This window comes from Urocitellus parryii, chromosome 7, assembly GCF_045843805.1.
Source record: "Urocitellus parryii isolate mUroPar1 chromosome 7, mUroPar1.hap1, whole genome shotgun sequence".
NCBI lineage: Eukaryota > Metazoa > Chordata > Mammalia > Rodentia > Sciuridae > Urocitellus > Urocitellus parryii.
The window spans coordinates 61095461-61340114 of record NC_135537.1 but is presented as its reverse complement, the minus strand read 5'-3'; the positions used below and the strand labels follow the sequence as shown (position 1 = coordinate 61340114).

The following is a 244654-nucleotide window of genomic DNA, read 5'->3' as shown; positions in this document are numbered from 1 at the left end:
TCACCTGCAAGACCTGGACAAATAGTACTGGAGGGCCAGTGGCACTCACCACCAAGATTCAGGTGAGAGTGAGCACAGGAGAATAAGGAGTGCTCAACAAGAGGACCCAGATGAGATAGAGCAGTGGTGGGCAATGGGGGCTCACCTACAGACTCAAAACCCTGGGAAACTGTCGGATAGTAACCCTCATCTCAAGTTCTCAGGTACCTAGATAGTGTTGCTTCGTCACTGGTCAGATGAGGACCTCCTTGATGCAGAGAAATTGTTCTTGGCCACAAGTCTCATGGTCCTCTCCAGAAAAGTTGCTTTTGATTCATATTCTTAGACAGCTGCTTCTCTGGTGAAAAGAGTGTGCCCACTTGCATGTCCAGGGAGATCCTTGGCTTAGTTAGATATTTGGTTTTCATCCAATGTTCCCAGAGACCTCAGAAATCATGGGCACATTAAATTATCCATAAGGACCCAGCCACTGGAACAAAGGTGTGCTAATGGTGGACAATGCGGGATTGACTCAGGTCCTCAGTGCTGTTGGAATGGAGATCCACTAACAATTATCTTGTGGTTTCAAGTCATGGAAAGAAGCTTGTGTGCATGGCAGCACCAAAGTGAGGTGGTTGGAAAGAGGAAGTGTCAACATTTTACCAAGATTCTACAGTAGTGTATTCTTGGACACTTAGATATGCTCAGAGGTCACTGAGCAGTGTTGGGCTCAAGGCACCCTATCCCAGTACTCAGTGGAGACTATTGATGGGTGGGCAGTGGGCACACATCACAGAACTCAGAGGACCCTGAGCAATGGTGGGTGACAGGAGATTTAGGATGTAAACCGAAAGACAGAGCACTGCTAGGTGAAGTGTGCACATCCAGAAGGAGGCTTTGCACTGCTGGGTGATGGGTGCTCACCCAGAGGACAAAGAGGACACTGAGGCATTTTTGGAGAGTGCTACATAGAACAGAACCCAGAGTACACTGTGCCCTGTCAGCTGAATGGCACAAACCCACAGGACCCTGAGGAGACAGAGACCTGATGTGCAAAGAACACTCCCCTGGAAGACCTGGAGAAATAGCACTGGAGGGCCAGGGGCACTCACCATCAAATTCAGAAGAGATGAGCACAGGAGAACAATGGTTTCTCAACAAGAGGACCCAGATGAGACTGAAGAATGATGGACAAGCGGGGGCTCTCCAACAGGACCCAGAAGAACCTGAGCAATGGTGAATTTGCAAACGTAAAGGACAGGACCCAGAGCATACTGAGTTTTACAAGGAGAGTAGTCCTCTCCTGGAGGACACAGAAGAGACTGAGGAATGTTTTGAGAGGAGAACATAGCACAGGTCTCAGAGAAGACGGACGACTGTTTGGCAAGTAGCGCTCCCCCAGAATGCTCAGAGGAGACTGAGACAGCTGGGGTAAGGTGTGTTCAGAGAGGAGACCAAGCAATGGTGGCTGAGGGGAGATTCAGAGTTAACTCAGAGAAGACGCATCCCTGTTGGGTGATGCGGCAGTCCTTCCCAGAACTTAGCAGATGAGCCCTGGTGGGAGAAGAGCACTCACCCACAGATTTGAGAGCCCTGGGAAACTGTCAGAGAGTAGCCCTCACCTCAAGTTCTCAGGCACCTCAGGGATGGTGCACAATGTTGCTTTTTCACAGGTCAGAGGAAGTCCTCCTTGATGAGGAGGAATTGTCCTTGGCCACAGGTCACATGGTCCTCTCCAGCAGAATTGCTGTTGATCCACAGTCCTAGACGGCTGCTTCTCTGGTGAAAAGAGTGAGTCCAGTGGCATGTCAGGGAAGATCCAGACCATACTAAGAAATTTGGTTTTCATGCACTGGTCCCCACAGGGACCTTAGGAATACTGGCCAGATTAAATCATTCATAAGAGCTCAGCCACTTGAGCACAGGTGTGGTGATGGTGGACCACGAGTGATTGAAGGAGGTCCTCAGCACTGTTGCAATTGAGATGCACTAACAGTTATCTTGTGGTTTCAGGCATTGGTGAGAAACCACTCTGTAAGGTAGCACCCAAAGGCCAATTGAGGTTGTGGGAAAATGACAGTATGGACAGTTTTTCAAGATTCCATGGTGGTTTTCGCTGGAAACTCAGGTAATCCACAGTTGGTGTATGAATCTTAGCAGGGAAGGGATTCACCCACAAAGACACTAAATGAACCACAAGCCAAAAGCTTAGAGGAGACTGAGCCCTGGTGGGTAAAATGTGCCCACCCCAAATATCCAGAAGACATTGTGAACTTTTGGGAAGGGGTGCTCACCCACAAGGCTCAGTGAACTCTGAGCAATGATGAGTGCAGCAAGCTTAAAGAGAATAAGAATAAGCAGTCTTAGGCGAAGGGCACTCATCCACAAGGCCCGAGGCCACTGAGAAATGGTTGGCTAAGAAACATCACACAGCACCCAGAGAACACCAGAGACTGTTAGGTGAGGGTTGCTCATGCATAAGACCCAGAGGAGACTGAGCACTACTGGATGATGGGCACTCACCCACAGGACTCAGAGGACCCTGAGAAATGGAGGGTGAGGGGAGATTAAGGACAGGATTCCAGAGAATTGAGTACTTTTAAGTCAGGGGTGCTCAGCCACAGTTTCCAAGGGGAGTGAGGAAGGACTGGCTAGGGGAACACAGCACAGGACACAGAGAAGCCTGAGCACTGTTAGGGGAGGGGTGCTCACCTGCAGGACCCAGAGGAGACTGAGCACTGAGGGGAGGGGAGTGCTAACCCAGAGAACCCAGAGGGGACTGAGGATCCTGGCTAGGGCTACTGTTAGGTGAGGGTTGCTCACCCACATTTTGCAGAGCGGACCCAGAACTGCTTGGCAAAGGGCCTGCACCCAGGGGACACAGAGAAGCCTGAGCACTGCTGTGCGAGGGGCACTCACCAGAGAACAAGAATAGCCTCACACTGCTGGGGCAGAGGCAAAACCCCAGAGGACACAGAGGTCCCAGGGGAGACTGAGCACTGCTGGGCAAGTGGCAGTGCCCTGCATGACGCAGGGATAGAGCACCAAACGACAAGGGGCTGACACCCCCACGTTTCAGTGGCGATGGAGAAGTGGTGGGAAATGGGTGATCACCCAGAGGACCCAGAGGAGACTGAGCACTGACTTGTGAGGGGTGCTCCCCCACAGGACTCAGAGCAATGGTGTGTGAGGGGAGATCCGACAATAGAACAGAGAGAAAAGCCTGAGCACTGACTGGCAAGGGGTACTCAGGCACAGGACCCAGAGGAGACCGAGCAATGGGTGGTGGGAGGAGATCTGGAAGAGGACACAGAGAACACTGAGCGCTGGTTGTTGATGGGACACTCACCTGTATACCCAGAGGAGATTGAGCTCTGCTGGGAGAGGGGCGCTCATCCATAGGACTCAAAACATTGGAACCTTTGGAGACTATCACTCACCATGAGTTTTCAGTTACCCAAGTGACGGTGGGACTGTGGTGTGTGTTCTCAGGTTGGAGGAAGTCCTCTGTAATGATGGGAAATTGTCCTGGGTCTTGATCCGCAGGTCCTGGAAGGATGCTTGTTCAGTGAAATGAGAGTGCCCAGTGTTATGTCCAGGAAGATGCTGAGCATAGTTGGATATCTGGTGTTCATCCAGTGTTCCCAGAGACCTCAGAAATCATGAGGATGTTAAATTATCTATAAGAACAAAGTCCCTTGAGCAAAATGTGCTAATGGTGGACAATGCATGATGGAACCAGGTCCTCAGTACTGTTGGAATGGAGATCCACTAACAATTATATTGTGGTTTTAGGCCCCGGAGAGAAGCCTGTGTGCATGGCAGCACCAAAGACCCAGTGAGTTGGTTGGAAAGAGGAAGTGCAACACTTTGCCAAAATTCCAAACTAGTGTATTCTTGGAGACTCAGATATGGCCACAGTTTACTAATGGTAACAGGAGAGAGGTTCACCCACACACTTCACCAAATGAACCCATTGGCCTAGGGCTCAGAGGACACCGAGCAGTGTTGGGCTAAGGGCACCCAGCCCCAGTACACAGAGGAGACTGCTGATGGCTGGGCAGTGAGCACACCACAGAACTCAGAGGACCCTGAGCAATGGTAGGTAATGGGAGATTCAGGATAGGATTTAACAAGAAAGAGCAGTGCTAGACGAGGTGTACTCATCTATAGGACCCAAGGAGGCTGGGCACTGCTGGGTGACAGGCACTCACACAGAGGACAAAAAGGATATGAGGCATTTTTGGCTAGGGCTACATAGCACAGAACCCAGAGTAGACTGTGGACTGTCAGGTGCATGATGCTCCCTCAAAGGACCCAGAGGAGATAGAGACCTGATGTGCAAAGGACACTCACCTTCCTGACCTGGAGAAATAGCACTGGAGGGCCAGGGGCACTCACCACCAAGATTCAGGAGAGAGAGTGAGCACAGGAGAACAAGGAGTGCTCAACAAGATGACCCAGATGAGATTGAGCAATGCTGGGCAAGGGGGCCTCACCCACAGGACCCAGAAGACCCTGAGCAATGGTGAATATGCAAACAAAGGAAAAGACCCAGAGCATACTGAGTTTTATGAGGACAGTAACCCTCTCCCGGAAGACACAGAAGAGACTGAGAAATGTTTTGAGAAGAGAACATAGCACAGGTCCCAGAGAAGACGGAGGAGTGTTTGGCAAGTAGCACTCACCCAGAATACCCAGAGGGGACTGAGCAAGGCTGAGTGAGGTATGTTCATGCACAGGACCTAGAGGAGGCTGAACAATGATCGTTGAGGGGAGATTCAGAGTGAACTCAGAGAAGACTGAGCCCTGTGTGGTAATGCGGCAGTCCTTCACAGAAGTCAGAGCAGATGAGCCCTGGTGGGACAGGAACGCTCAACGCACAGATGCGGAGCCCTGGGAAACTGTCAGAGAGTTGCCCTCACCTCGTGTTCTCAGGTAACTTAGGGATGGTGGACAGGGGTGCTTTTTCAAAAATCAGAGGAAGTCCTCCTGGATCCGGAGAAATTGTCCATGGCCACACATCATATGGTCTGCTCCAGCAGAATTGCATTTGATCCGCAGTACTAGACAGCTGCTTCTCTGGTGAAAAGAGTACGCCCCATGACATGTCGGGAAGATCCAGACCATATTTGGAAATTTGGTTTTCATGCACTGGTCCCCACAGGGACCTTAGGAATACTGGCCATGTTAAATCATTCATAAGAGTCAGCCACTTGAGCACAGGTGTGGTGATGGTGGACCATGAGATATTGAAGCAGGTCCTCAGCGCTGTTGCAAGTGGGATGCACTAACAGTTATCTTGTTATCTTGTGGTTTCAGGCATTGATGAGAAGCCCCTCTGTACAGTAGCACCAAAGGCCAAGCAAGGTTGTGGGAGAGCGACAGTATGGACACTTCTCCAATATTCCATGGTTGTGTTTGCTTTGAAACTCAGGTGAGGCCACAGTTGATGTATGAATCTCATCAGGGAAGGGATTCACCCACAAAGGTCACTAAATAAACCACAAGGCCAAGAGCTCAGAGGAGACTGAGCCCTGGTGGGTAAAATGTGCCCACCCCAAACATCCAGAAGACATTGAGAATTCATGCAAGGAGCGCTCACCCACAAGGCTCAGGGGATCCTGAGCAATGGTGTGTGTAGTGAGATTAAAGAGAGGACCCACAGAAGAATAAACACTCTTAGGCAAAGGACACTCACCACAAGACCCAGAGGAGACTGAGCACTGTTGGGTGAAGGGAACTCACCCACAGGACACAGAGGGCCAACAATGGTATGTGAGGGGAGATTACGACAGGATTTAGAGAGGTCTGAATACTTTCAGGTGAGAGGTGCTTCGACACAAATTCCAAGAAGACGAGGAAGGATTGGCTAGGGGAACACAGCACAGGACACAGAGAAGCCTGAGCACTGTTAGGGGAGGGGTGCTCACCCGCAGGACCCAGAGGAGACTGAGCACTGAGGGGAGGGGAACACTAACCCAGAGAACCCAGAGGAGACTGAGGATCCTGGCTAGGGAAACACAGCAGAGGACAAAAGGAAACTGAGTACTGTTAGGTAAGGGGCGCTCACCCACAGTTCACAGAGCGGACCCAGAACTGCTTGACAAAGGATCTGCATCCAGGGGACACAGAGAAACCTGAGCACTGCTGGGTCAGCGGCAAAACCCAAAAGGACAGAGGTCCCAGGGGAGACTGAGCACTTCTGGGTGAGGGACATTCACCCACAGGACTCAGAGGACCCTGAGCAAAGGTGGGAGAGTGGAGATAAGATAGAACAGAGAGAGAAGCCTGAGTACTGACTGGCGAGGGGCGCTCAGGCTCAGGACCCAGAGGAGATTGCACAATGGATGGTGGGAGAAGATCTGGAAGAGGACAAGGAGAACACTGAGCACTGGTTGTTGATGGGACAGTCACCCATATACCCCAAAGAGCCTGAGCTCTCCAGGGAGAGGGGTGGTCCTCCCACAGAACTCAAACCCTTGGAACCTTTTGGGGACTATTACTCATCCATAGTTTTCAGTTACCCTAGTGATGGTGGGACAGTGGTATGTGTTCCCAGGTTGGAGGAAGTCCTCGGTAATAATGAGAAATTGTCCTGGGCCTTGATCCACTGGTCCTGGAAGGATGCTTGTTCAGTGAAACGAGATTGCCCAGTGGCATGTCCAGGAAGATCCTGAGCATAGTTGGATATTTGGTTTTCATCCAGTGTTTCCAGAGACCTCAGAATCATGGGCACGTTAAATTATCCATAAGAACACAGCCACTTGAGCAAAGGTGTGATAATGGCGGACATTGCATGATCGAACCACATCCTCATGTTGGAATGGAGATCCACTAACAACTATCTTGTGGTTACAGGCCCTGGAGAGAAGCCTGTGGGCATGGTAGCACCAAAGTCCCAGCAAAAAGGGTTGGAAAGTGGTAGGGTCAATATTTCACCTTGATTCCACAGTAGCGTATTCTTGGACACTCAGATATGGCCACAGTGTGTGTACTAACGGTAACGGGAGTGAGGCTCACCCACAGACTTCACCAAATGAGCCAGATAGACTACGGCTCAGAGGACACTGAGCAGTGTTGGGCTGAGAGCACCTAGCCCAAGTACACAGTGAAGACAGCTGATGACTGGGTAGTGGGCGCACATCACAGAACTCAGAAGACCCTGAGAAATGGTGGGTGATGGTAGATTAAGAATGGGACCCAGAGAAGACTGAGCAGTGGTAGGCGAGGTGTGTTTACCCAGAGGACCCAGAGGAGGATGAGCACTGCTGGTTGACTCACCCAGAGGACAAAAAGGATACTGAGGCATTTTGGGCTGGGGCTACAGAACACCCAGAGCAGACTGTGTACTCTCAGCTGGATGGTGCTCACCCACAGCACCCTGAGGAGACAGAGATCTGATGTGCAAGGGGCACTCACCTGCAAGACCTGGACAAATAGTACTGGAGGGCCAGTGGCACTCACCACCAAGATTCAGGTGAGAGTGAGCACAGGAGAATAAGGAGTGCTCAACAAGAGGACCCAGATGAGATAGAGCAGTGGTGGGCAATGGGGGCTCACCTACAGACTCAAAACCCTGGGAAACTGTCGGATAGTAACCCTCATCTCAAGTTCTCAGGTACCTAGATAGTGTTGCTTCGTCACTGGTCAGATGAGGACCTCCTTGATGCAGAGAAATTGTTCTTGGCCACAAGTCTCATGGTCCTCTCCAGAAAAGTTGCTTTTGATTCATATTCTTAGACAGCTGCTTCTCTGGTGAAAAGAGTGTGCCCACTTGCATGTCCAGGGAGATCCTTGGCTTAGTTAGATATTTGGTTTTCATCCAATGTTCCCAGAGACCTCAGAAATCATGGGCACATTAAATTATCCATAAGGACCCAGCCACTGGAACAAAGGTGTGCTAATGGTGGACAATGCGGGATTGACTCAGGTCCTCAGTGCTGTTGGAATGGAGATCCACTAACAATTATCTTGTGGTTTCAAGTCATGGAAAGAAGCTTGTGTGCATGGCAGCACCAAAGTGAGGTGGTTGGAAAGAGGAAGTGTCAACATTTTACCAAGATTCTACAGTAGTGTATTCTTGGACACTTAGATATGCTCAGAGGTCACTGAGCAGTGTTGGGCTCAAGGCACCCTATCCCAGTACTCAGTGGAGACTATTGATGGGTGGGCAGTGGGCACACATCACAGAACTCAGAGGACCCTGAGCAATGGTGGGTGACAGGAGATTTAGGATGTAAACCGAAAGACAGAGCACTGCTAGGTGAAGTGTGCACATCCAGAAGGAGGCTTTGCACTGCTGGGTGATGGGTGCTCACCCAGAGGACAAAGAGGACACTGAGGCATTTTTGGAGAGTGCTACATAGAACAGAACCCAGAGTACACTGTGCCCTGTCAGCTGAATGGCACAAACCCACAGGACCCTGAGGAGACAGAGACCTGATGTGCAAAGAACACTCCCCTGGAAGACCTGGAGAAATAGCACTGGAGGGCCAGGGGCACTCACCATCAAATTCAGAAGAGATGAGCACAGGAGAACAATGGTTTCTCAACAAGAGGACCCAGATGAGACTGAAGAATGATGGACAAGCGGGGGCTCTCCAACAGGACCCAGAAGAACCTGAGCAATGGTGAATTTGCAAACGTAAAGGACAGGACCCAGAGCATACTGAGTTTTACAAGGAGAGTAGTCCTCTCCTGGAGGACACAGAAGAGACTGAGGAATGTTTTGAGAGGAGAACATAGCACAGGTCTCAGAGAAGACGGACGACTGTTTGGCAAGTAGCGCTCCCCCAGAATGCTCAGAGGAGACTGAGACAGCTGGGGTAAGGTGTGTTCAGAGAGGAGACCAAGCAATGGTGGCTGAGGGGAGATTCAGAGTTAACTCAGAGAAGACGCATCCCTGTTGGGTGATGCGGCAGTCCTTCCCAGAACTTAGCAGATGAGCCCTGGTGGGAGAAGAGCACTCACCCACAGATTTGAGAGCCCTGGGAAACTGTCAGAGAGTAGCCCTCACCTCAAGTTCTCAGGCACCTCAGGGATGGTGCACAATGTTGCTTTTTCACAGGTCAGAGGAAGTCCTCCTTGATGAGGAGGAATTGTCCTTGGCCACAGGTCACATGGTCCTCTCCAGCAGAATTGCTGTTGATCCACAGTCCTAGACGGCTGCTTCTCTGGTGAAAAGAGTGAGTCCAGTGGCATGTCAGGGAAGATCCAGACCATACTAAGAAATTTGGTTTTCATGCACTGGTCCCCACAGGGACCTTAGGAATACTGGCCAGATTAAATCATTCATAAGAGCTCAGCCACTTGAGCACAGGTGTGGTGATGGTGGACCACGAGTGATTGAAGGAGGTCCTCAGCACTGTTGCAATTGAGATGCACTAACAGTTATCTTGTGGTTTCAGGCATTGGTGAGAAACCACTCTGTAAGGTAGCACCCAAAGGCCAATTGAGGTTGTGGGAAAATGACAGTATGGACAGTTTTTCAAGATTCCATGGTGGTTTTCGCTGGAAACTCAGGTAATCCACAGTTGGTGTATGAATCTTAGCAGGGAAGGGATTCACCCACAAAGACACTAAATGAACCACAAGCCAAAAGCTTAGAGGAGACTGAGCCCTGGTGGGTAAAATGTGCCCACCCCAAATATCCAGAAGACATTGTGAACTTTTGGGAAGGGGTGCTCACCCACAAGGCTCAGTGAACTCTGAGCAATGATGAGTGCAGCAAGCTTAAAGAGAATAAGAATAAGCAGTCTTAGGCGAAGGGCACTCATCCACAAGGCCCGAGGCCACTGAGAAATGGTTGGCTAAGAAACATCACACAGCACCCAGAGAACACCAGAGACTGTTAGGTGAGGGTTGCTCATGCATAAGACCCAGAGGAGACTGAGCACTACTGGATGATGGGCACTCACCCACAGGACTCAGAGGACCCTGAGAAATGGAGGGTGAGGGGAGATTAAGGACAGGATTCCAGAGAATTGAGTACTTTTAAGTCAGGGGTGCTCAGCCACAGTTTCCAAGGGGAGTGAGGAAGGACTGGCTAGGGGAACACAGCACAGGACACAGAGAAGCCTGAGCACTGTTAGGGGAGGGGTGCTCACCTGCAGGACCCAGAGGAGACTGAGCACTGAGGGGAGGGGAGTGCTAACCCAGAGAACCCAGAGGGGACTGAGGATCCTGGCTAGGGCTACTGTTAGGTGAGGGTTGCTCACCCACATTTTGCAGAGCGGACCCAGAACTGCTTGGCAAAGGGCCTGCACCCAGGGGACACAGAGAAGCCTGAGCACTGCTGTGCGAGGGGCACTCACCAGAGAACAAGAATAGCCTCACACTGCTGGGGCAGAGGCAAAACCCCAGAGGACACAGAGGTCCCAGGGGAGACTGAGCACTGCTGGGCAAGTGGCAGTGCCCTGCATGACGCAGGGATAGAGCACCAAACGACAAGGGGCTGACACCCCCACGTTTCAGTGGCGATGGAGAAGTGGTGGGAAATGGGTGATCACCCAGAGGACCCAGAGGAGACTGAGCACTGACTTGTGAGGGGTGCTCCCCCACAGGACTCAGAGCAATGGTGTGTGAGGGGAGATCCGACAATAGAACAGAGAGAAAAGCCTGAGCACTGACTGGCAAGGGGTACTCAGGCACAGGACCCAGAGGAGACCGAGCAATGGGTGGTGGGAGGAGATCTGGAAGAGGACACAGAGAACACTGAGCGCTGGTTGTTGATGGGACACTCACCTGTATACCCAGAGGAGATTGAGCTCTGCTGGGAGAGGGGCGCTCATCCATAGGACTCAAAACATTGGAACCTTTGGAGACTATCACTCACCATGAGTTTTCAGTTACCCAAGTGACGGTGGGACTGTGGTGTGTGTTCTCAGGTTGGAGGAAGTCCTCTGTAATGATGGGAAATTGTCCTGGGTCTTGATCCGCAGGTCCTGGAAGGATGCTTGTTCAGTGAAATGAGAGTGCCCAGTGTTATGTCCAGGAAGATGCTGAGCATAGTTGGATATCTGGTGTTCATCCAGTGTTCCCAGAGACCTCAGAAATCATGAGGATGTTAAATTATCTATAAGAACAAAGTCCCTTGAGCAAAATGTGCTAATGGTGGACAATGCATGATGGAACCAGGTCCTCAGTACTGTTGGAATGGAGATCCACTAACAATTATATTGTGGTTTTAGGCCCCGGAGAGAAGCCTGTGTGCATGGCAGCACCAAAGACCCAGTGAGTTGGTTGGAAAGAGGAAGTGCAACACTTTGCCAAAATTCCAAACTAGTGTATTCTTGGAGACTCAGATATGGCCACAGTTTACTAATGGTAACAGGAGAGAGGTTCACCCACACACTTCACCAAATGAACCCATTGGCCTAGGGCTCAGAGGACACCGAGCAGTGTTGGGCTAAGGGCACCCAGCCCCAGTACACAGAGGAGACTGCTGATGGCTGGGCAGTGAGCACACCACAGAACTCAGAGGACCCTGAGCAATGGTAGGTAATGGGAGATTCAGGATAGGATTTAACAAGAAAGAGCAGTGCTAGACGAGGTGTACTCATCTATAGGACCCAAGGAGGCTGGGCACTGCTGGGTGACAGGCACTCACACAGAGGACAAAAAGGATATGAGGCATTTTTGGCTAGGGCTACATAGCACAGAACCCAGAGTAGACTGTGGACTGTCAGGTGCATGATGCTCCCTCAAAGGACCCAGAGGAGATAGAGACCTGATGTGCAAAGGACACTCACCTTCCTGACCTGGAGAAATAGCACTGGAGGGCCAGGGGCACTCACCACCAAGATTCAGGAGAGAGAGTGAGCACAGGAGAACAAGGAGTGCTCAACAAGATGACCCAGATGAGATTGAGCAATGCTGGGCAAGGGGGCCTCACCCACAGGACCCAGAAGACCCTGAGCAATGGTGAATATGCAAACAAAGGAAAAGACCCAGAGCATACTGAGTTTTATGAGGACAGTAACCCTCTCCCGGAAGACACAGAAGAGACTGAGAAATGTTTTGAGAAGAGAACATAGCACAGGTCCCAGAGAAGACGGAGGAGTGTTTGGCAAGTAGCACTCACCCAGAATACCCAGAGGGGACTGAGCAAGGCTGAGTGAGGTATGTTCATGCACAGGACCTAGAGGAGGCTGAACAATGATCGTTGAGGGGAGATTCAGAGTGAACTCAGAGAAGACTGAGCCCTGTGTGGTAATGCGGCAGTCCTTCACAGAAGTCAGAGCAGATGAGCCCTGGTGGGACAGGAACGCTCAACGCACAGATGCGGAGCCCTGGGAAACTGTCAGAGAGTTGCCCTCACCTCGTGTTCTCAGGTAACTTAGGGATGGTGGACAGGGGTGCTTTTTCAAAAATCAGAGGAAGTCCTCCTGGATCCGGAGAAATTGTCCATGGCCACACATCATATGGTCTGCTCCAGCAGAATTGCATTTGATCCGCAGTACTAGACAGCTGCTTCTCTGGTGAAAAGAGTACGCCCCATGACATGTCGGGAAGATCCAGACCATATTTGGAAATTTGGTTTTCATGCACTGGTCCCCACAGGGACCTTAGGAATACTGGCCATGTTAAATCATTCATAAGAGTCAGCCACTTGAGCACAGGTGTGGTGATGGTGGACCATGAGATATTGAAGCAGGTCCTCAGCGCTGTTGCAAGTGGGATGCACTAACAGTTATCTTGTTATCTTGTGGTTTCAGGCATTGATGAGAAGCCCCTCTGTACAGTAGCACCAAAGGCCAAGCAAGGTTGTGGGAGAGCGACAGTATGGACACTTCTCCAATATTCCATGGTTGTGTTTGCTTTGAAACTCAGGTGAGGCCACAGTTGATGTATGAATCTCATCAGGGAAGGGATTCACCCACAAAGGTCACTAAATAAACCACAAGGCCAAGAGCTCAGAGGAGACTGAGCCCTGGTGGGTAAAATGTGCCCACCCCAAACATCCAGAAGACATTGAGAATTCATGCAAGGAGCGCTCACCCACAAGGCTCAGGGGATCCTGAGCAATGGTGTGTGTAGTGAGATTAAAGAGAGGACCCACAGAAGAATAAACACTCTTAGGCAAAGGACACTCACCACAAGACCCAGAGGAGACTGAGCACTGTTGGGTGAAGGGAACTCACCCACAGGACACAGAGGGCCAACAATGGTATGTGAGGGGAGATTACGACAGGATTTAGAGAGGTCTGAATACTTTCAGGTGAGAGGTGCTTCGACACAAATTCCAAGAAGACGAGGAAGGATTGGCTAGGGGAACACAGCACAGGACACAGAGAAGCCTGAGCACTGTTAGGGGAGGGGTGCTCACCCGCAGGACCCAGAGGAGACTGAGCACTGAGGGGAGGGGAACACTAACCCAGAGAACCCAGAGGAGACTGAGGATCCTGGCTAGGGAAACACAGCAGAGGACAAAAGGAAACTGAGTACTGTTAGGTAAGGGGCGCTCACCCACAGTTCACAGAGCGGACCCAGAACTGCTTGACAAAGGATCTGCATCCAGGGGACACAGAGAAACCTGAGCACTGCTGGGTCAGCGGCAAAACCCAAAAGGACAGAGGTCCCAGGGGAGACTGAGCACTTCTGGGTGAGGGACATTCACCCACAGGACTCAGAGGACCCTGAGCAAAGGTGGGAGAGTGGAGATAAGATAGAACAGAGAGAGAAGCCTGAGTACTGACTGGCGAGGGGCGCTCAGGCTCAGGACCCAGAGGAGATTGCACAATGGATGGTGGGAGAAGATCTGGAAGAGGACAAGGAGAACACTGAGCACTGGTTGTTGATGGGACAGTCACCCATATACCCCAAAGAGCCTGAGCTCTCCAGGGAGAGGGGTGGTCCTCCCACAGAACTCAAACCCTTGGAACCTTTTGGGGACTATTACTCATCCATAGTTTTCAGTTACCCTAGTGATGGTGGGACAGTGGTATGTGTTCCCAGGTTGGAGGAAGTCCTCGGTAATAATGAGAAATTGTCCTGGGCCTTGATCCACTGGTCCTGGAAGGATGCTTGTTCAGTGAAACGAGATTGCCCAGTGGCATGTCCAGGAAGATCCTGAGCATAGTTGGATATTTGGTTTTCATCCAGTGTTTCCAGAGACCTCAGAATCATGGGCACGTTAAATTATCCATAAGAACACAGCCACTTGAGCAAAGGTGTGATAATGGCGGACATTGCATGATCGAACCACATCCTCATGTTGGAATGGAGATCCACTAACAACTATCTTGTGGTTACAGGCCCTGGAGAGAAGCCTGTGGGCATGGTAGCACCAAAGTCCCAGCAAAAAGGGTTGGAAAGTGGTAGGGTCAATATTTCACCTTGATTCCACAGTAGCGTATTCTTGGACACTCAGATATGGCCACAGTGTGTGTACTAACGGTAACGGGAGTGAGGCTCACCCACAGACTTCACCAAATGAGCCAGATAGACTACGGCTCAGAGGACACTGAGCAGTGTTGGGCTGAGAGCACCTAGCCCAAGTACACAGTGAAGACAGCTGATGACTGGGTAGTGGGCGCACATCACAGAACTCAGAAGACCCTGAGAAATGGTGGGTGATGGTAGATTAAGAATGGGACCCAGAGAAGACTGAGCAGTGGTAGGCGAGGTGTGTTTACCCAGAGGACCCAGAGGAGGATGAGCACTGCTGGTTGACTCACCCAGAGGACAAAAAGGATACTGAGGCATTTTGGGCTGGGGCTACAGAACACCCAGAGCAGACTGTGTACTCTCAGCTGGATGGTGCTCACCCACAGCACCCTGAGGAGACAGAGATCTGATGTGCAAGGGGCACTCACCTGCAAGACCTGGACAAATAGTACTGGAGGGCCAGTGGCACTCACCACCAAGATTCAGGTGAGAGTGAGCACAGGAGAATAAGGAGTGCTCAACAAGAGGACCCAGATGAGATAGAGCAGTGGTGGGCAATGGGGGCTCACCTACAGACTCAAAACCCTGGGAAACTGTCGGATAGTAACCCTCATCTCAAGTTCTCAGGTACCTAGATAGTGTTGCTTCGTCACTGGTCAGATGAGGACCTCCTTGATGCAGAGAAATTGTTCTTGGCCACAAGTCTCATGGTCCTCTCCAGAAAAGTTGCTTTTGATTCATATTCTTAGACAGCTGCTTCTCTGGTGAAAAGAGTGTGCCCACTTGCATGTCCAGGGAGATCCTTGGCTTAGTTAGATATTTGGTTTTCATCCAATGTTCCCAGAGACCTCAGAAATCATGGGCACATTAAATTATCCATAAGGACCCAGCCACTGGAACAAAGGTGTGCTAATGGTGGACAATGCGGGATTGACTCAGGTCCTCAGTGCTGTTGGAATGGAGATCCACTAACAATTATCTTGTGGTTTCAAGTCATGGAAAGAAGCTTGTGTGCATGGCAGCACCAAAGTGAGGTGGTTGGAAAGAGGAAGTGTCAACATTTTACCAAGATTCTACAGTAGTGTATTCTTGGACACTTAGATATGCTCAGAGGTCACTGAGCAGTGTTGGGCTCAAGGCACCCTATCCCAGTACTCAGTGGAGACTATTGATGGGTGGGCAGTGGGCACACATCACAGAACTCAGAGGACCCTGAGCAATGGTGGGTGACAGGAGATTTAGGATGTAAACCGAAAGACAGAGCACTGCTAGGTGAAGTGTGCACATCCAGAAGGAGGCTTTGCACTGCTGGGTGATGGGTGCTCACCCAGAGGACAAAGAGGACACTGAGGCATTTTTGGAGAGTGCTACATAGAACAGAACCCAGAGTACACTGTGCCCTGTCAGCTGAATGGCACAAACCCACAGGACCCTGAGGAGACAGAGACCTGATGTGCAAAGAACACTCCCCTGGAAGACCTGGAGAAATAGCACTGGAGGGCCAGGGGCACTCACCATCAAATTCAGAAGAGATGAGCACAGGAGAACAATGGTTTCTCAACAAGAGGACCCAGATGAGACTGAAGAATGATGGACAAGCGGGGGCTCTCCAACAGGACCCAGAAGAACCTGAGCAATGGTGAATTTGCAAACGTAAAGGACAGGACCCAGAGCATACTGAGTTTTACAAGGAGAGTAGTCCTCTCCTGGAGGACACAGAAGAGACTGAGGAATGTTTTGAGAGGAGAACATAGCACAGGTCTCAGAGAAGACGGACGACTGTTTGGCAAGTAGCGCTCCCCCAGAATGCTCAGAGGAGACTGAGACAGCTGGGGTAAGGTGTGTTCAGAGAGGAGACCAAGCAATGGTGGCTGAGGGGAGATTCAGAGTTAACTCAGAGAAGACGCATCCCTGTTGGGTGATGCGGCAGTCCTTCCCAGAACTTAGCAGATGAGCCCTGGTGGGAGAAGAGCACTCACCCACAGATTTGAGAGCCCTGGGAAACTGTCAGAGAGTAGCCCTCACCTCAAGTTCTCAGGCACCTCAGGGATGGTGCACAATGTTGCTTTTTCACAGGTCAGAGGAAGTCCTCCTTGATGAGGAGGAATTGTCCTTGGCCACAGGTCACATGGTCCTCTCCAGCAGAATTGCTGTTGATCCACAGTCCTAGACGGCTGCTTCTCTGGTGAAAAGAGTGAGTCCAGTGGCATGTCAGGGAAGATCCAGACCATACTAAGAAATTTGGTTTTCATGCACTGGTCCCCACAGGGACCTTAGGAATACTGGCCAGATTAAATCATTCATAAGAGCTCAGCCACTTGAGCACAGGTGTGGTGATGGTGGACCACGAGTGATTGAAGGAGGTCCTCAGCACTGTTGCAATTGAGATGCACTAACAGTTATCTTGTGGTTTCAGGCATTGGTGAGAAACCACTCTGTAAGGTAGCACCCAAAGGCCAATTGAGGTTGTGGGAAAATGACAGTATGGACAGTTTTTCAAGATTCCATGGTGGTTTTCGCTGGAAACTCAGGTAATCCACAGTTGGTGTATGAATCTTAGCAGGGAAGGGATTCACCCACAAAGACACTAAATGAACCACAAGCCAAAAGCTTAGAGGAGACTGAGCCCTGGTGGGTAAAATGTGCCCACCCCAAATATCCAGAAGACATTGTGAACTTTTGGGAAGGGGTGCTCACCCACAAGGCTCAGTGAACTCTGAGCAATGATGAGTGCAGCAAGCTTAAAGAGAATAAGAATAAGCAGTCTTAGGCGAAGGGCACTCATCCACAAGGCCCGAGGCCACTGAGAAATGGTTGGCTAAGAAACATCACACAGCACCCAGAGAACACCAGAGACTGTTAGGTGAGGGTTGCTCATGCATAAGACCCAGAGGAGACTGAGCACTACTGGATGATGGGCACTCACCCACAGGACTCAGAGGACCCTGAGAAATGGAGGGTGAGGGGAGATTAAGGACAGGATTCCAGAGAATTGAGTACTTTTAAGTCAGGGGTGCTCAGCCACAGTTTCCAAGGGGAGTGAGGAAGGACTGGCTAGGGGAACACAGCACAGGACACAGAGAAGCCTGAGCACTGTTAGGGGAGGGGTGCTCACCTGCAGGACCCAGAGGAGACTGAGCACTGAGGGGAGGGGAGTGCTAACCCAGAGAACCCAGAGGGGACTGAGGATCCTGGCTAGGGCTACTGTTAGGTGAGGGTTGCTCACCCACATTTTGCAGAGCGGACCCAGAACTGCTTGGCAAAGGGCCTGCACCCAGGGGACACAGAGAAGCCTGAGCACTGCTGTGCGAGGGGCACTCACCAGAGAACAAGAATAGCCTCACACTGCTGGGGCAGAGGCAAAACCCCAGAGGACACAGAGGTCCCAGGGGAGACTGAGCACTGCTGGGCAAGTGGCAGTGCCCTGCATGACGCAGGGATAGAGCACCAAACGACAAGGGGCTGACACCCCCACGTTTCAGTGGCGATGGAGAAGTGGTGGGAAATGGGTGATCACCCAGAGGACCCAGAGGAGACTGAGCACTGACTTGTGAGGGGTGCTCCCCCACAGGACTCAGAGCAATGGTGTGTGAGGGGAGATCCGACAATAGAACAGAGAGAAAAGCCTGAGCACTGACTGGCAAGGGGTACTCAGGCACAGGACCCAGAGGAGACCGAGCAATGGGTGGTGGGAGGAGATCTGGAAGAGGACACAGAGAACACTGAGCGCTGGTTGTTGATGGGACACTCACCTGTATACCCAGAGGAGATTGAGCTCTGCTGGGAGAGGGGCGCTCATCCATAGGACTCAAAACATTGGAACCTTTGGAGACTATCACTCACCATGAGTTTTCAGTTACCCAAGTGACGGTGGGACTGTGGTGTGTGTTCTCAGGTTGGAGGAAGTCCTCTGTAATGATGGGAAATTGTCCTGGGTCTTGATCCGCAGGTCCTGGAAGGATGCTTGTTCAGTGAAATGAGAGTGCCCAGTGTTATGTCCAGGAAGATGCTGAGCATAGTTGGATATCTGGTGTTCATCCAGTGTTCCCAGAGACCTCAGAAATCATGAGGATGTTAAATTATCTATAAGAACAAAGTCCCTTGAGCAAAATGTGCTAATGGTGGACAATGCATGATGGAACCAGGTCCTCAGTACTGTTGGAATGGAGATCCACTAACAATTATATTGTGGTTTTAGGCCCCGGAGAGAAGCCTGTGTGCATGGCAGCACCAAAGACCCAGTGAGTTGGTTGGAAAGAGGAAGTGCAACACTTTGCCAAAATTCCAAACTAGTGTATTCTTGGAGACTCAGATATGGCCACAGTTTACTAATGGTAACAGGAGAGAGGTTCACCCACACACTTCACCAAATGAACCCATTGGCCTAGGGCTCAGAGGACACCGAGCAGTGTTGGGCTAAGGGCACCCAGCCCCAGTACACAGAGGAGACTGCTGATGGCTGGGCAGTGAGCACACCACAGAACTCAGAGGACCCTGAGCAATGGTAGGTAATGGGAGATTCAGGATAGGATTTAACAAGAAAGAGCAGTGCTAGACGAGGTGTACTCATCTATAGGACCCAAGGAGGCTGGGCACTGCTGGGTGACAGGCACTCACACAGAGGACAAAAAGGATATGAGGCATTTTTGGCTAGGGCTACATAGCACAGAACCCAGAGTAGACTGTGGACTGTCAGGTGCATGATGCTCCCTCAAAGGACCCAGAGGAGATAGAGACCTGATGTGCAAAGGACACTCACCTTCCTGACCTGGAGAAATAGCACTGGAGGGCCAGGGGCACTCACCACCAAGATTCAGGAGAGAGAGTGAGCACAGGAGAACAAGGAGTGCTCAACAAGATGACCCAGATGAGATTGAGCAATGCTGGGCAAGGGGGCCTCACCCACAGGACCCAGAAGACCCTGAGCAATGGTGAATATGCAAACAAAGGAAAAGACCCAGAGCATACTGAGTTTTATGAGGACAGTAACCCTCTCCCGGAAGACACAGAAGAGACTGAGAAATGTTTTGAGAAGAGAACATAGCACAGGTCCCAGAGAAGACGGAGGAGTGTTTGGCAAGTAGCACTCACCCAGAATACCCAGAGGGGACTGAGCAAGGCTGAGTGAGGTATGTTCATGCACAGGACCTAGAGGAGGCTGAACAATGATCGTTGAGGGGAGATTCAGAGTGAACTCAGAGAAGACTGAGCCCTGTGTGGTAATGCGGCAGTCCTTCACAGAAGTCAGAGCAGATGAGCCCTGGTGGGACAGGAACGCTCAACGCACAGATGCGGAGCCCTGGGAAACTGTCAGAGAGTTGCCCTCACCTCGTGTTCTCAGGTAACTTAGGGATGGTGGACAGGGGTGCTTTTTCAAAAATCAGAGGAAGTCCTCCTGGATCCGGAGAAATTGTCCATGGCCACACATCATATGGTCTGCTCCAGCAGAATTGCATTTGATCCGCAGTACTAGACAGCTGCTTCTCTGGTGAAAAGAGTACGCCCCATGACATGTCGGGAAGATCCAGACCATATTTGGAAATTTGGTTTTCATGCACTGGTCCCCACAGGGACCTTAGGAATACTGGCCATGTTAAATCATTCATAAGAGTCAGCCACTTGAGCACAGGTGTGGTGATGGTGGACCATGAGATATTGAAGCAGGTCCTCAGCGCTGTTGCAAGTGGGATGCACTAACAGTTATCTTGTTATCTTGTGGTTTCAGGCATTGATGAGAAGCCCCTCTGTACAGTAGCACCAAAGGCCAAGCAAGGTTGTGGGAGAGCGACAGTATGGACACTTCTCCAATATTCCATGGTTGTGTTTGCTTTGAAACTCAGGTGAGGCCACAGTTGATGTATGAATCTCATCAGGGAAGGGATTCACCCACAAAGGTCACTAAATAAACCACAAGGCCAAGAGCTCAGAGGAGACTGAGCCCTGGTGGGTAAAATGTGCCCACCCCAAACATCCAGAAGACATTGAGAATTCATGCAAGGAGCGCTCACCCACAAGGCTCAGGGGATCCTGAGCAATGGTGTGTGTAGTGAGATTAAAGAGAGGACCCACAGAAGAATAAACACTCTTAGGCAAAGGACACTCACCACAAGACCCAGAGGAGACTGAGCACTGTTGGGTGAAGGGAACTCACCCACAGGACACAGAGGGCCAACAATGGTATGTGAGGGGAGATTACGACAGGATTTAGAGAGGTCTGAATACTTTCAGGTGAGAGGTGCTTCGACACAAATTCCAAGAAGACGAGGAAGGATTGGCTAGGGGAACACAGCACAGGACACAGAGAAGCCTGAGCACTGTTAGGGGAGGGGTGCTCACCCGCAGGACCCAGAGGAGACTGAGCACTGAGGGGAGGGGAACACTAACCCAGAGAACCCAGAGGAGACTGAGGATCCTGGCTAGGGAAACACAGCAGAGGACAAAAGGAAACTGAGTACTGTTAGGTAAGGGGCGCTCACCCACAGTTCACAGAGCGGACCCAGAACTGCTTGACAAAGGATCTGCATCCAGGGGACACAGAGAAACCTGAGCACTGCTGGGTCAGCGGCAAAACCCAAAAGGACAGAGGTCCCAGGGGAGACTGAGCACTTCTGGGTGAGGGACATTCACCCACAGGACTCAGAGGACCCTGAGCAAAGGTGGGAGAGTGGAGATAAGATAGAACAGAGAGAGAAGCCTGAGTACTGACTGGCGAGGGGCGCTCAGGCTCAGGACCCAGAGGAGATTGCACAATGGATGGTGGGAGAAGATCTGGAAGAGGACAAGGAGAACACTGAGCACTGGTTGTTGATGGGACAGTCACCCATATACCCCAAAGAGCCTGAGCTCTCCAGGGAGAGGGGTGGTCCTCCCACAGAACTCAAACCCTTGGAACCTTTTGGGGACTATTACTCATCCATAGTTTTCAGTTACCCTAGTGATGGTGGGACAGTGGTATGTGTTCCCAGGTTGGAGGAAGTCCTCGGTAATAATGAGAAATTGTCCTGGGCCTTGATCCACTGGTCCTGGAAGGATGCTTGTTCAGTGAAACGAGATTGCCCAGTGGCATGTCCAGGAAGATCCTGAGCATAGTTGGATATTTGGTTTTCATCCAGTGTTTCCAGAGACCTCAGAATCATGGGCACGTTAAATTATCCATAAGAACACAGCCACTTGAGCAAAGGTGTGATAATGGCGGACATTGCATGATCGAACCACATCCTCATGTTGGAATGGAGATCCACTAACAACTATCTTGTGGTTACAGGCCCTGGAGAGAAGCCTGTGGGCATGGTAGCACCAAAGTCCCAGCAAAAAGGGTTGGAAAGTGGTAGGGTCAATATTTCACCTTGATTCCACAGTAGCGTATTCTTGGACACTCAGATATGGCCACAGTGTGTGTACTAACGGTAACGGGAGTGAGGCTCACCCACAGACTTCACCAAATGAGCCAGATAGACTACGGCTCAGAGGACACTGAGCAGTGTTGGGCTGAGAGCACCTAGCCCAAGTACACAGTGAAGACAGCTGATGACTGGGTAGTGGGCGCACATCACAGAACTCAGAAGACCCTGAGAAATGGTGGGTGATGGTAGATTAAGAATGGGACCCAGAGAAGACTGAGCAGTGGTAGGCGAGGTGTGTTTACCCAGAGGACCCAGAGGAGGATGAGCACTGCTGGTTGACTCACCCAGAGGACAAAAAGGATACTGAGGCATTTTGGGCTGGGGCTACAGAACACCCAGAGCAGACTGTGTACTCTCAGCTGGATGGTGCTCACCCACAGCACCCTGAGGAGACAGAGATCTGATGTGCAAGGGGCACTCACCTGCAAGACCTGGACAAATAGTACTGGAGGGCCAGTGGCACTCACCACCAAGATTCAGGTGAGAGTGAGCACAGGAGAATAAGGAGTGCTCAACAAGAGGACCCAGATGAGATAGAGCAGTGGTGGGCAATGGGGGCTCACCTACAGACTCAAAACCCTGGGAAACTGTCGGATAGTAACCCTCATCTCAAGTTCTCAGGTACCTAGATAGTGTTGCTTCGTCACTGGTCAGATGAGGACCTCCTTGATGCAGAGAAATTGTTCTTGGCCACAAGTCTCATGGTCCTCTCCAGAAAAGTTGCTTTTGATTCATATTCTTAGACAGCTGCTTCTCTGGTGAAAAGAGTGTGCCCACTTGCATGTCCAGGGAGATCCTTGGCTTAGTTAGATATTTGGTTTTCATCCAATGTTCCCAGAGACCTCAGAAATCATGGGCACATTAAATTATCCATAAGGACCCAGCCACTGGAACAAAGGTGTGCTAATGGTGGACAATGCGGGATTGACTCAGGTCCTCAGTGCTGTTGGAATGGAGATCCACTAACAATTATCTTGTGGTTTCAAGTCATGGAAAGAAGCTTGTGTGCATGGCAGCACCAAAGTGAGGTGGTTGGAAAGAGGAAGTGTCAACATTTTACCAAGATTCTACAGTAGTGTATTCTTGGACACTTAGATATGCTCAGAGGTCACTGAGCAGTGTTGGGCTCAAGGCACCCTATCCCAGTACTCAGTGGAGACTATTGATGGGTGGGCAGTGGGCACACATCACAGAACTCAGAGGACCCTGAGCAATGGTGGGTGACAGGAGATTTAGGATGTAAACCGAAAGACAGAGCACTGCTAGGTGAAGTGTGCACATCCAGAAGGAGGCTTTGCACTGCTGGGTGATGGGTGCTCACCCAGAGGACAAAGAGGACACTGAGGCATTTTTGGAGAGTGCTACATAGAACAGAACCCAGAGTACACTGTGCCCTGTCAGCTGAATGGCACAAACCCACAGGACCCTGAGGAGACAGAGACCTGATGTGCAAAGAACACTCCCCTGGAAGACCTGGAGAAATAGCACTGGAGGGCCAGGGGCACTCACCATCAAATTCAGAAGAGATGAGCACAGGAGAACAATGGTTTCTCAACAAGAGGACCCAGATGAGACTGAAGAATGATGGACAAGCGGGGGCTCTCCAACAGGACCCAGAAGAACCTGAGCAATGGTGAATTTGCAAACGTAAAGGACAGGACCCAGAGCATACTGAGTTTTACAAGGAGAGTAGTCCTCTCCTGGAGGACACAGAAGAGACTGAGGAATGTTTTGAGAGGAGAACATAGCACAGGTCTCAGAGAAGACGGACGACTGTTTGGCAAGTAGCGCTCCCCCAGAATGCTCAGAGGAGACTGAGACAGCTGGGGTAAGGTGTGTTCAGAGAGGAGACCAAGCAATGGTGGCTGAGGGGAGATTCAGAGTTAACTCAGAGAAGACGCATCCCTGTTGGGTGATGCGGCAGTCCTTCCCAGAACTTAGCAGATGAGCCCTGGTGGGAGAAGAGCACTCACCCACAGATTTGAGAGCCCTGGGAAACTGTCAGAGAGTAGCCCTCACCTCAAGTTCTCAGGCACCTCAGGGATGGTGCACAATGTTGCTTTTTCACAGGTCAGAGGAAGTCCTCCTTGATGAGGAGGAATTGTCCTTGGCCACAGGTCACATGGTCCTCTCCAGCAGAATTGCTGTTGATCCACAGTCCTAGACGGCTGCTTCTCTGGTGAAAAGAGTGAGTCCAGTGGCATGTCAGGGAAGATCCAGACCATACTAAGAAATTTGGTTTTCATGCACTGGTCCCCACAGGGACCTTAGGAATACTGGCCAGATTAAATCATTCATAAGAGCTCAGCCACTTGAGCACAGGTGTGGTGATGGTGGACCACGAGTGATTGAAGGAGGTCCTCAGCACTGTTGCAATTGAGATGCACTAACAGTTATCTTGTGGTTTCAGGCATTGGTGAGAAACCACTCTGTAAGGTAGCACCCAAAGGCCAATTGAGGTTGTGGGAAAATGACAGTATGGACAGTTTTTCAAGATTCCATGGTGGTTTTCGCTGGAAACTCAGGTAATCCACAGTTGGTGTATGAATCTTAGCAGGGAAGGGATTCACCCACAAAGACACTAAATGAACCACAAGCCAAAAGCTTAGAGGAGACTGAGCCCTGGTGGGTAAAATGTGCCCACCCCAAATATCCAGAAGACATTGTGAACTTTTGGGAAGGGGTGCTCACCCACAAGGCTCAGTGAACTCTGAGCAATGATGAGTGCAGCAAGCTTAAAGAGAATAAGAATAAGCAGTCTTAGGCGAAGGGCACTCATCCACAAGGCCCGAGGCCACTGAGAAATGGTTGGCTAAGAAACATCACACAGCACCCAGAGAACACCAGAGACTGTTAGGTGAGGGTTGCTCATGCATAAGACCCAGAGGAGACTGAGCACTACTGGATGATGGGCACTCACCCACAGGACTCAGAGGACCCTGAGAAATGGAGGGTGAGGGGAGATTAAGGACAGGATTCCAGAGAATTGAGTACTTTTAAGTCAGGGGTGCTCAGCCACAGTTTCCAAGGGGAGTGAGGAAGGACTGGCTAGGGGAACACAGCACAGGACACAGAGAAGCCTGAGCACTGTTAGGGGAGGGGTGCTCACCTGCAGGACCCAGAGGAGACTGAGCACTGAGGGGAGGGGAGTGCTAACCCAGAGAACCCAGAGGGGACTGAGGATCCTGGCTAGGGCTACTGTTAGGTGAGGGTTGCTCACCCACATTTTGCAGAGCGGACCCAGAACTGCTTGGCAAAGGGCCTGCACCCAGGGGACACAGAGAAGCCTGAGCACTGCTGTGCGAGGGGCACTCACCAGAGAACAAGAATAGCCTCACACTGCTGGGGCAGAGGCAAAACCCCAGAGGACACAGAGGTCCCAGGGGAGACTGAGCACTGCTGGGCAAGTGGCAGTGCCCTGCATGACGCAGGGATAGAGCACCAAACGACAAGGGGCTGACACCCCCACGTTTCAGTGGCGATGGAGAAGTGGTGGGAAATGGGTGATCACCCAGAGGACCCAGAGGAGACTGAGCACTGACTTGTGAGGGGTGCTCCCCCACAGGACTCAGAGCAATGGTGTGTGAGGGGAGATCCGACAATAGAACAGAGAGAAAAGCCTGAGCACTGACTGGCAAGGGGTACTCAGGCACAGGACCCAGAGGAGACCGAGCAATGGGTGGTGGGAGGAGATCTGGAAGAGGACACAGAGAACACTGAGCGCTGGTTGTTGATGGGACACTCACCTGTATACCCAGAGGAGATTGAGCTCTGCTGGGAGAGGGGCGCTCATCCATAGGACTCAAAACATTGGAACCTTTGGAGACTATCACTCACCATGAGTTTTCAGTTACCCAAGTGACGGTGGGACTGTGGTGTGTGTTCTCAGGTTGGAGGAAGTCCTCTGTAATGATGGGAAATTGTCCTGGGTCTTGATCCGCAGGTCCTGGAAGGATGCTTGTTCAGTGAAATGAGAGTGCCCAGTGTTATGTCCAGGAAGATGCTGAGCATAGTTGGATATCTGGTGTTCATCCAGTGTTCCCAGAGACCTCAGAAATCATGAGGATGTTAAATTATCTATAAGAACAAAGTCCCTTGAGCAAAATGTGCTAATGGTGGACAATGCATGATGGAACCAGGTCCTCAGTACTGTTGGAATGGAGATCCACTAACAATTATATTGTGGTTTTAGGCCCCGGAGAGAAGCCTGTGTGCATGGCAGCACCAAAGACCCAGTGAGTTGGTTGGAAAGAGGAAGTGCAACACTTTGCCAAAATTCCAAACTAGTGTATTCTTGGAGACTCAGATATGGCCACAGTTTACTAATGGTAACAGGAGAGAGGTTCACCCACACACTTCACCAAATGAACCCATTGGCCTAGGGCTCAGAGGACACCGAGCAGTGTTGGGCTAAGGGCACCCAGCCCCAGTACACAGAGGAGACTGCTGATGGCTGGGCAGTGAGCACACCACAGAACTCAGAGGACCCTGAGCAATGGTAGGTAATGGGAGATTCAGGATAGGATTTAACAAGAAAGAGCAGTGCTAGACGAGGTGTACTCATCTATAGGACCCAAGGAGGCTGGGCACTGCTGGGTGACAGGCACTCACACAGAGGACAAAAAGGATATGAGGCATTTTTGGCTAGGGCTACATAGCACAGAACCCAGAGTAGACTGTGGACTGTCAGGTGCATGATGCTCCCTCAAAGGACCCAGAGGAGATAGAGACCTGATGTGCAAAGGACACTCACCTTCCTGACCTGGAGAAATAGCACTGGAGGGCCAGGGGCACTCACCACCAAGATTCAGGAGAGAGAGTGAGCACAGGAGAACAAGGAGTGCTCAACAAGATGACCCAGATGAGATTGAGCAATGCTGGGCAAGGGGGCCTCACCCACAGGACCCAGAAGACCCTGAGCAATGGTGAATATGCAAACAAAGGAAAAGACCCAGAGCATACTGAGTTTTATGAGGACAGTAACCCTCTCCCGGAAGACACAGAAGAGACTGAGAAATGTTTTGAGAAGAGAACATAGCACAGGTCCCAGAGAAGACGGAGGAGTGTTTGGCAAGTAGCACTCACCCAGAATACCCAGAGGGGACTGAGCAAGGCTGAGTGAGGTATGTTCATGCACAGGACCTAGAGGAGGCTGAACAATGATCGTTGAGGGGAGATTCAGAGTGAACTCAGAGAAGACTGAGCCCTGTGTGGTAATGCGGCAGTCCTTCACAGAAGTCAGAGCAGATGAGCCCTGGTGGGACAGGAACGCTCAACGCACAGATGCGGAGCCCTGGGAAACTGTCAGAGAGTTGCCCTCACCTCGTGTTCTCAGGTAACTTAGGGATGGTGGACAGGGGTGCTTTTTCAAAAATCAGAGGAAGTCCTCCTGGATCCGGAGAAATTGTCCATGGCCACACATCATATGGTCTGCTCCAGCAGAATTGCATTTGATCCGCAGTACTAGACAGCTGCTTCTCTGGTGAAAAGAGTACGCCCCATGACATGTCGGGAAGATCCAGACCATATTTGGAAATTTGGTTTTCATGCACTGGTCCCCACAGGGACCTTAGGAATACTGGCCATGTTAAATCATTCATAAGAGTCAGCCACTTGAGCACAGGTGTGGTGATGGTGGACCATGAGATATTGAAGCAGGTCCTCAGCGCTGTTGCAAGTGGGATGCACTAACAGTTATCTTGTTATCTTGTGGTTTCAGGCATTGATGAGAAGCCCCTCTGTACAGTAGCACCAAAGGCCAAGCAAGGTTGTGGGAGAGCGACAGTATGGACACTTCTCCAATATTCCATGGTTGTGTTTGCTTTGAAACTCAGGTGAGGCCACAGTTGATGTATGAATCTCATCAGGGAAGGGATTCACCCACAAAGGTCACTAAATAAACCACAAGGCCAAGAGCTCAGAGGAGACTGAGCCCTGGTGGGTAAAATGTGCCCACCCCAAACATCCAGAAGACATTGAGAATTCATGCAAGGAGCGCTCACCCACAAGGCTCAGGGGATCCTGAGCAATGGTGTGTGTAGTGAGATTAAAGAGAGGACCCACAGAAGAATAAACACTCTTAGGCAAAGGACACTCACCACAAGACCCAGAGGAGACTGAGCACTGTTGGGTGAAGGGAACTCACCCACAGGACACAGAGGGCCAACAATGGTATGTGAGGGGAGATTACGACAGGATTTAGAGAGGTCTGAATACTTTCAGGTGAGAGGTGCTTCGACACAAATTCCAAGAAGACGAGGAAGGATTGGCTAGGGGAACACAGCACAGGACACAGAGAAGCCTGAGCACTGTTAGGGGAGGGGTGCTCACCCGCAGGACCCAGAGGAGACTGAGCACTGAGGGGAGGGGAACACTAACCCAGAGAACCCAGAGGAGACTGAGGATCCTGGCTAGGGAAACACAGCAGAGGACAAAAGGAAACTGAGTACTGTTAGGTAAGGGGCGCTCACCCACAGTTCACAGAGCGGACCCAGAACTGCTTGACAAAGGATCTGCATCCAGGGGACACAGAGAAACCTGAGCACTGCTGGGTCAGCGGCAAAACCCAAAAGGACAGAGGTCCCAGGGGAGACTGAGCACTTCTGGGTGAGGGACATTCACCCACAGGACTCAGAGGACCCTGAGCAAAGGTGGGAGAGTGGAGATAAGATAGAACAGAGAGAGAAGCCTGAGTACTGACTGGCGAGGGGCGCTCAGGCTCAGGACCCAGAGGAGATTGCACAATGGATGGTGGGAGAAGATCTGGAAGAGGACAAGGAGAACACTGAGCACTGGTTGTTGATGGGACAGTCACCCATATACCCCAAAGAGCCTGAGCTCTCCAGGGAGAGGGGTGGTCCTCCCACAGAACTCAAACCCTTGGAACCTTTTGGGGACTATTACTCATCCATAGTTTTCAGTTACCCTAGTGATGGTGGGACAGTGGTATGTGTTCCCAGGTTGGAGGAAGTCCTCGGTAATAATGAGAAATTGTCCTGGGCCTTGATCCACTGGTCCTGGAAGGATGCTTGTTCAGTGAAACGAGATTGCCCAGTGGCATGTCCAGGAAGATCCTGAGCATAGTTGGATATTTGGTTTTCATCCAGTGTTTCCAGAGACCTCAGAATCATGGGCACGTTAAATTATCCATAAGAACACAGCCACTTGAGCAAAGGTGTGATAATGGCGGACATTGCATGATCGAACCACATCCTCATGTTGGAATGGAGATCCACTAACAACTATCTTGTGGTTACAGGCCCTGGAGAGAAGCCTGTGGGCATGGTAGCACCAAAGTCCCAGCAAAAAGGGTTGGAAAGTGGTAGGGTCAATATTTCACCTTGATTCCACAGTAGCGTATTCTTGGACACTCAGATATGGCCACAGTGTGTGTACTAACGGTAACGGGAGTGAGGCTCACCCACAGACTTCACCAAATGAGCCAGATAGACTACGGCTCAGAGGACACTGAGCAGTGTTGGGCTGAGAGCACCTAGCCCAAGTACACAGTGAAGATAGCTGATGACTGGGTAGTGGGCGCACATCACAGAACTCAGAAGACCCTGAGAAATGGTGGGTGATGGTAGATTAAGAATGGGACCCAGAGAAGACTGAGCAGTGGTAGGCGAGGTGTGTTTACCCAGAGGACCCAGAGGAGGATGAGCACTGCTGGTTGACTCACCCAGAGGACAAAAAGGATACTGAGGCATTTTGGGCTGGGGCTACAGAACACCCAGAGCAGACTGTGTACTCTCAGCTGGATGGTGCTCACCCACAGCACCCTGAGGAGACAGAGATCTGATGTGCAAGGGGCACTCACCTGCAAGACCTGGACAAATAGTACTGGAGGGCCAATGGCACTCAACACCAAGATTCAGGAGAAAGTGAGTACAGGGGAACAAGGGGTGCTCAACAAGAGGATCCAGATGAGATTAAGCAATGCTGGGTAAGGAGCACTCACCCACAGATTCAGAGTCTTGGGAAACTGTCAGAGAGTAGCCCCCACCTCAAGTTCTCAGGTACCTCAGTGATGCTGGACAGTGTTGCTTGGTCACTGGTCAGATGAGGACCTCCTCAATGAGGAGAATTTGTCCTTGGCCACAAGTCTCATGGTCCTCTCCAGGAGAGTTGCTTTTGATTCATATTCTTAGACAGGTGCTTCTCTGGTGAAAAAAGTGTGCCCACTTGCATGTCCAGGGAGATCCTTAGCCTTAGATGGATATTTGGTTTTCATCCAATGTTACCAGAGACCCCAGAAATCATGGGCACATTAAATTATCCATAAGGACGCAGCCACTGGAGCAAAGGTGTGCTAATGGTGGACAATGCTTGATGGAACCAGTTTCTCAGTGCTGTTGGAATGAAGATCCACTAACAATTATCTTGTGGTTTCAAACCCTGGAGAGAAGCCTGTGTGCATGGCAGCACCAAAGGCCCAGTGAGGTGGTTGGAAAGAGGAAGTGTCAACATTTTGCTAAGATTCTACAGTAGTGTATTCTTGGAGACTCAGAGATCACTGAGCAGTGTTGGGCTAAAGGCACCCAGTCCCAGTACTCAGTGGAGACTACTGATGGCTGGGCAGTGGGCACACATCACAGAACTCAGAGGACCCTGAGCAATGGTGGGTGACAGGAGATTTAGACCTAACCCAAGAAGACAGAGCAGTGCTATAGGTGAGATGTGCTCATCCAGAGTAACCAAAGGAGGCTTAGCAATGCTGGGTGATGGGTGCTCACCCAGAGGACAAAGAGGATACTGAGGCATTTTTGGCTAGTGCTACATAGAATAGAACCCAAAGTAGACTGTGTACTGTTTGCTGGATGGAGCTACCCCACTCACCTGCAAGACATAGAGAAATAGCACTGGAGGGCCAGGGGCACTCACCACCAAGTTGAGAAGAGACAGAGCACAGGAGAACAATGGGTTATCAACAAGAGAACCCAGATGAGATTCAGGAATGTTGGACAGGGGGGCTGCCCAATAGGACCCAGAAGACCCTGAGCAAACAAAGACCCTGAGCAAACACTGGTGAGTGTGCAAACATAAAGAACAGGACCCAGAGCATACTGGGTTTTATGAGGAGAGAAACCCTCTCCTGGAAGACACAGGAGAGACTGAGAAATGTTTTGAGAGGAGAACATAGCACAGGTCCCAGAGAAGACGGAGGAGTGTTTGGCAAGTAGTGCTCCCCCAGAAGACGCAGGTGAGACTGAGCACATCTGGGTGAAGTGCGTTCATGCACAGGACCTAGAGGAGACTGAGCAATGTTTGTTGAGGAGAGATTCAGAGTGAACTCAGAGAAGACTGAGCCCTGTTGGGTGATGCGGCAGTCCTTCCCAGAACTTAGCAGAGGAGCCCTGGTGGGAGACGTGCCTTCAGCCACACACACTCAGAGCCCTGGGAAACTGTCAGAGAGTAGCCCTCACCTCAAGTTCTCAGGCACCTCAGGGATGGTGCACAATGTTGCTTTTTCACAGGTCAGAGGAAGTCCTCCTCAATGAGGAAAAATTGTTCTTGGCCACACAGGTCACATGGTCCTCTTGAGCAGAATCACTTTTGATCCACAGTCCTGGACCACTGCTTCTTTGGTAAAGAGTGTGCCCAGTGGCATGTCAGGGAATTCCACACCTATACTTCAAAATTTGATTTTCATGCACTTGTCCCCACAGGGACCTTAGAAATATTGGTCAGATTAAATCATTCATAAGAGCTCCAGTCACTTGAGCACAGGTGTGGTAACGGCGGACCACGAATGATTGAAGTAGGTCCTGTTGCAATTGAGATGCACTAACAGTTACTTTGTGGTTTCAGGCATTGGTGAGAGGCACCTCTGTAGGGTAGCACCAAAGGCCAAGTGAGGTTGTGGGAAAAAGATAATATGCACACTTCTCCGTGATTCCACCATCGTGTTCTCTGTGAATCTCAGTAAGGTGACAATGAATATCAGCAGGAAAGGGATTCATCCACAAAGGTCACTAAATGAACCAGGTGGCCTAGGGCTCACAGGACTCTGAGGCCTCATGGGTCAAGAGTGACCACCCCAAATACCAAGAGGACATTGAGAACTCCTAGAACGGAGCACTCACCCAGAAGGCTCAAGGGACCCTGAGCAATGGTGAGTGCGGCAAGCATAAGGAGAGGACCCACATAAGAATGAGCAATCTTAGGTGAAGTGTATTTGCCTGCAAGGTTTGAGGCTACGGAGAAATGGTTGGCTAAAAGAACATTGCACAGCACCCAGAGAACCCTGGGGACTGTTAGGCGAGAGGCCTTCACCCACAAGACCCAGAGGAGGCTGAGCACTGCTAGGTGAGGGGCGCTCAGGCACAGGACCCAGAGGAGACTGAGCAATGGATAGTGGGAGGAGATCTGGAAGAGGACACAGAGAACACTGAGCGCTGGTTGTTGATGGGACACTCACCCATATACCCTGAGGAGACTGAGCTCTGCTGGGAGGGTGGCACTTACCCACAGGACTCAAACCCTTGGAACCTTTTGGGGACTATCATTCACCCCAAATTTTCAGTTACCCAAGTGACGGTGGGACAGCGGTGTGTATTCCTAGGTTGGAGGAAGTCCTCAGTAATGATGAGAAATTGTCCTGGGCCTGATCCCCAGGTCCTGGAAGATTGACTGTACAGTGAAAACAAGCATGCCCAGTGGCATGTCTAGGAAGATCCTGAGCATAATTGGATATTTGGTTTTCTTCTAGTGTTCCCAGAGACCTCAGAAATCATGGGCATGTTAAATTATCCATAAGGACATAGCCACTGGAGCAAAGGGTGGTAATGGTGGACAATGCATGATCAAACCAGGTCCTCAGTACTGTTGGAATGGAGATCCACTAACAATTATCTTGTGGTTTCAGGCCCTGCAGAGAAGCCTGTGTGCATGGCAGCACCAAAGGCCCAGCGAGGTGGTTGGAAAGAGGAAGTGTCAACTTTTCGCCAAGATTTCACAGTAGTGTGTTTTGGATACTCAGATACAGCCACAGTGGGTGTACTAATGGTAGCAGAGAGAGGCTCACCCTCAGACTTCACCAAATGAGCCTGATGGCCTAGGGCTCAGAGGACACAGTGTTGGCCTAAGAGCAACCAGCCCTAGTACTCAGCAGAGATGGCTGATGCCTTGGGCAGTGGGCATGCACCACAGAACTCAGAGGACCCTGAGCCATGGTGGGTTATAGATGATTAAGGACAGGACCCAGAGAAGACTGAGCAGTTCTACATGAGGTGTACTCTCCCACTGGACCCAGAGGTTGCTAGGCACTGTAGGTCATGGCCGCTCATCCAGAGGACAAAGAGGATACTGAGGCATTTTTGGCTAGTGCTACATAGCACAGAACCCAGAGTAGGCTGTGCACTGTCAGCTGGATGGAGCTACCCCACAGGACCCTGAGGATCAGAGACCTGATGTACGAGGAGTATTCACTTGGAAGATACCAAGAAAAAGCCCTGGATCCTAAGTGGTGCTCACCACCATGATTCTTGGGAGACTGAGCACTGGTGAACAAAGGGTGATTGTGAAGAGGTCCCAGGTGTGATTGAGGAATGATAGGCGAGCAGTGGTCACCCATGAGATCCAGAGGTCTCTGAGCAATGATGGGTGAGGCAACATTGAGGACAGGGCCCAGAGAATACTGAGTTTTGTAGTGAGGAGCCCTCACCGCAGAGCTGAGAAGATAGTAATGTTTTGCTAGGAAAACATAGCCCAGGACCCAGGGATATTTGAGGACTCTTAGGATGCAGTGTTCCCCACAGTCCCAGGAGGAGACTGAGGCCATCTCTATTAGGGGAAGTTTCTCTCAGAACAGAATGGAGAGTTAGTAGGGTGGTTCATGGGCTCTCATTCATTAGACTCAGTGAAGACTGTGCTCTGTTACTGGCCCACAGTATAGTTCACATCTCTAGTACTCACATTTTTTCCTTTCCCCATGTTCTTAGGTGAGGTTGGTGCTCATCTCTTGGTCTCCTTCCATCTTCCCTGGTCTCTGCCTCAGTGTCCTCTCCCCCTGGTGGTCTGGCAACAGTCTCCAAGCAGTTTGTGGGGCTCTGCCCACCCTCTCTCCTTTCTACCTATGACATTGTGATGTCATAATGGCCTTGGAGGAGGGTCAGGCTCAGTTGCTGATGCCACTGTGGGCTTGGAGAGGGTATGGAGGCCCTCAGGACCAGCTGTGTCCCTCAGTCTAACCTTTCCTTGGACTTAATGTCCTCTGCTTCCACTGGTTAAATTAGTAGACCTGAAGAATCTGTGCCAAAGTCTATTACTGGTTGTCCCTTGATTTCTGTGAATGACTGTGGTGGGGGTGCTGTCCTGGACATCAGTGATTTGGAGTCACAATGTGACTTGGAGACTGAGTATGAGAGCCTCAGTTTCCCAACCAGCCCCTGCTAAAGCTAGGGGCCTCCTTGTCTCCGGCTTTCTCAATTGGGCTCCTGGGCCTGCTCTGTAAACCCTGTTTCTTCTGGGCTCAGCCCTGGGACCCTACTGTGTGTCTCTCTTCTTCCCTCTACTTCCAGCTATTATCTCGCCCTTGCATCTACCACTTGGTGCCTGGCCCTTCTGGAACTCCACCCAGCCATCCTGTTCTGGGTCTTCTGACCCTGACAGTAGGAATCCCACAGGCTCCCGTGTGGTCCTCACTGAAGGGTGGGAATAAAGTCCCACCACAGGGTCAGGATCTGTCCTAGTTCCTGGGCTGCTCAGCCCAGGGCATTTTGTGACAAGGCACATTCTGTCTCCTGCTGGTGTCCCTGATGTGCTCCAGGCTTGATGAGTGAGCCAGGCATCCAGGGGGCCTTCCAGGGGCAAGGGGCCTCATCCCAGGACTGTACGTCTGTACTTCTGTGGGGTCACTCCTCCAGGATCCTGGACATTGGGCAGAGGCCAAGGTCTGGCTGTGGTTCTGTCTGAGGTGCCTAAGGTACCTGCCTGTGTCACTGCCAGGCAGCCCTGCCCTGCAGTTCTGCTCTTGCTCTGGCATCCAGAAACCCCAAATCCTCCCAAAGTCTTAGGTTCCCCCTCCTCAAGGGTGCCCTGAAATGCCTCCATGAGAAGCAGCCTCCACTGGTCCTGTGTGGAAGCACTTGCTGGGGACCCAGGGCCAGAGTGACCTGCAGACTAATGGACCCACCACCAGCTCACAGCTTCTAATTCATGATGGCCATCCTCCCCAGGGCTCCACGACCTGCTTGGCCCACCCGTAGTCCCAGGCAGACAGCAGCCATCTGTGAGAATCCTATGGGGTCCCCAGACATCAGATTCCTCTGTGATTCATGCAACAGGGGAGTCTTGGTTGGCATATTGAAAGAACTCACTGGAGAGGTGGGGCAAACCTTTTGGCCAGGATGCCAGGAGTTGAGGCTGAGCTGGTACAGCCCGGGCTGGGCCTAAGGAAGGAGGCAAGAGCTCACAGTGCTCACACTGTCCTGGCGCCCAGCCCGTTCTGCACTTCACCAAAGAGCGCTCTTCAAACAGTTCTCCAAGGGGCTCGCCGTTATTCCAAACACCACGATGAGCCAGAACACGGTTTGTAAATTTGAGGCTGAGCGTCTGTCCCAGCAACTGAGGCATGCTTTTCACATCAGATGTGGTGATATTTCTCATAGGGGCTTTGCTTGCATCTTTGTGTTTGATTAACCCTGTTGTGAAGCTGTTCATCTGTATGCAGTTGGTGCTTACATCCAAAGGCTCCTCTGGGGCGGGCCAACTGGTCATGAATGGAAAATGTCTGGGGGAAATACATTCGCTCCCAACGCACACAGACTTTCTTCCTTGTCCTCATTCCCTAGACAGCACAGTGTAGCAACGACACTTCCACAGAGAGGGATTGTTTTAGGTGCTGCCTGTCATCCAGAAAGGGGTCAGACTCTGTAGGCACTGCTCCCTTTCAAACTGCAAGGTCCTGGAACCAGCACCTGTGACCACTGATGTCCACTGTGCTGTTAAACAAACCAGTTCAAGAAGTGGCTTCGGTCCTCAGGGTGGACCACGTCATCCCTGTGTGTAAGTCCTATGCGGACCCTAATATCATCACCTTAGTGATGAGCCCAGGACCTTGCTTTTTTGTGTAGGGTCTCTCCCCGCTCTGTGACCACTGATGCCGTGAAGGTGACTGATCTTGAACAAGCCTTCGTGCATAGGTTGGCAGACACAGATGGAGCCCACCCACACCTCTTTTCCCAGGAGCAGCCATTGCAAAAGCATATTCCACCCTTTCACAGCAGCCAAGGGCAGGTGGAAAAGAGTGATGTGGTGTGAGGAAAGGGAGAAGACACCCAGGGAGGTCACCAGGCCTCTCTTCTGGCTAGAGCCAGGCCCTTGAGTGAGAGGATGAAGTTCTAGATGATAGGTTTCCAGTTTTGAGTTTTGGCTGGCAGACATGGCCCTTCCATGTGACCCATGCCTCTGCTCCAAGACTGTCTGTCACTGCCTCGTCCTCCACTGACCTTCTGGCTCTGGTCCACAGGCATGGGCCAGTTTCCCCAGGAGAACACTCATCAAGCAGCTCCCAGCGAGTCTCCCCAGTACCCATGCTGATTTCATTTTGAGATCAGTTCATACTTGCACAGAAGTTGCAGCAGTAACTCTGGGTCCTTGTCTTGGCTTCTGTGGCTTCTTAAACACCAGCATGTTCTGTAACTGGATGGTGCCGATCAGCATAGGGAATGAGGCACCAATGCTGGGCTCCACCAGCCCCGCAAAGATGGAGTTTGATGTCCCTATCTGGGAGGCCGGGAGGCATCACCTGCCCATCTCCTGGTGTCTCCCAGCCAAGAAGGCCCTCCGCCTCGCCCTGCCCTTCATGGCCCCTGCACTGCCCATGGCTCACATCCTGGGGTCAGCCTGCTCTGATTTAAGGCTCCCAGGTTAAGCATCATCATTCTTCTTCTTCTTCTTCTTCTTCTTCTTCTTCTTCTTCTTCTTCTTCTTCTTCTTTCTTCTTCTTCTTCTTCTTCTTCTTCTTCTTCTTCTTCTTCTTCTTCTTCTTCATAACAAAGGTCTTTTTCTAGGTGTAGATGGACACTACACAATGCCTTTATTTTTATGTGGTGCTGAGGATCGAACCTGGGTCCCGCCCAGGCTAGGCGAGCGCTCTACCACTGAGCCACAATCCCAACCCATCATTAGTATTCTTGACAAAGGAGGCGTCCATGGGTTTACCCATCTGTATGAATTGGAAATGCCTGGGCTCCTGGGCACTGCACAGGGAAGTCCTGAAGTCAGGCCCATTGCCCACTCCAGCTCCTGTGGTGTTCACTGAAATACTCATCTGAGGGGGTCTCAGATCACCTGCCACTCAGCCGCGAGTGGCCTCAATAAAGTGGGTAGACTTGAGTTGCAATGGATTCCATTTTCCTTGGATTCCAGTGTCTGTCACACCTGGACCTGTGGCACAACCAGGCATGAGTGTTCTCCTGTCAATACCCAGTCCTTTTCTGTAGGGCAGGTGGTGACCTGGCTTGCCTCTGGGCCCATTTGTGGGTCACACTTGGCTGGGAGGCCTCCTAACACATAAATTGGGGGGGAGCAGCATGTCTGTGCTGTGTGTGTACATGTTGTGGTGATTATGTGAGATGGTGTGTGTGTGGGGGGGGTGTGCATGAAGAGTGAGAATGCACATGGAGTGGGTATGCATGTGGGGGTGTGCTTGAGGAGTGATAGTGCATGTGGGGTGGCTATGCATGAAATGTTCATGTGCTTGTGCATGTGGGGTTGGTGTAGGGTATGCATGAGAAGGGGATACAGGTGTGCACAAGGATCAGTGTGCATGTAGGGTGTGGAGGAGGAGAGGGTGTAAGGTGTGCACAAGGAGTGGGTGTGGGTGTGCACAAGGAGTGGGTGGGGTGTGCATAATATGTGCGTGTGCACGTAGGCTCTGCAGGAGGAGTGAGCGAGCATGGTGGCAGGAAAGGGCCTGGGGCCTGCAACCTGGTGGTGGAGTGTGTAGCCCTGGCCACCCTCCAGTCTGGTTTGACCCAGAACTGCTCTTTTGTGCTTGGGACCTCTGCGCTCCCCACCCTCCCCTATTGGCTCCTCTTCCATCTTGTGCCTGGAGGCCAGCTCTGGCAGGAGAAAGAAAGGCAGGGGTCCAGCCAGTGTCTGGCCAAAGTCCCAGCATGGGTGGGGGCACGGAGGGCAGGCTGGCAGCCTCTGGACTTTGTCTGAGGGCCAGGCCAGGGCAAGGTGAGTAGGGAGGAGCTACCCCCAGCCCCACAAATCAGAGGTTCTGCCAGGACCCAGGCCTCCCACTTTTCCATGGGAGCCCACTGGCCCAAGCTGCAGAGAGAGGCTTCCTAGGAAAAGGAGAGACAATCTCTCTGGGGAGGGAGAAGAGGTTTCTGGAAAACAATATCTAGCTCAACCCAGTCAGCAGGGGGCCCGGGTATCCACCCTCTGGGCTGCCCATCCCCTCTGTAGTAAGTCAGCCCCAGGACTCTAGGCATTCTAGGAGGTTGGTGGTGGGGCAGGGGGCGGGATGCTGAGAAGAGGCTCCAGACTTGGGGGAATTTACCTGGCAGGGACTCCAGGCTCAGCTGAAGCAGGCTGAAGGGGAAGAGAAAGCTGGTCTGGGCTGTGGGGACGTGGGGCACAGGGTCCAGGAAGGAGTGGAGGAGTCTGAAGGAGTCTGGGCAGTGGGGAGGCAGCCAGGCCCTTCCTAGCCCTCCTCTAGGCTGGCAGCAAACAGCTCTGTTGGGAAATAGAGTTAAAACAAGATCTCCTGCCAGCCCAGAAACACTCTCCACAAAGAAAGGGAAAGAAGACAGTTTTAGCCTTGAACAAGCATTAAACAAGGAGTGGGCTACTAGGTGGTCACTGTCGCCAAGAGGTGTGGCTGAAGGAAGTAGGTGTGCCCCTGGGGACTACATTTTGCCCCTTGGCTTGCCCCCTCTCCCTCTCCCTCCTTCCTGGCTGCCGTGAGCTGAGGAACTTTCCTCCACCATATGCTTCTGCTATAATGTTCTCAGCTTGGGCCCAGAGCAATGGAGTCGGCCAGCTGTGGACGGAACCTCTGAAACAGTGGGACAAAATAAACTCTTCCTCCTCTACATTGTTCTTGTCGGGGCATTTTGGTCACAGCAACGAGAAGCTGACAACAACCAGGAAATACCAGGAATGGGGGGGACTCCTGCTAAATTGACCCAACAGGAGTCCCACCAAAGGCAGGCCAGGGTGAGCAGACATCACCTGGGAGTCCTGGGGGACAAGGGACTCCATCAAGTAACCAGGGTGATCAGGTATTGGAGGGTGGGTTCTTCTAAACTGACTTGGCAGAGCCCTTGCTAAAACCAGACTCAAAAAAAAAAAAAAAAAAAAAAAGAGGCACACCCTTGAGCACAGGACAAAGGTCTGGAGCCTGACTGCAGTGGGGTCCATCAAAACACTTTTGTCACCTGCAAGGTGACTCTGTACACACCAGGAAGAGAAGAGTTGCAGAAAGCCTCAGCCTGCTTCAGGCTGCCTATATAGTCATGAAACTCTGGTAGGTCTCAGAAGGAATGAGGAATGTGACAGTGTAAAGGGGGACCGGCCAGCCTTGCTACAGGACAGCTATGAACTGACCTAACTGCTCTGTCCAGTGTTTCATGGCAGGTAGGACCTGGGAGCAAAGAGAAGCATTTCTGAGCACAGGGCTGAGGGTGCGGCTTGGCACTGCTGGATGCTTCTCTTAAAAAGGGACAAGAGAGAGGGTTAAAGGTGATAGGATTTTCATCAACAAGAAGCATGATTTTAAAATTTGGAAATTTCCCAGTCTACTCATCAGAGATGGTGAGAGCAAGTTTGGAAGAGGAGAGTGTGGCGCGAGAGACCATTAGTTAAGGAGATGAGGACAGTTCTGGGCTGAGAAAATTCAAGAATGTCCCCAAGGCACTGGAGAGATGTGGGCTGCCCCTCCCATCACAGGCCTGGAGGACAGTGAGCCCAAGGAGGGGCTGCTGCCTGGTCCCCCTCACGTGGTGGCTCCACCCCACACTCCTCCCTTAGCTCTCTGCACACAGCCACCCCACCTGGACTACAAGCTGTAAGGCCCAGGCAGAGAACCTCTGTGGGCAAGGCCACCACAGAGCCATGGAGGCAGAGCCAACTCCCCAAACTAGTGTGGACACTGGCATAAAAGTCCAGCCTGAGGTGGGACTGCGCCTGACTCAGCACAGAGGTGCTGCAGAACACCCACAGGGCATGGCCCAGGCACCCAGCAATAGGGCCAGCTGCCACCTCTGCCACTCCTGAACAGGACACTGACACCCACTGAGTCTGGAAAGTGACTCCATCCCTGAAGGCTTATGGGTAGAGCATCAGGCCAGAAGGTTCTGGGGTTCTGTTGGTTTGTTGTTGTTGTTGTTGCTGGGGATTAAATCCAAAGATGCTTTGCCACTCAGCTACATCCCCAGCACTTTTTATGTTTTTATTTTGTGACAGGATCTCACTAAGTTGCCAGTGCTGGCCTCCTTGCAATCTTCCTGCTTCAGCCTCCCAACTCACTGGAATTGCATGTGGGTTCCACCATGCCCAGCAGAAAAGATTATTCTTGAGCCTTAGGCTTCAGTGCCCTGTTGGGCTGTGGGCTTGCTTGGGACATTATGCCTCCTGCTTTCCCACTTTTCCCTCTGGAATGGGAATGACTGTCTATGCCTGTCCCCCACTGGCTTTGGAAACACATACCTTTTGGAAACCTGACTCAGGATGAGTTGTGACTGACCTCACCCTGCTGTGATGGACATGAGACTCTGGACTTAGACATACCAAATTGGACTTAGGGGGCTACTGGAAGGGAATGAATGTATTCAACATGTCTGAGAAGGAGGTGTATTTTGGGAGAAACTACATGGTCTTAATGCTTAGTGACATCTCACCCAAGTTTAATATCGAAATCTGTGGAGTATTGGACAGGGGATTAGGTCAGGAGGGCAGAGCCCCTATGGGTGGCATTAGTGCTCTCATAAAAAAGGCCCAAGGAACACAGTTTCTACCATGTGAAAGCACAGCCAGAGGTGATGTCCACGAACCAGAAAGTGGCCATCTCCAGACACCAGGGCCACCATTGCCATGATCTTTGGCCATGAGCCTGCAGTACTGGGCATGCATGTTGGCTGTGTATGGGTGAGTCTGACAGCACTGCAAGGAAATGCCCAAGGCAGCTAATTTTATAAAGAGAAGAGGCTGATATATCTTAATTTTGGCATTTCAAAGCCATAGCACCTGCCCAGTTCTGGTGAGGGCCATGTGACATGGTTATGCTGTCCCCCAGAGCAGGCTGTGATGGAGCAAATATCACATCTGTGTGTGTATGTGTGTGGGGGGGTGGAGCTCTGGCCTCCATAACAATCCTCCCTGAGAACCACCCAGATGTCCCCAGAGAACCATCTTCCTGGGGCTTGCTGCACTGACCCAGGCACTGCCCACTAGTATAAGCTCCAATGATTCCCCCTCTTCCACACAGTGGCACCCTGCAGAGCAAGCCTTCACTCACAGTGGACCCCTGCAGGACACCCCAACCACACTCAAACCACAGCACACTGCCTGTGAGTCCCCAGCTACCCCCAGGAACCACATGCCCTCCTTCCCTTCCCTTCCCAGCCTAGCTCCAGGAGGAGTGGGGGAGGCTGCCTTTTTGATGGACAGAGAAAGTGCTGAATGGTCAGTCTGAAGGCCCACCTCCTGCTCTCTGCTGCCCAAGGTTCTGTTGACTTCACCCAAACCTCCCAGTCCTTAAACTGGAGCCTTGTTAGGGCAGCTTGCTTTCAGCTGCTCTTTAGTCTCCAGATTCCTAAGGCTGTCCCCAGCTCAACCCTCCCCAGCTCTCTACCTCTAGTCCTGTGGGCCAGCTCTGCTGTCCTGAGCCTGTCCACCTGGCTCCCCAGGGACTGCTTCTTGCTGCTGCTTTTAGCCCAGCGCCCTGTAGCAGGGTCCCAGGCAGCCTCTGGCCTCCATCTTGGGGAGCCCTTTTGCATGGCCAGGCTCTGGTGAGGTTCTTTAAGCAGGGTCGGTGTCCATCAGGCCTGCCCGAAGGCCTGGGCTTCCTTCCTGTAGTGTCAGCTTGCCCCTGAGGACCTTCTGGGCCCGACTCCTGCAGCCACCTGTGGGGCTCAACATCCTCTTTGTTTTGGCAGCACTGCCACCAACAAAGCTCCAGCAGATCTCCCCCTGTATTTTGATTTAATTCATTCATTAATTTATTAGTACTCAGAATTAAACCCAGGGGCAATTTACCGCTGAGTTAAACCCTACTTTTATTTTATTGTGAGACAGGGTCAAACTTGTGATCCTTCCGTCTCAGCCTTCAGGGGAGGGAATACAGGCCTGTGCCACCTGCCTTGTTGATGGCTTTTTAAAGAATTCTCACCTGAATTACAGCTCACAGGTTCCCAAAACCCAGGGTCTCTTAAAATTATCTTATTTTCCATTTCAAATTATACTAAAAAAATATCAGTAACTTAAACCCAGAACTTGCCTTGGCAACGCCTCCCTGGCCTGTGAGATTTCCTTTCTGAACTGTTGGGTTGGTGGCACGCGCATGCGCTTCTCCGCGCAGTGACCTGGCTCCCGTCAGGAAGCCCTGGAGGGGTGTGTGAGAGCACCCGCGCAGCCTTAGCAACCAGACTGGGGTGCAAAAGGCCCTGTGCCACCCGCGAGGGATGCAGACAGGGCAGCTTGAGGCTCCCTCCCCCAGAGTTCCCACCCAGCAGGTCCTGAGTTTGAGGGAACACCTGCTCTTGAAAATCTTCCTCCAGGCCACTCCTCGGACCCCAGCCAAGCAGGAGGCTGAGGCAAGAGGATCTCAAGTTCAGGCCAGGCCCAGCAATTCATTGAGACTGGGGTGCCGCTCAGTGCTTGAGCGCCCCTGTAGGGGGATGCTCTCCATGCCCGGTGGCACACCTGGCAAGCCCATTTCCATATGGAACCTGTCTTCCCCCAGGCCAACAGTGGGTGGTGCATGGGGTTTGAGATTGGCCAGCCCCCAGAGCCTGGCGACAGAAGTGAGGAATGGGAACAGAGACTGCCCCACTAAGAAGCACTGGTGGTTGCCAGCCTACCATTGGCAGTCACCCCAGCAAGCAGCCTAAAGTGGCACATCTTTGTCCACGTGAAAGTTCAGAAACTTGAAAAGTGGGGTGCAGTGCCTACAAGGACAGCCACCTGGCCAGTGGTAGCTAAGTTGCACTACCCTCGAAGGGACAGTGAGACTCTGCAGGGGTTGATAGGCAGGTGGGATGAGTGTGAAGGTGGGAGAATCAAAAAGTCCGGGGTTCCATTATTTAGAACATAGTATTTAGGTAGCCTCATGTAAGAGCCAGTTGCATCCTTTTAAACTATAGACCTTCCCTTTTTCTGCCCCAGTTTTGAAATTTCAAATTTCAAATTTACCAGTCCTGTAGACTGTGGCTCTCCCCCACCCCAGCACTTCCTATCAGAGCTCAGGGCAGTGCTGCCTCAGGGATAAAAAGAGGCAGCTTGTAGTATAGTTTAAGGTCTGGTACAGCCATGCCACCTGCTTCACTCTTCCTGCTAAGGATTGCTTTAGCTATTCTGGATCTCTTGTTTTTCCAGATGAATTTCATGATGGGTTTTTTCTATTTCTCTGAGGAATGTCATTGGGATTTTGATTGGAATTGCATTAAATCTGTATAGTGCTTTTGGTAGTATGGTCATTTTGATAACATTAATTCTGCCTATAAGAGCAAGAGCAAGGTAGATCTTTCCATCTTGTAAGGTCTTCTTTAATTTCTTTCATTAGCATTCTATAGTTTTCATTGTAGAGGGGTTTTTTTTAGTATTTTTTTAGTTTTTTATTTGAGTTTTTTTTTTTTGAGGCTATTGTAAATGGGGTAGTTTTACTCATTTTCCTTTCAGAGGATTTGTCACTGATATACAGAAATGCCTTTGATTTATGGGTGTTGATTTTGTATCCTGCTACTTTGCTGAGCTCCTTTACTAGTTTCACAATTTTTCTGGTGGAATTTTTTGGGTCTTTTCGGTATAGAATCACATCATTGGCAAATAGTGCTAATTTGAGTTCTTCTTTTCTTATCTGTATCCCTCCGTTTTCTTTCGACTGTCAGCATGGTATTGGTACCAAAATAGACTGGTAGGTCAATGGTACAGAATAGAGGACACAGAGACTAACTCACATTATTACAGTTACCTTATATTAGACAAAGGTGCCAATAATACATTGGATAAAAGATAGCCTCTTCAACAAATGATGCTGGGAAAACTGGAAATCCATATGCAACAAAATGAAATTAAACCCCTGTCTCTCACCATGCATAAAACTCATCTCAAAGTGGATCAAGGACCTAGGAATTAAGCCAGAGACCCTGTGTCTAATAGAAGAAAAAGTAGGCCCTAATCTCCATCATGTGAGATTAGTCCCCTACTTCCTTAAAAAGACTCCTATAGCACAAGAATTGAAGTCAAGAATTAATAAATAGGATGATGATGAACCCAGCCTAATTCCATCTTAAGATTGGGAGCCATCTCATCACAAATCATGAAAAGTTAATTTCTATTTTACTATAAATTCCTAAGATTTCTAAACTTGTTTGGAATTCCTGTCCATTCTCTGAACTCACCCATGCCTGTCTCTTCCTGACCATATAACAACTATCTCTGAATTTCAGGGGAGCCTCATAAATTCTGATGTTGGGATATGAATTTATCCCTACCTTGAAATATCATGCCATGTGGATCATTAACCTACTCTCTGCCTTTGATTATGCTTGTCTAAATCCTGTTAGCTGGAAGTTCCCAAGACACCCCCTTTGAAACTTTTTGTACTATAAAACCTTTTTCCTGGAGAGCTGGGGTGCTGATCTCTAGCCTGGCTTAGGGACAGACAGTCCTGGCCAGCTTTGTTTGTGTAAACAATGGAAGCTTGCTTTAATTTGATTTAAAAATGGAATTGGTGGTCTTTTCTTTGTGTCATTGCTCAAAAATGGATTCAAACTAAAAAGCTTCTTCTCAGCAAAAGAAACAATCAGTGAGGTGAATAGAGAGCCTACAGCTTGGAAGCAAATTTTTATCCCTCACACATCAGATAGAGCACTAATCTCTAGGGTATATAAAGAACTCAAAAAGCTAAACACCAAAATAACAAATAACCCAATCCATAAATGGGCCAAGGAACTGAGCAGACACTTCTCAGAAGGTGATATGCAACCAATCAACAAATATAGGAAAAAATGTTCAACATCTCTAGCTTTCAGAGAAATGAAAATCAAAATTACTCTAAGATTTCATCTCACTCCAGTCAGAATGGCAGCAATTAAGAATACAAACAACAGTAAGTGTTGGCAAGGATGTGGGGGAAAAGGCACCCTCATACTTGCTGGTATAGAGGAGCTCCTATACTGACACAGCCAGGGAAGAGGGGACTCCCCACTCCAAGCGGGAGACCTCTTCCACCTGGGTGTCTGGGATGCTTGTATACTACCACAGCCAGGGTAGAGGGGATTTGCCTCTCCAGGCAGGAGACCCCTCCCACCTGGGTTTCCGGGAAAGCTGGTATCCTGCCTGCATCCAGGGTAGAGAAAACTCGCCCCTTTAGGCGGGAGACTCCACCAATCTGGGTATGGGGGGAGCTCCTATACAGCTGCAGCCAGGGTAGAGGGGACTCACCCCTCCATGCGGGAGACCCCTCACTCCTGGGTGTCTTTGGGAACTCCTACACCACTGCAGCCAAGGTAGAAGGGACTCGCCCCTCCAGGACGGAGACCGCTCCCACCTGGGTGTGGCTGGAGCTTGTATACCCCCTTAGCCAGGATAGAGGGAACTCGTCCCTTCAGGAGAGGTCCCCTCCCATCTGGGCATGGGGAGGGATCTTGTATACCGCCTTAGCCAGGTTAGAGGGGACTCGCCCTTCCAGGCGGGAGACCCCTCTCAACTAGGTGTTTGGGGGAGCTTGCATACCGCTACAGCCTGTTGTAGAGTGAACTCTCCCCTGGAGGTGGGAGATCCCTCACACCTGGGTGTGTGTGGGGGAGCACGGGGAGCACGTATACCGCTGCAGCCAGGGGGAGAAGAGTTGACCCTTCTATAAAAGGAGAGACCCCCTCCCACCTGGGTGTCTTGGGTAGCAAGCTCTTATACAGCTGCAGCCAGGGTAGCAGGGACTCGCCCTCCAGGCAAGAGACCCCTCCCACCTGAGTGTAGGGGGGAGCTCTTATACCTCCACAGCCAGGGTAGAGGGGGACTTGCCTCTCCAGGAGGGGAACCCCTCCCACCTGGGTGTCTGCAGGACTCCTATACCCCCCCACTCCCCCACCCCGCAACCAGGGTAGAGGAGACTCACCCCTCCAGGCGGGAGACTCCTCCCACCTGGGTGTCCAGGAAAGCTTGTATACCGTCTTAGTCAGGAAGAGGGGACTAGCCCCACTAGGGGGAGATCCCTCACACCTGGATATCAGGGGGAGCTCCTATACCACCTCAGTCATGGTAGAGGGGATTCGCCCCTTTAGGCGGGGGACCCCTCCCATCTTGGTGTCTGGAGGAGATTGTATACCGCCACAGACAGGGTAGAGGTGACTTGCCCCTCCAGGCGGGAGACTCTTCCCACTTGTATGTCAGGGGGAGCTCATATAACTCCGCAGCCAGGTTAGAGGGGACTCGCTGCTCCAGGCAGGACAACCCTCCCACCTGGGTGTTGGGGGGGGGAGCTTCTATACTTCACAGCCAGGGTAGAGGGGAGTCGCCCCTTCATGTGGGAGACCCCGCCCACCTGTATGTGTGTGTGTGTGGGGGGGGGGAGTTTGTATACTGCGAAAGCCAGGGTAGTGGGGACATGCTTCTCCAAGCAGGAGACCCCTCCCACCTGGTGTCCTGGAAAGCTAGTATACCACCGCAGCCAGGGTAGAGGGGACTCGCACTTCCATGCGGGAGACCCCTCCCACCTGGGTGTCTGGGAGAGCTCATAGACTGCTGCAGACAAGGTAGAGGGGACTCTCCCCTCCAGGCGGGAGACCCCTTCCAACCTGGATGTCGGAGGGAGCTTCTATTCCCCCGCTTAGGGTAGAGGGGACTCGCCCCTACAGGTGGGAGACCTCTCCCACCTGGGTGTGTGGGGTGGGGAGCTCCTATACCTCCGCAGTCAGGGTAGAGGGGACTTACCCCTCTAGTCGGGTCACTCCTCCCACCTGGGTATCAGGAGGAGCTCCTATACTGCCACTGCCAGGGTAGAAGTGTTGGCCCCTACAGGCGGGAAACCCTCCAACCTGGGTGTCCCAGGAGCTTTGATAGGGCACCAGCCAAAATAGAGGGGACTCTTCCCTTCAGGCGGGAGACCCCTCCACCTGGGTGTCAGGGGAGCTCATATACTGCCTCACCACAGGATAGAGGGGACTCCCAACTCCAGGTGAGAGACCCTCCCCAACTTGGTGTAGGGGGTGAGCTCCTATACCGCTCCAACCAGGTAGAGGTACTCGCCCCGCCAAGAGGAAGACTCCTCCCACTTGGGTGTCAGAAGAGCTCATAAGCTGCTGCAGCCAGGAGAGAGGGGACTCACCTCTCCAGGCGGGAGACCCCTCCCACCTGGGTGGGGGGGCGCCCTTATACCTCCTCAGCACAGGGTAGAGGGAACTCACACCTCCAGGCGGGAGAACCCTCCCACCTGGGTGTCTGGGAGGAGGGGAGCTCTTATACTGCCTTAGCCAGGGGAGAGGGGACTCGCCCCTCCATGCTGGAGAACCCTCTCACCTGGATGTCAGGGAAAGCTAGTGGACGCCTGCAGCCTGGGTAGAGGGGACTCGCCACTCCATGCAGAAGACCTCTTTCACCTGGGTGTCAGGGAGAGGTCATATACCGCTGCAGCCAAAGTAGAGCGGACTCGCCCTTGCAGGAGGGAGACCGCTCCCACCTGGGTGTCAGGGGGAGCTTGTATACCCCAGCAGCCAGGGGAGAGGGGACTCGCCCCTTCCGTCTAGAGATCCATCCCATCTGAGTGTCAGGGGGAGCTCTTATACCGCAGCCAGGTGGGAGATACCTTCCACCTGGGTGTCCTGGCGAGCTCCTATACAAACAAAGGCAGGGTAGAGGGGACCCTTTCCTCCACGCAGGAGACTACTCCCACCTGGGTGTCAGGGGAGCTCCTATACTGCAGCAGCCAGAGTAGAGGGGACTCGCCCCTCCAGGAGGAAGACCCCTCCCACCTTGGTGGGGGGGGGCCTTGTATACCGCCCCAGCCAGGGTGGAGGGGACTTGCCCCTCTAAGCAAGAGACCCCTCCCACCTGTATGTATGGGGAGCTTGTACACCGCCACAGCCAAGTTAGAGGGGACGCTCCCCTCCAGGCAGGAGACCTCTCCCACCTGGGTATCAAGGAAAGCTAGTATACCACCACAGCCAGGGTAGACCGGATTCGCCCCTTCAAGCGGGAGATCCCTCCCATATGGTTATGGGGAGGGGAGAGCTCGTATACCTTAGCAGCCAGGGTAGAAAAGACTAGCTCCTCCATGCGGGACACCCCTACCACCTGGGTGTCTGTGGGAGCTTGTACACAACTGCAGTCAGGTTAGGGGGGACTTGCCCCTCCAGGCGGGAGACCCTTCCCACCTGGGTGTTGGGGGGAGCTTGTATACCTCCACAGCCAGGGTAGAGTGGTCTCGCCCCTCCAGACGAAAGACCCTCCCAAATGGATGTCGGGGACAGCTCCTTTACTGCCGCAGCCAGGATAGAGGGGACTCACCCCTCCATGCTGGAGAACCCTCCCACCTGGGTATCAGGGAAAAGTAGTATACCACTGCAGCCCGCTTAGAGGGGAATCTCCAGGAAGGAGACCCCCTCCCACCTGGATGGGGGGGCGAGAGCTCGTATATCGCTGCAGCCTGGGTATTGGGGACTCGCCCCTCCAGGCAGGACACCCCTCCCACCTTGGTGTCACAAGGAGCCTGTATACCACCTTATCCAGGGTAGAGGGGACTCGCCCCTCCAGGTGGGAGACCTCTCTTATCTGAGTGTCGGGGGTAGCTCATATACCACTGCAGCCAGGGTAGAGGGTACTTGCCGGTCCAGGCGAAGAGACCCCTCCCACCAGGTTGTCAGGGGGAGCTCTTATACTGCAGCAGACAGGGTGGAGAGGACTCGCCCCTCTAGGAAGGAGACCCCTCCCACCTGGGTTTCCAGGGGAGATCCTATACTGCTGTAGCCAGGGTAGAGAGGGCTCAACCCTCCAGGCTGGAGACCCCTCCCACAGGGTGTTGGGTGGGTGGGGGCTCCTATACTGCCCTAACCAGGGTAGAAGGGACTCGCACTTCCAGGTGGGTGACCCTCCCACCTGGCTATGAGGGGAGCTCTTATACCTCTGCAGCCAGAATAGAGGTGACTCGCACCTCCAGGAAAGAGAACCCTCCCACTTGGGTGTCTGGGGGAACTCATATACCTCCACAGCCAGGCTAGAATGGACTCCATGCTGGAAACCCTTCCCACTTGGGTGTCCTGCATAGCTCTTTTACAGCCACAGCAAGGGTATAGGTGACTCCCCTCTCCAGGCGGGGGACCCCTCCCACCTGGGTGTCTTCTGGAGCTCCTATATCACTGCAGCCATGCTAGAGGGGCCTCGCCCCTCCAGGCGGGGTACCTCTTCCACCTGGGTGTCAGGGGGAGCTCCTTTACCGCCGCAGCCAGTGTAGACAGAACTCTCTCCTCCAGGCGGGAGACTGGTGTCCGGGGAGCTTGTATATGGCCTTACCCAGGGAGGAAAGGACTCGCCCCTCCAGGTGGGAGACCCTCCCACCTGTGTTTGGGGGGTGCTTGTATACTGCCTTAGCCAGAGTAGAGGGAAATTGCCTCTTTAGGCAGGAGACCCCTTTCACCTGTGTGTCCCGGGGAGCACCTTTACTCCCTCAGGCAGGGTCCAGGGGACTCTACCCTCCAGGCGGGAGACTCCTCCCACCTGGGTGTCAGGGGAGCTTGTATACCGCTGCAGCCAGGGTAGAGGGTACTCGCCCATCCAAGCGGGCGACCCCTCCTACCTGGGTGTCGGTGGGGAACTCCTATACCCCTGCAGCCAGGGTATAGGGGACTCTCCCCTTCTGGCTGGAGACCCATGCCACCTGGGTGTCAGGGTGAGCTATTATACCACCGCAACCAGGGTAGAGGGGACTCACCCCTCCAGGGGGGAGACCCCTTCCACCTGGGTGTCCTGGGGAGCTCCTATACCTCCGCAGCCAGGGTAGAGGTGTCTTGCCCTCACCGTGGGAGACCCCTCCCTCCTCGGTATCCGGGAGAGCTTGTATACCGCCTTAGCCAGGGTGGAGGGGACTCGCTCCTCCAGGTGGAGACCCTCTCATCTGGCTGGGGGGGGGGGGAATTCATATACCGCCACAGCCAGGGTAGCTGGGACTCTCCCAACTAGGCGGGATACCCTGCACACCTGGTTGTCTGGGAAGCTCATATTCCGCCACAGGTAAGGTAGAGGGGACTTGCCCCTCCAGGCCAGAGTCCCCTCCCACCTGGGTGTCAGGGGGAGCTCATTTACTGACGCAGCAGGGTAGAGGGGAATCACCCCTCCAGGCGGGAGACCCCTCCAACCTGGGTGTCCTATACCCCAGCAGCTAGGATAGAGGGGACTCACCCCACCAGGCTGGAGACCCCTACCACCTGGGTGTTGGGGGGAGCTCCTTTACCGCTGCAGCCAGGGTAGAAAGGACTCTCCTCTCCAGGCAACAAACCCCTCCCAACTGAGTATGGGGGGGGCTCTTATACCACCACAGCCAGGGTAGAGGTGACTCGCCCCTCTAGTATAGAAGCTCCCCCTCCTATACCGCTGAAGCCAGGGTAGTAGGGACTCGCCCCTCCAGGCGGGAGACTCCTCCAGTTTGGCTATGGGGGGAGAGAGTTCTTATACAGCTGCAGCCAGGTTAGAGGGGACTAGGCCGGAGACCTCTCGCACCTCCTTGTCAGGGGAGCTCATATACCCCGCAGGCAGGGTAGAGGGTACTCGCCACCCCAGGCGGGAGACCCCTTTCACCTAGGTGTAGGTGGGAGCTAGTATACCGCCCCAGCTATGGTAGAGGGGATTTGCCCCTCCAGGCCGGAGACCCCTCCCACCTGGGTGTCAGGGGGAGCTCATATACCTCTGCTGCCAGGGTAGTGGGGACTTGCCCCTCCAGGCGGAGGACCCCACCCACCTGGGTGTCTGCCGGAACTCTTACATTGCTGTAGACAGAGTAGAAGGGACTCGCCCCCTCAGGTGGGAGACCCCGCCCACCTGGGGGGAGGTGTGTGGGAGGGGGGAGTTTGTATACTGCCACTGCCAGAGTAGAGGGGACTTGCCTCTCCAGGCAGGAGACCCCTCCCACCTGGGTGTCCTGAAAAGCTGGTATACCATCACAGCCAGGGTAGAGGGGACTGGACCCTCCATGCGGGAGACCCTCCTACCTGGGTGTCTGGAGGAACATCGTACATCTCTGCAGACAAGGTAGAGGGGACTTGCTCCTCTAGGCGGGAGACCCCTCCCATTTGGATGTCACCTGGAGCTAGTATACCGCTGCAGCCAGGGTAGAGGGAACTCGCCCCTTCAGGTGGAAAACCCCTCCACTCTGGGTGTGTGTGGAGGGGAGCTCGTATACTGCGGCACCCAGGGTAGAGGGGACTCGCCCCTCAAGCCAAGAGACCCTTCCAACCTGGGGGGACTCTTATACCGGCTGCAACCAAGGTAGAAGTGACTAGCCCCTCTAGGCGGGAGACCCGTCCCCACTGGGTGTCCAGGAGGGCTTGTATACCGCCTTAGCCAGGGTGGAGGGGACTCGCCCCTCCATGCGGGAGACCCCTCCAATCTGGCTATGGGGGGCGGAGCTCGTATACCGCCGCAACCAGGATAGAGGGGACTCACCTGACTAGGCGGGAGACCCATCACACCTGGTTATCAGTGGAGCTCATAAACCTCCACAGGCAGGATAGAGGGGACTTGCCACTCAAGGCGGGAGACCCCGCCAACCTGGGTGTAGGGGCACCCCAGCTGTGGTAGAGGGTAATCGAACATCGCCACCATGCGGGGGACCCCTCCCAGCATGGCCGGAGCTAGTATACCGCAGCAGCCAGGCTAGAGGGTACTCGCCCATTCAGGCGGTGGGGAGGGGGAGGGAGCTTGTATATGGCCGCAGGCAGGGTAGAGGTGACTCGCCCCTGTTGGGGGGAGCTCCTACACGGCTGAAGTCAAGGTAGTGGAGACTCGCCCCTCCAGGAGAGATATCCTTCCCACCGGGGTTTCAGGGGGAGTTCTTCTACGCCCCAGCCAGGGTAGAGATGACTCAGCCCTTCAGCCAGGAGACCCCTCCCACCTGGGTGTGTGTAGTGGAGTTCCTATACCACTGCAGCCAGGCTTGTGGGGATTCGCCCCTCCAGGCAGGAGATCCCTCCCACCTGGGTGTCGCAGGGAGCTTGTATAACACCTTAGCTAGGGTAGAGGGACTCCCCCTCCAGGCAGGAGAACTCAGGAGCTCCAATACTTCTGCAGCCAGGAGACTGGGGAATCACCCCTCCAGGCGGGAGACCCCTCCCTATGCAGCCAGGGTAGAGGGGACTCCCCCCATTAGGGGGAAGACCCCACTAACCTGGTGCCAGGGGGAGCTCCCACCGGAGCCAGAATAGAGGGGACTCCCCTTCTGGGGGGCGGGGGAGCCCGCTAACCTGGGTGTCAGGGTTAGCTCCCACCAGCAGCTAGTGTAGAGGAGCCTCCCCCCTCTTGGGGGGAGATCACCCTAACCTGGATGTCAGGGGGAGCTGCCACCGGCACCAGGGTAGAGAGGACTCCCCCCTGGGGGGGGAGAGACCTCCCAAACCTGGGTGTGGGGGAGCTCCCATTGCCACCCAGGGTAGGAGGGACACCCCCTGGGGGGGGAGAGCCCTCTCACCTGAGTGCCAGAGGGAGCTCCCGCCGGCACCCAGGACAGAGGGTACTCCCCACTCCGGGGGACAGACCCCTCTAACCTGGGTGTCAGGGGGAGCTCATATACCACCACACCCAGGTTAGAGGGGACCCCCCCTCCAGGGGAGAGACCCCTCTAACCTGGGTGTGTGGGGGGAAGCTCCCATACCATCGCACCTAGGGTAGAGGGGACCCCCAGGGGAAAGACCCCTCTAACCTGGGTGTCGGGGGAAACTCCCATCGTCACCAAGAATAGAGGGGGTACTCCCCACTCCAGGAGGAGAGACCCCCCTCGAATCTGGGCTTCGGGGGGAACTCCCACTGCCGCCCAGGGTAGAAGGGACTCCCCCCTCCAGGAGGAACTCCCCCCTCCATCCTGGACATCGGAGGGAGCTCCCACCACACCCAGGGTAGAGAGGACTCCCCTCTCCTGGGAGGAGGCTTCTTTAACCTGGGCATCCAGAAGATCTCCCACCACACCCAAGGTATTGGGGACTCCTTCCCTCCAGGGAGGAGGCCCCTCTAAACTGGGCATCTGGGGAGCTCATATACCATCGCATCAAGGGTAGAGGGTTCTCCCCCCTCTAGGAAAAAAACCTCAAACCTGGGTGTCGGGGTGCGGGGGGGGGGGAGCTCCCACAGCACCCAGGGTAGAGGGAATGCCCACCTCCAGGGGGATGTCCCCTCTACCCTGGGTGTGGTGGGAGCTCCCCCCAACGTCCAGGTTAGAAGGGCCTCCTCCCTGGATGGGGGGTGTCCCATCTACCCTGGGTGCGGAGGAAGCTCCCCCCAAGTCCAGGTTAGAGGGGCCTCTCCTGTGGAGGGGAAAGTCCCCCTATCCTGCGTGTGTTGAAAGCTTTTCCCAACACCTAAGTTAGAGGGGTTTTCCTCCCTCCAGGCGGGAGACCCCTCCAACCTGGGTGTCAGGGGGAGTTCATATACCATGGCACCCAGTGTAGAGGGGACTTAACCCTCCAGGAGGGAGACCCCTCTAGCCTGGGCATCGGGGGAGCTCTTACCGAATCTAGGGTAGAGTGCATTCCCCCCTCTAGGTGGGAGGCCCCTCTAACTTGGGAGTTGAGAAGATTCCCCCGGGTGAAAGGGATTCCCCCCTACAGGGGCGAAACCCCTCTCACCTGGGTGTTGGGCAGGAGCTCGGATAACTTTGCACCCTGGTGGAGGAGACTCCTAACGTGGGAATTGCGGCGGGGGGAGCTCATATACCACCGTACTCTGAGTGGGCGAGACCCCTGAACCTGGGTGTGTGTGGTGGGGGGTGCTCATATACAACAGCACCCGGGTGGAGGGGACTCCCTCCTAAGGGGCAAGACCCTTCTAACTTGGGTGTCACCGGGGAGCTCCTATACTACTGCACCCCGGGAAGAGGGGACATTTCCCTCCAGGGGGGAGACCCCTCTAACCTGAATATCCTGGGGATCTCCTATACAATCGCATCCTGGGCAGAGGACACTTCCTCTTTCTGGGGGAGACCTCTCTAACCTGAGTGTCTCAGCGAGCTCCTATACCACCGTTCACTGGGTATAGGGGACTCCCCCTTCCAGGAGAGGACCCTCTAACCTGGGAGTTGGGGAAAGCCTGTAGATTACTGCACTCCTAACCTGGGTGTTGAGGGGAGCTCCCACCTCATCCCTGGTAGAGGGGACTCTCCCATCCAGGGAAGAGACCCCTCTAACCTGGATGTCAGGGGGAGCTCATATACCGCACCCCTTACTTGGATGTCAGGGGGAGCTCCTACTGCACCACATATAGAGAGGACCTCTCCCTCCAGGAGGGAGACCCTTCTAACCTGGGTGTTGTGTGGAGCACCCACCGCACCCCAGGTAGAGGGGACCCTCCTTCAGGGGGGATACCCCTCTAACCTGGGTGTTGGGGGCGCTCTCACCGCACCCCAGTTAGAAGGGAACCCACCTCCAAGGAGGAGACCTCTGTAACCTGGGTGTCGTGCAGAGCCCCATGGAACCCCGGGTAATGGGGACCTTCCATCCAAGGGAGAGACTCCTCTAACCTGGATGTCGCAGGAGCTCCCAACTCACCCTGGGTAGAGGGGACCCCCCCCTCCAGGCTGGAGATCCCGCTAACCTGAGTTTCGGCTACAGCTCCCACCCCTCCCTAGGTAGAGGGGACCCCCTTTTCAAGGAGGGAGACCCCTCTAACCTGGGTGTCGGAGGGAGCTCCACACCATCGACCCAGGGTAGAGGGTACTGCCCCTCCAGGGGGGAGACCCCTCTAAACTGGGTGTCCGGGGGAGCTCCCAAACCATTGCACTTATGGTAGAGGGGACTCCACCCTCCAAGGGGGGACATCCCTCTAACTTGAGTGTCGGGGGCTGGCTATTTGAATACCATTGGACCAATACCAAGGTGGATTGGTCTCCGCCTTCCAAGGGGAAGACCCCTCCTACCTGGGTGTCAAGGAGAGCTCCCACACCATCGCACCCAGGGTGGAGGGGACTCCCCCCCCCCCGCCTCCAGGAGGGAGGCACCTCTAACCTGGGTGTTGGGGGGTGGGGAGCTCCCAACGCACCCAGAGTAGAGGGAATTTCCCCCTCCCGGGGGCAGACCCCTCTAACCTGGATGTCGGAGGGAGCTCCGGCCGCCACACACCATAAAAGGTAGAGGGGACTCCCCCCTCCTGGGGGAAGACCCCTCTAACCTCGGTGTTGAGCTGAGCTTGTATACCATCGCACCCATGGTAGAAGGGACTCACCCTACATGGGGGAGACCCCTCTAACCTGTGTGTCAGGGGGAGCCTCTATACCATTGCACCCAGGGTAGAGGGGACTCCACCCTTCAGGGGGGGAGACCCCTCTAACTTGTGCGTTGGGGGTTAACTCGTACCACACCAGGGTAGAGGGGACCCCCTCCAGGGGTGACTTCCCTCTACCTGGGTGTTGGGGGAGCTCCCACCTCTAGGACAGAGACCCCTATAACCTGGGCATCTGCCGGGGCTCCCCCGGATGCCCAGGATAGTGGGTACTCCCCCAAAAGGGCAATGACCCTTCTAACCTGGGTGTTGGGAGGGGATACCCCCGACGCCCAGGGTAGAGGGGACTCCCCCTTCAGAGGGGAGACCCCTTTAACCTGGATGTCTGGGGGGCTCCTATACCACTGCAACCAGGGTAGAGTGGGTTCCCCCTTCCCATAGGGACCCCCCTCTAACCTGGGTGTTGGGGGTGGGCTCCTATACCATAACACCCAGGGTAGAGGGGACTCCCTTCTTTAGGGGGAAGATCCTTGTATCCTGGGTGTTGAGGGGGGGGGGCGGGGGGGGGCTCATATACCTCCGCACCGGGTAGAGGGGACTCCCCTCTCCAGGGAGGAGACCCCTCTAACCTTGGTGTCATGGGGGGCCGTATACCACCACAACCAGGGTAAAGGGGACTCCCCCCTCCAAAAGGGAGACCCCTCTAACCTGGGTGTAGGGAGTGGGCTCCTATAGCACAACACCCAGGGTAGAGGGGACTCCCTTCTTTATGGGGGAGACCCTTCTATCCTGGGTGTCAGGTGGGGGGCTCATATACCTCTGCACCTAGGGTACTGGGGACTCCCCTCTCCAGGTGGGAGACCCCTTTAACCTGGGTGTTGGGGGGGCGGAGCTCCTATACCACTGCATCCATGGTACAGAAGACTCCCCCCTCCTTGTGGGAGACTACCTGGGTATCAAAAGAGGGGGAGCTCATACATCATTGCACCCAGGGTATAGGGGACTCCCCCTCCAGGTGGGATTCCCCTCTAACCTGGGTGTGGGGCTGGGGCTCATATACCACCGCATCCTGGGTCTTCCCTCCAGGGGGGAGACCCCTCTAACCTGAATGTTGGGAGGAGTTCGTATACCACCGCACCCCAGGAAGAGGGGACTTTCCTCACAAGAAGGGAGACTCCCCCAAACCTGGTGTCCCGAGGAGCTCATATACCACCACACCCGGGGGTAGAGGGGACTCTCCCTTCTAGGACATGCTGCGCCCCTCCCCTGACTCAGGCAAAGCCAAGGCCCTACTGAGGTGGATGGCGCAAGGCGTCCATCCTCTGGAGGAGCGCAGTATGTTTCTGGGAATGGGCTGATTTGTTTTTGTATTCCTTTAATAAGTATAGTTGCGATTTCTCATATGACCATTAAGTATGAAGGAAAAATCATGACTTTCCCAATTAATGCAGCTACTTCTAAAGCATAGATCTGTTTGCTCTAAATGCAATGATTCAGCTGTGGAGTGTAAATTGTTAATGTCTAATGAAAAACTCCTTGTATTCCTGTCAAGGAAGTTTTTGAGAAATTAAATTAAAATCTAGAGAAGAAAAATTAATGTTAAGAAGATAGATTAGTGCTTAGTACTGGGCAACTTGTTCTTGTTCCTGTGCACAATGGTTTGTGCTCTTACTTTTGTTTGATTAAAAGTAATAACAAATCAACCACTTGCCGTAACCATGGCACCGGTTCCAGTCAGTAAGTCAAGAAACAATAGTCAAGGTATAGGCCAATAGTTTGGGACATTTGTAACTATTATTAAAAGTTAACTAAGCAGAAACAGCTCAAAACAAAACGCGAACTGAAAGTACAAATGCTTGCTTATGCATAAGTCAAAATACATTCTTCTATTCTAATTGTAACTACGTAATATTTTGTTTCTTTGAATAATGATTCCTGTTTTGTAACCACAAAGTACTGTAAGCCTGCCAAAATGAAAAGTATATATGATCAACTTCACAAGTAAAGATTGGGATCAACACCTTCACTTTGGTGTCTGTGTTGTTTCTCCACCCCCTCTTTCGCCGACTCCTCACCATCCGTTTGTCTCCTGAGACCCCCTGTTGGAGCTGGTCTCCGACAAGGACACTCTAACCTGAGTGTCCTGGAGAGCTCATATTCCTCTGCACGCTGGGTAGAGGGGAGTCCTTCTTCTGGGGGAACCTTCTAACATGGGTTTCATGTGAATCTCCCACCGCACCCCTGGTAGTGGGGACCCCTCCATTCAGGGTGGAGTTTTGTATGGGTTTCATAAATTGACTTCCAGACCACTCACTTATACTCGAATCAAGCCTTTATGAAGCACACTAGTGGTGACTGACCAGAACATAAAGCTGTTCTCTTGATCAGCCCCGCACAATTGCAACTATGCTCCTTATAAGCCTGAAAACCGCAAAAGGGATATTCGTGGGTCTATCCAATACAAGCAAGCCAGGTTACAGAAGCCGGACAGTGCAGGCAAGCAGTGGGATGTCTAACCAATCACAGTTAGCCCAGTCACCCCAGTTACAGAAACAGAGCCCTCTTACCCTAGTTACAGGAACAATGCCCCATTAGGTAGTTCTGTGTTCTTAAAGGTTTCTATAGCAAAAGGAAAAGAACATCTTGCCCCAGTCATGCCCCTTCTACTTGGCATGGTTGTTTTACAGAATGTAGTCACAAAACAAAATGGAGTCACATTTGCTTTTATTATCACATTGTGTTGGCTACAATTTAGAAATGTGTGCATTTAAAATATCAATACATAGTGGCACATAGGTGATACTCATAAATAGAAAGGGGAAAAAAGATAAAAGTTTGATAATGCTCCATTTGTCAGTACTTTCAACAACTTTGGTCAACTTCCAGTTAAGGCCTATATTCTTCCTGACTCCCAAGTAAATACATGAGGGAGGAGAAGGGGTGGGGGTGCAAGTAAAAAGTAGTTATTAAGTCCTTCCCCCACCACCACCACCCAATACTGGGAATTGAACCCAGGGGTGCTTAACCACTAAGCCACATTCTTTTTTATATTTTATTTGGAGACAGTCTAGGTGAGTTGTTTAGGGCCTCCCCAAGTTGCTGAGGCTGGATTTGAACTTGCAATCCTCTTGCCTCAGCCTCCCAAGCTGCTGGGTTTACAGGTATGCCCACTGAAAGAAAAGTGACCACAACACTCAGAGTGACCAAGAGATCTTTATTGGAGCAATGCAAAAGAGGAGAAAGAGAGAGAGAGAAGAAAGAGAGAGCAAGAAAGAGCAAAAGCAAGAGAGAGGGGCCCGGCAGGAGGGAGTTTTTATAGACAAAATCTAATGGGGTCTCTGGATCTGCATGCTACCTTTTTGGCATACAATGATTGGATCATACAGTAGCTGCTAAGGGTGTCATCTTCTGCCTTCAGGCAGATGGGGCAGGGGTCAGATGTGGGTTTCGGTTGCACCAGATGGGTGGGAGTCAAGTGTTCAGCCTTGAGTGGTGTTGAGTGTTCAGACTTGAGTGGGGTTGAGTGTTCAGACTTGACACAAACAGGTGATAAAGGACCAGACAGAGGGGGTTTGAGTGCCCGGGCTATCCTGCAGCTAACGTTTGTTCAGCCTGTCCTGCAGACAACTTAGTTCAGCCTACCCTGCACCTAACACCCACCCTGCCTAGTTTAAGTCTTTAAATGTAGAGAATCCCATGAAATGACCTCCCCCACCCGGAGGGTGAAGGGCTATTTTTTCAACCAGTTACTCAGGAAGTTCTGGAGACACTGAGCCCTGAAGCAGTGTCCTACTTATTTAGAAATGAACCTATAGCATCTGCAGCAGGCTTGATAAGTGGCTCCAAGTAGAAACCCAGGGCAAGTTCCCATGTGTACCCGTTTCTCCTAGCAGCATCCCACAGGGTGTGCAGGGTTTGTAGTAAGATAAGAAGATGAAAGGCAACCTGGCCAGTTTGCCAGCACCTGGGATGGACTCTGATTAAACTCGTTTCTGTCTTCCTCATGAGCCACTCTTCCCTGTCTAGTGTTAGAAATTCAGGGGCAGAGAACAAAGCAGCCAGGTTTGTTTTTCCAGAGCAAGAGGAGTCTGGCGAAAAACAGCCCTGACAGCTGTGCCTGGGTCTTGGTGAAGGAAGAGCTTTCACGTGTTTCTTCCAAGACTGTTTAGTCTGCATGCTGAGGATTCATATATCAGTTTTGGGCTCCCGTGTCATTGGGGTAGTTCTGATTTCCATTGATTTCATCATCTTCTGTATTTGCCTACAATGAAAGAAGTAGAGCTGAGAACGGAGTTATTGCAGGGTCACTTAAAACTTGGCTTTCTTCATTCATTCTCACAGCATTGACAGCGATCCTTTAAAAAGGGGTGGGGTGCACTCCTAAGGCTGCAGTCCTTAATAAATAACACTTGGATCTGAATCCTCAACTCCTCTCCCGTTGGCTTTTGCAGAAATGGCAGTGCATTGAGGACACATCTGGGAAGCTTCGAATTCACAGTGTAAAGGGCCCAGTGACCTGCTCCTCGTCTGGCAGAGCATGTGGAACCTCTCGCAGCTTCCATGATAAGGACAAAGAGTGCAGTTGCAGGGAATCTGGTTACCGAGCCAGCAGAAGCCAGAGGAAGAGTCAGAGGCAGTTCCTGAGAAACCAGGGGACTCCAAGTAAGACAAAAGTTTATGACCACCGCAATGGCGGGCCACGTCCTTAGATAAAAGTTCCCCTTTCCACATTTCAGATATTATCAATGCACAATTCTCAGACCAAAAGAAAATCATTGTTCTGTTTAAAATAAGAAAGCTAATATTAAATTGAAATTTCACTCTCTAAATGTTCCCACATAAGCATAGAATGAAAATAGTTTTAGTAAAAACACCAAATGCAAGACTTATGTACAAATAAAAACTATAAAATGGTTATTCCAAAGGGTAAAGTATAAGGTTTAGATCCATTTTATTTTACTTTCATGCTAATGTCCTTATTTGTCTGCCTTAAGTTGCTTTAGACAATAATCCAAGGCATCAATGCATATGCATTTCAGAGGAAAAGCATAAATACCTTTTTTTAGGGCATATAGTTTAATCTGTTATGGGACAATATGTATATTTTTTATATTTTGTGAACTTATTGGATATTGTTAACTGGCAGGGTCAAATTAGTTGAATTCAGTGTGAAATGTACCACCTGGAATTCTGTTTATAAAAATTATCAGGCCACTTTGAGATACCTAACATTATATAAATATGAAACCTAGCAGGCCCACACTTTCAGTAGAAGAATGAGAGTCTGGCGCCATCTAGTGGAATAATGTGAAAAGTGGCTCACTTCTGTGGTGTTTTATATACTCCTTTGGAAATAAGAAACATTAATTCTGTAGCCAAGATCTGGAAATCCAGTCACTCATGAGAAAAATATATGCCCTTAAAATGGTGTTTTTACTTGGACGAGAGGTTTTAGGGTTATGAATCCTAGATCATTCATCCAAAATCACGAGTATATTCTTTATATATGTGCACATTTTTCTCATAGTCGATTAACTTTCAACAAATTCTTAAAAGAAAACACAACCCAAAAAGCTAAGAAGACTTTCCTTCTTCCTAAGGGAATATTCCAGTCTCAAATCATTCACATAATGCTATCAAATTCAAAATCAGAACTGGAGGTGTAGCTTAGTGGTAGTGCATTTTTTTGATAGATAGAAAGCCCCCCTCTTCCAATCCCCAGCACCAAAAAAAAAAAAAAAAAAAAAAAAAAAAAAAGAAGAGAAAGAAAGAAAAAGAAAGAAAAGAAATTAAAAACCAACAAGGGACAAGGTCTCCTGACACTCTCCTTGGGGAACAAAATTGAATCACAAAAGTTTATCTTAGAAGAACAAAAGTTTATCTTAGAAGCAGAGTCTTTCCTTCTCTTTAGAAAGTTAGAGATCACACAGATTTTTCCACATTTGGCACAAGATGTTTCAATTGCATGGACTATTGTGTGTTTGAGAGCAGAAGTAGTTTTTTTTTTTTTAATTTTTTCTACAATAGTAGAACTTGTGGGCATGCCCTGTCACCTGCTGTCATGGAGGCCCACCACTCAACTGAACAGGGCAAGGTCCTACAAGACTGTCTCAGAGCATAGAGATTCTAATTCCTCATCCAATCTGCCCCCTTCTTTTTATTTTAGCATCAGATTGGAGAGATAAGGCCAGAGGAGTGTACCCACAGAGTCTAAGTGCATCTGGTAAACAGGGGACAATGTTTGCACATTAAAGTTCTTAGCTGGCCTATGCCTTGACTTACCTTCCATTTGCCAGATATGGAAAGTCACTTGGCTGACACAAGCAAAATTTAATTATTTCTTAAACATATCTTTCCCTATTTGTGCAAATACAAGGTATCTAGAACATTCAACTTTTTTAAAAAGCAGCCCAAAGTAATAGTAAAACCGTAGCCTGAGAGGTTCTAGTCCTAACTCCCACTGCCTTGCAGAATGTATGTGATGGTCAAAGCTTCAGTTCTCTCATTCATAAAATAAGGATGATAACACCAAATCCATGAGCTTGTTTTGATAATCTTAATAAAGATTATAGATTCAAGATAAATAAAAAGTGTACAAAACATAGCAAAAGCTCAGTATATATTTGGGATGAGAGTAACTGGGAATTGAACCCAGAGGTACTTTACCACTAGATACAACACTATTCCTTTTTATTTTATTTTATTTTTTAATTTTGATTCAAGGTCTCTCTAAATTGCTGAGGCAGTCCTGAACTTCCAATCCTCTGCCTCAGCCTCCTGAGTCTCAGATTACAGGTGTGCGCCACCACACCCAGCTAAGGATTATGAATACCATAATTGGTAATATAGTTTTATCCAAACGTCTTAGTGGTTCATGTTGAGAACTAAGTGTAAAAGTGCACAACCTGCCATCAGTGGAAAGGACCTTGGAGATCGCCTAGATTCGTCCCCTCAGTTGAGATTCCCATGAGATGACCATGAGGTGGCACTGTCAGAACAAGAGCCCCACTCTCCGAGATGAATCCCAGAGCCCTGCCATGCCCCAGAGCAGAGCAGCCTGTACTGCTTGTCCCTCTCCAAGGCCCTCACTGTGCCGGTGATCATTTTCTTCCTTCCTAAACTGCATCAGATCATCCATATTAACCTCACTTCCCTCAATCGAAGAGTACAAGCCCCGATTTGTCCATACCTGGCAGACACGCTCCTTGTCTGTTGAATTTGAAGGAGAAATATGACATAAATCTGTAAGAGGAAGAATTGCAAGTGTTGCAGCCAAGGAGCATTGCCAAGCATCACGACGAAGACCACAGGGGTTTGGGAGGTCGCCAGGCTGCCGGTGGTGGCAACGGGGATGAGCTGCTGGCAGACAGCAGCAATGCCGTGGACCTACCAACCACCGTCTGTGTGACACACAAGTAAGAAGGTTTAGGTGTTCTCTAGGTTTCAGATCAAAGTGGCTCCCTGCCCCCAGATCATTACCGCTAGCAATTTGGAAAAGGTATCAACTTGGCTTTGGAGAGGCGGGCCAAGGCCTGGTCTCCAGGACACCTGGGGGTTAAGGAAGCCACAAGGGGTGTGCTTTGTGTTCAATTTCTCATTAACAATAATCAACTGGGAATCCAGCCAGGGTGATTCTGTCACATCTTGACTTAGCAGGCCTGGGGTTCCTGCCCCTAAGCACTTACCCTTTAGTAGGCAGCAAGAAGCAGATGGAAACGGTTATAGGAGCTGGTAGAGGCTCTTCCACATGCATGGTCACTGTCCCTTACAGCATTGCACAGTCATGACCTCAGAAACAAAACACAGGGGTCACAAAGAAGCTCTAGAAAACTGGTGTCCTTTGGGGATGAGTGTAAGTTGCAGAAAACGCCTGACCTGACTCAGATCGTGAGAACAGGGAGATCCTTGAAGTCTAGCAGACAGGAAAGCGAAATGAATCTCCTGTGGCTTTCAAGGACTCACGTGGTCTTTGGTTCCTCCCCAGATCAACTTACTCTCTTGATAAAGAAATGTTTTCTTTCCGACATGATTAGCAAGACATATGTTTTTTTTCCTAATGTCATCACTTTGGGAACATGGGGTACTGTGAGTTCTGCCACGGTTTTTATGTCTGGGACTGGTCTCCAGGCACTCCTAGTTGTTAGAATTACACACTAAGAGATTTAGGCCAGGGTTTGTTTCTCTGATAGCAGAGATTGACCCATATCCCACCTACTTTCTCTCTGTCTCCCTAACACTTTTTCTTTGCTCAAAGTTAATGGAGGAACAAGGGGTCCCCAGTACTGGGGGTGGGGGGAAGAAAACTTGACAGAGTATTTAAGACAAGCTCTTTTTTTAGCCAAATGAATGAAACAGAATGATTATTCCCATTTTAATTCTGCATTTCTTCAAATAAGCCATCTGCATTATGGTTGTGGATACCTCCTTTACTTTTCTACGTGTATTTGCTCAGGTTTTCAAAGCTTGAATTTAGGGTGGAAACAATTCATGGTTCATAATGCAAGCTGCCTCCCCAGGTGATCTCAAGGATGATCTCAGTCACAGAGAGGAGACACTCTCCTTTGCCGGAGCAGTAGCTTGTCTAGGGATCAGCTCCAATCTCACTGCTTCTACCTACTAGTAAAGGGTTTTGAGGATAATAAGTTCTCTTTGCTATCTATCTCTTGTGTTTTTTAATAATGGAATATGAACTTATTTCTCATGTCTTTATTTTTGTTTTTGTTATTGGATTTTGCAGGTGTTCTATTCTTCCAAATGATACAATCCATTGTGAGAGAGAACTGTATCAGTCAGCCAAAGCCTGGAAGGATCATAAGGCATACATTGATAAAGAGGTTAGCATGATGTCCTTGTAAGGTTATTCCAAGTCCAGACCATGCATGGTGGTGCACACCTGTAATCTCAGCAACTCTCGAGGCTGAGGCAGGAATATCACCAATTCAAGACTAGCCTGGGCAACATAAAGAGACTATCTCAAAATGTAAAAATTTAAAAGAAGATCTGGAGATATAGCTCAGTGGTCAAGCACCCCTGAGTTCTATCCCCTTACCAGAAAAGTAAATAAAATATATACAGATTCAGTTTGCCAGAATCTGGCAGGATGGGACTGCTGAGAGCCATAGCCAAGTAGGACGCATGGCATTTTTGGTTGAAAGGTGATGCCAGCAAGCCATTGAGATGATATGATTATGTTAAGATCTGCATTCAATTGGATATTAGACCCCTGCTGTCCGCCTCTGCCTGCTACTTTGGAGCTCTAGCGGGGAATCCCAGAGAGTTCCCTTTGCTTGGGGGAAACGCAGTAGGAGGGATTTCCGGAGGAGGGATTTTCCTGTTGGTGTAGTGTGGCCCGGGAGAAAGCCGCGTGTGTGGTTCGGCATATTTCCCGGGAGCGTGCGTGGCATTGGCGGGAGTTTCAGAAATAAAGTTTGTTCCTGCTTGAGTGGCTCGTGTTTTTGTGCCCAGCCAGACTGCGGCATGGGACATAACCACTGTATGCATCACCTTTTAAAAAATTGAATAGAAAACTGGTCAAAGTATTTATCATTCTCCTGTGGTTTAGGGATAGTCCTGCTGAACACAAAACAGGGGGTGAGAAGAGAATGTGATTAGCTCAATGATATTTTGACCATCTGTGTAGGGCACGTCACATCAGAGGAATAGAAACCTATGATGGAGAAAAGGAAACCTAACTTGCAGACTGATGCTCACTTCCTGGTCTTGGGGCCGCACATGGCTAAGATGGTGCCTGGCGATCAGCCAGAAGGCATTACTATGGGTTATGATGAAACATCGGACCACCTCTAGGAGAGGCTCAGAACCCTTCCACCCTCGTGGACAGCTTGTGTCTCCCCTTACTTCCTGTAGAATGAGTGTGCACATGAACTCTCCTCACCCTGCTGACCTTTACCCTAATTGGCTCCTGTGCCTTATATTAGTTGTGTGTGCTTCCTCAATAAAAGAGCTCCAGCCTTGACTGGTCTCCCTGACACATCTGATTGTCCTCCAGGGAGGGAGGGTTGAGTGTGGGCGGTCAGTCGGGTCCTCTCCTTTCTTGTCTGGTCCTGGCCGGGGCACGTTCTCCCTATCTCTTCTGCAGGTCAGGAGAAAACGAGGACTAAAAACCCCCCCGACACATCTGTTCAACAAAAGGATTCAGTTGTAAAAGCAGCACCTGTTAATGTTTATCCAATACACTTCAGCTAGAATACAGAGATAGATGTATTCTATGCCTTGTTTGTTTTTAAATTAATTGCCATCTTGAATAGTTATAATTAAGGAACACAGTAAACAGAGTGAAAAGAAAAAGTATTTTATAAAGAAAATCCTGAGGTTGCCAGGCACGGTTGCACATGTCTGCAAGAGGCTAAGGTGGGAAGATAATAAGTTCAAAGCCAGCCTCAGCAACTTAGCGAGATCCTGTCTCTAAACAAAAAATAAAAAGGGCAGGGGATATGGCTCATTGGTTAAGCACCCCTGAGTTCAAACCCTGGTACAAAAGAGGGGGGGGGAGAAAGATCCTGATGTTAAAATGTAATGATTTGAGTACATGTTTTCCAGATTGAAGTTCTGCAAGATAAAATTAAGAATTTGAGAGAAGTGAGGGGACACTAAAGAGAAGAAAGCCTGAGGAATGTAGCTGCAGTAAGCAGAGGTGAGCATGTACCCATCTCTCAGTCTGCTTTCTGTACCCATTTTTACACAGCTAGAGTGGTAAGCACGAGGCTCATTTCTCTTTTCCCAACACCAAGCTTCATATGAATGCATTAACATAGTATTATGACCTCACCTATTTAAGTCAAGTATGCCATGAATTTTAAGCAAAAGATTTTTTTAAAGTCCTAATAAGCCACAATAGTGACAACAGAGTAACTGCCTGCCGACTATGTTGCTTCTTTTTTTTTAAAAAAAAAATGAACTCTTTGATGAAATGCAAGGTTATGAAGACTCATTTTGTAACCCTCTGGCCTGCAGCTATTACAATAAAGAAAAAGATGTAAAAAGAGCCATCTTCACCCCTTCAAGTAAGTGACTCCTTTTTCCATGTTTGCTGGGAGTTGAGAACCATCCACTGGCCCCTTGAAAAATAGCAAGGGATCCTGAGGTTTCAAATGGTGCTATTTTGGCAGAGATAGATCCACGTAGATCCCTGACACATAGTTCAAGCCTCACCAAGGGACCATGAAAGGCTTCTGTAATCCTTTGAAGGACAGCCATGCGGAGCTTCCCCTGTAACCAGAGTGCATGCACACTCTGCTCCTCTAGGAGACTAGGAATGGTTTTTTTCTGCATACACTGCCATCTGTGGAAAGTGGTTAAGAGTTACAGACCCTCTTAATTAGGTCAGTGTGTTTAAAGAGCAGCCTGTTATAGCGTTGAATTCTGAAACTGCAAAGAAATACATGGATATTTAAAAATAATCCAGAATTTGCACATAAAAGAGATTTAGCATTTGAACTGCAATGAAGTTTAATCCTTGTGTGGGAAAAGCAATAAATAGCTGGGCATGGTGGTGTACGCTTGTAATCCAGTGGCTCAGGAGGCTGACTGAGCAGGAGATTCTCAAGTTTAAAGCCAGACTCTTAGGCCTCAGAGGCCCTAAGCAACTCAGTGAGACCCTGTCTCTAGGAAAAAAAAAGAAGAAGAAGAAGGCTGAGGATGTGGTTCAGTGGTTAAGCACCCCTGGGTTCAATCCTGGTACCAAAAAAAAAAAAAAAAAAAAAGCAAGATAATAAAGATTTTTTTAATCAGCTTTCCAAACCTATTTTAAAAACTGTCTAATGTAAGCCATCTGGTTCAACTAACCATTGATTCTATTGGTACTGAGCTACCAGAAATTTAAGCCCCTTGTCCAAAGGGTGTGGCTAGCAGGATCCATTGATTTAACTTGACATTTATCTCAATTGATGCTTACATGTAAATAAGAAAAAAAGTGTTAATGCTATTAAGGTTTAATAAGTTCTAAGCCCATTCTCACTTATTGAGTTTGCCCTCACTATTGCTGATTATATTTTGAAGTTCTCTGTAAAAAGTAAAGGTCATCTATTATTGTATGTATCTAAATGTTGGTGCAAGACTCACAACAACAATCCTATTTTTCATCAAGAAAGTACCTTTTCATCATTTAAAAAAATCCCTTCTATTGGAACAGGGAGGCTATTCAAGAAGTTGACAGCAAACTGCAACTTTTCAAGGAGAATTGTGGTAGGAAGAAGGAGAGGAAGGAGAAGAAATGCCAGAGGAAGGGGGAGGAGTGCAGTCTACCTGGCCTCACCTGCTTCACCCACGACAACAACCACTGGCAGACGGCCCCTTTCTGGAACTGTAAGTTGCTCCTTCTAAATGCCGCTTCCCGCTACCCTGCAGAGAAAGGGTATGGCCCATACCATAGTTACTTAATCTAGGGATTCAGCAGCACAGTTCCAAGAATCCAGGGAGATTCAAGAGGAAAGCATCACATTATATTTTATACTCGAATTATTTTTTTTAAAAAAACCCAGATTTTTTTCTTTAGAAAAATTTTTGGCATTTTTGACCTGATGCATTGTAGTTTCACATAGTGGTGGGATTTGTTTTACATATTCATACATGCCCCCAGTGGTATTTTTTTTTAATATCAAGCTTCTCTCAGGGTTCTTCTTCCTGATGATGTTTCACAGAGTAGCCAGCACCTGGCAGAGTTACTACCCCGTAAGACTGCTCTATAAGTAAATAACAATGAATGCAGGGACAATTTCACCCCCAAAATTTTGTTTCTACTTTATTTCACATGCATACTGCAAGTGTAACATAGGAAAATAAAAGAGCGGTGAGGGTGCCTTAAACTCTGAGCCAATACCCACTTCATCTCATCCTACTTCAGTGTCAGCATCCTTCTTGTAAAATAGTAAAGGTATATAGTAAAGGGTGTGGCTAGCAGGATCCATTGATTTAACTTGACATTTATCTCAACTTGATGCTTACATGTAAATAAGAAAAAAGGTGTTGATGGTATTAAGGTTTAATAAGTTCTGAGTCTGTTCTCACTTATTGAGTTTGCCCTCACTATTGCTGATAAAATTATTTGGCTTTGCATTGATTCCTTAGGATACAGGATTATCGTGCACTTTTTAAATTAACGTTTTTATTTTCTTTAATGATCTATGCACAATATTTACCTAGGACATGTAGAAATAATACCTTAGAATTTTTGGTATGTTCTCCCAATTGAAGACTTGCCAGCCCATGGAGTAGATAAAAGCTCCCATCTTCCGATTGAGATGATCTCTGGAGTCCAGTGAGGCCTGTTTCTCAAACTGGGATTTGGAAATCCCAAGGAATCCACAACCATCCTTGAGAGGGTTGAAGTGCTAGACAGCAGGATTTTTGTTTTATCATTTTGTTTTGATGTTTCTCGAATTGCATTTACATGTTTGCATTTACATTCACATTCACATCAAGACCAGATGACTCTTAAAGTTATTGCATTTATCTTAGATAGAGTTACTAAAATGGAGCTGGAGACTCTCTGAGGATTATTCATATTGCTGAGGGTCTGTTCTCTGCCCGGCTCTGAGATAGATATCAACAATACAATAACAAACAGGACACCTTGTTCTGTACCTTCTTAACACATTCCAGTGGGGGAGAGGGAGAGTAAAGAAAGTAAATGAAATAAATAAACTAATTACAAGTTGTAATCATGTGATATGGGGAATTGATCAAAAATTTTAAGGGGACTCAGGGTGGGGATGATGGGTATGTTGGTCACCTTTTCATTGCTATGACAAAATTCCTGAGATAATCAACTTTTAAAAGGAAAGGTTTATTTTGAATCACACTTTGGGAGGTTTCAGTCCTGAGCTGGCCTCTGTGGTTTGGGGCCTATGGAAAGACAAGTCGTCATAGTGGGAGCACATTGTGGAAGAAGCTGCTTGCCTTACTGCAGCCAGGAAGCAAAGAGAGAAAAAGGAAGGGGCCAGGGTCCCAGTCCTCTTCAAGGGTTTCAATGTCCCCAATGACAAAAGACCTCCCAGCTGCCCCCACTCTCAAAGTTTCATCACCTCCCAATAATGCCCGTCTGGGGAAGGAGCATTTAATCCTTGAGCCTTTGGGAAACATCCCAGATCCAAGCTGCAGCAGTGGGGTGACACTGGAGCTGAAACCTAAAGAGTGGAGAAAAGTCACCCCAATGGAAGGGAGCCACATTCCACAGAGGGAACACAGGAGCAGGGGTTCTGAGGAAGTGACGAATTTGGTGCATTCCAGGCTGGAGAGCCCCTCAAAAGAGGGGACATTCAAAACAGGGAGCTAGAGTTGGCTCCCGCCAGAAGCAGGTCCTTGTACCTCTCTGTGCTTTCTTGCCTGAGCTGAGGTACCCTGCCCAAACCTCTATTTCCTCACCTGCACCCCTGCCGGGCCTCCTATTTGATCTCCCAGACTCCTCTTGCTCTCACCAATCCATTCCGCACAGAGTCAGAATGAGCTCCCAATAACATCCTCTTTTTTCTTAGACTAAAATGCAAAATCCTTAACATATCCCATGAAGCCTTGCACGCTCCAGTTTAGTCCTACTCTGAAACCATTTTCTCCCTCCCACCCTAGCCTACTTCTCTCTTGCTCAGGCATCCGGAGCCCTCTCCCTACGCCTGTCAAACATCGACTCGTCCTTTCAGACCTCAATTACAAAGTCTCTTCTCATAGACGTGGTCCCTGTGCCTCAGACCAGGTTAATCCCTATCACAAATCTAGCCTCCCCTTATCCATGGATTCTGCACCCACATATTTAACTAACCATACTTGGAATATATTCAGAAAAAAATGCTATCTGTATGAACAGGCACAGACCTGGTTTTTTTTTTTTTTTTTTTGGTTGTTATTTTCTGAACAATAGAGTATGACAACTACTTACACAGTTGTATTAGGTATTCCAAGTAATCTAGTGATTTAAAGTATATCCCAGGATGTGCACTGTGTGTATGCAAATACTCAGACATTTTCTGTAAGGGATTTGAGCATCTGAAGATTTTGGTATCCTTGGAGGATTCTGGAATCAATCCCACACGGATACTGAAGAACAGCTGCACACTCTGGAGTGAGCTCTACTGTGTCTCCATTGGACTTATCATATTTGTAATTATACATTAATATTGTTGTTTTTAGATTTTAAACATTTGTCTTCCCATTGGACTTCCAGTTTCTCAGATAGGATACCGTGTCTATGACACAAAGGAAATGCAGAACCAGTATTAGGTAAATAAATAAGCATACAAGCAAACTACCCCATCCAAGATAAACTCAGTTTATGTCAATTTAACTAAGTTTTCAGTGCCTGCCACTGGATGTCACCACTAGTGATGTGAGGAACATAAGGCTTTCAGGAGCAAAGTGGAGAATAAGTCTCATTTAAACTAAACTTGTGTTTTTTCCAGTGGGCAACATTCTTAGTATTGATCTTCTGGAACAACTAGATTTTGTTTTTCCCACAGCAAACCACAGTTTAAAAAAAAATACATTTTATATTAGAATCCTATGTACACATATGTAAACACGTATGTATATCTATGTGTATGTGTTATATAAATGGTATATATGTGATGTAAATATTGAAATTTAAAATTTGAAGAGTAATATATGTGATATGCTTTGATATATTTTATCTCCTATTTCATATTTTAATGTTCTTATTCCCCTATTCCTTCTATTAGCAGTGCCAACTTGAATCCTTGGCATTGTAGTAGGTACTCAACAGTAACAGCAAAAAAAAAAAAAAAATATATATATATATATATATATATATATATATATATATATAGAGAGAGAGAGAGAGAGAAAGAGAGAGAGAGAGAGAGAAAGAGAGAGAGAGAGAGAGGATCAGGTGCCTGGGTGGCAATGGTCTCTAAACATTTTTGACTATGCACCACTATCAGTTTTTAAAATGAACACACAGTCTATAATTATACCATACTAACTTGTCCTGTGCACTATGAGAATTCACAAAATAAAAAATTTAAAAGAGACAAAAGTAAAGAATCTTTAAAAATTGTTTTCAATTGATCCTTTAGGGGTCCCAAAATATGTAGCTTACACTTATTAAGTATGCTTTTGTTCTTTTTTCAGTCTCGATGTCATTCTTTACAATGCAGTGAGCCAAAAGATCATTTTGGAAATGTGGTCTTAGTGACTGCCTTGATTTGAAAAATAACTTGGAAAGATGTGCTTATTTAATAGATGTGCATTCTTAGCATGCTGAGTCAATTGGAGTATTTGTTTTTTAAAGTACTACTGTTAACTAAACAGTCTTTTTATGTCATTTCATTTCATTTTATTTATTTGTGAGTGTGTGTATGTGTTGCTGGGGATTGAACCCAGGGCCTTATGTGTGTGAGGCAAACATTCTACTAATTTTGAGCTATATCCCCAACCCTTATACAGTCATTTTTATTAAAATTTCACTTATAAATTCTCATCACTCCTGAGATTCATCAATTATTCTTTCAAAAGAATCAGAAGGTATTATATTAGTATATTTTGTAAAATCAACCTCAAACCCTATTTAAAATATTGATTTGGATGATTTATGCACATATTAGAAAGTTCTGGTTCCAGGTTTTTAATTTATTTAGATGTGAGCTAAATGCTTAACTAAAAATAATATAAATTATGAATAACATAGCACTTGCTTTCAATGAAAAAAAAAATCATATAACAATGAAATCATTCTCAATCATCCATTTCTAAGATGTCTTTTTTTCCTTCTGTAAAAACATGTCAAGATTGAGTGAGGAGAGCATAGAACACAGGAATTTTAGGTCAATGACACTATTGTGTATGAAAATATAATGGCAGATGGTTGCCATTATATATGGTCCAAACCCGTAGAGTGTACAATCACAATAGTGCCGATGTGTCAAAGTAGGTTCATCATTTCTAACAAATGAGCCTGTGTGGGATGTCAGTACTGGGGGAGGTTGTATATCCATGGGGAAATATGGGAACACTCTGACATTCCTCTCAAACTTTCTGTGAACCTGCTACACCAAAAATAAAATCTACTGATTTTTTTTTAGAACAATCAGTTTTCACTCATTGTTTAAAATATCCCTTTTCACTTAAATGGACAGATTTAGTGCATCTTATACTGCAAAGGACAATAGAGTCTAGGAGTTAAGAATAAGCCTGTACTCAGACCCTCATGCTGCCAATTGTCAACTATTCAACCAGGACAAATTACTTCACTTCTCTGTGCCTTGGTTTTCTCATGGGCAAAATGAAGATGATAATAATAAACTACCTCTAAAGGCTAATTTGCTAATTCAATGAGCTAATACATGCAAAAATGTATAATGTACAAGGAATATTTGCTTATTCTAATAAGTATGACTATCCTAATTATTTTGAAAATATTTGCTAGGCACTGTGTTCCTGAAACTCGATCACCATTGACAGGAAGGTCAGCAAAGTTGTACCCTTTGCCTTTTTGGAAATAAAAGAGTGGATGATTTGTTTTTAAATTTGATAATCTCTTTTCAATACTCTGTACCAGGCAATTTCTGCATGGTACAAAAGATGTTCGGGTCAAAGCCAATCACATATTAAAATGATTTCAAATGACACCATCCCAGAATCCACCAACCTGGGTTCAAGCCTTCTCCAAAACCTTGCACACTGAAGAACCCTGTCTTTCCATTGACCGTTTTTTTTCCCCCCACTGGCCACGTGACCTAGAGAACAGGCAATAGCACCAGTTCCATTTCTTTCCTTTTTCAAAAAAGGTAAAACAACCACCAGGAGATGTTCTGATATTTTTTCTTCCCAATCTCCATTCACCCCAGTTTGGAGACTTCTAACTGAACTAAGGGGAGAATCAGGCTGAAACTCCACTTGACCTTCATCCTCTACAAACCACCATCTTGTTTTCCACTTTCATAGAGTTTCACAGCAAATTTGCATAGAATGGGAGGAAGTATAGTCATCCTTAACATTAAACACAGGATTCCTAAGAAAGAACACTTGACGCTTCCAGTGTAGAGAACGGAGGTGACTGGTTTTTCATTTTTTTGTTTTGTTTTCCTTTCCTTTCCTTTTTTCTTTTCCTATCTTTCTGCGCTTACACCAGTTCTAACAATAACATCTACTGGTGTTTGCGGACAGTAAATGAGACACATAATTTTCTTTTCTGTGAGTTTGCCCCTGGCTTTCTGGAGTACTTCAATATGAATACAGATCTTTATCAGGTAGGATATATGTCTTCAGTTTAGAAAGATTGTTGGAAAGAGAACAACCAGGACATGAACTTTAACCTATCCTCCTACCTCTTCCTCCCCAGCTCACAAACACCGTGCACACAGTAGAACGGAGCATTTTTTTTTTATTGGTTGTTCAAAACATTACAAAGCTCTTGACATATCATATTTCATACATTTAATTCAAGTGGGTTATGAACTCCCATTTTTACCCCTTATACAGATTGCAGAATCACATCGGTTACACATCCATGTTTTTACATATTGCCATACTAGTGTCTGTTGTATTCTGCTGCCTTTCCTATCCTCTACTATCCCCCGTCCCCTCCCCTACCCTCCCCTCTTTCCTCTCTACCCCATCTACTGTAATTCATTTCTCTCCCTTAATTTTTTCCCTTTCCCCTCACATCCTCTTATATGTAATTTTGTATAACAATGAGGGTCTCCTTCCATTTCCATGCAATTTCCCTTCTCTCTCCCTTTCCCTCCCACCTCTCATCCCTATTTAATGTTAATCTTTTTCTCATGCTCTTCCTCCCTGCTCTGTTTTTAGTTGCTCTCCTTATATCAAAGAAGATATTTGGCATTTGTTTTTTAGGGATTGGCTAGCTTCACTTAGCATAATCTGCTCTAGGGCCATCCATTTCCCTGCAAATTCCATGATTTTGTCAATTTTTAGTGCTGAGTAATACTCTATTGTGTATAAATGCCACATTTTTTAATCCATTCATCTATTGAAGGGCATCTAAGTTGGTTCCACAGTCTAGCTATTGTGAATTGTGCTGCTATGAACATCGATGTGGCAGTATCCCTATAGTATGCTCTTTTAAGGTCTTCAGGGAATAGTCCGAGAAGGGCAATAGCTGGGTCAAATGGTGGTTCCATTCCCAGCTTTCCCAGGAATCTCCATACTGCTTTCCAAATTGGCTGCACCAATTTGCAGTCCCACCAGCAATGTACAAGTGTACCCTTTTCCCCACATCCTCACCAGCACTTGTTGTTGTTTGACTTCATAATGGCTGCCAATCTTACTGGAGTGAGATGGTATCTTAGGGTGGTTTTGATTTGCATTTCTCTGACTGCTAGAGATGGTGAGCATTTTTTCATGTACTTGTTGATTGATTGTATATCCTCCTCTTAGAAGTGTCTGTTCAGATCCTTGGCCCATTTGTTGATTGGGTTATTTGTTTTCTTATTGATTAATTTTTTGAGTTCTTTGTTACTCTGGATATTAGGGCTCTATCTGAAGTGTGAGGAGTAAATATTTGTTCCCAGGATGTAGGCTCCCTATTTACCTCTCTTATTGTTTCTCTTGCTGAGAAAAAACTTTTTAGTTTGAGTAAGTACCATTTGTTGATTCTTGTTTTTAACTCTTGTGCTATGGGTGTCCTATTAAGGAATTTGGAGCCCGACCCCACAATATGTAGATTGGAGCCAACTTTTTCTTCTATCAGATGCAGAGTCTCTGATTTGATATCAAGCTCCTTGATCCATTTTGAGTTAACTTTTGTGCATGGTGAAGAAAGGGATTCAGTTTCATTTTGTTGCATATGGATTTCCAGTTTTCCCAGCACCATTTGTTGAAGATGCTATCCTTCCTCCATTGCATGCTTTTAGCCCCTTTATCAAATATAAGATAGTTGTAATTTTGTGGATTGGTTTCTGTGACCTCTATTCTGTACCATTGGTCCACCTGCCTGTTTTGGTACCAGTAGCATGCTCTTTTTGTTACTATTACTCTGTAGTATAATTTGAAATCTGGTATCGCTATACCGCCTGATTCACACTTCCTGCTTAGAATTTCTTTTGCTATTCTGGGTCTTTTATTTTTCCATATGAATTTCATGATAGCTTTATCTATTTCTACAAGAAATGCCATTGGGATTTTGATTGGCATTGCATTAAACCTATAGAGAACTTTTGGTAATATCGCCATTTTGATGATGTTAGTTCTGCCTATCCATGAACAGGGTATATTTTTCCATCTTCTAAGATCTTCTTCTACTTCTCTCTTTAGGGTTCTGTAGTTTTCATTGTATAAATCTTTCACCTCTTTTGTTAGGTTGATTCCCAAGTATTTTATTTTTTTGAGGATATTGTGAATGGGGTGGTTTTCCTCATTTCTAGTTCAGAAGATTTGTCACTGATATACAGGAGTGCCTTTGATTTATGCGTGTTGATTTTATATCCTGCTACTTTGCTGAATTCATTTATTAGCTCTAGTAGTTTCTTTGTAGACCCTTTTGTGTCTTCTAGGTATAGGATCATATCATCCGCAAATAGTGATAATTTAAGTTCTTCTTTTCCTATCTTAATGCCTTTAATTTCTTTTGTCTATCTAATTGCTCTGGCCAGTATTTCAAGAACTATATTGAATAGAAGTGGTGAGAGAGGGCATCCCTGTCTTATTCCAGATTTTAGAGGGAATGTCTTCAGTTTTTCTCCATTTAGAATGATGCTAGCCTGAGGCTTAGCATAGATAGCTTTTACAATGTTGAGGTAAGTTCCTGTTATCCCTAGTTTTTCTAGTGTTTTGAACATAAAGGGATGCTATACTTTGTTGAATGCTTTTTCTTTGTCTATCGAGATGATCATGTGGTTCTTATCGTTAAGTCTATTGATGTGGTGAATAACGTTTATTGATTTCCGTATATTGAACCATCCTTGCATCCCAGGGATGAATCCTACTTGATCATGGTGCACCATCTTTTTGATATGTTTTTGTATCTGATTTGCCAGAATTTTATTGAGGATTTTTGCATCTAAATTCATTAGGGATATTGGTCTGTTGTTTTCTTTCTTTGAGGTGTCTTTATCTGGTTTGGGAATCAGAGTGATATTGGCCTCATAGAATGAATTTGGAAGTTCTCCCTCTTTTTCTATCTCCTGAAATAGATTGTAGAGTATTGGTATTAGTTCTTCTTTAAAGTTCTTGTGAAACTCTGCTGTATATCCATCCAGTCCTGGGCTTTTCTTGGTTGGTAGTCTTTTGATGGCTTCTTCTATTTCCTCACTTGATATTGGTCTGTTTAGGTTGTTTATATCATCCTGACTCAATCTGGGTAGTTCATATGTCTTAAGGAATTTATCGATGCTTTCACTATCTTCTATTTTATTAGAGTATAAGGTTTCAAAATAATTTCTAATTATCTTCTGTATTTCTGAATTGTCTGTTGTGATGTTGCCTTTTTCATCCCATAAGCTAGTAATTTGGGTTCTCTCTCTTCTTCTCTTTGTTAGCGTAGCTAGTGGTCTATCAATCTTATTTATTTTTTCGAAGAACCAACTTTTAGTTTTGTCAATTTTTTTGATTGTTTCTTTTGTTTTGATTTCATTGATTTCAGCTCTAATTTTAATTATTTCTTGCTTTCTACTGTATTTCCTGCTGATTTGTTCTTCTTTTTCTAAGGCTTCCAGGTGTAGTGTGAGGTCATTTATTTGTTGGCTTTTCCTTCTTTTAAGGAATGAACTCCATGAAATGAATTTTCCTCTTAGTACTGCTTTCATAGTGTCCCAGAGATTTTGATATGTTGTGTCTGAGTTTTCATTTATCTCTAAGAATTTTTTAATTTCCTCTTTGATGTCTTATGTAACCCTTTGCTCATTCAGTAGCATATTGTTTAATCTCCATGTGATGTAGGCTTTTTCCTTTCTCATTTTATTATTGATTTCCAATTTCATTCCATTATGATCAGATAAAATGCATGGTAGTATCTCAACTCCTTTGTAATTGCTAAGATTTGCCCTGTGACATAATATATGGTCTATTTTTGAGAAGGATCCATGTGCTGCTGAGAAGAAAGTGTATTCACTTGATGTTGGGTGGTATATTCTGTATATATCAATTAAGTCTAAATTATTAATTATATTATTGAGCTCTATGGTTTCTTTATTCAAATTTTGTTTGGAAGATCTGTCCAGTGGTGAGAGAGGTGTGTTAAAATCTCCCATGATTATTGTGTTGTGGTCTATTTGACTCTTGAACTTGAGAAGAGTTTTTGTTTGATGAATGTAGCTGCACCATTGTTTGGGACATATATATTAATGATCATCAAGTCTTGTTGGTGTATGGTTCCCTTGAGCAGTATGTAGTGTCCTTGTTTATCCCTTTTGATTAACTTTGGCTTGAAGTCTATTTTATTTGATACAAGTATGGACAGCCCTGCTTGCTTCCGGGGTCCATATGAGTGATATTATTTTTCCCAACCTTTCACCTTCAGTCTGTGTATGTCTTTTTCTATCAGATGAGTCTCCTGTAGGCAGCATATTGTTGGATCTTTTTTTGTAATCCATTCTACTAGCCTGTCTTTTGATTGGTGCATTTAAGCCAGTAACATTTAGGGTTACTATTGAGATATAGTTTGTATTTCCAGCCATATTTGATTATGTATGTTACTTAACATGGTTTGTTTTTCCTCTATGATTAGTTTTTCCTTTACTGTACTACCTCCTGCTGTTGGTTTTCATTGTTATTTTTCATTTCCTCTTCCTGTAATAGAACGGGGCATTTTTGAACCAGCTACATGTACAGCTAATGGAGCTCTGCAGCTGTCAAGGGTACAAACAGTGCAACCCAAGACCAAATTGGTAAGGACAAGGATCATGTGTTTTTCTGTATTGCCTAGAGATCTCTTTGAGTTACCAAGTTTTCTGTCTTTGAAATATCTACAAGCATGAAATATCTACATAGCTCTGGATATGTATAGGGAAATTTCCAGGCAATTCCAAACATAATTTGGTCTCTAAGTTTAGCTCTGGGTGCACAGTCAAAAAACTAGCCATCAAAAAAATTTGGTGAAGCTGGGCGCAGTTGCACACGCCTGTAATCCCAGCAGCTTGGGAGACTGAGGCAGGGGGATCATGAGCTCAAAGCCAGCCTCAGCAACAGTGAGGCCCTAAGCAACTCAATGAAACCCTGTCTCTAAATAAAATATACAATAGGGCTGGGGATGTGGCTCAGTGGTTGAGTGCCCCTGAGTTCAATCCCTAGGACACCCCCGCACACACACAAAAAAGGATTGGGTGATTTGGTGAGTGTTTTCTTCCAATCTCTCCTTCAAGTCTATGTGATTAGTAAACTCCAATTCCTGAAAAAGCATCCATTAGAAGACAAGACAAAACTGAGGATTTCTTTGCTATTGCTGTCAGCAATACTCTCTAAGAAAATACTCTCTAAGAAAATCAGAAGATCCTCTTTTGTTAAGGGAACTTGGATGGAAATACATAATGCCCTATTTCTGTTTGTCAGAGTTTGGGTCCCTCCCCCAGTTGAACCCTTGTCTGTAATACAATGAATTAGATTTCTTTTTGCCAATAGTTCCCATCTGAAAATAGAGATATCTGAGCAGTGTATTCCCTTGGGATCTGAAAGTATAAGAGGGTCTGTATGGAATCAGCCAAGTGTTCCGTCCCTGCTCTGTAGTGTTGAACTGATTTTTCCTCTGGCTCATAGAGATGCAGTTCTCTTTCAAAATCAGCCCCAGCTTTTTACAAATTAATGAGAATACACACTGCTTCTCAATATTTATGTAAAAATTTAAAATCAGCTATCCAGAGAAGGAAAGAAAAAGAACTGAAGCTAGTAAGGACATTGATATAGAAGAGTCTGACAACCCCAAAAGAGTAAAGAACTGGACTCACAGGCATTTGGGAGCAGTTTTCAGGAGCCCTTTGTGTGCAGCTGAGTTTTAAACTGTGTCTTGTGAGTCCCATACAGAGCCAGCATCCTCAGAGTAAAAGTGGGCAGCTCTCTGGGCCGTAGGACTTGAAGGGAGAAAGGGGGCCCCCCTCCATCCTTCCTGCCTGTAATGTCCACCACTATGAGATCCTAAATTTTTTTGAGCTGTGAGCATCCTATAAGAAAATATAAATCCTGTGAGAGAGATCACGTCTCAGTTCTCAATCAGCACTTCTCAGTTAACACTTAGTGAAAATTAGTCACTAAGCCAAGAGAGGGTGGGGCTTGCAGAATAGGTCCCTTGGTCACTGACCCCTCTCAGCTCAAATCTTTTCAAATATCCTGCTTATCTCATGACCTTTTCCTGAAATCTTACAAAAAGAAGAAAGGAAAGAAAGAAACAGCCCACAAAGGCCTGGAATCTAAGCCAACTAATGAGGCACTAGAAATATTACACCCAGATACCTCTCCCCAAAAGAACATGACTCTCTAACTCACTGGTGATGGAAGTGCATCTCTACTTGGTGACATCTGATAAAGTCCTTAATGATGAATGACGTGCCAGGTGGAGTCCGTTATTGCTGCTCCACTTCAAGTCATCCACCTTCTAGACTATTCCTAAGGGAGATCATTATGGGTCCATTTTTCAAGTGTTTTGTCTGAAAAAGAGCCCAAATTTAACTTCTACTGAGAATTATGTGAACTTCTGGAAGTACTTATTTCACTGCTTTTAAATGAACTCAATTCTTATTTTTTCATGGGAACTCCAACTTTTTTTATTTTTTAACCTTAAGCCTTTTTATTTGTAGCTTTCAGTCCTCAGTTTGAGCCCCTCTAATGGAAAATCTCTGGATTTCAGCACTCTGTATTTAACCCAATATGTTTCTTTCTAGGGTTTAGATATTGTGCATGAAAAACTACATAGTGAATGGTTTTATGAGTTATCAAGCTAATATAAATCACTCTTGTATTTTCCTATATCAGGAACTAAAGATGGAGGAAGCTATGACCCACACAGGTATTCACATATTTTTTTTATTCTTGGAAACTTCTTTCCAATAATTGCATGTTCTCACCATTCAAACTAATTTCTGCTTCTTACCATGTCTCAGAACATAGCTTGGAGTGCATGCTTTTTCTAACTGTGTTCTTCATCACATTTGGTCCCTGGTTATAGATCTTTAGCTTTGCTTTTCCATCAGTTCATTGACCCAGCAAGCTGCATCTCCAAGCACTTACTCACTCTCATGCTTGTGTGCTTGTTGGGTGATGCTTTGGAGCATGGAATGATGTGAAAGGGGAGAAACACAGACTGGCCTTTCAGAGCCCTGGGAGAGGATGGGAGATCTCTTCTCTTTGAAGTGCCAATTAATTTGGTGGGAGGTTTCATGGAAACCATTAAAGATTTTTATTAATATAGCATTGGTAACACGAAAGGACTAATGAGAAATTTAAGGACATTCTAAGGCTGAACTTGGAGTAAACCAAAGGAATTTCCTCATTAATGGTCATTCAGTGGCAAAGGCAGCTATAATTAGGAGAATGTGGAAGGTTCTGCAGGGTGGTGGTGAATTCAGAGAAGGTGCCGGAGGTAAGGGCAGGATATCTAGAGTCAAAACTCAGTCAAGTCTCAACATAGCACTGAGACACATGAACATCATAAGCATCCAGCCTTGACATCTTCTTCCACTTCAGCCACAGCTATCCCTTCCTACCTCACTGTGCTCTGGAGGGGGGACCCACACATGGAATGTGTGCCTTGGTTGCCAGGAATATCAGCCATTGCACAGACCTCAGGAAGGTCTATTAAAGGCATGCCATGTGAAGAAGATGGGGACTTTCCTTGCCACCTCTTCTGAGGGGACTGAGGCATGGATATGCCAGAATCTTTATTAATGAATCCTCTTAGGAGAAAAATTTCTGACAAAGAAACATGGATCAAATCAGTGCCATGCAGATGGATATCTTCTCAGAAAAATAAAAGAAAATTGCCATTTCAGGGGACTTTGTTCATCCTGCCACCTCTGCCTCCATCCTTCTGAGCTAGAGTCTCAGATTCCTCCTTTTAGAAGTAACTGGTTTGTCTAACAAGAAGCTAAATGACAATAGGAAGGTGTTGAAGAAGATGGAAACAAACCAAAGAAACTATTTTGAGGATATTTCATAGCCATTATGCATTGCCGCAGTCTGTCTGGGCACAATTCAGGAGCCACTTTTCAAAAGAAACTAACTTTATTTTTAGAACTACACACGCCAAACAAAACAGCTCCTCAGGAAAAAAACCCTCAGAGCCCAACTGCCACCACCGGCTTCCACAAGCCTCTCACCCACACAAACCTCACCACCTCCCACAATCCTCCTGTTCTTGAGGCCGATTGGCTGGGTCGCTGGGTGGAGCCAAAGAAGTCCCCCAATGAGCAGTTCCGTGGTCTGAAAGGGCAGAGAAATAGCCCAATGAGCAGCTCCGTGGAGGAGCCAATCAGCTAGATGTTGCTGGGGCCGCTGTGAGCCAATCATCAGCTGGCAGTCTAAAGGGCAGGGAAACAGCCCAATGAACATCACCGCAGAGGAGCCAATCAGCTAGATGTTGCTGGGGCCGCTGTGAGCCAATCATCAGCCGGCAGCTGGAAGTTTGCTGGCAGCTGGAAGTTTGCTGGGGCCCCTTTGGCTGTGGCTCTCAACAATGCATCTCTTCTATTTTGTCTCCCATTTTTCTTCTTTCTTTTACTCCATCTGTCCCCACACCGACCCTGAGTCACCCCCCCCCCCCAAGTACATTTAAAAGATTCATACACCGGGACAATTTTCCCTGTTTTCTGCAGTCGCATTCAGACATTTCTGAAGTGTAACATTATAAAAGAACCTAACACTAAATATTGACTTCACAGTTATGTTTTGATGCACTCTGTTTTACAGCTGAGGGATTTTCAGTCTAGCATCCTCTCACTTCTGTCATGAAAGAGGTGAAAGGGTATTATTAGCAGGTAACTTAAGAAACACACCTAGTCAGAGCTGAGTCAGTTATCTCCATGAAGTCCTTCCTGGTCAACTGAAATGAAGGAGGTTTAACTGTACTTGGGGTGCAGTTAAGGGACAGGCATCTGGGACAGGATGCTCCCCTTTCCTGATCCCTGCCACCACCACCTACGGAGCTAAATAATCAATTGCTTCTGTGGTCATTCTGACACAGCTTTGGCAACTTCAGCTTTGGGAAGCACGTGAACAAGGGTGACAGGATGTTACTTGTTACTTTTCTTTTTCTTTTGAAGCTCCTTACCAAAGAGCAACTCTAAGGATACTCTACAATTCAAAATAACTGGAATTTCCAGACTCTACCTTCTCATAATCCATAAGGTGAACCATCTTACAGCAGATGTTCACCATGGCAGACACATCTTTAACAGGGGAGTTGCTAAGAGGACATTTGACTTGTCAATCAAACCTGGGGACTCACTGGACCCTACATGCCTGTTGAATGTGGCCTTGCCTGTTCATTGTGTCTTGTTGGAACAGATGCAAAACAAGCCACTGTATATGTGGAGCTAGCAGAAAACCTGTATGTCTGGGTGGCGTTTACCGGAACAGAGCCCTCTATCCATGGCACACCACTTAAGCCCACTCAAAAGCCTTAGTTCCTTAAGACTTTGTTTAAAAAAGACTAATTAAAATGTATCTTAATCTTAAATTAATGAGAAAAATGATAACTATCAGATCTGAAAGATTTGGAATTGAAAAGTTCAACAGAGCATTGTAGAAAATTTATCATGTACAATGTGGATTATAAGTGTTTTAAAACTATCTTCTTTTTATAGATTTTCAAAATTTAATCTTCTGATTTATTTAGAGGTTTTTCAAAAAACTGTTCCCTCTTTTTGTTTTTGTTTATTGACTTGTTCATAGTTACAAAGTGTAAGAGGCAAAGGGAGCCGAAATGCTTTTCTTATGCAGTCTTTTTCCAGTAAGAAAAAGTCACCCACAACTTAGGAAATAATTTTTAGTTTGATTTGAAAGCAATAACTTCTGTCTTGCAAAATAGAGTAGGATCAACAGGTTGATAGGGTATTTATTTTTCCTTTTGCATTTGAAAGTCACCATTTCTGCTCTTCGATGTCTTAGAAGAGTTCCTGGCAGTCATGGCTGTGGGCCTACTTGCTGTAAGGGGAAGTTTCTCTCTCTTTTTCCTCTCTCTCTCTCTCTTTCTCTCTATCCCCATCTCTCCCCTCACCTCCAGGATGAACTACCAGTTGTCCTTTTCCAAAAAGCTGAGGTCAACTAGTTGTTCTGTCCTGAGCTGATCAGTGTATGACTATTAGGTCTAGAGGGCCTCTTCTCCTCTCTTCCTCTCTCCCTGGGTGGTCAATCAGAAGTCCTTTCCCAAAATCTGAGGTCGACCAGTTGTCTTGTCCTGAACTGGTCAGTGTAGGACTATGGTGAGTAGTTTTGGGAAGCCTGCTGGCTCTGGTAAGACTGCCTCCAGAACCTTTGCACCAGGTCCTCCTGGCCAGGTGACCACATAGATCTCCACCCTCAACAACCAGACCATCCACCTTGTTTTGGTTTGTATTGATTCATCTCTCCATAGAGCAATAGTTGGTTCTGATGATGGCTGTGGGTGACATGGCTATACTGCACTGTGGTTATAAGCACAGGTGCTGGAGACAGTCAGCCTTGGGTTCAAGTCCCAGCCTTGCTGGTGAGCATGCTGAAAACAGCATGGCACACAGCAAGCTTCCACAAAAGAAACAGTGTGCTGAAGAGGGCAGAGACACTAGCTCATAGGACATTAGCATATTTTGTGTCATTAAAGAAGAACTAAAACTCAGTTTGAGAAACACGTGTGTTCTTGAATCTTTCTTAATGGATTCACAACGTTTCTGTTTCGAGGGTTGGGGGACAATTACCACAACTTGAAATCATCTAGAATTAGCCTAGAGATGCTCTCCAGAACAACCCTACTCAGACCTTTGCTCTCTGAATAAAGAACCTCAGAATGGCCCAAGACAAAGACTTCCTTTTGTGAGCTGAAGGCTGGCAGAACCCAGGACAAGGACATGGGAATTTTAGGTCTTAAAGTCTAATATTTCTTCAACATTCTATTTTGATTTAACTTTGCATTTACAGAAAGCTTGCAAGAATAGTTCCAAGAAATTTTACCCTACTTGCTTCATCATTTCCCCTTATTCTCTCTGCCCCTCCCCCATATTACACACTTTTCTTTTTCTATATCAGTTTCAAGTAATTTGCAGACATCATACCTCTTTATATAAAAATGATTTAATATATATTTCCTAAGAGCATTTTTTACATAACTGCCATAAATTTATGGAAATCAGATAATTCAGTGTTGATAGGTATCCTCTAATCCACATTCTATATTCAAATGTCACCAATTATCCCAATAATCTCATAATTATAGCTTTTTGGCTTTTCTTTGTCTGATCTGGAATCCAATACAGAACCATACATTGTGGTAAATTGTCACCTCTTTTCAGTATCACTTCTTTTTTTTTTTTTTTTTTTGCAATTTAGATTTGATGGTTTATGGTACATGTTTGGAATGAGGTGGTTGACTTATAAGTCTTGTTTTGACTTAAGGTACTTTAGCATTAATCATTGATGTCTTGGATAAACACAATATTTTCGGTATAATAGGACAGACTGAGTCAGGAACCATACAGTAATTATTCATGTTTCTGTTTATACATAAAGGACAACATAATTTCACGAACAATCAGAAAATAGTATAAAAAACTTTAATAAGAAATGGACAAGATCATAAAATATTACATATGATTTTAACGCAACTACCTCAATATTTCAATACTTGTTTGCTAAACAAATCACATAACACAAAATGCTAAATAATTCTATTAATATTTGACTAGGACATCTAAATAAATTAATGAAAATTCAAATTGTCTAGTAAGGTATGTTTAACCTTATTTATTAATACTATGTAAAGATGATCATGGTGAATACAACTTAAGCATTTACAGAATACTATTTATGTCCAATATTGACATATTAAATCAAAGCATCCCAGAGAACTCAGTATCAGGTTATAAAGAAGCTTTATTTAGCTCGGTGTGGTGGCACATGCCTGTAATTTCAGCGACTCAGAAGGCTGAGGCATGAGGATTGCAAGTTCAAAGCCAGCCTCAGAGATTTAGCAAGGCTCTGATCAACTTATCAAGACCTTATATCAAAAGTTAAAAAAAAAAAAAAGGTGGAAGGGAGCTGGGGATGTGTCTTGAAAGTTAACTGCCCCTGGATTCAATCCTTAGTATCAAAAAAGAAAACAAAAACAGCTTTATTTATCACTCTATTAACAAATGCTTTAGTAATTAAGTAGAATATTAAGGCCATAGATCAAGTTTCATATAAAAGGACTATTACTGTTCACTTAGTGAGAAAATTCATTTTCATGCTGTGTCTTAGGAGGCTGAAGGTACCTTATAGACACAAAATAGGTAAATAAAAAAACTGCTTTTTTCCTCGTCAGGTTTCATTTTTTTACTGGAACGAGATTTGGGGATGGAGTACTGAATTTGGTTGGAGTTAACATATTTACACTAAAATTAAAAAATTTTGAAGAACAAAATGAGGCATATAATTTTACTCTATAGCACAAATCTTTGCTAAACTAAAAATAATGCTTTAAACAAAAATTTTGAAATACATCAACGACCAATAAGTTTCAAACAAAATGTAGTTATCAAAATATTTAACTGTCCTTTATCAAGCTTCAACAAATACATTCAGTTTTCACTGTCTGAGCAAATCAATTTTAGTTTCTTCATAGTCCTCCATCTGTCTTTTAACATGACACTTGTTCGGTTGTTGAATTTATAATGTGATAGTATTTTAGACCAGTTTCCCTCTCCATACTTCCTCACACCAGATCTCAAATTCTTGTCTTCTTCCCAAAGCCATGCCTGTTTTTTCCTAGGTCGCTGTTTTTTAGGAGTTTGGGGTTGTTTGTTTGAAACATATACTCTCTTGCTTTCAGTGACTCTTCTGTTTTCTTCTTTTTCCTTTCCACTTTGAAGAGTTCCTACTCTCTCCTCTTTCTCATTAAAGTTTTGCTGCCAGCTTCCTTGTTTCAATTTGGATATGAAGAGATTCTTGTGAGACCTTTTTACTTTATCCAAATTGACTTCAGTTTGCATTTCAATATCATTACCATTAAGTTTATCTTGAGAAGTTATTTTTCTCGATTTTTCACTTTCCACTACTTTTGCTGCTGCCTTCATTAGAAAAGTTGATGATTTTTCATTAAGCACATAATTCACATAACTCTTAATTTTCTTCATCATGTGGTTGTAGCTGAACTGTTGAAAAATAGAATGGAATGTATTTTTCTGAGAGATTATCATAAGCAATTTCCTTTCTAAAGGCGTGTGAGAATTTGCGTCAAATATTCTTTCAAAGACTTCTTTTGCTTCCTTAAAACTGCCATTTTCCATACAAACAGCTATAGCCTGAATTTTAATTAAATTCTCTATTTCTTCATGAAGTTTGTCATGTTCTTTTTCAATTGAAGCCCAAATCATCAGGGCTGATTCCAAGGGTGTAATTCGCTCATCATTTTCAAACTGTGCGTCAAGGGATTTTCCTGCTGCAATTCTTGTCAAAAACTGACATATGTATACAGTTTTCAATTGATAAGTTGTAAGACTGGATAATCCATGAATTATGGCTTCGGCGCTGTCGCGGGTCCGGTGGAAGTCCTCCGAGCGGCCGTCGCGGAAGGCCCGGCAAAGAGAAAGGCAGAGGAAATCGAGCATCCAGCCAGCAGCCACTGCCTCGGCCTCCGCCACCAGGTCCGCGTCTTCCCCCTCTTCTTCCTCCTCCTCCTCCGCCTCCCCCCCCTCTTCCTCAGGGGCCCCCAACTGCATCTGACAGTCGGTCAGTTCCTGGTACTCAAACTGTTCTAGTTCCTCTCTGGCCCTCTCCATCCCTTCTCGATGGGAGGACTCTTCATCCTCCCCGTCCGCACGGCCCCGTGGGCTCGGAGCCGCTTCAGTATCACTTCTTCTAGAACAGTTCCTCCACATTTTGAAGAGTACAGGCCAGTTGTTTTGCAGAGTGTCCTTCAGTTTGAGGTTTGTCTGATGTTCCCTCATCATGGGCCTGGAGTTTTGCATTTGGGGCAGGAATATGCCTAAAACAATGTCGTACCCTCAGGGTATCTCATCAGGAGCTGCATGACATCTCTTTGGTGGTGCAACCTTTGATAATTTGGCTAAAGTGTGGGTTGCTAGGTATAATTGCTATTCTTCCTTTTCAATTAATAAGTAATTCACCGACTAGCTTTTCCAGACAGTCTTGATTCTTGCCTGAATCACTCAATGTTAACATGATGACTGCGATTGTTGATTTTTCCACCCCAGTTGTTCCTCCCTTTTTTTTTTTTTTTTTTTTGGTACTGAGGACTGAACCCAGAGGCACTTAACCACTGAGCCACATCCCCAGCCTTATTTTGCATTTTATTTTGAGACAGGCTCTCACTAAGTTGCTCAGGTCCTTGCTAGGTTATGGAGGCTGGCTTTGAACTAGCAATCCTCCTGCCTCAGCCTCCCAAGATGCTGGGTGTCCCTTCCATTTCTTAGGTAGTGTTCCATGGTAAAGAAGTAATGTCCCTTCTTACTTCTTTATTTGTTTCCATATGGAATGGTAAGCCTTCCTTTTATTCCATGGATGTTCTTTTGCTATCATTATGTCTTTTAAGGATCTAAGTGTTCCAAGTTCAGCCACTGGTGCCTTCTATTGGCTTCAGTGTGCTGCTGGGTCATCCCCATCATTCTTGAGCACTGCATTGCTTTCTAGCCCAGCAGTGTGTTCCAGATTCATCTTGTGTTTTTGCCCCCCAACATCTGGAATCAGTTGTGTCTCCAAAGTCTCCAGTTCCTCTTAGAGAGGAGTGGCACTTGACCAAGACTCACACAGTCTCACCTGCTCTCCTGGTGACAGAGTGACAGTAAAACTCAAGTCTTCTGATGGGTAGGACGGTGCCAATTCCAACACCAACCATGCCAACATGGAGAAGCTTTTATTTGTTTGATTTTTATTCTTCTGATTTTTATTCTTTCCCTTTTTTCCTCTCTTTTTCTGTCCTGAGAATAGAACCCAGGGATGCTTTACTACATCTCGCAGCCCCTTTTTATTCTGTGAGACAGGGTCTTGCTAGTTGCCTCAAGCTTATGATCCTCGCACCTGGGCCTCCTTAGTTGCTAGGATTACAGGCATTCACCACCACACCTGTCTTTTTTTTCTTCCGATTTTTAGTTGTCATGCAATTATTTTTGTAATTAAGGTCACTCCTTGATTAGGAAAAAAATACCTTTTACTGTTCTATTTTGAATTGATTTGCAGGGTCAGTTGCTTGTCCAGTTGAGTAGGAAACATGTTTTGCACTAATGAGACACCTTTACCTCTCTCTCCACAGAGAACAGTTATGGGACGGATGGGAAGGTTAATCTGCCCAGTCTCATGGCAGCCATGAGCTGGCAAGGCCTGGAGGAACTATACAGTGTGAACTAAAACATCTATAGGTACAGACTCAGCTACAGACTTAATCTGGTTGACTGGACTAATGACTTGAAGGGTATAGATGGAGTATTTGCACTGCTGAACAGTCACTCTGAGCAGAAAACTGAACAGTCACTCTGAGCAGACGAAAACTGCTCAAGGTGATGGGTTCCTGATTGTCTCTGCTGAGCTCTCTACGCCAGTGGATATGGCCTCTGCAGAGTCAGATGAAGGCCTAAGTCGCACAGTTGGGGAAGAACCTCGTTCGACCTTGCCAGCCAAACCTTCAGACCCTGCATTTGAACCAACCAACATTAAGTCTAGAGAGTAAACTTGAACAGAATAATGACATTCCAGAAGTGAATTGTTTGAATTCTGAACACTGGAGAAATGGTAAAACTGAAAAATGGATGGGGATTGAAGAGGTCACTCCTTTCTGAAAGTGATTTCAGTAGCCATGGTGTGACAGAGTTGGTGTACCAGCCCTACCCCCAGGCTGCAGCCCATATCAGCAGGCATCAGAAAGAACTTCCCCAGGATGCTGGTTCAGGAGAAGAAGTTTTTGAAGATCAGTTTTATCTTCCTGTGCATTCTGAGGGAGCCTCTGTTCATCAGACCTTCAACATGTCCATCATGGACCAGTCCATTCATTCCAGCAGAGCAGAGAAGAATCACACAAAGGAGAGCTTACAATCTAGAAGGCAGTGCCTGCTTTCCACTCTCCCAGTTAGATAAAACTATTACCTCATCCTACACACAGTATTTTTTTTTAACTTTTTATTAGTAAACTAATAAGCACAATCATAGCTACCAACATTCCAAGCAGCCCTGGGTACCTTTGTGCAGAAAGAGTTAGTGTGCAAGTGTTGTGCACACAGGGACTCATCAGAATTCATTATTTGACAAGAATAGAAAGAAAGGTTGAGGTTTTTTTTTTTTTTTCTGTTTGGTTTTCGTTTTGGTGCTAAGCCAGTATTATCTTTTGAGCATTATAGGGTCGTGCATATGTAAATGTTACCCAGTCAAAATGGCTAAAACTGTGCCTTTCCAAGCTTCTAAAAACACTGTTGGCAACATTGTGCTGCCAGCATAAGGAAGTTTTGATTCATTTTGAGCCACTGGAATGTTTCAGTGCCATCATTGTGGATTCAATTATCATGCACTTTGAGATTGGAATGCCATGTGTATTTGGTGCATATAATTTGTTTTACAGATGTATCACAGACACCCTGTTTGCTCTCAGTGTGACACAGTCAAATAGATCCCCCAGGATGGCACACAGTATGGATCACATATTGTTTAACATATGCTTTTGCCAGAAAATATTGCATGCGTTTTACCTCGACTTGCTAAAATTGAGTAGCAGAAAGACGTGGCTAATAATGTTGGTGGTGAAAATAAATAAATAAATAACTAAATAGACAGATAAACAAAACCAAGATTGACTGCTCTGTCTGCACCTGGCTCAAGCTGTCCACTGTATGCTTAATAAGGTTGCTAAATTGTGCTTATTTTCTTGACAGGAAAAAAAAAAGGGCTAAAGACTTTTTATTTCCATCTGCATTTTGTTTTCTTGGCCTGGTTAATAAGCTTAAGCATTGAAAACTTATGTGTAGTTTTGAACTTATGTAACGAATTTTCTCCAATAAATGAAAATCATCAATGTCTCATAATTTAAATAGACCATAAGGGAGGTTAACTTTATAGCATTGTGTTATATAACTTTTTAAGACCATCGCCAAGTTCTGGTTTTGTTTAAGGATATAGTTCAAAATTGCTCTTGAAGAACTCTGTATTCTGGCAAATATTCTCGTTTCATATTAGATTTTTAAATTCCAGCAAAAGGATTACCTCATCGGAGTCATCAGAGCCCGTTCAACTTCCCAAGAAGGTTTTGTTTGTTTGTTTGTTTAGCTTAACAGTAATTTTCTTTTTATTTTTTAGATAATTCAAGCATTTAGGTAAATTATGTTTCTTTTAAGTGTTCAAGGTAAACTTTTTTAAAAATTTAACATGTTATAGTTGAATCTTTGGTAACTTTAAGTCTTAATCATAGACTCTGTACATATGTTAAAATTAACTAGCTGTTTATCAGATGTGTGTCATTGGCCAAATGATAGAATAAACATATATATGGTCATGAATGATGTGCTTTGTAAAAAAGATTCCAAGATATTAGGAAGCATACTGTGTTTTTTTAAATCCTGTATAATACTCTGTGATATTTTTATAGAGCAATTCTGGCTTCAGGAAAGTCTAGAAGCAATATTCTTGAATAAAAGGGGTTTGAACTTTACCTGCTTCAGAGAAATGAACTTAACCAAGTTTTTGTGGTGCACCTGTTCCCTGCAAGTTAACTTGAGTCCTATCTCAGCTTAAATGATGGAACATTAACCATAATTGTGAAGTCCCACCTGCCCCCACTAAGTCCACACATTCTAGAACATTATCAGATCAAAGATTCCTCACTGCCACCAGGAAGGATGTGGCAGAGGCAGCACCAGGTGGCTTCCTGTTACCCAGCCTGGGAAGTTGCAAAGGGCCTGTGCTTGCTTGAATGTTCTATCATTACATCTTGAAGGACTTAGCAATGTTTGAACAAAGGGCCTCACGTTGACATTTTCCATTGGTCCATGCGAATTATATAGCTGATCCTGGGCAGCACAAATGGAGTTTTGCAAAAGCAAGAAGACACACCTAACAAAAGCAGTTTATGTTCTTTGGGGATCATGAAGCTCTATGGAAACCTAACTCCTCTCTAAGACCTCACGTTTTCTGATTGACAAACCCTGTCTACTTTCTATTTCAATTCCCCTTGAGCAGATTTAGCATTCAGGTAGAGAGGCTAAGGATCTGTGAAATGTCCAGAGATCAGAAGGTTAAAAATGAAGGACCAAAAAAAAAAAAAAAAAAAAGCAAAGGATTTAAGGACTTTTCAACCAAACTTAGGATGATTGAGGAAACCATAGAATCATCAGAAGAATTTATGATAACATTATTGTCTAAAGTTGCATCTCTGTACCTTATTGTTTTTAATCGACACGCTCTTGTACATATTAATGGGATTCAGTGTGATATTTCCATATGTGCATGCAGCACACACTGATCGTGTCCACCCACCCTTCCACCGTCACCCCTCCCCAGCCTCGGCACCCTTCCCAATGTTCCTAATCAGTCTTCTACCTTCAGGTCAATGTTTGTTTTCATTTCCACATATAAGAGAGAGTATGCAATATGTGCTTGGCTTCTTGTTCCTTTCCTGTAAAAAGTAACTAAGCCAAGTTTTTTGTTATCCCAGAGAACCTGTTTTAGTACAATTCCATATTTATGTTGTCCTTGTCATGTGTAAAGAAAGGGCATGAGAAGACTGGGCCTCTCAGGCAGGGCTGTGTTTCAGACTGTACTTCAGGAACTTAAGGGCCCTTCAAGGTTGACTGACCAAGGAGCCTGGTTCAATCCATGACAAATAATACTCCGAAGGACTGAGCTAACTTCCCAACTGTGCATTCCCCTGTCCCCACAAAGTGAGTCTCTGTGCCTCTCCTTTCTCCATTTAAACACACATGCGCACGTGCAGGTACACATACACAAGGTCAGTGAAAAGAAAAGCCTCAGAGGGGCCCCAGTTGATAATGAGACCCCATTCAGCAAGGAAGGAACAATGAGCATGACATTCAAACTCTTAATTTTTACTATGTGAGCTTAAGTCACATAAACCTCTCTTAAAACAACTCTAGAATTTATTTAAAAAAAAATAAATAAACTGTAAAATAAGTTTGGATCAAGGATGGCAAGTACATAACATTTGTACTTTCTTGTCCTAAAAATGTGCTGGGAGATACAGGAGGACACATCCTCATGAAGCTAGAGCAGCTGTGCCCCAGAGTCCTTCTCAACGGAGCCAGATACTTCTCCAGCCAGCTATGACCACGGCTGAACTGGTGTTGGCACGTGAGACACGAACCTATTTGCCATCCTCAAATTAAATGATTTCTGAGGCCCCTTCTGACCTTCAGTTAAAAAATAAAATAAAAAATTTTAAAACATAAAAAATAAATCCAAAAGGCATTAGCATCTGCAGGGGTTTTGGAGTTAAGAACAAAGGACTGAAAACTTAATATTCCAACCCTATGTCAACATATCTAAACACATGGACGTAAATTTAAAAGATCTTTAAATGCTTAACTTTGAGGTCTTGCCTAAGGTCTTCGATTCCCCAATTTATTCCAATTCTGCTTTATGTTTCCAAGTATAAAGGACAATTAATATCTCCATGCGCTTCACCCCGATGGGTCTCTGAGGCCCTCCTGACTCACAGAGGCTGCTGTAAAAGATGCAATAGTCCCCAAGTCCCCATTCCTACCTCCAGCCCCACCCAACACCCAGCACATCCCCCAGTCTACCAGATGTGTCCTTCATTGCTTCATCTCCGATCCCACTTCCTGCTCAGGAATCTTTTAGTGTTTCTCATGCTCTCCACGTGAGCAGGAGGATTCTGAGCCTTCTAGCTGCCTCCTGTTCCTCCTTGACCTCTCCTGCCACCTTAGGTTCTTCTGAATTAGCACCACTTTCCAAGGCCCCAATTTTTCCCTATCTTTGCATCTACCCCCGACCCCGGTTTACACCTACCCCCAACCCCATCTCAGCCTGCAGAAATCTCGTCCATCCTTCAGTTCCCACATGAGTTGGTGTTTGTTTGGTACCAGGGTTTGAACCCAGGGGTGCTTTACCACTGAGCCACATCCCAGTCCTTTTTATGTCTTATTTTGAGACAGGGCCTCGATAAGTTGCTTAGGGTCTTGCTAAATTTCCAGGCTGGCCTTAAACTTGCCGTCCTCCTGCCTTAGTCCCTGGGGTTACAGGCCCGCATCACCTCACCCGGCCCCATATTGATTTAAACGTACCTTTTCTTTTCATGTAAACTTTTCTGGATTCCTTTGCCCACCCCTGGACAATAACACCTCTTCTATTTTACACTCTTTCTCAAGTAAACTGATGACATACCCACTTTGGGGTCAACGGAATGAGAATAGCTCATAATCTGGCTCCCTACCTACTTCTGAGCAGGCAATGCTGATGTGACCACTGTTCACAATGGTCTAGTGAACCCGCCTTTCTTTAAGTTGTGTTGTTGATGTAGATGACTTTGCCCACAAGATACCTTCAGAGATCCCACTGTAAGAAGGAAGTAAAGTGTCAAAAATCAGATTATTCCTCAGCCATAAAGAAGAATGACTTTATGACATTCACTGCTAAATGGATGGATCTGGAGACTATCATGCCTAGGGAAATAAGCCAATCTCAAAAAACCAAAGCTCTAAAGTTTTTTCTGCTATGTGGGTGTAACTCACAACAATAGGGAGGAAAGAATAGAAGTTCAGTGGATTAGACAAAGAGGGATGAAGGAATAGGAATAGGAATGCTAGTGGAATGAACTTGACCTAACTCTCCTATGTACACGTATGCACATACTACAGTGAATCTCAGCATCTCAAATATCCACAAGACCGGGGTCTTAATGGAAATAAGACATATTCCATGCTTGTATGAATATATCAAAATCGATCCTACTGTCATGTATAACTAAAAAGAATAAATAAATAAATACCAGCTTATTCTTATTGGGATTAGGGAGAGCCCCTGGCAACTTTTGGCAACATGTGGGAGGCAATGGAAGCCATGCATGTCAGAGTCTTCTGTGCTGAGCACTGCCTCGTTCTTCAGCAGGTGAACAGAAGCATCCAGTAGAGGTGTTGCCTTCGGTCTGAATTTTCTAGCACCCACACCAGGGCCATCTACGACTCTGGGATCCAGAATCTATATTATCCCTACCTTCCTTGCTTCCCCCACATCCCCTACTTCCCAAGTCCAACAGGGCAGGTGACTCAGAGATTGAGGCAAACCAACTCAACCTCCAGTAGGTTTCAGTGGAATAAGAGAAGTCGTGGACCTTGCCACTCATAATGAGTTACCCCAGTAACCCCTTTCTCTCAAGGCAGGAATAAGGTCTATTAGCAGAGCATGTGTTTTCCATAAGGACCACTAGGTGACACTCTAGCTCAACTAAAGACATTTTTGCTTGGAGGTGGGGCAAAGCCACCACTTTGCAGGATTTATGAAGGGGCATCTCCCCTCTCAGTATTACCATTTGACAGGAACACATCTAGAACAATTTGATCCATGGCAAGTTTGCTCTTTCTTCAGTGCTTAGGATCTTAGCCATCACAGCAAACCAAAGAACACTTTCAGATTTCTACTGATTTATGTTGGTATTATGAGTTGGACTACGTCAGACTTTGACATTTAAATTCAAAAGTGAACATTGAATATCGATCTCCTTGCTTTCCAGTGACTTGATGCAATTAAAAATGTTTTTTGGCTCTCATGGGCTGAAGCCACAAAGGCTCTCTCTGCCCAGCTGGCAATTTTAAAAATAAGAAAGGAACTGGATGCTTTTTAACAGCTCTTAAAAACCCTGAGGTTATACTAAGTCTGGTGCTAAAGCAAGAAAGAGAACTGACCACATTCTGTAACCTTCCCTCACTGATCATTTCTTAAAGTGAAACATATTCTGATGTGTCTGTTTCAAAAAACCTAATATCAAAAATGTCGCTGCTTATATCCCAAAGGTGTAGCAAATTTAAGAAATTAGAGAGAATCCTTTTACCAAAATTATGCACACATAATTGACGAGACTATGGCAGTTTTGAAGAGTTCCCTTGAATGTACAAAACCAGAAGAGAAATTGGGGTTCACCAGTCAGCACATGTACATACTGCCCCCACCCCCAATAACCCATGCACCTTGGACCACTCTAACCCTTCATCTTCAGTGTGCACAGGAGACAAGGAGTGAGAAGTGGAAATCAATTGCCCTGTTTTCCACCTACAGAGTGCTCAGGGCAAGGTCTAAATTTAACCACTTTGCACTTCAGCCCATGAGTCATGCTGTTATTTCCACGTCTCTTTTACCTCCTTCCGCCTCTCACCCGAAAGTTTTAGATGCCAGTTTATTTAGAAAATGGTGCTGTTCGTCATGAGAGACCACCAAATCCAGTGCTTTGGATGGAACTGGAGGACATTATGTTAAGTGAAATAAATCAGACATAGAAAGACAAATAGTGCATGCACTAACTTATATGTGTAGCTGAAAAGAAATGTTCTCATAGAATTAGAGTCAAATAAGACATATTCCACGCTTGTATAAATATATCAGAACCTGGGAAGGATATCAGGAAAGGAGAGAAGGAGAGAGTGATAGGTAATAGACTTGAGTGGTGGGAACATGAGGTTAAGGGAATAATTCTATAAACTGGGCCCAGTGTGTGACCCCACATGCTTTCTTTCAAAAAGCAATTTACTGGCAGCCTGGCCCTGCTTAAGTCAATAGGATGTTACCTTCCTCAGCAACCAATCTGTTGTCTGCAGGAGAAATCCAGACCAGAAATGCCCATAGGGAGAACATAGGTTACCCTGAAGGGGAGGGGGGCCTTTGATGACCCTTACACAGACCAGGTTGCAGAACTCAAAGAGAGATAATTCCTGCTAACCACGAAATCTGTAAGAACAGGTTCCAATTAGAACTGATTGACATGGGCCCAAGTGACCTAGAGTTGTCCTAAACCTTTACCAAGCATAGTGGGGACTTGAAAATCTGATGTCATCCTGTTGTCAGTCAAAAGTCAAGAGGTGGAGGGGCAGGACTCTCTGGAAATGTCCCTGGAACTCCCCATCAAACTGGAGGGCAGGAAAGGCCAAACGTCCCTCTGCTCTGTGAGGACCAGCTCTCTCCCTTTAGAGTATCCCCTTTCCTATCAAGTCTAGTAAACGCACGCCTGCTGCTCTGAGCCACACGGCTGAAATCTTTCTGGAGTAATCACAAGAATGGGCGAGAGAGGACTGCTGTGGCTGCTCAGCTCCAAGGCCGGCGTTTGCCTGGTAACAAGAGGATGGTGAACAGGCACGGGGTTGCAGTTGTGTAGAAAAAATGATTTCTGTTTGTTTTGTTTTCCACCCAGTGCTGGGATTCAATCCAGGGTCTCACACATTGCTAAGCAGAAGGAATGATTCTAATGTTCCACAGCACAATAGGGCGGCTATTATTGACATTGAGTTGTGTATTTCAAAATAGATAGTACAGAGGAGTTTGAAGAAATGATAAATGTTTATTTGTAATTTATATATATTTGTGTGTGTGTGTGTGTGTGTGTGTGTGTACACAAATCCAGTGCTTTTCTCTCCCCGGGTGGAGTCTGAACACCAGTCCTTACTCCAGTCCCACAGCACTGGCTTCTGGGCCATTTCAGCAAACAATGATTAATCTGTCATTTGGTAGAGGTGGGATGAAGGGGGCTTCTAACTGCTTTGTTGACCAAGTTTTGATAGTCCCTCCTTAAGACTTTCTCTTTATATATCAATTTTTGCTTATGTTTTAAAATTTACTCTTTGGTTGTTTTTGTAATACTAGGGATTGAACTCAGGACCTTGCACATGCTAGTCAAGCTCTGTTTCCCTGAGTGACACCCCCAGCCCCATGAGCCAATTTTTAGAGTACTGAATTGGGCTCCTTTGAAGATTTTTCTTCACCTCTGACAGTCAAGTGTGCAGCAAAAAATAGTTACCCACCAAATGCTCATAATACATCCTTTCTTTTGGGGACCCCAGGCAGTTAGGCAAAACCATGAAACTAGTTCAGGTCAGTGAAATGGGAACAGAAATGCCGTGTGTTATTTACAAGCTGTGAAAGAGAAAAGCCCGCAGGCTGTCTTCTGGAATCTTCCTTTCCTTGCTCCAGCAACCAAGACCAACCCTGGAAGTTCCAGATGGCACAGCGACAAGATGGTGGAGCCTCTGCCCCTGGGCTTCAGAGGGACTACAGAGAACAGACCCATAATGGACACACAGTGTGAGTGAGAAATAGACCTATGTGCTGTGAAGCCACTGAGATTTGGGGATTAGCATGTTATTTAAGCATAGCCTGACAAACCACCCTAATATGCACATAGTTCATACTGCTCAGAGCTCTGCAGCCAAAAAATCTGTTGTGAATTTAAATAAATGATAGATGACATAAAAGGATTCTCTTTGGTGACTCAATGGAAAACTTGCTTTAGCAGGCTCTTACAACTGTAATCCTAATAGTTTACATATAAAACATTCTGCTTCAAGACAAAGTTATCAGTTGGATAAGAAGCTGATTTTTTGGAAGAGATGGGAGATCATACTGGCATTCTTGCTACAATTCTCAAAAAAAAAATTCAAAGACAAATTAATTTCAATCCAACACACTTTATTCTTTTCTTTTTTTATTTTTTTTTACCTTAATTTTCAATGATCAAGTATTCAAGATGTTGTAAACCAAGGTTTATTAGTACACTGACAATCGGTTTCATCGAGCACAAGAAAATCGAACATCTTTTAAATTATCCTAACAGGTCTCCAAATAAATATTAATCCTAAAAATCACAAAATCAAACTTTTTATTTAACAAACTAAAAACAGCCTTTCGTCACAAGCACACCTCTACACAGAAAAATCACGCACACAGATCACACGCTCCACTGAGATCCTAACGCCAGTTTATCCGACATGATATTTATTGGACACGGTATTTATTGGACACGGTATTACGTTTCCTTAAACTAAAATGTTAGAGGTTGATCTTCCCACTTCATGCTTCTAAATTAACAGTTGGTGTTTGGGGTAGAGGTATATATCTTCAGTAAAATGCCCACTATCAAGTTTTATCAATAATTCTTATTTTTAATTTCTAGATACAAACTTGAAGCTTCTTTCATTCACCACTTTGGTTTAATATGATCTTACAATTACTTTAGCCTTCAATAACCGTTTCTCCTTCAATTTTGACATGTAGAATACACTACCAGGAAAAGACGACACCCTCAAAACCCCACTGCTAAAAACACCTCACGGGGCTGTAGGGTTTTTAGAGGAGAACTAAGAAAAGATCATGGGAAATAGTTTTATTTTACCTTTCTCTGAAATTATTTTTAGCAGCTGATTATGCTGGCTGGCTAAACTAAATATCAAAAGCACTGAGTTTTCCATAGAAAAGTATCCCCTCCTGAACTCTTCATTTTTGCAGCATAGAGTTCATACATTAACTGTTGAAATGAGAGTAATGGGTGCTTCTTTTCTGGGTATTTTTCCAGACTTCCAAATGCAAAGCACATGCAACCCTTTATCAGTGAAATACTGTGAATTCAGTAGTGAACATGCATCATTTTTAGCACCAAGGCATTTTTTTTTCAAGATTGCAGAAGCAAACAGCTAAGGAAGGTTTTGGTCACATTAGAACCCTCCCTAGGGCTGAGTTAAAATGAAGTGCTTAAAGTGAAACCTCTTTAAACATACACACATCTGATTCCAACGCAACAAGAAGTCTGAGACACATGTAGTCAGCAGCAATCCTGGAAGATGAAGGAGAGAAGACAGAAAAGATAAAGTGCACAAGGAAACTAATCTCGCCTGCCAGCCACACATTCCCTTTATTATGGAAGAGGAAACACTGATGTGTAAAGGCTACCTACTAGTCTGTCAAACAGAGCATTTGTAAGCTGTCCTCTAGGCAATTCTGGGGTTACACAGTATTTAGATATCTGCTACTTAGAATACTCAGTATGCACCTATTTATCAATGGTTAAGAGTCTTGTTCTCTATCATCTATGATATTTTAAGCACACACACAGGCCACCACCCTAGGGCTGGACTAACCTCCTGTTCCCTGGTACAATACAGAATTCCCACAAAGATTTCAGGTCTATCCAAACTGTGAAGCTTCTCCCTTGTGCACAAAGGGTTTCTACAAAACAAGCTTAAAAAAAAAAAAAAAAGAAAAAGAAAGAAAAGAAAAAACATTCTGGCTCCAAGTCCACCAAAGAATGCAAGCTGGGGTTGTGGACTGAAGAAACATTTTCTCAATGGTTAGTGAACATATAGGATGGCCATGACCTACACAAGCCCTACAGGGCCGGGGAAGGGAGGAAGCAGCTCCCTAGCTCCCTTCTCTGAAGCCTGATTCTTCCAAGTCATGTGTGTGAGAAATAAAAAGTCTGGCGGCCCATTTTCAAAATATTTATTTATACCAATTCAGCCTTAATTGAGTCCAACTGTAGCCATTCTAACTGTAGTCCTTCCCCTTTGTCTGCCCCAATTTTAAAATTAACCAATCAGGTAAGTTGTAACCCTGAGATCTCCAATCAGGGCAAAGGGCAGCGCTAAGACTTAGAAATGCACGGACTGACTGCGGGGTAAGCCTGCAGGCCGTTCTGATAGCTCCTGGTTCTGGCATAAGTAAAGCTTTGCCTTGCCCACCCATTTTGGAGCACGAGTTTGATTTCTGGCGGCACCTCTTTATTTCTACCATGTGCTGCAGTGCACTGTCACAGCACTAAAGGTAACAATCAGGGTCAGTGGTTTGGTTTGTATTTTTGTATATAGTCATTTTTTATAAATTTTTTAAAATATTTATTAGTTTTAGGTGGACACAAAATCTTTTTTTTTTTTTTGAGAGAGAGAGAGAGAGAGAGAGAGAGAATTTCAATATTTATTTTCCAGTTTTCGTCGGACACAACATCTTTGTTTTTTTATATGTGGTGCTGAGGATGGAACCGGGCCGCACGCATGCCAAGCGAGCCCGCTACCGCTTGAGCCACATCCCCAGCCCCACAAAATTTTTATTTTACATTTATGTGGTGCTGAGGATGGAACCCAGTGCCTCCTGCATGCTAAGTGAGCGCTCTACCACTGAGCCACAACCCCAGCCCTTCATTTTTAAGTCTTTACTAGGAATCTTAAAACTCATGTTTGCCAATAATAGTAACAGAAAGGTTAATATTCTGAAGGAAAGAAAAAGAAATACATGTGAAATCCCAAAGCTCCCATTCAACAAATCTGAACTCTTCAGAAGTTCTGCTGAAACTAGATGTTAACACCCAAATTGGATTTGTTCTATGTTAAATATGAACTATAAAAATATTTGAGGTATTGTTTTGACAAGTGATTTTTAATATTACACTTGGCTAAACAAATGAAATTTACTTTGAAAAATCTAGTTAAACATCAAATGCTGATGGTTCCTACAGGTGTTTTCTACGATCTACACAAAGAAATAATAATGTCTTTATTCTTCAGAAACAGTAATACATAAAATAATGAAATCACCTCACTATTTTACAATCACATCTTGCTTTATTAACCAAAAGCTATTTTCAGCATTAGGTAGCATAAAAAGTGAACAGTGTAGTAAGAGAAACCTATATATGAATTTGCCCCTCTGTACAATTCTAAATAAGTTACTTTACTTTTCACATTCACATCTATTTTTTAAAATTAACAAAAACAAGGTTGGGGGTGTAGCTCCTTGGTGGAGTCTGTGCTTAGCACATGTGAGGCCCTGAGTTCAATCCCAGCACCACCAAAAAACAATAAAAACAATAAACTCCTTGCAAGTTATTAAAAGGATGAAGATGAATGATGTACATTTAAGTGTTTGACAAAATAGCACTAAAAATAGTCAACACTCCGCAAATGATCATTTGTGTCCTCTCTGCTTCTCCTTTCCTCTCACTCCCCAAACCATGATTCTGAGTGACTGTTAACTGTTTTCAAGAAATAAATCTACCTACCAGGAATAAGGATTTTATACCAATGAACATAACCAAGAATATGTTCCAACCACCCACCCACTCTTTGGGTGTTTCTAAATTAATGGACTCAAGGATTATATTTGCATATTAAAGGCAAATAATACAGTAATTTACAGAGCTGATAAAGGAACAAGATGACCTTTTGCCAGAACAAGTAATTTGAAGCCTATGTGCATGAAGAGTAGCAATTAAAACTTCTAATAGGAGTGTGACTATAAAGTAACATGACCAATTTATTAACAAACACATAAGACCTTATATACACAGTTAGATGGTATCATCCACAAAATAGCCGCTTAGCTGGCTAGGTCACATTCCAATTATGCTACCAGAGCTCAAAGCATTTGGGGAACAATTCTGAATTGGTATTATTATTATTATTATTCCAAAATAATCACTCCTTCAAGACTTATACTACTTATTCTACATTTTTACCAACAACACAGCAATGATACACCTAATATATATATATATATAAGTATCAGGAAGTACAATATTAACATGTGGTGCACATTTCTGGTCAATTTCTTTGAGCTCTGGCCCAATCACCCCAAAAGATTCCGTGGATTTCAGAGGCTAATTGGTTAATAGTACCTGACAAGTAGCTGGTGCCCAGTCGATGACTGCGGAACTGGTGGCCTTTTGAGGAAGAACAATAATTACCCATGGTGAGTCCAACAATCTTAATACCAAGAAACAGTGCCAATTCCACCAGAAGTCTCTTAGTGTGGTATCTTAATGATCAGAGAAAAATTAAGAAACCACCACCCCTCCTACACATCTACAGCTCCAACACTAAAGGAAAGTTTCCATTCTAAAAAGAATCAAGGTCTTCCACAGAGGTAAAGAGGAACCCTGAGTCCCCAGAGAAGACACTGGGTTCATCAGCAACGTGTTCCAAACCGTCGGTGTGCACCACATTGACCAAAGTTTGACAGATACCAGTGGAACTACAATCTTAGCCCAGCAAGAGAGCCAAGCCCAGGCAGGGGATGAATGGAAGTCCCTGTCACCTGAGACACTTGCAGACTTTGTTTAATGTAACAGTGATGACCCTCTCCGCAAACTGCTTGCAACCAAGAGAACCATTTGAACAATGTCATTCCTAAGTGAAGAGGAAAATACTCTGTACCAAGGAACAGACACATGATTTCACCTGTGAAGCCTCACAAGGATGATTCAGCCAAAAAGCCTGACCACTGTTGTATGGAAGAGGGCCAACCAGACAAGAACACGTTTCCCAAGTTAGCTCTATACCTGCATAGGCTTATGTAGAAAGACTACACAATTCTATTTGTGTTTGGACCTTTCAGTCTCTCACAGTTAAAGCTCATGAGTAACTTTCTGTCAGTCCATTAGTGCTGTCAGGAGGCACCTATCTCAAGAAGCACATAAAAAGCATCCTATGCGGCGCCTAAGTCTAAATGATATGCTGGGAGGTTCTGGAAAGAATGATGGATAAGGAACCCAAAGTGCATTTAAAAACAGAAAAATCCTCTCTCAAAATCACGGCAGGCATTCCACTGGAAGGAAGGAAAGGTAAATCAAACTGACTCTAACTCTGATAAAGTCGAATTCATGTCTACTTTAAGACTGGCGTAGTTTAAATCATTTTCTCTACTTAGGATCATATTTCAGGTCCAGCCCACAGATCTCCCTCCTCCTGTATTCAAAGTGACTTTCATATCCCAGGTTTAGCTTTCCTGATTTAATTACTCATTTCCAGCAGCAGCCACAGCAATTTTCTGTACAGAAAGAAAGAAAACAATACAGATTTCTCCAGTGCTTTAAGCATGTAACTAAAATGCTCAGGTGGGACTCAATCTTACCTCTGGAGTTTCTTCTTCGCCTATTTTGAATGTCAAGGTTGCAATTCTTAACTAATCTTATGTCAGTCCTTACGAGCTAAAGGGATTTCTGCAGCAATTTCCTTGGATGAGAAAGCCATCAGTTTCTTTCTTCATCATGCATCTCAAATTAATTTCTAGCCATGTCATGTAGCATACTAGTTTTAAAGCCCCTTATAAAGAATTCTGGAGTTTGTATTCAAGCCTTCAGATTTATGATTCAGCAGCCTCTAACTACCTTATGATGGGGAAGACAAACTGAAAGAGAATGTGTCCTATGAAATGACATAGCTATTCCTCTCACCATGCTCTCCATGTGGTTCCTTTGAAGCATCCGAAAAAGTCTACCTGATTGACAGCTCCGCTATGGCTTAAAATGCTATTAACAGTACTTTAAGGAACCTCAGCTTCTTCCTCTTTTCAAAATCATATCTGCTTTATTCTCTATAAGCAAAAGTAACATGCTGCACTGAACATTTTTCCAATTAAATTGCATAGTTGAGGCAGATTCATTTGTGCTTTGTAGCAGAACTCACAGTAGGTGTTCATGTCTAAAAACTTGGATTTGCAAGGTCATGGTCAGGTTCACCTTTGTTAGGAGTGTATGCTAATGATATGCAGGGCCATTGCCTTTCCCACGATTTGGGTTAACCAGGGACCTCAGCCTTATGCCATATTGGAGCATGAGCATTAAATTAACATAGCAAAAGTGGTAACAAATGTATCTAAACTCCTCCTTGGAGAAAAGAGGGGAAAGGCTCTCAGTCTAGTTGAGGTATCCAGCCCTCAATCGACAGTGGCTGTGTATACTGAGTTTTGTTGGTTTGAGGATTGTATCTGTTGAGGTTAAAAAAAGAGAGAAGGCACAGGTGTTTCTCAAGCCACCATATTCAACTCAACCAACAAAACAAGTCTTCCATGTTCAAGCTTCGGGAGTGAGGCTACATGGCAGCAGGGCTCTCTTCCAGCCCTGGGTCTGGAGAACTTATTGCTTCTGGGAAGGGCCCCGGGTAGGTCTGTGCTGTGTATGGGATCCCTTTTTGTAGAGCAGTTTCTTCGTGGAATTCTCCCTGGGTGCTGAAGGCTGGACATGATCTAGTCCAGGCATACTTCTCGGCTTTGTTGGGCTGGCCCACGAGCTCACTCACGGTGCTCAGAGGGAATTCTCTGCACCTCTGCCTCTGCAGTTCATCCTCTTTGTACTTTATGGAGTACCAGGCCAGAAAAATAAAAATAAAGCCAACAAATTTGAGGCCAGCCGCCAAACCAAAGTAGACAAAACGAAATGATGTCACGTTGTACTCCCAGCAAGAGCCCTGTACCCCACATTCCTGTTGCCAGAGCATGCAGGTGGTGTCAATAACTGCTCCAAAGTAGATCGGAGTAGGAATGTATGCTAGGGTTGGGGAGAGAAAGAAAACCATGAAGATTCAGTACATCTTATACAAGAAATCTGACTTGTAAATTAGCAAGGTACTTGTTTGCTCAAAAACCGGCTAAAGGGAGTGAATCTCTTGTGTTACTTGATTTTTTTAAGATATATCACAATTTATTTTAAAAACATTCACTAAATGGTGAACACTTAAAATCTTCCATGTTGCAACTCAGAATGTGTTACTGGTTTTTAGGATTGTTAAAAAGTGTCTAGTGTGTGTGTGTGTGTGTGTGTGTGTGTGTGCAAACACATATATAATCATCACATTGTACACTTCAGATACATTTTTTATTTGTCAGTTATAATTCAATAAAGCTGGAAAATGTCTATTGTTAAGGATGCAGCTACAGAATCCTTTTAAACTTCTAAAAACTGGATTTTGTCATTAAATACTTAAGAGGCTAGAACACTTCATTGCCCACCAAAATTCAGTACACCTAATTCTTGTGGGCTGAGTCCCAGTCCTTGGATGTAGAAAGAGGAGGAGGCAAGTCTTGTCCCTCTTTAGTCAGACACCACATCAGATGGCAATTTTAGTATAAGGGCGCTGAGGGTATGGAAATAATTATGGCATAAAATTCATCTTTGAAGCTTATAAAACATCCAGATGAGTAGCAGCTTTGTTGTTTGGGACACGGTAGAGACATTGCTTTGATCCCGGCAGACAAAGCCTACCCAGTAGATGTCCTTCATCACATGCTTTGTCAAATGTGCCCCGACCCCCAACTGGTTCATCTGACAAATATCTACCCCTCCTTTAAATTCCAGACTCAGAAACCACTCTGTGCCCATTGCGAGTTGTTTATTAACTATCACATACTGTTTTATTAAATCATTGGTCAATTTGTCACCCCAATGGCACAGCCACACCTTTTATGCTTTCCTGCCCAAGGATCTATCAGGACAGCCAGAGAGCCTCAGCAAGAGGGCACAGAGGAGGCACTGGCTTAACTTTACCTCCAAATCCATCCCAAATAACCCCCAACTCCATGGCATCAGAGAGAAGCCGAGCAAAAGGAAGGAACTTTTTTTTTTCTTTTTCTATTCAGCCACCCCTTTGGTTAACAAATTTCCTTTTTGAAAATAATACTTTTTAGTTTTCAATGCAAAGTATAACTATGTGTACACATGTCCAAGTTTCCTTTAACCAGCATTCTTTTTAAAACCAGTACTTTCAAAGTCACCAGTAACAAAAGTCAAGCCACTCATTAAATGCAACTAGAAGCATTTTCCTTCTGGGCTTATTGGAAAGTGCCCATTAATGGAGTAGGCCATGAACCCCAACATTCACAAGGTGAGAATTCCAGAGAGGATTAATGCTTCAAATGGGGAAGACGATGCCATTTTGAAATGTTTTATTCTGCAAAACTGAAATTTGAATCAAAAACCCTTCCCCCCACCCCTGTGGAAAATAATAATGATTACTAGGGGGAAAACAGCAGCTGAAGAAAATGATAGGCTGACACTAAAGAAGGAAAAGATAAGCTTGATGAGGAAGTCAGTCGGCAACACACGGAGGCAACAGGCTTCTCTTCACAGGCCATTTCCCATTCGCTGTCCCAAGACCTCACTGGGGGGCATCACCTTTGAAAAATTATTCTTCCTATGCACTAAGGAATGCACATGTATTCTCTCTCTTTACCAAGATTTGAACCCACACTTGACAGTAATCTCTGGGTGTTGCTTTGGGAATTGATTATTCTTTTTAGAGTTTCTTTACCTCAAAAAACTTGGTATGTATAATCTTTGCTCAGTCCAAGTAAATTATTAAGAACAAGAAATTGAAATTTTCACAAGTAAAAGGAGCACCAATTTGTCTCCTTTCTAGATTAAAAAAGGAGTAAAGGGACCAAAATGCTAAGATAATAAACCGATTAAAAAATGTCTTCATTGAATATTTCCTACTGTGCAAAACTGTCTGGGGAATTTTGCCCAAGTTTATGTTCACAGTCAAAAAGAAACTGACCTAAAATCAGTTTTGTTGAGGTATTTTTTTTTCATCAAATAAACTTGTCAGCTTGTAGTTCAAATGGAAAAAAAAAAAAAGGAAATGTACCCTCACCACAAACCTGTAAAACTCCTAGCTACGAATGGTAACAAATGACTTGACTTGCCATTTTTAAAGGACAGTGAGTATTTGCCAGTTGCAAGGAGGAACTAAGAGGCACGCTTGGAAATTCAGGGACGTACCAAGTGTTCGCAACAACACAAACTGCATTCCCAGGGCAAAAGGTCTCTCCTCATCTTCCACAGACCTACAGTGAAGAAGAAAGAAATGTTTTAAAATGGTGGTCCCAAGAAAAGACATCAAATCAAGCCTGTTCTGTGCGGGGCGAGGGATCAACTGGATGCTGGGCAAACATATTCAATCCACTAGAATTTAGTAACAAAAGCCAAGAAGACTGCAGGTGGGAGCTCACAGAATAAAGGTCTCCCCAAAATGACTCAAAGGAAAGTCTGATTAGCTCTAACTGTTTCTTTGTAAGCCCTGGTCGAGGATCAAAGGATCTCAGCTGAAGGGGCAGAAGCCTCTCTGATTGGGCTTCCAAAATCAGTTCTTTTTAAAAATTTCATAAAATTTTAAACATACCATTCACTGTCTCTGTTCACCTAAATATTGCATTCCCTGTTTCTATTCACCTGTAATTTCCTGAATGGTAGAAGTGTCCAATGAAAACCACTCCCATAATTCTCCCAGAGGAGGAAAAAGGTAAAAGAAAGAAAGAATAAATGACCAAAAAATGTATATTAAAAAAAAAAAACAAGTCAAAAACCATAGAAAGCCAGTGCCATGAGATATGCCTGTAATCCCAACAGCTCAGAGGCTGAGGCAGGAGGATCGTAAGTTCAAAGCCAGTCTCAGCAGTAGTGAGGTACTAAGCAACTCTGTGAGACCCTGTCTCTAAATAAAAAAGACACAATAGGGCTGGAGATTTGGCTCAGTGGTTGAATGCCCCTGAGTTCAATCCCTGGTACCCCACCCCCCAAAAAAAGAAAGACTAAGCTCCTCCCAGCCACATTTTCTGTTTTTTAATTAAACAAAGTGAAAAATGATATTACTTAACTAAGCAAATATATTAATGATTCTTATGGTTTGTTAAATGGTGGACCCGGCATGGTGGTTCCAGCTAACTGGAAGGCTGGGGTGGGAGAGGTGATTGATACCAGAGGCTCTCAACCCATCTGGACAACCTAGAAGACCCTGTCTCAAGCAAAACAATGACATACCTTATCCTTTCTATCCCTTAAACAATGGAAAATTTCTGAGGACCAGTGTCTTTGTTGTCTTTTCTCTAAATTCTTTATGCCTCATAGCAAATTGCCCAGTTTTGCCCATGTGGTTGTTGCTGTATAAATATCTGCCAGGGGGGAAGGGGTGACTAAACCAGGGGGCCTTTCCTGTGTTACCAGACTCCCAAGGAGCAGCTTTTCTGGGAAATGTCTCCCTCACTATCCCACAGGCAAGAAGTCAGAACATGAAGGTGCAACCTGCCCACTCTCAGTAAGGGTGACACATCAGCAGGTGCGTCCTGCCAGGTGCCCAGCACGGTGGGGTTCCAAGGAGCCAGAGGAAGAAGGAGGACTCCCTTCTTCACATCCTCATTGCGCTGCATCCCTAGTCCCCCTAAATCCACTAACAGTTTACTCTTCTTGCTCATCATGCTGCCCTTCCTTGCCCAGTGCAGCCCTTACTGTAAATACCAACACATTAATTCAAATGTGCCAGCATCAACATTTTTAATAGAACAAAATTAGCTTTCATATCTTCTTATAAACAACAACAACAAAAAAAAAAACAGGATATATAATACAGCAAAGAAAGCAAGATCCTGAATAAGTGGAAAATCACATTTCCCAGTCAAACTCTCTTTGATTCCATTCCAAAATTTTATATGATAGTAAAACTAATGAACTCAGCATTTCAAAATGCAGGCCCAGCATAAATCATCACTGACCCAGGAGGTACAGGACTGTCTACAAAGTTGGAGATAATAGCTTTTGTGGTATGCATGATTTAGCAACTTTACCAAATTACTTCCTGCCCCCCCTCCAGGGTCTGGCTTCCCTGCAGAGGTAACATGGGGGGTGGCTTTCAATTCCTGAAGTTGAGCCTCTGAGGTCAGAGACTTAAGGAACCAAAGAGACTAGAACCCAATCAAAGAAAGTTCTAGAATATGAAATGTTGCAACCATTCTTTCCCTTCCTGACATGGAAATACTCACCTCTCAAGCTCCCCAGGAGCACTCCCCTGCACCATGGAACCTCACTCTCCTCTCCACTGTGCCCCGTCATCCCTTGTCCTGGGATATATGCTCTGGTGATGCTATTTCATCTCCCACCCCTGGAGCCCAGTGCTGTTCTCACCTGAGTGTCACTATGATGGCTGACGGTTGGGCACATGCTGTGATGAAGGTGACTATGAAAAGAAAAACTAAGAATGGGATCAGGGTGTTGCAGGTCCGTTTGCACTTCCCTGACACAGCATAGCCATTCTCGTTGAGATACGTCTTAACGATGACCACTCGGAGCTGGCCTCGCTGTCCCACTGTGGGCGGGGTGATCACTTGTCTACTTTGGACGCAGGTGCATTCTGTATAATTCCGAATCTAAGTGAGCAAAATAAAGTTAGGTTGTGTGCCAATCAAAAGGAAAATGTGGCATAGGACTATTAAGACAAAGTGAACTAAAATATTCTACAATAGTTACTGCAGCATTTTAAAAATGCAAAATATTTCACTAAAAACACCTTCCTCGCTGATAATAGTAAGGAATCAAAGCATGTGTCTAACAATGTGAGCATCTGCCAGTTAAAATTGTTTAAACCTAAACTTTTCTAAGAAGCTGTCAACAACAATTCTATGATGTTTACATTCTGTAAGCTCAATTTGAGTTGTAAACTAAGCTGCTCAGATTGTTTGAAGTCTTGGGCTTTCCAATTATAAAAGCCCCTTAGAAACAGGAACCCAGCCTGATCTTTACGCATGCTTACCAGAGTACCTAGCACAACTCTGATCACCTACCACAATCCTGAGCACATAGTGGACCCGGGTCTAAAGTAAATATCTGCTAAATAAATGGAAAAGAATTCGTAACACAATAATGATGGCTTCAGTACAAATAATAGTGAGCTTCTCATTAGTTGTTCTAGTTTAAACACCTTTTGAATCTCCTTTAGTTATCTGGTGAACTCCAAGCTATGGATGAATAACCCAATCCATGAATGTAACTTAGGTCTGGTGACCATGGCCCTAGCTCAGTGCTGTTCCTAGACTTTATCTAGAAGCACTGCTGCACCCAAAATCACTTGTCCATTTTTTTTCCAACAAATATCTGTGAGTCCATTCTGACAGGCTAGATGCATTCAAGGGACTGACGCTACAGAAGAGTGAAAGAGACAAAATTCTGTTAACTACCAAAATTTTCTCAGTGAAGTGAAAAGTGAAACTTCATTGGGTGTTACTTATACAAAACCAAAATAAACCAACAAATGTTTACTCAGTCAATTAACCTTCCTTGCTTATTATGTTGCATTTTACTGAATCAAAATGTGAACTGGTCCCTGTGGTAAACACTTGGAACAACAGTAAGAAAGGGAGTAAAGGGGGTGCTGTTTGGCCAAGGACCTCCAGTCTTCTTAAAAGAAAGAGAGGAACCTGAGGAAGAGCTTGGTCACTGAGAGGGGTAGATCTCACCCTCCCTCTCAGCACACACTGGAGCTCACCAATTGCATACAGGGAATCAGAAACAGGATTCTCAATTTATCACTCTAGTTCTAAACTCGGAAATTAAAAAAAAAAATGGCATCTTCAAAACATCCAGTCGATGGTTTAATCCCTATCACCTGCGCAGAACAAGCAAATGCATATTAACCTTTCAATTAAAGCAGTGCCCTCCAATCTGTTCTTATGCAAAGAATAAAGCCAGGCTCCATAAAGAATGGAGTAGAATCCGCAAAACTTCTCCCACAGTATTACAACCTATTTATAACTCACAGAGGAGGGGATTCTCAAAATAGCCTCTTCTTGAACAGACAGAAATATCTTTACTCTGAATGTTAAAAAAAAAAAAAGAAAAGAAAAAGAAGTCTGAACCAACCAGTAGAACTCCATATCATGTACAATAACAAAACTGGGAAGTTATACTCCATGTATGTACAACGGGTCAAAATACGTTCTGTCCTCATGTATAAATAAAAAGAACAAATGAAAAATTCTTTAAAAGAGTCTGAACCAAACTGATAGTTTGTGAAAAATTGCCATTGCCCATCTTCCCAGAATCACGGGAGGTGCTTTCCTGTCTCTTCCACCAGCACAAACTATGGTCTTCTTGACCTTCAAATCCATTACAGGGGCCCTGTCAGAAAACAAATGGAAGGCCAGGAGCCCAACCTTATCAAGTTTCACTGAGTTGACATGGAATGTAAAGTAGAGAGGGCTGACATGGAATCAAATCTCTACACTTAAACACTCCCCAGCAAAACCATGAGAGCAACGCATCACTCCCTTTCCACAAGGTGTTTATCCGAAGTACTTTGTAGGTTATTTGGAGCCTCTCAAAAAAGGAGGCTGAAGTCCTCATGGTTGCATATGAATTCTATCACGTCCTTGTCACAGGACGTTGGATTAACAACAAAAGAGGAATTTAGGAAATCTACTCACCCCAGTGCTAAGATTACCACTGTTAACACAGCCAGCCAGACAGGGGTTAAAGTACGTGATTCCATCTGATCCACACACTGGCTCATATTCATGTATCTTACAACCACAATTCACATTGCAGCTTCCTGTCAGGTTCCTATGAGGCATGGTCAGAGAAGGTCTGAGAGAAAGGAAACAAGCCAGGAGCAGAATTAAAATGAAAGCAAGAGGAAACACCTTGATATTTAGTGATCTGTCCACATTAGCAAGGATGTTCCCATTCATCAAAGCCACAGCATGATGAAACAGCTGCCCTCCATCGTTACAGGAATTTACAACACAACATAAAAAGTTTCAGCTTTCTAGTATTGCAGATTCAGTAGTTTTTTTTTTAGATCAAATTATCTGTCCCAACTCAATTTTATCCTTCACCTTCATGCTACAGAACTGGTCCTATGTGTAGGCTCAATAATTTGAATTTTTATATAACTCCTCATTTACTGTAAGCCCTTGGCTCTATGTTTTAAAATATTTGGGCTGAAACTCCTTTTTAAATTTTTAAATTTATTACTGTTATTGTTATTATTATTACTATTATTATTAGTGTGCTGGGGATTGAGTCCAAGCCTTATGCATGCTAAGCAAACATTCTACCTTTCAGTCCTAGTGTAGTGTTTTGTTTTGTTTGGTTTGGTTTGGTTTGGTTTGGTACCAGAGATTGAACCCAGGGGCACTTAACCACTGAGCCACATCCCCAGCCCGTTTTATTTTTTATTTTGAGACAGGGTCTCACTAAGTTGCTTAGGGCCTCACTAAGTTACTGAGGCTGGCTTTGAACTTGCAATCCTCCTGCCTCAGCCTCTGAGCCCCTGGGATTACAGGTGTGCACCCACTGTGCCCAACTTTATATCACTTTTAATTAACATATAAGAATTGCACAAATTTACAGAGTACAATATGATGTTTCAATACTTGTATACATTATGTGATTATTAAATCAGGGTAATTAGCATATCCTTCATCTCAAACATTTATCAATTTCTTAAACTGTAAAATAGAGAAAATACTTTTCAGTATTGAACCAACAATATCATTGTGAGCATATAAATACATCAATCAGATTTATCAATATTGGTTCCTTTATTTTTTTTAATTTTTTTTTCTTTTTTTTAATTGGTTGTTCACAACATTACACAGCTCTTGACATATGTTTCATACATTAGATTCAAGTTGGTTATGAACTCCCATTTTTACCCCAAATACAGATTGCAGAATCTCATCTGTTACACATCCACATTTTTACATAATGCCCTATTAGTAACTGTTGTATTCTGCTATCTTTCCTATCCTCTACTATCCTCCCTCCCCTCCCCATTGGTTCCTTTAAACGAAAACTTTAGTGGTTCTTGAATAACTTCCAAAAGAAAGAGATGGAACCTGGGAAATCAAAAGGAATGATTTGCAAAGATGATTGATTAGAAATCACGTCACCAGTTGGATTCAAACAAGAATGATTAAACAGTTCTTTACTAAGTAATACCCAAATGAAGATGCACAATCAAATGTGGTGGGAATTTTTTTTCCATAATATCATGGAGTCTGATAGAAAGAAATGGTACGCTGTGAAAGCTCTCAGAAAATCAATTCTGGCAATCAGTATAAAGGGAGGGGGGAACCAGTGGAATACAGGGCAGGGGAGAGAAGTGTGAAATGTCAATGAGGAGCAGAGGCAGGCTGGTCCCCAGCGGAGACCACAGAGGAATGGAAGCAACCACAGTGCTCATAATCATGACTCTGTGCTTCTGTCATCATGCCACCCTCCATGAATCACCGATGAAATATTGTTCCTAAAGCTAAGTGACTTAGCAAAAGCATATCCTTCAATCATCCATCCATCACACATCCATTCAAAAAATATTTTGGAATGTCTGTTATGTGCCACAACCTATCTTTAATGACTATGTTAGTGCTATTTATCCAGTAGCATAGTCCATCCCAATCCTTATAGTAACCTATAAATTTAAAGTGTTGTTTGTTCCAAGGCTTCCCCCCACCCCGTGGCCTTTCACTGATAACTGAGTTCTCGGATGTCAGTGGGAGAAACAAATTCAAAGCAATATTGAAGTTCTATCAAGAAAGCCTTCTAACATGAAAGTGATATCAATCCTGTTCTTCATTCATGTCATTCCACAGAAAACAATTTATCACAAGACTTTGGTAACCATTATGTTCATTATTCTTCGTATCCAAACATTTTAAAGTTTGAATATACCTAAACAAAGTAACTCTAGACCAGTGGTTCTCGACTGGGTCATACCTCGCCATGAGAACATTTGGCAATGACAATTTTGGTTGTCACAACCAAGGGGACGCTATTGGTAACTAATAAGCAAAGACCAGGGATGCTGCCGAACATCATGCAATGCACAGCACATCCCCCTACCTCTCACAATAAAGAACAATCTGGACCAAATGTCAGTAATGCTAAGAATAAGACCTCAGACCAATGACCATATGCCAGGCCAACTACCTATCCCATCCCACTGAGGATGAAATGGCTTAGGACGCCATTAAGACATTCACCCTAAAGCTGAGTAGTGCATGTTAACTGCTATCACATGAAAAGTATTCAGTGGGCACTAATATTCTCTCTACCAGCTCTTTAAGAACCAAAATGCAAGCCAGGACCACATAAAATGGGTTTTACATGCCTGCATGCTTAGTCACGAAAAAATGGCAAGCTTCAATATTGTACCGAGGGTTACTAGTGTTGCTATATACTTGGTATTTCCTATTAACAAAGTGCTTTTACTTCATTTATGGCCACAGAGTTCAAAAACCTTGTCCTTTAAGAATATGTCCCTCCAAGAGGAAGGAACCTGAAGAAAACATCAACATGCTCGAGACACACTGACCACAGGAAGACAAAACCTCCACGAGGTTAGGAGACAGAGGCACAGTCTCAGGTCACCCTGGGTATGTTTGCTTTTCTTAGGGATCATGGGGATACAAAAAATGGTACCATATGAAAAGCTCTAAGAAAATCAAATTAGGCAACAAATTTAAGTACCAGTGAAAGGAAGTGGGCCTTCGTGAAAAGTCACTAGGGGAAAAGACAGTTTTGGAACAAAAGCAAAAGCTGCTGACGAGGTTCACCCTTTACACTATGCTGATTAAAATAGAAACTTTCTTCAGAAATAATGTCTTCTTTGATTTTAATTCACTCTCCAGAAAACAGCCTAGGTTCTAATAATAGTGCAAGCCTTTAAACCTGAATAACAATATTTCACTAACAAGAAATGAACCCGGGATGGCAGCAGAAATGCACACGAAGTACTTACTGTGGACTGCACTTACCCTTGGGCACAGGGTCCATGCACCACCTTTCCAAAGAAATGAAAGCATGTCTGGCAACATAGTTGCTTTCCAAATGAAATATTCATTGTAACTCACAAATCAATATAAGTTTTGATTTCAAATAAGGCAAAGGGCCTTGCTAGCAAATGCCTCATAATTGCATGTTCCAAACTGCTGGCTTGAGAGTCACACATTTATATTACTACAAAAATCATGGAATTGTAGAGATAGAGAGATGGAAGGGGTCTCTGAGATTAGCTAGTATGTTTGCTGATTTTAAAGAATAAGGAATTCTAAGAGATGGAGTGATGTGCCCCACAATCATTGAGGCCTCAAGAAAATCTAAGGAGACAAAAGAGAGGTAGAGGGAGTTAGAAGGAAAATATAACAGCAATATTGCCCCACTTCTATTAAACCAATATTTATTTAAAGTGATATATAGAAACAGAACAGATTTTAATATAAGTAAAAAAAAAATCTCTGCTGTAAGGCCATTACACCTGGGTATGTAAGAACACAGTTGCCCTAAACGCACACACACACACACACACACACACACACACACACACACACACCAGCAGTTGTGTCCCATCATCCTACCCTAAGACCTAAAAACCACTTAACTTCCCCAGCTAACACACTTCTTCTGGTGTCTATAATTCAATGAGGAGTTCCCTCATCTTTTTGTCCTCATTTCTCCCTATTAAAAGATATGACAATTAGGAACCTGTACAAACTGTGTTCAAGTTTCATGGAGGAAAGGAATATGATCCACCCACTGAAATACACTAATCAGTTAGGGGGGAAATGTACACTTGTCATAATTTCTTAATATTTATCAATTGATCTCAGCCCTCAAGAAAACTTCAATTAGAATGTCTCAACTCCACTTAAATTTTTGGCTTTGTATTAAAATTCTTCCTTGATTATATAAAGCTATGCAACTTCAGATTTATAGTTATTATTATCCTGATACTCATCATTATCACTTAAAACTCACATTAACAGAGCTCTATTTTTCCTCTATACAGTGTGCACTGAGATCTCTACACATAAGTTAGCTCATTCATTCCTCATGAGAATTACAATTGCTCTTGCTGATCAAGCAAAGAAATTGGATTTGAGAGGGCAGGTACTACCAAAGTCACATATCCATCTAGAATGAGTCAGAAATGGACTTAAATCCAGTTTTATCTACCTCCATAGTGTGTCCTCTCAAGTCTCTATGCTAGCAGGGCAGTTTTATGTAACTGTCCACAGTTTTGCTTTCTCTAACACAAGGTCTTCTGGTTGGTTTATCCTGCTTCCTTCTTCCTGGAGAAGGTTCTAATGTTGCTTTCGTGACACCGCTTTCAGTGATCCTGAGTACTAGGCTTAGAAAGACCTGGGTGCAATTCCATCTCCACAATTCACAAAGGGGATGAACTTTGGATTTTACATTTGTAAAATAGATATCCAAATATCTCCATCACACAGTTGTAAAAGGGATTTGGTAAATAAACATATGTCCAGTGTCTAGCAATGTGCCTCGAACATACAGGCTCTAAGGTGTTGATATTCTCTCCATCAACATGTGGCAGAAATATTAATGGATAAAAGTTACAGAATCACAGGCTGGGATTGTGGCTCAGTGGTAGAGCGCTTACTTGCCTGGCATATGTGAGGCCCTGTATTCGATCCGCAGCACACATATAAATAAGTAAATAAAATAAAAGATCTATTTACAACTAAAAAAATATTTTTTAAAAAAGTTACAGAATCACAAACATGAATTGTACTAAAGGTCTCCATTGTGTTTTTCTTTTCAAAAAACAAAAAGTATTTTTTTTTTCTCCTACAGAGAATAATGGTAAAAGAACTAGCGTGGACTCTAGTTTCAGGCCTGCCATTTGGTAGCTGCAGGACCTTGGGTCAGATCTTTTCACCTGTGCTATCATGGACCCTTCCTGCCTACACAGAGAGTAAGGATAATCAGTGAAAGGTAGTATATGATAACAGCACAGGTTCACTAGAGGGATGTGGTTGTAGAAGTTGTGATCACTGCGTTCAGTTGTTACTTGTGTTGTTAAAGCTTTCTTCTGCTTTTTAGCCAGCAAATTCAAACCAGGTAGAACGTGACACCTACACATAATAACTCATAATTTATACAAACCATCTCTGCAAATACAGAATTAGTATTAATAAAATGATGTCCCTTGTGTTTCAAAAGATCTTTTCTATTAAAATAATACTTATTTAATATAGAAATTAGGAAAATACAAAAGAACTAAAAAAATTTAAACTTATCCATAATAGTACTATTCGGGGTATCTACTGTCATGGTTTTTGTTATTCTTTCAGTGTGCAGCTAGATAACATTAACATACCGTTATCAAGATCATATATAGAATTCTAAATTCTATTTTATTTCCTTCTCACATTACATAGTGAACATTTTTCTATCAATTATGTTAATATAAGGCTATGGACTGGTAAATTTGGTCCTGAATATAATAGTCATGAATGTTTTTGCTACAAAAAGCCTTATTATGTTTTATAGAGATATTATGTATTCTTACAGACTTCAGTGTTGATTTGTTTAGATCCTAACTACAAAATTTAAAACAAAGTGGAAAAAATATTTGTTCATACTTCTTATCCTCTCCCTACTCCTAAAATGAAGTAAAAGCAAATTTTGTTTCTATCTCTAAACAGAGCTCAAAAATAGATGGTATCAGATACTTCCAGGTAGAAATATAACTTATTAAGCTAAGCCTGTTAATAAAATAGCTAGGATAATCCAAAAATAATATAAGTAAGATCTTTTAAGCAAACTTTCTTCCCTCTAATTTTCAGTAATGTCCTTTGAAATTAGTGATATTTGTAATAAAGAAATTAGTGACTATAATAAATAAAAGATTTTTAACCACGCAAAATATTTAAACAGTGAGGAAAATCTTCATAGATGAGGCAGTCTGTGAAACACAGATGAGGAGATGAATGGTGTAATTAGAGAATTTAGGAGTGATCTAGCCAGAAATGCCAGATACCTAGGAATGCTGGTACGTTAAACATGCCGTATTGACCATCATAAGAACAGGTGTGGTGGGAAGGAAGATGAGAGGCCCCCATGGGAAGCTGAGGCAAAGGGATGGATCAGTAGACTATTTAATTTCTGTGGTATGAATACTGTGGGGGCAAACCTGCTCTCAGAGAAGAAACTTACAACCTTTGAGATTTGGGAACTGAGTGGGACTGGGTGCACCACCCTTTCCAACAGCCAATGCCCAGACAGAAAGTTATCATTTCCCCATCAGGTGGCAGCTCAAGCAATCACCCCTGAGAACGTTTGGGCCCTGTAGCTGAAGTCACATAACCAGAAGATGATACAATAGATTCTAAGTTCAAAGAGATGACATTTGAAAAATGAAAGATAATAATGCTAGAACTACTAAATGATTTATCAAGACATAGAACTGGTTAGAAATTTTGTACATCAGATTTAACTCAATTTTTAGAAATTATTTGACAAAAAGATAGAGTGAGGAGCAATAGCTCACAGTCCACAATGTATAAGGATAAAGTCTTACTTCAGCCACAGCTATCATAGTAAATGCCAGCTCTTTCTGCCACAGGATCATTAGGACATACCCGTGTGAGACACAATTCAGATGCAGAGGGGAAAGTCATACACATGTTCTAACTAAAACCTCAGGGAAATTGTGGGTGCTGGGAATGGAACTACTGGAGTTGGAGATGAGCCAGAATATTAGCTATAGTTCCTGGGATCTTTCAAAATGAAAACTCATTGGATTCTCAAATCTAAAGTTTCTTCTTTAAAAATTTTTCATTTTATTATGTTTGAAACACTTAACGAGCAATTACCCACTTAACAGTGTTTTTTTCTTTTGGTGTTGAGGGGAACCCAGGCCCTTACACATGCTCAGCATGCTCTCCCGCTGTGCTGCACCCCAGGCCCACCACTGAACAGTTCTGTGTGTGCAGAACAGTACTGCTGACCACAGGTACAATGTTGTACGTCAGATCTCTAGAGGTTATTCATCTCTTAACTCAAACTTTAAGCTTGTTGATTAGTAACTTCCCATTGCCCCTCCCCAGCACCTGACAACCAGCATTCCACTCTTTGAGTCTATGAATTTGTCTGTTTTAGATACCTCATGTGAACGGAGTCATGCAGTATTTGTCTATGACTGGCTTGTTTCACTTAGCTTAATGCACTCTAGGTAGATCCATTTTGTAGCACATAACAGAATTTCCTTTTCTAAGGCTGAGTAGTTTTCTATTTTGTGTATACATACACATATATGTGACATACATGTACATATTATATATAAGATGTAGTTCCTATATCACATATAATATGTATATCACTTATTCTTTATTCATTATGTATCATGGACATTTAGGTCATTTCCACATCTTTGATATCAAATCTGAATTATATTAGGGAACCATTAATAACACCTCTTCTACAAAGAGACTATGACTCCCTTTTAGGTCCCCAGGAAAAGATCATTCTCCTAAAACTCCCCAAGCCTGTCCCAGACAGTTAGGTGGCTCAAGAGTACTTGATGCTAACACAAAGGTGGGTCAGTTATTAAGTCCTATAAGGTAAAAATCACCATGCAAAACTTTGAGAAATGAAGTTAGCATATATATTGTGCTCTCTTCTTTATGATTTTCCCCTTCTTTCAGAAAAGTTTAATAATCAGAAATATTGCATTCAAAATCAGTGAACTCTGTATGACTGCAAGCATATTTCTCTTCATATTAAAAATGATAAAATATCATTAAATAGTTATTAGTTGCTGACTCTTTATGTGTCTTATCCCATTCTAGCTTTTCTATGATTCTAAGGGAGAGGTCCTATTACCAAGTTCAGATTAATGCTGAAGAAACTGAGGTACAGTCAGGTGAAGTAATGCAGACTCAGGAGGCTGAGGCAGGAGGATCACGAGTTCAATCAGCCTCGCCACTTAGCAAGGCCCTGAGCAACTCGGCAAGACCCTGTCTCTAAATAAAATATGAGAAAGGGCCAGGGATGCAGTTCACTGGTTAAGCGCCCCTGAGTTCAATCCTCGGTACCAAAAAAAAAAAAAGAAAGAAAGAAATTAAGGCACAGTGTGAGGCCCTAGGTTTGATCCCCAATGGAATCAAGCAACAGAAAGGTTAAGGAATTCACCAAGTACCTATTCAACCCTCACATCAATTCAACAAGATAAATACTATCTGCTGCCTCACCTTAAAAAGATAGACACCAAGCACAGAGAAGTCCAATAATTCTCCTGTGCCCATGCAGCTAGTGTGGAGCAAGGCCAAGCTAAAAACCTCTACCGCATGACTTCAGAGCTGCAGGGCAGATGCAGCAGATGAGCAGAGCTACAGCACTGCGCATGTGCCTCAGCTGCCCTGGAACACCGGGGAGCAGTGCAGAAGTGAGGAAGGCGCAGGCCAGCTCTACCGCCCAATCAGTAAGAAGGTGGCGTGGACACACAGGTGTGCGCCTGTGTGAAATAGGTAATGTCAACACACCTCTGTGTGGTGTTCAGAAAGAACACAAGCTCTGAAATAGGTCATCAGGGTGTGATTTTGTTCCACTCCTTATTAACTGAGACCCTTGAGTAAATCACTTAATCTCTAAGCCTTGGTTTCTTACACTGAAATGTGGGTAATAATATATACGTTACAGCGATGCTGTAAGTACTATAAGCATTATACATAAAAGACATCCGTAAGTGCCAATCACTGTTCCTGAGCCAAACAGCTGCCTAACAAAGATTCCACTCTTTAGTGCCATTTTTCTCTTTATTGACTTTATAGGAGGAAAAAGAATACCGAAGTACAAGCCTTAAAATATTTCAGAGCACAATATAATTTTTACCAGGCTGGCAGTCACATACCTCGAGCAGGTTGGACACTGCAGAAGAGAACCCAGCCAAAGGGGTGAAGCTGAACTGTAGCTCACACCCTACATAAAGAACAGATCCACCCCCCACACACCTTTTTCCACATTCTAAAAGTGGCATGCCTCTACTGCCGCACCACTCAAAATTGTTTATTCTTATTCATTCTATCTTCCTAAAAGTAGTTAGGAAGCCAGAGAAATTCTCCATGGAAACTAGGTTTTCCCTTGGCTAATTCATAAACTTTACTGAAATCAGTTTGCAAAGACCAGAACAATTAGGTTCTGCACTCCTCATGAGGTTGCTTTTCCTTGGATGATTTTAGTCAACAGAGAAGAGGTGTGCCATTAATCATGAATTTACATAACTAAGATGCACTGAGTTCTTACCAAGTTCAGCAACACTCTATACTTAACATCCCTGAGCAGAGGTAGAGGTCGGACATTCATTCACGTTTTAAAGAATAAGAAAAAAATAGCTGAGTTCTATTGCGTGATCACAAGGGAAAGGAATAAAGACAAGAAAATAATTTTTCAGCACATTCTAAATGCTGGATTCTTTGTTAGTAAGTATAAGAACCTTCCCTTAAATAATCCTTCTAATCAAAACCATAAGTATTGTTTAAAATATCTGAATGATTTAAGCTGGATGTTGAAGATAAGGGAAGGAGATACTGGCTTCTCATTTTTTAACCTTCTGCATTATTTTAATTTTTTCAACCATATATATTTTATTTTAATTATGCTGGGAGAGATAGACATGATTACCAATTCTACATAGGAGGAAACAGAATACATCAATATTAGGTAACTTTTTTTGGCTAGAAAACGATGGAGTCATCATTTAAAAATAATACTGTCTTAGAAAAAAAAAGAGTTTCAAGGAAATTCAGAGTTCATTCTTGGGAACTCTGTTCTCTCACTAATATGGAATTGGTTGGCCACTAAGAAAAATAAAACTAGGCCAAGATGAAGGACTTGAGGAAGGGATTTTTAAAAAAGAAAGAAAAGGAAAAGGATCATCATCGTGAGCTTGGGGCAGGGAGTTGACTGGGGCTAAGCAAATGGATGGCTCAGCACAGGAGGGCCTGCTAAGACTGGAACTCATAAATCTGTAATTGAGCCAATCAGCACAATTATATAATTTTTTCCCAGTGGACCTGGGAGAGTCCAGAAGTGGCTGATTCAGGATTGGCAGGATATACGTGGTGTTAAGCAAGGGCTTTAGAAGTCTTGAGGGGACCTGTAGTTTCAAAGCAGGTAAGATACTGAGCCTGTCTTCCATCCCTTCTGAGAACAAACATAAAAGTAGAGTAAGATTAAAAGGAATTGAAAAGACAGACACCAGACCTCGTGAAAACAGGGAGCAGATCCTCAAGGGTTTATGTGCAAAGGGCAGGTGCCACTTTAGAGGGGGAGGAGCAAACCTAACCAAAGGAACCTCCACAGGTTTTGAGCTCAAAGGCAGCAGAAGCATCAGCAGGCAAACGGGAGATGTGGAAAGGAACCCAGAGGAATTCCCCAGGCATCTGAGGGAGAGACACCATATCAGTGGACCCTGCCATTGGCATCCGTACACCCACCCCAAGGTTCCAATTCAGGAACCAGAGATTCATCAGAAAGCTCTTCTTTAAAGAAACTGCAAGACATCCAAAAGGCTAAGCCTCTACACTAGATGTTGGCCCGCTACCCTCTCATTCTTGAATTTGGAATGGAGGAGGAGAAGAGCAAGAGATGCTAGACTGAGTGCTGTCAGACTGCAAAGTCCAGAAAAAAAAAAAAAACAGAAAAATTGTCCCTTAAAACAAAATGATAAAATATAAGGAAGAGAAACAAAGTTGAAAAATTCTAATTATATGCCCAGAGGGACCTGAGAAGGTAAGACTGTCTTAAGACAACTTCAGGATGCTATGAAAAAGGGACACTCAGAATTCAACAAAGAAAAGATTATCCTCAAAGTTAAAAAAAAAAATACGAGAGAGAGAGAGAGAGAGAGAGAGAGAGAGAGAGAGAGAGAGAAGAAAATAATGAAATAATGTTTGGAAAAAATACCCATAGCAGAAGACAACAACATATGAAATATGAGAGAATAAATCCAACACACAGGCAACCAGTCCATAAGTTGCAACATCTGATTAACAGGAATCCTGCAGAACACAAGGAAAATGAAGAGGCAAAAATGAGAAAAACTATGGTATAAGAAAATTTCCCCAAGGTAAAAAGAAAACAGACATATGTATTAAATTTAAAGGGCTTTGAAAGGACTATGTACAATGAATGAATAAAGTCCAATGGAGACATCCATCATCAATCCATCCATCCATCCATTCACCCACACATCCATGCAACAAATGTCACTCATTGTTTAAGATGGCAGGGAGGCAACCATTATGCAGACAGATATAGTAACTGGTCTCAAAGAATCATATTTCAGAACCAGAGACAAGAACAAAGAAAATAATTAAACAAGATCATTTCAGATAATGTTCAGTGCTACTGCGAAGAGGGAACTAAAAGGAGGGGCAAGAAGATCAAGAATGAAGAGTGAGCTCCTTGGACTGTGGAGAGCAAGAGAGTCTCTGAGAAGGTGGCACTGCTAAATGTTGAACCAATGACCCGTGTGGTCTGTACCTCAGTTTTGTCATCTGTAAAATCAAGATGATAACAGCACCAACCTAATATGGTTGTTGTGAGGATTCACAAGTTAATATGTACAAAGCACTTAGAAGAATGATGCACAGAAGGGTCAGCGTAAGGGTCACCTATGCTTCACGTTCTTATATTACAGTACAGAAAGGCTCCAAGCTATATTGTTACATGAGAACAAAGCTCAGAGGAGTGTGTGTAGAATGCCGTATGTGGCATATAAAACAAGGAAAACTGAAAAGACATATTTATACTTTTTGCATAAAAGAGCTCTGGAAGGATATTTTAAAAATGAATAAAAGTGTTTACCTGGTTTATCTTTGGATGGAGAAATGGGGAGAAGTAGGAGATGGAGGCATGGATAAAAGCACAACTTTTCAGTGTACACTGTATTTTCATTGAATTTGAGGCTTTTAAGCTAGGTGAATATATTACCCATTCAAAACATTATGTGCGCTGGGTGCGGTGGCGCACACCTGTCATCCCACAGCTCAGAAGGCTGAGGCAGGAAGATCAGGAATTCAAAGTCAGCCTCAGCAAAGGTGAGGTGCTAAACAACTCAATGAGAACCTGTCTCTAAATAAAATACAGAACAGGGCTGGGGATGTGGCTCAGTGGTTAAGTGACCCTGGGTTCAATCCTGGTGCAAAAAAAAAAAAAACCAAAAAAAAAAAAAAGAGAGAAATAAACATTATGTTAAAAACAACAGTATTCATTAATCCAACCAGCATTTTTCTCATCTTCTGTCATCAAAATGGTATGAAGGACACTCTGTAGGATTAAAAAGGACATGGACAAAGGCAAGGTCCTGGCCTCTGCCTGCCAGAAGTGTGGGCTCCACCTGGAGAGACAGAGCATGCACAGGAGGGACAGCCAGGAGGAAGGGCATCCTACCCGGGTACATAAAACACTATGGGCTCCCACTTTGGTCATGAAGACAGGGGATGGCTCTTCAGAGGTACTTACCCTGTTGTATAAGGGATGTTGATGCCCCCTAGATTGATGCTTTCACATCCAACAATAAATAGGGTTGAAAAACACAATAAAGACACACCACTGCAGATCATGGCTAATTTTGCAGATTCTCTTGCACCAAGTTTCAATTTTTTTATAATGTAGCCTCCGAGGACAATACCAACACCAGCACTGGGGACAATAATAACACCTGGGAAAAAGAGAAGGGGAGGGTTAATTTGAACTAACATACATGGTTGTTTGTATTTTCCAATTATTCTGTTTCTGTTTGCTCATTAGTACTAAGGTAAAGAATTTTTAAATTGTTGTCATCAATAAATAAGAGGGTGTGTGATTCTATAGTATAATATCACTGTCAACACTTAGTGATCAACAAAGGACTCACATTCTGATGTTATGAAGAACTTTAATAAAGCAATAAGATAAACAACCCCTTAGAAAAGTAGGCAAAACTTGAATCCAACCTTCACCAAAGAGAATATACAGATGACCAGTGAGCACATGAAAGGCACCCACTTCATTGCTAAGAGGGAAATACAGATTAAAACCACAGTGAAACACCACTATCTGCACCAATGGTAAAAATTTAAGTCACAATACCACATGTTGGCAAAGATAGAGTGTTGGGAACTCTCCACCTTGGTGGGATGTGAATACTGACACTACTTTGAAATATAAATTGGCATTATAGAGTGGAAAATATACACCTCTGTAACAGGCAATTCCATTTCTGGATCCATATTTTAGAGAAATTCATGCACCCAGGCAACAAAAGAGATTACAAGATATTTGAAACACTCTAAGAGCCAAAAACGGGCAATAAACCAAGTGTCCATTAACAGATGCATTATATGTAATATATTCATATAATGCAGTATATGAATATACATTCATATATTGCATTTAAAAGGAATATACTATACAGCAATTAAAAGGAAGAAATATAGACACATATAATATGTGGCTGAATTCTACCAAGACAATGTCCAATGAAAGAAAGAAATTGCAACAGAATACTATACATGACATGTTTACACTTGCATCAAGTACTAGGAAATACAGGTACATACACAGGTTAATACAACTGAAAAAAAAAACAGAAGCTAACTGTCATAAGAGCCAAGATAGTAGGGGAATCAGTGATAGGAAAGAAGGGGTTCCTCTGGTGTTGAAAACATGCCATTCCATAATCTGGGTAATAGCTACTGCTATGGCCTGAATGGTCTGTATGTCCCCCCAAAAATTCATATGTTGACATCCTAACCCCTGACATGATGACATTAGGAGGTGATATGCTTGTGGGATTTGGGTATGATTGGATCTTCAAGGTGGAGGCCAAATGAATGGGATAAGTATTCTAATAAAGATACCCAAAAGCCAGGCTCAATGGCACACACCCGCAGCTTGGAAGGCTGAGGCAATAGGATCATGAGTTCAAAGCTACCCTCAGCAACTTAATGAGACCCTGTCTCTAATTAAATATAAAAATGGAGTGGGGGATGTGGTTCAGTGGCTAAGTGCCCCTCAGTTCAATCCCTGGTATCAAAAACAAAACAAAACACAAACAAACCCTGAGAGTTCCTCATCTCTCTTGCTGTGTGAGAACATGATAAGGCACCATCTAAGAGAAAGACACCAGACACCAAACCTTCTCATGTCTTGATCTTGGACTTCTGGTCTCTAGAACTGAGAAATAAATTCCCCTTGTTTATAAACCATCCTTTCTATGGTTAACTTGTTGCAGCAACCCAAACAGACGAAACAAATGTTTCCTTTATATTTATTCCTTATGTCTATATTTTAGTCAATGCATTTATTTCACAGTAAAAAATAATAACATATAAATAATTTTACAATCTAAAAGAGGTTACACGTAGGTGATAGATAATTAGAATGTAATGCAATTGTTCTACCAAGGGCATGGAGAATACAGGAGAAGAGGCACTTTTTTTCTTCCCTGGGAGAAGTGAGCAAGACCTTCTCACAGAGGCAGTAAGTTGATACCACAGATGAGACAGAATTTGTCCAATGGCCCAGCACAGAGAGAACCTCCTATACAAAGGAAATACATGCCGAGAAGCAGGAGATAATGGAATTGAGAATTCAGAGCAGTCCACAATATTGGGAGGGTGGAAGGCAAGTTGTTGGGAGGTGGTAGAACATGGGGAAACAGGTTAGGAAGAGTGAGACCATGAGAGACAAGGGAAAGATACTCAGACTGTATGTCTGGACAGGTCACTGGAGAATCCTGAGCTGGGTCAGACGGGATGGGAGTGGTACATGGTGAAGACTCCTCTAAGTGAGATGGGAGGGAGCTTAGCTGGGGTGAAAACATGAGTCAGAGAAGTGGTCCGGAGGGTAACTACAAAGGTCCTGTGAGCCACAGTAAGGCTCTGCCCTGGTAGCACAATAAACTAGATAATGAGGCTGGGGGAGAAGGAAGACCAGTGCACGACACCCGGGCAGGGGGATGCAGAATAGGAGGGTAAGGTGTCGGGGGCTATTCCATGGTCTCCATGGTGCACACGCTGAGTTGAAGGCCCGTGGAACTACCAGACAGAAATGCCTCCCACTGTCCTACCTGGGGGCTGTAAGCTCCAGGAAGAGCCAGGCTGGGGGTGTAACCTGTAGTTGAATTCATGGCAGAGCTGGGATGTTACAAGATGGCACAGAGTGAGAAAGGAAAAGAGCCAAAACCCAAAGAAAGCTGAAAAGAAGCAGCCACAGAAGCAAAAGGAAATCCAGAAAAGAGAAATGTCACAACGGGGATAAAACTTGGGATTTGTAGCCATGTCATCACAGACTAGCTTCCTAAACTTTCTAAGCCAGACATCTTTACTAAGGAGCTGTGCACCTTTCATGTGAGAACCAAGATGGCACGCACTCTCTGTGGGTAGATACAGCACACAGCATATGGTACACGATATAAACTGTAGGAACAGTCGGAGCAACTGTGCCATAGGAAACTAAAGAGAGAGAGAGAGTGTGAGTTTCAAGGAGAGAATGGAAAGTGGTGTCAAATGCCTCAGAAATCCAGTAAGGAAGATTGAAACACAACCAACATGTGCCTGGAAACCTTGGCAAGAGCAATTTTAAGGGTGTCATAAAAGAAGAAGCCAGACTGCAATGGCTTGAGAAGTCAGTCTTAAGACTGTGGAGACTGGGACTTGATTGATCTTTCTAGAACTCTGGCTATTAAAGGGAGGAGGGGTAGAAGTCTACAGTTAGAGTGAAGCCAAAGTAAACCTGAGGTTCAGGGAGGGAGTCGTCTGTTTGCTAAGATGCAGAGGGGACTTGTGTCTGTTTACATACTGAGGAAAATACACTACAACAGAGTGGGAGGTTGAATGCAGAGGAGAAAGATAGCTAATGACAATACAAGATCCTTGAAAAGTCAACACAGATCATCTGTTTAGCCCTGGAGAAGGCTTCACCTAGACCAGAACAGGGGACAAGTCTGCAAGGGGGCGGCAGCTGCACAAATGTTAACTCTCCCTTTTGGCTATGTTTCCATTATTGTGGAAACAATGTAATATATGTTGCAATAAAATATTTGAAAAACATAGAAAAGTATGAAAGAACATAATTGAATGCTTTCATATTTAACTGGTTACATTCTGGCATAGTTTGTTTCCTGAGGAAAAACAATGATGACATGATATATATTCATATTTTATAGCTTCATTTTGGGTGTTATGTACAATTGGAAACAAAACCAACTCTTAGAAGAGATACTGAGAACTTTGCATGTGACCAAGAGTTGGCATAACTCTAGTAGCACTCAATAGGAACTTGTAATGGTCTTGGCACATGGAGGGCCTGATACATCCGATACCAGAAATCTGCAGCTGAGTAGATGGGTATGGCTGGTGGCTTGTCCTAGCATGTCAACAGTCCCCATAAAGAGCAGAAGAAGATGGCTAGATTAATCTGAAATCATGGTTTTGCCTGGCAACCATTTTGTCATCTTCATCAGAGTCCCATAAAATAGCTAATGGCCCTTTTATGGATGAGGAAATTGAAGGTTCAGAGCAGTAACTTGCCTAATAGTGCAGAGAGAGAGGAAGAGAAAGGGGTGAAAGAGACTAAAAATTGACTTCTTGTGTTCCCAGCCCAGCATGCCAGATCCACATTACCACATCAGCCACTTAGAGCCAAGAGGAACCTGAAATCTTACAGGTAAATTGGGAGCTTCATGATGAGAGAAGCTGATTAATAAAGCATCCTCCTCATTAAGGAAAAGCACACAGGCTGTGAATGTGATCAGAGAGGCAGAATTTTACCCTCAGAATGAAAATGGTCCATTGACAAAAGTTCTATTTCCATTGAACAATTTATGGAGTGCCAGTTACCATGCAAAGCTCAGGATAACAAAAACAAAAGTCCTCCTGTTCAGAACTAAGTCATAATTTTAAAACAGGATAATTTGACTATGCATCTTAGTGTTCAGTCTTAAAAATAGAAAATTTGTCATCAGTAAATATTAGGGTGCATCAAATGGGATGAAGATGCACTGACATTTTCTCCTCATATCCCAAAGGTCTTCTAAATCTCACCACTCTGTTGAAACAGGAAGCCTGTTAATCTTCTTCTTTTTTTGTTTTTGTTTGTTTTTTTGTTTTTTTTTAGGATTGAACCCAGGGCCTTGTGCATGCAAAGCAAGCACTCTACCAACTGAGCTATGTCCCCAGCCCCAAGTCTGTTAATCTTTATAACTCTCTCAAATGTTTGGTTTGGGGAATTTCAGTCATCCTGAGATAGACCGGCAAGATTTGGCGCTGGGGAACAGTGGGAACCAGGTTAGGGCAGGAGAGCCTCACGGTGCTCTCTCAAAGCCAGCTCTGGGTAAACCAGCTGGAGTTTGGGGTTAGCTCCTGCAGGGAACTAGGGTTCCCCTATGGTCTTACTCCCTTTGTGAGGATGGGGATCATACAAAAGAGAGCGCTCTCAGCAGAATTAATGTCCTGCCTCTAACCCAGTCTGAGTTTAATTTCACTAACTTGGCTGGTTCCCGCCTTCCCTCCCCTTGGTCCCCAGACCCCAAAGTCACGCACGCGTCCCCAGCCTCTGCTCCTCTGAGCCTACCACGCCCGCCCTTTTCCCAGTCTCAGGAGGACCACGCTGTGGCCCCCTGAGTTCCTTCTCCGCGCGCCCCCTAGTGGCCAGGACAAGGCGAGGGCGGGGACAGGTGAACGGGGAAACCACATTAATTGGTTTAGCAGGTTTGAGGGGAGAGTTTGAGGCGGATAAAGTTGGAAAAATGGGAATGCTGCACCAAGACCAGGGACTCATGGCCTGAGGGACCAAGAGCAGAAGACAGAGGTCAATGCAACTCCAGATGTGGGTTCTGTAGCCAGACTCTCAGAGTTCAAAACTGGGCTCAGCCACCTACGGTCTGCATGTCTTTGGGCAAGTTACTGAACATTTCCAGGATTCATATTCTCTATTTTGTAAAATGTTGGTAATAGTAGTACCATCCTCAAAGGATTGTTGGGATTAAGATCTTATGCTTAAGATCTGACCCACAATTTATATCCAATGAACACTGGTAATCATCACCACCACCATTTATAAATTGCTATCATCTGTCTAAAATTAACAAGTTTAACTTTTGCACACATACTGGAATTATAATTAGGCTAGATTGTACATGTTACTTACAAGCAATAAAATTTTTATTTAATCTATGGGATTGAATTTAAGCAATCTATTAGTGACCCAATATAAACTTCTGTGTGTTCCTTAATATATAGACCTTTTATATTTAACTATTATATGTGCCTAAACACAAAACAGTTATATATTTATCTACATGTGCATATCTCTGAATCTAAAGAACTCACCACAACATTAAGTGGTGGCAAAGCAGAAGATTCTTCTTTGTTAATAAATGGTCTGGAAATACCCTGATACTTTTCAGTTGGAATACCCTGTGACCCTTTTATCTTCTCATTTATCCAAGGAAGTTGGCATAATAATTGTTCCTTCTCCCAATGTCAAGCACTGTTATCCCATAACATTAGATTTTGAAACTTTTGTTCTGGGTCACAATATTACTTGTCCTTGTTTGCATGGAACTGAAGTGTCTTCATGGAAAGTGATAGTTATTTAATTTCTAAATATTTAAGCTACTGGATGAACTTTTCCTCTTTACTCCAGTTTTCTCAACATATAGACATCACCTGTATTATAAGTAGACACATAAAACATACCTAAACTTAACATATGACTGGGAACACAAGAAGTCCTTGTACTGAAAGAGAGGACAAAAAATAGGCAGCCCAATCATTATTGAGAATGATTAGGGAACTTCAGTTGACTGTTGTTGAGTTGTTAAGGACAACAGTTTGCATTTATGGTACACAGAGCTAGCGCCTGTCATCATACTGCCACCATCTATTGTGTTTACTTTTCCATCTTTCTACCAGGTTCATGAACACCAGAGGGTCTATATCCTCCTTATCTGCCTCATTGTCTAGTACTTACCAGGCTTGATTTGAATATATGAATGAATAAACAAATTTCATTATGTAGAATTTATCATATAAAATCTTTGAGTGATTTATTCATTCATTTCCATTTTCAATTATTCTTTTCCCTAGGCTATACCCCTTTTCACAAATATAAAATCTGATATCTAATTTGGGACTAATAAAACTTGCTAAAATCATTTTAAAACTGACAAGTAGTAAATATCTAGATTGATGCCTGGAAAACCTCTCTTTAACCAAAATTATGAATTGAACACTAGCAAAAGCTTATGGTGGCAAGCCACCAAAGGTAACAGATCAAGTGAGGTCAGTCTCACATATCTCTTTTCTATTGGGAAGTCACAGTGGTGCGGAATGTCCCACCGTGGTGAACTAAGTGAACGCAGATGGGTTCTAAGAATTTTCACCACCCTTATGCTCTTGGATCCAGATTCACTGTTCTTGTCTGGTTTTGCACAGCCAAAATTTTCTTTAGTTACATTGAAAATAAATGGCTTGCAAACGTGACTGTAAGTAAATAAGGAATATCATTTTGTTACATTTACTTTTGGTTTAATAAAGAATATCACTGTGAACCATTAATGATGTCCAGATTCTGTTGTTACCTTTGGGGAAGAGCTAGTGCAGGCAAGAGGAGAGAAAACAGGATGAGTGTCTGAAAAAGAATGAAATACAAATCATTTATTTACTCATTCATTTTCCCTCTCCCTTCACACACGTGTGTGCATATGCCTGCACGAGCACACACACACACACTGACACACACATGAGGGAGGGGTGGGGATGTGGACTATTGGCCAGGTAATATGGTAATCTACTTTTAGTGTAGTCATTCATTTAATGCTCAGTATTTTATGGATTTTAATATTCTGAAATCAAAAAATGCCTTACAACAAGAGTATCTTAGCCTTATGTAAGGATCTAACTAGCGTTTTTCTTTCACAGTGACTCAAAATTATGGGGCATCTTACCATCAGAGGTGTCTTAGATAGGAAGGAGTATAATGTTCTCCCCACATCATATCTAATGATTGGGAGAGCACATAAGTCAACCCAAATATGCTTAACTTTTCTAAATCCTATTCTTCCAACCTTGTGACTCAAAATAAATTCTCCTCTTGCCTTATTTTACCTTTTTAAATTTCCATTCTTGCAAACATTTCCTTCACGAAAACAATTATCAGTTACTGTCAGTGGAGAACAACTAAAGAGAAAGTTTGAAAAATCCCAAACCTTGAAGCTCACAAATTTTAAATTGCCTGAGAATAGAAAGCACAGTAAGTATACATTCTCAAAACTCTACATAAATCTGTGAAGAAGAAAAAAAATCACAATCCCAATTGTACATATCCCATATCCCAATCTTACTGTCTTGAAAAATTAGGAATCCCTCACAACAATGAACTGGGTGTATCATTAGAATTAAGTTGATTTTTTTAAAATAATTTGGGGCTGTTTTAAGACACACAGCAAACTATTTCTTTAAGCCCATGATATTTCATACTATGACTTCAAGCCAAATTGGATTTTGGATTAAGAGAAGCAGCCTGAGGATGTAGAGCTAAACTATATATGTCACAAAGGTTATCAGTACTGAAAAGATGTCTGTAAGTGAAGTGGAGGAAGTTCATGGATTCATTTTAAAACTTCTCCTGAGGCAGGCAGGCGAGCAGAGTAGCCAGGCTAACACAGGGCTGAAGACCATCGGTCTCAAGTTTTCCCCTCTAGAGCTTCAGGACACGGAGGCCAGCAGGTCTGCTCCAAACTCTCGTCTCCTTTAACTTATAAATAAAGGCTTTTTACTAATGAAGGAATTACACTCTTCTAAAAACCTGAGTCTCGATGTCTTCAGCATGAAGGTATCCATACAAAGCCCATATTTTCCTTCTCTTAGGCCCAGTGGATCTCATTAGCCTGTAATAACACCGTCTTCAACTCTTTGCCAACTCAGGGAATCATTGTGCAGTAGCAGAGAAATATGAGAACCCCAATCTTGGGAATTCAAAGTTTTGGGAGCACTGAAGGAAAGGTAATGAAAAGAACATTCAACAGAGAAAAACAACCAGGCTTTTCATTTCAGGTTTCTGCCAAGCTGTGGCTGAAATAATGCACAAACACCAATGCCAAGCTGTGTCATGAAAGGGACTCTAAAATAAAATTAAATTAATATTTCATCTTTGATGGCTCACCAGCCTAAAAGCATTTTCTGAATCCAGGCAATAAAACCACAGAGGGCAAAACAACTTGAAATGATGAAATGCAAAAATCAGTGTTTACTTCCGTTTCTTTTTCCCCCTTGAAGGTGAAAAGTTTTAAGCCATCACTTCAGGCAAGGAGGGGTGGCAGAAGGCAGGAAAGGCCTTTTGTAGAGAAAATCAGTACCTTATTAGAGGCACTAGAGGAATAATAGTACCTTACTAACTTTTTCAGTTATCAAAATAAGCCTCAAATGAAGACCCTAGCATCAAGTTATGATGCTGAAGTTTCCATTTATACAGGCCAAGCCTGCAGATGTGGGCTCCAGCCAAATGCAAAGCCCTCTTTGGAGGCCCTTCGGGCCAGATCCATTTTCTTTTTTGGGGGGTGGGGTAGGGGAGGGGTATTGGGGATTGAACTCAGGGGCACTCAACCACTAAGCCACATCCCCGGCCCTATTTTTTTGTATTTTATTCAGAGATAGGGTCTCACTGAGTTGCTTAGAGCCTTGCTTTTGTTGAGGCTGGCTTTGAATTTGCAATCCTCCTGCCTCAGCCTCCTGAGCTGTTGGCATTGCAGGCATGTGCCACCACGCCCGGCCCCAGATCCAATTTCTGTCAGCAGTTTTCAACTTCTCAGTCCACTGTTGTCCAAATCCAGTAGCTCTCAGAGCTCTCCCATGGAGAAGGTTAAGCATCATTATGGACACCAACAGCTGACCTGCAAAAATCTGACAAAGCTATCTCCTGGGAGAAGCAAGCAGATTTTTAAAACTCTATTTGTCTGAAAAAAAAAATTTTTTTTGAGACAAACTCCTGCACACCTAAACTATACCTGTTACAGTGCCCTTGTCCCAAAAAAAGCCAGGTAGGAATTTTGCTCTTTAGAAACCATATTAATTCTGCCAGGCAATTGGGGGGAACCAAAGCAGTCATTTCATAGTAGAGTCAAATCACTAATTTGAACACATTGTGTTTTTCTTTCCTTTTTTCAAATTGAAGCTTCACTGACTATAACTTATATCCTATATAATTTGCCTAGTTTAAATGCACAGCTCAATGTTTTATCATATATTCAGAGATACATAAGCATTACCAAAACCTTAGAATATTTTCATCACCCCACAAAAAAACCCTACTAGCTATGACATACTTCCTTCCAACCCCACCTTCCTCAGTCCCAGCCCTGTTGCTTTAAGTTTGCCTGTTTTATATAAATGGAGTCATATAACATGTATGTCTGACTTCTGTCACTTAGCATAATATTTTAAGGGTTTGTCCATGTTGAAATGTGTCATTACTCATTTCTAGGTATGGTCAAATAATATTCCTTGGTATTCATACATGACATTTTATTTACGCATGCATCATTTGATGGACTGTTATTTCCATTTGGGGGCTATTTTGAATAATGCTACTATGAACATTCATGTACTAGTTTTGTGTGGGCATATGTTTTCATTTCTCTTGGATACATGCCTGGAAATAAAATTTTCAGATCATGTTTGAGGAAATGTCAAACAATTTTCCTAAGTGGCTGCATCGCTTGACAAAACCCACCAACAGTGTCTAAGGATTCCAATTTTTCCTCATCTTCACCAACACTTGTTACTGTAACAGAAAATATTTGATTATAGCCATTTGAGTGAGTGTGAAGTACTGTCTCATTATGGTTTCGATTGGCTTTTCCTTGATAGCTAATTAGATCAGGCAAATTTTCATGTGCTTATTATCAGCCATTTGTATATCTGCTTTGGAGAAATGCCTATTCAGATTGCCCATTTTGACAAATGAGTCTGTCATTTTCTTTTTTTTTCATTTTATTTTTAATACATAAAAATCATTTATATGTTCTGGATAAAACTGCTCTAGAAGATACACAATTTGCAAAGGTTTTCTCCCATCGTGTGAGTTGTTTTTGTTTGTTTGTTATTTGTTTTTGTTTTGGGGTTTTTTTGTCTTTGTTTTTTTTACTTTATTGATGATGTCCTTTGATATACAAAAATTTTCAATTGTAATGAAATCCAATCCAATTCATCTGGGTTTTTTTCCCCCTAAAAACCTAAAATCACAAAGATATATGCTTATGTTTAATTCTAACATTATAATATTACATCAAAGACTTTGACCCATTTTAAGTTGATCTTAAAAATGGTGTGAGGTAGGGAAGAAACCATACTTTTGCGTATGACTATCTAGTTGTCCCAGCATTGCTGTTGAAAAGACTAATCACTGCCCATTGAATGGTCTTAGTATCTCTGTCAAAAATTAGTTGATCATCAATGTATAAACTTATTTCCAGACTTTTAATTCTATTCCATGAATGTTTATGTCTGCTGTAAGCTAGTATCATACTGTCTTGATTACTGTTACTGTTTAGTAAGTTTTGAAATCAGGGATTATAAGTCCTCCGACTTGGTTCTTTGTCAAGATTGTTTGGACTATAGTGGGCTTCCTAATTTCCATATGAATTTTAGGAACAGTTCGCCAATTTCTACAAAGAAGTCTGATGACATTTTAATGGGAATTATGTTGAATCTGTAGATCAATTTGGGGAGTATTAAAATCTTAATAACATTACACCTTCCAATCCATGAACATGAGATGTCTTTCCATGTACTTATATTTTCTTTAATTTTTTAACATTTATGTTTTAATTGACAAAAATTACATGTATTTATCATGTATACATATTGTTTTGTTAGTATATATATACTGTAGAATGGTTAAATCAAGCTAATTAACATGAATTGTTACGCATACTTATTTTTGTGGTGAGAACACTTAAAATTTATTCTTTAAGCAAATTTCAAGAATAATGTACATTGTTGTTAACTATAATCACCATGTTATACAATAGCTCTCTTAATTTATTCCTCCTATCTAACTGCAATTTTATTTCCTCTAATAAACATCTTTAATTTTTCAATATTTTTTAGATTTCAAAATACAAGTTTTACCCTTCTTTTATTCAATACTATTCCTAAGTATTTAGTTCTTTTGATACTAGTGTCAATGGAAATATTTCCTTAATTTCATGAAGTTTTCATTTAGTTTTAGTAGTTTTTAATAGTGGATTCCTTAGGATTTTCTCCATACAAGATCACAGAATCTGTGAATTCAAATTGTTTTACTTCTTCCTTTTCAACATAAATTTCTTTTATTTCAATATCTTGTGTAATTTCCCTCATTAGAGTTTTCAATAAGATGGTGAAGAAATAAGACTAGATAAGAGTCTTCAATGAGATGGTGAAGAGAAGTAGCTAACCCAGATTTCCTTGTCTTGGGCAATTCCTGATTGTGGAAGAAAGCCTCTAGTCTCTCACCATTAAGTGGAACATTAGTTACAAGTTTTTCATAGATTTCCCTTATCATCTTGTACTTTTAATCTTCAACCATTTAAACACAGCTGGATTAAAATTCATTTTTGTGTTTTTAATAAACATGTTAAGTATAGCCCTAGAAAAATTATAAAAATAAGAATTCTAAGATGCATATTAAATTTAATAGAAAAGTTTTATTGATCATCAACTGTGAATCAGAAACTGTACTAAACTATAAACACAAAAATTCTTGCCCATATTGAATATACAATCTAGTGTGGGCAAATTACAGATCGATAACTAAGCAAATTATCCCATTGTTAGGTGAGAAATATTATGCAGAAAAATGTTTAGTAAAGAGAAACAATAGTTGGGAGAGAAGTTGTGTTTTTAAGTGGGGCACACTGGGTAAAGTCTCAGTAACAAAGGGTCATTTGAGCAACAACCTAAAGGAGGAAAGGGAGTACAGTAATCATGGGGATTAAATTATACTCCAATTATACAGTGTTCTCATCTATCCATCAAGGGAAGTCTGCTTGGAGCCTGAAATAATAAAATGCAAAATATTTTATAATTACTATAAACTTCAAAATTATTCAGTCCTCCTTACTCTCTGAATTAAATAGCCTAAACCAGGAAAAAAAAAAAGAATTTGGGGCAAGGCAATGACAGTTAGGGTGGAAATCTTAACCATTATGCTACATTCTGCACTTTTAACCTGAAGATGTAGTTTTGTTTCAAGAGACATGCATAATTCCACCAGATAATAAAATCTACAACATAAATTTTATGGTGATAAAACTGTTCTATGAATACAAATTTACTCTAGTAATCTAATGGTCTGAGCATCTAAGGGCGTCAACCCTAGTGTCTATGAGAACCTAGGTTTCAAAGTTAATGGATTAATCAATTTTGCAAAACAGTAACCATTGGGTAGAAAGCATTAGAAAGGAAAGAGATTACACGGCTCCTGTGTGCCTTTATAAACTGATTCATTTCTAAATCCCTGAGCAAAACACCTAATAGTCCCCTTCCATTATTGTTCAGACCTTATCTATTCTTGATTTTGAATAATAAAATCACATATTTCAGGTAAACCTTCTCTTGGAAGATAATAATATAACTTGAATATTTAAGAAATAAGTAAATGCAATGAAAATTTTAAATGTAACCCCAAAGATATACATGAACCAGCAAAGGAAGAAAATACAGTGTAGCAACCATCAATATATGTACCTTCTAACTAATGACTTCTCATGATGTGATGGTCACTGGTTCAATGACAATCCCAGATATTACACTGGGTTGGGGGAGGCTTTAGCAGGATCAAATGTAACCCTGACTGTTTTCACATTTTCATAATTTTCATTTTGACCACAATGAAGACCATCCAAAGTACATACCAAATAAAGTATTTTTATACTCAGAGATAGAGATGAGTAGCTGACATCTTAGATCATTGGAATGGAACTAAAAAGTGCCAATATATAAAGGAGAATGAACAAAACAAAAAGAAGCCACTTACTAGGTGCAACTCAAGTTTCAGCTAGCTAAAGCAAGCAAGAACTTCATGTTTTAGTATTTATTAACATTTGCAAAATTATTCCTAAGTCATATAAACTTGCTTAGGATTTAACTTATTTATTATTGCTTCATATTAGTAATTATCACATATTATTATTTATCTTATTTGTTCATTTTCATAGAATCATAGGATTTAGAAGGAGTTATGGTAGATATTGCTAGTTATCATCCAATGACTACTCACCTTCTACAACAGGTGTCAGAAATCTTTTTCATAAAGGGATAGATATACATATTCTCTAGTTTGTAGGCTAGGCAGTATCTGTTAAAACTATTAGCCACTGCTGTTGTAAAGCAAAGGTTGTTATGGACATGTGTGAAAAGTGGGCATGACTGTGTTCTAAAAAGCTTTATTTACAAAAACAGGCAGGAAGCCGAATTTAGTTCAAACTCTTATTCTAGAGTAATAGCTTGATTTAGGCTGTCTGCCATACAGACTGCATTTCCCAGCCTCCTTGCAATTGGATGTAGCCTTGTGATAAATTCTAACCAAATTGATGTGAACAAAGGTAGTCAGTCCATCCATGCCCCTTCCCCATGCCCTTCCATTCTGCTGCTTGGAAACCAAATATAGTAGCTGGACCTCCACTTTGGACCACAAGGATAAGAATCCAATATTGGAAGCAATTTGGGGACAGTTCCTACACCATACCTGACCTGCCTGTGTCCAGAATTTTATGTAACAAAGAAATAAACACCTTCAGTTTCTTTAGTTTAAATCTTTCTTGGTTTAAGTCTCTGATATTCTAAAAAAAAAAAAAAAAACAACAAATACCCAAATCAGCATAATTCTAACTTAACACAGGAGCTCACAGATCATCTCTTCAACTGACAAAATAAAAGTGAGGCTGAGAAGATGAGTGACTTAAATTAAGTCAGTGGCTTCTTAATGCCAGAGTGAGGCCTAGACTGGCAAGGGTCCCTGATCTAAATCCATTGTGTTTTCTACATTTATGAGACCAACACTCCCACAGACACACATTGAAATTATAAATGTTAATTTCTTTGTGTGATTTTTTTCCCCCAATCACTTAAGCCACTGTTTTTCCTAGGAATAGGTGCTTGGTTTTATTACTAAAAGGAATAAAGGAAAAATAATTTTATTTACAGGAACTTGAGTAACAGTTTCAAATTTTATTTATTTCAAGAAAGAAAGTGTTTCAGACTAATTCACGACCTAACACTCAAAATTTCTTTCAAAGTGTCTTATAGATTATTATCTTCAATCTTAAAGTAAAAACCAAAAAAATGAATGCTATGATAAAAAGATTAAGTGTGGCAGGGTGCAGTGGAACACACCTGTGATCTCATCGAATCAGGAGGCTGAGACAGGAGGGTCGCAAGTTCAAGGGCAGTCTTAGAGCAACAAGGAGGACCTTAGCAACAGAGTGCAACCCTGTCTTAAATTAAAAATAAATAAATAAAAGAAAGCTGGGAATGTAGCTCAGTGGTAAAGTGCCCAGGGTTCAATTCCCAGTAAAAGAAAGAAAGAAAGAAAGAAAGAAAGAAAGAAAGAAAGAAAGAAAGAAAGAAAGAAAGAAAGAAAGGAAGGAAGGAAGGAAGAAGAAAAGAAAAAGGTTAAATGTGTTTACATTAGAGTGAGATGACTTCAGCTTTAACCAAAATTAGCAGTAAGTCTGGACTTCAACTTCATGAAGCAAACTTTCATAGCTTTCTCAAAGCACATTCATATCAATTATTAAACTGATCAATACAATAGTCCTGTGAACAGGTATTATCTGCTTAAACAGATAAGGAACTAGACTTTGGGAAAATGAAATGACTATATAATAATCCTGATAAATTTGTAGAGTACTTTCAGTCTTAAAATACTTACACTTAATCTTATGTAAGCTTATGCCAAGAGATTAATTGCTGTTTATCCCCATTTTATGCACAAGGAAACTGGAACAGATGTTCAGTATCAGAGAGAAAACAGAACAAACACAGAACACAAATCTGATTTTAAGTAAGAGCTCTTTCACATATAAATTAAGAAATCCGTTACCTGAATTCCAAATGTATTGCTCCTTTGAAATCTGGTGGCATAGGCCTGTAATCCCAGCAGTTTGGGAGGCTAAGACAGGAGAATTTCAAGTTCAAAGCCAGCCTCAGCAATTTAGCAAGGACCTAAGTAACTTAGGGAGACCTTGTATCAAAAATAAATAAAAAAGGTCTGGTGATGATGTAACTCAGTGGTAGAGTGCCCCATGGGCTCAATCCCTGGTACCAAAAATAAAATAAAATAAAAACTGAAACCTAGTCTCTCAACTCCTATTTTTTTGTCCAATAGTGGCATGTTTCCTAAAACAAACTCAAACCTTCAAGATAAAAAAAAAATGCTAACATTTGTTAACATTTTTGTATGGTGTATGTGTGTGTGTGTGTGTGTGTGTGTGTGAATATATGTTTACGTAGACATGTGTTATGTGTGAATGGGGGGCATATATTAACAAATTCAGCAGATTTTGAATAGATTAGGCCATTAGTGATGAGTTTTTAACCATAATTTAGCCATAATATTTGAGACTATATTAAATACATACTCTTAGAAAATTATTGACATTTGAAATTCAATCATGCCAATACAAGAAACAAGAAAATAAACTCATGGGAAAAATTCCACCCATTATTTTAGCTACACACAAAAAGTATAACACAAAGCTCTGATTTTCAGCTCTCTTGGTGTTTGTAAAGGTCTATTTGTTTTATGTTACATTAAAATTATTTTTTGTTCTACCTCCAAGGCTATTTTCATTAATAAATTTAGTGTTGTTCATAATAAATATTTGGACACAAATTAAACACTTGGAAGTACTTCTGATAATCAACAGTTTATTCACTTATTTCTTATACCTCTCAATAAGGAAAAAGGTAAGAAGAGGGTGATATTTTTAAAAATATGAACTACTAAGGAAATCACATACACTTTTTGATTCCCCCAAATTTATACTTTTTCATTTGTTTACAGTTTCAGTATGTTTTTTAGAAACAGCAGTATATACCAGGTGACTAAAAAGATACCACACGTGTATTTGCTTAATTTTTATATTTAATATGTAAGTTTCTGGGTTAGCTTTCTGTTGCTGTGAGAAAATCAACTTATAAAAGGAGGGAAGGTTTATTTTGGCTTACAGTTTTCAAAAGCTTCAATCCATGGTCCTTGGCCCTGTTGCTTTGGGCCTGTGGTGAGAATGTGTGGTAGAGGGGGGCTGGTCACCTCAGGATCCAAGCTATATAGTATGAGCTGTTGAATATTCTGAATCCCTCAAAGAGTTTGATACTTATATAGTATATAATTTAAATAAACTTAAGAAAGAAGTTACTAAATAATATGAATCTATATAAAACAAATATACACAAATTGTCCCATAAGAGAAATATTTACCTATAATGTTTCTAAAGGTCTACCTTCATCAAAACATCAATATAAATTATATTCTTCTTTTTTGCAAATAGAGATATGAAAAAACTTTCAATACAATGGCTTGAAAAAATGAACTATTAGCTGGGTTTAGTGGCAGACACCTGTAATTCCAACAACCCAGGAGGCCGAGGCAGGAGAATCGAAAGTTCAAGATTAGTCTAAGAAATTTAGTGAGACCTTAAGCAATTTAGTAAGATCCTGTACTAAAATTTAAAAAATAAAAATAAATTAAAGGGCTGGGGATGTGGTTCAGTGGTTATCAAAAAAAAAAAAAAAAACTCTTAGCCTAAAATCTAATCAGTCCAACAGTAACAGACCCAAATAAATTCCATCTTCTACCTCTGGTCAATATAAAAAAAAATGCCACAACAGGAAGTTGAGTCTGACAACAAAGTGAATTTTCTGCTGTCCATCATGAGATGGCCCAGGTTACAAAAAGACATTACTTCAGCTCCTAATAATGTCCAAGCACATGTTTCATTATTTAGATGAAAAGAGTACGGTATTTCCTGCTTGTGTGGTGAGAACCATATCCTGCTATTCTTAGAGCCAAGATATTCATTAACTCTGGATGTGATTTTTATGAGTTAACAGAAAGCACTTCTGAGGAAATGAGAGACGGTGGAATGAGCTGAAGGTGAGGACAGTTTGTCTCTGCCCTAGTATGCCTGTACTTGTGAGTCCATGAATACTCGAGTTAGCACCTCTTCCTTTACTTGCTTATCCATAAAACTGGCAAGTTATACACCACCCACTTTCTCCTCCTATCACCTCTTTCTATAATAATCCTGATTCTCCTGTCTTTTCATGAGAGACTGATAATTTGATGAATACAGAGGCAAGCCAGGGTCCCTTAAACTTTTTAAAACTTCAACAGCTCTCTAAAATAGATACAATTATACCATTTCACAGCTATGAAAACCAAGGCCAGAGAAATTGGTTAAGCCACCCAAGGTCACGCAGCTAATAAATGGCAGAAGCAGATCTTGGACCCAGACCTTCTGCCTCAAAAATTCATAATTTTTCTCTTATAGCAGGTTGGCTCACTGCAAAGAAATCACCTCACTTGAACACAGCATGGGCCTTTCTAAAACATGACCATGCCCAGTAAGAAGTTTCTGGGTTCTCAAAAGTAAAAAATTTAACTATCAAGCTACTTTACTTCTTGATTGTCTGTGCCACCCTATAAAAAGCCCAGAAATTCAATCTCATTTCTGTCTAATGTGTCAAGGGAGAAAAAGAAAACACATACACACACACACACACACACACACACATTTTCCCACCTGTGTGTGTGTGGGTGTGTATAATACAATATTGCATAGATCCAGAGTAAAGTGGCAAGACATTGACCAACTTGAATTAATTCAAATGCCTAGAAAAAGAGTTGGCTCACAAAGTTCAGGGGATTTTGAGGATTTGTGGGGAGAGTGGGATGTCTGCTAGGTGGCATTTGATAAAGGGTCAGCTAAGTCAATCTGACACTCTATAGAGTTGTGAAAAAATGCTTTCATTCCTTCCTAAATCTCATCTACTGGGCAGGTCCTAGATGCTGATTTCATCAAAGACATGATGCACTTAGTGGCAGGAATGTTCTTACATCTGCTCTTGAGACTTCACTCTTTCCCCTGAGTTTTTAGTCCTTCTGGAAAGCTCTCTAATCTTTCTCAACCCACCTTTTATTCATAAGTGAATCCTGTCCTATGAACAAAATGTAATATTTTTGAGGGCTGAGGCTCTCAAGGGCCTCCAAGCCATTCTGAACAGCAGTGGTCAACATGGGGCTGTGAATGTGGAGGCAGAAATCTGGAGAACACGGGCTGATGTTCTCTAAACCCAGAATATCCCTCATAAGTAGGTAACGTGAGTGTATAGAGGGTGGGGGTGGAGAGATTATGCACATGCGCGTGGAAAACATACATGAGAAATAAATCCCAGACATAAAGACTGTGAGATTAATCACTCAAGATAAGCTAAATGAAGCATTTCACTTTACCATGCTCAAATACATGAATGGAAAAACACATTTTCTTTATACCCACTAAGAGTTGTGAAAAGTAGTCATTTGAAGTGGAGAAATAAAAGGAGAGTAAAAAACTCAAAGATTTAACCTTAGCTTCATACTGATTCAGGTGAAGTCAGTTGCATTTATAATATACTACACTTTTAGGAAAATTATAATCTTATCATGTACATTATGTTTCTGAGCCTCTGTCTGTTGAGATGGGCTAACCCCTCAGCTCTTCACTTTAGTATCTAGTCTCTTACCTTCTCTTCCATTTTCCACCTCCTAATAGCCTCACCTTTCCCTCTTCTTACTCTCAAAATCCATTCCCTCCAGACAATCTTGCCTGTGAATGTTTTCCACAAGTCTTGCGTCCTAGTTACTCTTCTGCCTTAGATTTCTTTTCCTGAGCATATCTCATGATGTGGATATGACAGATGTTTCTAACAACTACTTCTCGGGCTGTGCTAAGTCTACATCATACTATCTCACTTGATCCTCGGAACTTCTGATAATCATGTATGTTTATGGACATGTGCAGGGTAACAGGTTTACTACAGGTTTACTAAACTGTAGTAAGGTCCTTGAGGGTGGGATCACTCTGTGTTCTCATATTGCACAGTGCCTAGCTCTTGGCAATGTTTTATAAATATTTGTGCATGAATACGGGGTAGGGTGGAGGATGGGTACAAGGGAATGGTTCATGAATGGATGGATGGATGAATGGATGGATGGATGAATGGATGGATGGATGGATAAATGGATAAAGAGAGCACAGATTTCAACAAGATCTGTTTGCCTCCAACATTGACCTTTCTTAGCTACTCTGCTACATGTCTTATCTAATACATTAAAAATTAGAGGAGAATTAGCACGATAAGAACTCTAAAACATAAAAGTCTCTGAGGACCAGATTAATCTGTATACTATGGACTCATAGTATTATTATCTGTACAATATGGACTCATATTATGGATTTTTAGGTCTAGAGCTTATAAAAACTGCTCTAGGTACCTCACTTTCTTTTTTAAAAATATTTATTTTTTGGTATACATGGACACAGCACAATGCATTTTATTTTTATGTGGTGCTGAGGATTGAACCCGGGTCCCGCCCGTGCTAGGCGAGCGCTCTACCGCTGAGCCACAATCCTAGCCCCTATGTACCTCAATTTCATCAGTTCTGTACTGGAAAAAGTAGTGCCTCCACTGTAGTATTGTTGAAGGAATAAAATAGTGTCTAGAAAGCACCTAACACCTTGCCTGGCTCAGAGTGGAAACCTTATACACTTTTTGCCAGCATGGCACAGGCTCATATTGAAGAAAAGATTCCAATTGGCTGTAGATTCCCAAAAGCTATGTAGATTTTTAAAAGTGATTTTTAAAAAAGGGTCACTCTTTTGATATTTATAACAATCTGAGGGTCAATGCTAAAGCTTGGGCAAGAATAGGGTGAGAGATAGGGTGAGTGGCAAATATATGTCAAATATATTGATGACTTCTCAGTCCCCTTACCCTCTCAGCCAGGGTGCTATGGTTTGGATATGATCTGAATGTGTTCCTCAAGCATCCAGGTGTTGGAAGCTTGATCAGTAGGGTATCAGTGGGAGGTCATTGGGAGCAAGTTCTCAAAAGGGATTAAGTATTTCTCTTGGGACACTGAGCTAGTTCTTACAAAAGGATTATTATTTTTAAAATAAATAAATACAAGAAAAGCAAACATAGCCCCCCACCCTATCCCCACACACACCCCAACCCCACACCCTTGCTTCCTGGCTAGAGATGTGATCTTTCCTCTGCATGCACTCCACCATCAGTCATCAACCACTGAGCCAAAGCCTGCACCATGCCATGTGAACTTTAATTTTCCAAAACTGTGAGATAAATAAACCTTTCTTATAAAGTTATCCCACTCAAGTGCTTCATTATGCTAATGAAAAACCGACTATTATATGAGTTAAAAGCAAATTGAAAGCTGCTCAATTAAACTAAGTAGTTAAAAAGAAACAAGCATGTTAGACAAGAGAGTTATTTTTATGAATTTACTTATACACATCACTATATGTGCCATTATAACAAAAAAATTGGAAACAATCAAATGTCCCTCAATAGGGACTGAATTACATGATCCTTCCCTATAATTGAATGTTTTATGGGTACAAAAAGAAATGAGCAACATCTCTGTTCTGCTGTAGTGCAGAGCAGAGTGTATGGTTTGTCACCCTTAGGATATGAAAGGGGGAAATACTAATATGAAATACTGATGTGTATTACATACAGTGCATACATAAAAACACACTTACTTATATGTTCAAAAACAAAAGAAGGAGGATAAAGTAATAAAATAGATAGCTTCCTACAGAGGGAAGGAGACAATGGGAGGAAGTCAAGATGGAAACCAATTACTGCTTAATGGTTTTGATTTTCATATCCTCTTAATGTTTCATATAATTTACAATACAACTTTAACTTACAATATAAAAATAGCTGGGCACAGTGGTGCATGTCTGTAATCCCAGAGGCTGGGGGGGTGGGCTGAGGCAAGAGGATCTCGAGTTCAAAGCCATTTGCAACAGCAAAGCACTAAGCAACTGAGTGAGACCCTGTCTCTAAATAAAATACAAAATAGGGCTGAGGATGTGGATGAGTGTCCCTAATTCAGTCCCAAGTACCCTCTCCCAATCCCTAAAAACTGAAAACAAATTAAAACAAGTAATTTTACAGTTTATCAGACATAACCAAAAGAGGAGAATTATTTGAAATAGCATGAAGACAGAGTATTTTGCATATTCACAGTAAGATATAGGCTTCAAGACAAAAAGAAGTTCAAATCTGCATTTAGTATTTCATTGTTAGTAATAATACTGAGAATTGGCTTGAAACTATTACATACACACACACACACACACGGATAAAGTAATTATGTTAAAGTCATTAGGAAAAATTATTTTCAGTGTTAGAGGAAAGAGATTATAATATACTCAAGAAGTTCGGTAGCAATGTAAAATTTTTAAAGTTGAAGTACAAATATTAGTGTAAACTCACTTTTTCTCTTTTGTTTAAAAAAAAAAATAGCCCAGAAAAAAAGACACCTTGGAACAATGAGCACTGCTAGTGTCCTAATGGTGGTCTCCGAATACCATTTTCCTTTCAAAGGAACCAGGATCCTTGTGGACATATGGCTGATCCAGGTGGAGAGTAGGAAATGTGTACAAACAGCAAGGCATCTATTGTCATGTCAGAAACCTCAAAGATTGCTTAGGTAGTGTCAAATGAACTAATTCAAAGGGGATCCCAGGGGCCAAAGATGGGACATTTGGAACATCAAAAGGAATAATGGCTGCAATGGATTGAAGCCCATAAAACTTATTAAAAGAAAAACATAAGTTTTCATAATAATATATTTTTAAAAATATACTGGCCACTATAAAGATTCGCTAGACTATAATTTTTTACTCTGAAAATTGGTAAATGAAGAGAGAGAATTTAAAAAAAATATATTGCTCTTCTTATTCTCTGGCCAAATAAGAAACTGGGCATGGATTCTTGGTGAATTGATTTAGAGCAATTCAAAGAGATGGAGAGAAAGATTTGCAATTTACTTTGAACATGAACACGGCTCCACAATACCTTATTACTGTCCCCTACCCCAGAACATTTCTGCTACTTTACTCTTATGATTTAGACTAAAATAGTTCCCTCTTAAAATTTCATTTGCATGTATTATTTCTCTTAGCAGGTGGAGTTTTTAAAAATGATTTCAAGTTGCCACTCTAAATTAGGTTCAACGCAGTTTATTTTAAATGAGACAACCTAATGAGACATTTAAACACAGATGTCAAAACAGACAAGGGAGAAAAGGTAACTTTTACTGAGCATTTACTATAGAACAAATGCTTTAAGATACAATTATCTCTCTTATTTATTTACTTATTTGTAGTAGTTCTGGGAAATAAGCATTCATTTTACAAATGAGAAACTGAGACTTAGTGTGGTTAACATCCAGTTAAGTGACAGGCCTGGGATTCAAAGAGGAGTTTGTGGACCATATTGGGCCACTCCCAGCAAAGGAAAACAAACAATGTCAATAATGATCCCAGCCTATAAGTGCCAAAGTGATGAAGTGGTTAATAACACCCCCCCCCCGTAAGAAAGTAATATAATTCTACAGGGAATGTGAGAAAAATGTTTATTTGGTACATGTAGCCTTGAAAAAATTATTGAATTATTGAATCTATGATTTTAGAGCAAGAAGAAATTATGGAATTCATTTGTGATGGTTTTCTTAGATTAGAAAACAGCCTGAAGTTCCAAAGTGGATTAGTGTCATGAAGGCAGAGACCTATGGGCTGCTATAGCCCCAGGAATTGCTGTGGCTATGACTCTAGCAGGCCTGGAATTAGCCTGAGCTGTCCTGCTGATTAAGACAATGTATCTGATTAATAATGTTTGTATCTGATTAATAATGTTTGTTACAGTTTGGATCCTGACTGTCCCCCATCAGCCCAGTGTTGAAGGTTTGGTCCCCTGCTGTGGTGCTATTGGAAGCTGACAGGACCTCTGAGAGGTGGGTTCTGGTGGAAAGAAGTTAGGAAAGAGTATGACCTTGCCCTGGAGTAAGAGTCCCTGGCCCTTTTCTGTCTCTCTCTCTGTGTATCCTGACAACCACAAGGTGCACAGACCCCCTCCACCCACATACTCTTGCTATCATGTACTACCTGGCCACAGTCCCTAAAAGCATAGAGTCAACTCACCATGGACTGAAACTCTGAAACCATGAGCCAAAATAATCCTTTTCTCCTTATAAGTTAATCATCTCAAGGTATTTTGTCACAAGAAATAGAAAGTCGACTAACACAGTGTTGCTCTCTAACCACGGGTCAGACAGTGCTTGGATGATTGGTACCAGCTGGTTGATACTGGTTATTAATAGAAATGAGCATGATGATTTGTTCCTGAGCTCACTAAGTCCCCTGAAGAATTCTACTATTGAGGCTCATTGCATAGCAAGAACCAAAGTGACCAGCAAAACACAGAAAATATTTTAAAATATAAACAGAATTTTTAAAATATGAAAGACTCCATCCAAGACACCATTTTGGACTAAGTGGGTCCAGAGTGCTCCATGCTCATGGTGCCTGATAGAAGACAGAAAGTGGTGCTGTCACTCAAACCCTTCTGAAGGGAGCTGAAGCCTGCCTCTTGATAAGCCATAGCTGTGGCTGCCAAGTGCATCCTCACTTTAATGCCATCACCCTATAGTAGTAACCCATCCTTCAATGTCTGCATGTCATTATGGGTCCTCTGAATCTTCTTTAGTAATTGAACCCTGTTTCACTACCATCTTTCATGTACTGGCTAAGAACCTGCCACATGATGGGCCCTCAAACATTTCTTAAATTAATTGATGAATAACAAAGTAAAGAGAATCTGAGTGTCCTGACACTGTCCACTATAACCTTTATAAAAGTTCTCATTAGCATTGAAGAAAAACAAATGTAATTCAGTGTGATAAATATCTCTCTGCCCAAAAGACAAAGAGCCTATAATTGTCACTTTTACTTCCTAACAGCCTCTTTTCCCATCAAGACTGATTAAAGTTATGTAAGTGAGACGATTCCAGCAGCTGCTACAGAATGTGGGTTTGCAAGGACTGTCCCCTTCTCTTTCGGAGCACACTGGATTTCAGTGTGGTACTAGCAAAGGTGTCAGAGTCAAAGGTCATCATCTGACCTTGGAAATGGCTAGTGATGCTAAAGCACATCCATAACTACAAGGAAAGCTTAAGTTCAATGTTAAAAAAGAAAATTTAGGGGTAGAGATATAGCTTAATAGTACAGCACTTGCCTAGCATACATGACCCCTTGGGTTCAATTTCCAGCACTGGAAAAAAAAAACTGCATACATTTATAAAAATTAGTACAAAATCAATTTTTAAAACTTCCCTTATAAAATGGAAGAACTAGTATAGAAAAGATGTTGATGCACTCAGAAGAATGAAAGCACATTCACAGATCTCTTGCATCTAAAGATAGAGGGATTCCCAAAGTCTGCAATTTGAGCTGCACAGAGCCGGCTCTAATGTCATTGACAAAACCAGAAATCAGTAGCTGAAGACAGATGGCAAATATTTGGTTATTTAGGCAATAATAAAGAGGACAGTCATTTTCTAAAAAAAAATACACCCTGTATATAAAAAAATAATCACTGTAGCACAGAAATAATTATCTTGATTACTCTATCATGGAAAAGCAAAACGGAATTTTCCAAGGCTACATTAAGACACACTAATATCTAACTCTATGATTCTACACGCCAAACTAGGAGACCCCAAGCAAAGGTATGCTGAAAAATCACAGGCTCTGAAAACTAAGGTTGTTGACTATGACTCAGCAGCAGGGGCAGCTGGAGAATTAGATGGAAGGACAATATTAAAACCACCAGAATATTATTTCTTGGAAATAATGAAAAAAATGAATGAAATGATAATACATCTGTTATAATACTCCAAGTAAAATCATGAATTGATATATTAATACTCCAAGGAATACAGAATTCTTACATCCATGGCTCTACCACTTACTATTTTGCCTTTAAGCAAGCAACTCAAACCTCTCTGGACCTTGGTTCCCCATCTGGAAATGGGCATAATTAATAATATTTACTGCATAGGCATTAAGTATATGGATTAAATCATGTTATCTGTATAAAAATGTATTATTACAGAAGTTTCATTCTCAGACCTATTAAAGCTGCATGACTTTAAAAGTCAGGTATCATCAACATAAATAATGAACAATAATTTTCTCTCCTATAATTTATTATTGTTATATTTTCCCATTTATATTGCTGAATCTAGTTGAGGTTAGGTAAGCTTTAGAGCCAATTAGTATCCATGACTTTATTTGTTCCTTACATCAACATTGACAGGGGAGAGCTTATCCCCATTGGACTGAATGTACGGAGTAAGTAAAGTGTCCAAAGCCATGAAGCTAGTAACCGGTAGCAACAGGATTCAGGGCCACACTGTCCAATCCCTACTTGAAGACTTTTCCTATCATTACAGTCTTTTCCAAAATATCAACTTCATAATATTTCATTCCAAGCAATAAATGTGACCCTAAGTAGATCATCAGGAAGACCATGAATGGGAAGTCTACTGTGGCACAGATCCACTGTCATGTAGACACGTACGCAGGAAGATGGACATGGGCTTGACTGTGTTTGCAGTGGTGACCTCATCAAACATTAGTATCATCACTTCCCACTAGGGCAAAGGTGTCCCCCAAAGGGATTTCAGTGTGTGTGGTCAAGTGACATGGAAGGTCCCTGAGCAGATTTCCCACCCCAAAATGTCAGAAAGCAACTCCCACCCCACACCATCCACTTGCCTTCCCAGTCCCCTGCATTTATGACCTAGGGATGAACTGCTCATCTTTCTCTCTCTGGCCAGAGCAAGTCTTATTTTACCCTCCCCTGTTGCTTTGACTTGGCCTAAGCTGTCCTCCACAGGTAAGAAATGCCTTTCCTCGCAACACCAAATGGGAAAATCTGACTTTTTTTAAAAAATCCTGATTAAAAGGCATTTGCTCCATGAAAAGCACCTCAAGCACACCACCCCAACATCCAAAATCATCTTTGCAGCCCAAATCTTCTATTTGTTTATTTAATCAGCTTTCCCTGGCACATTTCTCGAACTTTCTCACTCCTCTCAGTTATATCAGCAGCTCAATGCCCTGATTCAAGTCTTTGCAGTTACTCAGCCATACACAAGGTCTAGGGCTGGTGCGGATGACCAAATGAATGACAGTGATCAATGTCCTGTCTTGTGTCTGGGGCTTCCTCTCTACTGTTCATGAGCAAATCACTATGGAGGATTGAGGTATTTATCCAGATAATTTTAAAAAATGAAATGAGAGGCTCAGGATGTGGCTCAGTGATGGGAACATTATCTAGCATGGCTAGGCCCTGGGTTCAAACCCCAGTGCTACAAGAAATATGAAAAGTGGCTTGAACTCAAAAACCTTATCGGATAAGAAATTAAAACTATTGTCAAGTCTTTTCAGAAAAATTTCCTAATTTTCCATTTCACCCTACATACATAGGAAAGGATTCCGAGAACAAAAGATCACAACTTAAATAAGTCCTTAAAAAAGAAAAAAATCTATATTCAGAGAAAAGTAAGAAGGATTCACCTGATAAAAATTCAGAAAGAAATAACAGGAACTTTAAAAAGAACTATCATCCCCTTTGTATCTTACTATAACAGGCCACCCGCTGCTCTTGATCAATCTGATATCTCTTGACTGCTATTATTTGTTGTCTGTCTGGAAAGGAAGGAGAGAGTGTGTGAGCTGGGATGGAGAAGACTTAAAGAAAGCCCAGTAAACTATCACACGTTTCACAGACTGCATTGGCAAGAATGAAGGAAGGAAAGAAGAGAGAGAGGAACAGAGGGAGGAAAAAAACTGCTGACTACAAAACGAGAATGGAATTGTCACTTTGTGATATCGCTCCTGTCATCCTGAAGTTGTATCAGGGTATGAACAGTTAGCCTCATTCAATCCTGCTCACTCCTGACCAGGTGGTTGATTGCTGCCTTGAACATATCACCACTGGGAACTCTGTGGCCAAACACCCCAGTTCCAGCTGAACACTATTCCATTATTCTACAATGAACTATCTTTCTAGCCTTTGTCTCTGCCAGTAATTAAGACACGGCTTTGGACAACGTACACCCAAGAGGCTTCAATTCCTGTCTGGCTCAGCATAGGACCCATGCCCCAGTAGCCCTGGGGGTCAAAATAGCACCTTTGTAAGGAAGTGGGATCATCTAGACGGCTCTGCTCCTTAGTGTGGTTGGAACAGGGCGTGAAGGATGGCTTCCCCATGTGCGTCCTGAGAAAGACTGATCATAAGAAAGATGCCTATGAATAAAGTCTCAGGGTCAAATAAATCTGGAAAGAGTCTGGTCTGAATCTTCCTCTGAGAGCTTCACATTGCCTACCGACATAATAAGGGGGACAAAAAGACTTGCAGCAAAGAACTCTGTAAGATGTCACTTAACCCAGCAAATCCCAAATTTATTTTACTCCAAAACTTCTTTCCAGGAACGTCTTTTAACATTGAAATTTAATTTGGGAAATGCTTGAAACTACACTTAACAGCTAGTGGCTTAGAGTCTAAGTTGGAAGACTTTGAGTGCAGAATCTGACCAAGAATTCTGGCAAAATGTTGTTGTTCAGCTGAAGAGTTAAACTAGAAACAGGGGGTTTCAACTTTCTGACAACAACACTGGAAAATCATCTGGAAATTTTTACTTTATTATTATAGGAGAACTATATTTTTGAAACCAAGATCGAGAAAATGAGAACGAGATACATACTTTGTGATATTGCTTCATATTTACAACAGTAAATATGCTTCACACTTGCAATGGTCCATAGCAGTATATTCTATTTAAAATGATTTTCGATCAGGGACCTACAACCCAATTTTATGTCTTTATGTGGGAAAAATGAAGCAGAGAGCAAAGCAATTACCCAAATATTCCAAATCAACTTCTCTTTCTACAACGATAAAATTGTGCCTGTTAGTTTTCAAATAATTTACGCTTACTATGTTTGGGAGCCCAAGTTATCTGGAAAGTTATCATTATTTCATACTGTTTAAATATACTTTATTAATATATTGAGCCTTTAGGAAGATACAGTCAAGGACTATCTTTAATATGACTAAGGAAATATCTAGAATATTATATAACATAGTACAATGAAAATTCCCCAATACCTGAGAATTAATGTTCCCATATTTGTAGTTCTAATATATACTAGGAAAGAAGATTTGAATACTCAGTATCATGAGTACCTGTATCAGAGATTCCTAAAAACTCAATCCACCCAAATATAAATCATATAACATAAAATTTATAAATTTACTGTTTAACTTCAAGTATTTCCAGTAACTCAATTAAAATCTGTCCACATTTATGAAGGGAAAATCCCAATCGCATGGAACTAATCTGTATTTCAGATTACCAATTTTTTAACTTAACACTTACCAAATTTTTCAAAATACTTTTTAAGACCCAGGCCAACCCATAAAAAGATCTATTCAAATTAAAAAATTTGGGTGCTGTTGCCTGTTTCATTTTTTTAAATTGAGGACCATAAACACATAAATATGTTAAATTCTCCCTTTTCCAGAATACAGCTGGTAAATATGTCACACGGTAATACAATAGGAATCACAGAAAACACATTCCAAAGGATTTCCTCTGGCTAAAATCTTGGAGGACAGGAAGCTGATAATGAACTTGTTAGATTGAACTTTTCTCTTCACTCATCCCATTTCAGTCTAGTGGTCAAAATGACCATGTTTTCAAGTTGCCCTCGAGGCAGTGCCTTACCAGTGTAGATGCTGGCATTGGAAGCTGGGATACCAAACTGTGACTCGATGAACTTGGGAATGAAGGTAATGAAAGCAGTTACAATGGCACTCTCAGCTGTGTATGACAAACTCACAAAAAGGAATGTCATGTTGCTTAAGATCCTGACAGCTGCTCTTGGTAGGTCTACAAAATGACAAAAATGACAAATGAATGTTATAAACAATGGATGGAAAACAAAATAAAACTGAATTGTTTTTGAAATGAACTGCAAGTAGCTGTTCAGCAATATTTGCCACAAGAGAATAAAAACAGAAAGATCTGATGACGATTAGAAAACAACCCCTTGGTTCAATAGAGTTGGTTTTGGTTTGATGTTTTAAGTATCAACCAGAATAAGGAAATAACACACCTACAACCATATTCATACACAGATATCCTTACAAGCAATACCCAACCTGTGACTCCTATTTCAAAATCTGTTTAAATTACTTGTGCTTTTTTTTTATTGATTGAAGACAGTTATTTTCCATGAAGACCTCAGAGTCCATTAAATGTGGGAATCACCTGCAGATCAGTCCTAAATTAGGGTTACCAGTTCCCCCAACCATCATGCCCCTTACAACATGCACTTCTAAGTCGCCATATTGTTGACCTCACATTGAAGATGCCCACAGCTGAGGAACAGGAAGGTGATGTCAGGCACCTGGTTCTCCAGCCTCACTTAGGAAATAATCATAGCTAAAGAAGCTCAAGAGGACAAGGCCATCAGATCAGATACTTCCAGGTACTTTGCACTGGAAAACAAAGAACCATGATCTCCCCAAGGGAAGGAGAGCCCAGAGATGGTGGCTTAGCACCTACTGGACCACCCCTCAAGGAGGAAAAAAAGCCTCATCCTTAAGTCTAGACATTTATTTCACAGAACTTGCTACAGCTACATAAGCAAGTATTTTCATTGCAGCATTGTTTATAATAGAGAAAACTAAGGGGGTCAAAGGTGCATCAATGGGAAACGTTTAAGTAAATTAGTTATATAATGGAGTACTACAGAGTAGTTTAAAAGGACACAGAGCTGCATGTGCTAGCACAAAAGAATTCCAAGAAATGTTGTTATTAATGATTAAAGCAAGCTGCAGAAAATGTACATACATATATAGTGTCACAAAAATCAAACAAATCAAACTAATGTATTTATATGTGGCCAAATATATACTTCTCCAATGCGTCAAAATGCATTCTCCTGTCACATGTAACTAATTAGAATAATTTTTTTAAATTATATATATATATATATATATATATATATTTCTCAATATATATCATGCAAAACTCTTAAGGGCTTAACTTGTATGAACAGGACTGAATTGGGAAAGATAAGAATGAAACGAAATTCTGTGTATATATTTTGTATTTTTTGCATGTTTGCAATGTGAATTAATGCACATTTAGGTAATTTTTACATTTCTTCATGGAAAAAATAAGTTGCACTATTTTTGACAAAGTCATCTCAGAGAATAGTTATCCCCTATGCTCCAACACAATACAGTGATTTCATTAAAAATGGACAACTTTCATTGAAACTGTAATCCATAGCCTCTTATTCATCAGAATCTAAAATTTAAAAGCCAAGACTATTTGCTATAATTGTTTATATTTAACATTCTACATCTTAATTTTTAAAAGTTTAGCATTTTGAAAGAACAATGAAGCTGCATACTTTATTTTTTAACATGGGCAAACACACCAGAGAATAAAGCCTTTCATATTACTAGCCAATACTTTCTTGCAAACACTAGATTAAAATGTCATATCCAAAATTTTAAAATTAAAAAGTTTAGAAATTAGAAAAAAAAATTGAAAAATTACCTGTCTACATTTAAAGATTAACATTAAGTTTAGTTGATATATTTAAAGCCAATGTGTTGAATCGGAAACATCTGGGAGAAATATAAAATAAAAAATTTTAATACAAAAAATATGTATCCCATACATATTTTAAAAGATACCAGTTATACTAAACTGGTTTTCCATTTAGACCCACCTGATACAATAAAAATGTAGTTTCAAACATAATTCAATAGAAATAGGTTTTGGTTCTCTTCTCTTTCATTAAAAAACAAGGTCTGCTTTTTATTTAAGTAGAATTTAGAAAAGTTCAGACTTTCAAAAACTCTACGTTAGCAGTGCTGGGGATTGAAGCCAGGGCCTGGTGCATGCTGGTGCTCTACTCGGCTACCTCCCCAGCCCAGATTCCTTCTTTCTTCCACCTTCCTCGACCAATTTATTGGGGCTGAGCTTTCAGCCTGCATGCCCTGCAGGAATGGAGGGCGCAGGTCCAGGGTTGTACCTTCAAGTGGTGGCGCTGAGTGTTTTCTTACATACAGAGAGACTGAGCAAATAATTACAGAGTAATGGGAGTCTGCTTTCCAACTGCTAAAAGAAGGAGTTACAAATACTGAAGAGTAGACAGTTCAATATCAGTTTGGAGCTGGAGATATTGTTATGAAGCAATTAGGCAGATAAATAAATAAATAAGATGATTAGATAGATAAGACAGATTGGCAGCGTTAGATGACAGGATCGATTATATAGATAGGCTAGATAGATAACATAGAATAAATTGATTGACAGGTGATAGATGATAGATATGTGTGCACTTCCCAACTCTGTGTGCTAACAGGTTTTAGAAGTAATCACACTCTGATAGAAATTAGTTCATCCTGTACTAATTTCTTGGTTTCTAACAATCATTTTCCACTAACAGGAACCAGAGAAATATCTAACTTCAGAATTGAAGCAGAGAACAAGCAAGCTGAGCTTGGGAAATCTTGAACAAGAAGTAAAGAAGCCAGGCACAGTGATTCACACCTGTAATCCCAGGGACTCTGGAGGCTGATGCGGAAGGATCATAAGTTCAGTTTCAGCTACTGAGCAAGGCCCTAAGTGATTTATCAAGACCTTGTCTCAAAATAAAAAAAATATCAAGGGCTGGGGATGTGGCTCAGTGATTAAGCACCCCTGGGTTTAATCCCCAGTGGCAACCTGGGAGAATCTGAACTCAGTAGATGATAAAAGCAGTCAGTGAAAATCTAATAGGAACAAGATACAGTCAATCCTCATTGTTTGTAGATTTCATATTTGCAAATTCACTCACTATTAAAATTTCATTGTAGCCCCAAAATTAATACTTAAAAGCACTTTTACAGTCATGCTCAGGGTGGAAAAACTTGAGTTGTCCAACCCATCCGTTGGGCTGGGCTGAAACATAGCGACTCTCCCACCTTATTGTTTCAGCTTTCATCTAGTAAGTGAGGATCCTTTTCACAGTATAGCATCCCATCTTTCTCTTGCTTTCTGTTGGTGACTTGCTTTTTAAATGTTGCCAAGGGTAGTGCTGCCATGCTGTCTCACGTTCCTAAGCACAGTGTCTGCGAGGAGCTTATGGGGAAAGTGCATTTGTTAGAGAGACTTCCTTTAGGCAGGAGTTACAGTGCTGTCAGTGGTGAGCTCAATGCTAATGAACTGACAATATATATATCCAAAAGGGGTCTTTAGACAGAAACATACCTAAAATAAGGTTATATGGGTTGGTAATTATGTAGTGACAGGAACCCACTCTGTGTCTCCCTGGGAATGATGTTTCAGTATTCACTAATTAGGGGTTCATTGTTACTTGTTAGAACAAAACTGTTGCAAATAATCAACTCACTTTACAAAGCTTCAAAATAGTTCCTAACAAAATATTCATAGATTATTTTTTGACTAATAATTACCTGGTACTTATTAACTTAAGCAGGGGGAAAACAAGCAAATGCAATTCTATCCGGTGATCAAAGTTAACCTGATTATGGGGTGAATTAATACCTTCTGCCTCTGTTACGATGCACTAAGAATGGCATCATTTGGGTGGTAGGCCTATAAAACTACAAAAATCAAGAAAGAACATCAAACCTAAACTTCATTCTATGAAGTTAATGGTTTTTAAATTTTAAAAAGATCAAGGTTATACAAGACACAGAAAGATGAGAAAGTGATATAGACCGAAGGAGAATAAAATCACAAAAACTAGAAGCCAGGTGCACTAGCACACACCTGTAATCCCAGCTGAGGCAAGAGATTCACAAGTTCAAGGCCAGGCTTGAACTCATCAAGACCCTATCTCAATTTTTTTAAAAAAAGATTTAAAGGGCTGGGGATATAGCTCAATGCATGAGGCCCTAGGTTTAATCCCCAGTACTGCAATAAGAAAGAAAGGAAGGAAGGAAGGAAAGAAAGAAAGAAAGAAAGAAAGAAAGAAAGAAAGAAAGAAAGAAAGAAAGAAAGAAAGAAAGAAAGAAGGAAAGAAGGAAAGAAGGAAAGAAGGAAAGAAGGAAGGAAGGAAGGAAGGAAGGAAGGAAGGAAGGAAGGAAGGAAGGAAGGAAGGAAGGGAAAAGAAACGACACAAAAACTAATACACATGGCCCTGGACTGGATCTTGGAAATAAAGAACATTATTGGGAGCAATCAGCAAAACTTGAGTGGGGCCTATAGTTTAGATGTCACATTGGTTCCATGTTAATTTCCCATTTTTTGACGCCTGTCCAGTGATACAGGAAAGTATCCTTATACTTAGGAAACACAGGAAAGTATTGGGAGCAGGAAAACATTGTTCTGTGACTTCCCAGATGTGTTAATGGTTAAGAAATCATTATAGGGTACAGGATAACTGGAGCTCAATGGGCTATTATTCTTCAGCCTTTATGTAAATTTAAAGTTATTTCAAAACATCAAGTTTAAAAAATTAAGTTAGCAAATTATTTGCTAAATCTACAACTTTACAACCAAATACCAAATTTTTATGCTGCAGGATATATTTTAGATCGGTTTCTCGGTGTCATTTATAATTGTGTCCTTATAAAATCAAAGATGTAATAAAAAGCATGGTGAAGGAGAGGTGAGGAGATAATGATGGTGATTATCATTTTTGATCATTTAATGCTAAGAAATCTTATAAATTCAATGATAAGAGCAGACTGACAGACTAAGAAATGCCTTTAAACAGTTGTACGCAGGAATAAAATTCCATTCAAAGCACCAAATTCAAGAGAATATAGTATAAAGAGGATTATACTTAGAAATTGCTTTTAAAAGAAGTGTTAATTGCATTGGCAGATCCTTTGCTCCTTCAGGATAGACATCAGCAGCAGTGCCTGCGACCCCATCATCCTGTGCACCTGGACCAAATGTTAACATTGCACTTCAATCACAACAGGGCTGTGTGGAGACACATTTTATGTGATCCCTCCCAGCAACCTTGCAAACCTTTATTAAAGTTTCAGAAAATCTGGTTTGCATGGTGTGTCAGCGATTCTTGATAAGGGATGGTATTGACAAGAGACTGAATCTGTCACATGAGGGCAGCGACCACAATTAATTCTTCTCCAAAGCGATGGAAATCACACTGTGATAGGAAGCAGCAGATATTTGTGTCTGTTATTTTTTGACCCCTAGGCCAACATGCTCCAGCATACGTGAAAGTTTTTATGCTCATTCATAAAAAATAAATCTACATTTGAAGTATCTATTAGTCCAAGGTCTTTGGAAGAATAACATTTTAAACAAGCATCCTTTCCAGCAAACCAGAGAGATTCAGCCATTTTCAAGGGGGCAGAGGGATAAACTTACTGAGAGGTTATTTAGTGAGAAATGCATCCCTGGCGGAGAGGTATCTAAAAGAACCCATCACGTGAATACCTCTCACCTGTGGTTCCTTATATAGAAGTTGCAAGGTTTTAATGATGTGCCCTGATACCCCACAGTGAGCTGACTGGACCAGGGGAGGGGGCTGGACTCAAAGGTGCATGCAGCCAGCAGGCAGGGAAGGCCAGGAGAGGACACATGAGCAGATAGGCCAAGCCCTTCACTTGCTTCCCTTAGAGTGTCTGCACTTGAGACATGCAGAGGAAGGATTGGGACAGCAAGAATGTCTTGAATGAGAGACAAAAACAAACAAACAAACAAACAAAAAAACCTAGCAACAACCACAACACAAGATATATTTGAAAAAGACTTTCCCACAAGGGGACTGACCACACATAAGAGAGAAAGGACCAGCTACTATCAACCCCACCACATGCTGCAGGCCCCGAGGAATGGGGCTCCCAGCTGGCCTTCCAGTCTAATGTCCTGTGATTATCTGACCGTAGGCTCTGTCCATGGCAGAAATCCTGGTCTCTGTGCTGTTTTCAGTCTCCCCCACCAGTCTCCTTGGCAAATGTCAGATTCATCCCTATGGTTCCAGATTCGCATCGCCTCTTTTAGGGAGCTGTCCACAGCCCCTCCAGACATACCCCTTCTCCCCCACTTCCACTTTCAGGACACTTGGTCCAGTCATCCAGTCCAGTGTCACTGTGTGTGTGTTTACCTGCCTGTTCCCTTTAAGAGACAATAAGTGCTTCGAAGGCAGAACCTTGGTATATCTGTACGTATTTAGCTCCTGGCGTATGGTGGGTACTCAGAAAATAGACTTCAAAGGGTTTAGGGGCATAGCTCAAGGGAGAGCATTTGCCTCTTATGCTCAAGGCCCTTGGTTTAATTCCCAGCACCATACACACACACACACACACACACACACACACACACACACACACACACATATACTTGGAATGCATTCATTCACTAATATTCTTTAGTACATCACAACAATAATTTGTACTAAAACAATCTATCTGTATATTTGTGAGAAAATGAAGTCGATTCCACAGAAGAGCTATTTGATCCTGGGGACCAGATGGAGTATTAACAAAGCAAGAGTCACAAGATGAAGGGTGGTCCACAGTGGTAGACATACCGAAAAGCTGAAGGACATGATACATGATTCTTTTCAACGTAAAGCTCTTTAAAGCTAGAGAATCCTTACCATTAAGGATTTCAGACAAAGAAAAATTAAAATTTAATAGGAGGAGGAATATAAAATTCATTTATACAATATTTCATCTATTCAGGATGTCTGGGAAAGAGGCATTTCATGTGCTTAAATTTTTACATAACTGAAAAACTGCTTCTTGAAAGCATCAACATCTTAAAGTAGCTGATGCATTAACAGATATTACTAGACGATCCACAGCCCAATTTGACATCTTCTTCAGGATTCAAAATTGTAATTATGAAAACTAATTTCCCTATACTAATTAATTTTAGCATATTTTTAGCTTTCGTTTATTTTCTGATTTTTTTTTTCCTGGTGGCTAGAAGATTCTTTCCCCATGTCTGTTGTTTGTGTGTTTGTTTTTACCTGCTGATAGTCTCTTTCCCCATCAACTTTTCTCTGTTACGGTCTTCTAGCATAAGCTATCAATTCTGTTCTTTTTATATTTTTTTCCTAATCCAGATGGGGTAGAATGAGAAGCCACTTGTTTTATTGTTGTGCCCAAAACATGAATTATTACTACGAAGGAGTTGACTAAATTGTATTACCTGGGAACTTATATTCCTTCCCAGGTATAAATTATATAAACATTAAATACCAAACAACATACTGAGCCCTCTTAATATTTTTTGTAATTTTCTGACACAGATGTCTTTAGATGTACTATCTCTTGTAGAGAAATTTTTTTTTTCAAGTTTAGCAGCCCATGAAGTTTATTCACATAAAATACAGACCTTTCTAAGACAATTAACTTAGGTAAGAACTATTGTGTCTGTTTTGGGGGGGTTTGGTGGGGAGGGTAACTAAGAATTGAATCCAGGGGCGCTTTACCACTCTGCTACATCCCCAGCTCTCCTCGTCCCCTAGATATCTTTATTTTTTATTTTGAGACAGGGTCTCACTCTGTTGCTGAGGCTGGCCTTGAACTTGAGATCCTCCTGTCGCACTGCTATGATTACAGGCATGCACCACGTGCCTGGCACAATAAACTGTTTCAAAGTGAATAATCCAGTGGTGTTCAGTAGAGTCCCATGTGGAACCACCACCTCTCACTAGTTTCAAAATGCAAATGCTTTCCTACAATAAAAATTTAACTGTTTCATTTTCAGGAATAGGATTGGAATTTGCTTTTGTTTTAGTCTTTACATATTTAGTACTTTCTAAATTTTCTACCATGAACATATTTAACTTTTATGATCTTAAAAAAAAAAGGGAAAATTTCAATTTTAAAAGGATGTGGAAATGTGTCATTCCCCAGGAGAAATCTTTGTGACTCAAGCAGCCAACCTATGAATTCCTTCCTCTCCTTCCTCTCACCTTCCTTAGAATGTACATATCTCAGTTTTAAGAGTTAACATATTATTTGTATCTTTTTGAGATCTTTTTTTTCTTTTTGTCTCCCTTCCAGAGCTAGGACCATAACTTTTCATATATGTATCTTAAGTTCTTAGTCCTGTGATTTTTACTCAACAAAGATATTTCACAGAGAGAGGACAAAAAAAGAAAAAGAGAAATTTTCCTAAGATAGATACTGTCAGCCATCTACTCAACACTTAAAATTATATTTGGGGACCAATCTAGTCCTTTCCTAAAAATCTTAGATTCTGTCATACCAGTGGCCAGTGGCTCAGGTGGCTGAGGCAGGAGGATTACAAGTTCAAAGTCAGCCTCAACACTTTAGTGAGGCCCTAAGCAACTTAGTGAGAACTTGCCTCAAAATATAAGGAAAAAAAAAATAACAGGCTTGATATTTGGCTTAGTGGTTAAACACCCCTAGATTCAATCCCTGGTACAAAAAAAAAAAAAAAAAAAAAAACTTAGATAATGCTCACATAAAAGAGCAATTGAACAAACATATAAAAGGCAGCTTAAACGAATTAAAGTCAAACAAGGTATAAAATTCACATTGGACACAAAGAGACCAAAAGTGAAAGATGAAAACAACCCGTGTGGAAAATTGGAGCTATGTAAACAGCTGGTATTTTTATTGATATGTTATGAAATAATGCAATACCACCAAAATACAGGGTGCATTTTTTTTAAGTGATCAAAATTTTTTTCCACTTTTTTATTGGTGCCCTGTAGATGTCCTAATGGTGGGGTCTGTTGTTCTGTATTTCTACATTCACACAATATAAAAAGGCAATGTGGCCAATGTCTCTGCACAGTACTTCCCCTGTACCTCTCCCCCTCCCTCCCCCACTCCCTTTCCTCTATTTTACTGATCTCCCTTTGATTTTCAAGAGACCCCAACACACCTTTCTTTTCCTTTTTCCTCTCTAGCTACCACATGTCAGAGTGCCTCTCTAAGGCACAGAAAGCCCTCCCCAAGCAGGGGGTAGGGAGGGTGGTGGGAACATGGCAGAAGCAGCTTCGGGTGATGGTGACAGTTGAATGAGGCCAGCGAAGGGATCCTCTGGCCACACAACCTAAGGTTCTACATTCATTGTGTCTTAAAGTCCTGCTGGCCTTAGAGAAGGCCCTTTCCAGGGACAGACAATTCTCAGAAGCGGCAAAGGGCTTCGTTGACAAGACAGCATCTGACATAAGCAAACCTACCAATCCCAAGTCTGTGGCGCCCACCACCACCTGGTCCAACTCTCACCCACCAAGCTATCCCGCAGGGCCAGCTACCAGATCCCATATAGACCCCACTGTACCCCACTATACCCCCACCCTCACGGACATTACTCGAAGCAGCCAACCCCAAACAGCTTCCCAAGGAAACCCCATAAAGGATCTGGCCTCACCCCAACTTCCTCCTCCTGACCAAACCTGGCGCTCCCCCTGGGGCCCTGGCATGGCATGGCCTGGCCCTTCTCTTGATCTTTCAGTAGTGTTGACCTCTTAAGTCACCACTCAGGTATCTCTACAAATTAAAATCACCTGGGTATGACTACAGACCCACTTCCTTTAACACCTCTCCATAAAAGTCCTTGATTCCCTTCTTTTAAAGTATTTAATTTTAACTAAAGTATTTAAAGTATGTAAAAATATTTCCCCTTAGGGCTAATCTTTTAAGCCGTCTGATACATCAAAAGGCTGGTGGGACTATCACCCCATACCATAAAAACCTTAAGAACATCCTTGTGGCCAGCACCTGTGTTTTAGAGCAGGTAAACACTCCTGCCTGTTACTCAGGAGCATCAAACTATTTTTGAGCCAGACCTTCTGGCAAAACCAGTCTCTCAGGGTGTTCAACCTGGCCAACACAGGACCCACACTGCACTCCCTTCCTGCTTGTTTTTTATGAAACTAATTATGCCATGGGATATCCCAGATCCCAAGCCTCCACAAAAGTATTCCAAGTCCTTCCTGCACTTCAGAAGGCTCTGGTAAACAGTATCCCTGCTTGCCTGGAGAAGAGCAGAAGGAACTAGATGGCACTGATACATCACAGTCACCTCCCAGCTTAGTCAAGGGAGCCCTGAGCCACTTACCTACAGACAGGCTGGCAGAAAGGGCAGTAGTAGGGCCGAAATGCATCCTTAGTGGCTACTGGCCACAATACTTCCTGCTTATTTAAATCCAGCACTAGTGAGTATTTTCATGCATCTTTCTAAATGGCTACGACTTGATGAGTAACCCCACCGCTATTTTGTACTGATTCTGAAAAAAGATCTTTGCGGGGGATCTGGGGGGCAGGCCTGTTATCATGTACCTTGTGCCTCATAAGCTATATGTTCAAATGTAAAAGTTTGGCCTATCACAAGAAAACACACAGTGAAATAAAAGTAAAACAGAAATGAAATAAAGAATAGGAAACAGAGAAAACATAAACAGAGCAGGCCATGAAAACTGGAGAAAGGAATTAGTCTGACCCTAAGACTCTTCCTGAGCTTCAAATTTGACTGAGTTTCCTGGCCCCAAAGCAAAAAGTTCTATAATCATCGTGATCACAAATACAGAAACTTTCTTAATTTCTTCACAGAAAACAAAGCTTTTCCTAACTCTCTGCTCTAAAGCAATGGCTGTCACAGTGTAGTCCCTGGACCAACAGCATCAGTATCACCTGGAACCTGTTAAAATGCTAATTCTCAGGCCCCAGTCCCAATCCAGATCTCCTGAATCACAAGACTGTGGACTAAGGCCAGCAACCTGGGTCTTAAGAAGCCGTCCTGGTAGGGCTAAAGTAGACTAAGTTTGAACCACTGTTATTAAGAGATGACAGTTTATATGAAAGACACTGAGGAATGATCCTCTGATAGATATGGAGAATTCAAACATCAGCCTTCATTGAAAGCTGCAAACCTAAAACTGAAATGCAATTCAAAAAAGACAATATGCAAGAAGGCTAAGATAATGTGGGGCCCAGGCTTGTGGCTTTTGGTGGTCCCACTTTGCTGAGTCAAAAATTAGCCTTCATACAGCCCATGATATACTTGTTTTAAAACACCTAGCAAAGGGACATGTGCACTGGTGCTTAATATTCTTGGGAAACTCAAATTCAGAATTTATTCCTTCTGCCTCTCTCAAATATTGTCTGAAACCCTAAGATCATCTTCAGTACCTCCCCTCTCTGTCATTCCCTGGCCAGTTGTCACAACCTACAGAAATGACCTCTTTCACAGATCACAGTGGCATGGCACACGCCTGTAATCCCAGCAACTCAGGAGGCTGAGGCCAAAGGACCACAAATTTGAGGCCAGCCTCAGCAACTTAGAGAAAGCTTAAGCCACTTAACAAGACCCTGTGTCGAAATAAAAAAAATTAAAGGGGCTGAGGCTATAACGAATGGTAGGGTTCAATCCCCAGTGCCACAAAAGAAAAATAAACAACCTCTGGGGTTGAGGTTGTGGCTCAGTGTTAGAATAGTTGTCTGGCATGTGTGAGGCCCTGGGTTCAATCCTCAGCACCACATATAAATAAATAAATAAAATAAAGATCCATTTACAACTAAAAAAAAAAATTTTTTAAATGACTTTTTTTCTTCCCTCCTCTCATTTAAGAATTCATTCATTAAATATTTATTGAATACTGGATTTTGGTATCCTAGAGGGGGTCCTGGACCCAATGCCCCAGAGACACCAAGTGACAACTGTACATCATAGGTTACTGATGAGTGCTAAGGAGAAAAATAAAGGAGGGGAGGAGATAAGAACCATTGAAAGGGAGATTGAAGGTTTGTTTTTTTCTTTTAATAGGGTGGCTAAGGAAGTCCTCACTGAAAAGTCCTCTTTGAATACTATATCAAAGAAAGTAAAGGGCTATAGGGAAAACATTGCCAGCATAGGAGTGGCAGGTGCAAAGGCCCTGAGATACATACAGGCCTGACACATTTGAGGACCAGCAATGAGTTCATCATGGTTGCAGCTGAGTGAACAAATTGACTGACAGGCGATGAGGTGAAAGAGATAACCAGCGGTAGGTCAGGTAGGTCCTGGAGGGAGGAGATTTTCTATAAATGAAAGAGGAGACCCGGAAGCTCTGAGCAGTAGATCCCCCTTGCCACTGTGTGGAAATCCCCAGAAGTGGGCAGGGAAGACACAGGAAGACCAGGATAGCAGGACTCTCCTACTCTTCTGGTCAAACCTCACTTGGGCTCTGTCCCAGCTTTCTTCAGGGGCCCTCTTCCATTCTCCTCCTTTCCCCCCTCATCTACCTCATTTACCTCTTGGAGTGCTTCCAAATGCCTGCCCACACTTTTCCTTCCAAAAAGGAAACCATTCTAGCAGGACATGGTGGTTCACGACTGTCATCCCAACTACTTGGGAGGCTGAGGCAGGAGGATCGATGGAGTCCAGGAATTTGAGGTCAGCCTAGGTGGCACAGCAAGATCCAAGGGTCATCTGAAGCCCCTCCTGCTCCAGGTAACCTTTCCTGATTCCTCAGTGAGTCCTCCACACCGTGTTTCTATCCTTTTTATGACCCTTAAAATATTTCCACCTGTATCGTCCTGTCGCCCTCTGTGGACTTCAAGCTCTCTGAAGACAAACATGGCTCCCTCATTTCATAATGGCCGTGGCATGGAGAATGGAACCCTCCAGAAGAATGACTACACTCTTGAGTTTAGTGATGCTGACGTTATCCTGTCATGGACAAAAATCTGTAACTTTCAATGATTTCTTTAATTTCACTTCATGGCCTCAAGCTATCTTATTTAGTTAGGCTATAAATATATTGCACTCTAACACCGACAAAACTCTAGCAGAAAAGCGCAATCTGTTATATTTTGTGCCAAATTAATAACACTAAGCAATTAAGCTTAAAAGATTTTTTAAAAAAGACAAAAAAGGAAAATTTTTCTTATGGTTCACTGTCACCAGAAGATTTCTATATAGAAAGATGCCCAGTTAAATTTGGAAGGCTTTAAAACACTGGACCTCAAACCACAGGAACACTGATCTGCTTAAATATTTTAAGTGTTTATTTTTATTGGTAGAATTTCGATAGAATCAATGTTCATCTCTTTTTGGAAAGGTAATGCAGACACACTGAGAATTCGACTTCACCCTTTGTGGTGTATACACAGCCTTACTCCTGCATAATTTATAGTAAGAATCTGCAAACACTGATCAGATTTTCCCATCATCTGTCACGAAAATGTGGAAGCAGGAAGTGGAAAGTACAGGGTGTTTTCTTCCAGCATCTCAACAAAAGAACTTCCAAAAAGGGAACCATCCTAGCAGGACATGGTGGTTCACGACTGTCATCCCAACTACTTGGGAGGCTGAGGCAGGAGGATCGATGGAGTCCAGGAATTTGAGGTCAGCCTGGGTGGCATAGCAAGATTCCAAAATAGAACAAGCAAAAAGACAAAGGCATCATTCTGTATGGCCCAAATAATTTTCTTCTTACAGAAGTGTATGTCACTAACCCCACTATCGTTCCACATCCTCTTTAAAATAGTTTGAATTGATGTCCAAATTTCACACACACAAAAAAAACATGAAGACCAAAAGAAGCTCTGTTCCAGAAAACAGAAGGAAAAAGAGGATCTGAAATTCAAACTCAGATTGAACTCAAAATGAAACTTAGCAATCATTCTTTAATGTAAGATCTTCATTATGAATCTCAGCCATGTAATACAAATTATATCAATAGTGGAATAATCCCCAAGGATTTAATTGGTCCTTTTGAAAAGTCAGATTCAATATTAGACTGTTACTTGGGGATGATATTCATTCCATACTCTAAAAGAAATCAATGTATACAAGATAAATATGAATTAATTTTAAATAATGTAAATCGAATATTCAAAAATCATCAGTATGTTTGAAGCATTGTTAGCAAAAGATTTTCAGCATCACCTCATTAAAGCAGGATTTCTTTCTAATGAGATAAAATGACGATTGAAGTTCCAGTCTAGATCTGATTAGAGAATCCAGCACAGACGAAGTAATAAAATAGATCAGCTCTGAGTCCCAACCAGGAATTTTAGCCACAGAAGGGGGAATCTATCGTCATAATCCAGGGACAGTGTGAAAAGGAGAATTTACCAGAAATACTAACTAGAAACTGATTTTACAAACCAGTAAGCCATTACCGTTCAAAGACTTCTCTTATTCTCTCCTGTATCAGAAAATATCCTGAACCATCAAATTCAGTGTAGAAAGGACTAGAACAAGAATCATTAGCAGGACAAGAAGCTCCCCCCCCCCAAAAAAAAAGCACCATACAGATTAAATTTCCAAAAATCACTTCTGAATTCTGTGAGGTCTTTTCACCATTGATGACCTTGCATATCTAAATACGGTCCGGCAGAAATATGCTCCCAGACAAGAATTCAAGGCCAAGCGATTGGTTGGGGAGGTTCAGGGAGCGCCCGGCAGGGAATGTGGTGGTCATAAGTGCTTGAGAAGTGAGCAGCCTTGGAGGATATAAAAAACACCTCAAAATCGCCTCATCCAAGAGCTGGGTGTTTACTGCCATGTGTTTAAGACTTCCTTGTCTAAAGTGCATCCTCCAAAAGAGTTTCCACCCCATTGACGCTTCTGGTATCTGACATCAAATACCTTTTTTCCACAGTGCATTCATATATTTCACATTCGAGTCATCTACTCCTAAATTACAAAGCAAGCATACCATTTTATCTTTCCTATGCCTTATGTCTCCCTTGAGTTCTACTTTATATTCTCAATAAATTAAGATTCTAGAGACATTTGTCATGTTTTAAATTCTTTAACATCAACTTTGTATCAATTAAATTGTTTAAATTAAAAAAAAATGCCTGTGAGAGTAGCCATAATGGTCCATGATACATCCATGAAAAATCACGAGCTGGTCTACGCGGAAAGAGCTCAGATCCTACTAGCATCCAGAGAATGCTTTGTGTGATTAGAGTATAAGAGGTCATTTTGGCAGTTCCAAAAGTACTGACACAGAATGGGGAGAGAGGGCCAAATTAAAAATTAACCAGCAAGAAGCTTTTTCAATGAAATGTCACTTGACTTATTTTCAGCAAATAAACAGTCTTTAAAAATGGTGCAATCTAACCATCTTTCCTCTTGGCCTGCATGGACAGGTCTATAATAAATTAGTAGCTTTGTTCTATGCCTGAAAGTTTCCTCTTCGGCCTTACTGAATACATAGTAAAAAGGAAATGATAGAAGCCTAGGTAAATTTTATCAATCTTACTAACATACACACTTGTTAAATATTATGCTTTATAATTTATACAAAAAAATTAATTCAGAGAATTCAGAAAATAGGCCAAAATGAATGGAAGGGTAACATCAAAGGTTTCTTGGATTAAAGGGACTCACTACCCTTCAACAGATACACTAAATACTGAGCAAAGATTGCCTGGTTAGTATCAATTTGAATTAGTTAGGTTTTAGATTGGCTAATTTAACTTTTATTAACTCATTATTTTTAAAAGAAATAAAAATGAAAGTAAAAACAAACAAACAAAACCCCAGATCAGTGATTTTTTCCATCACTGAAAATTTCTGGATGGTTTTTCACTGGGTTTGGAGGCCCAGCTATCCTTCTCCAAGGATTACTATATATGGACATTTGACAGAGCCATTTTGAAATGAGAATACTTTTTAGTGCTGGTTCTTATCCTTAGGTAAGAATCAGGCCACATTACCCAACTACCATACCCCTGAAACAGACCATCTATTTCACAGTGCATTCAGTATTTTAAAAATCAAACATCTCTACTTACGGTACATGGTACATCTAAACATCTGTATCTTTATGAACTAAATCAGTGCTTCCCAAGCTATCTGAAAGAAAGGATCTTTCCATTATCACTATTTCCAGTCTGTCATCTACAGATTCTTTTGCAATATGCATTCATGATAAATTATTATAAAATTGATCTTTTAAAAATGCAACACATAAGCCAAACTGTTTAAGTGTTATTAGATGCAACAGACATAAAATTATCTTGCCAAATTTCTAAAAACATTTTGCAGCTCTTTCTCTTCATTTCAATACTTAACTGGCCATAAGCCAGAAACAGATACTGTGGGCAGAACTGGGATCACACTTTGAGGAGCACTGATCTGAAATACCATGCATGTATTTATTCAAAAGATATACTTTACCTCTGACATTCTTTCCAAATCCCATTGAAGACACTTTTTTGTCCACTTGTTCACTATTGTTTGATTTCTCCTTCATAACATCATCATCGCTAGCGACATCAACAGAATATTTTTTCTTTTTCTTTTTCTTGTGCCGAGGTGGAAGCTTTTTTGGAAAAGTAAACATTGGGAATATCACAAGAAACATTGCAATGGCACAAAGGAGGAATCCACTCCACCTAAAAAATTGGGAAATGTGAATAGCATTTATGGATTTTGCTTTATGAGAATAAGTTACCAAAGTAGAAGTTTGTGGTGATAAAAATTCTCCAGAAATTTTTCATTTACCTTCATCAATTGTAAAGCAATAAAAAAATGGACAAACTGAAGAAATAAAGGGATTTTCCCTTTCTGTGGTATATGGGAACTCCACCCAATAATTACAATAGTATGATATAAGTAAATACTATAATCAACAGCCTGGTTGGAATTTCACTCAATTTAAGTATTTTTGTGCAGCTATGTGTTAGTCCTGCCAACATTGTTAGTCCTGATATAATGTGTATTTTAAAATAAAACACTAAATCATAAATTTAATAGAAAAATTATAGATACTCTATTGCATATTTTGTAGACCTTGGCAGAAAAGCATTAATAACTTGTTCTAAATGTATTTTTTGCCTGTTTGGTACGAGGAAGCGAACCCAGGGCCTTGTGCATGCTAAGTACTCGCTCTAACACTGAGCTACCCACCCTCCCGCAGCCCAAGACACAATGGTATTTTAAATTGCTGATGGTATTCAAATATTTTCTGCAGTACTTAAGAATGTATAAAACCCCATTTAGCTGCTCCACATAATATTTAGCCAAGCATGAGGGCTACCAATTCATGTAAACTTGATTCTTTTCTTGAAGAACTTACAACTTAGGTATAAGCAAGCCAAAATAATAAGAATCTCCAAGATATGCAAGAATGCATACAATTAAGTGTTCATCATAAGGTTTAAATTATGAATCCTATAAAAGTGCACAGAGGGAAAATAAATGTGTGATGGAAAATTTCCCGGGAGATGTAGAACTTGAGCTACATAGAATTCCATCTAGAAATTCATCTGAAGGTGCCACATTTCAGAGAGCTCATGAGGAATTCCATGTATAAAACCCAAATTCTAGTCCTGTATTAGAACCAAGTGTTACCACCTGGGGTTTCTTACCTGCACAATTCCCCAAGGGACAATTTCTCAGTCCCCTTCAGTCTTTCCTTAGCAAGCAAAAGTCCCTGTTCCTACCTAACAGGGTTGCCACCTCTAACCAGAATTCCTCCACTCTAAACTCTGCTCATAAAGCTTCCAGGTTTATAAATTCTCAGACCTTGTCCTCTGTTTTAACATGAAACCATCAAAATGCAAGCAGGATTCTAAGCACTAATGATGTGTTCAACCCAGTAAAAATACAGAATAATTGCAAGGTGAAACTCATCTTTTAAAGAAGTTTCTATTAAAGAGCTATTATCAGTTGGCAAAGGTCATTAGTTGGGAGAATGCTAGAATATGTTGTTAATCCAGTGTATTAGTTTCAAATAAAAAAGTATATCAAGCCAGGTGCAGTGATGAAGGCCTGTAATCCTAGTGACTCAGGAGACTAAGGCAGAAGGATCACAAATTCAAAGCCAGCCTCAGCAATGGTGAAGCATTGAGCAAGTGAGACCCTGTGAGACCCCATCTCTAAATAAAATACAAAATAGAGCTAGGGATGTGGCTCAGTGGTTGAGTGCCCCTGAGTTCAACCCCCAGTACCCCCACCCCCGAACCACCAAAAAAATCAAATAAAAACTTTTAGATGATCAGAAAAAGATTTTTTGAGAAGATGGCTCAGAACAGACTTCTAGCAATCTCAATTACTCAAAATATTATCACCAACCTAGTGCCTGAAACAGATTAGTTACTCAAAAAATTGTTAAATAAATATATTGAGAGAGGTTTTTAAAAAGAAGGTCATTTGTCTTAAGGGAACACAGCTATGACAACATCTGGCCTCTGAACACTTGGCCACTTAGAGGCCCTTACCAACCAGCACCTCACCTTTTACATTTACCCTTCTGGCATCTGTCTCCACAAACTCCACATTGAAGTTCCCTAAACCCCTTTGATCACTAGGCCTCTCAAGCTCTCTACACGAGATGGCAGGCAGAGGAGCAGAGGCCACAGTTTATGAGCTTTGGTTTCAGACAGACCTGGGTTTCCATTTTTATCAATTATTAACTATGAAATCTTGAGGAAATTTCTTTGCTTTTCTCAGGGCCTTATGCATGATAAGCTCTAGGGTAAGAAGTGGTTTTGAGAGTCATAAAATTTAAATAAGAGGTATATTTAAATAAGGTATATGATGGAACTAACAAAATGTCTGCTTCCAGAGCTAGGGTTGTGGCTCAGTGGTAGAGCACTTGCCTAGAATGTGTGAGGCACTAGGTTCGATTCTCAGCACCACATATAAATAAATGAATAAAATAAAAGTCCATCAACAACTACATATATATATATATATATATATATATATATATATTTTTTTTTTTTTAAATGCCTCCTTCCAAACCAGCAACCAATTCATGGTGGCTGGTTTTGTTTGGTTTTGTATTCATGTGGATCTGTACTCAGTCTTACTGCCCACTCCCTCCCAGTCATTGATCTAAAATTACATGCAAACAGTGAAGCTTCACTCTGAATAGCCCAAACTGAGAGCATATAACAGAAGAAGGGGAAGAATCATAACAAACAAATAAAAATGACATAAAAGTCTGAGGTCATACTGAAGCAGAGCAAATCAGCCCACATCCTTCAACAGTCTCCAGAAACATCAGTATGACACATGATATAATGATGGACACTAAGGACATCACTAAAGAGGACACTGAGAAAAGTTGAGTAGGACAAGATAGTGTGTGTCATATATATGGGAAAGTCACATCAATAATAGCTGATATTGAAAGGCCAGGGTGTCTAAATCCCTTTCATAAAGCATTACACAGACCATTCACTAACGGGAGTCACCAGTGTATTGGCTGAGAACTCTGCCCTAGAATCAGTTTCTTATCCCAACACTCTCTAATTCTGAAGTTAGAACAAATAATTCAAATCTGTGAGCATCCATTTCATCACCTGCAAAATGGGCATAATATTAGTGACTACATATATTTGCTAAGCACTTGGTATAATGCTTGATGCACAGTAAATACCCAATAAATATCAGCATTATCCCTTCATTCATTCCTTCCCTCACTCTTTCTTTTAAATATTTTATTATTAGTTGTTGGTGGACCTTTATTTATTTTTATATATTTATTAAATACCTATTGTTGCTGCTAAGCATTGTGCCAAACAACTATGACTTTATTCAAAATAGAAGTCTGTTTCAAACAGGATTACACAACTTAAAAAAAAATTCAAATTCATTTTCAAGTAGATTCTTATTATATAGTTCTAAGTTGATAATCTTTATCATTTTTAAAATATTTATTTTTTAGTTATATGTGGACACAATATCTTTATTTATGCAGCGTTAAGGATTCAACCCATTGCCTCACACATGCTAGGCGAGAGCTCTACCTCTGGGCCACAACCCCAGCAATCTTTATCATTTACATAACTAATATTGAGCCATTGAAATGATATAATTACTTGAAAATTGATTTAAGGACTGAATATCTAGCACATATGGGGTGCCTAGGGCAGGAACTATTAAGAGCCCTCCGTGTACAAACTCATTTGTTCCTCACAGCCCTATGAAGTAGGTACTGTAACTATCTCCTTTTATGAATTTAAAAAAAAAATGAGTAACTTCCTCAAGATGACATAGCTTCGCCTCATTCAAAGTTGAAGTTCTCCTCCTGAATCCTGGACATATTTGGCAGGACAGTTAAGGTCCCTCAAGTGCACACAGGATTTCAATCCAGGCGAGTACACCTTTCAGATCTTCAAGTCACTCCAATCTGCTCCCTGTGGACTAAACGTCTCCTAGAAAACTTTTAATTGACAGCATAAAGCACTGGTATGACTGAAGCCCCTGCTCCCTTCTTCTGCCCCTGAGTTGGTGGTCCTCGTCTTTCCCTCTCACTGTGTCCTTATCACCAAGCCCTTCTCAGGACATCTAAATAGAACACAGATTATACATTGGATATTCATATGTATATTTTAACAATCTAGTTTTATAAAAATAAAAAAAAATTCCTACTCTGATTTATTTCACAACTGCAAAGAAAACAGCCGAAATCAAAATTTTCACTTTCAGTCAAAAACTTAAAAGCCCTGTGTGTGATGTTCCTTTCAATGACAGGGGAACTCCTCTCTCTATGATTTGAAAAATTCTAGCAGTCCAGGTTTGTCTGTATCTTAGCACTTGCAGTTCCATTGAGGATTACTAATGAAATGAGAAGCAGCATAGAAATTAATGTTTGTTAACTTCTTTGAAAATAGTGGTAAACATTATTGCCACCAATCTCAAGAGTTATGAGCTATTATTCTATAAAACAGAGAGAGAGAACAAAGTATACAACTCTTTAGAAAGTGATTTCTTGACACTGATAATTTCTAATAATGCAGTATTCTCTTTGCCATAAAATAAAAATTTCTTATCAATGTGTACCTATTGCTAACCTATGTGAAATGAATTCAGGACACCAATATTTTCAGTCAGTGCTTTTGTAATTATAAAGAAATAACTGATTATGTCCAAATGAAGGACTGTGAAGAACTCAAACATAACCCTGGTCATTTAGATAAATCACAGAACATTCAAAGTTGAAGCTCTCCCCCTGAGCAGGACAGAAGAAGGTCCACCTGGTGAGAAAGCAGCTAAATCTCCAGGATATATAAGGAAACCAAATACCACCAAAGAGAAAAGATTTGATGAGCACAGAAGCAAGACTGAAATTCTGGGGAGTGGGGAAGGGTTATAAAACAAAAATACAAATACAATGAGGAAGCATAGAAGAAGTCATTTTTCAAAGGCACAGAAAAGATAATGAAAGATACGATTAAACAGTAAAGTCCCTTCACAGCTACAGTAGCCCTTCTCGTACACTCTGCTCTATCCTAGAGAATAGAAACAGCCCAATCCTGGAGAATGCAGGAGAATGTCACTGAAGTGTCTGTATGAGTTTCCTGTTGCTGCTATAACAAGTTACCACACACTTAGTGGATTGAAAAACCCAGGTGGATTATCTCATGGTTCTGGAGGTTAGAAGTCTATGGGGGGGGGGGGTTGATAGGATTTTATTCCTTCTAAAGTTTCTAGCTAAAGAAGAACCTATTTACTTACCCTTCTAGCTTCTGGAGTCCACCTGTTTCTTTGGCTCACAAAAACTTTCTCCATCCAAAGCACATCACTTCAACCTCTACTTCAGTCATCCTCTCTCCTTCTCTGACTCTGCTCCTGCTGCCTCCCTCTTTCCTTTGATTAATAATGGGCCCACCCAGAACACTGAAGATAATCTCCCAATTTTAAGATCCTGAACTTGATCACCTCCGCAAGGTACCTTCTGCCACATAATGTAACATATTCACTGTTCTGGGGATTAGGAAATGGCTCTCTTTGAGGAGTTATCATTCTGTCTACCATCTATTCTCAGGTGTCTTAGGCTATATTTTTCATCTCTTCAATGGGGAAATTTTAAATACGAGAGTTTCACGACTAAATCATTAGTAAAAAGTGAAATACAAAATTTAGAAAACAATCTTACCAGTTTCCAATGAAACGAGGGTCATTCTGGTCAAGGTGAACAGGATTTCTGGGATCAACATAAAAACCAATAAGAAGTCCACCTAATAAATATCCCACTGCAGGGCCAAGTGCTCCCATGACATACATGATGGCTGAGAAGACAGAAAGGGAAATATGAAATATAGCAACATTTCATTGAAGTGCTAAAAGTTCTCTGATGTCCAAAACATACTGCAGATACATCACAGTTAAATCCAGTGAACAACTTCCAAAATATCTACATTGACATTAGAGTTTCAAACTGTGTGCTTTATCTCACTATTATCTGTGGTCCTCTTAGAGAGTCAGAATCACCTGGAATGCTTTCAGGTTGCTTGTGCTTTGTTTGTTTAATATAAACGTTCTGGTCTCACCTCCAAACCACTAAATTCAAATTTAGAGACCCAGGCTAGTTAAGGAGGCAAATGAGGCAGTCACTGAATAACCAAGAGGAAGTTAAAAAAAAAAAAGTTTCAAGATAAAAGGGGAAAAAAGTAGTGTCACTTGTCTTAACAGGATGAAGAAGGAACTTAGAAAGTTAGGTTGAATTGGGGAAGCTGTTCAAGTACCTTCCAATTGATAATGTTTTTGAGCCACCATTGTAAAATCAAAAAAGACCTTGAAATGCATTTGGTTTATTGTTAATTGAGGAATCTTACATAAGAATAAGTCCTTCTACATGGCCTGGGTCAGGAGGTCCGAATGGAAAGCACTGACCACAGATGGACCAGAAAATAATATTTTTAAACACATGTCCAAGGAGTCTGGTGGATACATGTTTTACTGCCGGTGGATCAGAAATTTGGTATTTTATCAACAACAAAAAAAAGTATATGCACGTCTGTGTGTGTGTGTGTGTGTGTGTGTGTGTGTGTGTGTGTGTGTGTGATCAAAATGAGCATATAGCAGGCTGGGGATGTGGCTCAAGCGGTAGCGCGCTCGCCTGGCATGCGTGACGCCCGGGTTCAATCCTCAGCACCGCATACAAACAAAGATGTTGTGCCCGCCGAAAAACTAAAAAATAAATATTAAAAAAAATCTCTCTCTCTCACTCTCTCTTTAAAAAAAATGAGAATATAGCAAACAACAGCAGGTTATTAATTAGAATTAGTTTATTTTTTATATGCCTATTTTCACTTGTGTAATTTAATATTCTAAAATGCCAATCTTGAGGCTGGCAATATAGCTCAGTTGGTAGAGTGCTTGCCTCGAATGTACCAAGGCTCTGGGTTCAATCCCCAGCATCATCACAGGGAAGAAAAAAAAAAAAAAATATATATATATATATATATATATATATGGCAATTTTTAAAAATTAAGTGACACTTAAAAATTTTTAAAAAGAGAATACCAATTATATAAATTTGAGATAATACAGGGAATTCCTTGAAAGTCATAGAAAAATATAGCCACACTACATGCTCATCTTTTTCACTCGCTCAGACACAGTTATTTAGGGGAATATCCATAAACAGTTTTAAGGCTGTGTGCAAGGTATAATAACAAACTCAGGTGTTAAGTGTTTCTCATTTCCATTGCCATCATGTGCTTTTAACTGCTGAACAAATAAAAAAGTTTTGCCATATCCTTTAAATAGCTATATATTTACCAGAAGGCAAATTGGGATAATCAGAATGGTTTCACCCCACTTTATCATCCACCTCTAAATCAACTTTAAATAATCTTGTACCTCCTGTTACTTATAACTACAGACAAGACAGTAATTTAACACCTGCTCTCACTTTTCACACCATTACAAAAGAGAAAGCACAATGTTTATTTTACAGAATCATCTGCTGGTAACCGTAAGACATTAGGTTCTCAGACTCCCCCATCTGTATTGGAAATGGAGAAGGGAGGCACACCCACAAGTATCTGGTGCTCTTTTGGAAGCATGTTTTTAATAAATGAAATTAGAATTTTGTTAATTTTATTAATCTCTTCGTTCATAACCTAAACTGTAACTCAAAAACAGAAAGTACTTTTTCAGGTGCAGGTATTCCCATATGCATAAGAAGATCAAATTTATGTTTACACCTCCAGGCCTGCCAGCACCATTTACAACTTAAAACTGTAATGAGGCCAAAATGTGACATGAATCATCCTCCCAAAATAATTCTTGTGGCATGAAAGAGGCTGTCTTACAAACACACACAGGGAAAAGGGTACTTCCACAATACTGTTTATGCCTATGGCATTTGAGTGCAAATCTTGGAGTGGTAAGCAAGACTGTGTAAGCATGTGTACTAGCAAGCCCCTGCAATCGTCCAGTGAGAAGAAAATTTATTCAATAACACTCACCAAAACACCTTAAGCTTTTTCAAAGTTAACAATGTAATCAGAAATTTAATTTTATTATATAACAAGCACTTGAAGATCAACAGAATTGCACAAACACACATCCACGCCTTCTTTTAAAAATATTTTTTTAGTTGTTGATGGACCTTCATTTTATTTATTTATATGTGGTGCTGAGAATCGAACCCAGTGCCTCACACATGCTAGGCAAGTGCTCTACCACTGAGCTACAACCCCAGCCCCAGGCACATTCTTTTAACCCAGCTCCAATTAGTAAGCAAATCATTTTCTGGTAAGAAATTAAGCCTTTCTGGCCACTGAGTTAACATTTATTGATGGATTAACAAATGGCACTCAGAGAAAGCTTTAGGAGACAATGTTGAGGCAAATTCATTCCACACACCCTCCCCGTCAAAAACTTCCCCTCACTGCCCACAAACTAAACAGAAGGGTCTAAACTGCTCTACCTGGGGTTCAGGGGTATGACAAACAGACCAGCCTCTTTCGAGGGTTCCCATCTTAAAATCAGAAGCCTGTATTCAGGGTAAGACTTCAACACACCCTTCCCTGGGCCTTGCTACCTGCCTGCATCCTGACCGTCAAGGCCAGAGCCCAGCCATGTTGTCCTCCCCTGAATGTTTCTCTCTTCTCTGAATTCCTGTAGGCTAAATACTGTTATTCCAGGGGCTTACAAACTTCATCACGGATCCCTAGTGGAATGAATCCAAAATAATTTTCCTACATACACATAAATATACCATAGTGAATCCCACCATCATGCACATCCATAAGAATAGGGTCCTAATTAGAATAAGATGCACTCCATGCTTGTATAATTATATCAAAATGAATTCCACTGTCATGTATAACTAAAAAGAACCAATAAAATAGAATAAAGTAAAAGGTTTTAAGCACTTATCCCCAATGGATTTATTTTCTGTACAAATAAGGTGTGTATTATTAGTGTCCCTCACACAGTTCACATCTAATCATCAGAAAATCCTGTTGGTTCTACCATCCAATCATATTCAGTATCCAACTCCTCTTCACCTCTATTTCTAACACTCTGGTCCAAGCCACCATCATTGCTCAACTGGGAAATTGCTCTAGGCTTTCCAACTGGTATCCCTGTTTCTGCCCTTAATTTCTGCACGGTGTATTCTCAACACAGCAGCCTTAATAATCCCCCAGAAACATGAGCCGGATGTTGGTTCTTCCTTGCTTACACCCTCTGATGGCTTCCCATCTCATTCACAGAAAAACCAAAGTCCTTGCATGGTTACCAGGACCTACCCACACATTTATTTGCACGGCCTCCCCATTATCTCACAGATTATCAACTGTCTTTCTCCTTGTTTCTTGGGCTCCTGTCTTACTGACCTTCTTGCTCATTCATCTTCAATCTTCCAGGAATATCCTCACCTGAGGACCTTACCACTTGCTCTGTGGGTATGCACACACACATGAATGTGTGTGTAGTGGATGCTCCTCCTCCACAGCCACATGGTTCATTTCCTTACTTCCTCCAGCTAGTTACATAATCATTTCCTTTGCTGAGGTCTTATTTGGCTACCCTAACCATAAACTGAAAACTCTTTCCCCAATTCTTCCTATCCCTTTCCCTGCTTTGTTTTTCTTCTTAGCATATATTACCACCTAACACACTATGTATTTCCTTTTTCATCTTGTTTATCATCTGTGCTCCCCATCTGGAATATAAGCTCCTCAAGAGCAAGGATTCTTGCCAGTGTTCACTGCTGTGTCTCTAGTTCCCAGATGGTGTAGGAGGCACACAACCCAGATTGACTCAGTACTCAGTACTTATTTCTCCCATTGAGTTTATGCTATGAGTGACTATCTCCTCCAAAAGTTTATGTGGAAGCTTAGTCCCCAGTGTGGCAGTATTGAGACATTAGGTATTTGGAAGCATTTGCAAGGTTGGGTCATGAGGGCTCTGCCCTCAGAAGTGGATTAATCCATTCATGGATTAATGGTTTATATGGGAGTTTTAAAAGTGAGTGTTCTCTCCCCACCACCTCTCTCCTGCTCTGCCTCTCTGTATGATACTCTTCACTCTTCACCATGTTATAATGCAACAAGAGTGTTCTCACCAATTCCTAAAATACAATTAGGAATAGAACCACCACATGACCCAGCTAATCCCATTGCTTGGTATTTATCCAAAAGAACTAAATTGAGCATACTTTAACAATACAATATTTATAGCAGCACAATTCACAATAGCCAAATTATGGAATCAGCCCAGATGTCCATCAAGATGAATGCATCAAGAAAACGTGGTACATATACACAATGGAGTTTTACTCAACCATAAAGAAAAATGAAATAATGGCATTTGCCAGTAAATGGATGGAAATGGAGAACATCATGCTAAGTGAAGTAAGCCAAACTCAGAAAATTAAGAATCGAATGTTTTCTCTTATATGTGGAAGCTAGGGCAAAATAAGGGAAAGAAGGTGGCTGGAGTGGAGAGGATTGGATATCATAAATACATAGGGAAGTTTGGTGGAGTAGAAGGCTGAGAACGAGAGGGATGTAGAACAGATGGGAAAGGGGAGGAAATATGGAAAGAATTTAACAAAATCAAGCTACATGCATATAGGAAATTTCACTTTTATTCATATGTAGAACCTACCAATTAAAAAATAAATAAAGGAATGAAAGGAAGATCAGTGGGAAAAAAGGAAGGAGAATAGGAGGAGGAAAGAAGGAAGGAAAAGGGAGAAATTGGGATTGAAGTCAAATTTCTTGCTGTTATGATTTTGTCAAAATGAGCCCAACTGCTATGTATAATTATGCAATAATAATAATAATAATAATAATAGAATGCACTCACCAGATGCCAACTACACACTATGCTCTTGGATTTTCCAGCCTCCAGAACCATGAGCTAAATCATCCTCTATTCTTTATTAACTACCTGGTCTCCAATATTTTGTTACAGCATCAGAAAATAGACTGAGACAATCAGTGAACATTCTACTATCACAGATGTCAGTGATGAAATTCTTCCTCGGTGTACATCATTTCTTGAGATCTCGGCTAATAACAGTAGACATCAATTCCTATTTCACATAGTGAACTTGACATTCCATGTTTTTTGACTATGTCTCATAAGATGATTATACATACTATCCTTGGTTTTCTCTCATGACATAGAGCTTGTACTGAAAGTTTGGAGTATTCAATGAACTAGTAATATAAATATAAATTGAAGTTCTAATCTTTTCTTCCTGTACCCATATGGATCATCTCATATGACCCCATCAGTATACACACTCCCCTTTGAGAGGACACTGAATTGTTCCATTTATTTGCAATTCAATATGACCTGCTTTTTACTTCTACTTATCTTTTCAAATGTTTGTGTCCTATGTTTTCAAGTAACTCTTACTCTTCAACAACAAAAACCATATCCTACATATACCATCTAATGGTTAAAGCACACCCTCCAAAACCGTGTCTTCAAATCCCAGCTCAAATTTTTGGTCTTTAGCAAGTTGCTTAACATCTCTGAACCTTGGTTTTACTCATCTGTGAAGCTGAGATGAAAAAGTACTTGCTCACAGAATAATCACAGGCACTGAATGAGCTAACATTTAAGAGCATATGGAATATCTGGCATTTAGTATATTTAAGAATAAGGGCCATATAAGAATAAGCTGTTTGTTCTAACTATTTTATATTACCTAATGCAGTTTACTGCTTGGGCATGGGAGGCATTCAGTAAATGTTGATGGATTGACTACACCATCAAAAAAATAACTGTGCCCCCTATTTTCTATCTGATGCCTCTGGTTCCTCCTTTGTCTGGATCTGCTTCCTCCCAACCCTGGCAAGACCTATAAGTTCCACTTCAAAGGAATGTCCCATCACTTGCCATTCATCACAGACTTAGATAACCATATTTGTCTGCTTAGGCTGCCACAACAAAAACACACTGCCTAGGTGGCCTAAACAACATTTTGTTTCTTGCTGTTCTAGAGGGTAAAAGTCCAAGATCAAGGCATAATCAGAGTTCATTTCTCATGAGGCCTCTCTTTCTGGCTTGTCAATGGCCGCCATCTTGTTGGGCCCTCACATGACCTCTTCTCTGTGTTCCCAGGGAGAGAAAGTGAGCTCTGCATCTCCTCTTCTTATAAGGACACCAATCCTATCAGATTAGAGCCCCATCTTTGTGACCTTTGTTCATTTTAATGACTTCCTTAAAGGTCCTATCTCCATCTATAGTTACATTGGGTGTTCAGGATTCAACATATGAGTTCTAGGGGGGACACATCAGTCCATAACAGATATCAAATGAACTGAGGTCATCTCATTCTTCACTCTTTTCTCTTGCCATCACTTTACTGCTCATCCAACTTTCCCCTCCCCATGTTGACACTGCCTCTCCACCATCCCTGGCCTCCCTTAACCTTGGGCATTATTTCTTTCCCGACTTTTCTTCCATCTCATTTGCCCAGTCAATAAGTCAATGGCTTCTAGTAGTCTCACTTCAGGCTTGACCCTGTCCCGAGTCTCTACTTTCTGAGTGCTGGAAACATGGTCATTCTTTTGTTAGTCAGCTTTTCCTCACTGTGACCAAAATATCTGATAAAAACAACTTAGAGAAGGGGCCTGGGGTTGTGACTCAGTAGAGAGCACTTGCCTAGCACAGGTGAGGCACTGAGTTTGATCCCCAGCACCATCAGAAAGATAAATAAATAAAGGTATTGTGTCTATCTACCACTAAGAAATATTTTTTTTTTTCAAAAAACAACTGAGAGGAGAAAAATTTTTATTTCTGGCTCACTATTTCAGTTCATGATCAGCCAATTGGATTGCTGTGGGCCCAAGACGAGGTAGAACAACATGGCAGAAGGGTGTGACAGAGGAGCACAGCTCCATTTATGTTGGGGTTAGAAAGCAGGGCAGGAGGTGGGGGAGCAATCGCAGAGAAGAGGAATGTTTCCAGGTCATGTTGCCTGTGACCCGCCTCCTCCAGCCACACTCTATTGCCTATAGTTACCACCTAGTTAGTCCATTCAAACTAGGATGGACTGAGTAGGTCACAGCTCTCATAATCCAATAATTTCACCTATAAATATTTTTGCATTTACACAACAGCTTTTGAGGGATGCCTCAGATCCAAACCATAACAATTCCCTATTATTTCTTTCCAGAAATAAAAATTTTTTGTATTGCTTGGCCTATAGCTAGCTCAGTGACCCAAAATGTGCTATCCATCCTTCAAACCCCAGGTTTTTAATAAGGCCTCCCCTGACCTATGCAGATCACTGAAATATTTGTCTTCAGAACTCACACCAATTATTATCTGCATTTTTTTTTTGCGGGGGGGGGGGGGTACCAGGTACTGAACCCAGGGGCACTTAACCACTCAACCACATCCCCAGGATACTTCATTTCTTCATTTTTTATACTGAGAGAGGATCTCACTAAGTTGCTGAAGGCCTTGCTAAGTTGCTGGGGATGACCTCAAATTTAAAATCCTCCTACCTCAGCCTCCCAAATCACTGGGATTACAGACATGTGCCACCACACCAGCCTCTTTTTTTTTTTTTTTTTTTGGCGGTGCTGGGGAACCAGGCTGTATTTTGCTACATACCCTGTGTTAATTATTTTCTCTTCCCAACTAGGCTAGACACATCTCAAGGGCAAGCAACATGAACTGTACTTTTCTGAATCTCCCCAAAACCTAAAATGCAGAAATACAGACACAGGCAGCACTGAAGTCAGTGTAGTGCAGGGAATATGAGCAAAGGCCCAGGAGTCAAACTGCCTTATTAGATCCCCAATCCCCATATCTGGGCAATGGCAACGGGGAATTGTTACGGTTTGGATCTGAGACATCCCTCAAAAGCTGTTGTGTAAATGCAGAAATAGTCAGAGGTGAAATGGTTGGATTATGAGACCTGAGACCGAATCAGTACCTCCTAGTTTGAATAGACTAACTGGGTGGTAACTATAGGCAACTATATTTAACCTCTTGGAGCCCACACAGAATTATGTGCATACAGTTCTTAGCACATAGTAAACACTGAAGAAATATTAATTCGTATTTCATATACTCAGTGATTACCTATGTATTTTCTAATAATGTTATTGTATATTAATTTTGTATAGACTGCATATATTATTTTACAGAATACATACTGAGCACCTTTTGATTATCTTTTAATAAAGATAAATTTAGAAATTATCCTTCCTGAAAAAAAAAATAAAAACAAATTATCCTTCCTGGAGTCAATATTTTTGAGCTAGGAGTTAGTTATTATGCTAGACAGATGGGAGTGGGAAAAGAGAACAGGAAGCCCTTCCTGTCCTCACAGAAGGGTCAGTATGAGGTCTCATTCTGAAGTTAAGCAGGTACTGATACCTGTTATTTTCCTTTTAAAATATACTTCAGGATTTTTTCTAAACCCTACAAAATATAACCCAAATTATATTATAAACAGATTCCCAAGAACACAAAAATAGATCTCCTAGAAATCACCCACAGTCTCTACCACTCGTATAATAACAGTAATCACAGTACAGGTTGAGTATCCCTAATTCAAAAATCTAAAGTCCAAAAAGCTCAAAATAAAAAAAAAAATACTTCCAGTCCGAAGTATTTCAGATAAAAGACATTTGACTTGCAATAAATATCGTGCACTACTCCTATATCATATGAACTTTTCCATTAATTGGAATTATACAGCAACAAGTATTCTATAATAATTTTCATATAAACATCTCACACTTTCCTAAGACAGTAAGTATTTGTTCATAACATTTGTTATGGCTAGAGGTGTGTTAGCATGTGGCTATGTCATGCTCATTTAATAATCCCACTTGGAAAAAATAATAATTCCCTTTGGAAGCTGGGAATTTTGCTACCATAAATGCATGTTTGAGATTATGCCTCTGAAGTTGGTATGAACCCACTTAAAGGTTTTGTCATGCTTACACTACAGGCTCCAATAAAAGGATGGAGGCCCCAGCTCCAAACCCATATGAAACTCTGCCATATACTTTGTGGAGACAAGTCATTGGTGGTAAAAGGACTGAAAAGGCCACCTTCAACAGGAGAGCCAGCTCTCCTCTGGCCTTCACCTTGGACGCCATGGCTCGTTCAGCAGAGGGACAGCTCTGGGGAATCTGACCCACAAACAACTCTTCTCCTCGCCTGTTTCTTACCCATGTCCCTTGCGCTTCTCAGTTTCCAAGCTCTTTTACCTTCAGAACTTCCATTTTCATCTCTTTTTAAATTACTTTTCACCCTATTCTATAATCACTGCTTCTTTTTCACATTAAAGTGCATTAACTACTATTTTTAATCCCATTTACCATCTCATTTTTAATTTGCTCCTTTACATGCAAACTTTAGTGTAACCTGTCCTTTTACAATATAAACTATCTTTTTAAAAACATTTTTTCATAAAAGGTTGAATTTTCAAAATTCATATTTAAGTTTTTTTTAATTTATTTTAAATGGTTTCTCCTCTATTTCTCATTTCTCAACTAAGCTTGCAAATTTTTTTGGCCTATTTATATTAACTTAAATTTTTTATTTGTATAAATTCTCTTGACTTTAAAACTTCAAACTTTTGTTGTACTCCTTAATTTTACCCTTTTTTTTTTTAACAAAGACTAACCACTTTTTTTAATATTTATTTTTTAGGTGTAGATGGACACAACACAATGCCTTTATTTTTATGTGGTGCTGAGGATCGAACCCGGGTCCTGCCCGTGCTAGGCGAGCGCTCTACCGCTGAGCCACAACCCCAGCCCCAATTTTACCTTATTTTTTAGTATTAAAAATTATCTTTGGAGCCAAGTGTTGTGGCACAACTTGGAGGCTGAGGCAAGAGGATGGCAAGTTTGAGGCCAGCCTCAGCAATTCCATGAGACCCTCAGCAACTCAGCAAGACCCTATTGCAAAATAAAAAAAATTGAAAAGGACTGTACATGCAGCTCAGTGGTAAAGTGCCCCTGGGTTCAACCACCAGCACCAAAACTAATAATAAAAATAATTTTTATTTTCATGTGGCTTCTCTTTCCTTTTATTATCCTTTTTACATTATCTCTCTCTTTTTTTTAAGTTTTTGTCCTTACTCTTATATTTTTCTTATTTGTGATCAATTTTGGTAACAACTGATAAGAAGCTGGTCCCAGCATCATACCAGATCTGAGCCCATCTCCACACAGTCTGTGTAGTCACCACCCAGCTGCCTGCCAGGGCTCTGGCTGGAAGTCTGAGAAACTCAGAGCTAATACTCCCTGGGACCCAGTCTTGCTTTGCACATGGTGTATCTGGTTAACTAGAATCCACGATTACTTGCTCACACTGTGCAGAAAGGAGAACATGTGAGTTCTGAATCCACGTCCTCTGATGAATAACAACTGACAGTGAGACAAGCCAGAGAGCTCTTCATTCACTATAGCCTGGCCCTGGGAAGAGTCCTGTGGACTGACCTTCCCAATGGCTACTCAAGACAGGAGGCATGACAGCCCCCTGAAGCACTCTGCTCTGCCTCCTTGGCTCTTGTCAAGGCCACCGCATCTATTCTTGGCAGATCCAAATATGCTCCTCCTCTTTCCTCATCACAGAAGTCCAACTGGGCTGCCTGGAGATGAGCTTAAACAAAGTTACTCCCAGGGTCAGTTCCAACCCTAGGGCACAGCTTTCCGAACCCTACCTCTACTTTGGATAACTCAAACCTACCTAGAAACTCAGGCTCTTGAATCACAAGAGATAATTCCAGGACTCCTAATAGTGATTAGAGGGGTCCAATCAAAACCAGCAAAAAGCTGGGCGCAGTGGTGCACGCCTGTAATCCCAGCAACTAGGGAGGCTGAGGCAGGAGGATCACGAGTTCAAAGCCAGCCTCAGCAAAAGTGAGGCACTAAGCAACTCAGTGAGACCCTGTCTCTAAATAAAACACAAAATAGGTCTGGGAATGTGGCTCAGTGACAGAGTGCCCCGAGTTCAGTCCCCAGTAACACACACACCCCCAAAAAAATAGCAAAGATTCTAATATCATGAAGGGCTGCAGACTCACCTTCTTCCCAGCCTCAATGCTGAGTAGAGCTCAGAAGTCAGTCTTTAGTCTATATACTCAGTGACACAAAGCACTGCCACAAGGAGGGGGCATTGCAGGGGCGAATAAAACTGATCCTCCCTCCAGGGAAGGAACACATAAAACTAATCATGGTTTAAAGCTCAGTGAACATGCACAATAAACACCAACAACATGCCGTGGCTCATGAGGGAGGAATAATTCATTGCAATTAGTTGGAGCTGAGGGATAGCGATGGCTTTGTGGCCAATGTGACTTTTGACATAATCCTCCAGGGATGAAGGAAAGGACAGTGGAGGATGGGCAGCCCACATAGGCAAAGGCTCACAAGTGTGGAAGTATGCAGGATGTGTCCAGGGAATTGCAAGTGATCTTGCACCTGGAAAGAGACCCAGGAAAGTCACAGTCCTAGCCCCTATCCCGAGTTCCACCCTGGGACCCTGATGCACATGTAGCTGTGTACAGGTTCCCAGTCCCTCTTCTCTGAGGATAGTGAGGACTGCTGGCAGCACTGTGCCAGCTTATCCAACCATTCAGTGGCATTTAGAAATGTCATTTCCACTGTGCTATGGAGGGCAGGCCCCAAAATCTAGAATAGGAAGTCAGGGCCCTGCAGGTCCTTGGGGTCTCCTGAGCACTTGCTTTGCCAGCTCCCTCCCTCTCTTCTGTACCACTCAATGGAATTCAGTTGAGAGTCCAAAGTACCATGTCAGATGCCCCTCTGCAGACCTTATCCCTGCTGTCCTAAAAAATCCCCCTTTCTCATTCATTCTCTTTGTTTAACTGTGGAATTCAATGACAGAACACTACCTTCAACTGAGATGGACATCTTTTCTTTCTGCCTTTCAGTTTCTATACCCCCTTCTTATTATCATAGAGGCAATTCCATTTTCCTTTAGGACCCACTCACCCCTTCACGTACATACACTTGACGGCCTGCTCTCCGTGGGGCCCTGACCTGCGTGATCCATTGAGAGTCTGGGTGACCACCCCAGACCAATTCCATGCTCTTCTCTTTGGAAGATCTCCCAGATGCCCATGTGGTTCGGTCCCTCCCTTCTTCTAGATTTCTGCTCAAATACCACTCCTCAAAGAATCTGGGGTTCCCCTACGCCAACACACAGTATTTACCTGATGCTCATCCTGACCAAGCTTTTTTTTTAATTTTTTTTTTAGTTGTTGCTAGATCTTTATTTTATTTATTTATTTATTTGTTTGTTTGTTTGTTTATTTATATGTGGTGCTGAGGATCGAACCCAGTGCCTCACACAAGCTAGGCAAGCACTCTACCACTGAGCCACAACCCAAGCCCTCTGCTGGAGTTTTGATACCGCACATGCTACAATATATGATACACACTTATTTATTTGGTTATTTTCTGTGTCTGCTACTGGAACTGTTTTCTTCATGGATGCGTTATCAACGTTGAGCAATATCGACCATAAGCACTAATTAGTATTCGTTGGATGGAGATAAGATGAAGACAAGGACTTTGAATCTTGAATAAAATAACAAAAGCTAAAGCTTCACTTTATCAGCAGAGCCTTGAAGGGTCATCCATGGACTCCTGCTCCCTAGATCCCTGGGGCTTCCTGTCCTCATAAGTCATATGTACCTCTCTGGTCGATGGAGTTGCTTCCTGTGGTTTACAGACACAGGACCCTGACTCTTACATTTTTCAGGTTCTCTATAGGCCACTGCATCCCCAGTCGGGTTTTCCTCCTTGTAACTGGCCTGGATTTGCCGCACCCTCACTTGAACTTGATCTCTAATTGATCAGCCTCTATTTCCAAGTTGCTTTCCTTCCCTGGCTTCTCGGTGCTCACTGTGCATGGCTTCCCCACCTTCCCACTGGGCCAGATCCTATTTCCTCAGTCACCCCACATGGCAGTGACCAATCTGGAGAACTGATGCTGACAGGGGTTTGAGTTATAAGTGTAATTTAGGACCTGACTCAGGGTCTTGGCTGGTGCCCAGGATAGTGCCACAGGATAACATTATGTCTACATTCCTCCAGGGCTCAAATGACCACTATAGCTGGTCTGAGACAGTGATTAGGAGGCTGCTCTCTTGCATAAGTTGGTGACACAACTACCACAGATAAAGGATATGAACAGCAAACCACATCTCACTGTGGTATCACAGTAATGGCACCAACTCTCATTCAACTTGCATCATTCCCTGAAAAATAGCCAGAGTACTTCATTGTACCAGAACATCATATTAAAAAAATAAATAAATAAATTCCTTTGCTCATCCCTTCCACTCATGAGCATGGGCAGATAAGAGGTCTTTGATCTTGGTTATTTCTAGCAGTGATATTTTTTTTTTCTTTTAAATGATTCAGTTACTTAGACAGGAGCCTGACAGACAAAGGCCAGCTGCCACAGCAGTCAAAGAATAATGTATCACTTTGCTAAAACACGAGGGAGTATCTCAGGTCACAAATCAGAGGGAGAAGGGGCTTATGTAGGTTCAGATGCTTCTTCCTCACCCCCATAAGTGAGAAATTGTTGGTTGAAATTCATTATCTTTCTTTAGAAATATTTTCAAAGTAATTTGAAAATTATTTAGGGTCTAGTTTGATCCCTAAAAGGGAACATACACGTGCATCACAGGCAGGCAATTGCACTCAATTAGTATCTGGGGCAGGGAAGCGGAAGCCCTTAATGTGCCGGGACTTTAAAGCAGCAAATTAGCCACCTGTGAGCGATCCTCAGGAAGGATCACAAGGATGGCTGTCAGGAAGGCACAAAAACATTAGGCCAAATTTTTAAAGTTACATTTTGGAGCAAAAAAATACAAAGTTTTATGAAAAGATAAGAATGGATTCTCTGAGTCAGACATGGTGGTACATGCCTGTATTTCCCAGAGAATCCATTCTCTTGGGAGGCTGGAGAAGGAGAGTCGCAAGTTCAAGGCCAGCATCAACAACTCAGTGAGACCCTGCCTCAAAACAACAAATAAAAAGGGCAGGGGATGAAGCTCAGTGGTAAAATGCCCCCGGCTCAATCTCTGGGAAGAAGGAGAAGGAAGAAGGGAGAAGGGAGAAGGGAGAAGGGGAAGGAAGAAGAAGAAGAAGGAGGAGGAGGAGGAGGAGGAGGAGGAGGAGGAGGAGGAGGAGGAGGAAGAAGAAGAAGAAGAAAAGAAAGAAAAAAGAAGAGAAAGAAGAAGAATGGATTTTCTGATGACACAAAGAAAATGAAGGAAAGAATGATTTATAGTAATTCAAACATTAATGAACCCATAAAAACTTTACCCTCACTAGGTATCAAGAAATAGAAGCTGCAAGCACTAAGATATGACGCTAGTCTATAACTAGTCAAGACACACATGATAGTACTCAATGCTAATACAAGTTCAGAGAATCAGTTATCCTTACCCTTTGTTAGTGCTGAGTTAGACAATCAAGCTTTTGGACAGTAATCCACATGTATATCATGATGACGTTTATTGGTACATTGTGAATATGAGAAAGATAGAGACAACATGAGTAGGATTTTTAACTAAGTCTTGAGACCTAGTTGAGGCCATTAATTTGAATATTTAGGAAGAATTTTTATATCTTCAGGAAATACTTGTAAAAGATAAGTGAAAATAAAGGATACAAAATTCTTTGACAACATGATTATGATTATGTCAAAAAGACAAACTTCAAGAAAAAATGCTTTAAAAACTACTAGAACTAATAAGCAAGCTTAGCAAAGTTGTAGAATAAAAGATCAATATCAAAAATCAACTGTATTTCCACATACTAGCAATGAACAAAAAATAAAACAATACCATTTATGATAGCATCAAAAATATAAAATACTTAGAGTAAATGACAAAACATGTACAACCTCTACACACTGAAATTCTAAGATATCACTGAAAAACATTAAATAAGACCAAAATGAATGAAGAATTTGAGTTATTTGTGTTTGAAATGTTGGATAGGGTTAGATTGTCTGTTCTCCCAAAATTGATCTACAAATGCAATGCAATTCCAATCAAAATTCCAATAGGCTTTTTTGGTAGAAATTGACAAACTCATTCTGAAATTCATATTGAAATGTAAAGAATATAGAATGTCCAAAACAATGTTCATAAAGAAAAACAAAGTTGAGAGACTAGAAGTACCTGCTTTTAAGACTTGGAAAGATATTTTTATCAGAAGAATGTAGTATTGGCTTAAAGAGAAAAATAAATCAATGGAATGGAAAAGAAAATACAAAAACACGTACTTATGCACAATTGTCTTTTAACCAACATGTTAAAGTGATTCTATGGAAAAAGTCTTTTCAACAAATGATGCTAGAACCATTAGACAGCACAGGTAAAAAATGAACTCAAAATGAATCATAGATCTAAATATAAGAGCTAAGATATAAAAATCCTAGGAAAAACAATTAAGGAAAATATTTTTCGAACAGACAGTTAACCAAAGAAGATAACACGGATGTCAAATAAGTACATTAAAGAAGTTCAATTATCACTGGTCAGGAAATTACAAATTAAAATCACAATGAGATATCACTAAACTCCTAGTCAAATGGTTAAAATTAAAAAGACAGACCATATCAAATGTTATCAAGGTTGTGAAGTGTTATGGTATGGATGTAAAGTGTCCCCTAAAGGACATTGTCCCTAAAGCTCACCTATGAGACAATGCAAGAAGGTTCCAAGGAAAAATGACTGGGTTGTAAGAGTCTTAATCCAATCTATGGTTTAATCCCCTGATTGGAATTAAGTGAGTGCTAAATGAAGTGGTAGGGTGTGACTGGAGGAGGTGACCACTGAAGCGTGACTTTGGTGTATATATTTGTATATGGAGAGTGGAGTCTCTCTCTGCCTCCTGATCATGGTAACGTGAGCTGCTTCCTTCCACCACACTTTCCAGCCATGATGTCCTGCCTCACCTCACCTCACCTGCCCAGAAGAATGCAGTCCTCTGTCGACCTCTGAAACCCTGAGCTGTCAAATAAACTTTTCCTCCTCTACAATTGTGCTGGTTGGGTCTTTAAGTCACAGCAGTGAGAAAGCTTGATTAAAAAATGAAGCAATGAGAACTTTCCTACACACACTACTAGTGGGAATGTAAATGGGTACAGACACTTTGAAGAACAGTTTGATAGAATCTTAATAGGTTGAATATATATATAATACGATTCAACTATTCTACTTCTTGTATGATAATAAATGACAACACACAACCACACAAAGACTGAAATACGCATGTCCATAGCAACTTTATTTGTAGTCGCTGTAACTGGATACAACCAAAATGACTATCCAGGGGTGGTGGGCAAAGAAGTATATTCTTATAATGGAATACTACTCCTATTATAAAGGAACAATCTACAGATACACACTAAAATATGAATAAATATCAAGATAATTATGCTGAGCTAAAGAATGCTTCCATAAAACAGTACATACTGGATAATTCAATTTATGGAATTCTAGAAGATGCAAACTAAACTCCAGTAATAAAAACAGAACCATGGTTACCTGGGGACTAAGGAGGCCATGCAGAAGGGAGGGATTACAGATGCATGGGAAGCTTTTGATAATGTTAAATGTGGTCACAATCTGATTATGGTGATGGTTTCAGGGGTGTGTACATGTGTCGGTATGAGAGAGAGAAATCCTTTCAAACTGTGTATGTAATTATGTGCAGTTTATTTTATGTCTCTTTTACCTCAGAAAAAAATAAGACCAGTGTTCTAAAAGTGATTTCTGGTGGGTGGTCACACAATTCTATAAATTCAGTAAAAATCACTGAATTATACACTTACAGTGGATGAATTTTATGGTATGTAAAATACACCCCAAAAGTCATTTAAAAAAACAAACTAAATGGAAACATACCCATATGTTAAAAATTGTTAGCTTAGGGTAGTAAAATTGCAGTGCAGGGATTTTTTTTTAGTGTGTTCTTTATAACTTTCCATACTTTCAGGTCTAATTGAGTATAAATTAAAATAAGCAAAAAAAAAAGTATTTAAACATGTCTTCTGCAATTAGTACCTTTTATCTCTTTGAACTACGAATACCCGAGCTATCATATGTATCGGTTTTGAGTACACTCAGAATAATTTTTTTTTAACTTGAAGGAAACTTTTGCATGCTAATGACCTTGTTTAATTTGTCCTTCTATCCATAGCACCTCCTCCGGGCACCTCCTCTGGGCAGCCAGTGAACATTAGCAAATGTCTAAGCAATGAACATAAGGGTTCATAAAAATCCTCCAATTTTACTTAAGATTGATCTGCCTAATACTACATGATGACTTCTTGCAGGTCAAGATATTATAATAAACCAAGGGTAGCAAACTACCACTTAGGTCCAGTAAATTGAATTTTATTGGAACATGGCTGCACAAATTCATTTATGTACTATGTACATATGGCTGATTTCCAACCACAAGCACAGAATCGGGTAGTTGTAACAGAAATGGTATAGCCCACAAAGCCTAAAGTATTTACTATTACTTTATGAAAATAAGTTTACTGACCATTGTAATAAAAATGGCAGTCCTTTATTGAGCATTTACTGCATTCCAAGTGTCAGCTATATGTTTGCACACATTTCTTTTAATTTTACCTCTAAGGTAGTTATAACTATCTGACCTATGGATATAAATCACAGAGGTCTGGGTACATTTTCATTTAAATGCACATTTGAAAAAGTCACTTCTTTAAAATAATTTTAACAGTTTATCTGTTAAATAGAAAAAAGAGTTTAATAGTCTATCTATAGAAAGTTAGAGGAAGTTAAAGGAAGGACTATTTATACACAGGAAATTAATTTTAAAAGTTAAATTTTTCCAAGGTTAGCAATTTCTCAAAGATCAACTTATGAGATTGTAAACTCCAAGCAATATTTGAGTTAAATTATAATTCATGCTGAATTAAAATGATTTCATTACTTATTGTTTAATGACTACCTTCCAGAAACTACATTAGGTACTTTACATCATTTATGCAATTCAACGTTCAACAGCAACTATGGGGGAAAAAATTCTTTCCCAATTTATAGATGAGAAAACTGAGTCCCAGGGAAATCAAAATCAGCCATCAATAAGTGATAAAGCCAGTATTTGAACATGGCTTTGTCTGAAACCAAAGGCTATTCTCTTTCAATTGACATGCATGTGTCCCCAAACTACAAAAAGGTACCAAAAGTTTAGTAATAAGAGTTTCATAGGTCTCTACTACTGAAGAAATTAACCTTTTTAAAAAAAATTTAATTATAGATGGACACAATACCTTTATTTCATTTGTTTATTTGTTTGTTTGTTTGTTTTTATGTGGTGCTGAGGATCGAACCCAGTGCCTCACACATGTTAGTGCTCTACCACTGAGCCACAACCCCCACCCCAGAAATTAATCTTGAGATGAAAACTCTTAAAATATTTTTGGAACGGCTAGTAGCAGGAATCTTAAAAGCATTTTCAATAAAAAAGGAAGCTCATTATTTAGACTTCCATCTTCAATTTCATCAGTAATTGGCTGCCATAAGGATGGCAGGAAAATGTACATTATCTGAAAAATACATTCCAAATGTGTTGCGTGACATTTTCTTCAGTAATTATGGTGAAGACTCAGAAGAGCATATCAGCTGTTTAAATTTATCTCCTGGGAAGTGTAAGTCACTGCCAGGAAGCACCTTCCTGGTGAACAGGCACAGTGTGACATAGCTATGCTGTTCAGGCACTTAAAGAAGCATGATTTCCATAAACAAGCTCCAAGTACAGAAGAACTTCTGAGCTCAAGTAGAATAATATCACATGTGAATGTCCCTGGTGTTCTTGGCACCAGCATGACTACCCATTGGATTCTTTTTCTTTTTTTTTTTTTCCCAGTACTGCAGATTGAATCCATGGGTACTACCACTGAGCTACATCCCCAGTTCATTTTCTTTTTTATGTTGAGACAAGGTCTCACTAAAGTTGCTGAGGCTGGCCTCAAAGTTGCAATCTTTCTGCCTCAATCTCCCAAATCACTGGGCACCATGCCCAGTTTAATCACTGGATTTTTTTTGTTTTGTTTTGTTTTGTTTTGCAGGGGGTAGGTACTAGGATTGCTGGGGATTGAACTCAGGGGCACTCGACCACTGAGCCACATTCCCAATTCTGTTTTGTATTTTATTTAGAGACTGAGTTGCATAGCATCTCATTTTTTGCTGAGGTTGGCTTTGAACACGCAATCCTTCTGCCTCAGCCTCCCGAGCCGCTGGGATTACAAGCGTGCGCCACCTCACCTAGTTTAACCATTGGATTTTATAGACAGTCAGGTGATATAAACTTCCAGGACACCTTTAATGAAAATATTATCCTTCATATTAGCTTCCCTTAATCCAATTAATCATATTAGCTCTCATTAATCCAATAAGACTGCTTGCACTCATGTTCATTGTAAAGCTTATTCTTATATTTAGAGAAGTGTTAGTAGTCAAAGTCTAAACTCTCTGACGGAACTATTACAAAAAGATAATAGTGGGCATTTATTATATGTGAGATACTGTACTAAGGCCCTTATATGTGTTTTCTCATTTAATCTTTTCAGAAAGCTTATGTGGAAGATGCTATTATTGTCTCAAAGCACTCTCCTCTTAATCACTTCATCAATGAAAGGATAAATTCTTCGGAGTAATCTAGATAATTCCTGACTCTTTGTTATTTAACTATATAAGAAAGATTATTTTACATACAGCTTTACTGAGTTAACGTGCCTAAGCTGTGGAGTTTCTTCTATTACACAACACTCTAACTTATGGTAGTAAATTCTCCATCGGAAAGCAGGAGTAGTCTAAATGAAATGGGACAAGTGGCCAAGCTTACAGAAGGCATTTTGTTTTAAAATAAGAAGTAATGTTTGGGGTCCCAGGGGTAATAATGATTCAATTCAAAATATTCAAGTGGTCCTTAAGCATATCAGATGTCTATGTAAGTCTTATCAGGGCCTGGCTCTGTGATCCTAGGCAAGTTGCTCAATCCCACTGGATATTCTTCCTCCTCTATAAATAGGAAGTAGATGATTTATCTACTTCCAAGAGTTATTGAGAGAAATAAATGAGATAATGCACTAAGTGCTCTATCAATGTCAACTGTAACAATTATAAAGATTATTCTTCTATTAATATATCTAGCTTCATAGTTAAAGTTACGATTCTGAGACAGTACAGAATTTAAAGGATCTTCAGAGCCACCAAAGGATGATGATGGTGTTATATGCAGTGTCATTTTAATGTTAAGTATATTTTATAGTGTCCAAAGTCTTTGAAGATAGAATTTGCATATCTGGTTTTCCAATACCCAGAATATTCATTTACCCCAAACACTCTATTCCTTAATCATAAATCAATCAATAGTCATATGTTGAAATTATACCACATGAAGTACTTTGCATTAAACACTCTGAGTGATAGAGAGAGTCATGCCTCTTCCTAAAAAAAAAGCAAGTGATCACGTGTGGAGTAAAACCCACATGAAAAGATAACTGGGGTGGATGGACGTCATTACGCATTTGTCCAAATTCATAAATGTATACCAAAATAAACCCTAATGTAAACTATCAACTCTGGATGATAAGGATGTGTTAGTGTAGGCTCATCACTCATAATAAATCTACCATGCTGGTGGAGGGTGTTATACAGGCAAAGGAGATGCATGTGTGGTAGCAAGGGATAAGTGGGAAATCTCTATTCCTTTCTCTCAATTTTTCTGTGAATCTGAAACACTAAAAACTAAAGCCTACTTAAAAAAAAAAAAGGCCAGACAATAGTTTGGGAGAATATACTTGCAAAACATTTATTTGACAAAAGACTTTTATTCAGGATATGGATTTTTAAAAATTCATACAACTCAATGATAAGATTAAAAAGCTAATATGCAAATGGGCAAAAATGTTTGAATATTTCTATCAATGAAGTATCAAGGCAGCAAATAATCCATGAAAAAATGTTCAACACCATTAATCATTAAATAATGCACATGAGAGCAATGAGAAACTACTATCACCAGGAGGGCTAAATTAGAAGATTGCCCATATCAAGAGAAGATGGGGCAACTAGAACTCTCATGCCTGCTGGTGGGAGTACAAAATGGGAGAGCCACAATAGAGAACAGTTTGGCAGTATCTTACAATTAAACAGGCATTTACCATATGACCCAGCACTTCCATCCTTATGTTATCCAAGAGGAATGAAAATGTATGTTCACACCACTAGTGATGGAGAGCTTTTCAAGAGGTTTCCAGGGACAGGGCAGGTGAGGGAAGGGTGGATTTCATAGTGACACAAACATTTGGTGATGGAAATGTTCCATATCTTGACAGTGGTAATAACTACACGACTATCACATCCATCAAAACACACCCACTGTGTCCTTAAAATTAATAAAATTTATTGTACGTTAAAAGTATTTGTCGGGGCCGGGGCCGGGGCTGGGGGTCGGTGGCAGAGTGCTTGCCTAACATGTGTGAGGCACTGGGTTCAATCCTCAGCACCACATAAATAACTAAAATAATTCATTTTTTAGTTCTAGACGTTCTGGTGGAATTTTTGGATCTTCAAGATATAGAATAATGTCAACAGCAAGTGGTGATAGTTTGAGTTCTTCTTTACCTATTTGTATTTCTTTAATTTCTTTATTCTGTCTAATTGCTCTGGCTAGAGTTTCAAGGATGATGTTGAATAGAAGTGGTGAAAGAGGACATCCTTGCCTTGTTCCAGTTTTTAGAGGGAATGCTGGTCTTGAGTTTTGCATATATAGCTTTTACAATGTTGAGGTATGTTTCTACTGTCCCTAGTTTTTCTGGTGTTTTGAACAGGAAGGGGTGCTGTATTTTGTCAAATGCTTTTTCTTCATCTATTGAGATGATCATATGATTCTTGTTTTTAAGTCTGTTAGTATGATGAATTTCTTGATTTCCGTATGTTGAACCAACCTTACATCCCTGATATGAAACCCACTTGATTGTGGTACACTATCTTTTTAATATGTTTTTATATGCAATTTGCCAGAATGATAATTTTTTCATCTATGTCCATCAGGGATATTGGTCTGAAGTTTTCTTTCCTTAATGTGTCTTTGTCTGGTTTGGGGATCAGGGTGATATTAGCTTCATAGAATGAGTTTGGAAGGGTTCCCTCCTTTTCTATTTTATGGAATACTTTGAGGAGTATTGATGTTAATTCTTCTTTGAAAGTCTTGTAGAACTTGGCTGAGAATCCTTCTGGTCCTAGGCTTTTCTTGGTTGGTAAGATTTTGATGGCATTTTCTATTTCATTACTTGCAATTGATCTGTTTAAATCGTGTATGACCTCCTCATTCAGGTTGGGTAAGTCATATGTCTCTAAAAATTTGTCAATGTCTTCTATATTTTCTATTTTATTGGAGTATAAATTTTCAAAATAGTTTCTAATTATCTTCTGTATTTCAGACATGTTCGTTGTGATATTTCCTTCTTCATCTTGTATTTTAATAATTTGAGTTTTCTCTCTTTTTCTCTTCCTTAACATGGCCACGGGTTTATCTATTTCATTTATTTTTTCAAAGAACCAACTTTTTCTTTTGTCAATTTTTTCAACTGTTTCTTTTGGTTTGATTTCATTGATTTCAGCTCTGATCTTAATTATTTCCTGTCTTCTGTTGTTATGGATGTTAATTTGTTCTTCTTTTTCTAGAGCCTTGAGATGTAGTTTTAGGTCATTTATTTGTTGACTTTTTATTCTTTTAATGACAGTGCTCAATGCAATAAACTTTCCTCTTAGTGCTGCCTTCACAATGTCCCAGAGATTTAGATATGTTGTTATCAGTGTTCTCATTTACCTCTTAGAATTTTTTCATTTCATTCTTGATTTCTTCTACTATCCATTCATCATTCAATAGTGTATTATTTAGTCTCCAATTGTTAGAGTAGCTTCTATTTTTTACTTTATTGTTGATTTCTAATTTCATTCCATTATGATATGACAGAATGCAGCAAAGTAGCAGGATATAAAATCAACACCCATAAATCAAATGCATTCCTATACATCAGCAATGAACCACTAAAAGAGAAATTAGAAAAACTGCCTTATTCACAATAGCCTCAAATGAAATAAAATACGTGGGAATCAATCTAACAAAAGAGGTGAAAGACCTCTACAAGGAAAACCACAGAACACTAAAGAAAGAAATTGAAGAAAACCTCAGAAGATGAAAAGATCTCCCATGCTTCTGGATATGCAGAATTAATACTGTCAAAGTGGCCAAACTACCAAAAGTGTTATTCAGATTTAATGCAATTCCTATTAAAATTCCAACGACATTCTTCATAGAAATAGAAAAGGCAATCATGAAATTTATTTGGAAAAATAAGAGACCTAGAATAGCCAAAGCAATCCTTAGCAAGAAAAGTGAAGCAGGAGGCATCACAATACCAGAACTTAATCTATACTACAGAGCTATAGTAACAAAAATGGTATTGTATTGGCACTGAAATAGACAAGTAGACAATGGTACAGAATAGAGGACACAGAGACAAACCCACATAAATATGATTATCTCATACTAGACAAGGATGCCAAAAACATTCATTGGAGAAAAGGTAGCCTCTTCAACAAATGGTGCTGGCAAAACTGGGAATCCATATGTAGCAAAATGAAATTAAACCTCTATCTCTCATCTTGCACAAAAATCAACTCAAAGTGGATCAAAGACTGAGGAACTAGAACAGAGACCCTGCACCTAATAGAAGAAAAAGTAGGCCCAAATCTTCACCATGTTAGCCTAGGATCTGACTTCCTTAATAAGACTCCTAAAGTGCAAGAAGTAAAATCAAGGATTGATAAATGGGATGCACTAAAACTAAAAAGCTGCTTCTCAGCAAAAGAAACAATTTGTGAGGTGAATACAGAGCCTACAGCTTGGGAGTAAATTTTACCACACGCACATCAGATAGAGCACTAATCTCTAGGGTATATAAAGAACTCAAAAAGCTAAACTCCAAAATAACAAATGGACCCAATTAATAAATGGGCCAAGGAACTGAACAGACACTTCTCAAAAGGTGATATACAATCAATCAACAAATATATGAAACATCTCTAGCAATTAGAGAAATGCAAATCAAAACTACTCTAAGATTTCATCTCACTCCAATCAGAAATGGCAGCTATTAAGAATACAAAGAACAATAAGTGTTGGCAAGGATGTGGGGGAAAAGGCACACTCATACATTGCTGGTGAGACTGAAAATTGGTGCAGCCAATATGGAAAGCAGTACGGAGATTCCTTGGAAAACTGGGAATAGAACCATCATTTGACCCAGTTATCCCACTCTTTGGTCTATACCCAAAGGACTTAAAAACAGCATACTACAGGGATACAGCCACATCAATGTTTATTGCAGCACAATTCACAATAGCTAAACTGTGGAACCAACCTAGATGTCCTTCAATAGATGAGTGGATAAAGAAAATGTGGGATACATACACAATGAAATGTTACTCAGCAATAAAAGAGAATAAAAATGATGGTATTTGTAGGTAAATAAATGAAGTCGGAGAATATAATGCTAAGTGAAGTTAGCCAATCCCAAAAAATGCCAAATGTTTTCTCTGATATAAAGAGGCTAATTCATAGTGGGGTTGGGAGGGGGAGCAGGGAAAGATTAGACAAACTCTAGATGGGGCAAAGGGGAGGGAGGGAGAGAGAGGGGAAGGGAAGGGCAAGGGGGTTAAAAAAAAAGATGGTGGAATGAGATGAACATCACTACCCTAAGTACATGTATGAATAAGACACAAATGGTGTGAATATACTTTGTATACAAGCAGAAATATGAAAAATTGTGCTCTCTCTATATAATATGAATTATAATGCATTCTGCTGTGATATATATAACAAATTAGAATAAAAAAATTTTAAAAAGATATGCTATGATAATTGCTAAATAGTGGTTGAAATAGGAACTAAAATGCAACTTGGAGAGAAAGAAAAGGAAGAAGAGAACAAGTACTTATTAATAACTTCTCTGTGCTTTTTAAACACAATAGCTAATCCTCCCACCAAAATATCTGAAAGATAAGTTTAACCAGTTTGCACTTTACAGAAGGAGTCTGATTCTTGAAATGCTAAGAAATATATATCCAGTCACAAATTAGTAACTGGTAAACTCAAGCCCAAGTTATTTCACTGTGAAGCCCAAAAACTCACATGTGACTTAAATAAAGACACAAATGAGATAATACTTAAAACTCAACAAATGTCCAAATTAAGCCATAAAAAAATCAGAACACCATTATAGTTCTAGCAGAAAGATATTAATTTGTGCAATATTGAGCTACTACATAAGAAATCTCAATATTAAGTCCTAATCTTTTAAAAAGAAAATCCTAAATTGTCATAGGAGCAATTTTCATTTTCATAGCAAATTTACTTTTTTTTTGTGATGGGGTCTCACTATGTTGTCCAGGCTCATGTGATTTTCCCACCTCAGCATCCCAAGTAGTTGTGACTACAGCCAAGGGCCACCACACCCAGCTACAGCAAAGTACCTTAGAGATGTTGTCATAAATTTGCCATGCTAAATTTTCAAATTTACTCATATACTTTAATCAAGTCCTCAAGGACATTTCTAAAGTAATCTCATCACTAACAGAGCATTAATTCTGAGACCTGACTAGAGATAATACAGCTATTATGTAATATTTAATAGTCCAAAATGGGAAGTTAATATGGTTCTAAAAATACCAAAGAAACTAGTACATAAAAATGTAAACTGTGATCATCAAAAAATTGCTTTTAGTTATGTCTAATTACCTCATACTCTTTGAAAAAAAAGAGTTGTGCATTTTGTATCAGATATGGCCTGATGACAAAAAAAAGCATCATTTGGTATTTGAGAGCTCTTCATGTTTTAACCCATTCTCAATGATGCATATTTATCATCTTTTAAACTCATCCCATGACTGATCCAATCACTTAATTTTCAACTACTTTCAGGAAGTTTCACCAATAAGTAAATATTCTGAGGAAAGGAGGAACAGATACTTACAAGAGCATTTCACAAATAATTCTAAGCTCCACCTAGCAGCCTAAGGTACTTAAACTACAACATTTACATAACATATGCACCAAGGCTTCATAACTGCCATATGTCTATGCAGGTCAGTTAACAGAGTTTGTGTAATGTATTCATCAGGAAGAAATCCTGGAAGCAATTTATTGTTTCTCCCCAAGAGAGTGATCTTTACATTATCTAGCAAATGTGCACACATACACATACAACAACAACAAAGAAATTGAAAACTTGTGGAAAAGAGAGAACACTTGCATGTTTTTGATGGGAATGGAAATTAGTACAGCCATTATGGGAAACAGTATGAAGGTTCCCCAGAAAACTAAAAATATGATCCAGTAATCACAATTCCATGTATAGATCCAAAGGAATTAAAATTAGCATGCCAAAAATATATCTGAACTCCTGTGTTCATTGAAACATTACTCACAATAGCCAAGATATGGAATCAACTGAAGTGTCCATCAAAGGATGAATGAATAAAGAAAATGTGGCATGTATGTGTGTATACAATGGAATATATATTGATCCTTTAAACAGGAGGGAATTCTATCAGCTCTGTCATCTGCGTCAATATGGATAAGCCTGGAGGACATTAAGTGAAATGAACCAGGAACAAAAAGACAAATACTAAAAGATTTCACTTCTATGTGGAATTTAAAGCATTTGAGCTCATAGAAGTAGAGTATAGGATGATGAGTGCCAGAGGCTGGGGGAAGGTGGGGTGGACAGGGGAAAGGAAAATGCTGATCAAAGGATACAGGAGGAATATGCTATAGTGATCTGTTTTGAAACATCTAAAAGATTAGATTTTAAATGTTTTTATCACAAAAATAATGAGTATGTGAGGTGACAGACTTGCTAGACTGAATCATTCTACTTTGCAAACATACATCAAAATATCTCATTGTATATGTTAGTGGTAATATATACAATTATTATTTGTCAATTAAAATTAAATTTAAAAAAAAATTAAAACATTGTTGCAAGCACTAGGTAAAAAGAAGAAACGGAGAGCTAAAGTGTGTAATTGATAATCTAGGACCCCTCAAAAAATCATCTTACCTAGAACTATCTAGATAATTGAGGAAAAATATACTTATGTCAAATATTTGTTAAAAGATTTTACTTAATGAATACTTTGATTACTTAAACGCTTTGTAACACTTTTAAATACTTTGACAACACAGGAAAGGTAGATAAAAGTCTTGACATCATGTAAGGAGTACTCAACCCAAGAAAACATCAGCTAAGGATCCATTCTTTGGACTACCGGTGCCTTGGGAAGAAAGAGTGACGATTCATTTAAAATGTTAGTAAGATGCATTTGCAAAGCTGCCGCCATGGGAGAAGTCCCTTCATGAATCAGGACTGAGTGACACCTGATTTGTCCTCATCCCATCCCATCCCTATTAATGCAGCCAGAGTCCCACACCTGAAGTGTGAATGACATCAGGAATTTTATGTCATTTCAACTTGTGGCATCTCACTCAAGGACACATTAACTTCTTCTTATAAAGAATAACTTTATCCTTTCTAAATTCTGATGCATTTCTGATCAATCAAAATGCAAACTTATACATCGTATGTCAGTATTAATTGACATGTCATTTTCATCCAGAAAGTACTTCTAATATATAACTTTCTCTTTATGCGACATGATCATCATTGTACTGGTCACTTTTCTGTCACTGTGATAAAATACCTGAAAACACCAATTTATAAGGAAGAAAGGTCTATTTTGGCTCACAGTTTTACAGGCTTCAGTCCGTGATATCCAGCGCCCTTAACTTTAGGACTGTAGTGAGGCAGAACATCCCAGGGGAGCACAAGATAGAATAAAGCTGCTCACACTATGGTGGCCAGAAGCATAGAGAAAGAGGGTAGGCTAGGGTCCCAGATGCCAGGCATCAGCAAGCACCTTCTCAGTTAATCTCCCCTACCACCTTGAGGTTGAAATTACTATCACAAAGATGTTTTATCCAAGTTAATGTAAAAATACACTTCTAAATGATGGATCAAGCCCGATATCATTATTAGTCTACTCTCTCATTGAACTTATTTTGAACAATATTTCTAAATTTCTTTGATCAAAGGATTTTAATTTAATATCATGAGAAGCTTACATACCATGTCTAGAGATAGATTTAAAAGAGAAGGAAGAAAAATCACACAATTTCAAATTATTTCACAGGAGATTTAGGCAGCCACAGGGTCAACCCTTTGGTTACTTAGTCATTATGTTCCTTGGACCAAAATTATATTGGCTATCATTCCACTGAGGCAATTTTGCTTTTTTAGGAAATGTCTACATCTCTTCTCATAATTTTGAAATTTGTGACTACTCTGACTAGCAATACAAGGAAAAATTTGATTTGATAAAAATAAAACACCGTGGAAGGGTTCAGGTGTTGATTTTGAATTGCACAGTAATTTGCTGGGTATAGAATTATGATACAGAGATCTTTCCAAATCTCATTACCTATCCAGGTCCACGATCCCCATCAGCAGCTTAAATGAACGGTTTCTCACGATTCTACATTTACCCTCATAAGTTGAATTTGTTCTCATATAAACCATGCCAACTCCACTTGAAAATTGCCAACCCAAATTATATCTGGTGAGGTTTTTATAAACATACAACCAAGAGTCACAAACATTATAATACATGAGACTAGAATGATATAATAACAAGGCCCTATATCCCCCGTGAACAATTCTTTCTAACAACCTTGGTATAAACTAATTACACATACAATTACCATTTTTAATATTCATTTAGTTCAAACAATGAATTAGATATTATGATAATATAATGCATGAGCATTTTATTCTTTAAGTAAGATGCTTTCCTACTGTGAATCTTAATTGCAGAACAAGGGAAGCATTCTAACTAGATTCGTTGTTTTAGTATAATCTAAAATTATCTTCTCACAAAAATGAACGTCCTGATTGGGAAAACCCTGATTGTTCCCCAGAAGCAGAGCCTAAAGCAAGGATTTGAGGGCAAATCATTTGTTATGGTTCCAGGTTACATGCCTACTGTGTTTAGGAATGCCACACACCATAATGATTCATCCAAATACTATCTGTCTCTGAAATCGTCCCAAATATATTTATTTATTTGCACACACATAATAATCTATTTCAGAACTCCGTATGTAAGTCCATCCCCCAAGAAATATTGTTTGTTCTCAAACAGTAGAAATTGACCTGAGCCAGGCTCTGTGGTGCATGGCTGTAATACCAGCAGCTCAGGAGGCTGAGGCAGGAGGATTGCAAGTTCAAAGCCAGCTTTAGCAAGAGCAAGGCACTAAGCAACTCAGTGAGACCTTGTCTCTAAATAAAATACAAAATAGGGCTGGGGATGTGGCTCAGTGATCAAGTGCCCCTGAGTTCAATCCCCAGTACCCAAAAAGAAGGAAATTGGCCTAAGACATAACAGAGCACCTCAGCCCCAGAGCCTTCGCCACCATACAGCAGAGTTGCCCTCTGCCAATGTACAGAAGCAAGTGTGTCTGCATATTGTTGGCTTCTCTTTTGTCCTTTTATTTAATGATCTGCGAATAATTATAACCGGACTGTTCAAGAAAAAAAAAAAAGTATGAGGGCCGGGGTTGTGGCTCAGTGGTAGAGCACTTGCCTAGCGTGCGTGAGATCCTGGGTTTGATCCCCAGCACCACATAAAAATAAAACAAATAAAATAAAGGTATTGTGTCCATCTACAACTAAAAAAAAAATTAAAAAGCAGTGTAACAGAAGAGGTTTTAAATGCCATTTACAAAAAAAAAAAATGTAGTGCTGAGCATGTGACAAAAAAAAAAGCAAGCCATTGGGGAATCATCCCTGGAGGTATCATCAGGAGGTGCTCAAGGACACTGAGGATGAAGATCTGCTGGCCAGGGGACAAGTGAAAGAAGCCCTTTGACTTCTGAGGCATGGTACACAAGACTGCAGCCCAGGAAGCCTGAGCAGCAACTGCCAAGTAGAAACGGAGAGAAGGAGGCTGAGGCAGGACTTCAGGGGAGTCAAAGGGAACAGTGTTGATGGCACGTCTGCCATTGTAAGTCAGGGTGCTCCCTTCCACTGTCACTTCTTACATTATGTAAGAAAGAACAAAGGGATGGGACATCCCTGTTCTTCCCTGTTCTGCCGGCCACCACAGGGTACAGAGGTGAGGCTTTCTATGCCCTTCCCACCAGCCCCACACCCCGAAGGTCCTCAGATTTCATCAACTTGCCAACTGTTCCTCTCCTGCTGGGCCCCATCACCCTGTGGAGAGGGTCAGCCTTGGGTGTCCCAGGGTAAGTTTCAAGGATGCAGAAACTGGGGACAAGAACCTGCACATAGCCAGCCCAGCAGGATCGCTCTGCAGGGACAGAGAAAAGGAAACGGGAAACCTCTGCCAAACCAGAATGGCAGCAGTCACTTTAGCACCAGTAGATGCTACAAAGCCAACGCAGGCATGTGTTGAGTCAGGATGTGAGAGGTCTTTTTTTAATTATATTATTAAATTACAGCCATTAACTATTGTCCTATGTTCCCTTATAAGAAAAAAATATTTCAAATGTATGATATGTCAAGATCATTGTCATGTGTAACTAATTAAAACAAATTTAAAAAATGAAATTAAGAAAAAGAAGAAGAAATATTTCATTAATGACATATATTCAATACATTAAAAATTGTCTGAGATGTAGTGTCCTTGTCCTTCTAAACCTGTGGCTCTGCTTATTTTCCTTTGACATATGCAGAGTACCCCAAGTGCAGAGTATCTGTTAGGGACAGGAATCATAGCAATGACTGAGAAATGGCAACTTCCCTCAAGGAGCTCACAGCCCCGTGTGACGGCATCTGGGTCATTCACAACAGAAGAATTGTATCTGTCACTGGGCATTTCCTAGATGAAGTTTATTTCATTTTAAAAATTCAATACTCAACCATTTAATGACCTTCTCTAATAAGTGAATTACCGAAGGCTTACTTTAAGAGATATTCAAGCAAATATCGATCTGACTATTAAAGGAAGCTCAGACTATCAGGATAAACAACATTATAAATAGTAAAGTCAAAAATAAAGTCAACAAGGAAAATGTCTAAACTGAAATTCTATCTTTACCTTTTTTAAAAAAATGGAAGTCTTGTGAGTCTAGGATCTATTTTTATCAAATATTATAAATACCCCATCTATTACCCATCTTCTTCCACAGAGCACAGGGGTATTAGGAATATAAACACCCTAAGCACAGCACAGTGGGCACATCTGTAATCCCAGCTAGTGAGGAGGCAGAAGCAGGAAGATTACAAGTTCAAGACCAGCCTCAGAAACTTAGCAAGAACCTGTCTCAAAATAAAATAAAAGGGCTGGGGATATAGCTCAGTGGTGGAGTGCTTGCCTAGAATACGTAAGGCCCTGAATTCAATCCCAGTATAGAAAAAAGCAAATTGAAGGAAGAAAAACATGCAAACACCCTCAGAAACATTACAATTTAGTTAAGGAAAGGAGATATGCACATAAAATGTTTAAAGACATGGATTAATACCATTTCAATACCAGAAAAATCACAAGCCAGTGCTGATTCATGGCCAAATGAATAAGGGTAGTATTGCATTTTACCAAGAAAAAATCATGAGCACTTCAGATAAGCATATATTTAAGCAAGATCTTGAGGAGGAGTAAAATTTGGACACAAATGGATCAGGAAGGCAAAGGCACTCATATACAAAACTGGAGGGAAAGACCAGAAATAAGATAAAGAGTGGATTATTTGGAATAGAAGAGAAAGAGTAAATGTGGACAACCTTCAATGTCAAGGCAGGAAATTGGATTTTATCCTTAATAAAGAGGAACCTGAGGATCCCCAGAAAGTGTTTGAGCAAAGATATACAAACTGCTATTTTAAAAGTTTGGCATCACTATGGAAAGGATTTAAAAGGAGCCAGTGAACAAGACGACCTAGCAATCCTCCCAGGTAGAAGGATCCCAAGTTCAAGGCCAGCCTCAGTAACTTAGCAAAGGCCCTACGCAACTTAACAAGACCCTGTCTCAAAAAAGAAAAAAAAGAAAGAAAGTTAAGTAAAAAGGCCAGGGATGTGGCTCAGTGGTTAAGCAACCTTGTGTCCTAATACCTGATACAAAAAAAAAAAAAAAGACTAAATCCCAAGAGGTTTTTTTGTTATTATTACTATTCCATCAACAATTCCTTAGACAGCACACTTGAAAAAGAAATTTCACTTGTTCTGAGATGTACTGTTTGTATTTTAATCAACTATGCACTTCATGAAAATGGAAATCTATGTTAAAATATTTTGCTGCAAAGTACATTACCATAGATCCTAGTCTTTATACATTTCTTATTTTCTTTACCAACATTTTATGATTTAGAGTTTTACATTTCTCTGACAGATTTTATTTTAATTACTTGTCTGGGAAATGTATGCATTTGCAAGCAACAAATAACCTAGATGGTGGCATCTGATGAATATATTTATGCACATCTTTCAACATTTTCTTCTAGTTTAGCTAACACAGACTCCACAATCAAAAAAAAATGACAAAATCAGTAGTCTTTCATCCAGAGTCACTCTCTCCCTTTAGTTCAGACAATGTGGCCAGGTCCCACATAAACAAACCATTAGAGCAAAGCCACAAACCTAGTCTTCCACCTTCAAACCCAGTGTACTTTCTATTGCCTGTGTCAACTCAAGCCTGAACACTCTGGACAAATCAATAATTTCTCTCTTCTTCAGTTTCTTCGGTTAGCAAGTCGAGGAGTAAGACCCACTACATCAATTTCCCAAGTGGGTTTCAAAGAATACTAATTTCTGAGATGATTGTGGGTTTAAAAGTTTTGTGGTCATGTAAATTTGAGAAAACTAAGTATTTTATTCCTCTCCTGAAGTTTAACAATGGAGATCAGCACACACACACACACACAAAAAAAAAATGCTATAATTTGGGTATACTCTGTCCCCTCAGATTCCTGTGATGGAAACGTGGACCTCAGTGTGGCGACAGGGAGGTTGTTATGTCACTGGAGGCACTGCCCTTGGAAGGGGTTAAATGGTTCTCACTGAACCCCAGCAGGGCTCTGGTTTTCTGTCTCATCATGTGACCTCTCCCTCTCACACACACGCCCACCATGCCATCTGCCATGAGGTGATACAGCCAAGAGGGGCCCTGGCCAGAGCTGGAGCCATGTAGTTTGAGTTTTCAGCTTCCAAAGTTGTCAGCTAAATAAATCTCTTTTCTTTATGTTACCCAAGTATTTGTGGTAGCAATAGAAAATAGACTACTACAAAAGGCTAAAGAAAAAGTTTAATGTTGAGACCAGCATTTCCTGATTGTTCAGAGGAACGTTTTTGTGTGTGACTCTTATTAATGTTCTGTACCTTCTCTGACCACTCTCCCTCCTCTTTTCCTTCTACTTCCAGTAAAATGAGATTCCTTCCTCCAAAGCTCAAACACACCCCAGAACCTTCCCACTCCAGGCTCTTAGACCTACTATCTTTCCCTAAAGGGCTTGACTCCTCAAAGCAATCTTCCCTGACCACCACTCTCCTACAAGGGGTTCTACTTTTTCTTTTTCTTCATAGCCCTCATTCAACATCACGTGATGTACTGTCTGCCTCTTGCACTAAAATAGAGGCTCCTGGAGACAAGAACTTTGTCCTGTGCATCACTATAAACCCAGCTCCTGAAACACTGGGAATAGGAGTACACTAAATGTTTGTTCAGTCAATGAATGAATAGACCAATGAATGCAGTCCGTGAAACCAGTGTTCTGTAGAACATGGAGCGTTGCTGCCATACCAAGACAGCAGAAATGCACTCATTAGAAATGCCACTTCTCAGGCCCCACCCTGGACCTACTGAACAGACCCACAGGACTGAGCCCAGCAATGTGGGTTGGAACCTCCTGGTGATTCTGATGCTCACCAGTGTTTCAGAACCACTGGTATAAATCATCTTTAAGATAAATCCAGCCCACAAAAGTCTAGAGTTCTGTTATTAATGAGCAATTCTCTTAAGGTGCTTTGAGCATTTCACAGGGAGATGGACTAATTTCTCAAGTTTCCTTAGGGTCTTAAGATTATATTATATGACAACATACCACTTGCCCCTCCAGTAACAACAAAGCTCTAATTAACACACAATGTCCCACTGAGAATTAATCAGCTTAACAGCTACCCCAACACACTTGAGGGCCATTTTACCATCTGCTATGACTAAGAAAACTCAGTTACCCTCAAATTAAAATTCTCTAATGAAGGTTACATTCATCCAAAATAAGAAACAGTCACACACACACACACACACACACACACACACACACACACACACATACACACACACACACACACACACATACATCTTTCTCATCATGATTAATCACTTGATTATATTCCCAATAATACTGCAGAAAACTCAGTTAATTTTAATATTGGGGAATGATCTGGAGGATATTTTGTATGCACTCATTTTTATCTATTTTTACTTTCTGTTGACTGAAAATGGACAATGAGATAATTTTTTGATTAAAAGAAATTACTGGAAAATGTCAAGCAAGCAAGCACATGGAATACCAAAAGCCTAGGGCATAAGGATCATTTACAAGTCACAGTGCCTTGTAAGGCTTTCGACATCCTGGCCCAAGCACACTGCCACGTTCGTGCAGAAAGATGCTCTGCTCTGTTTTTCACACTTCCCCATAATCTCCATTTCCATCATACCCCTCTCTGCCTTTCTGGCCCAGCCCACTCCTGCCCCTCAAACAAGGGGGAGTCAAGGCAGCAGCAACTACCATGCCAGGTAACAAGGCTGGGTCCCTCTTAGGAGTATGACAGCATCAATGACAGGACTGGCCACCAGCAACAGAAGCAGCACTAGCTGAGCTGCTGTCATCTTATTTGTGTGTATTTCATCTCCTGAGATAATCTCTAGTTTTAATAAAGAATAAGACTGGGACTTCAACATTGAAGCATCCTCCCTGACCAAACCTCAAGAATCTGCCATCTCTCATCTTTGCTTTGTCCCTGGGTTTCAGTGATATCCAAAACTCAAGTTGAAAGATCATCCTTTTGATTCTCAAGGAATTCCACCAGTCAGCTAGAACCCAAGCTCACCTCCTGATCTTTCTATTGAGAGGTGAGAGGTAGAAATTTGCATGAGCATCCAAGAGGGAATTTGAGGAGCTGGAATCTTGACTGGAGAAAAGGGTGGTAATCAGGAGACACTGCAGTGCCTTCCTTGCAGAAGCAAATCAGAGACCCGGTGAAAGTTAAGTCTGGCCAGGAATACGTAAGACTCTCACAGTCCTCTGGGACTAGACGTTAAAATTCCCAAGAAAGAAACTGGGCACAGGGGCTCATACCTGTAATCACAGCAACTCAGAGCTTGAGACAAGAGGGTTGTGATTTGAGGCCAGCCTCAGTTTCATAGCAAGACCTTATCTCAAGAAAAAGAAAATTCCTAAGAAAGGATGAAAGATGCAATCAGGTTTGGAAGCAAAACATTTCTGAAAGGTTCCAAGATCCACACCTTAAATATCAAGCAAGCCATGGGTTTCTTGTATTTTCTGAGTTTATTTCCTGATGTTCTGTCTCAGTATTTGTGAATGTCTTTTGCAAGGTGCACCTCTTCACATGCCAAAGCAAAGCAAGGGAAATGGATGATCTGCTCCATAGTCACCAGCACCCCAGATAGGAGGCTACACCTCACCCTTCCTCAGGGAGAAGTATGATATTAGTGCTGTGTTATGATTTAGATGCAAAGTGTCTCCCAAAAGCTCACAATTGAGACAATGCAAGAGGGTTCAGAGGGGAAATGATTGGGTTATGAGAGCCTTAACCCAATCAGGGAATTAATAACCTGGTGGGATTAATTGAGTGGTAACCAAAAGCAGGTAGGGTATGGATAGATGAGGTGGGGCATTGGGGGCATGGCTTTGGGGTATTTCTTGCAAGTGGAGCGCTCTCTGTCTCTCTTCTCTCTGATCATCATGTGAGCTGCTTCCCTCTGCCACACTCTTCAGCCATGATGTTCTGCCTCAGCGGGAGCCCTGAGGAATGGAGCTGGCTGTCTATGGACTAAGATCTCGGAAACCATGAGCCTTCAAATAAACTTTCTCCTCAACAATTGTTCTGGTTAGATCTTTTAGTAGGAGCAGTGAAAAAGCTGGCTAAAACATTCTGGAATAAAATTGAGGCATCTCAGGCAGAAGGAAGGTGAGACTGTCTGTCAGAGTCCTCTCTGTGAGGTCCTCACCCCTCCTGCATAGAAACCTTGACATTTCTGACTTTAAGGTGAGCACTCGCAGTCACTCATGGCTTTGCTAAGAGAAATGTGTTCATTTCTGGATGCTAACTTCTCCTCACCAGAGAATAACGGTTGTCACTCAAGCTCTGGTCCAACCACAGGGATCAATCATCGGGCAGAAAAGATGACAACCAAACCTTGGAGTTTGGTGAGTGCACAAGCCAAACCTAAGAGCCACTACTCAGGATCCTGTCCTGGTTCCCAGTCGTGACCATTGGGTTTTCATGCCATTGTGCAAGATGTTCCTCCCTGAAACCCTGATATAAAGTCAGCACATCAGCCTTCTGATGTGGAGGTGGGGTGGCTACAAGAATCAATATTCAGGACATTATCTATTGAAGCACAAATTGACAAGTTGTGTTCCAAAAGATTACTTGTCACTAGCCACAGCGTATACTGCTGGACTGCTCGCAACCAACCTTTCTAAAATACAACTTGGAACAAGAGGATTTCTAAAGCAAACAAAAGAAAGAAAGAAAAAATAAAACTCTCACTGGTAAATCCCAGTAACTACTCCATGTTCTCAAATATACTGCCACCAGCTTCCCAGAAACTCCCAAGAGAAAGCACCTCCTGGTTCCTTTTCCCCAAGACACAAATTGGCTTTTGATAGAGCCCCATGACCCCCAAGAAAAGAGCTATTTCTAGTTCCATAGCTCAAATCACACAAATATATTAATTATATGCTATATATATTTAAATTATATTACAAGTAGGCAGAAGGCAGAGACACTATAAATTCTAGTGTGAAGAATATTGGTGCTCATTTTCATGAAATTTCCCATAGACATAAAGTTCCAAAATGCCTTTAGATTTTGAACCCAACCCACAACAATCAAACTTAGCAGGTGGGCACAGGGGCGCACTCCTATAATCCTAGTGGCTCAGGAGGCTGAGGCAGGAGGATTGCAAGTTCAAAGTCAGCCTCAGCAACTTATTGAGGACCTGTGTCTAAAATAAAATACCAAAAGGGGCTGGGGCTCAGGGGTTAAGCATCCCTGGGTTCAATTTCTGATATTAAAAAAAAGCATAGCATGCCAGTTTCCCTCATATAATACACCTGCTGAGAAATGAGAACCAGCTCCAAAACCGAACTAAGAGGCCCAGGGCTCTATATCACAGAAGTTTGAGAAATGTAAAGGAGCTACTCATGGCAGATGAGAAGCAAAATAAAAGAAGCCACAGTCCCTCCTTTGAACAGAAACTTGTCTCTGGCTAGGATTTCTGCAGAACAATCATTTCCAAACCTGACAGATCAATGAGATCATCTATGAAATTTTTATAAAATACACATTGTAGGACTTGATCACAATCTACCAAATTAGATCTCCCAGAGTGGGCCCAGGAGTCTGCATTTTGAAGGATGCTCCTCAGATGATTCAGATGTTCCACTCTGGGGCTTGCCACATCAGAATCATGGACCAGCATACCCAGTTCTCAAAGGTCCTTTCAGCCTTGGCTCACGCATTGTTTCCTCTTAAGGATCTTCCTGTCTAAGCATCCCTTCCCCAAAGGCAACACTACATGATTTCATTTGTAGCACTGTTCCTGTTGTGTAATTATTTATTGGTTACTTATCTGTGGTTTGTCCATCCCTGGAAGTCTATAATTTCCATGAAGCCCATCCTGTTCCTGCCACACTCCAGCATACAGCTCAGAGCAAGCATGCATCACCCTTGATAAATGAAAACACATGGTCACCATGAATCTCATTTCATCTTATTGCCACATGTATAATACAGGTGGAGCACAAGTCGTTATTTCCAAGTTGATGAAATAAACCAGAATATGAGTGTCTCAATGTCTCAGAAGCAAGTGGCAGAAGCGAGTCTAATACCCAGGCTGGGGCTTCAGGCTCCACCTCCACTCCCTTTCCATTGTCTCATACTACCCTCTCCCCTTCAAAGAATATCAAAACTTGGCTTTAGTTTATTAATATCAAACTCACAGAAGAGTCAGCACCTGTGTCTCCAAGTCATTTTTATTTGTGTGAGAAGCAACTGTGCAATTCGGAAACATAAGCCCCTGAGGACAGAAAAAAACCTCGGACACATTCTATTCTTTTAACAGAGAAACAAGTAACTCACAGAGGGTGGGCAAATGGAAATGCGGTAGAAAATTCTAACATCGTGAATTCTAGTAAAAAGAAGACACATAATACAAAGGGAAGACTATTTAGTTATGAAGCAACTTCTCAAAAAAAAACTGCTAGTAAAAGCATCTTTAGCCAGAAAGAAAAGAAAAGCACATTCAGTTGAAACTTGGAGTACAGAGGGAAGGCTAATGAATTAAATATCAGGAGTTTGCTCTAACCTAAATAATCTATAAGAAACTAAAAGGGATATCTAAAAAGAAGAAATTCTGCAATTAAATGGATAAAAACATAATAATCACATTAAAATGACTGAACGCCAGTCATTAAAAATCTGATTTTAACAATAATGAAATTAGGGGCTGGAGATATAGCTTAGTTGGTAGAGTGCTTGCCTCACATGCACAAGGCCTTGGGTTCAATTCCCAGCACCCAAAAAAAAAAAAGGCAGGAGAACAATAATGAAATTAGAAAGTCATCCATTAGGGAGTAGCAATACTTTGTTAACACAGCCTTTGATATAATTGCTCGATACCCGGAAAAATTATGTTATCACAACAGTAGGTTTGTGTTGTACAAAGGCACAAGGGGAACTGGTTGCTACCTATTAGCACACTGGCAATTAATTTTTTTTTAAAGAAACCAGTGAATTTTCCTAATTATATTGATACCAAAAAAAAAAGTATGTCTAATGAAAATCTCACAAAAGAAAGGATCGTAACAAATTAGGTAATAAAACCAGCAATAAAATATCTGGCCATTTTAGAAGGGAAAAAAATGGGGTTTTATTGAGTAAATTAGCAGACATAGTAACCTCAGAAAGCATTTGGCTGTAGGCCTCCCAGGGTCTTCTCTGAAACATTAATTCAGATTGAATCACATTAGAGCAGTCAAAAGACTTTAAATCAGTAGGAGTAAATTAAAGCAAAGGGTAATAATCAACCAATAATGTTCTAAGAGGTAGGGAAAGTCCCAGGGGGAGCCCACAGATTCGGTAGTAAGTTTGAAGTGTGACACTGATGAAAGGATTAATAGCCCTCAAATTAAAATCCCAGATGATGCCAAGTAAAAAAAAAAAAAAAAAGGAGAAGTAAAATCAAAAAGGAGAAAGTCATTTATTGGCCCAATTTTGTGATCAGTGAGAATAAATACCCAGAATTTAAATATACATTAACAGATGAGTAATCCTTTAAGAGCTTATACAAAGTATAGATTTTACTTATCTTACCTAAAAGAATTCAGAGTAAAGCAAACAACTTTATTGCAATATTGGAAATTCACTTTTCAAGCTTGCCCTAGCTGCTCAAGAGGCTGAGGCTGGAGGATTCCTTCAGCCCAGAAATTCCAGGCCAGCCTAGGCAACATAGTAAGACCCCATCTCAAAAGAAAGAATTCACCTTTATCTTCTCACCCTCAAAAAATAACAGATTCTGGGACTGGGGTTGTGGCTCAGTGGTAGAGCACTTGCCTGGCATGTGTGAGGCCCTGGGTTTGATCCTCAGCACCACTTATAAATAACTAAATGAAGTAAAAAATACATTGGCAACTAAAAAACAACTTTTTTAAAAAATTATGGATTCTAAGTTTTTATGTTTGCCTTATCCATTTTTCTTAAAACAAGGCAAACTTACAGATTCAAAAATGAGTCAACATCATCTGAAATCAGCTGATTAAATAAAATGTACAATAATCAACCTGTACTTTTTAGGTCAATAACTCATACAGATTGACAATTTATCTTTTAAATATCTAAAAGGACATCAACACTTTTTTAATCCTAAATATAATTGCCACTAACACAAGTGTGAACATTTTGTTTGGCATATACATTTTTTAAAAAAGAAAAAGGGATAGAGCTGGGCATAGTGGTGCACGCTTGTAATCCCAGCACTCAAGAGAGTGAAACAGTAGGATTGAAAGCTTAAGGCCAGCCTGGGGAACTTTGGAAGACCCTGTCTCAACATTTTTAAAAATAAAAAAAGAAAAAGCCATCTATCAGAATGTAGTCAGATTTGCCAAAAGAAAATGTGAAAAGACATAGAAACATTTGAGTCGCTTAATATCAACTTGGTCAGAATATTCAAACACACTGCCTTCCCAGGGTTATCTATAAGATGTTAATTATAATTACCATACCATCATTATTATGCCATGTTAATTATTATTATCACTGATATTGTTATGCTATCTTCCACATATTGAGATATATGGAAGGTTGGGGAATGAGAGTGCAGATTTGTCTTTGCAATGAGAAGGTTGAGCATTGCTCCTATTCCCCTTCTTCTGGCAAACAGCAGCATCATCTGCAAGCTGACAGGACAAGCGCAGAGCAGTGCAATGTGGGACACCACTCCAGTGACTGACTCACAGATAACTCATGCCCATGATCACAAGTCTCATTAATATCGGGCTATGCCGGAACAGGAGGGTTCACCAACTACAAACACAAGATGACCCCCAACACGAATTACACTGTGTACAGTGAAGTATGTGAGTGTGGTTTACCTGTCTGAACTCCACACCAGGACAGGGGGGTTCCAGGGCTGTACACCCAGGAGGGGGTCTGAGAGCTTGAGAAGCCACTGGACATAGTGGTACCAGCCAAGCTGCAGGTCAAGGCAACAGAAAGCAACATTCAGCAGCCTGGAAAAGTCACAGTTAAGATCCAAGGAAGCAGCCCAATAGAATACACAGGGACTGGGCAGGGAACAGGAAGTGAGGCTCTAGGTGGTGAGCATAATTGTGGGGTGGGCAGATAGACTAGGACAGAGCCAGCCATGGACAATTGAGATAGGCAGTGGCATCTCCAGAGATTATATGAGACCCTTGAAAGGGTTACCTGTAGCCTTAACCATGACTAGGAAGTGAGCTGGTGGGGTCCTGTACCAGACAGAAGAAAGCTAAATCATTACAAACACTGAGAACTTGCTGATAAAGAGACATCATGGAGCTGGTACGGTGGCACAGGCCTGCAATCCCTGGCTTGGGAGGCTGAGAAAGGAGGATCCTGAATTCAAAGCCAGCCTCAGCAAAAGCGAGGCGCTAATATCATGGCATGAATCATAAGGGTCATTGATAGGAATCCAAACTCTATTTCAGACATCACTTTCAAACCCTTTAAGCAAACCCTTTTATAAGAGTAATTAAATAGAAAAAAAAAATGATTACTTAGACTTGAGTTCTTTTCTCTGTCCATGTAAAGTCTGAACGGATCACCAGTGAATGGGCAATAAACTGACTAAAGATAGACAAAGAAGGAGTAACAAGAGGCTTTCATGATAATCTATAAATTATTATTTGACCCTGAAAAATATAAGAACTAGAAGAAATTTAAAAATTACTACTCCAGCTATGGTGAGATTGAGTCATATTTCTAGAGGACAGTTCAAAAATGTTTTACAGCTATTTCTTCCACTCGTTTTATTTCACCTTCTTATACCCTCAACTCTAATACACACAGATGCTCATGTGACCAAACACGGACCATGCACCCTCTAAGAGAGACATGAAGCAAGAAGGCTCATTCTGTTTGTAGACCCTCGACCCTCTGCTTCTTTATATAATCCCATTCATAATAAACCAAACGAAGCAACATATCAGGGGGTGGATTACCCATGAAGTCGCAGACAGATCCCAGGAACCACAAAGGTTCTGGAATTACCCTCATGCAATCAGATTTTGCTGATTAGAGACCTAGTCCAAGAATTGTAAGTCTTGCATAGGATAGAAAAGGTATAAAAACAGCCCAGGAGCTCATGTGTTTAGGGCTAACTCTCTATGCTCCTTAGCAATTAAACTTGATTATAGCCAACAGCTCCCATCATAATTATCAGAAGCCCATAGCAAGAGCATCTCGTTAGGAAGCTATTTATAACCTGAAAGCTTTGTCTTCTTTCTCCCCAGGAGAACTCTTCATTTGGAGTGAGGATATCATCAGATATCCCAGGCCCAATGAAGAACAGACTCCATGCATCACTGGGGATGGGGGTGACGGATGCCTGCAGAAGAGGGGCCACCCAGGCAAGAACACCCTAATGCAATGAGATCCACAAGGCTTGTACCTTCTGGCTCAGAGACAGCTGGACACACAGCATCCTGAGCAGGTGTGGTCAACACAGGTACATGAAACTCAGCTTGTGAGTCAGCCAACCCATTCAGAAAAGCCACAAGAAGAGTTGTACCTGCCAGCTGCAAAGAAAGCTAACACCCCTCTCTTCCTCAACAGGATTAATGGAGGGGGTGTGGGGGGGAGGGGGAAGTGGCCACTTGGGACTGAACCCAAGACCTCCCACATGCTAGGAAAGTGTTCTATCCCTGAGTTACATCCCCAGCTTTTTTTCTTTTTCTTTTATTTTACTTTGAGACACAGTCTCATTAAATTGCAGAGCCTAGCCTCAAACTTGTGATTCTCCTGCCTCAGCCTCCCAAGTAGTTGGGAGTAATGATGAGCCACCTGGCTCTACGATTAAAGTAATGACAGCCCACATTTTTGAGTGTTTAATCATATGGTAAGCCAAGCACTGTCTTAAAAACATTGCACACCTTAACTCACAATGGCTCACTTTGATCTCTGTGCCAATAAAGTCATAGAGAGGTCACAGAACCTGCCCTGGTTTATACCACTGGCCAGGGCAGAGCTGGGATCCAAGCTCTGGGTTAGCCACAAGATTTAACTACCTCACATATGGTATAATCCACATTTATAACTCAGGAGGTCTAGAAGAAGTCACATAGAGTTCTAAGAAAACCCTTGAGACCCTCTAATTCAGTTCCATCTGTTCACAAAATGCAAAACCTGAAATCCAGACATGTCCCATGACATTGTCCCATGAAGGTCACTCAGCTGAAAATCATCTCAGGACATCAGAAATCAATGGTGCTAAAGAAATCATCAAATTAGTGTGTGTGCACAAATATATAACACTGAATCCCACTATTAATTATAATGCACCAATAAAACCATGAATGAAAAAAAAATCATCAAACCAGATTTTAATATCTTGAGGATCAGGAGCTGTTTCTTAGGGTTAGTTTTAGAAACACAGTATTATAGTGACTGCCTTCTCTCACTGTTCCAGTTCCTTATCAAGTTTTTACAAACCAGGGATTCCATTAAAAGACATCTTTTACAGAAAAGGAAACTAAGGATCTAAAAAGTTATGTGATTTGGTCAAAGTCATGTTAGAAATTACACTGGAGTTTGTGTCAAATTACAAATTAGCAGTCAGGTGTGATGGTAGATGCCTGTAATCCCTGCTACTTAGGCGGCCAAGGCAGAAGGATCAAAAACTCTAGGCCAGACTGGGCAATGAAGCAAGACACTGTCTCAAAATAAAAAACAAAAAGGGCTGGGGATGTAGCTCAGTGGTAGAACACTCCTGGGTTCAGTTCCCAATATTGAAAAATTTTAAAACCCAATAATTTGGGTTTTAAAAAATAAAAATAAATGTGTATTATGTGTTTCATATATAATATACATATATATACACATATATGTGTATGTGTGTATATATGTGTATGTATGTGTGTGTGTATCCATCTCTACGAAACTGGATGACCTGCCAAGTTTAAGTCCTAATAAATTATTTCCAAGGCCATATGAGTCTCATATAAATGAATAAATAAGTGTCCCATCAGAATTCATATAATCCATATGAGGGTATTAAAGACCTCTCTCTGACAACAATGACTCTAGGACCTAAGAGACTTTGCAAATGGGGATTATTAGTCCAATCACTACACATTGATTGGAAATTGATTGAAAGCCAGGAAGTTTTAGGATCTGAGACAGTCCATATAGTCTTCTTCATTTAAATTTCTCCCCTCTCCTTACTGAAAACAAAAGCATCTTAAAACTTGTATGCCTTTCATAAGAACTTAGGACAGGTTATATAGAGGAGAACATTGCACACCCAAGACAGTGGACCCAGGAAATGCCATCCATCGCTCCCCATCTTGCATTTACCATTGCCCACCACCAGTTCTAAGTAAAGAAACCAAGGCAAATCTCTTTTGAGCATTTCACAATCATGAAATAACTGAGGACATCTTAAAGAGCTGCAAGACCAAATTTTAGAATCATCATTCTAAGATTTATATATCTTTTGTTTACATAAGTCTTGCTCACAGATAATTTTTCAGACTTTTCTCAGGAAGATTTTTGCATCTTGTTAAACACTGCTGCTGTCCTGCACCTAAAGAGAAGCCATTAAAATGCAGTGCAAATCAGGACACGTTCTTCTTTCAGCCGAGATTAAACACCAGAGACATAAGCATATTTCTAGGCAAATATCTTTCACTCTATAACATAAAGAGACTTTGCAAATGTGGATTGTTGAACTCTCAATATGCATTGATCAGAGATTGGTTAAAAGCCAGGCTGTTCAAGATCTGTGATTCACTCCACCTAGTTTTGTTCATTTCAGTTTCTCCCTTCTTCTTACTAAAAACAAAGGCATCTTAAAACTTCTATGACCTTCATGAGAATTCAAGTCCAAAAACACATTAGGAAAAACACCTGACAAGACCAAGTATTATTATTATTAAAGTAATAACTAAGAATATAACTGAGAATTCAAACATGTTTGGAAGTCAGGAACTGTATAATTCAATTCCAGACACTTGCAAATTATGTAATTTCATTCCACTGAAAATATTAATTTCATAAACATGCTTTTTACTTTTACACGAGAGTAACCTACACCTGCCTTTCTCAGTTATATTCGGTAACAGGGATTAGCGTTTTTGCAGGGTGACAGTTTCACAAGCAATCAAAACTCCCAGAAGGGGAAACAGACTCCAATTTACCATCAGGTGATATGCAGCTGCCGGGAAAAGGAGCAAAAGGAATGTCTGATTCCCCAGGGACACCTGTCACTCAGCAACAGGGCTCAAATCCCCAGGGGCTGGAGAAAGTACTCCAGCGACAGGCTTCTGACAGCTCCAAGAAGAGTAAAACAGGCTGCAAATCCTCTTCAGAACTGAGTCCCACAATTCAGAAAAAGACTACATCAAGTCAGGACAGAAAATCATCGAACTAAAAAACTAGGGAGTTTTAAAGGCCACAGGGTCTAAGAAAACTCCTTCCTTTATAGAGACTGAAATTTTAACCTTCAGCCAAAGTCACAGCAGAAGTTGATGAACTTTTTTTTCCTGTCCTCCCCTCTCCATAAGGTCCATGTTTGAAGCTTCTTCAGATTTGCATAAAGACTTGAGTCCTGCTTTCACTGCTTTTTAGATGACCTTGAGCACATCACTTAACCTTCACTTCATCTATAACATAGGAGAGGGGAATAGCTGGGGCTTGGAGTTGTACAATGCATAAAATAAAAATGAAGTATTTAGCACAATGTCTGGTATATTTTAAACACTAAAAATATTTTCTGTAAAAACAATTCTTGTTAGACTTCCCCTTTGAAACCCATTTGATCTTTTTTTAAATTAAGCTCTCATCTATTTTTAAGAGAAAGTAGGTCTTATGACCGTGCCTTAAATCCACCCCTCATCTCCTCTGGAGGGCCAATTATTTGACTGATGAGCTCTGTTTAGAATGCTGATTAATTGCTGTATAGTTTTCCAGAATTTCTTGCCTCCGTGTTTTCTTTTACTGAAGTCACCACCACCAAAAGAGAGTTCATATATGGGGGGAACATTCCACTTTCCTTAGTTCACATACACACACACACATACACACACACTTATATCATGATTATAATATTCCCAACTCCAAGAAGATGATCCAGAAGATTTCTACAATTAAACTCATCTTAAGTTGTTGGGAACTAAGTCACCATAGAAACCAAAAAGCCTTGAAAATCTTTTCACCCTCTAAAAATAATACACTATAGCACATTATACTATCTCCTATAATCTTCTAATAGCACACTATAGTATAGCCACTACAGTACCTACTAAGCAAAGATGCAGAAATGAGTAATGCATAAATAATTTCTGTTCCCTACCTCTTGCTCGCTAGAAAACCTTTCTATTTACAAAGAACTTTTCCCCCCCTGCATCTCCTCCATTCGCATGTTCAATATTTTTCTGATTCTACAATCTGGAGAAGTTTCAAGATACAAGGAACTCAAGATATAGAGTAATTTGAAAGCTAATTAGAAAGAAGTTTAGAGCATCACTATTAATAGATCTTTGTTGGATAATTATTTGACGGGGGGTGGGAGTTCTCCTGGGCACTGTAAGATATTTATCTGCATCTCTGGCCTAACCATCACTAAATGCCAGTGGGCCCTCTCCAAGCTGTGATGATCAAAAATGACTCTCATGCTGCCAAAAGTTCCCAGGGGAGAAGGGCAAAATTCACCCTGAGAACCACTGGTTTGGAATGACAAGAAATGCAGTTTCCCATGGGAACTGAGGTTCAGAACCTGCAGTACCTAAAAACTGCAAAGTTTGGGAAAAGGACCACCAGGCAGCCATGGAATCCCCATCTCTTTTACTGTGTGGAATCCCCGTCTCTTTTTCTCCAGCAAAGAGGAAGTGAAAACACAAGGCACACGCACAAACTACTTGCAGGAGCCACCAACACAGCAGAACACGCTGATTCCCCACAGTCTCTCCTCCAAAGAGGCCAATCTCTTTCCCCACATACCCATGTACCATTCTTCACCATGAGTTCTCTCCCAGAAGGCTTCAGTCCTAAACGTCTGCTCTAAAATCCACATCGTCTCCTTCTTTCCAAATCCCTCTTTCTCCTTTTTAAAAACACACTCAAAAGCAACGAAAAATCCCACACTTGATAAGAAAATTCTCACAGTTGAAAAACACACACACACATTATGAGCCAGAGGGTTTCCTAAGCTAAAGTATCTCTGCTGTCCTGGGTCTTGGTCTTCTTCAGAATTTCCATCTATATAGTAAGAATTTTTTTAAATACACATGGGTTACAGTCACAACAGTACAGACTCAAAGCACTCAAGCTGTATGACCTCCACAAATCCTTTAATTTTTTTAATCATCTTCACCATGATTTAGTGTGTAATTCAGTAGAGTTAAGTATATTCACATCACTGGGCAATTGATCTCCAGAACTTTGTCATCTTGCAGAGCTGAACTCTATACCCATTAAACAGTAACGTCCCGTTTCCCTCCTCTCAGCACCTGGAAACCACCATTTTATTTTCTGCTTATATGAATTTGACTACTTCAAACATCTTACAGGTAAAAATCATACAGTGTTGGTCTTTTTGTGATTGGCTTATTTCACTTAGTTGAGTGTCCGCAAAGCTACTAATGTGATAGTATATACCAGAATTTCTTTCCTTTTTTTAAAAAATTTTTATTGATTTACTTATTTGTTTATTGGCACTAGGGATGAAACCGGGGAACTTAACCTGTGCGGATTTTTTTTTTTTTAAGAGACAGGGTCTCACTGAATTACTTAGGGTCTTGCTAACTTGCTGAGGCTGGCTTTGAATTCACGATCCTCCTGCCTCAGGCTCCCAAGCTGCTGGGATTATAAATCTGCTCCACAGCACCAGGCTAATTCCCTTCCTTTTTAAGGCAGAATAATACCCCACGGTACCTATATACCACCTTTTGATCATCCATTCACCTGCTGATGGACAGTTTGCTTGCTTCTGCCTCTAAGTTATTATGAATAATGTTGCTGTGACCCAGAAGGTCCAAATATTTCAAGGCCCTTTTTTCAGTTTCTTCAGACACAACTGAAAAGTGTATTTTTCAATCATGTGATAACTCTATTCTTATTTTTAGTTAATTTTTAAAATTGGCTCATTATAATTATAAGCAAGAGTGGAATACATTATGATATGTTTAATTTTTTGTGGAAACACCATTCTGTTTTTCATAGCACCAATTCTTTAATCTTTTGCAATCTGGGTTTCCTTTCCTGTCCAATTATCATTTCTACAATTGGGGCTGAGTGAGAGGATCTCAGGAGACATCTTGGCTTGAACCCTACTGTGGGAAAGAACCTCAGCCCACTGGGCCAGCACATCCCTTTTCTGTCTGAATCATTCTTTACAATTGAAAAACTTTTGATCCTCATCCTCCAGAACTATTTCCAATACAGCTATCACATTTGTCTAACACATCTTGGCTTGAACCCTACTGTGGGAAAGAACCTCAGCCCACTGGGCCAGCACATCCCTTTTCTGTCTGAATCATTCTTTACAATTGAAAAACTTTTGATCCTCATCCTCCAGAACTATTTCCAATACAGCTATCACATTTGTCTAACACCAAATTCAATTCACTGCTGACATTTCTAGATTGTCAAGAAAGAGAAGAAGCATAGTGTGTGGGTTTGGTTGTATTTCCCCTTCCAAGGATCACACAGCTTGTAGACTCAACTCTGACACACAAGCTCCACTCACAGAGGGAAAACCAACAACACAGAGTCTCCACAGCATGGGGAGGAAGATGGAGAAAGTGGTGCTTCCTTTGGTTCATATCCAAATGGACACCATTTGCTCCAGGTCATTTCTGTCACTGATCTCATTAGTGATTCACAATATCACACAACTGTGGGATTCTAAGAAGTAGCCAAAGTTTAAGTTTAGCCAGAAGTAGCAAGTGACATCTTGCTTTTGCAAATGCAGTAAGAACCAGTGGTGTTCTCTGGACAGATCTGCAATCAGCAGCTGGTTTTACCAGAGGTGGTTCCATCCCCAAGCCCAGAGCAAGACTTCGGCCCTGGCAAAGAATGAATATCTATGGTCTTTCGAATCTTCATGCTCAAAATGTGGTCGTTAGGCCAACAGAAATGGCCTCACCTAAAAGTATATTAGAAATGCAGAATTTCAGGCCCAACCCAGACTTAACAGAATCTACATTTTGACAAGACTCCCTGGTGATTGACGGGCACATTGAAGATGCAGAAGGACCACTTCAGATGACAGAAATAATAAAATTCATAGCAAAATGAGAGGAGATATCAATAAACTCATGCTTAAAAATTGTATGACACATATATATCTATATATGCATTTATATATTTAATGCTTATATTACTATAAAATTTTGATGAAATAGAACTTAAGTAATTTCAAACCCATTCTATCTCTGAGTAAATGTTTAAAAAAAAATGGAGTTACCAAATGGGATAAGTGGGATTTACTTTGAAAACAATAATCCATCCAGACCTCTGTATCCAAGTGTCCCTCATCCACAGATAAATGTATTTGTAGTTTAATATGTACAGAATCAGTAGATTCTGTATCCATGAATTGAACCAACCACTGTTTGAAAATTTAAAAAAAAAAATTGTGTCTGTACTGAACATATTCAGACTTATTGTTCTGGTCATTATTTCTAATACAGTATAACAGCTGTTTACATAGCATTAACATTGCATTAGGTGTTACATGCAAATCTAGAAGTGATTTAAAATATATGGAACAAAATAATTTTTAAATAAAATATGTGGGATGTGTGGGTGGAGGATATGTGCAAACCCTATGCCATTTTATATGAGACTTGAGCATCCGGGGATTTGAGTATCCATAGGAGTCCTGGAACCAATGTCCCCAGATAGCAAAGCAAGTCTGCAGTTACTTCGGAGCATACCTGGAGTAGTCTTTATTCACCAAAAGTCCCACCACAGTCTATGTGGACAAAAGAAGATGAATTGTAGTGAAACCGAAATACCACAAGCCCCTTCGTGTCCAAAAAGAGCTCTTTCTATGATACAAAAGGTGCAAATGTACACTTCATTTAAATGTTCATGAGTAAAGAAAGATAGTCATCAAAGATTGAATGCAGAAAATTCTGATAACAAAATCTTGGGTCCTCAGAAAATATAATGAATCAGAGTATCATATTAAGATTTTCCTGTACGTTTCCAAGTTATGATTTCCTATACAATGTTTTGATTTCCTGTACAATGTTACTTTCCTTTATTCCAATCATAAAAATGGATTCATTTAAAGAGCAAAGCACTCTCACTCCCCTCTCTGCCCACTCTCTAGGATGAGTATGAATTCTGCTTTGACAATGAAGTTGCATTCCTTAAGGTTTGCAGAACATTTTCACATACGGAATCCCACTTAGTCCTCAAAATATGACAGTAAAGGAAAAAAAAATATATTCCCAGTGGAAACAGAGACTGAGAGAAGCAAAGGGGTTTGTCTAAAGACCCAGGAGCAGTCCTTCGTAGAGCAAAACTGAACTACAGATTTCCTTCTTCCTTCTCTGCTGCCCTTTCTAAGTCAACTCTAACCCTTCCCTGGAGTGTAAGTTAGGGCTGACAGTTAAGGAGTCACCCAAGGAGGTAGAATAGCTGACATCCACCCTGGCTTGACTGATGGCTAACCCATGCCAACCATCACTCATCCTGAATATCACCCAATTAGAGCTGTAGTTGTTTATTTTAGAACATTCTTTTTCTCCTTTTCCCACCTGGGTAGCCATTCTTTCTCCTTTCGCTGTTGGTTCATGAATTTCTTACCTCCAAAGGATCACATTTTCTCTCTCCCCCTGAGGAATGACTATGAATCATGGTCTAATTGCTGATCCTACTTCTTATTAATACCTACAAAGCCTTCTCTATGCTCCAGGTCAATATCAAGACTCTGTCCTTGCAGAAGACTTAGGGCACTTAGTGGGTATAAACCCTCCTATCTATCATCTATGACCACGTCTCTTCTAGAGTTAACGCTGCCAGAACGTTAACATAGACCTTTCAAAAGATTAAGATATACAATTACATTCCATTTCAATGGTTTTAATGTTACTTTAGATATTTGCTCCTGCCTGTAATTACTAATGTGCTGATTTTTCTTTCTTTGTTTCTTTTGTGGTTGTAATGAGAAGTTAGAAAAACTGACAGGAAGGTTAGAAAATGGGTGGGTGATAGAAATGTTAATATAGAAGAGCAGTTTTATTTTTTAAAAAAAAGGAAGAAAGAAATTCTAACCCTATTTTTACAATCCCACATCATAATTGATTAACTCTGCTCATGTTCTTAGAAAACAGTAGTCTCTCTGTTCTTAATACGTACAGAGGTAGCCTGTAAAGCCTACTTTAAAAGGTTTCATGAACAATCTTGCTTTGATCATATCTTGAGACCCCCAGGCCAGTTCTGCATTCTTCTGCACTGTACTCAAACTGTTGAATGTGGCTCATCCTTCAGTTCCCATTAGCTCTCAGGGCCTCTCGCCCGAAAGCCACAGAGCGCAGGGGAAGTTTGGGACTCTGGGTCAGAGGGCATGGACTTCAGACCCTTACGCAAGTTGCTTTAACTCTCTCTGAACCTCAGTTTCTTCATCCATGAAACAACAACAACAACAAAAAACCAACCCCCATCTCATAAGGCCTTTGAGAACATTTAACAAAATAATACATGTCAGATTATTGATACTCCAACTATCATAACTTTTACTGAGATCTGTGTAATATAAAGGAGAATTATGGGTTTCCTTAAGAATATGTTCTAAGGGGCTGGGGATATGGATTGGATCTCCAGTACCATGCCAAAAAAAAAGAATTCACAGGATTTTTTCCAAAAATCAATTTAGTCAATGTCTTTTTTAAAATGAAGAATAAACCAGGCATGGTTGTACATGCCTCTAATCCCAATTATTGGGGAGGCTGAGGCAGGAAGGTCTCAAGTTCAAAGCCAGTCTGGGACTCTGTCTCAAAATAAAATGAGCTGGGGATGTAGCTCAGTGGGACAGCATCCCAGGGTTCAAACCCCAGTAACAGAAAGAAATCTTTCCTCCCCTTCACATCCATGCTTTGAATTAGCAATGTTTCCTAATTACACTGAAAACTCGTCAAATGCTGGGACTGTTTCACTTTTGGTTTTCTCAAAATTAGCATAGGGCTGGGAGTATAGCTCAGTGGTAAAGTACTTGCCTAGTATATATAAGATCCCAGATTTGATTCCCAGAATTACAAAACAAACAAACTAGCAGTGCCTAGTGCCTAGCATAAGATACATATTTAATGTATTCTTACTTTTTTTCTTCTTGGCAAATGACAGTACCAAGAGTTAATTCTCAGGATTCTCATTAATGGATATTCACCCTTTGCATAACACTTGTGATTTTGATGCAGAAAGTTTCTATCAGTGGTACCCAAAAGCAGAATGAAAGGAAGATTCAAGTTTTCAAAGTAAGTGGAGACAAATATCAGCAAGAATATGAACACTAATTGGGTTTGCATAGAGTCAAATATCACCCTAAAGATAATTTATTATTTTCAAATGGAGAAAAATATCTTGACAATGAAACATCCAACAATCAATCTCTCAGCAAATTCATTAAAATTAACATCACTAAGGAATGGCCAAATGCCATTGCCTATGAAGCAGTCTAACAAAAATGTTTTGTCTGAATTTAATCAAGCCTTTAGACTGAAATAGCAGGATACAGGAAATACAGCAAGTGGAGGAACACAGTAAGTGATACCACATGGAAATGCTCAGATGAATCTAGAATGCAGAAGGAGCATTCTACAAATCAACTAGCTTTCCCTTTTCAAAAAGTCTTTGTCATAGAAAAAGAGGAAAAAAGAAAGCTGAGGCACTATTCTGGATTATAAAAGACTTCCAAGGTGAGCAGCTAAATAAGGCAATGTCTGTGTAATCCTTGGTCAGTTCCTAGTTTAAAAATTAATAATTATTATTAAAGACTTTGGGGTGATAATTGAGACAATTTGAATTTGGATTGGATATTTGATGATGTTAAGGAATGATTACTAACTTTCTTAGGATGCTAATGCTTCTGCAATTGTGCAAAAGAATGCCTTTTTTTTCATATTATTTTACCAGTGCTAGACATCAAACCCAAAGCCCACCCACATAATGAGTGCTCTTCCACTGAGCTATATCTTCAGCCCCCGGAATGCCCTTATTTTTGTAAGGTGCATACTGAAAGTTAGTGTTTGAAAGTCAGCACTTACTTTCAAAGAGTTTAGCTCCCTTCCCCAAAGAGTATATTTCCATACACATATATACAAAGGTTTATAAACATGACAAAATGAGCAATTATTAAATCTAGGTGATGGATATATTGATGTTCATTATACTGTTATTTTAACTTCTGTGTATATTTTTTAAATGTATAATGATAGATAACACAGAGACAAGGTAACAAGCAAACTATTCCTCTCTGCCTAAAAAGAATTTCCTTCTCTTACATTTAATAAAAATAAGTTCTAAAACTCTGTCCTGATGATCAGGCCAGTTATTAGGGACTACTGGGACTTACATACCCAACAATGACAGTTTCTGGGAATGGCGACTATACTGAGGACAAATCATAGCCTTCTAACACTACGTATCTTTTTCACTGTCCTTTGAAAACCTTATTATTCATTCCCACACCAAGGATCCTATCAGCACAAGGCAAATAAGTTACTAAATGTAGCTATTACTTACTTATTTACCTGTTTAATTTTTTTAATAAAGTAGAACCCTTTACCTTGTTTAGTTGGAAACTGAAACAGAGAAACCAAGTAGAGAAATAGAATAACCAAGATCTCATCTGCTGTAACAGCTATTCATCCTTTCACAGGTTCAAATCCAGCCCTTAGAAGTGCAGATTTGAAGGAGCAGCTACTACAAGGAGGTACTGACAACCACATAGATTCAGTTCTAGGAAGTAAATTAACTCTACCTTTAACTACCTGGTCTCACCTTATACTTTAACCCAAACACCCAACACCCCTGTCCACTGGTGCAGATTTATGCAAATTAATATACCAAGTCCCAGAGTCTCTGCTCTTCATCTGGTAATAAATTCTTCTCCCAAGTTCAGGTCACTGAGGGTCTTCAACTCACAATAAAAAATAGCTTTGAATAAACTTTACAACTTGTGTTGTTGTTTCTGCATGAAGAAGTCAACTGATATCTTGCAGGCTTTTGTTGGTGATTTTTTTTTTCTTTTGAGGATACAGGGGATTTAACTCAGGGGCACTTGACCATGAAGCCACATCCCCAGCCCTAGTTTGTATTTTATTTAGAGACAGAGTCTCACTGAGTTGCTCAGTGCCTCACTTTTGTCGAGGCTGGCTTTGAACTGGTGATTCTCCTGCCTCAGCCTGCAGAGCCACTGGGATTACATATGTACACCAGGCCCAGCGAATTTTTTTTTTAATAATGATGCAAGTGATGTGTAAAGTATAGGGATGTGGGTAATATAACATGTTCTATGTAGTCTGGCTTCTCTGTTATATGCTGCAGACCGGAATAAGAGGCAGCAATAGATAAAAGCAATAATTCAAAACTTGACATGCTATCATTACTTCCCTTTCTTCCTGAATCCAAGAAGGACAGTTACTAAAGGATAAACTTCACAAATCAAGACTTTTTCCAAAGGTAGGCAATAAGAGAGAGAAACACTACCCTGAAATACAAATGTGAAGTGTAAGCCTGAGATTAGTTCCAAGATTTCTCAAGTAATTGATTCTCCTCCAAGTCAAAAACTCACCACACCAAGCCCAAAATCTAAAATAAAGCGAATCTTAATGCTTAAAATATTTGAAAATGTGAAAGACATGTTTCCTTCTGATTTTTTGGAAGGAAAGTAAGTTTCAGAAGTCTTACCTAGGTATAAGGATGCATTTTCTTTCTTAACATTGTCATCCAAGTAGGTTGGTCCCAGGGTATAAATAGGCGTGGAGCCCATTCCAATGAGAATCTGTGCACAGATGAATAAAGCCACATAGACCCAGTGGCTATTACCTCCCGAGTCCTTGGGACAGGGGGCAGGCTCCGAAGCGGTCGTGGAGTTGCCATTCTGGCACAAGCCATCGTTGGACGCCGAGGCGTTCAACTCCTGGATCTGGTAGGGAGGCGAGATGAAGTGAGGTAAGGCGAAGAGGACAGCTCCGATGGCAATGAAAAGTCCACCTACCGCCAGCCACAGGGGCCGCCGACCCCGGCCCCCAAAATAGCTGACGAACACCACCACCACCAGGTTCCCGATGTCAAAGCAGCTGACCAGGAGCCCCGACTCAGAACTCTTTAAACTGTAGCGTCTTTCAATGGTGGTGATGACACTGCTCAGGTACCCAGAGACCATTAACGCTTGGATGAAGGTCAGAAAGCACATACAAACCAGGAAGCAGCGGGAATCAGTGAGGACCACATGCAGGCACCGTCTCTCCTGGAGCGTGGCCAGAGTGGAGGACACCGAGACGGTTTTGCTCACGTCCTTCCTGTGGGTACAGTCCACGAGTCCTGCCATCCCAGCCGAAGTGGATGGGGCAGAAGGACTGGGGACCAACGGGTTCCCGCCTTGCTTGGACTTCTGGTGGCTTAAAGAATCCTTACAGCCAAAGGCCGGCTTGCAGTCTACACTCTCGGGACTGAGGTTCGGCCGGCAGGAGGCGCTGTTCAGGACCGGTAAACTCTTGGACCTGAAGGTCTCTGGCTCAAACTTCTCTTGGACAGCTCCTTTTGGGACTGGTGCCTCCAGCTGCTCTTTCCCCGGGGGCTGCTGCGGCCCAGGACTTTCGTCCATGGCTCTTAGAATTCAGATTCGATCGCTGATTGCACACAAGGACTCCAGCTCTTTTCATCCACCGGCGCAAGGGGCTAAAGCCCGGCCAGCTCAGTCGCGCCCGCTTGAGACCAGGAATGGGGATGGCAGAACCTCACAGCAGGGCATCCTCACCAATAGGGAGGCGCCCAGGGCATCCTGACAGCAGGCGCGGCCCAGAGCTCCGCAGCCGCGTGCCCGGGCGGGAAAGGGTTCGCGCTGTCCAGCGAGGAACCCTGCTTGGCGTCCACCTCGGGGCGGTAGCTCGCGGCTGGCGCCTTGAGCGTCCGGGGCTCATCCCCGCCGCCACCGCCGCCGCTCGGCCGGTGGCCAGGAGCCAGTGCGCCTGGCTCCCAGCGTGGAGGCACTTAGTTAGCACCGCTGTCCGCACGACATCCCGTCTGGCTGCCCCAGGGGCACCGGATCCGGGCCTCCTGGGCTTGGGACACCTCGGGCGTGAAGGTGCCAATCTGGAAAATAGAGAAGAGACTGTCAGTGAAAGGCGGCTGAGGCTGGCATTCCGCGGCCCAGCGACCAGCGTTAGATGACCCCGATGATCCCGAATGCAAATCACAGCAAATCCAGGAGCTAAACTCTGCAGGAGGGGGCAGCTGCCGGCCTCATTCTCAGGTCCCGGAACAATAAACAGCAGGCGGTCGGCAGAGACTCCCGCATTGTCTGCCGCGGACCTGCCCCCGCCCCGCCCCTTTTGCCTTAAACTGTGCATTGCTATTATATGTTAATAATTATCAACCTGGCAGCTCTGACTCAGAGGCAGTGTCTTTTATTCGAGTGAACTAATTGCAACCTTTTCGCACTCCTACTCCATTACTCAAAATAGAAAAATCCCCAAAAGAACAAAGGAAAGTTGTTTTTTTTTTAAACTCACAATGCATTCCCAGTCCCAATTTAAAAAAAAAAAAAAAAAAGAAAGAAAGAAAGAGGGAGAAACTACGTGCGTAGAAATGTGTGTGCACACTTGTGCGCTGGCACGTGTGTGCAAGTAGATAGGCATCTGTCTGCTCCATCACCTACTGAAAGCCAAAGGTAGTAGCAAAAAGGTCAACGTGCTCGTGTCTAATCCCAACACTAAAAATAACCTCCTGACAGAAAGAACTATTCAATTACAAATACCAGGGGCACTGGAGACTGGGGCCGACATTAAGTCCCAGAGCGCAAGCGAAACTGAAAATCAATTTGCTTTGCAGATGGCTGGGGAAGCCACACCAAACAAAGAGATGCTTGGCACGCTGTCACAGCGCGCGCAAGGAGCCCACCGGCTATGCAAGCGCAGGCAGGCAGGGAGTTGAGCTATTTATCGATTGTACTCCGTGAACGTGGGCTCTGGGGTGCGTGCGCGCGTGCGCGGACACACACACACACACACACACACACACACACACACACCGGTGTGTAAGTGTTGGAACGACTCGCGCGATCCAACATCCAGCTTAAATTCTGAGAGAGTGGAACACGGGTGTGCCTCTGGGATAAGCCCCTGTTCCTAATCTTGGGGAGCCCCACTTGGTCTCTCCCTCCCGGGGGCGATGTGCACCAGGTGGAAGACAGTCGAGCTTCGCCGCATTGGATTTCATTCTGCTGCGCGCTTTTGTGATGCTGCTGTGAGAAGAAAGGAGAAAGAAGGGAGAAAGAGAGGCTAGGCGGCCAAGGGGTGGCCGCTCTGGCGTCTCCATCGGCCGGGCTGGGCCGGACCTGCTCCCAGATTCCCGGCCTGCTAGCAGCTCACAAGCCCGGGCTTCCCCACCGCCTGCTCTCCTAGGCGCCTTCCGGGGGAACCCCACCAGCCGCTGCGCACGGAGCCGGGGAATCCCGGCGTCCGAGTCTCTGCCTGCGAGAGCACCCGCACCGAAGCGCAGACTCGGATGGACACTCGGATCCCGGCGGGGAGCTTTCCGAGCAGGCGTGGAATCCCAGGGACACCCCCTGTGCGCGCGCGCGTACACACACACACACACACACACACACACACACACACAATCCGTGGGAAGACAGAACTGCCGGGAACAGCTCCGGCGCACAAGCTGCCGCTACTCACTAGAGAGTCTGTCGGTCAGTCTGCCTGGCTGAGAATGGAGCAGAGGGAGGTGGGGACTATGTAGGTGCAGGAGTAGTTGGAAGCTGCTTGGCGAGGCGGCCTCCGTCCAGCCGCTGAGAAATCGGTGAATGAGCCGGCGACTAAGACTGAACTCTTCGCCCTACCCCTTGCCTGTCACCCAAGCCTCTCTTCTCCAAACAGACACACGCGCACAGAGACGCGCCCGGAGTGGAGCTGCAGAGGGCGCAGGCGCGCGGGCAGTCACCCAGCCCCGCCGTCAGGCAGCCAGCCACCGGTCTGCCCTTCACCTGCACAGCGCGGGAGGGCTGGGAACACTGAAGCCCAGAAGGAACGTGTCTCTTAAAAAGTCAGCAGCTGAGGCAGAGTGCACTGTGAATAAAAAATAAATATTTCTGTTCGTTTACCCTGAGCGTTGGGCATGTACCTTGTCTCACCTACCAGAGTAGATTCTGGAAACCAAAGAAGAACAAGATAGAATGTTTGGTATGAGGGAACCTCTTGTCTTGTGGGAGAAATACCCATGTGAATGGCTTAAAACAACCGATACATTCTATACAAAATGCTACTACAGAACCAAATATCCATTAAACTCCATCTCCAGGCCCCAGAAAAGACCTGTGGGAAAGCACAGGCGCACATCGCTACAAGTAAATAGAGGAATTGCTGGGAAATCGCAGAGATGGGGCAGAGGACTGGACTACAAGAGTTGCAGAATAGAAAAGAACACCAAGAGCCCAGCACAGTGGCACTCACCTGTAATCCCAGCAACTCAGGAGGCTGAAGCAAGAGGATCACAAGTATCAGGCCAGTCTTGGCATTTTGGGGAGACCCTCAGCTATAAATAAATAAATAAATAAATACTGAGAAATTGGTGAATGAGCAGGTGTGGAATCCCAGGGACACCCCCTGTGCACGTGCGCGTGTACACACACGCAAACATACACAATCCATTCAGTAGTAAAGCACACTTGGGTTCAATTCCCAGGAAAGATGCACAAGAGGTTTGGTCTAAGAATGTAGTTAGAAGTCATCAGCTGGAAGGTACCATAAGAAAGACCAGAGAATAAAGATCATCCAAATTGAGAAGAGATATAGGGGGGAAATGGGGCTCTGGAAACACCAAGAGCTAAGAGAGGAGAAAAACTAAGGAAGCAGACTATAAGTAGTGATCAAAGAAGTAGAGGAGCAATTAGAAAAGGGCAGGTGTCCCTGAAGCCAAAGGGGTAGACAGCTTTAAGAAAGGAAGGGTCAAACGCACATCAGGCAGAAGTCAAATAGGATGATAACTGAAATGAGCAGAACCTAATGGAGGAAAAGTGTTGTTCACAACTATGCCAGCCATTGCTCCCATGCCAAAGACACTCTACTGGCCTCTGGCCTTACCTGATGAGTGCATTACCTCTACTTCATAGATAGACAAGAGTAGAGAGATTAAGTAACTTCATAAAGGCACACATCTGTCTGTAGATGATATGAATCCATGTGCTCTGAGAGTCTATGCTATAAATCCAAATTTCTATTCCCTCCCTCTTACTGGATAGCATCTTGATTTGTCAGTGTGCCTGGTATCTGTTAATTATCTCACTTTAATTCATCAACCATCATATCTACAGCTGATCCTCAGACAACTGTCAATGCTAATCTTCTGGCAGCTGCCAGACTGAACAATCAAATGGGGCAAAGACGTGCATTTCCTCCTCCCCTGCCACTATTCCCTCCTTTTGAGATCTACATCAAACTTGTAGTGATTTTTCCAAAAACAGGCAGTATGATTCCAGCTGCTATCCCCACTCAAGATTTTAGTCCCCTACTGCTGATAAGGTGGGCAAAAGGTATGTGGTACTTCCTATACTCAAATATTCTTCTGAGCCTATTCTAGAACTAAACAGAATCAATCTACTTCCTGTTAACTCCTTCTAAGTGCTTTGCCCCATTCTCACATTTCAGCCTCATCTCCAGACATCAGCTGGTGTATAGCAGATTCAATCTGTTGCATCAGGTGCCAACAGAGGGCTTCCCTACTGAAAATCAGTCATGTCCCTGAAACACACTATGTCTATTCATAGTCAATTACACAGTTAAACTAGAAAAACTCTTAAGAACTTAAGGATTTTTTGTATTGCCACTAATAGATCATGATTTACAGATGAATATAAAAGCATTAGCTGTCGAGTAAGAAACAAGAAGAAAACATTCAGCAACAAATATTCCCTTTGCTTTCTCTCTCCCAGTTCAATGACTATGATAAAGGTCAGATATGCCTCCATCAACACTAATCTCTAATAGAAAGAAATGGAGTCATATCATAGGATTCTGAATAGTAAACTCTCTTCAGATTTTCAGTCTTGTTTGTGCTTCTGCTAAGTCATTCTAACTTATACATATGTGATTTCTTTGGTGAAATTCATATGACAAAAGGGTAGCCTCTGGAGTAACCAAGGGCAATATCCAGACTTAAAATCTGCCTGTTCCAGAGCACACATCAGTGGGAAACAAGAGGGAGTTACTTCTCCCCTCCCTTCTCTTCCTTCTTGCAGAGAGCTCCAGAGAGCTTTGGTCTAGAATATTTTGTGAGCTTAAAATACAATACACAGTCACCAGCTATAAAATTGAACTTGGTGTTGGTTGTTTAAGAGGGGGAAAAATTGTACCTTTAAGATAACGCTTTACAGAACTTGGCATTTGTATCCACACTTCTTCTGTCAAGGCCTAAAAGAAATTGACATTTATTTACCTTAATAAAATTAAGCCTGATACTCCAAAGCTAGTAATAGGGAGAAAATTCCCTGTGAAGAGGAGACATTTGTCCCAAAAGATTCATGTTCCCTTGAAGAGTGTTCCATAATTACCACCACTGACACTTGGGCCTGGAAAAGAAGGAGGTGAGATGGGAATAGGACAGAAGGAAATTAGGAGAGGCAACTTCCCATGGGCCCTAAGTATCTCCATAAGTTCTTTATGGGTGTGCCAAGAATATCAATGATCAGCAATCAAAACTGATGGGTCCCAACTAAGGGCTCACTGAAATAAAGAAACCACACAGAGAAATATTAAACAGCATCATCAAGGCCGATTTCAAATGTGAAAGACATTGAGATTCTCCTGTGGGAACACCTCCAGCCAATTCCTTGGCCCCAGAGGTGGGAAAATGGGAGATGGAGGTGAACCCTACTGAAGTTGATAGGAAGAACTAAAACCCAAAGGTAGGACTGGGGATGTAGCTCAGTTGGTAGAGTGCTTGTGTTCAATCCCCAGAAACACAGGGGGAGAAAAACAACCTCAAAGGTGATATTCTTGGTGCTGTTTTCTGTGCCTGTTTTACAGACTTTTTTCAGAGGGTGGTAACCAGGGACGGAACGATGGGCGTTTAACCACTGAACCACATCCCTAACCCTTTATTTTATTTTGTTTTGTTTTGTTTTAGACAAGGTCTCACGAGGTTGCTTAGAGCCTCACTAAATTGCTGATCCTCACAGATCCCCCTCCCTCAACCTCCAGGTGTGTGCCACCACGCCTGGCTTTTATGGCTTTAATCAATGATCTTGGTGCTGTTTTCAATGCCACCTTTGCATAGATTTTGCTCCATGCTCTACCCAGAACCATATATAAGCTCCTAATCTAGCACACCAAAATGGTTTTTTCTGCTGCCAGGCTTCATCCCGTATAGCAAAGAGTTCTCTGACTTCTTGCTCAAATAAATCCTAATGTGTTTATTCTTTGCTTCTGTGGTTGTCCATGGATTTTTATTCTTCAAAACTTGAAAAACAAACAAAAAAAAAAAAACCCAGAAGGAATTTGGTGAAGCAGGGAATCTACTCTCATTTCAAAACTCTGTTTTCACTAAGAAGGAAAAAATATGCTCCTGATTAAACTATAATGTATGCCTTAAGGCTTGAAGAGAGGAAAAAGAGGACTTTGTTGCCAACTGCCTAAATTTAATTCTTGCTTTGTCATTTACAACAGCATGGCCTGGGGCAATTCACTAAAGCTTGTGCCTCAGTTTCCAAGTTGAAATTACTCATCGCACTATGTCTTAGGGATGTTGAAAACGTCAAATGAGATAGCACATGATTAGAACATATGCAAGAAACAGGACCTAGCCTTCAGTTGGTGCTTAATAAATGCTTACCATTATCACAGTTATGCAATGCTGTCTTTTGTGTTCAGCTCAATCACATTTTCCCTCCCTGATTGTTGGAAGGCGAGAGACTAGTACCTTTTGTTTTATGTAGGCCAGGCACTTTTCTAGGATTAGCTCCTGTCTAGAATATTGTTGTCAGACTGATAAAAATATCCTATGTCCTTTAGGGTCCCGTTTCTAGTTGTTTCTGTGTTTAATATTGTTTTTCACCTTCAGCCACAGTAATCCTTCTCTTTCTTATCAGTAATTCCACCACCCCTCCATTTAGACAGAAGTTATCTCTCTCATTTGTCATATTAGGGCCACATAGTTTACATGTATTATTCATCTTCACTGTCAGATGGGTATCGCCAATCCCCTTTACAGAGGAGGTAGCTGAGAATGAGAGATCACCATCCTGACCTAAAGTCACACAGCACAGAAAGTGTGGAGAGAGACCCAAACCCAGACCAACCACATTCAAAAACCGACACCTCTAGCCAGACATAGTGACACATGCCTGTAATCCCAGCAACTTGAAGTTGGAGGCCAGAGGAGCATAAGTTCTAGGCCAGCCTCAGCAACTTAGCAAGACCCTCAGCAACCTCACAAGATCCCAACTTAAAATAAAAAATTGAAAAAGGACTAGGGATGTAGCTCAGTAGTAAAGCATCCCTGGGTTCAATTTCCAAAAAGTAAAAATAGAAAAGCGACCCCATACAGTCATGATCTCTAAAGAGGAGATGAGCTTTTTACAGGACTGCCGAACTCCTCAGCATTCTACATCAAGACTGAGGAATAACTAGTTAGTCGAGATAAGAAGGAAACCTGATCCCACTCTGTGAAAGACTGTCTCGCAAAAGGCAGACGAAATCAAGCCTGGCTTCCTGAGATCCTGAATCATGAACACCAAATAATAGGATGGTTTTGATAAAAAGCATGAAAATATGGGAAACAGTGCACAGTAATCAGGAGCTCAGAGCCCTCCATCTTTTCAAACATCCTTTCTTTAATATAAACATGCCTGGAAAGAGCCTTCTGCAAAATTTATTCAAATCCCCTGCCCTCCTCTCTCTTCGTTCATTGACAATGATATTTTTTTCTTCCTTTTTTAAAAAATTTATTTATGTATTTTAATTAGGTATATATGGCAGTGGTACCGCTGTTTACCAATGACAAGTCCTTGCTTCCCCGAATGCTGAAGTATCACACCAGAGAGGCACACTGAGGCAAGTGTAGAGTGGAAAGGACAGCAGAAAAGACTTCTCCCCGGAGGAAGAAGGGGACCCAAGAGGTAGAATCCTTGGAAGGGGGAGGTCTTCCCTCATTTATAGCTAAGGTCTTCTTTCAGCTTTCCCACACTCATGTCTTTTGTTTCCCTTTATCTCTCAGTGATAGAATGCAGATGGGAAGGCCCAAAAGGTGGGAGCTAGGTGGGCTGGAGGAGTAATCTGGGCAGGAAGAGCCTGGGGCAGCTTTTGATCAGTATTTCCCTGTCTGCTGGGAGCTGTTTCATTAACAGTTCCTTAGAATGGGTTCCAGGCCTTGGGGGCATTAACATTTCAATTTCCCCAAGTGCTGCTCTGGTTTCCTAGACTCCATTCTCTATAATGGCCTCCATTTTATTTATCTTATTCAATTTATTAGACCCGATTTACCTAACTACCCTAACTACCTATCTTTAAATCTGGCTTTAACTGCAGAATGAATTTTGATTCATTGTACACAGTTGCAGCACAACTTTTCATTTCTCTGGTTGTACACGATGTAGTGTCACACCATATGTGCAGTCATACATGTACCTAGGGTAATGATGTCCATCACATTCTACCATCTCTCCTGCCCCCATCCCCCCTCCCTTCCCTCCCCTTTGTCCAATCAAAGTTCTTCCATTTTTCCTATGCCCCATTATGGATCAGACAGAACATTCTGTCCTTGGTTTGGGGGGATTGGCTTACTTGGCTTAGTGCCAAGTGGGGTCCAGCCCCAGCAGGGATCCAGGGGTTCTGAAGGATGAGTGGAGTCTGTGAAAGAAGAAGAGATGGGACGGGACAACAGGTTGCAAGTTACAGCAGCCTCCAGAAGGATCTGCTGCTCCTAGAGGGGACTTTATTTTTATACCTTTTTTACAGGTGTTTTTTCAGGTAGCTAGGATAGCCTCAAAGCCCGAAACTTCTTTGATTTACAAAATTTTCAAGAGTTACAATCTTTTCTGACATACATTGATTACCTAAGATATTGAGTACACTGTTTAAAATCTTTTCCTATAACCTTTGCCAATCATGATTAAGCTTTTACATTTTCACCTCAATCACTAGATGCTAGGCTACACAACTAGACTACATGTCTCCTGACCTACTATTAACTTCTAACTTTAAAGCATACCTATAATTATTTCATTAACCTTTAACTTTAAAGCATACCTATGATTAATGGCCAGCTTTCTTACTTCTAATCTAAAGTCCCAATAAAACACACTTAAAATAGTGAAAGTCTATTACTTAAAGGCCTACTACTCTGACGTGCGTCAAAAATATATCTATATTAATTTTACTTCATCCTATTTTTAATTTCCAAGGTAGTTTCCTATTTTCATATGACCTATTTAACTGCTTTCATAAAGAGTTTCTTTGATCCTTGGCCAAAGTACACCAATTCTTATGTCTTTGCATTCTTTAACTAAAGGGCAGGCTCTGAACCTCAACCCATTTGCCGTTAATATGAACTATGTGTTTCCCATTCTCATCATGAATTCCTGTGTAAGGCAAAGGAGGGTTTGTTAGTGGGGGGGAATGTATGTTGCACAGGATGTGGCTTTAGAACAGGGGTCTTATTGTCAATTGTTAAGCTTTTCTCAGAAACCTTGATTTGCAATCTTTTCCCCATGAATTTCTTGAGGAATAATACTATTGTTTGTATCCTGAGAGATATTGAAACATTCCTTGGGGCATGTCTTAATTGTATCCTTAGTCTCATTCTGGGAATTCTCCTGCAATCTCAAGCAACACATATTTTTATTATCGATTGATATATGTCCTATTATCCATATCATGAATATCATAAACAAAATACTTAACATTCCCCATGGTTCCATTTTCCACATGGTATAGCCCTGCTGTATTATGCCCCATGCTATGATGCTCTCAGACAGCGGGTGCAGGAATACCTTCACCAGCTTAGCATAATATTCTCAAATTCCATCCGTTTACCTGCAAATGTCATAATTTTATTCTCTTTTAATGTTGAGTAATACTCCATTGTGTATTATACTATGGTTTCTTTATCTATTCACCTATTGAAGGGAATCTAGGTTGCTTCCACAGTTTAGCTATTGTGAATTGAGCTTCTATAAAAATTGAGGTGGCTGCATTACTATAGTATGCTGATTTAAGTCCTTTGACTGCACACCAAAGAGTGGGATAGCTGGGTCAAATGGTGGTTCCATTCCAAGTTTTCTGAGGAATCTCCTCACTGATTTCCAAAATGGTTGCACCAATTTGCAGTCCCACCAGCAATGTATGAGTGTGCCTTTTCCCCCACATCCTCGTCAACACTTATTGTTGTTTGTACACTTGATAACTGCCATTCTGATTGGCATGAGATGAAACATCAGAGTTGTTTTGATGTGCATTTCTCTAGTTACTAGAGACGTTGAACATTTTTTCATGTATTTGTTGATGATTGTAAATCTTCTTCTGAGAAGTGTCTGTTCAGTTCCTTAGCCCAGTTATTGATTGGGTTGTTTGTTTGTTTTTTTTTTTTTTTGGTGTTAAGTTTTTTGAATACTTTATAGATCCTAGAGATTAACGCTTTATCTGACATACACGTGACAAAAATTTATCCCCAAAATGTAGGCTCTCTCTTCACCTCATTAATTGTTTCTTTTACTGGGAAAAAGATTTCTAGTTTGAATCCATCCCATTTATTGATTCTTGCTTTTATTTCTTGTGCTTTAGGAGTATTTTTAAGGAAGTCAGGGCCTAATCCAACATGATGAAGATTTGGGCCTACTTTTTCCTCTAGTAGGCACAGAGTCTCTGGACTAATTCCTGGGTCCTTGATCCACTTTGAGATGAGTTTTGTGCATGGTGAGAGATAAGGGTTTAGTTTCATTTTGCTGCATATGGATTTCCAGTTTTCCCAGCACCATTTGTTGAAGAAGCTATCTTTTCTCCAATCTATGTTTTTGGCTCCTTTGTCTATTATGAAATAACTGTATTTATGTGGGATTGTCTCTGAGTCTTCTATTCTGTACCATTGGTCTACATGTCTATTTTGGTGCCAATACCATGCTGTTTTTGTTACTATTGCTCTGTAGTATAGTTTAAGGTCTGGTATAGTGATGCCACCTGCTTCACTCTTCTTGCTAAGGATTGCTTTGGCTATTCTGGGTCTTCTACTTTTCCAAATGAACTTTCATGATTTCTTTTTCTATTTCTTTAAGGAATGACTTTGGGATTTTAATTGGAATCACAATGAATCTGTATAGTGCTTTGGGTAGTGTGGCCATTTTTACAATGTTAATTTTGCCTATCCAAGAGCATAGGAGATCTTTCCATCTTCTAGGATCTTCTTCAATTTCTTTCTTTAGTGTTCTGTAGTTTTCTTTGTAAAGGTCTCTCACCTCTTTTTTTGGTTCCCAAGTATTTTATTTCATTTGAGGCTATTATGAATGGGGTAGTTTTCCTAATTTCTCTTTCAGAGGATTCATCTCTGATGTATAGGAATGCTTTTGATTTATGGCTATTGATTTTATATTCTGTTACTTTGCTGAACTCATTTATTAATTCTAGAAGTTTTCTGGTAGAGTTTTTCGGATCCTCTAAGTATAAAATCATGTCATCAGCAAATAATAATAGCTTGAGTTCTTTTCCTATTCGTATCCCTTTAATTTCTTTCATCTGTCTAATTGCTCTGGCTAGAGTTTTAAGAACTATGTTGAATAGAAGTGGTGAAAGAGGGCATCCCTTTCTTGTTCCAGATTTTAGAGGGAATGCTTCCAATTTTTCTCCATTTAGAATCATGTTGGCCTTGGGTTTAGCATAGATAGCTTTTATGATGTTGAAGTATGTTCCCACTATCCCTAGTTTTTCTAGCGTTTTGAATATGAAAGGGTGCTGTATTCTGTCACATGCTTTCTCTGCATCAATTGATATAATCATACAATTCTTATCTTTAAGTCTATTGGTGTGATGAATTATATTTATTGATTTCTGCATGTTGAAACCAAACTTGCATCCCTGGAATGAACCCCACATGATCATGGTGCACTATTTTTTTAGTATGTTTTTGTATGCGATTTACCGGAATTTTATTGAGAATTTTTGTATCAATGTTCATCAGAGATATTGATCTAAAGTTTTCTTTCCTTGATGTGTCTCTGTCTGGTTTTGGTAGCAGGATGATACTAGCTTCACAGAATGAGTTTGGAAGAGTGCCAATGACATTTTTTATAATTACCTGACTGTAGAAAAACTTCAAAAAGCCAAGATGAAGTGCTGTATGAAGTCCTATATTTTACTTGTTAATATTGTTAGCTGTTGTGTTCTCTTGTGCATTCAAAAGACAGCTGGTTTTTGCCCCAATTTATATACTCATTGCCTTTGAGTGTCAGTAACACACACAATTATTCTAGTTCTCTTATTGCAAACAATGAATACAAATGACCCAACACAAGTAGAATGCACCTCTGGAATATCAAGGAAATGATTTTGAAGGATTTACTGTTCCATTTGGGGACTTCGAAAGCTGTCATCAAATAATGGGACTTAAGCGATAAGTGGATTGTCTCATGTAATTCCCTTTGTGAAAATTAGAGCTGCTAAGAATCTAAATTGAGTTTGTGTAAACTAAGAAATAACCAGACATATATACAAATGGGCATGTATACAGTGGAATACAGTGCCTGTGTATCCAAATCCTATTTCCTTTCTTTACTTGGTATTATTTGTGAAATTTTGCACTGGAAGAAAAATGTGAGTTTTCAAACCAAAAAGAACTATTGTGAACGTTAAGCTCACATTGGACCCAGGATGAATTTTAAACTCAAGGGGAAGAAATGAAATGTGTTCCAAGGAGATGTAAGCAATGTATTAGCATGTGCACTTCACCCCTGGACTTCTTGCATCCTTCTTCATTCTTGTTAGATGAAAAAAAATAGTCCTGAAAAGAAAGGACTGAAGTTTTGTGAACTATTTTCACTAGTCTTAGAAAATGTCCTTTTATTAGTATCTTTCACATACTCAACAAAAAGGCAAAACCAGTGACAAGCAAAGTAATCCAAGCTACTAAATCATCATCATCATCATCATCATCATCATCATCATCATCATCATCTCCAT

At 42.3% G+C, this 244654-nt stretch overlaps 3 protein-coding genes and 1 non-coding gene across 5 annotated transcripts; 2 read left to right on the top strand and 2 right to left on the bottom strand.

Annotated features, from left to right (window-relative positions):
• The first annotated feature begins 39655 nt into the window (after nucleotides 1-39655).
• LOC113188804 (extracellular sulfatase Sulf-1) lies at nucleotides 39656-80557 on the top strand. The gene is given in 17 exon segments (XM_026397303.2): nucleotides 39656-39798; nucleotides 41218-41299; nucleotides 59813-60023; nucleotides 62526-62589; nucleotides 62591-62776; nucleotides 64099-64195; nucleotides 65922-65970; nucleotides 65973-66015; nucleotides 66336-66364; nucleotides 66367-66385; nucleotides 67513-67689; nucleotides 73438-73576; nucleotides 73669-73716; nucleotides 78084-78172; nucleotides 78333-78343; nucleotides 80247-80280; nucleotides 80440-80557. Coding segments are annotated over 17 exon segments (1539 nt in total).
• A 4977-nt stretch (nucleotides 80558-85534) lies between these two features.
• LOC144255803 (telomeric repeat-binding factor 1-like) lies at nucleotides 85535-87119 on the bottom strand. The gene has a single exon (XM_077800727.1). The coding sequence runs from the start codon at nucleotides 87047-87049 to the stop codon at nucleotides 86021-86023; it is 1029 nt and encodes a 342-aa protein (XP_077656853.1). The 5' UTR covers nucleotides 87050-87119; the 3' UTR covers nucleotides 85535-86020.
• Nucleotides 87120-98142: 11023 nt separating this feature from the next.
• On the bottom strand, nucleotides 98143-234430 carry Slco5a1 (solute carrier organic anion transporter family member 5A1). Of its 2 annotated transcripts, XM_026397286.2 has the most exons (10): nucleotides 234173-234430; nucleotides 231180-232586; nucleotides 175791-175923; nucleotides 170078-170295; nucleotides 153692-153856; nucleotides 124252-124450; nucleotides 111402-111561; nucleotides 109108-109349; nucleotides 106933-106997; nucleotides 98143-104703 (listed from the first exon to the last, which is right to left on the bottom strand). In XM_026397286.2, the coding sequence occupies exons 2-10, from the start codon at nucleotides 232096-232098 to the stop codon at nucleotides 104249-104251; spliced, it is 2556 nt and encodes an 851-aa protein (XP_026253071.2). In that variant the 5' UTR covers nucleotides 232099-232586; nucleotides 234173-234430; the 3' UTR covers nucleotides 98143-104248. The 2 variants fall into 2 exon arrangements, with proteins under 2 accessions (XP_026253071.2, XP_026253072.2); XM_026397287.2 differs by lacking the exon at nucleotides 153692-153856.
• Nucleotides 212746-212849, top strand: LOC113188819 (small nucleolar RNA U13). Its single transcript, XR_003301587.1, has one exon. It is a non-coding gene; the product is annotated as a small nucleolar RNA U13 (small nucleolar RNA).
• Nucleotides 234431-244654: the final 10224 nt, after the last annotated feature.

Excerpts from the sequence above, each read along its gene's own strand:
- LOC144255803 (XM_077800727.1), bottom strand. The coding sequence starts at position 87,049 with ATGCTCGATTTCCTCTGCCTTTCTCTTTGCCGGGCCTTCCGCGACGGC.
- Slco5a1 (XM_026397286.2), bottom strand. The coding sequence starts at position 232,098 with ATGGACGAAAGTCCTGGGCCGCAGCAGCCCCCGGGGAAAGAGCAGCTG. Across the intron at positions 109,350-111,401 it reads GTGGTAATCTTAGCACTGGG|ATTCGGAATTATACAGAATG; the intron begins GTGAGTAGATTT and ends TTGCTCACTTAG. Across the intron at positions 104,704-106,932 it reads TGTGTTGTTGCGAACACTTG|CATACATTCCTACTCCGATC; the intron begins GTACGTCCCTGA and ends CCCCAACCCTAG.